Here is a 261,245-nt window from a genome sequence, read left to right as displayed (position 1 = left end):
ATCTAAATGAAAAATCAATCTCACTTATTATTACTTCTTTTACTCTTCGTCCAATATTTTCAATGAATCATCAACAAGAAAGTGATTGATTTAAAATCTAGTAGATTCAGTCAATGCAAAGCATATGATGGTGGAGCTTGACTCACTTCCATTGAAGCACTGGTCCCAATTGAAGAGCTCATATGGTATGAGCCATTTAAGACCACAACTTCTTCTTTATTTATTTTATTTTATTTTTTATTTTGATTGTCCAGACGAGCTCCCTTTTATATAATGGATTTTCTCTCCTACTTACTGGGGTTACCACCTTCATGTTTTGTTGAGAGGTTGATTGTTCAAATAAACATCTGCCCAAGAAATATCTTTGATCAGATGAAATATTTGATTAGATAAAAAAATATAATTTTCTCAATTTATTTAAATAAGTTGATCTGATTTACACCTAACAGATTTTCTCAGCAATAAAACTAACAGGTTTGCTTTCTCTGGTCGTTTGTTCAAAATGGCCTCCTGACTTATTTTGTTGCACATTCATAAAATTTTCATAGGGTCAGGCAGGGGCGGAGCAAGGATTTTTCCCATGTGGGGGCAATGTAAGAGTGGAAATTTTTTGTGAGGGGGCAACTAAGAGTGTAAAAGAATCTTGTGGGGGTAACGTATGAGTGAATTTTTTTTTATGGGGGCAATAGTCACAGATTTCTTTATCGTCGTTGTTATTTGTCACAATATCTCATTAATCTTTAGTAAATTTGAAAAATTTTATGAGGACAAATGCCCAACTCTAATTCCGTCCCTAGGATCAATACCATATAGATCATACTCACAAAAAATTAATCCATTTTGAATTTTTTAATCTATATATTGAAAAATGTTTGAAACAATATTTAACTTTTTTTAAGTCCTCTGGATGCTCCCCCTCCCATACACATAAATAATGCAAAGTTCGACTGATATGTCCACATTCTTAGGGGATTAGAGTGTTTCATCAATTTGGGATCAAATCAACCTTGGTACTGTTGATGAACATCATAATGCCATAGTGGGCCTACCAATTTGATACGGTGGAAGCTAATCAACCATCGGATCTTGTTTGATAACTATCACTCCCTCCATTGCGGGCCTACCACATCTCCTTTTAAGGCACATCTTTCTAGAAAAGGAAAGATTAAAATAAAAAAAATAAAAAACTCAATTTTCACATATGTATAATGTGATTTTCAAAATATTGAACAAAATATCATGGTGGGCCACAATCTCATTCTCGAAACTTCTCAACAAAATTTCCACTTTAACCACTCCATGAGTTATCCAAAACTGGCTCAACATTCTCGACCAAGCTAGCTGTTTGTGGTGTTTTTCCATATGAATAAAAAAATATTTGTATGAATTAAACTTTTCGTGATCCATGTAAAATAAGATTTTGTGATTGTAGCATCTATTAATTGATATTAAAATAATTTTTTTTAATTATTTGTTAATTGATTTTGTTCACTAAATTCCTTTTTAACCTTTTCATTTTATAAATTCCCAAAAATATCTTTTTCTATAGATTTTGAGGGTTCAAGGAGATGGAATCTTGTGGTTGAAGATCGGATTAAAAATTTGAGCAAATTACAAGCATAGTAAAGAAAAAGTTGAAATTTAAAAAAATGATAGACTATTTATTTTAATTCTAAAAAATGATAAATTCTCATTTTTGGAAGTAAAACATTTTACATTAGTAGTGTAAAAAATTTATTATTCTATAAAAGAGAGTGTCTTTAACCATTTACTAAAATTAAAGCGGAAAAATATTTACTATTTTATAAAACAATAATTTTTTTCTCACTCGCATAAATATTTTAATTCTGAAAATTGTAATTTATCATTTTTAGAATTAAAATGAATAATCTATTGTTTTGAGATTTTTTTTGTTTATTTTTTTTTTATTTTGAGGGAATGTTTTGAAAAAGTAGACTAATAAGAATTTTACACCATTGACTAAAGACGATCGGTTCTTAGGGAAAAAAATATCTTTTTTTTCCTAAAGTTTGAACTCGTAGAAGAATACGGAACTCGAAGAAGAATGCGGACAAAGAGGTATGCCATGAGCTTGAAAACACAAGGGGGTGTCTCAAATATTCACCAAAAGTATGTCTCAATTATCCTTATTTTCTTAAATATATGTAATATATTTGCTAGTGATGGCTTGATTCATTTGAGTTAAAAAAATATATATAACCAATGAGTGTTTGGAGCAGTGGCCAAGGCATCCTTCCTAAAAGGTAGAGGTCTCAAGTTCAAACCTCCTCATAGGCCACCCACAAGGATTTATTCTTGCTTATCTAGTATGTGTAGTTTGTGGGGTATTGCATGTACTCGGGGTGAGATATGAGGCTCTAAGCGGCTAGTTGTCTCGTCCTATTAGCCAGGCCTACAGGTCCGAAACCCTTGTCATAAAAAAAAGAATCACATTTTATTTTCAAACTTGTATAAAATTCTCTTTTTATATTGGCATATTAAATGATAAATTGATCTAAAATGTGCCAAAGCAATCATTTTCTTTATCTTTAATTTACTATACATAAGGATGAATAGATTAAGAAAGATGATGCCACTAAACTTAGTGTTATATGATTAAAGTGGAGGTGCGCATTTAGAGGGCTACATGACATATGCAAACCAATCAAATTTAAAAGAAAATTTTCATAAGATCGTAATAAGATTGACTATGTTTTATAGACTTAATGTTATCGTAATAGAGTTAAAGATGTAAGATGGATGTGTGGATGAGAAGACTATGAAATATAAAATTAGAAATATTTGCTTAAATGTTCCTCCTTCGTGCATGTAATCAAAGCTTGTTTGTTTATAAACACCATTCTTCTTCTTTTTTCCATAGTAAGTGGTCATTAAAAATTGATGAGTTGCAAAGATGCAGGAGATTGGCCAATGTGACTTTCTCTTATGTTTTTTTTCAACATTTAGCTTTGATCACACAGTTAGTCATAACTCCAAAAGCACTTATGCTTATATCTTTGATCATAAAAATCCGTGGGTTTCTTAGTCCAATCAATGATCATATCAAACTGGAAGGTGCATATAAATTTTTTACTATGACATGACGGAATGGAACCTATAAAATCTCTGATCTAGGAAATAGAGGTTGAAAAGCCTACACACACACATTTGAAATTATATAGATACAAGTGTAACAAATGATAAATTAAGAGAAAGTTGACTGAGATAGTTTGAATGTATTCAACGTAGACTAATTACAATCTCAATTGAAATAAGTATTGAAGTTGAAAATCCTAAAAGAACAAGATGATTAACCAAAAGAACGTGAATGGAGAGAGTAAAATAAATGACTTCACTTTCAATTACAAAAGATTTGACTTTGAACAAAGTGAAATGAAAACTAATGATTTATTTACCTAAACCCAAATATTTGAGACAAGGTTGTCGTTGTGGTGTTATTACATAATGAGTTGACGTATGATTACAATATTTATTAAAGGGTCGGGTTCCAATGACTTATGAAGAATGATGATTCATGAGAAAACACATGATCCTAACCAATAAACGCTAAATTAATGGTCTAGATTTATATTTATTCTGATAGAGCACATCTCAAAAATACTTATCTCAAGGGTAAATCTAGACTATTGGATTCTTCTATCTGAATGATTGGGATCATGTGTTTTTTCATGAATTATTCTTCATGAGATGTTGGAACCAGACCCTTTAATAAATAAAAACATACCAAACCCAACTCCTTATACTTTTTTGAGTCATTATATTCTGACACGAAAATTTTCACTCGATTGACATAGCAAGCTCAAATAATTATAAATCTTTTTCTTTGGGATACACAACGTAAAAATATTTATGATTTTGTGCACTTGTTGATCAAGAGAAAATTTTCGAGTCCGATTATCAGTAGTCTATTTTTTATCATTTACTCATTTTTTGAGGACCATATGTTACTTGTTAAATAACCTATTACAATCAAACACATGTCCCACTGTGGCCCCCAACAAATTGGAGCTACTTAATCTTTGGAGGGTTCGTCAATTATGATTTTCTCTCAAGATTGCCGACATCCCTCCCATTACATTGGTTCTTGCTACTGCAAAAAGTCACGTTTTAAAGGAACTAAAAATAAATGCATTATTAAGTGAAAGGAAACCGACCCTGTCAGCCTTGGGCGGACCGTCACCCCAAGGTCAAGGTCTAGACCATTATTTTCAAGAGAAACGTGTTTCTTACTAATTTAAAAAGATTTTAATCCAACAAACGGTCATTTGAATGAATTACCACGTCAGAAATTCATTATCACAGCCATCTAAACTTATTTGAAAAATTCAAATTCTAAATTATTATTTTTTTAAATAAATTATTTTGAACTTGATTCAAGATTTGAAAATAGATGATTATCAATTTCACATAACTCTTAAATTTAAAATTAAAATTCAATGATAAAAAATAATTTTTTAAAATTTTATTCTTTACAATCCTTGAGGCATCAGTTCAAGTTTTTAAATGCTATATCCTTAATAACTAGTGGGTCTCGACTTTTAATCCTAATGTCACATTAGCTACGACTGTGAATCACTGTAACCATCCAATGGTCTAAACCTTAGGATGACATTCTAACTTAGGGAGCTGACCGCAAGCATTGCCCATGATGAAAAGTGATTCCCCCATCAAAGAAGATAAATATTAGACCTTCAAAAGGATTCCACCAATGAATATGGTGCCTTTTATTGAGTATTTCTTAAAAAGTATTATACTTTTTTATTTTATTTTTTAATTCATGTATCACTAAAGTAAGTGCCAATAGAATGAGAGAAGGACGTTTAATAATTGTTGAAGCTATCAGTGCCTTCGACATTTCGAACGGAATGCTAGCACCATGCGTGGGCTTCAATAACTTCTTAAACGTGTCTCTTTCTCTGAATTTTATTTTACCTTAATAGTAACAAAACCTAATTAAGTAAAAAAAAAGTGTCCGAAGAAATAAAAATCTTTTATATAAAAACCCAGAGCGATGGATGATTTCTAATCATTGGACTTAAAGGAGTTTTACTATTTAAGCATTGATGTGCCATTACCATGGTTTTAAATCTCGTCTTATACGTCTTGGTATCATCCACCAACAAGATGGATAGACAAGTAAAATGTATCGGATGAGACTTAAAATCATAATTCATTTGTCTCATTGTTGAATTAGAGGACTCAAACTCATTTGAGATGATTCATTCTTATTTACGGAACAGATGAAACGTCAAAATGAAATTTAAAATCATGGTCATCGCATGATTTTCACTTGCAAACAATTGAATTAGACAATTTAATTTCAATGACCAGAGAAAAAAAAATTGATTTGTTCCCCAAAATTTCGACCTATTAATGAGAAAATTTGCACTTAATTTGTGTTGAAAATTCTCAAAATTTCATGAGATAATGATCTAGTCAACACTAGGACATTTAACTTTGCACCCAAAGAAAGTGAGAGAATCAAATCTTTCGTTTATAGACGATTTCATGGGGGTAAGCCTATAAAAGTCTCATAATAAACATTCCAAAAAGCCAAAGCATTGCAATTTTTCTTTTTCTTGACCAAATGGATTGAAAAATTAAATTTATATGAGATTTCTATTAATTGTTTTTCAGTTTTTTCAAAGTGATAGGCAAAAGTGGTCCAATTATGCTGATATTTGATCTATAAGCCATGACTTTGTAGGATTAGTGGGCCCATAGAGTGTGCCACGTGGTGCTTTGGAACGACTTTTATAAAAAAAAATTGATAAAGACAAACTTATAGTAGTTTTTCTCCTGCAGGAGATTGCACGTCAGAGACTAGTATCTTAATCGTGTGGTGGTAAAACGTTTGGTGCTACATATCCCCATCACATATAGAGAAAGAGGTCCTATCTCTGAGACTGACTACATCCCATCACTTCTCCATCAAAAGATTGAATCGGATAATGGAGACCTTTACACCAATCAATCCATCATGCACAATACCTGATCATCAAGTGGACCACTAATTAATTGACAGATGCCATGAAGTACGTAGTCCCTCTATAGTACGCTGGATCTTCGTAAACTTGACTCTTAAGGTTACCTCATTTGTTTGACTTTTTCCAAGCACGAGGCAAACGCCACGCCAAGTCAAGCCAAGCCAAGCCAGAGATGAGCTGATGAGGAGATTTGATAAATTTGTCTCTATCCCATAGTCATATCAGCATCTCTCGACCAAGAACATCCAAATCGCTGATGCTACGAACCTTGCCTCTGTGCTCTCCACGTGGCAATTTTATATTGGCCCACTCTTTTCTCCTCACCCCTACTTTCCCCCCCACTATAACTCTATAAGGCCAGACCGGAACAGATGCTCGGCATATATTCACCGGAACAGCTTTCGATTTCAGAGAGAGAGAGAGAGAGAGAGAGAGTGAGTGAGATGTTTAGGGTTAGGGTTTTTGAAATAAGAACCAGTAAAGATACGCTTAAACAACGAAGGAGATGATCTCGAGCTTGTGTTTTCAGTTCTCTTTTTTCGTAAATTTTCTTCTATCTGTATGTGAGGTCTCACGAAGTTTAGCTTCAACTGTAAGTTTCTTTGATTGCTTCTGTTCTTCGTGTATATGTTACTTTAATAGAACTGTATAAATTACAAAGCTTCAACTTTAAGTAGAATTTCAAATTTCAGGATCCGATTTCAAATTCGATGTTATGCGGTTGTTTTTTGATCCTTTAATCGAAAAGAGAGGTTTTTTTAAAGCCAAGATAAACTTTTTTCCTTGATTTATGTGGCACTTTAATTGAATTTTCAATGAAACAGGAGGAATTTCAATCAAGTAAATAGATTTCTGTAAAAGTAGCCGTAAATTAGAATTCCAGGGCATTTTTTGGTTCTATTATTAATGGTTCATTTGATATTTCAAAAGGTTTTAGATTCAGAAAATCTAGAAATCCGGTTTTGGTCCAATGCGTGGTGGACATATAGGTAAGAGATAGTTCCTCTGTGGCTGAATCAGAGCAGAACAGAACATTGTAAATAAAGCAGCAAATAGGTTTATATTTGATGTAAAATACACAAATATAGTTTTAATGAGGCGCTCCTAGTTTGAGGTTGCAACATGAGTTGTGGAGAGGAGAGCAAAGAAGGGGGAGAAGAGGGGCACTTTAAGCAAGCTGGAACCAACAAGTCTACTGTCTGGCACGAGAAAAACTCATTCACACAGAACGGATCAATCTCGGCCCCGCAGTTCAACCTTGACAAAAAACTATTGATCGACCCGAAATTACTGTATGTTGGGTCGAAGATTGGAGAGGGAGCCCATGGGAAAGTTTATGAAGGAAAGTAAGTGTTTTATTGTTTTAATGCTTACCAGTGTGTTAGTTGCTGAATTCCACTAGACAACTCTTTTACACCAACTGTTGTGGTTGTCGATTGCTCGATATTGCTTTGGACCTCTTAGTTCTACTTATGCTTTTTATTTTACTGCAAAAACACATCTTTTGGTACTACATATGCTCGGAAGGTCTGTTATTGTTGAAAATAATGTTGGAAAAAATAAAAAATAAGAAGTAAAAAAAAAATGGATATAGAGATGATGAAGACGACTAAAAGTGCCTCATCGTGCCACCTCGGTGAGGTGGCAAAGTCTGCATATGGAAATACAACCTACTCTCGACCCTCCTTCCTACCCCACCGACACCTGGTATAAAAACTCTGCCTTCACACTTAAAACCTATCTAAAAGGACTGATCTCTAAGCTGCGTTGAAGGTTTTTTAAAACATTTTTTACCCTGTTTCCAGTGTGAACCGTGATATGCAAATGGGTTGCTAGCAAACACGTTCTTAGGATAAGATGGAGTCTAATCTCTTTTGTTACATCTTTATGTTTTTTTGCACTAACAGGAAGAGAAACAACATGATATACAAATGGGTTGCTATGCTAGCAAACACATTTTTAGGATACAACGGAATCCAATCTCTTCTGTTACCTCTTTATGTTGTTTTGCACTAACATGAAGAGAAACAAACAGTAAGATTGTATGCCTAATCAAGAAAATACTAACAATTTCCAAGAATAAAAATGGAATTGAAATCTGATTTTTCTGTGTCCTGAAAATGGGATCCGAATTCTCTTTATATAGGAATCAACGTCCAAATGATCACTATGACTATTGTCTCAACAATCATGATTTGGATGTTTAGGATTGCTTAGAGACCATCCAATGGTCTATGTGATAAGGTCACACTGTTTTGAGTTGACACAAACCGCCAACGATCAATTTGGGAGGTTGCAATTCTTCCCAAGACTGACGGTTACCTTGTTTGAGACTGTTAAAACCCCTTTGCCTAGTGATCTTGGGGTTAAACAATTTTTACTAGCTGCCATTTGACCGTCAACCCAAATGAACACCTTTGACTACAGTCAAGTACTCAAATCTAACAACTGACTTGATCGATCATCCAATGGTCATGATCGAAGATTGATGACACACTTGACAAATAGAAAAGGGTTCATTGTGCCTGATACTCACATTTAAGTTAAAGCAACAAACAAGTTAGGATGGAGAGAGTTCATTTATAAGATTGAGGAGAGTTATTTTCTTAGCCAATGTGGGACTAATATTTTAGTTAAAAAAATTTAGTCTCCACATATTTCAAAAGACTTCAAAAATTTTCATTTCCCTCCAAAAACATTTGATTGGTTTTGTAAGTCTTTTGAAGCACAATTAAATTAATGATAATATTTTATAAAATAAAACAAACTAAATAATGTTATAAATTTCTAAGTTACCCTTACGAAAATGCAAATTTTTTAGAAAATTTCCAACAAATAAGAGAAACTAAAATTAACCATCCAATCGTTATAACAATTTCCTTCTAAAACTTGTGAAATGAATGTAGGACAGTGACTTCAAGATGTATATGTTGTTTAATAACAAACAAATAGTTTTCTGAAAAATGGATTTATGGATAACCCCGGTTGCTTATAATTCAAGACAAAGCTTATCTACACACAGAGTCTCACTATCTTCAAAGCCTCATCCCAAAAATCTGAGGTGTCTACTAAGAGTATCTTTGTTATATAATATACTTCTATGAACTAATTTCTTTATAATGAAATATCTTCTGATATTATCGAATGAATTGTATGGGATGTGCTGGTATACTGGATTTCTCGCTCCGGCATGACAGACGCGTCATATCCAAGTTAAACAGATGTTGTCTAACCATCTGTTGTGAATGTGTCAACCAATTTTTTAGTTATTATCTTATCTTCCTTTACAGATAAAAAACTATTCTATTTGTCATTTAGTTATGCAGTTTTTATTCTCTTCAGGTATGGTGATCAAATCATTGCAATCAAAGTTCTCAATTGTGGAAATACCCCAGAAGAAAGAGCGGCACTGGAAGGTCGGTTTGCCCGAGAAGTCACTATGATGTCTAGAGTAAGACATGAGAACCTTGTGAAGGTGGGTTTCCTAGTTCAGGGGGTTCATGTATTTTCATGGGACTACAGATAATAATGTGTGTTCCACACTAGTTCAATTGTCGTAGTCCAGCCAAATTTATTTGTATACTAAAAACACCCTTGGATTATATTGTTAAGATTTTTTCTCATCCAACTTTTTGTAGTTCAGTTGTACTTCCTTGTTTGTAACACCTTTACTGCTCCATGCAGTTCCTTGGAGCTTGTAAGGATCCCTTTATGGTGATAGCCACAGAACTTTTACCAGGAATGTCACTCCGGAAGTATTTGATCGATATCCGTCCAAAACAGCTAGATCTCCGTGTGGCCATAGGTTATGCCCTTGACATTGCTCGGGCCATGGAATGTCTACATGCCAATGGGATTATACACAGAGATTTGAAACCTGGTACTGTACGGCAAGCTGAATTGTGTAAAGTTAGTCTGTATTGAGTATATGCTAAAACCATGTTTATTAGATATAAACGATCTTGAAGGTCAACTGCGACTTCTCTTATTTTTTTTTTATTATTATTAATTTTTTTTTGATAAATTATTTAAATATTTTCTGATTCCATATGTTACACAGGCTTTATGAGAAACATTCCGACAGCATATGATGCAATACTTTCATGGATATGGGTTATAGGATAAATCTAGACTAATGCATTTAAACTGCTTAAGTAAATAATTATATTATGATCCCTCATAATCAATATTTAAAATTTTGTTGTCTGTTATTACCTTTCAGAAGTTCTGAACACTTTGATCAATCAACTTAGTCAAGCTGACACTAACAACAGTGAAGTCAGTGGAATAAGAATGGTCTGTATTTGTCTTCACTCCTTGATTTTTTGGAAGTTATTATCAGATCTAAGGCACAGTGTGTTCCTAGATCATAGCCTCATAGTGGGATGAGCCCAAAGCTCAGTTGGTGCTCTGTAGGATGACCACGAGTTTGCAGGAAAAGATTATCAGGTGCAAGATGCGCCTGTTCCGAAAAATATATACTTGTTTTGATTCTTTCCTTTTGACTTTGGGTAAATTTCAATGGGTATTTATCATTTAAACTCACTAGTAAGGCGATGTTCGAATTGTGCGGTTGTAAACCAGAGTAATATGGCAACTTTCTTGGCTTCCCTTAATCACAAGAACAATAGGGTTTTATATTATTCAATGGATATGATGCCCTTCACTAATTAAGAACAGTATTTGAAAATTAATGATGCAGATAATTTGTTGCTTACGGCAAATCACAAGTCTGTGAAGCTTGCTGATTTTGGTCTTGCCAGAGAAGAGTCTGTGACTGAGATGATGACTGCTGAAACTGGAACTTACCGCTGGATGGCGCCAGAGGTTTGTGCAATTTTGACTTTTCGATTTAAACTTCGGCAACTTGAATTTATCCGTAAGAAGGACCACTTAGCTAAGTGGTAAGACCGCGTGGAGGTTGTTCCCAGGTCTTAGGTTCAAATCTCTTGAACCCCTTCTTATGCTAACTACTAACCCATCTATACCTATAAAAAAAAAAGCTTGAATTTATCCGTGTGTTGGTGGTGTATGAAGTAAGGTGGTTACAAACTTGTATATCCGTTAGCATATTTATTTATTTCCGCGAGAGCATGTTGTTTATCGAAGGAGAACGAAGTCTTGAATCAGGTGAAAATCAATATAACATACCAAGTAAGGAAAGAGTTTCCGAGTAAAAGTTCATGATTAAAATTTAGGAAGAGATATATTAAAAAAAAAAAAAAAAAAAGGCAGAAAGTTAGCAACAAGTGTGGTACTAAGAAAGAAGATGATCCTGTTTTCTTTTGATAAATATTGATATTTATGCTCCTTATGAAATGCATAAATTACTCGAGAAAACTTTCAGGTGTATAAGGCTAGTGTACCCACAGAGTTGTGATGCCAACTGATCAAAATCTTTATAAATAATTTTGATTTAATTTATTTTCAGTGTTTTATTTCTCTTCCTTGTTAATTGTCATATACTCTTGTTTCACCAGGAATCAAAATGTGGCCTTGCAGTTATACAGTACTGTGACATTGCGGCAGGGAGAAAAGAAGCATTACAGCAACAAAGTTGATGTCTACAGCTTTGGGATTGTTCTATGGGAGTTATTGACCAATCGAATGCCTTTCGAGGGCATGTCCAACTTGCAGGCTGCTTATGCTGCTGCTTTTAAGGTGTGGGAAACCATCTCAGCAGCTTTTTCTATTCTTGTGACTGACTTTGATTCCTGAAGCTTGATTTATTTTGTTACTAAGATCTGTGATTAAAATATGAGAAAATAAATGTTTCTTTTTTTTAATGAATCCAAGAAATCTCTGAACGACACAATGAACTGATGTGTAAACCTGTTGTCTCATTATAGATGGTAATTGCTGGCCAATTTGAAAGATATCCTTAGTTGTCCACAAGAATGCAATAGATTTGGTGGTTGCTGTCATCCTTAATATTATTTTTTCCAGTCTTGTCACTCCTTCAGGCCAAGTCAATTTGGATGAATCAACTCCATAATTATTGCATCTTTCTCGAAAGTTTTTGTTGTAGGTATTCTTTTTTAGTCTCCAGAATTTTCAAAAATTTCAGACTTTTATTCGACAATTCGATTTGTGGTAAAAATGTAACCACTAGAAAACTCTTACTAAGATATTTCTAATGAGCTTCACTGTTAATTATTTTTGAAACAACAAAATATAATGAAAAATTGCCAGTATAACCCTACCAATTTTATTCCTTTTTCTTTTCTTTTTTTTTTTTTTGGCCGGGGGGTGGGGGGGGTGGTTTGTTAAGCTTGGACTTGAGCCCATGACCTCAAAGTTGTATTGCAAGATGTCAACCAGCTAAGCTTTGTTTACTAGCCCTAATTTTATTCATTATTAATAACAACGAGCAAATGAAGGCAATAACGATATTGGGTTGCTAATGGGCAGGGACTGTTACCCTTATTTTCAAATTAAGGATAGTGAAACCACGTTATTCTCAAAAACATTGTATCGAAATGAATTTCGATTCAAATTTTGATTTTTGAACTTTAGTAGTCATTTCAAAATATGGTCTGTTATTTAAATTTGAAAACTGTTTTTTCATTTCATTTCATTTTTAAAAATTGAAATCCTTAAATAATGAGACATTATGAACAGTATATTGTCCCAATGATGGAATGCTATTTTTTTTCCCCTAAAGGGTTCTGGGAATTACAGTTAGAATGGCCGTTATTTACTGTTATGGAATGATGTTTAAAACCATGGATAAAGGTAATCTTATACATTTCTTGAAGGGCAGGCTGTTAGTTGAGCATCACATGCAACCTACTAATACCAAGAATATGGATTTACCCTTCACTAATACATACCTAACAAGGACAAGACCTTTTTTCTGAAACATGTTTTGTTGTGTAGAGAGATTAAGCAATCTCTATCCAAAGATATGAATTTACCCTTCTCTACTCACATCAATTTACTCTTGCACACTAGTTTTTTTATATTCTTCGGGAGACACCTAAATAGGTTGCCAAACAGGTACATTTGCTGAGGTATTGGTGAGTAAATTAATGAATTCAAGCCCCGTACAAGACCATTTTTCTGATAAATACTAAAAGAAAAGCCTGAAACTTCACTCCTTCACAATGGGTCCAGATCATCATTGTCATCAAATCATTATCACAAAAATTTGTGTTCTGCTAAACAAATCCAATTATTCCATTCAATTCTGTCTAAGCCATATCTTCTCTACATCAATTGTTGTCAGATAAACAACCTAATATGAATCACTCTTTGTTTATTTCTTTTGCTATGTTAAAATTAGGTCACTGCATCATTAGTTACTTTACATGGTAATTAGTTGAGGCCATACTTATTCTGGTCCCATTTTCAGATCTCACACTTTTCACAATTGCATTCTTTTGTACATGTTCAACTGTATACTTGTGTTAACTCTAGTGTTATTGGTGGAGGGCTGTTATTATGCTTGCCTTTGTGTATATGTATGGTGAAGTGGTAGCTTACTTTCTTACTGAATACATGCATATCTAACAAAATCTATTGTATGTGTCTTCTTGGAGAGCAGCAAGTGAGGCCAAGTCTCCCGGATGACATACCTCCTGATCTAGCATTCCTTATACAGTCATGTTGGGTTGAGGAACCTAATTTGCGGCCCAGCTTCAGCCAGGTCATCCGAATGCTCAATGCTTTTCTCTTCACAATATTGCCTCCAACTTCTTCGCCCCAATCTGACACAATTAACGCACCCATGTCAAGTAATGGTATCATCACCGAGTCATCGACACGAGCAAGAGGGAAGTTCTCTTTCCTGCGGCAGCTATTCACCACACGGAAGACAAGGAACACTATGAGCGGGTAAATTTGAATTGTTTATGTTCTTTCCAACAACAAAAGCAAAAAATTCTTACTTAAGTTTTATGTTTTCCAATTAATCTGTGGTTAATTACCTAATTCAAGATTACAAGTAAAGGATGAAAAAGTTTAAGGAAACAATGTTAAAGGAGAAAGAGACATAGAAAAAGAAAAGAGAAAAATGGAGGACCCTTTTCTACCTCTTCTAATCTTTACTATTCTAAAGAGATTACCTGGCTGTTTGATTGATGGGCTGTTTGGATTTGTAAATCATTCATTCCCAAATGGCCTCTTCCTGTCATATTGGGATTCCACAATCATATTTTTAAGCACTAATACTATATGTTGCAAACTTGGTTTGTCAGCACCATTAGTTATAAAGACGCCCACATTAAATTACTTCTGTACTTATTTATCGGCTTTATATATTAATGTGGCAATATTGCAGTATCATTTATACAAAAACCAGCTACCTATAGCTTTTTGAGTGTACAATTTAACCATAACATTTGGGTTGATGTAATTTGATTAGTATCATCCATGGGCATCATTTTCTATAACAACAATTAATGTTTGAGTTAGACATAGCGCGCACGGGTAGAACCACTTGAAAGATCTGTGAATGTGATTGGTTGTTTTGTTCATCCAAAGTATCTCATTATCATATGATTTTGTTGAATTTCAATCAGCTTATTCATTAGGTGGTGCTCATAAGTTGTGGGTCTCAACCCTTCTTGACCTAATTTTGTGCTTATTGATGTCATCACCATCTATAAAACAGTGTAGAGATTTGCTAGAAGCATTTATAAGATTAATATCAAATATCATTCCAACCATCTATTAGTCTCTTGCTGATAGATGATCAGAAAAAGGTTAAAAAATATTTATATTACTCTCTTTATTTTTTATTTTTATAGCGTATATTTTTCCACAAAACATTCCTAAATTGATTCATCATGTATCCGAAGAAAAAAAAATTGTTTGGGATGTTTTTCGTGATCTATGGCCACATACAGCAGGTTAAAAGCCCTATTCAGTAAGCCTTGTTCGGGGAGGAGGGATTATTTAGTGTGTGCAAGATGGCCCAGACACCCTTCTTTGCAAATAAAAAATAAAATAAAATAAAAAATGCCGCCACACTGGTTTTTCACAGAATTAGAATTGGTCTCAAAAATTCAAAATGGTAAGTCCTGTGAAATTTTTAACATGAAGAAATCCAAATTCGTAGACAGGGAGTAGAGCCCAGTGACTTATTAGATGTGTATTATGCACTCTTACATCATCATCCCCATCAGACATCTAAAAAAAATGGTCCCAAGTACATTCTTGTGCATAGCTAATGCTTAGGTAACTACTTACTTGGTGGGTAGGATGGGGTGTGTTAACTCCTTTCCCATCCTTCAACCGAACCTCCTTACTTAATCTCACGATTATGATCAATTTGGAATCACTTTCTTTCAAAAATGAGTATTTTTTTTAAGTGACTATTCAACCCACCAAATTTTATGAATGGTGGCAACTCTAAAATTAAAGTGGTGTGAAGATTTAGTTTTCTAAACCTACATGTCTACAATGATGGTGATGATGACGACAACGATGATCATGAGTAGAACAACAATGACAATATGACAATGGTTGTGAATTTATGATATTGATGAAGTTGATTGTGAATATGATAACATTGGAAGAGATGATCAAAACATAAGTGTATCTAATATATTTACCAAAATGTTGAGGGTCATCATCATCACCATCATCTTTAGGAGGTTGAAGATGATTGGCTTAGGAAGAAATTTCAAGGTTTGTAGGTCATTCATATTATTTTATATAAGAAGACTACGGCCAAGGGATATACACTATTTTTAAAAAATAAGGAGGTATTGCAAATAATTATAAAAGATACAAGAATCCATGGGTGGAGCCAGAATTTTTGGTTGGTGAGGCCAAATCACTACTACTGATGTATCCAATGTTAGAAGACACCAACCGCAATGCAAATGCACATGCTGAGTCTAAGACGTCGCCCTTGACATCCACCATCTCCTGATTTTCATTGTGCTTCAATGCACCTTCCTCATTTTCTTTCACAATCACCACCTCTTGATTTCCACTGTGATTCAAAGCACCTTCCTTGTTTTCTTTCACACATTCATCCAATTGAGACTCTAGATGTTGTCTGGCTGATCATTCAGTTCACACTCCGATTCAATTTCAGGAATTGATTGATGATCTTTGGATATCGGGGGAGCATTTGAGTTTGATGGCACATAGAACCTTGGGAATATGACAAGTAGCTCAACAAATCACCAAGAGAGTAGAACTATTGTTGTCCACACTATGGGAATAAGGAATTGAATGTGTAGGACAAATATTTGAAAGTGGCGAAGATTTTCAATTGACACTAAAGAAATTTTCTATTATTCATCAATTTGTCTACTCCTTCGTCAAGGACAACCTATAACGTATTAAGGTAAAATGCTTTGTTAAGGGGTGTGATTGGAAAGTATTCGCGAGCAAAATTAATATGACAAATAGATTCACAATTTACAAGTACATGAGTATGCACACACACAGTGCATAGATAATGTCACTACAAAGTTAAAGATCTCGAAGAAGTTGATTGCCAGTGCTGTGAGTAACAAAATTTGGGATACACCAGTGTATGCACCTATGAAAATAGTTAAAGATATATATTTTTTTTTGAGGTTATACTGTTAACTTACCATATAAGCAAAGCATGTAAAGGAATTTTTTTTGCAAATAATGAAATTCATGGTGTAGCAAAAGACTCATATATACGATTACCATGGTATTATAATAAGATAATATAGTCCAACCCTAGGTCTATAGCGATTCATACAGTAACAGAGGATTCACGTTTTCACTAATTATTTGTTGCATTCCATGCATCCATCCATAGTTTTCAGTCTGGTTGTCATCCCATTTTATTTATCGATGAGACATTTTTGAAGGCAGAATTCAAGGGGATACTACTTGCAATGACATCTGTCGATGCCGCTAATGGCATATTCCCAATCACAGTTTCTATTGTTAGCTCATAGACATATAAAAGTTGGAAGTGATTTCTATTAAATCTAAAGATGACATTGAATGATGATTGAGATATCATATTTATTTCAAACAAGAATCAAAATATACTTCATGCTGTAGAACATACTTTTGGGTCTAAATTTCATTCGCATTGTTTTCACTATTTGAAACAAAATTTTATGCAACACTTAGTGAATGTCACTTCTGAAAGCAAGTTCGGCAATCCTTGAAGAATCTACTTAATAAAGTGGCTTATTCAAGGTTTGAGACGGATTATTAAAAAACATTGAATTAGATTAAACTTATCTCACTTAAGGTCTATGATTAGGTGATTACACAATCACCAGAACATTGAGCAAACTACGAGTTTTCGGTTAAGTATTATGACTTGCTTATATCCAATCATGTAGAATCATACAACAAATGAATTGTAGAAGCACACGATATGCCAATTTTATGATTTAGGCAGTGTTTGTTTGCGCTATTTTTCAGTGTTTATTGCTGAAAAAAATTAAATTCAGCACTTTTTGTTAAAATAGCGCGTTTGTTACTCTATATTTTCAGCGTTTATTGCTAAAAATAAGGGAAAAAAATTCAGCACTATTTTGATGCTGAAAAAAAGTACTGAAATGGTAAGCACTTCACTTTTTTCGACATGGATAAGTATGCCCTTCGTTTTTTTGAGCATGGACAAGTATGCCCTTATTCTTAAAAGGATATTACCTCTTATATCCTATAGATAAGTATATAAGCATCCCACAAATTAATAAACCCACACCATGACTAAATTATTTTATCTTATATGGGTTAAATTTTTTGGAATGAGTTGATTTTTGGTGAGGATGATCTCCTCATTAGTATATAAGCACCCCACAAATTAATAAACCCACACCATGATTAAATTATTTTGTCTTATATGGGTTAAAAGTTTTGGAATAAGTTGATTTTTGATGAGAATGATCTCTACAATGAGGAGATCATCTTCACCAAAAATTAGCACATCCTGAAACTTCTGACCCTATCAAAACAAGTTCAAGAACCGTAAATCATCTTTTTTTTTTTGAAATTTATTTTTGACAAGTTAAAAATTTCAAAATGGATTGATTTTTGGTGAGGATGATCTCTAGATCATAGAGACCATACTCACTAAAAATTTACTCATTCCAAAAACTTTAACCCATATAAAACAAAAAAAATTGGTTATGATGTGGGTTGCCTTTATTAATTCATAGAGTGCTTTTATAATTACACATCATTTATTTCCATAAAAAATTATTCATCTAAAATTAAGTTCTTCTAATATTGATTTCAAATTTTTGTGATTTGTATGACATTATTATTTTTAATTTGAAATTTGTAGGTTTTTTTAAATAGAAATTATTATTTATAAATTGAAGATTTGAGTATTATTTATTATTTAAAAATGAATTGTATTTTCATTTTATAAGAAATAATATATTTTATTATGTTTAATAAGAAACGAGTATTTGAAATATGCAAATAATGTATAATATGATTGTAAAGGTAACAAAGATAATTTATCAGTTTCAGCAATGTGTAATAAACATGGTTCAGCATCTAAACAAATAACTTTTTTAGCACTTAAATTCAGCATTTAATGTTATTCAGCACTTATTTTTTTTAGTTTAACAAACAGCACCTTAGTCTATAACAAGGGAGCTGTTGGTCCTATTTTAATAAATGTGGTTTGAAGAGTAATTTTACCTTTTAATCTTGGTAAAAATAAAATAGAGCTCTGAATCTCTCTCTCGTCTCTCATCTCTAATGAATGTCTCTTCTCTAGTTCTCTCCCGAGCCCTTCTCTCAATCCAAACATAGTGTAAACATCTCTCGTCTCTCTACAGAAAATCGATCTCTCTCTAAACCCTCTCCCTAAAATCTTTCTCAAATTTATTTTTCGTCCATTGTTTTCTCAAATCTCTTTCTTTTTTTCCATCATCTTCGTCAGAGATCCAAATCTCTTGGGGATTTCTACTCAAACCGTAGCGAATTTCAGTTCCAAAATCCTTGTCTCTTAATAAGGAGGAACGCATCAGGTTAAGGTTTTTGATTTTAAGTTTCTCTCCTTCCATTGTCTTCTTCTTTAGGTTAGGTTGGAGTTTTTTATTTGGTTTTGAAGTTCAGGTTTAGGTTAAAGTTTTTATTGGGTTTGTTATTTTAGTTCTTAAGGATTTTGATTTTTGATTTGCAGAGAACAAATCTCGATTTGGAATCTGAAATCGGTGATCGATTTTACACCTAAGAGATCGAGATTGAGGATCGATTTTACTCAAGATTTAGTAAGTGGTAAGGTAATTGCAAGAATCAGATCCAGAATCAATTTTGTTGATTTTTTTTTTTTGTTGATTTTCGACAGTTTGGATGTATACTAATCTCTTTCATCTAGACTAGTGGTTTCTTGGACACACGTGTTTTTGTTTTTATACCGAGCTATATATGATTCTCAAAAGCATGTCCAGTTGCTTGGATGTTTTGATTGAGGATCTAGAAGTGAGAAATCTCTCAAAAATTTAGCAGAGAAGCTTTGTCTGTGATCAATCACAGAAAATTCTGTCTCTGTTAGTGACTATGTTGCATACTTTCTTCTCTATAGTCTCCTTTCTGTTGTATATGAAACAAAATTTCGATAATTTGTGCTTTGTAGATCTTTTGATGTTTTGCTTTTTTACATTTTTTAATGTGATTTGTTTAGAGTGAAAATCGGTTATTACATTTGGATTTGCTTCTTTGTAATGATGATTCAGGTGTTAAACAATTGATTCAAATCATATTTAGTTAAATCTTTATCTTCCATTTCTAGTTTCTTTGTTTTTCTCTCATCATCTAAGAATTATCTAGAAATTCTCTGATTAATGGTGTTCTCAAGAACTAGATAGGGTTTTATGGAGGTTGAAACCCAAAAACGTGCCCTCTCTCTGTCCAATCTGCATAACTTCAATAAACACGAGGTTTGAATTATGTTAACATAACCAACTTGGGACCACATGCTCACAGTTGAGTATAGTCCCCCAGCAGCATCCTAGGGTAAGAAAATTGTAAACATGCAAACGAAAGATGTTTGGAAAGTGCGTAAGCAGGAAAATAAGATAGAACCTTCTTACGTGACTTAGGATGTATGTTACCACTTTATACTTTGGAATAGAAAGTTTTATGTACATTAGTATCTAATTTACACCTATATAACAGGAGGCTTAGAAAGGTGCAGACAACTTTGGGATATTCTTTTCCAAAGAAATGGTACATGAGATCAATATGCCTCATGAGCTTTTCACTTTTTTAATGAGGAGCAGGGCACTATAAGGAAGCCTCATCCAATATGTGCCTCAAAGTATAAGAAACAGGTACGATCTCCATCTTCTTTTGTTATGTTCAAGTTTTTTGATGATTGTATGATTTAGGGTTTTGTTTTGGGGTTCAACTCATATTGTTGTAAATTCATATGAAATGTCAAACTAGAAGACTTAAGATTTGGGAATGAAACGCTAAACCAATAATAATCGAGATGATGGAACTTTAATTTAGGTCTTGTTTTTCAGTTTGCTAGAAATTGCATCTATCTACATACAAGAAAAGATTAAAAAAAAAAAAAATAAAATAATAATAATCGGATTCCAACATCAAAATCTCAAAATCTGTCACATTTTTTACCTTTGCCACCGTCCATTATCTGGTGGATTGATCGTTGGAGACCGAACAATCGGTATGCAAAACTAGTGGAAGATGAAGAAGTACAATCGTCAAGGACCCTCCCTCTCGTTGCATTTTCATTCTCCAGTAGTCTCAAGATTACATGGGTCTTGTGAAGTATCCATTAATAAACTACCAGAAAAATACAAAACAATCCCAATTAAAATGTAGTAAAAAATAAGTAAATTAGAGCAGTATACAAACACCAAAATCAAATAAAGAATCGCCACGAAAAACCCAATTTACATATATAAGGACAATCCTAGATCATCCAAGGAATTTCAAGCTGTTAAACCTTAGTACTCTAATGAACCATTGAATTCGTAGAGATTTTCCAATTACAAAGTCTCTGAAAGATGGGGGTAAAGAAAAGGAACCCCCTTGATCTTCAAAGAACTATAGGATCGCAAATACCAACGAAACATAAATTAGAAATTAAAACTGATTTTATATTCTAATCAAGAGAAATTAGAAGTATTGAGCGTCATTTTTCGTGTTTAAAATAAATTATCGATCAAAACCAACATTTCCAAGATGTTGAAACTTGAAACCTCGATCGAATCAAAACTTATGTGGAAAAAACAAAAAATTGGAATCCGAGAATCAATCAAGCAAAGGTTCAGTGTTTGATGATCCCTACCTATCCACCGCAAAAGAATAAGTGTTGAGCACCAACTATCAAATATTATTACTAACACTCAAACTTAGAGCTACTCAAGTAGTCTCAAAGGAAAAAATTATGATATCGGTAGGTCAAACCCCAAGTACATAACACGACTAAGTTAACTTGAAGAATCGAATAACCATCGAGTTGAAGTAATTATAGAGTAAAAGCCACTCATCTTGTCAATTACGAAAGCCAAGAGGAGTGGAGTTTTAAGGCCATTATGAGCCTAAAGAGTGGTGCTTTATAGCCATTATGAGTCAAGAGAATGAGTTTTTATTGACATCATGGGTCATCAATGATAGACAACTTGGGAAGAGATTACATGCTCTGAGTTGTGAGCCAATTCTATAGATAGGGAGACTTCTTCGATTCCAAACAGAAGTCACAAAACTTTACAAGTCTCTGCTTCTAAATTTTTTTTCTTTGCTCTACATTTTCTATCAAGCACTAACTTGATCATCGAAGGTCATTTGACTGACACTACACTGGTGTCTTTTCAGGTGAGATCAACGAAAAAGACTATTGAAAAGCAAAGTTCAATCGGAGAAGACAACCGGAGAAAGTGAAAAGCCAACACGAAATCGAGGATCAAAGTATCACCAACAACATAGATCTCGAAGAGTGGGAGATCCAAAAAATCTCCTACATAAATCACCAGACAATTACTGACAGTTGGGGTGGCTTTAAAAAAATTGATGTGGCAACAACCCTCTAAATAAACTGACCTTGATCCCCTCGATATCAAAAGTCAAGGTCCGATGGTCAATGACACGACATGGTGGCACAACAATAATTAGGTCGGGTCTAGATATGCTCAAGAATTGACCCGAACTCGATTTGTTGCTACGTTTTAAGCCTCTAGAGGCTAAACTGAGCTTGGGAACTCACTCGTTATCTTTGCGCATTTTAGGTTAAAAGTTCTATACTTTTGTATTTTGTTAATCTCCCGCAATTTGCAAAATAGTTGACGCTCAACACCTCTTCTTTGCGGTCGATAGGTAGGGATCATCAAACACTGAATCTTTGCCTGATTGATGATCGGATTCTAATTTTTTTTTTCCACATAAACTCTGATTCGATCGAGGTTTCAAGTTTCAACCTCTTGGAAATGTTGGTTTTAATAGATAATTTGTTTTAAAAACAAAAAAATGACGTTCCATGCTTCTAATATCTCTTTAGAATATAAAATCAATTTTAATTTCTAATTTACGTTTCGTTGGTATTTGTGATCTTGTAGTTCTTTGAAGATCAAGGGGGTTCCTTTTCTTTTCTCCCTTTTTTCAGAGACTTTGTAATTGGAAATTTCTGGTTTTTCTGAGAGTTCTAAGGTTTAACAACTTGAAATCGTGGGGTCCTTGGATGATCTTAAGATTTTCCTTATATATGTAAAAAATTGGGTTTTTCGTGGCAGTTCTTTATTTGATTTTGGCGTTTGTATACTGCTCTAATTTACTTATTTTTTACTAAATTTTAATTGGGATTGTTTTGTATTTGTCTGGCAGTTTATTAATGGATACTTCACAAGACCCATGTAATCTTGAGACTACTGGAGATGCAAGGAGAGAGAGGGTTCTTGAAGATTGTACTTCTTCATCTTCGAATAGTTCTGCATACCGATTGTTCGGTCTCCAACGATCAATCCACCAGATAATGGGTGGTGGCAAAGGTAAAAATGTGGCAGATTTTGAGATTTTGATGTTGGAATCCGATTATATATATATCTTTATATATCTTTTCTTGTATGTAGATGGATGCAATTTCTAGCAAACTGAAAAACAAGACCTAAATTAAAGTTCCATCATCTCAATTATTATTGGTTTAGTGTTTCATTCCCAAATCTTAAGTCTTGTAGTTTTGACATTTCATCATGGACTGATTTGTTATGGCCATTCACCAGGAGGCAATTTTTGTATGCACTCTTGCTAGAAGTTGTATCCTTGTTCTTTCCTTCTATGTCTATGAAGAAATTGTAATTTCAACTCATTTTTGTTACTCACCTGATTCTGGACATTTCTGGAAAAAGCTAAAAAAAACCCCATAAAAATGTAAAAGGAACAAAAGCAGACGATAAAACTGAAAATTAAATTGTTTATGCGTCACCATTTTTCTTGTGTTAAGTTTTTTTTTTTTTGATCAGGTGCATTTTTCAAATTCAATTTTTTTAGTGGGTAAGCCTAGATTTGAACCCAAGACCTCAAAGTGGCATTGCAATCTGTCAATCAACTAAGCTATGGGTCCAAAACTGTCTGAAATCAATGAATTGAAGTTTTATGAAGACAAAGGGCAAGCGAATACTGATTGAAAAATAAGAGAACAGGAAAAGAAAGGGAAGCAAATTTGATGTGGTATTTTGGGTACTAATGTGATGCTATAGATGAGAGAGAGAGAGAGAGAGTGGTTTTTGAAGTTGCTTGCTTTGGCATCCATGTTGTATTCTACATTTTAGTTTCTTTTATGATCTACAATGTGCATGTTTTGCTCCCATTTCACATTATTTTGGGTTTATTATTTGTATAAACCTTGCTTTATAGTTCTTTTTTCTTTCTGTGTATTTAAATATGAAGAGTTTCTTCCACATTCACTGTTTGCTTAATGTTAGTTCAAACCATCCCATTACTTCAGTTAACTAGAATATTTCGGCCTTTGTGACTTCATAATTTTAGAAAATCTTCTCAATTTAAATATTTTCTTTTTTAAATAAATTTTTGGTTTTGATTTCATCATTTTTAATTTGACCTAGTCTATCTACTGGTTTTTTAGCTGCTGATGTCATCTTGTGGAAACAACGGCATGTTTCATTTGGGATCATTGTGTTGGCTACAGTTGCATGGCTCATTTTTGAGCAGTCGGGATTGTCCTTTTTATCAATCTCTTCAGACGTATTCCTGATTGTAATCGTAACTCAGTTTCTTCGTGCCAATTATGCTGTTCTTCGAAATCAGTAAAGCTGTCTTCTATGCCTCTTGTTTTTTTCTTTTTTTCTTTAAATAGTTATTTTAGTTTGGAATTGTGATTTGTGTTTTGCTGTCTGAGCTTTCTTTTCATTATTTTTTTGGGCAGACAACTTGAACCATTGCCCGAATTGGAATTGTCAGAGGAAATGGTCAACAGTGTTGCAGCTACATTTCGAGTTAAAATCAATTACATGCTGCTCATGGCGCATGACATCACTCTTGGCAAAGACTTTGTACTATTCTTTAAGGTAAGTGAGAACTACTATAGGTTGGAGGATGTGAGATATTAGTCCATTATTAGAGACCGTCCTTGAGTCTATCAATGGCAGTTAGGTACACATGGTCCATATGCAGGGAGTGGGAACTTTTCAGAGTGGAGAATGTGAGAGATAATTCAGTAGACTGTCCTTGAGTTTATCAATGGAAAGTGGGTACACATAGGCCATTTGCAGGGAAGTGGTACCCACCACTATTTGGGTTTGATCTCCTTTACCAAAAGTTGTCTTGATCAGGTGAATTGCTACTATCCAATCTATCACATTTTTTGGTGGTCAGAATGCATAGGAAACTGGAAAATAGCTATAAAAAGAATTATTAACGGATGTGTCTAAAGCAGTGTTGATTTGGATGGATCAAATGGTTGGTCGCATGTGTTGTGTGTGTGTGCCAACTAAATCACTCTGCCATTGGTAGACCATGCTACCTCAAATTTTCTCTTTAAATATGAAGCCTAGAAATGCTCAGGTACCCCCACTGATATAAATATGGAGATATGCTTAGCAAACTACTATTTATCTGACAGGTGGTGGTTTGTCTATGGTTCTTGTCTGTCATTGGTAGCTGCTTCTCATTCTTCACGCTTGCATATATTGGTATGGCTCTGCCCAACTCGCTTCATTGGTAATATAGGAGGAGCCCGGGGTGTGAATGTTTATTTCCTTACAATCAGAATGACATCAAACTTTCATTTGTTTCGCTAAAACATCTCATGGCCAAACCCTATGGTGAAGAACCAATAAGTTTCTTAAACTAATTATTTTCTAGCTTATTGTTTTTAGCAATGTTTCTATCTGCATGTATATCATATATATTTGTCATTTTTGTCCATTGAAACAGAATTAGTGGAAATATACAGGTTAATTGACATGTGACATTGATACAGATGCGTTAAAATAATAAACTGTAACCGTGAATGGGATTTGAATTACGATATTGCCAGTTCTTCACGATCTGTATTCCTTATCCCTAATATTGTGGTCAGTACACAATTCTAGTTTTCGCATTTAATTTCATCAACCAACATTCTATTGTCTAAAAATTACAAACACCAAGGGATCTGTACCTTTTTTTTTTGGTAAGTACCAAGGAACCTATAGTTGAATGAGTAGTTAGTCCTTACATAGGCATAACTAATGCAAAATGATACTGATGTAGGGCCGATCCCTATGTATGTACGTATGTAATGTCTTTAAGTGCATGTGCTTGTGTACCAATGCCTGTTGGACTTGAGACTTGCGTGCAAGGTCATTTCAAATCCATTGAGAAATTCCTGTTTGCAGGCACACACACATGTAAGCCCTCATATATCTCTGAGCTGAGGCTTGGTATTTTCTTTATTTGTCTCCATCCAGTGGCCACATGCATTTAACATTAAGCATCTGCGTGATGAAAAAGGAGCCGATTGCTACTGTGACGACACAGAGCATTTCCCTTGCATGTTTCTTATATTTGGTACAATATTGCCATGCATGCTAATCTTCGGTATGATTTTTCATTTTGAATGGCTGACAGGAACTATCATGTCAATCACAGTTCCTGCCTTGTACAGTAAATATGAAAAGCACGTGGATAGATATGCTGGGTTGGTGCATCGGAAATTCTCAAAGCACTATAGAATTATGGATGAGAATGTTATTAGCAGACTTCCAAGGAGCTTATCCAAGAACAAAGATGCATAAATCCCATCGGATCACTCGTGAGTTTCCAAGTTAAATGTATAGTTCGGCATTTTCAAGGTTCGCATGCTGTGTTTCAATCTTCATCATTTTAGCTTCTCTGATTCCTTCCATTGGACTAACCAGAGAGAAATATTCTGCTTGTCCAGAGAAATATTCTACTTGTTGTTATTGTGTGATGTGGTATTCATATTCTGTTACATGGTAAATTACCATGTTTATACTCGAAACTTAGTTCCTTTTGCATCATTACATACAAATCAATTAGGTCTCATGCTTATCCACGTAGCAATTATCAACCTCATGACTACAGCTAGAAATAATGTTAAGAATAGAATAAATTCATTCCCCATTGCTAATCTCGGCTTAATATTCTGTAATAGAACACCTACTTGGTGAAAATGATTCATCCTCATCGAAGTCATCTCCAAGGTATCTGGGCCTGTTGAGTGTATCCTCTTCTTTCGACTTGGGGAAACGACTACTAAGTAAAAGTGGTTGAACTACCTTATCAACTAACATAGCTATGCCTGGAGTTTTACAATTTATAACAACACCCACCCTCCCACTCTCTGAAATGTGAGCTTGTCTTTAGAAGTTGCCCAGGGTATACTGGATTTTTCTTGCTGTATCACTCAACTCTTCCCATGGAATTTGCACTCGCAGTAACATGTATCTGGTAGTGGGAATGCATCTCACCTTTTGGATTCCTTGCCTAACACTTGTTTTGTATGAGCCTATAAGGCCATTTTATCTCTGGTGTCAACTCTTCAATGTGAAGCATCCTTTCGATGTAGGTCATTGCGTCAATGCTACATGGGCAACCCCGTCTTGCTTTTTGTTTATTATAAAGAAAGTAGAGTGAAACTTCCTGGTTTCCACTTTCGGTGGGATACAAACTCTATACGGAAAACTTTACTGTTGTTATATATCACATCGATTAAAGCATGTGCAAACCTTGGGTTTAATAGCTTAGATATCTTCATATAAATATACTAGTGTGTGCATGTGCTTTTGCATGTGGCATTCTAATCCTTTCTCTTGCATGTAGAATAAACTGTATGGAAATTTTGATGTATTAGGTTTGAGGAGATTAGTGTGTGACATTTTCCTGGTTATGCTAGACATTGGTACGTATTAGTATCCTTTTTATACATTAGTTTGAATGGTTAACTTCTTTGATTCAATTGGTTTTTTGGTAAATCGCTGTGGTTTGAATGATTTTGAAGATTTGAGAGTAGCTCCCATATAAAATTTTGGGTCATGTTTCTCTAGTATTGGTTCTAGGACCAGTTGACTGATTGAATTGGGTAGTCTGCTTTATGTACTAGCTATGTTCATACTGTTGATTGAATCTCCAGAAAACACAAGGCTGCCATTCGTAGGGTGTTTTATATTATCTTTGAGTTTAGAGGATGTAGTGCTGAGGAAGTCTAATTCTATATTAGTTTATATCTAAGGTATATGGATGCTGAATTGTTCAATCTAATCACATTATGATGCTTTCTGAAAATCAGAATAAAATATGTAATGCTCCTTGTGATGGGGTGATCTGCAAAATTGCTGCGTACTCCTGTTTATTTCTAATAATTATTTACACATAAAAAGATGTATGATTGTATTTTATATGTAACAAATGTAGTGTATCCTCTTGTTTCTATTTTCATATTATTTTTCATCTTCCACAAAATTTATTTAATTTTGGGGACTTTGATAAAATTTTGTCAATTTGAACGTATAAATCAACTGCTTACATTGTGCACTCCCACCACGAGTTTGTGTCCAATCCCATTCCAAATTTCAATAATCCAATAGAAAAGTGCACATCATGCATTATCATTTCAAACGACATCTATTACCCTCTTTTTGTCTTCATCTGAATCTTTCTACTTTTTTTTTTGAATAACAATGGACACCAATTTCTAATAGTGACTTGGGCTCCTGTTGAATTCTCAATTTTTTTTTCTCCTGTTAATTGATTTTCAAAGTTATTTGAAGTGGGTTTCACAGAACCGATTTTGATTCTTACATGTGACCTTATCTTTTGGTTCTTTTGGAGTAAGATTCAATCTTTTAAAGCAAACTCATTCTAAGTAAGGTTGATGTGTGTGATTGCACTTGGGCAAGATCTCAATGATACAGAGACATCCCTGATTTGGATAAGCCTTCCATTCCATAACCAGTTGAGGGTGACTGCTGATCTTGTTAAGAGCATCTGAGCAATTCAATGGGCTGTAAAGACAATCCAAAAAGTAAGTTTCCAATTCTTTCTTTCAACCAAAGAAAGAGTACAAATGCATCGAAATATTCTATGAGAGAGTATAGTTCACCCCAAGTTTGGTCATCGAACTGTCCCTAATACGGATATTGTCTCGTGTGTGGTAGTCAGATAGAAGTCCTTCCACCAAAACCTAACTCCCATTTAGTGCCAGTTGCACGTGCTGCAGTAGAGTAGTTGGACCTACCGATCTCTATGATTTTATATATATATATATATTTGGGTGGTGACAGCCACTCATCTTAAATTGCATCATGTGCATGGGTACATAGAGTGAGAAGTCAAAATGGTACGTTTTTTTTTTTCCTTGGGATTTCCAAAGTTCTGTGATCTATGTATAAAGCTGAGTCTTGAAAAGGGCTTCCCCCCAACCCACACAGATCAACATTGAAGTCGCAATCTCTTTAGTTCCACTTAATAAAGTTAAGTAATTGTAGATTTTTCTCACAGTGTTGATTTGAAAGGGTAGTACAACAAGTATTCTCTTATTTTATTATTATTTTAGATAAGATCTATATGTAAATCGATCGCATCTATTTTCACTGTTGATGAGGCTTCAATGGACGGCCAACCAATACTGGGAGCTAATAAATTAAGAGATATTCTATTGTCACATCAACTTTTACTAAGAGCACCCCACCCACCCCAAGATATGTGCTGATTTAATTATTTGGAATGTCATATGAATTGGTGGCTCTTAGAAAAAATTGGAGTGGCAATAAAATATCTTTAAGATAATTATAGCCATCCAATTTTGCCTTTTTGTTTTTTTTTTTTTACTGTGGACTTTTTTGGTCCAAAGGATTCATCTTTCTGTTTTTGGTGGCCCTAAGATCCTGTCTGATCTGTCCGTCTGTTTTCTATTTTCTATTTTCTTTTCTTGTTTCGTAACAGTTACAGGTCAACTATGCATTTACGTTAATCCTAGTATCGATTATCTCCCGTTCTTTTCACGATATCAAGTGAAGGCTAAAATCATATCGGCGATTCTTTCACATCTTCCTATATCTCACGATATTTTAAGCTTTCCAAGTAGAGTTTAGGATGGACCATCATCCTCATCAATTTAGATGCCGTGATGAACAGGCCCTTTGAACAATTTTTTGGGGTGATTCTTGTCGTGTACACCCAGTCAACAAAAGCTATTTTCATCAAATCATTCTTTAGTTAAAATATTTGAGGACAGGTGTCACAATCTTGTAACATGTATCTGTGATACTGATAAGGTTAGATTTTTTTTATTTTTTTTTCAATATATATAAAAACAACGCCTGCATCAAACACTGATGTGATGCAATGTAATGTATTAGAGCTTACAACTAGTCAATACTGGTCATCCATAAAAGTTATACGGGCTATGGTCGACGAAGAATTTACATCTCTCAATAAAGGTTACAATGGAGAAAACTTTGGCCTACCACTTTGACTAGACCATCCTATCAACGACTTCCAGGGATAAAACAAACTACAACAAAGATCCTTTTGTGAAAATTTCAGATCCGGTTTCAAATATTTTGGAATGGGACTTGGAACTTCAAAAAAAAAAAAAAAAAACATGGGTACCCATTGGTTCGATTCTAAAAAATCAAATAAAAAAAAATTATTTTAAATCATTATAAAAAAATTTCCTTGAAAATTAACATATTAACTACAAAATTAATAACTTAGTTGTGATTTGTTATATTAAAAATAAAAATTAATATTTTTTTCAAAAATAAAAATTTATTTTAGTTAAAAATAATAAAATTTTAGATGATATTAGCTCATTTTAAGTTCCAATCGATCATTTATATGAAAAATTGAAGAATTTTATATAATACGCATTAATTTTAAGAGAACACCTTAAATCATCTATTGTAAGAAAAGCAATGACAAAATAAAAAAATTATAGGTTCGCACGGGTACCCAGCCCGAATCTAATTGGTTCCAATAAAAAGTGAATCGAAATTTGGGTTTTCGATTTTAGTTAAATGGGTGCCCATTGACACCCTTGACGTGCATGAGCGTGTTGAGTTTAGTCCCACATCGAACACTCATTTCCTTGTCTCTCTCCTTATAAGCTCTTGGGTTTCTCCACTCATTACCAGTTGGTTTTGAGTTGGACCCTCAAATTTATAAACTTACCATCAAATCATCAGCCCTATTTATCATATGAATATTGGTGTAGTCCAACTCTTCCCTCCCCCCTTTCTTCGAAAAAAAAAAAAAAAGAAAAAAAAAGAAGAAGAGAGGGATCAATGTCTATTAGGATTTTAAATGATCAACAAGCATTCAATATTTTGCATTGTCTTAGAATGTCTCGATTGTGACAGTTGTGATCTATTCTTTAATCATGGTCTTATGAAAAGATTTTAAGCTTGCTTGATGTAATTATACACCCTTGTTGAACTTTCCCATCAAAATCAACTTGATAGGTGCACTTGGACATTAGTATTCTCTATCATGGGGTTGAACCTCTTTTTCCTCTCATAATCCTCTTTTTGAACCCCACGATAAAATTGATTGAATCCAATATATAGGAATAACCTACTCATACTAAATTTTTTCACAGATTTCATACTAATATATTTAAATAAAAATATTTTAATATTTTAAAACATAAAAAACATTTATAAAACTAATTTGGTAGGTCTTGAAGCAGAAAGAAATTTCCAAATATATATATATATATATATACATAATATTTTAAATTAGATTCTAATGTTGATGATGACAAATTAAATAACTTAAGAGATGGGTTGGTGACTTAGTGTGTCCATGAAAATTTCCAAGGGCTTCTGAGACCACATGAATTAAGAGGTTGACAAATGATACCATAGCCATTTAAATTTCATGGACCAAATAAGTTTTAATTTTTTAAAATAATTTTAATTTATTTTTGTTTGTCCAAGGTTTTAAAAATGAATAGCAGAATCTTGTCATTATTAGAGAAATACTATTGCCACACCAACTTTTACTTACAACAAACCAATCCTTTTGAAATTAAGTAATATGGATTGGTGTATATAATTAAAAGTAGCTCTCTCTATTATTATTATTATTATTATTATTATTATTATTATTATTATTTCCATCCGTGAGTCATTCTGTCATGTTTGTTGGATGGAAATCACATGGAGGGGTGAAGTCACGGAAATTTCCTTTACTTATTCTTGACTTAACAGATACAAAGTCTTCTCAAAATGGCGAGAAGAGAAATAGACGAGTAGCGAGAAATAGACGAGAAAAAAAAAAGAGGTATTGAAAACAAATCCCAATCAACTCCTCATAGGAAATACCACCAAACGAGTCAAAATGCTTCATTTGTTGTAGAATACAATATAATAAATTAATAACACTCCCCCAAACCCCAATTCTGTTCTTTAGACTGTAGTGTAGAGGGAGAAAAAAAAAACAGAGTAGACTCTAGAGAGAGAGAAGATCTGAATCTCTTGCGGGGTTTAAACTTTAAACCCAGTAGAGGGTCTGGGGGAGGAATAGGAGATGAATCTCCTTGTTTATTCGATTTTCCATACCAACAAGACCTTTACTTGATTACTGAATTGGGTTTTTGTTCTGGGTTTGAGATCCAAAATTCCCATATTTTCTGAGGTTCCCATAAGAAACCCAGACGAGAAATTGGATTCTGATGTATACCCACTTTTAAAATTCTCCTTTTTTTCAAAGATCCCCTAATGGGGATTTGGCAATCTGGGCTTTGATTTGGTTTGGTTTCGGAGTTCTTTGGGGTTCTTTGGAGTTGGTGCTGATGATGAGGATGGAGCAGAATGCAACAGCAGCTGGTTTCCACAGTGTTCTTAATTCGATTCAGGCTTTAGGAAGGGGTTTTGATGTCAACTTCGATACTAGGTTGCTTTACTGCAAAGGGGTTGTTGGTTCTCAAATAATTAAGATCGACGAAGAACATACGAAAGAGCTATTGGTGCGCGAAGATATCGTTGTGCCAAATGTTTCTAGGGACATTAAGTGCTCTCAAGAGACTATCGGGCGCGAGACTTCAGGTGTTTGTACTTTCTATGAGGTATATACAATACAATATTTTTGTTTTCCCTAAATTTCTCAATGATTTAATCGTTTCCACAATCTAATTGTATTTATTAGGATTCAATGATTAAGTGGAAAGTTTTTTTAATCATCATGTTGAGTTTAACCCAAGACATTGCTTTAGAGAGAAGGGAGTAACACGATCCAATTCCACCGTCCCCGAATTTTTTCGGATATGATTTTAATGATAATGATTGTGTTGGGTACTTTTCGGATATGATTTTAATGATAATGATTGTGTTGGATACTGTATGCGAGGTTAGACTAATAGATTGAATAGTTGAGATTTCATTACCCACTGCATGGTGTTCTTAAGAGTTGTTTACGTTGGTACTTGGATTTACAGAATGCTGTAGTGCATGTATGGGATGGTCTACTAGTCCGTTTGTATCTCTTTGTCATTCTTATTTGATAAATTTTGTTTATTCATAATTAAATATTAGAGGAATTAAGCGTCAGTTAGTTATTAACTACTTTTGGTATAAATTGAATTTGAGAATCGTTGTTGCTTTTTTTTTTTTTTTTTTTTTCAGATTTTCAAATTCAAATTGTTTAAATTTTCTTGTATCTTACTCGGCATTGGTTAACAACATTCATGTGCTGTATTCTTGGTTTACCATCTCACACTGTAATGGGGCATCTCTATATCTGGCAATACCTGGAATTGGGTATTTGGGTGTTAGACATAGTAATCAGGTTCTCTGCACTAAACCTAACAATATTAGTCACTTAAGTTTTTTTTTTTTTTTTCCGACTTGTTTTTCCTTATTGTCGATAAATGCTCTCCATTTTGTGCTTTGTATTATTTCAGTTATATATCTCATTACCTATGAATGAAAAATTGTTATTCAGAGATATCATATAAAATTTATCCTTCCAAGATGTGCGAAATGGAAAGTTAGATCTTAAAATTACCTAATTTCTAGAGATATCAGTAATTTCAAATTGATTGAAACTGGTGGAAGCATATGTAGCTTTTATTTATGGTGATATAGTCTTCTTCTACTGGATGAAAGAAAAATATGGGTTATGTCGGGGTGCTATCCTGCTAGGCATGCTGACCAGGAGTGTCGGTGTTTCTTGCCGCCTACACTATGAAGACACCATTGTCTCACATAATGTCTGACAAAGACAATAGCACAGAGAAAAGCTTTTTTTTGTTCTAAGCCAAAAATGCAGAATGACTAACCTATAAAGTTGTGTTACTTAGAAATTCCATTTCATAACTGTTTTAAGTTATATGCTTGCAGTCTTAGTAACAAAAAATAGCTCTTTTTTTTTTGGAAAAAAAAACATGTTTTATACCTCTGGCGATTAAAACGATAAAAAATGCATTTTTTTTTTAAGGTCACTTATTTTTAAAGTCTTGTTTTTAACGTTTTAAACACGTTAAAAAAAAAAAAAACTAAGGACCTACTTTGTAGACTTATAGTTGTTTGTGATTTTATTCATCAATTTTGTTGGGAATTGATACATAAGAAAATTTGGTTATTCATAAATGTAAAAAAAATATGAGATTTGATGATAATATCTTGATGTTATAGTTTTTAGTTTTTTCAGTAGTATGTTGATGAGTAAATTTTATAGCATCGTAACATATGTAATTATATTTGAGCACATGTTATATTGAAAACATAGAATAAATTACTATAAATGTCTAATGTATTAATTTACATACACGTCTTTCTCGTTTTTCCCCCGTTTTCCCATTTTTTCCTGAAGTTTTCCCTGGCCGTTTTAAACGTGTACTCCGACTTTGTGACTGTGCTTGCAGTTGGAGGTAGTTTTTCTCTTATTGTTCTCTTTTTGAATGACTACAGATGGTGGAGTATTTTAATAAAAGGGCTGATTTACCGGGAAATGTTCCTCTTGGTAGCTTTAATTCTGCATTTAGTTTTACTGGCTCAAAGCAAACGGATGCAGTCGCTACAAAAAGCCTTTCCATTGATGGAGTCTTTATCCCACTTTGCAAGGTTCTTCTCATAAAATCTCCTCTTGTATTACAAGAAAATGTGAAGCGGGCTATCCCTTCTTCGTGGGATCCATCAGCATTGGCAAGGTAAATATACAAGACCATGTTAAAAGAACTTGATAACAGGAGTTTTGGGCTGTCTCTGATCATCCTTTTTTGGCCAGCTTTATCGAAAACTTTGGAACACATGTTATCACATCTGCAACAATTGGTGGTAAGGATGTAATATATGTAAAGCAGCATCACTCGTCACCTTTGTCAACCTTGGAGATAAAAAACTATGTTCAGGATATTGGAGATCAAAGGTTCTCAGATACAGAGAGTCAGCCAAGCTCAGGTCCAATGAAATTAAAGGATAAGGCTAGTGCTTCATGTTTTTTAACTCATAGTGCCTTGGACTTCTTAAACATCTTTTTAGTATTGTTGATTGTGGCATGCTTTCCTTACTAACACCTTTCCTATTGGATTGGCAGGCTGTGGATCCTTATTTGTTCAACAGTCAAGGGGTGTACCCTCAACCCACTAGTGCAGTTCCTTATCTCACTGGGAAAGAAGTGAGTAACTATGTCTGCAATCGATCTTTTAAGTTTCTTCACATGCTTGGCATATATTTTTCCTATACACTTTTGTTTTTGGATTAATTGATGCCCACATGTTTGAAGTACACCAAATCAACCTGCACTTGCTAACTAACCACAATGGTCTAGTGGGTATGTCAATACTTGCTATTTGTTTTAAACTCCTTTATTGTTCTTTTATTCTAATATACGTCCTACTAATCAAAATTTTTTTTAATAACATGTACTCTCGTTTCTATTTCGTTGTTATCTAAAGAATGATGCCTATATGTTTGAAGTACACCAAATTAACCTATACTTGCTAACTTAACCACAATGGTCTAGTGGATATGTCAATACTTTTTATTTATTTTAAACTCCTTTATTGTTTTTTTTTATTTTATAATACGTCCTCTCATTTTCTATTTCATTCTTATAAAAAAAAATCTGACTGCCACAATTGTTGCTAGAAAACATCCTATGTTATAGTATTCAAGAATGATGATACCCCAATTCTGACCCTTCACGGTTGATTCTTAATGAATACATGCAAAGAATATAGTGTTCCCATTTCATTCTTGTGATTTTGTGTCAACTAAAAGTCACATATAGTCATGGAGGAGACATGGAGAAAATGTTAAGACAAGAATAAACAATATCATTGAACCAATTTGTCTTCATGTCATGGAGGTCAACCATCAAAGCTACCTTTTTAGATGATCCATTGAGAAATTCTAAGAAAAGAAGAATAATTTCCGTAGGTCTTGTTTACATAGTAAAACCATACTATAATATCCTTTAGCGAGTTGATTTATTGGGATTAGGAAGGCTGTTCCCCTGAGCAAGTATATTGATGTTGCTTAGGATGCATTAATTGTTCATATTCAAAGAAATTTCACTTGGTATGTTATTTCGTAGATAAAATGGTGTTGGTCAATAAAACCAGAACTCCTCTCTTTCAACTTCGTTTGGAATGGCTTCCTTGTAATGACTTCAAAATCTGACTATTTATAAAGTTGGTGAGCCTTAAGCTTTGTTGGTACGCAATGAACGATCTGCATTAGCAAAAAATTTGCGTTGTGAATATTTTATCATACAAAATTTATTGCTGCTGGGTGGTCACCAGGAAATCTCTTGCAAAATCATTTCTCGTGCTTGGTTGAATGTTGCACTGCAAAGATTTCCCAGTGATTTCTTGTTAAATAAGTGTAGGAAAATTTTGAACTTATTTAACCTCATCTTCACCTTCTTGCAAGAAATTCTTGTAAAACAACATCGTCCTCAACTTCATCTTGTTCTTGAGGTTTTAAGGTTGAAGGAGATACTCTTGAGTTTGAAGATGAGATTAAAATATTTATCCTAGAGATTGTAGATGATGGATTTTTGGGAGAAAAAATCAAGGTTTTTGGCCAGATGTTGAAGATGGGGACACACCACAGTCCAGAAATATAATGCAAGAACTTATTTAACATTTAATACTAGAAATAGGAGCACGGGGGCACTTAATAAAGAAGAGCAAGAACAAGGTAACAGAGCAATCACAGCACCTTTGGTAGAAAACTCACGCAACTAAAGACCTTGCTTAGTAGAACACTGCAAATTTGCAGATATAATTTTTTTTTTTTCTTTCTGGAAATACACTTTTAACGGATGCTTGGTGACACTTGGTAAAGTTTTTGCATTGCAAAACTTCACATGGACCACCTAGATTCTTACCTAATTCCCATGAATGGTTCCATGGTTTGCAGCACAATGAGTGTCGTGAACCATTTACAAAAGTTCATAGTTTTCTCTTCTGTGATTGATAACTTTGGATTGTCAACTAACCAAAGAGCACTTAAGCTTAATATTGTTGAAAAAATTGTTGATGCAGGATGTTACAGTGATTTTCAGGCGAAGGGGAGGGGATGATCTAGTCCAAAGTCACATCCAGTGGGCAAGAACTGTTTGGGATTCCCCAGATGTCATTGAGATGACCTTCTTCCCCATCACAGATCTCCTCGATGGGATACCTTATAGCGACCATCTCAGTCGTGCAATTGGTCTCTATCTTGAATGTAATGCATCTCAGAGCCCGTACACACATTTCATGGATGTCTTTGAAATGCTCCTCAGACTTTATATTGTTTACTCTCCAAATTATTCCCTCTAACTGAAATCTTTGTGCAGACAAGCCTCCAATTGAAGAGCTGCGATATTTCCTAGAGTTTCAGATTCCTTGTGTATGGGCACCAGTACAAGACAAGTTCCTTGGCCACCAAAGAAAGGAACCTGTTTGCCCTTCTTTGCAGTTCAGTATAATGGGCCAAAAGCTCTATGTCAGCCAAGAGCAGGTATGCTCTTCATTAGGGAAACTTCAATTCTAATAGTCCCCAGAGACACTCCAGCCATATAGGATCTTGCAACTCAAATTAAAGCCATGAAACAATTAACTGCCAAATCCAAATTGAAACTGGCTCAATCTTTTATTACTCTTGCACTGGAACTATATTGCTTAGGAAAGATGTATAACAAGGCTGGAAAAACAGGACGTAATGGTGCTCCTTGCTGTATCGTACACATGGGACGCATGCTAGTTGTGAGTTGTGACCACAAATTGATGGGTCCCGTCTAGATTATATCTTTGGCTAGAAGAATACTTAATCTGTTAATCATAAATATTCAATATGCGCCAGTCTTCTTGGTTCTCCAAAAGAAATGTGGCTAGAATTTTATAAATAGGATGGATATTTACAACCACAGGTGTCATTTATTTTTGAACTTGAAGATCATTATGGGACACATCAGAGTTCTTGTAGACAATGAGTGCCATTGCCATGTGTACAGCAGAAGCAAGATTGGTTTTTTTGTCTTGGCCTTGTGCATGATTTGATACAGAGAGGCCTGTGTAACCTTTACTATGTTAAGTGATTTGATAGTTTTGCGTGGAGAACATGTACAGGTCATTATTATAATATCTTTTGATACTGGAAACTGATAAAAGGCTTTTATCCTTCTTTTGCTTACCGTCCTGACCTCACTAAAATGCAGGTATCAGTGGGACGCAAGCCTGTAACAGGTTTGAAATTATGCCTAGAGGGAGCCAAGCAGAACCGGCTAAGTATTCAGCTTCAGCACTTGGCATCTCTACCAAAGATCCTGCAACCGTACTGGGACACCCATGTGGCAATCGGTGCACCCAAGTGGCAAGGACCCGAGGAGCAAGATAGCCAATGGTTTGAGCCAGTAAAGTGGAAGAACTTCTCCCATGTTAGTACTGCTCCGATTGAGAACAATGAAACATTCATAGGAGATCTCTCTGGCGTGCACATAGTCACTGGTGCTCAGCTTGGTGTGTGGGACTTTGGGTCAAGGACCATCTTGCACCTGAAACTTCTGTATTCTAGGTTACCGGGCTGTACAATAAGAAGATCCTTATGGGACCATACCCCAGGTGGTCAAAATGACAAATTGAGGAAAATGGTCGTTGCGGAGAGTACCTCAAACCCTGGCAACACAAGTTCAAGTTCAAAAGATGTAGTAGAAGGCAACAAGTTAGCTAAGCTTATTGATACGTCTGAGATGATTAAGGGACCACAAGATTTCCCTGGGCATTGGTTGGTCACAGGTGGAAAGCTTGGAGTGGAGAAAGGGAAGATTGTTTTGAGAGTTAAATACTCGTTACTGAATTATTGAGTCATCTAAGTTGTTTTTTATCTGAAGATGTGGAGTAGTAGTCACATTTTCCAGTCTTTGGGTATCGTTTAGTGTTCATCATGCATGTAAATTACAGCAGCTTGATGGACTGAATTGATGAGTTGAAAATATGCTCGTTGGTGGGTTTACTTTTTTTTTTTTTTTTTTGTGGGGTGGGGGGGGGGGGGGGGGAGTTGAGATTGTCTTGGAAATGTGAAGTTTCTGTTCAGTATACATAGCTGCTGAACCGGAGAGGAACTTGCCAGATCAGTTTCTTCAGCGTTATGTAGGGATTAAACTTGCTCATGCGGTCTCAGGGATAGTTTATATGGCTTAGTGGGGGGAAACAAACTTAAACTTATGTCACTCATGTTTATATATGGCTAAGAATAGTAGATCCACTATTGGCCTCACCAAAAGGTGACATGTTGCAGATCCAACGTTTTCTGTGCTGTTGAGGACTGCTCATCTTGTCTGGTGCCTTTGGCACCGTAGAAACCAAGGTCTTGAGACTCAGGTTAATGAGAGAAATATGGGGGGCTGACCCTTTGTGAAGCAGTTGCACCTGGAAACAATAGATTGTACAATTACCATGTGTGCTGTTGACAAAAAAATGTTTCATAGAAGGTGATGAAAATTCTGGTATTTTTCTTTTCGTAGCATGATTGAAGAAATTATTATTAGCTTCTTGATGGACTTGGCATTACTAAACCTTTCTGTAGGTAAGCTTAGACATTCAATGTCTTTTGCTGTGGAGAAACCTATGTAGAGTTTCCTTGTAACTGACATTTACATCAATGACAATTGAAATACATGGTTGGTAGATACCACACTACCATGCTTTTCCAATGCTTCCATCGTTGGGGATTGAATTGATGAGTTGTATAGACTGCTATACTTTTACCCATTTTAGATGGGGATGACAAAAATTCGTTCAAGACTCTATTGATGTGGATGCCACAGAGCATACTACATAAAACCCACATCCTTGATAATATTTCTGAAAAACAACAAAATATCCTAAAACCATATACATCATGTCCAAATTTATTGCTTTTCGCATAACATTGTGATTTAAGCACACTCAAATATCAAACTTAAATCCATATCTAACAGTGCTCAATACAGACTTGCAACCTTTGGGAATGATGGGGGGTGAAGCCATCCACCAAACTTACAGCAATCCATTTGCCTTCTTCAACCAAACGTCATGAATTTCATCTGAAAACAGAACAAAATGCACCTGCAACCAAGAGAATTCTATGCGTCAGCATCAAATAATATTGATTTGGCATTGCTTGAAGTGCAATTGAACATAGAAACAGATAACAACATGAAATTGTCAAGGAACTATGGTCAAGAAGCGAATACTAACAGATAATACCTCTTTGAAGTCACCTGCAAACTCTTTAACTGTAGATATTGCGATTGTGGCAGCTTCTTCATAAGGATAACTGAACAAAACAACACAAAATTTAAATGAAAGAAAAATATCTGTCAAAGGCTTTCTACTAAGAACTAAAAAAGCGACAGAACAAAATTTTCAAACCACTGAATTATATAACACCCTATGTTGTTTCGGACTTGTTCAAATCCCATACAAGTCATTATTGTGTTGCTATAATTAGAATACATGGTATCATACAGAGTTGCACTTTGCAGTCAACAACTAATCATCTAACTCCTATGAGACTCCTTCAAGGTGACCTGATTTGGTAGATATTATCAGCTCCAAATAACCCGGGGTCAAACTTAACATAATTTCATCCTGTTCAAGTTAAATCTATATGATCTCAATAATACTATGGTTCATTCCTGATCACAATAACTTACCCATAGACACCGCAAGATAAGGCAGGGAAAGCAATGTACTGAATGCCGTTTTCTTTAGCAATCCTTAAGCAGCTTCTGCAACCAAATTGGGTCAATGAGGGCTTATTACGGACGACACAATAATCACAACAATTGCAATACAATAGGACACCTGTATTATTTTTTTTTTCTGAACAGAATAACAAAATACCTGTATGCATTTGTTAGAGAAACTTCCGGATGCTCATCAACATCATAGATGGGGCCAACAGTGTAAATTACACGAGATACTGGCAACCTAAAAGCTCTGCATGTTAAAATTTAACAATGGTTAGAATACCGAAATGTTTTTTTCTACAATATTAAGAAGCAACATTGGATACTATGTGAGAAATCTATTAGAAGCACCTACAGGGTAATCCTTGCTTCTCCTGTGGGGCAGCGAACTCCAGGTCGGACCTCTGGGACATCATAGCATGCCGCTCGAAGTTCTGGACCAGCAGCTCTATGTATAGCTAACATAAACATTTCCAACTTTATAATGAGTTTTACGATTTGTTTGGATTGAGAGAAATGAAGAGAAAAGAAACTAATTAAAAGGTAAGAAATGAAAAGAAAAGAAAAGAAAAGAAAGAGAGAAGAAATCCAGTTTCTTTCCACTTTGTTTGGTTTAATAATATAAAAACTTAAGTTTGGAGAGAAAAAAGGGTAGAATTGTAATTTTTAGCGCTCTTTTTAGTCATGACCATTTCTTTTCTCTCCATTTCTCCCCGATTTGGAGAGAAAAAAAGAGGAAAAACTGTCCCTTTTTTTCTCTCCATTATTTTTCTTTTCTCACCTCACTTAACGATCCAAACAAGAGAAATGGAGAGAAACTCAATCTTTCTCTTTTCTTTTCTCTCCATTTCTCTAAATCCAAACACAATGTTAATGTAATAATGTTTTAGGAAAATTGATGTATGCTCTTTGGGCAAACAAAGAAGAATTCAATGCCTGTAAAGAGATGTTTTCACATATGGAAGCTGAGCTGTCATTAATAGCCATAGACCACGAAAATTCCAGACACTAATGTATTATATGGATGGCGAAGATTCATCACATCAGCACCCTATGTGGCGATCAAACCAACTGTCAACGGAGTATGTGGTCTAAGGCGATGTTCTCTTCTATAAAAAATTAGGAGTAATTTTAATATTATTATTAGGTTACCTCCATCTACACCACCACCCCCAAGCATTTGCTCGTTAGCCGCATTCACCTAAGAAGAGAATGTGAGAATCGTCATGAAACAACAGCTCATGTTGTTAAGTTAAGAGACACCCAAACATAACAGCTAAAATCTAAACATAGTAAAAAATAAAAATAGAATTATAATTTATAATACAGGCTCAATTGGAAGTTGAATTATTTAAAAACCTTAAACTTTTTGGTCAGATAAGACTACAATTAAAAAAATCTGAGAGATTCTTAAACTTAAAATTTACTTTAAGTGTCGAACCGATCCAAAGGTTAGTTTTTCTACGAAGAGCCAAAGGAGCTCGGATTGTCGACCCAGGAAACAAACCCTAGAATTATTATCAACAAACACCGAATCTAAATTCTACGCAAATACACTAATAAACAAAATTTCAAAAATCGAAATCCAGGAATGAGAATAGAAAGAAAAACACAGAAATTAGGGGATTAGAACTGATAAACTTACGATCGCATCGGAAGCAGAATCAACGAACCATCGAGTTATGTCCCCCTTCTGGATCTTGAGAACGCTTGAAGAAGGAGACAACGCAAAACAAGCTATTGGATGATTATCGTCTCCGCCTTTGGAGTCCGTAGAAACCTTACTATCACCAGTAGATGATCCTCCTCCACCATTAAAAGCAGAACTCGAAAGACCTGCTGAGATTTGTCGAGCACCACTGCTTTCTTCCATGAATGATGAAGAGATTCTTACAGTTTTCAGAAAGTTACTTTTAGGGTTTCTGAAATCGGGACTTCTTAGAAACCAAGGGTTTTGGTTTGGGAGATTTCTAAGAAATCTAACTCCACCTTTCCAAACTATCGAACAACAAAAGCTGTTCATCATTCGCGTACAGTTGGCTGTCCGCGGTCACGTTCCTGATTATCAATTCGGAATACGGCAAAAATTCAATACGTGAAAAGTTCGATAAATGGAAAATATGTGGTATTTGTTTCATAAATGTATCCTCCCTCTCATTTCAAAAATAAAAAAATTCATTAATATGATAATGATGTTTAATTGTGATGGTGATGGTGATGCTGTAGTGTGATGGGAATAAATCAATAATGAAGGTGATGATAAGGGCATATTGAGGTTACTCTTCCATTGATTTATAAATGGAGGCCAAATAAGTCGAAATACTTATTATCAATTTGAAAACGTAAGGTATAATCTCAAATAAATATAGAGTAGTGTCGTTTCATTTTTTTTTTTTTTTTTCAAAGATAAAAAAGACATATATCATATAAAAAAGTGAATTCCTCCAAAATTTTGAAGGATGAAAATTTTAAAATCGACTTATGTTACACGTCAAAATTTTATTAATTTACACTTTGCAACATATAATAAGTTAAAGTAGCATTTCTTTTTCGACTGAGTTTTATTAAAAATTGTAGAAGTCGTAAAAGTGTGTTTTATCCTTTTTTTTTTACTTAAAATACATGAATCATTTAGAATAGTTTTAATAAAAAGGAGAATAATACTTTCATTGAAAAAAAATGAAAAAAATTTGTGAATTTTTCGAAAATTAAATGGGAGATTCCTAACACAGGTCAAGTTTAGTCTAATTATCATGGCATATGGGATTGGCCTAGTTTATGATATTGGGCTCATTTTCCTTACTCAAGGCCAAGTTAGCATTGATGCAGACCAAAATTAGGGCTGATTATGGTTACCCAGCTGAACTATGGACTTGGACCCTCTTAATAATTTTTATTATTATAATTTGTTTTTGATAAATGAAAATGAATAATTATCGATGAAGTACAAGTTATACTTTAAATTTAATTTTAAAGAAAATGAAGAATAATTTTATATTTTATAAGGAAAATTGAAGATGGCATGCCACATGCATGAAGGTATTGAGCCTCACTTTGCCATACTATGCATTCTATTAAAAGTAGTCCACATAAGCTTCATTCTTTTAGCAACAAAGAACAAAGGTTTACCTGAAAGATTTGGGATCAGATAAATGATCAAGAATTTAAAACCCAAATTATAATATTATATGTAAAATGCCTTTCTAATTGCTCTTGGACGTCAACAAGCACAACTCGAGTCTTTTAACTCCAAAAAAAAAAAAAAAAAGATAAAAATATGGAGAACTAATTTCATAAAAATTATGAAATTATACCCACTTAAAATTATGAATAACAAACATTTGATATTCAATGGCCTTAATTTAAATAAGGCAACCAATGGAATACCAATATGTGAGGTAACAATATCTCACAACCACAACCTTTTGTATATGAAGTCCTAGCGGGTGCTAATTAGCCACCACAGTATACGGCCACTAGCTTCCATATCAACCTAGTACTATATCTCTTTAGTTGGAACTCTAGAATTGGCCCCCTTGAAATGTCTGTCCAAACTGCCAACCAGAAGGTGCCACGTCGTAGCTGGTGACGGTCCTGCCATCGCTAGTGGTGACTTGGAAGGAGAGACTCTGCCCATTGAGGTATGAGTTACTCTGCCAATTTTGGCCCCAGTTCCTTGACATGGCTTGCCATCCTGTTTTAGATCCCTTGATTGACACTTTTACGACATCGCCTGCATTTCCCACATTGGTGATCAAAACCAAGTTGAAGTAAGAGTGGCCATTGATGGTGAACCTTATTCCTCCTTTCTTCACACAAGGGACCCTGCCAACACCAACAACAATTTTTATAAGTAACATGAACACATAAGTTTAATTGGTTGGAAAGAACTTAGCAACATTTTCTTGTTGTTGTTGTTACCTTCTAAAGGACACTGGAACAATCCCGGCTCGGTATTGTGCAATTTGCAAGAAGGCGGGTTCTGCCAAATCGAAGTGCTGAAGGGGAGGATTGCACCAACCACCATTGTCATTAGGCAAAGCAAAATTAGGAGGGCAAAAGTTTGTTGCGGTAACAATGATTGTCCCGGGGAGGCACCATCTGGGGTCATCGTTGCATCTCATTTCGTAACACGATCCACAACTCAATCCATCATTGAATAGGGCAGTGCTGAGTGCTGCAGTGTTAGTCCCATACCCCTGGCTATACAAGTTACCATACCCACATGCTCCTCCTGCAATATCAGTAGCTCATTAGAAAATTTATTATTAAAGATTGAATTTTAAGTAATCGATAAAGATGAAACTTACCCATGGTGCCAGAAGCATCACTACCACCATAGAAGGTGGCATGACCGCCTTGCCAACCCTCATAATCTCCATAAGTGCCATGAAAACATAGGTTGAAGAGAAAGAGAAGAGGAATAACAAATAACCCTTGAATGGCCATTTCAAACTCAAGAGAGGGACACAAACAAGGGAAGAATAAGGCTGAAAGAGAGAGAGAGAGAGAGAGAGAGAGAGAGAGTTCGGGGTGGGTGTGTTTTGGTTTCGTTGGTAAAAGGCAGGGGTGAGGGTTGTGCTTATATAGGAATATGTAAGCCAAGTTGGGTGAGGGATTGAGATGCCGCATTTTCTATGGAATATGTATAAAGGAGCTGAAGTTAGCGGTTCTCACGTATGAGGTGTTCAACGCCACAAAACAAATGGAAGTAATTGCATGAGTCAAGTGCACATGCATATGTTGCAAATTAGATACCAACCGCTATGCATTGGGCCTACTCGCACATGCACGTCCCAATGGTATCCTATACATTTTTTAGATTTGCTCTAAAGTCTAAACTGAATGCAGTAGCACTGTTCTAAAGGAGAAAAATCTATGGTCTTAGAGACACTGCCACATCAGCGCAGTAAATTCAGCTCAATCTTTTTTCCACGTGGTACTCTCTCGACTTACTACACACGAAAAATCACCGTTCTCAGAGATTTCTAGCCATCTGAGTTGAGAAATTTCCTCTACATTAACTATATGAATTGGTCAGTAGTTGGATATAAACTTAGTATGTAAAATTTACTAACTTTTAAGGCCAATAGATATGTTACATGGCAAAAAATCATTTTCTAGCTAAATCTAATATAACGGCATCGACAGTGATAAGCCAACCATGTATACTATGTCATTGAGCATATCTCGAGGACACATGGTAATTTCAGACACACCAATTTTAACAAATTAGAGATAAAAAATGAAAGTTTTTTGTGAGAATTTTATAACGATTTTTTTTTTTTTTTGGATTTTGGGGGGGATATGCATATAGTTTTGTTCATTAGGTAGATAGTCCCATTGATAGAAAAAAAAAAAGAAGTATCGAGATTTGGCTTCGGCCCTACCACGTTAGTGGCACATGCAAACTCCCGGATTTCGTGGTTTATTATAATCATGCATCTTTTTCACATTTTTTCGGAAGCATTCAAATTTGAATTACATGAGACATTCAACAAAATAATAAACATAAAATGTGACAGACTCCATACCGAAATAAATTAAAGTTTAGTACTTGTCTGAATATAATAAAACATCCCCTGCTCCAAAATATATTTTCTTCCTCCTAAACTTCCAATTTGATATTGTCACCTCTTCAAAATAATATTTTTCAATTGGGTTTTTACAAATTTTACTTAAAGGTCCTGCAAGATTGTTAGAATCTTCAGTCTCCATGAAGAGATTGAAGATAATATATCTTTTTCCTGGGATCTTGATTTTAGAGTAAGGTTGCTTGAAATTGTATTATTATTTTCAACATATGATCTAATGTTCTTTGCCAAAAACAAATTTCAGTGTGCCAACATTACGATTTTCAGATATTCTAGCAAAACTATGACATTTTTACTTTTGGAGGGTATGGCTGAATTAGTTGGCAACGCTGCACCACAACCTTGATTTAACATGTTTGAAATCCCATCCTATCCACAGTTTTTTATTTATTTATGGTGTCGAGCATTTTCAAGCCACAAGAAACAGATAGTTTCTGAATTCAATTAAAGAAAGCTCGTGTTTTTGCAATTTTTGCACAACCGTAGGGTAGGATCGGGTCTGTGATGGAACCATTAATCATATCCACAAACGGCATGTGGATTGTGTCATGTAATCGGTTGGTGGTTAAAAACAGTGATAGTGCCCTTCACAAGGGATTGTCTGTTGTTTCCACATTTAAGAGAGTGAGATGTTCCCAATATAGAATGGGCCCCTACCAAGTTGCTGCTTTCATGTAGTACTTAACAACGTGGTCTGCCTAATTAACAATAGTCAATACTCGAGTCTTTTAGGGCTGCAGCATGGGCAGATCCAACCCAAGCCCAACCAACTTAGCTTGACCTTGTTCTGGGCTTGAACTGGAACTTTAAGTGCATGGTTTGGATTTGAACCGGGCTCAACCAAGCTATTAGGCTAATGTAATAGAACAATGCATTTGTTAGTTGTAGTCAAATTAGTGGTCCAAATATATATTCACAATCAAGAAACCAAGAAAACACAAGATTTACATAGTTTGAGGATATATGCCTTCGTCCATCGATAAAAGTTGAGAAAGTTTCACTATGTATGACAATGGTTACAACCCTTACTTATAAAATCATTAGTTCCCCATCCAAAACAAACTCTTCCTTTCTTTAACAACTATTTTTCCTTCCCAAATACCATACTTTCCCATAAAATGGATATAGACGGCGTCTTGCTTTATATATGTTCTATTAGAAAAAACCCCAAAAGTTGGACTAGTGAAAACATTTCCTTTTGCCAACATAACATGAAGCATAAACATGACAACATGCTTTATAATCTGTTATAATTAAGCAATGGGTCAGAGTCTTCTTAGTTTAATAGGAAAATTGAATAAGATGTTCTTTATGATTGAGAAACGTTGTCAAGCCATTCCGATAGATAATCTTATTTTCTATGTAGCTTTGTATGTTGGAGGCAGACAATAATACAGGCAGAATTGAGTCGTAATTAAAAATTATCTTTAATGCATCACTTTTCCTTAAATGGATCACAATTTTTTAATGGTAGGCATCTTACACAAATGATATAGCTATTTTAAAAGTTGTGTATCTAGATACATTTTGAAAATATATAGTAGAATTTACCCATTTTTGTAAATAGGCTTTTGATGAAAATGGATATAGATTGTGAAGAAAAAAAAGGTAAATTTGCTTTTATATACCCATTTGGTTTACTAGAATAGATGACCACTGTTTTAATTTAAAATACCATTTGCCATGGCATTCTTGTGGCTAGTTAACAACACAATGGGAACTTTTTAAGGATTGGATTGGGAATAGAGAAAAATCACATCCGAATTACAATGTCCAAGTTAGGCTCTTGAGCCCAAGACATTGTTGTTGTCCTCAACATCAAGAAAGAAACCATCGTAGGGGGTACAAACTCATCCCAAGAGAGTGATCGAACTTGCCAATAAAAAAGTGTCGGCATCACCCTTGACATGGGGTGATCCACTTACCCAAGCATGTGCCCTGTTCTATTGACAATCAACAACTTCACCTGATTGACTCGTTCATGTCATGTGTCTTATCATGATGACAAGTGCCCACGTAACTCTTGCAGGGGTAGTTGGACTTAGTAAAGCACCGACACATGGTAACACTCCTCAATGTAATGTCTATTGAACATTTTGCTATACAATTGAGAATATTAAGTTTTATAAATAAGAGTTCATTTTAAGATAAAAGTATATAATTTTCTCTAGTCTAGACATGTATTTTCCAAAATTTATGGTTACTTGATCATCGAATTGCAATCATAGGTGCTCACTGGTGAAGTAAGGAGCAATCAACCACATCTAGATTGAAGAATTCTAGAGATTGAGGCAAAGCCAATATTTTATACTCACAATTAGCATAAGAGTATTTTGATAATTTTATCTGAAATGGCATGTTTTTTGAAAGGAAAATCCTGAAGTGACTGTGCACGAAACCATAAATGCTTTACCTCGAGATACAAGTGAAAAACATCTATGGTTTTGCATACACTTTCACGTCAACTAGGTGTTGAACGCAGAGCATGATTCAAAATTTAGTTTATTTTTGTGCAAGATATAAAGGAAATTTAAATTAACATCCATACATAATTAGATTTGTATATTTTTTTTCTTGCAAATAAAAACTTTAACGGAAATGAAAAGTTATCCTTTTATGTAAATATTTTCAAAACATGTCCAAATATTAATTCATGAATTTTTTTACGCCCATTTTCTTTATTCTACCAATTTAGAACTGAAATTGTCAAACTGGATCCTGTTAGGGAGCCAACGCCTTTGTCCTATATGGGTTAGAAGTTTCAGAATGGGCTGATTTTTTGTGAGGATGATATCTATGGTGAGGAGGTAACCCTCATGAAAAATCAATCCAATCTGAAACTTCTACCCCCATCAAAAGTGGTTTAAAATTGTGGACCGCCAATTTTTTATCGTTAAATTGTAAACCACTTTTGATAGGGTTAAAAGTTTTAGATTGGGTTGATTTTTTGTGAGGGTGATCTTCCTATCATAGAGATCACCCTCACAAAAAAACCAGCCCAATATGAAACTTTAAGCCATATAGAATTTTTTTTGGCTCCCCAACATTGGCTGCCGAACGTTACGTTGTAAGATTTTACTCAAAATCTAAAATTCCCTTTCTTGTGACAGTTTCTTTAACTGCCGACAGGACATTAAAAGAAGGAAAATGCTGAAATGACACAAACGAGACACACAGGTGACAAAAATGATGTGGTGGCGTGCACATAACCGTAGATGCTTTTTACTCGTATCTTGCGGAAAAGCATCTACGGTAACGTGCGCGACACCACATCATTTTGTCACCTTTGTGTCTCCGTTTGTGTCACCCTAGCACGACTCTTAAAAGAATGGATAGAGAGATCATGCACACTTCAAGTAAGGATAAAACATGCTCTAAAAAAAACACTCACGTATATAAGATTATAAATTTAAAATAATAATTATTGTTTTTCCTTCACACTTGCTTCTCAATTATATGGGGAATAAAACCAACAAACTTTCTCATATTCAAATATTAAATTTCATTAATTTAAACAGAAGGCAACCAATGAGGTAACCGACTAACTATAACTCTCAACCTTTTTTTATGTAAAAGGCCTAGCGGGTGTGCTAAACTGCTAATTAGCCTCCACAGCATCAGATGGCCACTATACTATATATATTATAGCTTCCCTTTCCCTACCTACCTATAGAGTTTCTCATCTCATCTCTCTTGCATTAGAACTCTAGAATTGCCCCCCTTGGTATGTTTGCCCGAACTGCCAACCAGCAGGCGCGACATTGTAGCTGGTGACGGTCCTGCCATCGCTGGTTGTGACTTGGAAGGAGAGGCTCTGCCCATTGAGGTATGAGTTACTTTGCCAATTTTGGCCCCAATTCCTTGACATGGCTTGCCATTGTGTGTTAGATCCCTTGATTAACACTTTATAGACGTCGCCCGCATTTCCTACATTGGTGATCAAGACTAAGTTGAAGTAAGAGTGGCCATTGATGGTGAACCTTATTCCTCCTGATCTCACACAAGGGACCCTGCCAACGCCAATAACATGCAACTTCTATATATAAGTTTACTTGGTTGGAGAGAATTAGTAAATTTTTTTTTTGGTGGTTGTTTTTACCTTCTAAAGGACACTGGAACAATACCAGCTCGGTATTGTGCGATTTTCAAGAAAGCGGGTTCTGCCAAATCAAAATGCTGAAGGGGAGGATCACAGCAGCCACCAGGAGGACAAAAGTTTGTAGCGGTAACGGTGATTGTCCCAGGGAGGCACCATTGTGGGTCATCGTTGCATCTAAGTTCGTAACATGACCCACAACTCAATCCATTGTTGAATAGGGAAGTGCTGAGGGCTGCAGTGTTAGTCCCATACCCTTGGCTTAGCAAGTTGCCATACCCACATGCCCCTCCTGCATGATGAGCATCTCATAAGATAATTTGTTACTAAAGATTAAATTTTAAGTAATGAAGAAATATGAAACTTACCCATGGTGCCAGAAGCATCACCACCGCCGTAGAAGGTGGCGTGACCGCCTTGCCAACCGTAGTCTCCGTAAGTTCGATGAAGGCCAAAGTTGAAGAGAAAGAAGAAGAGAAGAGGAATAACATATAGGCCTTGAAGTGCCATTGCAAGCTCTTGTAATTAAGGTAACTCTATTAGGCAAGGCAGAGAGGGAGAGGAGAGGATGGTTCTGGTTTGGTTTATAGTACAAAGTAGAGGGGTGAGGGGTGTGAATTTATATAGGAAGTTGTAAGCCAAGTTGAGGGGTGGGGGTGGGGTTGAGATAAGACACGTAGCATTTGTTTGGACATTGGACGTTTTTTTAGTCTAAACCCACGGTTGAGGCTCTTCATCATTGGGATTTGAGGAAAAAAGAAGATTTGTTAGAGATGTGTTCCTAGAGATACACATTTTTCTAGTGATACGGTTCTCCCAACGGTCGGTCATGTCAATGAAGAGCCTCAGCCCATCAACACATGAGTTGAGGTTAGCATTCTCCCTTGAACAAAGAGACAAGCTGACAAGGTGGGTTTGTCACGTTTGAGGCGGCCAACGCCACGAAATGGATGGAAGTAATTGCACGAGTCAAGTGCACATGCAGATGTTGTAAGTTGCATACCAACTGCGAAGCCCTGGGCCTACCCACACATGCACTTCTCAACTGTTTTTCTCTTTTTTATTTCTAAATTCTAATATAGCGGGGTTACAATATCAACACCTTTTTCTTAAATAAATTTAATATAGGCAAATTTACCAAAACATGCACCACATTTTGATTATTTACCAAAACGGTAAACTGTAGCAATTAATTCCGAAAACGGTAATTTTACCGTTTTCGGAATTAATTTTTTTTACCAAATCAGTAAAAACAGTAAAATAAAAAAAGATTATTCCGAAAATACCCTTTTTTATTGTTTGACTGAAATTACGAAAAAGACCTCTCATCTTTCATATTTCTGTTTTGGTGCCGTTTGTGACCGTCAATTTGATGAACTCACACCCAACCTACACGTTAACTGTGATGGCACCATGGATGGGTTGGAGATCCACCCAACCTCCACCAGTTGGCTGCTTTAGAGTAAAACAGATTCACATGGCTGTAGAATGAGACTTTCTCATCCCTCCCATAATGCTTCTTCTTCATCTCCACTGGTTGCTCATGGAACGAACGGACGACCTTGATCGTCTCCTCCATTACTTGCATGGGTATTCCATGGTTGATTAGTAGGAAGAATCCCCACATGTGGCATGCTTCTTTTACTTCATCGATGATTTGTGATCATCGATTTGATGAATTCAACCCTGATAGATCGATGATGGGGGCTGTTAAGTTAGAAAATGCAGCTAATGGTTTGAGATCAAATGTCATTTCGAATGGGTGATGGAAGATTCGAGGAATAAAGGTGATGCCGGAATCAACTAGTCCTTTAAATCTGAGATGAAGACGTCTCAGATTTGGGAAGATGAGAGGAGACGAAGACATCTCAGATTTGAGAAGACGGAGAAGACGAAGTGCAGAAAAGAATACAAAGAACTAGTTGGATTTGATTTATTGTAAGGTTAAAATGGTAAATGCACATGTAAAACAAAAAAGGGTATTTTCGGTATTAAAAAATTACATTTTACTGTTTTTACCGATTTGGTAAAAAAAATTAATTCCGAAAACGGTAAAATTACCGTTTTCGGAATTAATTGCTACAGTTTACCGTTTTGGTAATTAATTTTCAAAACTGTACCGTTTTGGTAAATTATTCTTTAATCTATCTATATATATATATATATATTAATAATCTGAAATCACACCCATATTAATTTAGTCTAAGAAAATCAAAAGGGGCAGATCCTCATATTGTATTTTTGCTCTTTTTCAATTTGAGAGAGTGCCACATGGCTAAGAAGCAACATTATTTCATTTGAGTTTGAAAGCTCACTGACGGAGTCCAATTTGCAAGCCTTTCATTAAGTCAAAAATAATTTTTTTAATGATTTCCTTTTAAGTCTAATCTTGGCTAAGAATCTGAGAGGACTGATGTGATATTTTTTCAGCATGTGTCACTTTGTCAACCATCGAAGAAGTACTGCAGAAAACAAAATGCTACAGACGTTCCGCTCCCAAGTCCCCACCCTTAGGTGCAGGGTTAGGGAGGGTGCCACGAGGTGTATACCAAGATAAACCCTTTCCTTTCACTTAGCTAAGTAATGGGCATGGCATTGTTATAATACTAATGATAATCTGACTCAAATTTTTTTCACTTGGTTGACGAAGTAAGCGCATAGAACCATAGATCTTTTTCTCTAACTCAAATTTTTTCACTCGGTTGACAAAGTAAGTGCACAGAATCATAGATCTTTTTCCCTAAAGAAAAAGATATATGGTTCTATGCACTTGCCATGTCGCAAGTCAGAATATCACGACTCTTATTATAAAATCAAAGGAATAAAGATATAGAAGGTTTTCAACCTCTATTAAATGCTTGAAGATGAAGCACTCTTCGATACCATAATCAATTTAGTAGATGTGTTGAGCAAAACTCCCCAATAGGTTAATTGGATTTGGATTGCCCACCAAAAAAATTTAATCTTGATTAGAGACGTCTAACTAATTTATTAGAAAATTTCCTTACATTAACATCATGGGCTTAAATAAAAGAATAATGCTGAAGTGAAAGTGTATGGGAAACATAGATGACTTTCTTCGAGATATGAGTGAAAAAATATATATGATTCCTATCCACTTTCATGTCAATGTGCAATATGAGATCCAGTTTTGAGGTCATTCTAGTACGACTCATAAAATAAAATAAAAAATTCTACTTATTTTATATAGAATAATGTTGAAGTGACCTCAAGATTATACCTCAAATCTCACATGGTGACGTAAAGTGTGGAGGAATCGTATATGCTTTTTGACTCGTGTCAAGATGTGGGATATGAGGTACAATCTTGCGACTCCAGCACGGCTCTTTTATATATTTACTCAACTACCAAAGTAAAGTGGAACATCTCCAAAATCAGCAATTTATTATTATTTGTTTTTAAAAGATTAACAAACAGTGCTTTACTAGCCAAATCCAAAACCAAATGGAAGCCCATTATAAGTAAAACCAAGGTGAGTTCTGTATTATGATGACAGCTTCACCAAAATCATACATATTTTCCTTTTGCTAACTTCAAATTTAATTACATAATATCATAAGGTAACGTATTGTCAAGATATAGGGACATCATATTAATATGAAGAGAAGGGCATCACATCAATAGGAAGAGAAGGCTGTTGGTTGATATAAATCAAAACATTTTAGAAATTTTTGTCAAGCTAAATTTTAATATGAGCATCACCAACATCTCAAATTTCGGTCGTAATTCCAAAATTTTGAACAACATCTCATAAATACTCTACAATGCAAATATCAAATGTCTTATCAAAAATGAAATGTGCTAAAACCAATATTATATTTAACAATGATTTTGATATATTTCAAAATTTGTTAAAGTATCTTTTACGTTAGAAAAAATGTCTTTTGAATTTTTTTTTCTAAATTTCCATAGAAAAAATAATTTTTTAAAAAAATCAAATTGTCATCTAAAATATATATTTATCTTTTTTTTTTTTGAAACGAAACATTAGAGAAACATGTGCCAAATATGATATTTTTACATTTTATTGTCTCAAAAACTGAAATTAGGAGAGACAAATATAACATTGCCATTGGAGTTGCTTTGACATAAACACCCATAAGCCAACCATGTTTACTATATTGTTGAGCGTATTTCAAGCACAACACATGTTAATTTCAGATACACCAATTTCAACAAATTAAAGATAAAACAAAAAAATTAAAGTTATTTAACTTAATTTAATTAAAAAAAAAAAAAAAAACATTGCTGCACGTATGGATGGTTTATTTAGAAATATTTTATTGTGAGCAAATTTTATAACAAACAAAACTAAAAAACTAAAAATCCTTTATCTTATTTTGAGATATATGGGGTACATGAATATAGATTTTGTTCATTAGGTAGAAAGTCTCATTATTAGAAAACAAGTGTGGGGATTTGGTTTGGGCCCTACCATGTTAGGGTAACATGCTATGGTTTATCATAATCATGCATCTTTTTCACATTTTTTGGAGGCATTCAGCTTTGAAAAGATTAATCATTCAACAAACAATAAAAGAAAATGTGACATTGACTCCATACCAATATGAATTAAAGCTTAGTAGTACTTCTGTTATATATTTTAACATCCCTTCTTCCAAAATAGATTTTTCTTCCACCAAATCTTCCAATTTGTTTTGGGATTTTTCATATTTTACTTAAAGGTCCTACAAGATTGTCAGAATCTTCAATCTCCATGAAACTTAAAATTAAAATATCTTTCAACCTATTGTCTTTGTTATTTGCCGACCACAATTTCGGTGCATATAAACATTTAACATTGCAGTTTTCAGTATCTTGATTGTGAAGTCTAGAGGTTATAACGTCAGAGGTGACAAAATTTTCAACTATGGTGAAACGATGCCAGAGAAATACAGAATATTAGAAATTTTTTTTTAAAAAAATTAGAGAAAATTCAGCATTTGTTTTTTTGGGAGGGTCTATGACTGAATTGGTTGTCAATGCTGCACTACAACCTCGAGTTCACATGCTCGTAATCACAGCTTTACCCACCAAAAGAAATTTATGATATCGAGCTTTTCGATCCACACGAAATGGATATATTTTGAATTCTATTAAAGAAGAAGATTATGTTTTACGGCAATTTTGTGCAAATGGCTAAGGTAGGATCACAGACTGTGATTGAACCATAAATTGTATCCACAAAGGGCATGTGGACTGTGTCCTGCTAATATTGGGGGTTAAAAACAGTGATAGTGCCCTTCACAAGGGATTGTCTGCTGTTTCTACTTTTAAGAGTTTGAGATGTCCCCAACATAAAAGGGAATGGGCCCCTACCGATACCTACAAGTTTTCAAGTGACTTGCATGTTTTCATGGGGTACCTAAGAACGTGATCTCCCTATCTATGGTTTGAAGTTATTGAGGACTGCAACTTGGGCTGGTCCAAATGAACTCTACATTTGAATTTGGACTGGGCAATGAATATGCTCATGTGAAAAAAAAAAAAAATGAATTAACAAAGACAATAGAAATCGCACAAATATATGTGTAGGGTGGAAATCTGGTAAGGCCTTAATAGAATCTACCCTACTGATCTGAAGTTGCTCTCTCATCCCTCCTGTGAGCATTAATGTGGTATCTGTCAATAATTCTCCGACGCTCAAGTTAGAGTTACAGAAGAATAACAATAATAACCGATAGAACTCCGTTCTTCTTCAATCGGCCAAAATATCCTTTAGCCTTTGTCAATTCCTATTCGAATCAGGATTTCTCCCTTTAACGAGATGTGATCCTGGAGAATTCCCTGATTACAAAGATTCTAAACAGAATTGAGATTTTTAGGATTAGGTCCACAATTCCAAGGAGATCTCCTCCAAGATCTCTGGAGTTGACACACGTAAGTCAGGATTATACAACTTCGCAAATTAGGCTTGCCTTGCTAGGTAGGCTAGGTCTGCACTAATGCTTTCTGTCCTACCAGCCATGTTAGACACTTCTATCCTGGTTCGTCCTGTTGCTGGGCAGTGCTGGGAATATTGACTCACACATAATACCACTTAATCGGCGTAAACACGTGTACGATTTGGGTAATCATGCAATTATTACCCTCTACAACAAGGATTTGCGTGGTTCGATAGTATGTTTATGTCCACGGATTAGAACGAGAATAATCACTATTTTCTCTCAAGTTTTATAGTCCTACAGATCTCTATTTATAAAGTCGGGAGTTGCTCAAATGCATTTGTCTCCCTAAAATAGAAACCCTCAAAAAGTAGTAAATCCTTACGAAAATATTACATAATTGCCCTTTTCGTATCCTTAAAAAAATTTGGGCCACGGGCTCCACCCCCACAGCTCTGCATAGTGCAATAAATACAAGACATTTACACAACATATCATAATTTTATCACATGTAAGTAGTGCATTATGAATTCATTAGAAATTTTATGGAATAAATCGTCAAATCTTCCTTTGATTCCATGTTTCTTGGTGTTTCCTTGAATATGTGTCATTGTTGTATGAGATGAGAGGTGACAGTTCTCTACATTTATGGTGCTATGAGGATCCTTTGGGTTTAAAAACATAGAAGCACCCATTCTGCTTCAAATTTGGGTAGAACCCTCTTCTTTGGATTACATGTGATGCCTTCAAGGAGGTATGCCAAATATCAATGAAAAAATAGGGACATGAAATAAACATAAAATGCTACATATCATGTTACGAGGAGGGTTTCTCCAAAATTTTGAAGCATCAAAGTTGGACGCCCTTTTCTGATGTGTTGGGGCATTTGGAAGGAGAGGAACTACAGAGTTTTCGAGAGTTATGACTTGAGAGCATTCCAAGAAGGATCAACATTCTTGGATTTCTATTTTTTCAACGTAAAGTTTTTTCCTATTTTCAAAGTGTTCTTCTATGAAGATTTCCATTTTAGATGGGATTTGTTGGTATGACAAGCACATAATATTGTGGAGGTTTGGTATGTTTTTTTGTTCTTGAGTTATCTTGTATTTCTTGTTGCTCTTTGAGTGATTGTTTTCTTTGACTCTTCCTTGTTTCTTGTTTGCTTGTTTTATTTTTTCTTTGAATCTTGATAATTTGACTCTCTTTTTCGTACGCTCTCTGACATGGAAGTTTACGAAACCATAAATCTTTGTCCTTGTGTATCTCGAAGAAAAGGATCTACTGTTCTGTGAAGGGAGCTTACGAAAAAGAGTCAGATTGGCACGAATCTTTTTCTTTTTCCACTTGTATTTTCTCTATATTATCAATCACTATTTATGAGTAATGGAATACAATTGGCTCAAGCACCAACGAATCTAGCTATGTTTGTCCTTTTCAAATATGATACAAATATATGTGAAGGGGTGTGAATTTTCATAGTGGATAAGGCGTTAGTCTCTGCTCATCTGCTGAGACAATGATTTGCTTTCAAATTTTGGCCCATAACTTGATGGGCTTTCAAACCAAAAATATCAGCCCAATTGATGACTTCAGACCATTGAATATGGGCAAGTTTCATCAAGAGCTAGAAATATTTTTGAACCACATTTCTGGATCACGGTTCAAATTCAACTAAACCAATGAATAAAAATCATCAATCCAACATTTTTTTTGAAGGTCCAGTAACGAGTCGACTGAAAATTCATGCATCCTTGGGCCAAAATAATTTGTATCCATCATTTTAGGTAGACAAATAGACTTAACTTTCCACTTAATCTACAGCTCACACAAGATCATTCCCACTAATGGTGCAACTTGGTTCGTTTTGAGGTCAAATTGGAACTGAACTGAACCAAATTCCATTGGAACCAAACCGAACTAAAGTCGGTTTGGTTTGGTTCAGTTCTATACATTGCCAATATTCTGTAAATTGTAAGTAACATTTTTTAATGAAAAAATAAACATAAAATTTCATAAAATAAATCACTAATCTATTCATAGAAAGTTATTAGTTTATTCATAAAAGATCATTAAACGATGTCTTAACTTCTAAAATAATTCATATTAATTATTATATACATATATATTTATTTATTGCATGAGGGTTCGGTTCTATACAAGCTTGATCTGAGAATCGAACCAAATTTATCGATTCTCCATTTTTGTAACCCGGAACCAAACCAAACCACCCCAAAACTATTGGTCTGGTTTGGTTCTTGGTTTGGGTTTGTAAGTGTGATGCTGACCCAATCAACACACAAAATAATTAGGTGTGAGTGGTGTGTAAAGTTAAGCGCATATCCCATATAGAGAAGGATATTGATAAATCTATAACCATTTTTTTTTTTAAAGTTGTTGTTGTAGGAAATATCAATTGGGTACCACACTCCCATATATTACTTATAGTACTCCCCTCTCATTGATGTCTAGTTATTGAATACAGAAGGTTGCCCGGGAGGAATGATTAATTAGTCGATTTGGTGGTCTCTTTAGAGACTACAATGGTTTGGCTCATCTTGGTTTTGCCACACCCGTTATTCGAACCCCATCATGAATGCCAAGTACCACACTTTTGTATTCCGCGGGGTTTCAACAATATCATGATTGTTTCCCTAGAGTGAGTTTTTCGTTATCACTAACACCTTGAGATCACTAGGTCTAAAATTCGTCATTAGACACTAGTGTGGTATTTGCCCGGATTTTGGATGCTTAAGTTAGACTTCTACTTATAGGTCTACTTCAATTAATCCTTAAGTTGGCAGTTTTCTTTCATTATACCCTTTCTATAATTCATCTCATGAGCTTAGAGACTCTTGATTACCTATTTTCAGGCTTTGCACAGTTGGTACTTAGGCATATGGATCGTCGTCCTGACTAAAGAGATGGGATACATCCCAAGGGACGATCCTGGATACATCTCGTGAATGTTCCTGTCCCATCCTAAGGCATTACTTTTCCTCATTCTCATTCATTTGTTATGGATGGAAGTAATTTCCTACTCTCATTCAACACAGATCTCAAAGTACTTGTTCAAAACACGTCCAATTCCGATTAGTCATGTATTTTTGCCTATACATTTGTAAATTGTAAATTGCTATACAACACACTTTTGAATTTCTATATATCTTTCCACATAAAAGTGACTATATTTAACTGCTGAACACATGCTAGGATGATTGGTACATGCGGCCCACTAAAAAAAAAAAACCTATCCATCGTGTGCATTAGTTCCATCCTACTTTAAAAGGCTAAACTACTAGCTAATTAGTCAATTAAATCCAACATATCTTAATTGCTTATGAGAGAGATAATTTACTTAATTGATCCCAATTTCATTCCCGCTACATATATTTTTCTATCCTATCTGTTACTATCCCTATTTAGTAGTTGAAAAAAATTAGAGATTTAGTGAATAAAATCAGTTTTATTGGATTTTTCGGTGGTTTGATTTGAATAGCATTTGCATTTAACTAAGTCATAAGTAATAATACTATTAGCTTTCCAATCTATCATAAAAAAATTGCCCCATTCAATGGTTAGAAGCCATCAAACAAATAAACTGATTTTAATTTATGAACAAAATTAATTTAAGGACAATTGCTGGAAAAAAAAAGTTTCTGAGAATACTATTTGTAATAAATTAAAGATAAATAACTTTTATTATTATTATTATTATTATCATTGTAATATTACTCAATAGGATCTAAAATATGTTTTTAAAATTTTATTACTCAATACTAGGGTCGCAACTTGGTTCGGTTTGAGGTTAAATTGGAATTGAACCGACATAGGTCAATTCCACGGAATAAGAACCAAAACTGAACCAAATTCCATTGCAACCAAACCAACCCAAACTGAACTAAAGTTGGTTTGGCTCGGTTCGGTTCTATGGATTGCCAAGATTCTATAAATTGTAAGTAATATTTTTAATGAAAAGACAAACATAAAATTCCATATAATAAATCATAAATCTATCTATAAAAAGTCATTAGTTTATCCATAAAAAATCACTAATCTATGTCCTAACTCCTAAAATAATTCTTAATAATTCATAATATTATATATATATATATAGGGGTTCGGTTCTATACAAGCTTGATCCGAGAATCAGACCAAATTGATTGATTCTCCATTTTCTTAACCCGGAACCGAACCGCAACTTGTTCCAAATCGAAACAAATCACCCAAAGCTATCAGTTTTGTTCGGTTCTCGGTTTGAACTGGACCATGTTGCACCCCTACTCAACACCAGTCTCGCAATATCTATGTTTTTTGAAAAATCTATTAGGTGATTGAAAAAAGTCCTTCACCATGGAACATTAGAGTTTAAAAGGGGTTGGATTTGGGTATATACATATTCAAATCCAAATTTCTTTATCTAGACTCTAATCTGAATCAGACTCAGATCCTACTTGATAAATAATATCTAAATTATTTTTCTTTCACTTAATCCAAATTCGACATGACCGAATTGCTTGATTTGGGTCAGATCAGGTTGGATAATTGATAGTTCAACATTTTTTCATCTATACTTGTTTCTTAATAGCTATATTATTTTACTTTACGATTATAATTATTTTATTTTATAAGAATTTATGTTATATTAAAATAGTAGAAAATGAATTTTTGAAAAACCTAAAATTATATTTTCAAAGTAATATATAATTCGGATCTAGGAGGATGTATAGATGGATCCGTATATGACCCAAATCTGACTCAGATCATAGAGCATCCAATCGTCAAACCATATCTAACCCATTTTTATTTATTTAAATCTATTCCAAAGACCACAACCTGCTAAAATTGGATTTCAGATCACTTGGATTTTGGATAAAATTGGACCAATTTTACGCCGGCGCCCTACCTAACACACACCTATGATACCAATTTTGAAAAGTAAATAAAATAAACCTATGATCTGTCTATTACACTTGGGACATGTAAAGTTGGCAACTAACATAAGTTGTTATATTTTCATGTTTCGAATTTCTTGGCCCTGCTTGGTACATTACAAATCATTTGCAAATGGTTTGCGATGAATGATTTACTATTGCTTGGTAATCATTGGGAAATCTCTTTCCAATCATTTTTTTCTAATTGGTAGATCTTTGCAATAAAATATTTCATTATGATTTTGGAAATGGTCTCTCCTTCTTTTTGTGCCGCAAATCATTTGCTAAAATTTCTTAAGAATTTAGGTGATCCATGCAAATTTTTTGCAAACTCGCCACTTTTTAATTATGAGGTAAGAGTTAGAATTTCTACTGAGAATTGATAACTCATCCTAGAGTCTGATGCAAGAAAGTGATGATGATGGATGATTAGTTTTAGAGATGTCTATGGAAAACAGATTTTATTGGTATTTGGCAAAATAATAATAATAATTACCCTGATTGTATTTAGGGCTTCAACTCAGGGCTGGGTTGGTGATCAACCCAAGCCCAATCAAAGTTGGGTTGGCTCATTCCTCATTAAGAGTAGATAATTTAGTAATAATAATGTCTTATATAAAGATAAGTGTTACGACTGCAACACAGGTTAATTAGAGGGTAAATCTGGGCTAAAGCCAACTAATAAAACCTTCAACCTGGGCTCAACTCAACCTGACCATCGGACCTAAGCTCACTAATCCAAGCTCAACCTGAGTTGGATCTTCTAAAATCGGGTTGAGCTCAGGTTAGCCCGAGTTAGGTAATTTCAGACAGTTTGGTCGAGTTGGGCTCTTTGAAAAATCCAAATTACATTTTGATTAGAAAATAAATTTTATATTTAAAAAAAAGAAATACACTATTAAAAACAAATCACTAGTAAATAAAATCACATAGAACTTTCAATTCCATCATTGAGAGAATATTTAGACAAATCACACTAAACCAAACGCACATTAGTAATATTTAATTATCCACAAACCATAATAATAAGATGGAATAAAAATGCTAAATAGAAAATCTATAACTATCATAAAATATTTATATATTAGTATATAGCATCGGGTTCGAGTTGAGTTGGGTTGCCTAAACCATCAACCTAAATTGAGGTCGGGTTGAGATATTCTAACCCGGGCTCAACTCATCTTCTACTTAACTCAACCCAGGCTCGCCCATCTATCAGGTTGAATTCAGGTTAACTCACCCAAGTTGCAGCCCTAGTACCATGTAAAAAAATATATAAATTTCTAATTATTTTTCCTAAAAAGTCTATTTCAATGCTCGTATACAAGAATTATAAGTAAATGTCAAGAAAAAAGAGAGCTACTATTGCCACACCAACTTTTACTAATGCCACACTAATTCCTATATAAATCATCAAAGAATTGCACACGATTGGTGTGGCATTAGTAAAAATGGTGTGACAATAGCAACTCTCAGAAGAAAAAAAGAGAAAAGAAGATGATGATTAACCAAAGTTTAAAATGTGAGTTGTGAATGAGAAATAAACAAAGATATTTAAAAATATTTTTAAACTATAACTATATTAAGTTCGGGGGGTTCAGACAAATTGGGCAAACCGATATTTATGCCCGAACCCAACCTGATTTGGTTCGGTAAAAATTATGTTTGCCCAAAGCCAGGTTCGACCACTAGCAAGTTGTGCCCAAACTTAACCCAAGGTCAATTTGAGTCTATGGGGCTCAGGTTTGGAACCACTTCTACTCCGCCTTCTCTCGTTATAATAGTAAAGATGAAAGATCTGTGACTTGGGCTGGCAATGAGCGGGTTTGGGCTCGACCAGGCTAGTTAGAATCCTAACTTGGCTATAACGAAGCGTACTCTACCTAGACCAGCCGTATACCCATTCAGGCCTTAATTGACTAAGCCCTAGCTTTAGCCTAATGGGCCCGGGCTTGTCTTGGGTTAAGTTTGGGGCAAATATAAATGACCAGAACTCAATATTTTTAATGAAAAATGTACTTTTCAAATAATTTTTGTGTTTGAAAATTTTCTAATTGAATTTGAAATTAACATCTTATAAACCTATAATTATTATAAATGAGAGTTAAATTATAATTAGGCAATGCATTTTACTTTTATTAGAAAAATAATATTCATTTAATTAATATTTCATGAACATTTCTATAATATATAGCAGTGGAACCTGGCCGGGCTGGGCACCATAAAGCCCGCCCTAGCCCAACCTGAATTTGATGTGCTGAAAATTATTGAATACGATCGGTCCACAAAACCTTTGTTGGTCCTAATCTGTTTTTAACTTGGTTGGGCTGGGCTGGGCTGGGCTGGGATGGACACCTCTATTTTATGATTGCTGAATAAGATTTGAGATGTAGGAAGTAGGGTTTCTCAGTCATTCCTGCGTAAAGAAATGACGCCTGATTGAGTGGTCATTAATTCATCCGCTCTACCTACAACTTACGTGTCTACCATCCACCAACCAACCTCATCTTTAATGCCGGACGATAATGTAGTTGGCAATATTTTGTATTCTGCCACGTATCAAATGTATTATTATCTGCAAATCTAATTTCGATATTTTCGTAGCTTTATGTCGTTTGTTACGTGAGTGGGTCTCCACTGGTAAATAAGACTTGTGGGACAATAACATTCATTATGCGTGGCCCACAAAATTGACCTTACTGATTTATCATTCATTTATTTATTTATTAATTATTTCAATCGTACTAACCATTTCCTCTCCAGGTGTTTGATTTTTCTGATTATATATATAATACAGGACATGGAAGACCAGTCTATATATTGGGTCCACTGATGTTATGGCTGGCCCCACACCAATATCTAATTCAGTAAAGCTCATGCAAGTTGAGCTACCTCGAGATATGTGCGAATGCGGATTGGGATTGAAAGATGGAGATTTTTTCTTTTTCTCAAAAAGTAGCTCTGCTACTAGTCGGTGAATCGGGCGAGAGATTTTAAATTAAAAAAAAAAAAAAAAAAAAGAAAAAGGGACGAAACTAGAGTAATGGTTGAGAGAGTCGTACTAAATGAGCTAAGTCAGAAATCTGAGTAAGATGATGTCCCATGCCCCGAAATAATATTTGTTCTTTTGAGAGCCCATGTGGTCCCTTACAATATGTATCAATTTGATAAATCATCATCCTGTGGACACGTATCGTTAATGTCGGTGCCATTAATATTAGAATTTGGCCTGTCGGAGTGTCGGTGCCAAACTTCTCACAAGTGAATGAATTGAGCGTGTAGGGTTTTATGGGTGGGGTGAGGGATAGGCTTATAGCATATGGTATGGACGTGGAGGAAGATGTAGAAATCAAAAGCATACTTAATCCCATTGTGGTCTTATACAATTTTTCTTTAAAAATTTATTGGGTAAATCCAACTGATGCATTTTTATTACAAAAATCTTTCTTAGAGTTCTAGTAACTTTAAAGTTCGTTACTCACCAAATCTCACTTTATCAAGTTTGTTAAAGAGTTGATATTGAAGTGGGATTCACGTTATAAAATTTAAATTTATATATTTAACTTGTTTCTTAACATACCTTGGAGTAAATTCTAACCACATAAGTTTTTGGCATCCAAAAATATTATTTGATGTTATAGAATTATAAAAAAACAAAATTTTAAGAATTAAAATAAAAGAAGAAAAAAGATGAAGTTAATTTTCACCGTTGAATTTTAATTTTAAATTGGGGAGTTCGATAGCCAATCATTTTCAACATTTACAATCAAGTTCAAAAATATTTTTTTATATAAATAATACATGTGGGCCTAAAGATTCCTAGTAAGATTTCAAATCTTACTAAGTTAGTCATGATAGCATGATTCATAAAGTAAGATTTGCTCAAATAACCCACGAGATAAAGTAAGAGAGCTTTTGTAATAAAATTATACCACATAAGTCTACCCAATAAATCTCTCTTTTTCTCCTTTTAAGATCCAAGATCCAATTCTTTGTCCCATTCCTATAAAATAGGATAGGGGACTACATGATTATTTTACTTGAGTATGCATTTTTTGTTAACAAATATTTGTGTTAAGCTGATGAACCAATGGCATGATGCCACATGTATTGCAAAAAAAAAGTACGTGCGATTGGTTCGTGGATGAAAATTTTCTAAACAACCAACAATTTCCATTTTAAGTGTTTTTTCAATACAAGTAGCGTCATGCTATTGATTTATCAGCTAAGCACAAAAATTTGTTAACAGCAAATGTGTGCTCGTTGTATTTGGAGTTTAAAATACATTGGGCACCTAATCAAGACTTTCACGCAGTTCAATGTATTTATTTTCTAATCAAATTATGTCTCAACCTTTCTATAGGAACGGGACACCGTATAGGATCTCGCCTATTCTTTTAATTTGATTGATACATATATCTACCATATGATATTCTAAAAGCACATCGCTACTTTAGCTATTAATATTCTATTCAATGGACAACATCCCCCTCAATCACTTTATTCATATGTATATTTGAAATAAAGAAAATAATCACTCTAGCTTATTTCTTGATCATAACTTGTATAGAATATTCTTTCTTGTGGATGTAATTACTGAATCTGTAGTACATTATTATTAAGGAGGTAATTTTCTTGTCATCCTTCAGTCCTTTCTTTACATTCTCCCAAGCAGTATTTCCTAGAGGATTAGAAAACACTCAATTGATCAAGTTAACAATAGTTTTAGCAAACTATCTTTAAAAAAAAAAAATCTTAACAAGGTAATAGTAAAAAAGTATGGAATATTGTGCACCTTTTTCTTGCGATGTTCACCGTTTCATAGATTTTAATCTCTGAGTCCTTCCAAGCTTGAACTTTCAAAATCCTCGTCTATCCATGCATACTTAGTAGCCTCCATTCAGACTCCAACTTCTAATTACGTGAGATTTTGGAGTTGTCTTTAGATGTAAAATATCTTACTCTCGATTTTTCAATGTGCATACGTGGTTATACTACTACTATTACAAAAAAAAAAACATTGGGCATAAGTTTTTTTTTTTTTTTTTTAAATAAACTTCAATTTTAAAAAAAATTAACATCTAAATTGCATGTTTCGCGGATGAAGGGATCGTGCGAAAAAAGTGCAGAACCTTGGATACCGATTTATGCTTGATCCTTAAACATTGATTTTAAAAAATTTGAAGTCAAAAAATCATCTTTACACACATTTTTCAACTGAAGAATAAACACCGCTCCTATAGACATAAAAAGTGATGCCCAAAGCCCTTTTTCTAGTTGACTAAATAACAGATGGTAATCGGGATTATGTATGTTTACATGTGATAAATTCTAACAAGATTTCAAGCTCAAACCTAGCTGGGATTCAGAGTGACCCCCTTTCGAGATTAATTCATGATGGAGCATTATATATATGGTGTCTTGACAGCTAAATATGAGATTATGTTATCTTACGTGCGCTGTATTAGAAATTTTTATTCACAATTAACGTTGGTTAAGACTTAAGACATGGAGCTGTGGATTCATCTGCAGAATGGTACATCAATCTTCAAGCTTTAGTCACCGAAATATATTCCCGACCCATTCTTAGACCCACAATCTAAAAGAATTATGAGATTGCTTATAATTTCTTATCACAGTAAAAATGTGCTTTATGGCCATATATTATTGCCAATGTTTGAATCGAATGATCAAAACTTGTAATGTAGTTTGTAGACCCTTTAGAAAAAGGAGCGGATCCTCTGTGGTAGATGCTTTTCTTTTTCTTGTAATTCCCTATAGGTCTCTATCCATGCCAGCACACCACCCTGAAAAAAACTTATCACCTCATCAACTGTCTAAGGATGGTGAAGATCCTATTATTATTATTTTTAAATAAAAATAAAAATGAATTTCTTTTAACTTGATATAAGACTTTGAAAATGTACATCATTGAACTCCTAATTTTCAATGATAAGATTTTGATGTTTTGTCCAAGTGGCATTCTCTCAACTATGAAAAATTACTATATAGAATTACATAAATATATTTAAGGGGTGGGGTTGAATGGCAAAACATTTAGTCTTATATGGATTATAAATTTGGGATTGACTAATTTTTTGAAAATCACCTTACAAAAGATCAACTCATTCTAAGTTATAAGACAAAACACGTTGGCAATATGTTTAGTCCTTTGTGATTCTCCTATAAATATATATAAAAAAAAATACTTAAGAGGATCCACACCCAAAACAAAATGGGTTACACGTCTTATAGAGTGGTTCAAAGATTTTGTTTTTTTCGTTCATGCTTCAATCTGATCTAAGAGTCTCTTTTTCATTTTCGGCTCATCTCTTGGCAGGAGCAGATCCTTTGCAACACTTAGTTGAAGAGGTGCTATGTTGGAAGAATTTTTTTTTTTTTTAATAACATCTCAAAATTTTAAACGATTCTTGGTCTAGATCATAATTATTTTCGTAAAAACAAAAAAAAATAAATAAATGAACTGGTTTGAAAATATGGTTAACGAATTTCAAATCTATTGGACAGATTTTATTGTTTTGATGACGTGGTACTCTCTCAATTCTCAAGGCTCAACTTAATAGTAGTATCCGCTATCTTGTGTCCAATTTCGTCTGACACAAAGGCGTATAATGACTAATAAATTAATGCCAAGTGTACCCTAAGTAAGAAAGAGGACGGCCATAGTGGATCCATTAATCTTAACTTTCCATACGTCACTTTCATATTGGTCGCTGTGTAGAAAAGCGTCCAACAACGTTTTGTATCCCTAAAGAAACTCCGCAAAATTTGACCTTAGAAGCCTAGAAGATTAAAAGCCCTCAATAAAGAATCCAACCACCACCTGTTCTCTTCTCCTTGAATCTCTCTCTATATAAACTCAACACAAGATAGGATGAGACACACACACACACCCACTAAAGAGTTATAAGAGTTAACTGAGTTAGTAGTACATTTCATTTTAGATTTTACATACAGAGAAGAAAGAAAGAAATGGCCTCCATAGCGTTGAAGTTTGCATGTGTGGTGCTGGCGTGCATTGTGGTGAGTGCACCAAGTGCCGAAGCAGTCATAACATGCGGTTTTGTACTGTCGAAACTTACGCCCTGTCTCCCCTACTTGCGAGGTGGTGGTGCAGTCCCACCTCCATGTTGCGGTGGGGTGAAGGCTCTCTATAGTGCAGCTAAGACCACACCAGACCGTCAGACCGCTTGCACGTGCTTGAAGCAAGCTGCAGCTTCAAACGCTGGTATCAATCCAGGTTTTGCCAGCGCTCTTCCTGGAAAGTGTGGGGTTTCCATCCCTTACAAGATCAGCCCCGCCACTGACTGCTCCAAGTATACTTCTCCAATATTTCTCATCTTAATTTACTTTTTTAATTAGCTTTAATTATTATTTTTTATTTTTTTAACTTTGGGTTTTGTTTTGTTGTGATGCAGGGTGAAGTGAGGTTTCATGATACGGATGAGATAGTTAACTATGTAGGGTTTAATAAAATAAGTAATAATGTGGAAATAATTAAGGTGGGTTTATGGTACCTGTTAGGTTATGTGCCTAATAGTGTGCCTCGGATGCGCCCCCCTCTTTTGTAATTTCTTCTTTTGTGTAATCGTTTGGTTTGGTGGTGGTCTTATGAAATATCACCATATATCTTAATATTAATTATATGCGTTTGCTGTTCAATATCTGTTATATTCAATTATGTGGATCACTCTTCATTTATGTGGACCCTCTCGAGTCCAGACAAATCAATGGACGTAAAAAAAAAAAAAAGATAAAAAAGAAGGGTGAGATCTATCCAGTACTGTTGATGAGCGAGATGATTTATTGACTTGGAAGTCACACTTCCCCTATTTCATGAGTTTATATGGTCTCCTCAAGTCATGTCACGTCATCTGTCATGATGACATGACATAATGGTCTTCAAGTCCTCATCCCATTTATGTACTCTACCAATAAGAATTAAAAAAGAACAAAACAATCAATATCATCATGTCCACGGCTGAGATGGGATGAAAATGAAAGCATGTTAACTAGGGATCCGTCCTTCTTTCCGTGAGTTAGGTTAATTCTTTTGAAATTGTTTAGATATTGATTGATGTTTTATAAGTAAAACGTGGTGTGTTAATGGAATTTCTCTCAATTAATGAAAGTAGTTATTTGGTTTGATAAATAAATAATTTAAATAAGGAATTGGGATGCAGATCGTAAAATATGGGGTGCCAATACATACAACCTCTAAAAGAAAATTGCTTTTAGATCGAATGATTGGTCCACTTCTTAAAAGAAAATAGGGTTGACACTATTACAACCTTTCGATTTCATAAATCAATAAATGACCAATCGAACAAATACAATTACTGATCAACTGTTTCTAAATCGTGATTGAGCAAATTTTATATGTAGCGTCTTCAGTACCATCCGGTGGGCCTAAAATCTAGTGGGCCTTAAAGTATGTCCACCGCAGCATTTTTAAGGTTTGGAGATTGAAATTTGCTATCCATAATTATATTTGTACTTTCGGGAGATTCTCTCAATTTTGAAGGGTTTGGGGGTTTTCGATCATATTGATACTTGTTTTAAACAATTTATTCACTTAATGATGATAGAGAATTTCGTTTCTTAATCACAAATCAAATTCTTTCACATTCCCCTCTTTCTGAAGGCATACCTAACGTGGGTGTTTTAGTAAATTGGGAATACCATCAATGCATGAGGGGTCCTGTGATTGTTTGTGTGAAACATTGGATTTGAATTTGAAAAATCCTCGGAGGACTTTATTTCTCATTGTGATTCTCACTGTATTGATGTGATAGTCATAGATGTCTTTCATCAAGATACTAGTAAAAAGCATGTTTGATTATGTGACGACCTCCACGTCAGAAATGTAAGAATCATAGTAAATCCCTGTGTCACCCCAGCATTACTCTTTGAGTTTTTTATGAACAAAAAATTTCTCGACTAATTATATCGCCAAGTGATTGAAGCAAATTATGAGTTTTTTTTTTTTTTTCCATGGGCTCAGTCCCTAATTTGATACACTTTGTCTTTATGGACCTACTTCTAAATTACCCATAAGATAGCAACTCAAAAATAGCACTGATCCTCAAATTGAGGGCTTCAATAGGCACAACGGTCAACATTCAATGTTTCAAACCATCTAAGGTAGGGTGGGTGAGATGGCCAATAACACACCTTAAGAACCAGAGGTGTTGAGTTCGAATTCCTCTTAAGGGACCACTGTCAAGGATTTATCTCAAAAATTACTTGGTATGTGTGGGAAGAGGGGGTTGAAAGTGCTAAAAGGATCAGTTTGGTGCTCTAAGAGGCGTGAATATCCTGATTCAAATATATAGGGTCAGGATCCCTTGATTCCTAAAAATGACTCATGAAAAAAACACATGATCTCAACCCTTTGAACATAAATATAATGATTGAGGTTTATCCTTGAGATAAGTATCTCCGAGATTTGTGTTAAAATATATTCTATATTTTTAATTGTTTGAAAATAATTCAGTCATGAAAAAAAAAAAAAAACTGACACTTACTAGAAAAAACAAGGAAATTTTAAAATAAATATTTTAAATTATTAAAAATATAGAATTTATAATTCATTTATTAAACTAAGATATATTATATCATATATTTCACATGATATTTCTTATATTAATTGGCAAAGTATATGATATTTTCAATATATATAAGATTTTTTCAAATTTTGTGAACTAATCTGGATTGAATTTCTACTTGAAGGAGCTGCAGATTAATTCTGATTTATTATTATTTTTTTGTTGAAAAGTTGGGATTTTTATGGTTGTGTACAAGCAACGATTACATCTAGGATTTGCGTAGGAAATTATCTTGAGTTGCCTGTCTTTTTTCGGGTCGTGTACATAGGACATGGGCGTCGATGACAAACCAATTAATCAATAATACAATTGATTTCTCCATTGAAACCAAATCATTTTCAGTCACAGGATTTAGAACGAACGTATAATCCAAATCGACAATTAAATATTTTCTCTGATGCATCATCTATTACTATTACTGACTAATTAGATTAAATGATATATTACGGCCAATTATAACCTCGTCGGGATGGCTCAAGCATGCAATGATGAGCTTATGCTCTTGATATTTCTTCTTTCATGATTTTCAGCTTGATTGTTTGAGAAGGTTGCGTGATACATGGAGAAGGGCTTATGATTATATTTCCTCTTAAAGTCAGATGTGTTTTTTCTTCTTTAGACTTGAGTTTGATCAAGAAAGGAAAGTAAAAAAAAATGAAAAAGATTTGTTTTATAGGCTTTTGTAGAAGGCCTTGTCCTGTCTCGAGGCTTGGATTTAAGTCTTTCTCACAGGAATGAGCAATAATTTTAAGGTTAATTTATCAAAACATGCACCAAAAATTGATTAATTCCTGAAATGATACATTATTGAAATTAATATTGAACATGGTCAATTATGGTTTTCAGAAATAAGGTTTTTTACCAAATCAATAAAAATAAAAATGAATAGTGTTTTGATAATTTTTCATTATTGAATTTTAATTTTCAATTTGGGATTTTGATAACCGTCTATTTTCAAAAACTTGGATAAAGCTCAAAAGAAATTGTTTTTTTTTTTTTTTAAACTTAGTTTTTTAATGAAATTTAGAAGGCTGAGGTATAAGATTACTGTTGTGGAAATCCATTTGAGCAAAACAACCCTCAATAAAGTTTAAAATGTTACTAAGGTAGTAAGGAAAGTGTTTTTAAAAAAAAGGTATTTTGGGTATGAAAAATTATCAAAATACTATTCATTTTAATTTTTACTGATCTGATATAAAAAACTTATTTTTGAAAATATTAATTTACCATTTTCAAAATTAATTTAAATGGTGCACACTTTTTAAAATCAATCAATTTTTATGCTCTGTTTTGGGAATTATTTCTAATTTTTAAGTTCCATTATTTTGAAAATCCATGGAAAATCTTCTCGATATATAATTAAAAAAAAAAAAAAAAACATTTTCCTTACTAACTAGGTAAAGATTTTAAGCCTTACAAAGGGTCGTTTCACTCAAATAGATTACCACATTATCAATTCAATACCACAACTCTTTGAATTTCATTGAAAAAGTGAGATCCATATATATATATATTTTTTTTGAGAGAGAGGGGGGTAAATAAAGTGAATGGCAAACTTCCACCTAACTCCAAAATTTAACATAAAATTCAATGGTGAAAAATAATTTTTTTTTGAATTTTACTTTATTCAAAGTTCATAGAATTTTATCCTCTACAATCCTGAAATATTAGATCATGTTTTTTATGTCACAAGGTGAGCTCAAGGACTCTTAGCAAGGGTGAAGTCATTACTAACTTAGTAAGGCTACTCGGTCTCATTTTAAAGTGTAAAATTGGATTTTGATTTGAACTCAATGGTGGTCATACATATAGGAGCGAGCCCAACTTTAATTAATTAATTAATTAATTAATTTTTTGTTTTAAATAAAGATCATTTTTGTAAGGGATGGGAAAATCACATTCTCATGACAAATCAATTTTCTTGCAAACAAACCCCAAGGGGTTGGCCTAGTGGCAAGCCAAGCCTAGATAACCTCTTCAAGAAGGATAGGTTAAGTGTTTCGAAACTATGAATTCTGGAGCCATTCTTTAGGTCCAGTTGAACCTCGACTCAATCAATTGTATGTAGGATTTTTTGAGAGGGTGGTGTGTGTGACCCTGGGATTAGTCTCACTCAAAGGGTATAGGGATACCCAAAATAAGTGAATTATTTTTTCCTAGCAAACAACAAATCAAACACCAATAAATCACCTTAAAAAGAACACTAGTATATTATTTCTTTTTCCATTGAATTAATTTATTTTCGGCAATGGAACACACCCTTTAGCCTATATGTAAGTTCTCTTATGGGAACTTGTAGATTTACATATGTGACTTCATGACATAGTGAGCTGATGTGATAGAAGAATGATGAGAGCTGGGACAACATTGGCAGATAATGGTCACGGCACTAACATTAGTGTGGGGCTTGGATGCAAAAGACACTAATGAGTGAACCATATTGCATCCTAAGAAGATGATTTATGCTTTTGTGATGGCCATGTTACTTCATCCTTGGGCGGGAAAGCTGGGTCGGGTTATTGATCTCTAGTTTAACATGGTAACTCTTGAGGTTGGAGCTGACTGTTGCAGCGGCCAGGCAAGTGGATCGGGCTAAGGTAGGATCAGACCCAAAATATGATTCATTTTTATTCGATAAGTTTGGATTTGGATCGATGATTTGATTTTAGATATGGATCCAATCTGATAAGGTTCTGATATGATATTTTATAGATTGGATCTGGATTGACCCTGTCCCAATCTAATAAAGACCCGATCCTATACAATGTTTAAATTTATTTAAATTTTGTATATCAAATTAGGTTTGATGTACCAATTCGAACTCAATTCGATTGTTATTGGATCAGGTTTGAATTCTAATATTAAGATCTTATAAAATCCATTCTGACACTTATTGGATGATCCTTATTGGATTGATACTAAATCAATCCGATCTGATCTGGACCCGATCAATTAACAACCCTAAGCTAACCCCAGGGATTGGTTCAGCTAGAGTAGTTATATATATAACATAATAAATGTATCTGAAGTTGTTCCAACAATTTTCATTCTCTACCCTACCTATTTATTAAACCATTTAATGTGAATTTAGTAAGGTAGGTGAAGAGTAGGGATTCAGATGGAACTTGAATGATTTAAATGACCGAGGGTCCACTAATAGTGACATGTGTAATTTAGACAGAAGCGCTCCTTCTAGGACTTTCATGGCCACGAAACCACAAACTTATGGACGTTATCTACGTGTATATCTGTCTTCTTTACATGTTTTCAAATTGGTGGGTCACCCACAAAACTCAAAAAGATCTCAATGCGATAAACATACCTTCTTAGTATTTTATTAAAAAAAAAAAAAAAAATCGAAGTCATTGAATTATTCACTTTAGATATCAAAACTACTATTGGGCCAGATCAAAAGATAAAGCCCAATTAAAAAAGATAGGTAAGAAAGATATTTTACAAGAATGAGGGGGCATACATGTTTCTTTTTTGTAATTATTGTGTTTATCTGCCTACTATGATGGCAAAAGTAACATAAGGTCGAATGAGACAATGGCAGCGAATCAATTACAATTCAATCTAGACCGTTCATATTGATCGTGGTATTCGACACTCCACATAACTGAAATCAAGACAGAATTATGTCAATTATACAAGGGAATTAGGGTGGGGAGAGGGGATTAGGTGCTTAGAATAAGCATTTTTTTAAAACACTAATGATGATTAGGAGGTATCAGGTACCATAATAAAAATTCTCTTGTACACCTCTCCTCTACTTTGGTTTTTAAACTTAAAAGCTAACCCAAATGTCTTATCGATTAATAGTATGTATTGAAATGAAAAGAAACCAACCTTGACACAAATCAATCTTACTTTCACTGTGTCTAAGCGTGCCCCCTTACCATCTCCAAAGATAACAGTAGCCTTAAGTCTTCCAAATCCAAATTCACTCACCCCCTCCAGTATGTCGATGACATGAAGAAGATTTCCGATCATCTAAGATGTCGAATTTCAGCATTGGAAACGTTCGGGTAAAATAGAATTTTGGTTTTTTTTTTTTTTTGTTGTTGTAAAATATCTCAATTAACATCAACATCATCATCACCATCATCATCATCATCTTGTTTTATTTTTCTCATCAATCCTACTTCAAAAGAAATTTCAATTCAGTTAGAGAGGATAATTTTTTTATTAAGAAGGTAAAATCGTGCATCATCGACGGTCCCGATTTCAGATAAGCACCACCACCTATATTACCCTCACACACGTGACAAACACACACACACACGCTCACATATACAATCTTCCTTATCCTAGTGACCAAGAAGATGCCCTCTGTGTATCATTATCTTCTTGGAATCCTGAGAACATAACTCAAAAGAAACATCTCTCTCTCTCTCTCTTTAGTTAAAATATATATCAAGAAGAAGCACACACACAAAAAAAAAAAAAAAAAAAGAGAGGCTCCCCCCAACTTCAACTTCAACTTCAACTTCAACTTCTATGTTTGCTCCTATTTTCCTCTCAAACATCACCAACCATTCAATTTACCAATTTAAACCCTCCATTTCTACTCTTTTGAAAGGAAAAAAGAAGAAGAAGCAGAGAACACAAGAGAAATTAAAATTTGTGGGAAGGTTTCCTTCATAGAGACTATAGATATGCTTTCCACACTGTTGACCTCATTTGTGGTTCGATTTGCTCTTCATACTCCGTGGTGTAACAAAATTCCAAGTGAAATGGTCTAGATTCATCGGTTCGGTTCGTTAAAAGCGAGAAACAGTCTAAATTTTATGACTGGCAGGATCTGATCGATTCACAGTGGCATAAATTCTTCCATGGATTAGTATGTAAGTAATTTTTGTTGCAACAATCTTAATTGATTTTGGGGAAATTTGGTGAGGTTTTGGCCTAATTAGCAATGGTGAGTCATCACCACATGCATCATCGGCTTCTCCTTGATACTGGACAAGATTCGTCTTCGTCTCCGATGATCAATGGAACTAGGTCACGTGGATCTTACAATAATGAAGCCAATTTCGATACCAACATGGTTATCATCTTGGCGGCTTTGCTATGTGCACTGATTTGCGCACTTGGATTGAACTCCATCGTACGTTGTGCTCTACGTTGTGGTCGTCGGATTGCATTTGAAACAACAGATGAAGCTGCGGTACGTTCGGCTGGAACCGGTCTGAAGAAGCGTGCATTACGTCAGATTCCGGTGGCAGTTTATGGGTCGGGAGTCAACATTCCGGCCACGGATTGCCCAATTTGCTTAGGAGAATTCATGGATGGGGAGAAAGTAAGGGTCCTACCAAAATGCAACCATGGCTTTCATGTCAGATGTATAGACACATGGTTAGTGTCACACTCTTCCTGCCCAACTTGCCGTCATTCGTTGCTTGAACGGCCACCGCCACCCGATACAGCTCATGTCGAGGTCGGAATCCGGCCACCGGGAAATGTGTCTAGCGGGCAAGGAGGGGTCGTTGTAATTGTGGATGATTCGAGTTAATGTTTTTAGTTGGAAAATAGCCAAAATTTGTTACAAGTTTTTTTTTAATCTTTATTTGTATTTGTAGTTGTAGAAGGTTGTTAGTTTGTTTATATTTAAGGGAGTATAGAGATGAGGACCTTATTAGTATTTCCTTTTTTTAAGTATGTTTTTATTTCCTCTTTTCATTGCAATATTTGTGAGTTGTGAAAAGGCCAAAGTTAAAAAAAAAACATTCAATAGGAAAGTAAAATTTAGAGGTTTTTTTTTTGTTTGCTTAAGAAAAAGAAGAGAAATCTAATTGGCTAATCTAATTGGCTCGGAATTCATACAAAATTTTGTGGGTGCTTTATTAATAAAAATAAAATAAAAGAGGTTAATAAATTTTTGAGAGATTTACATGACAGATCTATCTCTCTCGTAATTTTATTACAAAAACTCCTTTACTTTATCAAGTTTGTTATTAGACAAACCTTACTAATAACTAACTTGGTAGGATTTCAATCAAGAGTCGTTGGACCCACATAAATAATTAAATTGGCAATCCAACACCAATCTCCTAGATTTCATGCAAAAACTAAGATTTAAAGAAAAAAAATGAAATCGAAATAAAAATCATTTTTGAACTTGATGAAAAGTGTTGAAAATGAATGACTATCAAGATCCCAAATTTAAAACTAAAATTAAATGGTGAATTTTTTTTTTTCTTCAAAGTTTTTAGAATTTTGTCCCTTGTAATACTCCAGTGACATCAAATACTATTTTTGGATGCTACAAATTGATGCGGTCACGATCCACTTTTAAGTATGTTAAATAGCAAAATAATTGCATGAATTTGAATTTTATGATTTGGATCCCCACTCCAAGATTTGTTAGGTGACAAACTTGATAAAGTAAGGTTGATGGGTTACAAATTTCATAAAGTAAGGTTTCCTTGAAGTTGTTAGAATTACAAGAGAATTTTTTATATAAAAATGCAACAATTATGTTTGTCGGGTAAATCTCCTGAATTTTTTTTATTTTTATTTTTTATGTATAAATAATAATAATTATAACTTTACTTGATATAGGATTCTTCACCCACTTACAAGTACACTTATGTATCCTCTACAGTCCATTGCATCCAATTTCAATCATAAAAAGTTGTAAATAGTTGTTAAAAGTTAAAACAATTAAAAGTGTAATGTTAAACTATGACACTTGGTGGTGGATCCTATATGTTCGACTTTTGGAAAAATTTATTCCAAAGTGGATTTGAACAGTATTAATGGATTCCAAACTCAAATTTGTGCAAGGAAAGTATATATGCTTAGTCTTGTTTTAGCCTCACAAGGTTCAGCCACACATATTTAATGGGGGCTTATTTAGAAGAAAAAAAAAAAAAAATCTTGAAATTTTATTCCAAGAAGACTTCAATGTAATTAACGAATTCCAAGTCAAATTTGTCGTGCCAATTCAACAATAATTTTTTTAATATTTACTTTCATACGACCCGTTTCAGTAATTTACGTACAATATTTGGTTGAACAATATTGCATAAATTTCTGGATTACTCCCCAATTTTTTGAAACATGAAAGAATTGACAAAATATCCCAACCAACTCACTGAATTTAATAGAGATATTTGACTTGAAAAGAAATTCCTATAATAACGAATAATTGCAGGTGGTGAGCTTGATCAAGGCATCATCCAGGTTGATGGTGGACCCACATTTGACATCCTCAGAATTTTCGTAATGGGCACTGATGTTGGTTCACGTCATGCTGATGCTGTAATAACACCTTCACTTTTATATATATTTCAAAATTCTTAAATTTTAATTTCTCAAGATTGGAACAAATGTATTTAAGAAAATTTAAGTAAGAACTCCCAAACATGATAAATTAAGAGCTATTCAATTAAGATTTTTTGGCATTTTAACGAAGATAAATTATCGTCTCAATTAGAAGAAAAATTCAAATTAAAAATCCTAAAAGAGTGGGAGAATACCTCAAAAGTTATTGAATGAAATCAGTAAACAATTTGGATAGAGTTGAGTGGAGGAATATGATTCGTTTTACTGAAACTAAATCTTTAGCCCTAACATTTGTGAAAAAGTATGAAATATTTTTGAATTGTGAGTGCAAATTTTCAACTAAATTCAGATCCACCTTATAATATCTACTTGAAATTTGAAGTATTCCATGCTTAAAAAATTTCAATTCGATAGAGGAGAAATCCGAGATCCTAGCCAATTTTTTATCTTGGCCGGTACCATCCCATTGCCATTATGGTTTTAAACTCGGTTTTGTGTCTCGGACGAGTTTTTTGATACGTTTGAAACATCTCAATCTTGGACGAGTTTTGAAACCATGATTGACTTTCCCACCCCATGTTCCACGATTACTTTATCCATCGTTTTTCACGACATCAATAAGACCAGTTTTAATTGTCTTTGAGAAACAGAGAAATAGAAAAGAAAGAAAAAAAAATCTTACTTTATCTCTAGAAAGATTTTATAGTCTTTCTATTAGCAGCCTTTAGTAACTGTTTAGTTAACTAAGACTAATTACCCAAAGAGAAAAAAAAAAACAAAAAAACAAAAACAAATAGAAGAGAAATGTTGGTTGATTTGATTGACATGTGGATCACAAGGAATCATCGATTTTTATGGACATGAGAATCGAATCTCAATTCTCTTTTGCAACAAGGCTTACTTCTCACTCTTCCTTTTGTTTCACTTTGATGGGTTTAGCTGGCCCACGACAGAAAATTCATCCATCCATCCATCCACTATGTACACACTACACACTGTTAAGAGTCAAGTTATCGATCGAGGAGAAATCGTTGTGCCTTAGTGTGTAGCAGACCCTTCTCTAGGCATCATTGGACCACCTGATCATCAAGCATCCATGGACCACCCTTTTGTTCCTGATTCAAGGAGTATCTCCCCTCTCCACAGCTGAAGTGGAACTCTCATCTTTGATCCTTCATTAATGTATCTATGTGCCACTAGTGCAACTTGGGCTAATATCATAGCTGGTACACATACATGTCCCACTTTGACATTGTACCAAGTCACAAGTACGGTCTCCAATGTTAAGGAATCCACTTTAGGGTTAGGTTTAGTTTGTGGTACCTTAGTTATCGAGTTCGTATATCATGCACGGTTAGGCGTCTAACCAATTTTTGGGGTTGATTCGGGTTCAACATTTAATTTACGTTTTAGTAAATTATTATAAATCTAGTCACGAAACTCAACTCATCAAGCTCAATCCTACCATCACCATTGCCACCACTACCTCCACCATGACTACTATTTCTAATATGATCAACACCACCATCACCTTATCATTACTAACATCACCATTGCTGTCATTATGAATTTACAATGTAAAATATTTATAGATTACGTTGGTTTTGGATTGCTAGATTTAAGAAGATTAATCTTGTGGAGATAGTACTTTCAAAAAATTTAGTTGAAATAAGAAGCAGTTACCTTTTCACGAAATTTCATAACATCTTGAAAACTTGTACAAAGAATGGTTCCTTTTACAAACAAAATTTTCACAAAACACAAGGGATCTCTAGAGTAGCATTATCGATTTTCAGACGAAAGACATAATCATAAGGGTAGGCATGGAAAAATGGGTGGAATATGATTTTCCACACTACCCGTTTTCCCATGATCAATTACCCAAGAAAATTGAATTCCAGGGAAAATGAAATTCTACACAATTGAACAAACCCTAAATTCAAAGAATCCATACCTAGAGTTTCACATTTCTTGTGTGTGAAAAAGGACTTTATTAAGAAAATGTCTCATTTTGCACCAACTTTTTATAATACATCAATTTGATTAAGAATTCATGATGAAAAAAAAAAAAAAAAGAATTTCACAATAAAAACAAGAGTCGTGACAATCTGATGCCCACCTCTGACATATGCTCCCATCAAAGAACCGTAGATCATTTGCCTTGGGATACACAAGGAAAATTTATGGTTTTATGTATCCCGATGCAAATGATTTACAGTCGTGTGATGGGGTCATAGAAAATCATTATCTAAAGACAAAACATAATAGTTTTTATTTATTTTGGCATTAAGCAGATCAAAGTCACATATTCCATCCCAATTTTCTCCAAGCACATCACAACCTTATTATAACACCCCAGAGTCTACATTAATACTATAATAACAGGGCTCAATTCAGACTTGGTAAATCAAAAGTGATAGCAAACAAGGAATAAAAAGCCCATACAGAACATTTTTATTTATTTATTTGGATAAGAGGGCTCCAAGGTTGTTGGCCAAGGATGCAATGGTTGTCTGAGAAACTCCTCTGGTCCCACCCAAGTACCATTTCTGTATCATCCCCACCACATTTGCATTCTCCACTTTGATCTTTGATTCCTCTTTTCCTTCTGTTGTAAATGCAATCTGATTACATCTCACCCAAAAAAAAAAAAAAAAAAAAATCACAATTAGAAAGCATCATCACACTTTTGGAACTTAATCCGGTCAGGACATACAATTCAGTGGGTCCTGATAAGGTCAAAGTCAACCTAAGTCAAACATATGAAAATTAAGGTATAGTTTAGGTTGCATTTTCTTGCCTCGGCAGTGCCAGACGTTGCCGGGAAGCTAAAGGAAATGATAGAGTGCCTCTTGAAGTATTTGGACTGGAAGAACTCGACCACTTTCTCGAGCGCTTCCTCCTCTTCTTCTTCATATTTATCGATGGCTGCCAATCGATCTCTCACTGCACTTTCTAATTGCACTCCATACTGAGAACCTTTGATCTCCTTAATCACCACAACTCTTACAAATTTCTCTACTGGGGCTGCAAATCATATAAAAGAAAAAATAATCCAATGGTGCTAATTGTACCTAGTTATAACTAACTGCAGTAACATGGATCATGGAATGCTTATAAGAGCATATGCGACGAGTGACGAAATAACAACTTAGAATGACGAAGATATGCTGACCTGAAATAAGAGCTTCGAAGAAGTCATCGTCCTCAGCGAGCTCAGTCCCCGTTTTGCCTTTCCATTGCTGTAAATGGCCCACGACTTGGGCTTCCAAATAGACCCCAATGGCAGTAAACTTGATCTGAAGAAAATGTATTTCAATGTCCGTGATTCCTGTTCACACACACACACACATACACTAGTCTTTGTGAGTATTGGATTAGACCCAAAGTGTAAATTGGAATATTAGCATATATAAAATCAAATCTAATGGAAATCACCTAAACATTTTAATTAACATACCTTGGGACTTGGTGATCAGAGCATAGAGTGGGGGTACAAATGCTACATTGGGTGCAGCATGTTCATGTTCAAAAATATCTTAAGACAGAGAATGCCTTCATAGCCTTATACATTAATATAATATATTTATTATACACCTATGCTCTTTTATTTAGTTTGGTTCTTTTTTATGTCCTTTTACATTATCCATCACCACTTATACTCTTATACTAAAAACAATAAAATCTTCCTTTTTAATAATCTAAAAATGATAATATCTCCAAGAAAATCAATTAATTCCATTTAACTAAATTATGACTTTAAAAAGAGAATCATGTACTCCATTTTGTTTATTGATCAATTATATTTTCACTCATCCCATGTCCACATGTTATTTTGTTTCCCCTCTATCCTCACCTTCGTTGAGGCTTTAACAAGTGTAGCTATTAGGCTTGGGCTATAGCCAAATAGTTCTTGAGCTATAAAGCCCATTGGTCTGGCTCAGTTAAAAGAGGATGGTAACGCTAAATTATTCACATGTGCTAATGAGCTGGATTGGCCTATTAGATTTTAAAGCCAGGATCATATGGGTCTGGGGTTGGTCTCTATTAATAAACATTTACATGTACTGGGCATAAACATATATATTTTTTTATTTATGATTTCAGGGCATGATATGGACATCATCTCTTTAAAATGATATTCGGCCCAATGTGTTCTTGTTCTGTTCCAGAAAAGCAACCAAATCAGATGGAAATATTTACTCAAGAATTGACACAGATTATTGGTTCATAAAAACACACTAGTGTGCAATTCAAAAGCTTTGTTATTTCTGATTTTTAGAAATGCCTTATCAATCATAGGATTGGTAACATTTGAACTAATCAACCCTTAGAAGGCCTCCCACCAAAAAGGGAGAGGTCTTGAGTTCAAGCCTCCTCTTTGACCACTTATAGAGATTTATCCTGGCTTACCTGGCATGTGTGGTTTGTCGAGTAACATGTATCTGGGGGGTTTGGAAGATACATACGGCGTTGTAAAAGGCCAATTGCCTTGCCCTTGTTTGTTGGGCTTAGTGGTCCAAATGATTAAGCCTTTGGGACCTAAGAAAATAGATTCGTGTGTGAATGTGGCAGCCTTGTCCACAATTCAGACTCTCTTAAAGTAAAGCTTAAAAAAAAAAATGGGATTTATGAAAAAATCGAAATATCAAAGACAATACAATCACACAAAACACAAGGATTTACGTGGTTCGGCAGTGTGCCTACTACATCCACGAAACAGAACAAGAACAATCACTATTTTCTCATCAGTTTTACCGTCCTAAAGATCTCTATTTATAATATCGAGATTTGCCCAAACAAGTAAAACTCCTCAAAACAGAAACCTGGAGAAAATATTACACGATACAAGATATTTACACAACAGGATTCAAATATAGAATAAAAAAGAAAAATTGCAAAACAGAATCTTTAAATTTTATTTCCCATCAAAAGTCAAAATTATCAGATTGAAGGTTAGAGAGAAAAATAATGTGTATATATATAAAGTAATACAAATAAATTATATCTTACCGTGACCCAACAAAGATAATGAGCTACTTGTAATTATGTGATGAGGAGGAAAAGGAATCTCATCTACCATCACCATTTCTGTGTCCACTGCCAATAAAACAAATCCCTCCAAGAGTTAGTGAAAGTTGGCGGATAGCATCTAATAACTCATTACATCTAGGCATACATCATGCAGAACATGGGTGAATAATATATTATAGCATCTATAATACAGGTTTCCAAGCGATATCTTCTCATCTCAGCCGTTGAGATTCCAACTACTCTTTGACACAAATGAGATCATCTCCTAGGCATGGTTTCAAACTCGTCCGAGACCGAGTCATGTCTTGGTATCAGGCATGGATGAGAGGGACGGAAAAGTCTATTTTTCGGACGAGATTTAAATCCCCATGTTCATATTTCTCATTTTTGAACGATACATCTCAAACAAATTGGAAAACTCATCGAGACAATTCGATATCTAGCATGGACGAGACAAGATGCGAAACCAATCCTAGCCCCTCTAGTGACATTTGACACACACATTATTTCAGCTCACTTTTTTGGGCTCACCAACCTAATTGCACATTTGGCCCATAACTTAGGGGATCAATCTAATAAAATCAGAATGATTCAAATCACTTAAGAAAAGTACTTAAAAAACTACTGTGTATGATGCTGATTTTATATGTGTTCATCATGACCCATCAATATGTGAGCCAAATGCTCATATTGGTGGACCCAAAATGCGTGCCATAACATATTTTAACTTTTAAGTTGTGACAAAAGCTTCTGTTTTAACATGTTATCTTTCAAATAAAAAAAAAAAAAAAAAACTAGTATAGGACAACCTTCCATTATTCTAAGAGAGAGAGAGAGAGAGAAACTTACTAGTTATTTCCATTATTCTAAGAGAGAGAGAGAGAGAAAGCGAGAAACTTACTAGTTATTGGTGATACAAATGGTTTTCTTTGAAGGAAAACAAGGGGGAGACGAGGAAGTACGAAATGAAGGAGAGCTTGAAGGAGAGGCTGTTCAGAGAGAGAGAGAGACTTAAAAGCCTTGGGCTAACAACCAACTCCACACCACACCTACCTAAGTCTGCCCTCACAGCTTAACTTTGACAAGTGGGGCTTGTGAATTTCTATCTCCTTGTCTTCTATTTGACTGGTAGATTTTATAATTTCAACTCTACCCTTAATGTTACTTAAAATTTCATATTTACCCTTTTTTGTTTTTGGTATTTCCTAAATTTATTATTTTATGGATGTATCAAGCGTGCTGCGTGCATGAATGTTAAGTAGAGCAAATTGAGGTCTCTTGTATTGAATTATTGCTTAAATTTCAACCATAAAGCAATAGTTGGTCGAAGGGTGGCAGGGTCGTTATTTAGTATGAAAAGTTTGGGTATTTCTGAACTTGTGAGTGATTACTCTTCTTCTTAGGTAGTATGGGTGTGCGGCGTTTCCGGCTTTCACGTGTCATATCGAACCACCTTTCACTTAAGCTACCATCTGTGTTTGTTCAAAAATTTGGGTCGAATATTTGACGGCTGAGATGAAAAGAAGGCAATCCAAAGATATCTCTGTTCAAGTTGACTGTACGAAACTACCAATTTCTTAACAACTGGATGGATACCAAAAACTGATTCAATTAATGAACCACCGGTTTTCATAAGCGACCCACCTTCCTTACTAATTTAGTAAGATTTTAAGCCTTACTATATGTCGTTTTGTTCATTGAAAACTCAGATTAAAAAAATATTCAAAAAACTAATTTCTTCTTAGCTAGATCCAAAGTTTTGAAAATGAACAAATTTCCACGTAACTTCTAATCTTAAAATTAAAAATTGACTTCTTTTTCTTCAAAGTTCATAGGATTTTTTCCTCCATGACCCTGAAGCATCGCATCATCCTTTTGGATGCCACAAGGTGAGCCCAAGGAAACCCCGAGGGGTGGTTCATTGGCAATTTCAAATCCAATAAGCGGTGCGAGTCTGTAGGTTGTGTGTTCAATACCCAGTATGAGCAATATTTCCTCGGGGCCACCCCCAGGGTGTTCCCTCACTTAGCTGCTACATTTGATGTGTGAGCGTTGCACATGCCCAGAGGAGGGTCTTATATGCCTTGGTTTCAGCTTTGGCTCATCCGGTCACCCTAGTCGATGTAAGTCTAGACATCCTTATTATCAAAATAAAAAATAAAAAATAAATCCAAGGACCCTGTTAGAGAATAAGATGCATGAGATACACTGTATCATTGTTAGTGTATCTCATCACAAATAAAAGGTTGTGATGAAAGATATTCTAGAATATATATTGATATTTAGAATATATCAATTAAGATATTCTATAATATTTATATTAGGTAGTTTTCATATATCTTGGTTGATGTAATATTTGTAAATATCCTATTGAGGTTTTTGTAATATTCATCAAAGAAATCTCAATAAAATCATATTTCTACAAACCCATAGTAAAGGTGAAATCCAACAATTGACGGGATTAGTGTACCAAAAACATGTTCCAACTCAATTAATTGACACAATTTGTAAATAAACATGGAGTAGAGATTTGTGGTTAACAAAAGATCGGTGCTAAGCTGGTGAATAATAATAAGTTACTATTTGTATGCCAGAAAGTAACGTGTGTTATTGGTTAAGTAGAGAAACAAACGTTAGAGAATATGAATTATGCACGATTAAGTGTCTTGGATTTTACTCATTTATCAAACATGACACCCTGCAATTTATTCACCAATTTAGCACCATTTTTGTTGTTGTTGCTAATAGCAAATTCGTACTCCTAGATACATACATGCAGGTTGGACACCCACGTTCAGTCACTCGCCTTACAAAATACAAAAGAGGAGAGCTGGCATCAATGTTTTTGTGTACTCGAACATCAGATTCGTCTTTAATTTTCTTTTGGTCTCTTTAAAATGCAAATTCACTCCAATTTTCATTTTTGGGATATTAATGCATATCTTTGATTTAGTTAGTGAAATAAACAAGAAGATATATTTAATTCAGCAGTGGCATATTAGCCCATACGTACCCATCTATTAATGACATTAAGCTCAAAGATAAACAGATCTTGTTAAACTGTCCAATCCTTCACATATCTATCAACCTTTCTTGTAGTTGTCCAGACCTAGAAATGGTCTTAGATTCCAATGTCTCATTTGGACGGATATGTACAGATACATTTGTAATTCCACCATGATAGAAACAGAAAAAAATTTCATTATATATTTGATGATCTCATAGTTTTTTATAAAATCTACTTCTAAATGGAACAGAGGGAATTAAGAGACAGTCTGGACTCATAAAATGAAAAAAAAGAATTGTGATAATCTGACTACTCCACGTGGCAAACTCAATCAACCACCTGACGTGACAAGTTCGGGAAACATAGATCTGCACTCCTTAGGATACACGGCTGCACTTCCCTATTTTAAAAAAGTGTATCTCGAGGGAATTATGTATCCCAAGGACCGCAGATCTACGGTTTTGAACTTGTCATGTCAGTAGTCGATTGAGTTTGCCACGTGAGGTAGTCAAAAACAAATTAATTAAAGTGTGCCAGGTGGCGCACAAAGGAGACTTCTTGTGGGTAGTAGTTTACAAATTCCCTGACAGGATTTTCACCATGCACCTCTCAAATCCCAATATATAAGAAGGTCGTATGTGCATGTGTCATTCATCCCAAGCTGAGCAATTAACAATGGAGCTTCCCATTAGTGTTGTAAAATCTAATTTTGAGTTTGAACCACCTTTTATAGCCGTTATCCTGGTAACCCTAGGAGCCCTTTTTGGCGGGTATCTCATATTCAAATCATCCTCGTTAAGGGGGAAAAGACTTCCACCAGGATCACTTGGGTTTCCACTCATTGGAGAGACCATAGGGTTTTTGAGAGCCCAAAAGCAAAACAAGACAAAGGAATGGATAGATAAGCATGTTGTCAAGTATGGACCTTCGTTCAAGACCTCTCTCATGGGGTCTAAGGTGGTAATATTGACCGGGCAAGCCGGTAACAAGTTCATTTTCAGTGCCAACGACGCCATTTCCAGCAATCAAATAGCAACAGTAGCCAACATCCTTGGAAAACACAGTATATTTGAACTGGAAGGGAAAAGGTACAAACTTGTGAGGGGTGCAATGATGAGCTTTTTAAGGCCTGAAAGCATCCAGAGATTCATAGTGGACATGGATTCAGTTGTTAAGCAACAATTGTTACAGGTATATTGTATTTGTAATAAATTAATCTCTTTGAAACAATGTTCTTGTTGTGCAGAAGTGTAACAAGAGAAAACAAATAAAGATGAAAACGAACATGCAAAGAACACAATATTTACATGATTTGGCAAATTGCCTACGTCCACGGAGGAGGAGAGGGAGAATAAATCCACTATCAGCGATAAAGATTACACACTTTTTGTCCTCTACAACTCTATAATCCCCAAGAAACCTTACACAACAAAAACATGAAAAAACCCTACACAAAAATACATATATATACTCAAATAAACCCTTCAGCCCAAGTTCACTCCATTTCGAAAAAGGTCCCATTGATACTGTTTTGCCTCTTGAATTTCAAGCTCAATAAGAATGCTAGACATCTCACAACAGTTCTAAAACAAAAAAGCGATGATTGGATCATTGGATGGCAAATTTGTTAGACCACGCACGTTGTTTTTCATGGTAGCTAGATTTTGATCATATGGTTTCATATATATTGCAGGAGTTGAAAGGAAAGGATTCGGTGCGAGTTGTGACATTAATGAAAAAGATTACATTTAAGGTCACTTGTAGTCTACTCTTCAGATTACCAGAAGGATTAGAGAAAGATGCATTGTTCGAAGATTTTACAATTGCCCTTAAAGGTGCATGGGCAATTCCTTTGGATTTTCCAGGAACCATCTTTCGAAAAGCATGCCAAGCACGACGAAGGATATGTAAGGTGCTCTCTCATCTAGTCAAGACAAGGAAAAAAGAAATGGAAGAAGGGAAGACGGGGACCCTTTTTCGAGAAGATATCATCACAAGTTTTCTTAATTTGAGAGACGAAGATGGGGAACCACTATTAGAAGATGAAATAATCGATAACCTTATCTCAGTGATCATTGCAAGCCATGATACCAGTGCAATTCTTTTAAGCCTCTTCATCAGACACCTTGCTAGGGACACTCATGACTTCAATAAGATTCTTCAAGGTCAGTTATTAGTACTCAGTACAATAAATATTAGACTAATTTTCACATACCTCAAAATTACCCTAAATATAAGTACATTCCCCGGGCAATCGCGAGTGCTCAACACTCCAAGGATTGTGTAAGACACGATTGAAATAGAAATTCTCGTATTAATTATTACTAAAAAAAATTACATCTTTATATAAATAAAGAGTTCTAGTCCTGACAACTTACTAATTCCACACCGACTAAAACACCTACCAATTACAAATTCCTACTGATAGAATTCTTACTAATAGAATCCCCTTTACTTGTGGATACCAATAAAATAGAAAAGTAATTTAAATAAGTAGAGTCCTGAAAAAAACACATATGGTGCCATAATTTTGGCTTGTTGCTCATCTTGTCTGCGAAAACAAGGTAAAACATGCACCATTATAAAAAGACCTTACTTGGTAGACGAGTGTGGAGCAGAAGGATCTAATCAGCTTTCTAAAAAGGGTTTTCTTTTTGGGCCAATTGATCGTCTAAATGTACCTGATCAACAGATTGTAACCATTTGTTTATGGCATTCAATTCGACGATTGAAGGATTTATGGCACAGATTTATATGGAAGTCTAAAGATCAAATGGTCATGGTCCTTCATAAATTTATCCTCACATAGCTTCCACATCATGTAGAAATTTAGACATCCCTTAGTTGAGTAATTAATTAGTGTGAGTGTTGATTAATTTTGAAAGAGCAAAAGGAAGTTGCTAAGGCAAAGGAAGGAAGTGATGCAAAGCTAAGATGGAGTGACATGCAGTCAATGAAGTATACTTGGAGAGTAGCCCAAGAGCTCTTGAGATTGACTCCTCCAGCTTTTGGCAACTTCAAGAGGGCTACTAAAGATACCAGCTTTGGAGGCTTTGACATCCCTAAAGGATGGCAGGTATGAGTCACCTATTTCGATCAGTGAGTTTCTGAGTAGCACGATGGAGCATTGGCATTTGAGTTATATTAATAAATCTTAATTCAAAATTGATCACAGGTGTTTTGGGTGGCATGTGCTACACATATGGACAAACAAATCTTTGAAGAGCCAGAAAAGTTTGATCCATCACGATTTGAGAATCTTAAATCAATCCCTCCATATACATATATTCCATTCGGAGCAGGACCACGTGCTTGCCCCGGGGGTGACTATGCGCGAATTGAAGTGCTGTTGATCATCCATCATTTGATAACCAACTTTCGATGGACAGAAATGATCCCTGATGAACCTATAACTTGCGATCCTATGCCTTACCCCGCTATGGGTCTTCCCATCAAGCTTCATCGATGGAAAGATCTAGAAAGTAGTAATTGAAGTTCTCCCAATCTGTTAATTGTGGGTGGTATGTGCATTGGCGCTTTGCTCACAAAAATTATGAATGGATATTACAGTTTATGTAAATTTGCAAGTTTAGCAAAACATTTTCTCCATACTACTACAACTCATGAACATGTTACTAGTTGATGCTGGGTGATGAATATTCTTCCAATTAGTTTGTTCATTCTCAAAAGAATACCTTTTTCTATGATCTCTGCATCGCAAGTCAATTGCCAAAATACTTTGCTGAATTACAATATTGATGAGTTGTTGAAAATGTTTATGATCTTTAGCACTTCAAACACCATTAAATTGGATATTCTTGATGTTTCCAAGAATCGGCATCCCTTAAAGTGCATGCTAGGATGTATATTCTATGGTCATCTACTGTTGAAAAAAAAAATGTGTGAGTGATAATAGAATTAGAAATTGGAATTCTATGAGACATATATATTACTATGTTGTCGTCTAGGTGACAAACAACCACACTACTCTTGAAAAGAGGAAGGTGTTGCTGCATTTCCATGGAATCTACATGTGGAAAACAACGATGCTCTTGTTTATTCAAAAATTGTATGCTCTAAAAGCTTGCACTATCTTTAAAGAAAGAGTCCGGATTGTATGCACCCAGGGTGGAGGATTGAAAGCTTCCTCCCACACCCTAATACATGCCACGCAAGCCATAATCCAAGGAATTAGTGCCTAAAATATCTCATTTTAAAATTTTCCTTAGATTACAGCTTACGTGGTGTGTAATGGGGTGTGGGAGGAGGGCTTTAATCCTCCACCCTGGGTGCATATGATCCGCACTCTTAAAGAAAACCTGTTAAAAAAGTTCTATTTACTTGGTACCTGTAAACATTAATTAAAATTGGTATATTAGAATTAAAGTGTCTTACCCATTGGATCGTCCTTTGGGGTTAACACTTGTTAGAGCTACTATTTGAAGGCACGCTCTTGGGGTCAAAACTCATATACTGCCTCTTGATCCCACTAGGCACCCATTCAGGTTCGAGACCATCCATTCACTTTGAGTGGAGTTTATTTTCGCTTGAAGATCAATTTTACAATTCAAGTTTCCTCCAAACCAGTTTTCTAATTCTAGTGGAAAGCAAGCAATGAATATGAGAATTCATTTTCACATCATTAATCCATGTAAATTAATCCAAAAAGATTTGTTCATATTTGTAGATTAACTCAACAAATACTAATTGTTACTGATTTTATCATCCTACTTAGATAGGATACTAACTAAAAAATGGGATGACTTCTTCCAAATCACTTAAAAATATTCTAGGCCCTTGGTTTGTATGATTGCACTTCTTGGTTTTGCTTACCTTCGTCTAGGGGTGTCGATGGGTCGGTTCCACATATACACAAAACCAGAACCTAAATAAATCTCGGTTTTGGTTATTCTTGATTTCGGTTCCAGGTATGAGATCCATGGAACCAGAACTAATCAGACAACTGCACGTTACCCGTTACCCATTGGGTATACGTTGGATACCCACTGAGATAGATTAAGTTTTTCTTTTATGAGAAAAACAATATGAGCATCCAATAAAATAGACAATAATAATTTATGAATGTAATAATTTAACTTGTAATTCGTCAATTCAAGCAAATCAAACTTCTGAAGATAAAATCATAGACAATTATGTTAAGAACTATTTATTTTTCATTGAAATTGTATAAAAATATGAAGAATGAATGGAAGTACATGTTGAGAAAAAGTAACAATTAAAGACTTCACAATTTCTTTATATTTTAATTTTACTTCAACTATATTTATTTTAATATATCTCTTTGTAAACATTTAATTAGACTACTACTTTTATCATAATATTATAAATTTACCATTCAGGTAACCAAAGGAGACCAGATACTTATTGGGTCCTTAAGATAGGTACCTAGAAGTAGACCCAAAAATGATCGGGTCTATATTAGGGTTGTTCAAAAAATCCGGAACCAGTAATCTGAACCAATTTTTTTAACCCAGAAACTAGACCGGAACCGGTTTATTACCTGGACACTGACCAACCCGTTAATTAAATGTTTGATCTTGGGTCAGGGCAGTTTTGAGAAACGTGGCAAACCGAGACTATTTTTTTTTTTTTTAAATTTAAAAAAAGGCAATTTTATAAAATTTTATGAAAATCAAGTCATACCCTGATAGGAATCAGAATGGTTTGAGCTCGTAAAAATTGACTTCGGGTAGGGTTCGATTTGAAGATTAGGTGACCGGTCCGAATTGAACCTGGAACTGGTCATATGGTTCAGGTTTCGGTTCAACCCCATACCGGATCAAAACCTGGATTTCCACTTTCACTCTGGTTTGGATTACCCGATTGAACACCCCTAATCCATATTGGTAGACCCAAAACCAATTAATAGATTTCATGTACATGGGGTGATTGGGTACCCACTGACGCCCTTATCTTCGTCTGTGATGATAATTCACCAATCAAACTAGTTTCTTACGCAGGTCCTTCAAAAGTGAGCCAAAAGTTCATGGGATCATTGATCCCAACAAAAAGTTTACACGTGGCATTTTAGGGTGTGACATCAATATTTTATGCCACCAGGGTCCACAAATTATTTGGAATTTATGGGATGATGTTTGATTTAAGAGGTCTGTGAGGTTAAGCCATTTGAATTGATAAAATGGGTTGGATCAAGGTGGATCCATTCATGTCGCTCTACAAATAAGTCTACAGAAACCCAAACCAAATCATTAGATTTGAAATGAACCCATTACCAAAATTACCCTAAATTTTTCTTTTTGCTTGTTTGAAAATGGGGTGGGTTTATACTTTTGTTTTGGGTTTTAGACTTTATACTGCCATCATCATTCTTGACAAAGTTTTTATTTGATAAGTTTTGGGTCAACTGAACTCTGATCTTATTTTCCATTCTATCAAAAAAAATTATTTTTTTATTTTATTTTATCTTATTTGGCATATTATTAATCATGCATTGGAGTTCTCGATCATTGAATGTTACTGTCAGAGACAAAACAAGTAAATCGGTATTATTTTCTATATGTTTGTTGTGATTTTTGTGATAGGCATCATTTGTGTTTGATCCTCTATTATGTTATTATCCTTTTGTCTTTACGATTTGTTTGTAAATGATTGGTTATCCAACGTATTCTTGTGCTCCGTCTTTGATAATGATCTTATCGTATTATAATGAACAATGACAAAGCTTAATTTTATTGATTAATGATTATAAACTCAAAGAACGTGACTCTATTAGGTTGTCATTTCTATTGAAGATGTCAAATATTCTATTTGTAGTTTATGATATCTTGATTTGGCATTAGATTCCAATGCCGCTCTCCATGGATGGATCAATGTAGGGATTTTTGTTTTTCTTGATATCACTAGCAAAAGGGCCTCGCAATATTGTTTTTGAAATCTCATTAAAATCAATTTAATTACACTAAGTGCAATTTTGTTTTAATCCTAGTTGTTTAGAGATTTTGATTGTGAAATTAGGTAGTTGAACTTATATGTTTGGGATAAGACTTTGATGAGGATGATAATGATAATGCTTGAATAGGTTAATTAAATATGTAGGTGCCAACTAGCTAACTAATTATTGAACTTATTAAAAACAGACTTACCGATAAAAATAAAAATAAAATATCTAGAAATATTCAAATTGAAGGTTCTAAAAAATGAGACGAAGATCCAAACCAATACACTTAACTTTGAATTGAGTGGAATGGAGGAACATGATTCGTTGAGCAGATCCCAAATCTTTGGTATAAATCTTGGTTGTTGTTGTAATTTGAGTCATGTGCTTTTGGTCATCAACATCAACAATCAGATTGATGGGTTTCGTTGCAAGGTATTTCATGGAAACAAGTTGATCGAATATAGAGGTGTTAGCTAACTTACTTGGTAAAGTCTTACGGGTGATGATACCATAAACCTAGGTTCAATTCCCGCCATCACCAAGTTCCGAATCTCATAACTAGACTTATCAATAAATAAATAAATTAAAATTGAATACAAGCATTGGTCTTTATAAAAATTGTAAACTATATATAAGAATTACCAGAATATTACTTTGGACAGAACTGAACATGATTGGTTCGACTAACCCCAAAATCTAAGAAAATACTTTACAATGATGAAACTTAGAGATTCGTTCATTTATAATTAGTGAAGCGTATTTATTATTAGTTAAGTGTTAAACAAAGAAGCCAATTAGCCCAATGAGGTGATCTTACAATGGAACGATTGATTAGTCTTGATGAAGTTGGGAAAAAGCCTCACCTTCTTTCCCACTTTGCGTGATTTAAAATGGATAGAAAAAAAAATCTAGCTGTAAATATATTGATATAGTACGTGTTCTCTGCAATGGAATTTGAAAGTTGAGGGAGAGCCACGTCATATATTCACAGTATCCCCTTTGTTAAAAAAACTGGATTTTATGGACATCCATTTTTAAAGCCTTCATCAAACTTTAAAAAACATATTTTTTGTCCAAAAAAAAATAATAATTAATTAATTAATTAATTAAAACAATCTGATCTAAACAATGATCCATACAAGTCTGAGGTGTTAGATTTTATTTTCAAGCATTCAATTTCTACTACTTACATGTCACTAAAGGGAACATGTACCACAGAGGATCTGCTCCCACAGATGGAAGCCAAGAGTTATCTATCTGTGACCATCAAATGGGCCAAGCCATAGTTACATGGGCAAATACGCTTAGCACAACAATTATTTTCACTGATATTGATTGGATTCTTAGTATTAATCATCATCATCAAAGCCTCATCTCACATATTTGGATTCTTATGATTGAAATGTTAATTAACTTGTCTTTGATGTTTGTCCCTTACTGAAAAACAACATTCATGGCAGTAACTTGCGATCAGATTATTGTTTTATTTCACTTTCGTGCGCTTTTTCTTAGGCCAGCCATGCTTGAATTTATCACAAAATTTTATTTATATGCTCCATACCATTTAAGACTTAATGGTTCACAATTCACAAAATTAAGACAACAGTTCCCATGCATGAAATCTTAAAGCGTAGAGTAGGTTTTTAATCAAACATCGATCATGATAGAAATTTCAGGCTTGTCATCGGAGATGTCATTTATTGTATTGGTTGCAGTTACTCTTGTTTCATCCTTGTTTCTTCTAAATTTTCTTAGGAGGGATCCTAGAAAGAAAAATTTACCTAGAGGATCACTTGGTCTCCCAGTAGTAGGGGAAACGTTTAGCTTCCTTCGAGCCCAGAATGAGGACCTTGGCGCCGAATGGATACATGAAAGGGTGTCCAAATATGGTCCAATGTTCAAAACATCTCTAATGGGCTCACCTACTGTGGTTATCACTGGTCAAGCAGGTAATAAGTTTGTACTTGGTGCAGATGATGATGTTCTTGCTGCAAAGCAACCCAAGACCATCTCAGCAATTGCAGGAAAAAACCAACTCTTTGAACTTACAGGATCGAGGTAACGTTTATTAGTATACAAATTTTAACATCTTATTTTATAACAATCTGATTACTCTGGCCCTATAAACCAGGATCACAATGATGTGCTCGAATATAGCAATCCTTAGTGGCATGGGAGGTTGTCTAGGGTCTTCAAGCTGCTCTGTCTTTAGAGCATTAATCCTTCTTATAGTTTCATGTTGTGATGGTTGTCTTGAATCTAGTGTGTGGTTGATCATTAAGAGTGGACTGTACACCTGTAATTAATTTAAACTTGTACCAAAATTGGGGATTTCCCCGGAATTATTTTGGTATTTTGGGTTTCGGGATATATATATCTATAATATATATATATATATATATAGGGTCGGGTTCCTGCAACACACATTGCGACACACATATAGACAACGTGTTTGTCTATATGGGCAAAAATGTTTGGAATGGGCTGATTTTTTGTGAGGATGATCTTCTGTGATGAGGGGATTATCCTGGCAAAAAATCATCCCATTCCAAAACTTGTAACCCCATCAAAATTGATTTACAAAATTGGACGGTCTAGAAGTTTCATAATGAGCTGATTTTGGCATGATGATCTCCTCACCACAGAGATCATCCTCACAAAAAATCAGCCCATTCCAAACTTTTTCCCATATAAGACAAAACGCGTTGTCTATTGTGTGTTGAAATGGTTGTCGTTTGAACCTGACCCATATATATATATATATATATATATAATATAGATATATATATATATATATATGGGCAGCGTTATTACGACCCCCTTTTCGACTCACCGTTTGTCTTATATGGGCAAAAATTTTGGAATGGGCTGATTTTTTGTGAGGATGATCTCTGTGATGAGGGGATCATCCTGGCAAAAAATCATCCCATTCCAAACTTATAACCCCATCAAAATTGATTTACAAAAATGGGACGGTCTGTAATTTTTTAACAAAAATCGGACGGTCTAGAACTTTTGGAATGGGATGAATTTTTTCAGGATGATCTCCTCACCATAGAGATCATCCTCACAAAAAATCAGCCAATCCAACATTTTTGCCCATATAAGACAAAACGGTGTGTCGCAAAGGGGGTTCGTAATGAGGGTCGCAGGAACGCGACCCTATATATATATATAGGGAAATGTTCAGCAACAAACATTTTGGCAAAACATTTTTCAAAACATGGGTTAGAGGTTTGGAATAGGCTGATTTTTGGTGAGGATGATCTCCAGTAGAGATCATCCTCACCAAAAATCAGCCCATTCCAAAACCTCTAACCCATGTTTTGAAAAATGTTTTGCCCAAATGTTTGTCAAAATGTTTGTTGCTGAACGGGACCCATATATATACATATAAAATCAAACATAGGAAACTCGGGTTTCAGGTTCCAGAGATCAAAGAGGTAGGAAGAGAAATCTGGGGTTGTGATTTATTTATTATAATCAGTGAATCGTTACCATCTCATCCATGGATGTAGGCACTACTGAACGAAATAATATTTGTTCTGTTCTTTTTATTTTGGTTGCCTTTGTGGTTAGTACATGATTTTGTTATGCAGATACAAGCTCATTAAGGGAGCAATGGTGAGCTTCTTGAAACCTGAGAGCCTTCAAGACTACGTCGGACATATGGATGATTTGGTTAAGAAACACTTACAAAGAGAAATGAAAGATAAAGAGATGATTATGGCAGTAAGCTTAATGAAGAAACTCACGTTTGACATTGCATGCACTATACTATTTGGGATACATGATGAACCTACCAAAGAAGCCATGTTGAATGATTTTACCTTGGCCTTCAAAGCTATTTGGTCTCTCCCTGTGAATTTTCCTGGTACAATGTTCAAACGAGGTCTACAAGCACGATCGAGGATTATTGATCGAATACTTCCGATCATGAGGAAGAGAAAAGAAGAGCTCATGAAGGGCACAATCAGCCCAAGAAGCGATGTTATATCATGCTTGTTATCACTGAGAGAAGAGAATCAAGAGCCCATAACAGAAGAAGAGGTTATGGATAATGTGATCATGCTAATTATAGCTAGTCATGATACATCGGCAATTCTCTTGAGTTTGATGATATGGAAGTTAGCCAGAGATCGCAAGCTCTATGAGAAAGTTCGAGAAGGTAACAAGAATTTCACCCGTCCCCAGTACTCATACATAAATTTTTTGAGTTATAACTGACTTGGCCTACATTTTTGTTTTTGTAGAGCAAATGGGCATTATAAGTGAGAGAAAAGGAGAAGGAAAGCTTACATGGCGTGATATACAGAAGATGAAATTCACATGGAGAGTTGCACAAGAGTTGATGAGGATTGTCCCTCCAGTATTTGGTAGCTTTAGAAAAGCAGTTAAAGACGTTAGTTTTGGAGGCTATGATATCCCCAAGGGATGGCAGGTATACTTCTATAACTCAACATTGGCCTAGTTTAGATCTTCCATGCATCATCTTAGTTGGATCGTCTGGGTTGCCAAACTGTAATTAGGCAGGTTAGAACAAGTCCCAATATCAATTAATGGACATGGGGCTTAATAATATTGAATCAAATCCAACAAAATTCTTTATTAAATGGGATGAATCTGGACTAAGGAAATCCAGATGCATCTCATGTCCTGTCTAAGCAGGTCCATTTGATGAATGTTTGCACAAAGTATATATGATACTTGTAAAGAAAAAAAAAACTACATATAAAAAATCAAAGTCGTGTACAACAGAATGCCAAAACATCGTCTGGGCTTATTTCATCATCAACTATTTTGCAGGTGTTTTGGGTGGCCTGTGGAACTCACATTGACAAGGACATATTTGATAATCCGATGGAATTTGACACATCACGTTTTGAGAATCCATCAAAACCAATCCCTCCCTATGCTTACATTCCTTTTGGAGGAGGACCTCGCATGTGCATTGGTAACGAATTCGGCAGAGTTGAGACACTAACAGTGATCCATAACTTGGTGACCAAGTTTGAGTGGTCACAGCTATATCCTGACGAAGTGTTCACTCGTCAACCAATGCCATATCCATCTATGGGTCTTCCAATCAAACTCAAACCCACTTGATTTCCAACATTTTCTTATGCTTGTATAATTATTACTCTTGTATCTATAACTTTTGGGTTTTCTATTATTGGGATTCTTCCCCGTTTACATGCTATGTGAAAAACTGTCCTTCCACTCTCATTATTGTTCATTTGAGATCAGTAGTCTCTATCAAATCCAAACCCAAGCCTAAGCCCAAGCCCACTTCAAAGATTGTAATATTTATAGCTCAAGTTAAACTCGTAGCCAAATGAGCTAGGCTTAGGTTCTCATCAGCATAAGTGTGTAACAGAATACCTCATTATCGGTTATCTAGATATTTGATCCAAAGCCCCTAATGGAGGAGGTTAGGATCCACTATTCGAGTTGGTAAATATCTTGGAGTCTTGGTGGATAACAATTTACAAGGACTTCCTTGGACATATCTTCCCATCTCAGCCATCCATTTGATGGGGAGTGTCAAATGAGGTTTCGAGTTGGATCATACTCTCCCGACAGTTAAATTAGATCTTTTCTCATTATTATGATAGGGTGGGTCTACGTGCACACATCAATATGGCTCATTTCGTTCACTTGCTTGCAATATCCACCTTAATTTTAAAATATCCCTTTGCATACACCTAATAAATTTGTTTTAATCTCCATTACTTATTGCACACTGCACACACCTCAAGGTACCAAACCATTTCTTTTCTCTCTCTCTCTCTCATTTCTTCTTTTTTGTGTCTTGAAAGATTTCAATAAGAGTTTTAAGTTTTGATCTTAATTGTTTTTCTTACTTTAACACTTACAATCGAGTCAAAGTCATTCACATGAGAAAATTTTGTTCAATAAATACCTATCTAAACTGTTTTGTAAGAATAGGCACCTACCAATTACAATAGTCAGATAAAAAGTTATGTTCAATAGTTTAGAAGGGTACTTTTTTTATTTCGCCAACGTGAGAAATCATAGTGTATTGTATAAAATCCTTTCTATTATTTTGAGGTTATTCTATATTTTTTGTGGCATCCACTCTGCTTAAAAATTTCTTTTAAAATCCTTATACAATTTTTAAATTAAACACAAATCCAATCGCCATGATTTCCCCTTAAAATAAAGAGCTACTATTGACACCCCAACTTTTACTTATTACATCCCACTTGCTTAAATTATTTATCACACCCCAATTAAAGATTAAAACACACTTCAAATATATTATTAAGGTTTGCCTCAAATTACAATCTCAACATTATAACGCCCATTTAAGAAATTCCAGTAGTTGTTTGCGATTAAGAAAAGGCTCCCTAGCTCCTCGTAACTATGCGTACGTGCAAAGTGCAAAGTACCCAATGCGTCCTAAATGCCCAATCGTCTTTTCGCATGACACTCGGGTGTGTGCACCAGTGGTGTTTCGCACCTGTAGACATGAGATGTTCATCATAGAACTTCAATGCCAAGTTATTTTGAATCGTCACCATTCTTTTTTGGAAATGAGTGTGAATGGGTACCTAAAATGATTTTGAAATTGGTTTTATTATTGTAGTGACTCTCATATATGAAAAATGCATGGTCTACCAAAGATCTAAGTAGGAAGGTCTAGTTAGAGGATGAGACAGGTATTAGGCACCCCATCCTCTCTACCAAAGATGGTTACCTTGAAACTTGGCCAATCTTTTTTTAAAATAACTTTAAAAAAATAAAAAGTGCATGAAAATACATGCTTAAAGGTGGTGTGTGTAATAAGTGAAAATGTTCCCTTAGAAGAAGATTTTGATGTCCATGTGACATTGGGAACACTCTATAGAAAATGATAGTCTATCTAATCTACATTATTTTCCATAAGTTGGAATGTTGGTTTAGGATTTTTAGAAAGACTCCATGCTAGAATTTCCCGAATGTCATAACCTTAATATATGCAAGGTAAGAAACTTAGTATTTCAATCACAACAAGAAAGTGACACATATCTTCATCATGGTCAAGTATATGTGAGTGAGTGCATGGTGTATAATACGATGCATAAGATATGTTATAAGAGAAAGAAGACTTCAACCCCTATCATTTCAATCGAATTAAAGTCTAATGTATTGGAGGTGGGAGATGGTATGCATTACATCCTAGAAATTTTCTAGAAGATAAAGTAAATGGAGGGTTAAAAGTAAAAAATGCAAGTATTGAAAATAAAACCCAGTCTACACCTACTTTCTTTCTTGATATTCTTAAATGAGTTTGAGTCTTGAGATATGAACTTGAGGGTTGAGTGTTTTAGTTGAGGCTAAATGTTTAAAGAGGATGAGAGTTGTTGGTTGAAGGTTGAGAGATGGGTAGGAGTTCTTGAGTTGAAGGTTGGGTTGAGAGAGGATTAGAGAGATGGAGTAAGGATTTTAGTAGAATTTTATATTAAGAGATGGGAATTTGAGAGCAAGAATAGCTCATAAGAAATAAGGTTATTTATAGAGTTTTTGGAGAATTTTTGGAGATAAAATTGTTCAATCCTAAAAATAAAGAGAATAAACATGAGGTTTTGGTTGTTTCTTTTTAAATTTTTTATTTTTTAAGGATTTTGATTTGTTAGTAAATAGATGTGAGAAAATAAAATTACTTTTGGGAGGGTAAGTAGAGGAGTGACATGTGTAAATGTGAAGTGGTAGGTAAAAAGTAGACATTGGTTCATTTGTAAATAACTCATAAAGTAAAGGTAGATATATATTTTTGAAATTGACTAATGGGAGAGTTCCATGTATATACTTGAAGATTCCCACTTTTTAGAGATAGGATTAGAAGTTCTTCCAACTTTAGGGATTTTTACCAAAAATCAATGTACCTTTTTTATTTAACCACATTTTTTTGAGGGGGAAATTCTTGGATTTTCACAAGGAAGTTGACTGTCCAATTAGGTTGGAGCATTAGGCATTAAGGATTATTAGAGACCACTATGTGTCCTCTTTTGGGATGAGGTGTAAGACTGTGGGCTTATAATGGACTTTATTTTGGACTTAGGATGATTTTGGGTGTTTGGATTTAAGATGACTTTGAGTATTTTGACCAGATTTGAAAATGGGCTTGATATTGGATTAGGGTATGAATAATAAATTGGTTAATGGATAGTAGATATGGATTAGGGCGTGGGTATGAAATTGAGTAGATTTATGGTTAGGGAAGTAGGTATGAAATTGGATTGAATTAGGGGAGTGAGTATGAAATTGTATTGGATTATAAAAATGGATATGAAATTAGATTGGATTAGGGACAAAATTTTGGGCATGCAAAATAATATGACATGAAAAAGGTACATGCGAAGTGCAAAGTGTGCCTCAAAGCACCCAATGCGCCATAAACACCCAGTCGCTCTTTCTCACGACGTGTGTGTATAGGTGGCTTTTTGCACCACCTTGAAGCATCGAATCAAAACCTTAAAAGTGAGATAAAATACAATTAGCTATGTTGACTTCTTCTTATAAGGTACACCACTTTCTCACTTGTAAGTAATGTGAGACTAAACCGTATATACACAAAAATACCTAAAATCTAACTTAAGAAAATAAATAAATCACAAAAACTTGAATTTTATTTTTGAAATTATTCAACAAATCAATAGAATTCAAATTACTAAAAAAGAAAGATCAAGTCCGTACTGTAATGGTCATTGGCTCTATTACTTGAGAATCGAATTGTAATCCTTGAAGTTATATGCTTGCAATTTTCTTGCCAAAGAAGTTCTAAAACATTTTCAGGGGGGAAATTCTTTGAAGCTAAGGGAATGTGGGTGACAGGGACGGCTTTTATAGTTATAATGTGGGTTTCTTTGACATGTGCGAGTGCGACCAACATTAGGGATGTCAATAGGTATCCATTTAACCGAAATCGAACCAAAATCGAAACCGAATACCCTAGTTCCAGATCCCTTTTTTTTGGAAACGAGTAGAGCCCAATCTAAAGTGGAACCGAATCGATAGGAATCGAAATCCTTAGGTCCTATCCAATGGATACCCGGAACCAATTTATTTTGTCGTTTTTTTCCATACTGTAAATGATTTAAGGTATTTTTTATTTCAAAAATAAATGCGTGTTATATAAAATTCTTCAATTTTTCATATAAATTATTGATTGAAACTTAAAATGAGTTACTTTTCTAAAAAAAGTATTACTTTTAACAAAGATAAATTTTTATTTTTGAAAAAAATAATTAATTTGTATCTTAAGTATAATAAATTATAACTAAGTTAATAATTTTGTTGATAATATATTAATTTTTTTGAAAGAATTTTTTTTTTTTATAATGATTTGAAATACTTTTTTTCTCATTTGATTCTTAAGAACCAAAACCGATGGGTACCCATGATTTTTTGCTATTCCGATTCCATTTATTTTGGAATCGAACAACCAACAAGAATCGAAATCAAACGACGGATTTTTTAGCTTCCTTCATTTTCAATACAGGCAGAATTCTCTTTGAGTATGGGGATCTCCCAACTCATCTTAGGGACATTATATGTAAGGACACCTTCAGGCATAGATATGACAGAATGTAACTCGTTTTTTCTTGGTGGGGGGGTTTGCCTAACCCCCCATTAATCTTCAAAAAAAAAAAAAACTTAATAATATAGGTTGTAGTGTGGCCATAGCTAGAATTATCTAAACCCAATAAACCTAGAGACCTGGGCAACTGGTTTTTTTTTCTTTTTTTGGTGATTTAGTCATGACCACCGACATTTTGCCAAATGTTAGAGACATCCACCTATGTTTTGAAATTGATGACATGTATCCTTTGACCTTAGTCTTATAAACAGACTAAGTGGAACAGACTTGAATGCCCTCATCTTCAACCTTTAGTTAAGAACTCAGATTCTTCTTTTTATAGCAAATCAACTTCAAGTTCTCCAACCTCCATGGTATATCCACTCAACTTAATTAATCTTCAATTGATCATTTTCTACCTAGAACTAACCCTGTACATGAAACTCTCGATTTTTCTATTTAAAATTCCATCATTTTCAATTTTTTCAAAAATCTTATTTGTTTTTCCTTCCTAAAACGAATTATATATCTTCAAGTTTTTCAACTTCTAAAGTACTTTAATCTATTCAACCTTATTTTAATCTAACATGTTCTACCTTGCCTTTCTTGTAGAAAACCTTAGATTTTTCAACCCAAAATTTCATTATTTTATACCTCATTAAAAAATTTATCTTGCCTTGAGATTTAAAGTACATAAAATATTAAGATAGTTAATGAAGGTTAAAAAATTTATCTAAAAATAACTGATTTTTACAAGAAAAAGTCTGGATTTTTGACAAGAGGTTGAAGATGAGGGTGTTTCAAGTCTTTTCCTCTTAGTCTATGCAGAAGACTGAAGTCAAGGGATGCATGTCATCATTTTCAAAACATAGGGGGTATTCCTAATATTTAGCAACACATAGGGGTATGTCTAAATCACCCTTTTTTTTCACTCTTTACGAAGTAACGGAATACTCATCAGGTGGCCTGTAATCCCACGCCCAACCAAATGATTAGTGACTGTAGCAAGAAAACTAGTATTAAATTTTGAAATAGCAACAAAATATATTTAATAAATAATAATAATAATAATCGTTAAAAGTAATGGTTGGATTAGAGTAGACTAAACTCTGTAATCACGAATTTGTTACTTAAAACACCAACCCACGGATTTCACGAGGCCAACTCATAGGAGAACATTTTCATTCCATTCCATGCAATAAGGCTGACCCACTAATAACAAATAAATAAATTATAATTTTTTTCAATCTCAAACGATGTTTGATGCTGTTCCTCAAACATATTATTATATTAGAAGAAAAAGACAAATTCAGTTTTTCATAGAGATCTTGAGTATCTTTCCAACTACACCGTCAAACAAATAAACAGCGTCAAACCACTTTTGAATTTTGCTGCACGGTACAGAAACACAATACACGTGAGAATGAGATGTTATGAAAAAGTTTAGTTTCCTAGGGATCACAATTGTTTTTAGGAATCCGTATAAAATTTGAGCATCTTTTAGTCTCTAATCAATCACATTTCACGTGAAGTCCGTGGAAACACTCTCACATATAAATCTCCATCCCAACCCTCATAAGCCCACGCATCTCTCTCAACACTATAAAGACTCAAGTCTCACGTCAATAGAATTCAAACCACATGTGCATGTAACCCCCCTCCCTCCCTCCCTCCCTCCATATTACAAATCCTAAACGTAATCCATCAACAATTAACCAACCAATCATGAAGAACAACACCACTACACCCCTCTATTCCTCCTTCTTGGCCCTCCGGATGGGTTCCCCCGACGTAGCTACCACGGGCCTCGTTGGAATTCTCATGAACTCCACATATCCCACCACTACACTCCTAGTGCTGGCATCAATTTTGTTATTTTTCATCCAATTTCGATCCAAAAGCATTCAGAAGCGAGAGATCACACCATTGCCTCCTGGCCCCTTACCTTGGCCCATTGTCGGTAACCTTCCCGAATTGCTTAGTAAAAAGCCGGCATTCCGATGGATTGAAAGGCTCATGAAGGAGATGAATACGAATATCGCATGTATCCGTCTAGGCGGTGTGCATGTAATTCCAGTGAATTGTCCCAAGATTGCCAGGGAATTTTTGAAGAAACAAGATGCGATATTTATGTCAAGGCCTATCACAATGGGGACAGAGTACTCGAGTCGTGGGTTCTTATCAATTGCTGTTGCTCCATGTGGTGATCAATGGAAGAAGATGAGAAGGATAGTTGCCTCAGAGGTTCTCAGTCCAGCTAGACTTCGGTGGCTACTTGGTAAAAGAACGGAAGAAGCCGACAACCTCGTTCGATACATTTATAGCCAATGCAAAAGCTTCGAGCTCAATAACACTGTTGGTGGTGGTGCAGTTGTGGATGTGAGGACTGCTTGTCGGCAATATAGTGGGAATGTAATAAGAAAGCTCATGTTCAACAAGAGGTACTTTGGGGAGGGAAGTTCAGATGGAGGACCGGGCGTAGAAGAAGAAGAACATGTCGACGCACTCTTCACCGTACTCTCTTTCCTTTATGCCTTTTGTGTATCAGACTACATGCCTAACTTGAGATTGTTAGATTTGGATGGCCATGAGAGGATCATGAAGGCGGCAACTAGGATCGTTAACAAGTATCACGATGCGATAATTGAGGAAAGAATAAAGCAATGGAGAGGTGGTGAAGATGTGTGCTGTCTCAAGAAAGAGCCAGAGGACCTTCTTGATATACTTATTTCAGTTAAGGATACCCATGGGGAGCCATTGCTATCAATCGAAGAGATCAAAGCACAAACAGCGGTAAGACTCGCATCTTTTTTATTATAATTTTTCAATTTTAATTTTGATTTTGCAGATCATATAAATCAGGCGAAATGGATCCCCTTATGGGAGCACAGGAACATAAAATAACAAGAAGGCTAGCTATTAACCTCAGGTGAAATTAAATTACATTAAATAAAGAAAATAGTTAATTGTGGGTGATAATATAAGTAACACAACTACCTAATCTAATATTGATCTAAGATAATAATTTGATGTATCCTAATTCGCATTGTTATAATACCTCATATCTAACCCTCTAATACTGAGGAGAACACCAAAAGGTATTATGTTATCAGCTTAGACCAACATGATCTACACCATCTGGGGTAAGGTGGGGCCGAAGGTCCATAACAAAGTAGATATATAAGAAGAGTGAGAAGTACTTCTCTAGCCTCAAAATTCCAAGGGATTAATGTACATTCAATATAGATTTGTTTTTATTAGGAGTTTGTAAACTATCTTTATCTCTCAATCTTAGTCACGGGTGGGGTGGGGTGGGGTGGGGTGGGGGCATAGCCAGGATTTTCTTATAGTGGGGGCAAATTATTATTAGTTGTATAGTTGAAGAAGGGAGGTGAGGGTGTGGGGGCAAATGGGGAGGGAGGTGAGGGACTGGGGACAAATGGGATATGTAATTAGTTGAAAATATAGGGGTGTTTCAAAGTTCTGTGGGGGCAATTGCCCCACCAACTCCTTACTAGCTCCGCCCCGGAGGGGGGGTGTTATTAATGGTCTACCTAGTATTGTCCTGCAAGCCTCCTTGGATAGGTTTAAGAAAGTAACTTGTTTGTATTTAATTTCAAGAAACTACTTGTAAAATGTAAAAATTCTTGACTTTTAAAAATGTCAAAGGAAACTACTTTGTATCCAAATCAGATCTACGACAAATTGAAAGTGATAGTTTTCACCTATATTGTAAATACTTTAACCCAATTACTCTTAAGGATTGGCTCAACGGTAAAACTAGTAACAAAGGTTGCCTGTCTAATTTACATATTTTTTAGTTAGTGTTTAAAAGGGTCATGTCAAATTCATCCTTTTTTCCCGTAGTGTACAATTGTTATCAAATCCTAATCCAATGGTTAGAATAAGTAGTAATTTATGTTGTGTAGGTCCATCGTGGGGTGGTCAACCAATCCTAACGTCAATGACAGATGTATTTATATGGAAAAAAGAATTAGGATTTAGAACAGTGTCTTGTGCCTATTAGATTAGTGTTTAAAATATATAGGGCTCCTAAACAAGCCTTTTTCGCCATAAAACGCAGCCCAATATGTTTAGTCTCCAACCACAAAGTGCCATGTAGACACCTAATATTCTTATAAGAACATGACACGTTTTGGTTCACTGCTCTTGGGAAAAAAAAAACCTCATGATTAGACTCCAATTTTGAAAACTTGCAATTCAATTGGAACAAGTCAAATAAAATATATTAATTCTATAAATAATAAAAATAAATAAATTTCAATATTTTAGATAAATAAAAATATTTACTTTTGCTCCAGAAAATATTTTATATAATCATATTAGTAGATCAAGTCTCTGACTCAACTAAGTGTGTATTTTGAACCTAACTCAGTTGAATTGACTCGATTATTTTTCAAGTTGCTCAGGGAGTTAGAGATCAAGTAAATTCAGAAGAATCGTGATCTTAGTATGCGGTTGGATATGTGAATGATGTGGCAAGGGCACATAACCATAGATCATTTTCATCAGGATACACAAGAAAAAAGATGTGCGATTATGTGCCCTTGCCACATCATTCCGTACCCAACTGTGTACTAAGACCACACGCGATCATCATTATTCAATTCAAAATCCAGTCAAGTAAACTTAGCCGAATTTTCACTGACTCAATGATTTTTAAAATTATAATATAATCAACTAAATATAGCATGTCAAAAGTCTGGTACATGTGATTGGTTGAAAGCATTATTAAAATGAAACACGAGAAAGAAATAAATCAAAACAAAAACAAAAACATAAAGAACACAAGGATTTACATGATTTGGCAAATTGTTTACGCCCATGGAGGAGAGAGAGATCAATAATGATTACAAGTTCTCAAACCTCTAGAATTCTTTTAGCTGCTAGAAAACTCACAGAGCAATCAAAAGATCCCTTTTACTTTTGAATTAGCATCTTGAAGTCTAAACCCAACGTAGGAATATTAGATATTTCACACAACAGTCATAAATGTATTTCTCCTTGTTTGTCAGACATAATGTATTTTCATATTTATTCTCAATATGTATAGAAAAATGAAACCACCATTTTCTTCAATTTTACATTAATTTTTGTACTCTATATAAGACTATTTAACACATTATACAACACATACACATTAACTCTGAGGGCTGTTCCACTACATGAAAAAAAGGGGTAAGTTCAACGTCAAAGTGTCCTTTACCATGATGCATGCCTACAAGTGGGATTTAACAATGCTCCAATCTCATTTTTCCCCCCTACAATTGATATAACATGAAATTCAAGATACTAATTGGCTTTAATAACAATGCTAATTAACTAAATTATATTATACATTATGTATGCAACCATTGAAAGGTAAGAGTATACTAGTGTGATATTTTTAATGTTGCAGGACTTGATCTATGCATCTGTAGATAATCCTTCAAATGCAGTCGAATGGGCAATGGCAGAAATGATCAACCAACCCAAAATTCTACAAAGAGCAGTAGATGAAATAGACAAAGCGGTTGGAAAGGACAGACTTGTTCAAGAATCCGATTTTTCACAGCTTGATTATGTCAAGGCGTGTGCCAGGGAAGCATTTCGGCTCCACCCCATTGCACCCTTTAACCTTCCACATGTTTCTAACTCTGACACCACTGTTGCTGGCTACTTCATCCCAAAGGGTAGCCACGTGTTACTAAGTCGTATTGGACTCGGTCGAAACCCCAAAGTTTGGGATGAGCCACTCAAATTCAAGCCTGAGCGCCACTTAAACAATGGCTCCGCTGAAGACGTAGTCGTCGAGCTGAATGAGCCAGAGCTCCGTTTCATCTCATTTAGTACAGGACGTCGTGGGTGCATGGGGGTTCCACTTGGGTCTGCCATGACTGTAATGCTATTGGCTAGGCTTCTTCAAGCGTTTAGTTGGAGTGTGCCACCTGGCGAGTTGAGCATCGACCTCTCTGAGTCAACTCATGATCTCTTCTTAGCTAAATCGCTGCATGCGCATGCTAAGCCACGTTTGCAGGCACACGTGTACCCAATGCATTAAAACATCCCTTTTTATGGAAATAAAAGTTGAGTCGTGCTGGGGTGACACAGGATTTACTGTGATTCTCACAATTCTGACGTGGACATGCATGCATAATCGTAATCCTACATGGTTTTTACTCGTATCGCGAGGAAACACATTTGTGATTATGTGCACATCCCATGTCAGACTTATGAGAATCGCAGTAAATTCTTTTTCTCATTTCAACATTTTCCATAAAAGTTTCATTTTATCTCAATGAAGAGAATTATATTTTATGAGTAATGCTGGGGTGACAAAGGGATTTACTGTGATTCTCACATTTCTGACGTGGAGGTGGCCACATAACCGTAGATGTTTTTTACTCATATCTCGATGAAAGACATTTATCACTATCACATAAATGCAGTGAAAAACAAAATCCCCCAAAGGATTTTCCATATTTTGTCTTTCTTATTCTTATGGTAATAATGTGAGCATTGGCTTTGTAATAATGCTTTAAAGGATAATTTTATGTAATTTATTGCACTCTCTTGTATTACATTGTTCTTTTAATTGTAATTGGCTCCCATTCAAAAGTTGCTTATTATTATTAGAGTGCTGATAATCTGATTAAAGCATTTGTATCCTGAGGAGAGGAGAGCATATCTACGGTTTCCGATCCTGCCACGTGCCTAAGTCAGATTACCATGACTCTTATTATTATTAGTCTTTCACTCATTATTGTTTGATGTTTATGTATCCTCCTTTCTCCTTTCTACGTGGGAAAATTGATCATTTTTTTTTTAAAAGGCAAATTGATTATTTTACTTATAGAACATTGTGCATTAAAGGAGAATCAGAAAGTACACTCGTTGATAAGTGAATCGTGATAATCTAACTACCCCATGTGGCATACTCAATCGACTACCTGGCGTGACAAATTCGAGAATTGTAAATCTGTGCTCCTTGGGATACCCGGTTTCCTTGAGATACACTTTTTTTAAGTGGAAGTACAGCTGTGTATCTTGACATGTGTAGATGTACAGTTCCCAAACTTGTCACATCAGGATAGTCAATTGAGTTTTCCACATGAGGTAGTCAGATTATCACGATTCTTGATAAATTCATTGCACTACTTTTCAAAACTCTTAATTAAGTGCACAACTTACATATAAATTTAACAAATTAAAAAATAAAACACCTGATTCTTTGCTCTAGAGTTGAGGGTTTTTTTTTTTTGTTTTTTTTTCCCTTCACGAGGAACACCCTTTCTAGAATGATTGGTGTTTTTTCTCCAGATTTAATTTGAAAATTATTTTTCTAACAAATGAATGATGAAAATAAGGTTTATAATTTACCAATCAAGCTATTTTATTGAAATGGAGCGGAGGATCCATACCCTAGAACTTTGAATATTTCAAAAATTGAATTAAGTGGTTGGATTGGTAGGTGGAGACATTTCTGTGTCCGCGTTAACTAATAGAGATTGGAAGGAAGAAAAAAACTCAAATTCCAAAAACCAATTTTCTCTGACTGGGCTTAAAGCTCAGTAATGTGGAAAATTAAGATACTATTAAGTCAAAAAGGAGGATCTGTTTTTAATCATCTAACAGAGTCTTACCCCGAAAATTTTTCTTCCTCCATTCAATTCATCTATTTATAGTCAAATGTCTTTTATTTATTTTTTCTTTTTTGCACATCTCTTTTACATTTTTCATTTTAATGCTTTTATTTTATCTATTATTTTTTCTTTTCATCCTACATACATGTTCATTCTTCCCCAACTTTGAAGGTATGTTTTTAGTTGGTGTTTGTTTTTGAGACATTTTAGGAAGAATGCGGTCAGAAAGCACTGTAGTTCACTATTTCTTGGTTTTTTTTTTTTTTTTAACAAGGTCTGAATTTCAAAAATATAAAAATAAAAAGCTTGTTGTTGGGAATTGATCAGATTGTTTTCATGCAATAAGGTTGGCATTATAAATAGAGGATTTCTCATATGAGATATCAAATATAAAAAAATTCAATGTACTTGTGATAGCCATTAAACTGATTCAGTGATCATTTGAGTTGTCCATGTGAGTTTTTTTTTTTTTTTTTTTTTTTTTTTTTTTTTCACTCATAAAAGAGTAAAAACAGGCACACCTACAAACACAAACATAAAACCACCCACTTATACCCACAAAAAAAAAAAAAAAAAAAAAAAAAAAAAAGCTAATTTACATACAATTGCACCTCCCATATCACTACTCAGATGAAAAGATCACCCATTAGAACAACATAATGACTCTTTGAAAAAAAAAAAAAAAACAAACAAACAATATCTCAAACTGGATCGTTTCGGGCTTGATCTGACCCACAATACCCTTCATCACCACCACCACTCTCACGCTCACAAACCACAGAAGCAAAGTAGCCCTCGTCAGGCGGCCGTCCCTCGCTTTCCCCAGTTGCCTGTGGCAATAAATGGGAGCTAGAACTGGCTTGCTGCTCAGATACCAAGCTTGTAAGCCCATTCTGCTTCAGATATGTTTCTAATGGAAGATTCGCCACCTGAAGAAGGCTCATCATGCTCATACGTGCCGAACCTGCTTGCAGTTCATCTTCACGTTCAGGATGACAATTCAAGTCTATGTGACCCTTGTTGCTGATGTCAGAGGCCTTCTCAGTTATGATTTTGCTATGGCTGCCAGACTCCAATATATTTCCTCGCCTGCCTTCATTGTCTTCAGTATCTAAAGGCAATAAGGTGCACCTTGAGGCACTATCTACTTCAACTTCATCCTTGGAACCACCCCAGGTATGGTGCTTCCTCTGGGCGATCTCTGCCTCCTTCTCTGACTGGCGTTTCTTCTTGCGCATCATGAGTGTTTTGAAGCGGCGCTTCACAGTCATGCACACATTGCATGTGCATGTGGGTTTGTGCTTGGGGCCTTTCCCGCTGGGGGGCTGGATGCATACAATGCATGTGCAGCCAGGGCGATGCCGGGGGTGCTTAGTGGTGGTTGCAACAGAGGTGCCTGACTCACTCCTGTTGTCTCCGAGAACTGCAGCATTAGCCAGCGCATCTAGGCCAGTAGGTTCATGTTGGATTGCCTTATTGCTTGCTGCAATTCTCCTTTTTCTGAAATCTGTAAAACAAATTTTGAATTAATTATTGCAAAATTTTACCTGAAAAAATAATACATGATATAAAGATAGCTGAAAGCATGAAAATGCACTGAGGACTTATCCATCTACCAGAAATGGAAGCTTGGGAGGTGCTGATTTTATCCTCAGCTTTTACTGCGGTGACTCAAAACTATTGAAGATCCTAGGCTGATATAGAATACTGGGTGCCCTGCTCTCTCTTTTTTTATTCTCTATTATTTTTTCCCTTTTCCTTTAAATTAGAGCACCAATAACCTAAATTTCCATCCCATAAAATCTTTTAACCATTTGTTAGTTCTCTCCATTAAAAACCCCATTTGAACTCCCTTTTACCTTTTGTGTCTGAGAAGGGGTGATAGAAAACTTTCGGTCTACAATAAACTTTATACCCCTGCATACATCATGCTGTAACGGCTTTGATCCTAAGCATGAATCTCTTTGTTATTGTCACTACCAACTTAGCCCAAGAAAGAATATGAATAACTAGAATAAAATAGAAAGAAGAAGTAGGATCTCCATCCATTGTTTGGTCCGCTCCTGTTCCTTCAAAGGTGTCTTTTTTTCTATGGCTTGCCTCTTTGGAAAGAATCCTCACCTTGGATAATTTGATCTATCGATGGTGGATTACTCCAAATTTTTGCTTTCTATGTTCTAGGGATGGGGAGTCTATTAACCACATACTTATTCATTGTCCTTTTTCCCGAGGTATTTGGATGTTTTTCTTATCCCGTTTCCAGGTGGATTGGGTACTTCCTTTATCTGTTTTGGCGCTTCCGGAGGGTTGGAGTTTAAATATCTTCGATTCTAGAAAAAGGCTTCTCTGGACTATCATACCGTTCGCAATTGCTTGGGGTCTATGGAGAGAACGAAACAACAGGGTATTTCATAGCAAGGAGAGCTTGTCTCACACTGTGATCTTGGAAATCTTGGGTTTGCTCTTTCTTTGGTCAAAGTTGAATAAAAACTTTGAGGGAGTGTGTTTCCAAGACTTTGTTTTTAATTGGGATAACATTAGTGACTCGTGGCCCCACGCAGGACATGTATTTTTTGCTTTCTTTCTCTTTTTCTTGTTGTTTTGCTCATATTGTTGTTTGGGGGCTACCTCAGCCTCCCTTTCGCCTCTTCATTTATATAATTTATATTTATCAAAAAAAAAAAATTAAATCTATTTTTAGATGTTCAAAGTGCAGTCCAAAATTAATGCCATAGCTCTGAGGGGGTGCCATATGTACATAAAGAAGTGTATCACAAATGATTTGGCAGAAAATATTCCTAAAAATCACATCCACATGAATGTTGCTATTCCTGAGTTCTAAGGCATCTTCATTTAGATGCTCCACTCATACATCCAAGAACATTACAGCAGGCACACTTGCATCATCAAGAATCTATAATGAGTCTTAACTCCATCTACATAAATTTTCATTTCATGCATGTTTTACTTGGAACATGCGTACATGCATTTTATCATGACAACTTCAATAAATCCATGCACAGATGCCATATATATACAAGCTCAAATGCACCAAAATCAACACCAATATGCATACATGTATAAATGTATGGTAGAATAAATGCATGCATGGTCATATTAGTAGGTATTGCATGTATGCATAAGGTCATCCAATACCATGCCTAGTTTCTGTTAGGAATGCGTAAGGGTTGTCACATAATTAATGTGGTTGTCAACTAATAATTACTAGTCTCTGGGATCATATTTATCCCTTCCATCTCATGCAGAAATAGAGCGAATAACATGTTTAAACATTGGACAACCCAACAACTAAAATGATGAAAAACCATGCACATCCATGGGGGATTGATGGACACACTTACAGGTTCAACCAAGGGTAGTAGCAACAAGACAGCTCATAATTTATCTTCAAGAACCAACCCAACTAAGAAACTAAAATTACTAATTTTCTAAACAATAAGTTTCTGCAGTGGTGCTTTGTGTTCAATGGAAACATAAAATTCCACAGTACCTATATTTAGCCTGAGAAGATTTTCCTGTTCCATTGGGCTCAACTCATCCGCTACAGAACATGCACACCTGCAAGCAAGTCATAAATGATAAAAATAAAGATACATACATCAGGTACTTCTCCCCATAGAAAGCCGTCACATGGAAAAACCTGTCACTGACCTTTTTGGGTCCCAAGTATTGTCCATGCATGTCCATTTTGGAGGCAGAAGAACATCTACAGGCAACCTTCGCCATTTGGAGCAACTATCACACTGAGCCCATTGATCTTGTCCCCTGGAAGAGCAAGTCAGTAAATTCAGTATTAAATGGCTATCCTACTGCATCTCTGGGAAATAAAATGTGCATTTAGTAGGAATTTCCAAGCAAGCGGATAAGAAAATGAAATTGCATCATTCGATGGATGTCGCCAACGAGATCTTCAAATCCATAAGCAACCTTCTGACCATTGATGGAATTATATTTGATGGTCACACGACAATAATTTACAGCAAAAAGGATCCCAATAGATTTGCCTATCTTTCTGATATACTAACTATAAATTATGGAAAACCTTACCCAGATGGTTTGGTTGTGAAGATCGTCCTTTTCCCGAAAACTGGGGGTTCCTGTATGATAGAAATAACATGCATCTGTTAGAGAGGTCAGTCACCTAGTTTAGCTGAAACCAACAAGGGTTGCATGAGAAGCTCCTAGACCAGTCCATGAAAGTTTCAGTAAATAGCAATAATGGGTACTTTTCAGTAACTTGCAAGTTAGAGTTTCAAGAGAAAAAAAAGTTCCAACTCCCAACTTCAATCTTGATGTTTATTATGCAAGTGAGCAAATATGCACTGGAACTTATCCAGAAAATAACTCTATTTTCTGTCGCTAAACAGAAAATTAGTAAATTGTGAACAAGAAAAGTTCCACTTAAATGTTTACTATAGAGATTTCAGAATGTTATTAATTAAGATTAAAAGTTATCTAAACTCCTAGGAAACCCCAGCAAAAGGAAATCAAATTAACAAAACAACTGGATCAGGCTCCTTGCACCACAAGGAATCAGAAATCTTCCACTGCTAATCTTCCAGGATCATATATGATTGTTCTGACAAACACGTTATTTCCCAGTAACATTCAATGTAGTCGCAGATTGACACCATTTTTCTCTACACCTTATAATAACCAGCTTAATGAGATTGAAGACTCATTTAGTGCAACAAATTCAGGGAGGATATGCTGTTCTGCTTCTCAATCTTCAACTGGAAGAAATTGGAAGCTTGTGAAAAAAATACTCTATAAATAAATAAGCTCTATATATCTATATCTTACAGATAAATTTTGGTCATATGGCCCTCATTTTAGTTTCATACTTTGATCTCAGTTGTTAATCAAGGTTACTTTTAATAGTTATCTAATGCAAGTACAGTGTATTAGTGCCGGATACTAGAACAGATACAAGGATATATTCCCCAAAAGAAGGAATGGAAATATAAAGCATATAAGGTGCTTTCCCGATAAAAATTAAAAGTGAAACAAATAAAATATACTGTTTGATAATACTTGGGATATTACTTACTTCATATTCTTCAAATGCATGATCATCTATCATGACTATGCTAGGTTTAATACTTGGAGGTGGGCGCAGTAACTCCTGCGCCTCTTCCCATGTAAGCTTCAACTCCAGAGCATCTTCGCTATCTATGAGTAACCTCTTGCTTTTGGAACCAATGTTACGGCTCCTTTTCTTTTCTGGAACCAGCAATGGCTGCATCAAGCTCTCATTTGGCCTTCCTCCATGCTTCTCAGTTTTACGCCAGCCTACATCCCCATCAACTGAATGCAAATGTTCTGACAGAGCATTTAGGTGAGGATCTGTACTTCCCTTGAGAGACTGAAGAAGGCCAGAGTAAGGTAGGTTCTCAATAACACCCGAAAAGAATGTTTCGTTTGCAAGTGAACCATTAGCAATGGCAGATATGTGGGTCTCCTGTTTAATTAATAATCAGATAATTGTCAGTGTGCTAACAAAACTCTAATATGGTTCCTGTGTGTGGACACCTATGTTGAAAGTAGTGAAAGTACCTGCAGAGTCGCAGAGTTTGATGCCTTTCGAAATCCCATAACAAGTTTTCCTTCAGGATCTAATCGGCTGAACGTCACTGCAACAACAATGATTCAAAACAAAGACCTAAGGATTAATTAATGCACACAGCATGCCACCACTTACACGTAAAATTGTGTGATACAGTGAAAATCAGTAAGTTGGCAAATTATCTGGAATGAATGAAGAACTTGAACATATGCATCAATGTAACTAAAGATTAATTCAGAGTCTAAGATCTACAGACCATAAACCACAACAATCCATGCTATATTTACTACGTTGGAGCTAGTAAAAGAGGGATATAAAACACCTGTATCACCAGCTTGCAATTGCATGGACTGTATGCAAGGTGTTACACCCTCTAACACATACATCCTGCTGTTGTTATTAGGCCAAAATCTGAACTGAAATACCCAGTCTTTCCCTTTCACATCTCGAATCCTTAAAGGAAGGCCTTCTGGTTGAGAGATAGGAGGAAAATATGCCTGCACATGGTTTTGTGTTCAACAGATACATAACAAGCAAAACCAACAATGGAAAACTCTCAACAAGGAAAGAACTCCAAGTATGGAGTACATGTGCAGAACAGTAATACAGTACTTTTCCAACTAACCTCTGCACAGGCCTTTGGAAGAACTAAACGACCAATTCGACCAGCATCACTGGCACTCAGAACCTTCTCGAAAAGTGGCACAATTGTGGAATTCGAACTTAAATATAGTCATGGGGATCACATTGTTTGGATAAACAGATAAGCATAAACATATACAACTGTGAAACAATATATGTATAATTCTGCAGCAGATTATTTCAAAATAAAGAAATTGATACAATTGTGGATACTCTCCAGAAATTTGCTGCAGTTCTTGGTCTGTGATCCTTGGCCAATAGCGTGGAAGCAACTGGTTCCGCCCCCGTCCCTCAACAGGTGGTCTTGCAACACGTATCTGTGGCAGCATTTCTTTTGATGCCTCTGGACCGGTGCCAAGACCCATCCTTGGTGGCTTGGGCAAAAGATGGCGGGACCTTTGTCCTTGTATAAAGGAAAGTGGTATTTTGCTCTGTTCCCTTCCTTCCATAACTGCAGCTGCACCAGTAATGGGCAGTGCAAGATTTGCTGTTCCCGAGGGGGCGCCCAAGCTGATACTCAAGCATGTCTGGGCTAGTGATTCGTACATATCTTTAGCCCCTACGGTTTCTTTGTTATTATGATGTCTGGCAAGTTGAGATGGTCCAATGGATACTCGATTGAAGTTTGAAAAGCTTGTGCTTCCGCCTTCTTTCGTTGGAAGTATGACTTGCTCTCTTTTGATTTGCCCAAGAGAGCCATTTATGTCATCTTTCTGAGATTGAAGCAAGCTTTTCCGCTCATTACCCTCAATATTGCCCAATTGCATAAACTTTCCCATATCAACACCATCTCCTACCATTTTATTGTCCACAGAAATAGATTGCATTTCTCCAACATTATCTGTTTCTGTTGCAGCAAATTCATCTGGCTTTTCATCACTTGGGATCTGCATAAATTCCAAGAAGTTCAGAAATATCAGAGGGTTGAGAGATGGAGTTCTTTTCATCAGCACTTCAAGAGCATTGCCCATTAAATATCCAATATATGCAGAAAAGGAAACCAAATAAATGGTTAACAGTACCCTAACAAGTACTAAAATCTGGTAGCAAAAAACTTAACAAATATTAAGATAAAATTTCATTAGAAAAAATTCAACCACTCTATTGCTTCTTGATCATATAAACTCCATGTCCACTAATGTATCTGTCGTGTCCTGCACCCCCACCCCAATGATCCTTTTCTCCACTCCTTATTATCCATTAATTTGTAAGATCCCATGCATTATTGTGAAACACAATTACATGTACCTGAACACTAGCTACCACAAACAAGGATATATGGTATCTTAAGTTCTTAATGATGACTCAACCAAAATAACCAGAAATACAAAGATTGGACATAAATTCAGGAAAATGGCAGAGACATTTAGAGAATTGATATTGATAAGTAACATGACTAATTGAAAAAGTGGAATTACGCAGCTTAAGACAAGAGGGCAAAGGTCGATACATCCACTAAAAGTGGCATTGCATCTTCTCTTCGTCAATACAGAACCAACAAAGAATGTTTCAAGGCACATAACCCAAAGCTTTATGAAGGTTAACGAAAAGGCATGATTTCGCAACGGTTTATGTAAGCATCTTACCGTGGAAAGTTCAGAACTCTTCACACAGCTAATACACTCTACACCCCCATTATCAAGTAACTCAAGCAAAGACTTTGAAGCAATACAGCCACAATGGAGATGCTGCCATTAAAAAACTCGATTAGATATATAGCACATAACAACTTAAAAGACAAAAGAAGGAAGAAAGAAAAACTAAAACTATTACACTACCAGTTTACCTTGCCACAAGAACTGCACTCCCTCCAACCAGATTCTTTTAAGTGGAACGTGTCACAGAAAACTAATTGCTCATAAGTAGACCTGTAATCAATGCCATATCAAGAGGCGTACCAAAATGAAGAAAAAAATTATTGAAATCGTAATACATTGAGGTAATAGATCTTTTTTCAAAACTTTTAAGTAATTTGTAGATGATTATATTTATAAAAAAATTGTCCTTTCCTCCTTTGATCACATAAATAAACAGAATTCCTTGCAGCTAGAAAATGTAGTTGTATGATGCTATCAAGTGACAACAGGCTTTGTGGCTTTGGGAGCACGAGTGGCTATTGAAAAATTTGAACAGTAGGAGCAGCTAAAAATTTTATACATATAATTTCACACAGTATTAAAAGTTCAATCTTAATGAATTATGACAACTAGTAACTAAAACTTTTAATGATAACTAGATTTCAATCACAACATAAGAGATGTTAATGGTGGATTATTATTTTTGTATAGGTAAAGATAAATTCATTTCATAATAACAGAGGTTGATGGGACCGACCGAAAGAAAGGAGTACAAACCTATCAAAAGGCGGTCAAGCTGCCAAAGAAAAGAAACAAGATTACCCCATATCTACATTACACACCCTCTCCCATCTAACAAGGAAATCTTCGAAGAATATACCCCTAAATTCCTTAAACCTTTTACACCATCTACTAGGACTGCTAATGGTGGATTATACAGTCCTAGTAGTAGCAATAGCTGGTGGTATGAGATTCTCAAAGCAGGACTGAGAATAGAAGATTCCTGCATGTCAGTCCAGTTAGCATGCTTAAGAGTTATAGACAACACCAACAATCTATTAATGTAAAACTATATAATCTCTCTGTTATGGAGCTTAAATTAGATCAGAGGGTATCATCGAGAAATCGAAATTTGACAATAAACCTATGATCATGTGTTACGGCTAAAAGGATTTTCTAAGATTCGGATGTGAGAAATTAACAATTTGATTAACTATGTTACACAGCTCTCATGTAAAAGAGCAAGAGGAAAAGCCAAAAGAACATTCATGGACATGATGAAATAAGATATGAAGTCAACTTAGTCGTTTAGTTGATCCCAAATCTTTGAGATAAGGCTTGTTGTGGTGGTGGTGGTAGCTCCCACAACTTAAAACAAGATAGTTAGGATACATGCCCACCTTAGTATTTCCACAAGACCTTTAGAGTTCAAATAATTCTAATTCTATCCATGCTACATAGTTTGAACTTTTTTCAATTTCTCAAGTTAAATAAACTCTTAGTTGCTCCACCAAAAGAACAATGCTTTTTTCTCTTCTTTATTTCTACATATGCCTTCTAGATCATAGACAATAGGGATGCTTCTCAAAGATAACGGGATATTTTAGGCTTTGCAACAGCTAGCTTTCTCCAGCTATATCTTATTCTCTAGAAGCTAATACTGAGAGACTTGACTTTGCAATTAGGGTGCTACTTTGGTGAGGTGCTAAAGTCTCTGTATGGTAATACCACTGACCTGTGATCAAAATCTCGCCTCACATTTACACCTCTCCAAAAGCAAAATGATTAGCAATCAAGGCACCTTAGGATCATGATTGCAACCGACCTTTCCATCAACTGATCTCTTGTCTATAATAAACTATTGTCTCCCCCACAAACAATATAACTCCTTTTCACCCATCCAACTACCACACCTACTACTCTTTCATGGTTTACTACAGTTGATAGGATTGATGTGATTAGAGCTCAACCATAAGGCAAGTTAGGATGTTGCCTAAGACCCCCAAAAAAAAAAAAAAAAAATTTCCTTTTAAGAATCCAATACAATGAACGTTAAAAGGGGAAATAAAATTCTTCATAACCACCCCCCCCCCCCCGATAGTTTACCAAAAAAATACAATTAGAACTCAATTTGAAAATTCCCATAAAATAGGAACTCCTAATAAGTTTTCATGCATTGGAAGTTTTTAAAGAAAAACAAAAGGTATTTAGACAAACCTCCAAGTTTTGGTGAGTATTAGAGACACCACCCTATATTTTAAAGTTAATGGAATGCCTACCTTGACCTCAGTCTTCTTAATATGCTAATGAAAAAAAGATCTAAATACCCTAGTCTTCAGTCTTTGGCCAAAATCCCCAAATTTTCTTCCCAAAATCAGTCATCTTCAAGCTCTTAAATCTTTACTATATATATTTTTTAATCAAATCAACCTTATCTTTAATTCATCATTTTCAAGCAAGTAATAACCGCTTATAAAAACACCTGGATTTTTTTTTTACTGAAGACCCTTAGATTATTTAATCCAAAATTTAATTATTTATTACTTTTCCAAAAATCCTAAATTATTTTATACCCAAAACCTATCATTTTCAATCTATTCAACCTTTTTTTGGCCCAATGTTTTCTACGTTGTCTTAACCCATTGTACAAAACCCTAGATTTTTCTATCCAAAATTTTATCCTTTTATACTTTAACAAAAAATACTATCATGACTAGAGGTTTGAAGGTTGAGGTAGATGATTGGTTTTGAGAAGAAAAATCAAGGGAGTTTGGCTAGAGGTTGAAGACAAAGGTATTAAGTGGATTAGTCATATTATCTATTGAAAATGCAATATTAGCAAAACTTAAATACAAAAACGTAATTCATACATTTGCATCTCAAAAATGAGAAGAATAGATTTCAAGTAAATTTTCTTTACTATATAAAGAATTAATTAATATTATTAATGTTAATATATTACATAACATATCAAAAAGGCCTTATTTAAATTTCCCCTCTTGGGCCTCTACTTGTATTAAGGCAGCCATGTGATCGTGGCCCGCCAAAACTGAATTATATCACAAAACCAATGTACCACATGGTTAAAATTGAATAGTTCTCCCACATAATAGGCAAATAACTCCTTGACATGCTTGCCTATCAAAAAAACAGAATTGCCCAAAGAAGACGTCATCAATTTGCTTAAGGACAAAAAGTAAATAAAACTGGCCTACAAAACCTACTCAGGAAATTCTTTGTTTATTTATATAGACATTTATATAGACAATGTCTTGAGGTTATGTTCCTACCATGACCATTAAAATACCAAGTACCCTTCTAAAACTCAGAACTTTGCAAACTCATATACATATGATGCTTGTTGCCCAAGTTCCAACCATGTCATCTATTAATAATTTGTGCATAAATTGGTCTTAAGATCATTTAATTTTATTTATTTTTTTTACCTATAGATGCAATGGATTGTAAATTCCTTTCCATGAGGTCTCAAATTTAAAAAAACAAAACCAGTAAATTTAAAAATAGCCACAATCAAATCACTCAAATACACATTATGTTCGAAAAAAGTTGAAACTATTAAGAATTATTATCGACATTATATCTTGTGTCATCTATTATTAGTATAATACTATCCTTGCGTGCTAATACATTGCATGCAGCATGTGATTCAGTGCAAGACACATCATATTGGCACACGATTACAGGGCATAGATGGCATGATTTTTTTCACTTATAATTTGAAGGTGCCGGCATACTAAGTTGATGAGTGTCAATACCTCAACTGGGGGTCAACACCCAGCTTCACCAACTGATTACTAACATCTAACCCACTTGATTATCAAAAAAAAAAAAAAGGAAGAAAAAGAATGGGCATGTAAGGATAGCACTCCTTTTTTTCTACGAATATAGCCTTGATGCTATTACAATTATTATTATTTGATAAGTTACATTAATATTATTCAAAATAAAGTAAATATAACGAAATGAAATGAAATGAAACCCGCTACATAACAAGTACCAACTCCACCTCTAACAAACACAACCTTGAGATCCGAATAAAACGTCAAAACGCATAACAAAGAATAGTTGAAACAAAACAGTCTCATAAATAGAAATAAGAAATATAAGTCCAAAAACCAACTTTTAGTTGGAGCATAAATAAGCCATATAGAATTATAGATTCGAAAAATAAACAGCAAAATCTCATAAATCCATCCAAATAAGGAAAATAAAAACGACATAGTTAACACCCCCCCCCCCCCCTTCCTTCAACCCACCCACACACACAAAAAAAGCCCAAATATGTCCGTACAACATGATCAAACGTGATATTTGATAAAAAAAAATTGAATTTCAAAGAACGAGATTTACCCGCACTTATCACATAGATTCGCGAATCCACCAGATCGCAAGTCCCACCCTTTCTTCCATTCGATTGACGATGTCGCCCCGCATGAAACATTCATGCAAATCTTCGACGCCATCCACCGAATCAATCTCACTAAAATCAGAAAAAAAAAAAATCCCCACCACCCCCAAAAAAATTAAGACTCGGTAATCCTCTCTTCTTCTTTTTTCTTCAAACAAAGACCAATAAAAGAATCAAACAACCAAATCTATAAATCTATTTGATAGATTGAAATAAGAAATATAACTCACCTCTTATCAATCTCTAAAACCCTAGCTGCGTTTCTCTCTTCGATCGAAAACCCTACAAAGACAAAACATGGTCACTTTCCCTTTCTTCTTCTCGTACTTCGTGTTCTTCAAATTTTCTATCTTAGACCAAGACTTTGACCGGATAATTCGTCAGATCCAATATGTTGTCAGTTTCCGGGATCGAAAAACGTTAACGGCGATTGAGTTGAAAGAAGAAAGCGTGTGCATGCAGAGACCAAATAGTTTCATAAACATGCATGCACGACACTTGAAGACACAGCAATCTCTCTCTCTCTCTCTCTCTCTCTCTCTCTCTCTATACCTCCATCACCTATTTTTCTCCCTGTTTTTTCTCTCCATTAAAATTTTATTACGGCGTGGGGACAGCACGGTAAGCTGCGCCACTAGGCGTTTCTTAGTTCACACCTACAACTTACAGAATCTATCTACCGAAATTTACCAAAATATCCCTGTCGCTTTCACACTTGTGGTGGTCCGATAGAAACAGAAGACCAATAACCAACCTTATTGGTCTGTTATGTTTACTTAGTTCTCTACAGACAAGACGAGATGAGATGAGATGGTCTTTTAAGTCTTTTCGAATTCCACTCATAGGTGTCAATTATCTCATGTTTCAACAACGAAGGCTTCTTTGGTAGGTCGATTGGGCAGAGTGCTTCAATCACCGTTCATTCCAAGTATGACTCACTACCTACCTAATGATGACATCATTGTTACGTAGTTTGTTTCCGTCGGCTACGGTCGACTTTTATTCTACTAGTCGCAAACTACCTAATCCTTGTATTTTACGAAAATATCCTCCTTCTTTAAACAAAATGGCAGAAAAGTACTGTACACTGTAAAGTGTAAAGTATAAAGTATAAATACCCACCCTCCATGAATTACTAAACGTGTTCGTCTTAGACTACATGTAGTCAACGTGACATAAAGTACACCAACTATGTACGTTTGCTCTAACGGTATCTCAATCTTGTAAGGTTCAGGGATGAGAGTAGATTAATGAAAATGCTTAATCAAAAGCTTCAAGTGCCACATAAACATGTCGTCCATTTAGATGGATTCATGTATGTTGGATTTCCCACTTGTATGATAATATTGCTAGATTTTGTTAGATCTCAAGGCAAGTGTTCCTTGTATATTGTAAAAGTATCATGACATGCGTTGATTATTTATTTACATTGTTCAATCTTCATCGTTATCATCCAACAATCCACTTAATAGGGTGGTTCATCGTCTAGAAATCCCCTAACAGTTAAGTCAATTTTTAGAATATAAAAAAAATTCTTTTAGGACAAATGCAAGTAGAACATCACATATATTTATTCCATCGTGCTAGTCTTTTTAATCCATGACCCCCCATCAAGGGAGTAGTGAGCCTTCAAGTAAAAAGCTGATGAGTTACTATTTAATTTAAGCTACATCATCGTGTGCTTCGTGTAACTATCCGTTATCTTACATATAACATTTATTATTTTTTTTCCTTAAATTATTGTACCATATATTCTCTCCGATTGCTTGCCACGTGTGTGGTCTTGATATAACAGGGAATTTTTTTATCCTTGTACATGTTTAACATCATTTGGTAAGGATGTATTTTTCATCATTTTAATCATGCACTTCTTGACACTCATAGTATATACTTAATAATCTTCACCTTTGTCTTTTCATATTGAGTATATCTACCTATAAATAAAGTTCAAGGTCTAATGATGGGATCTTCGCATGAATCACGTCCCAACTATAGTGGTTTCACTCCATTTATCTAACACGCTCTCATCCCCTACGTCTTTTCTATTTTTTCTCTCAATGCAATGAGATCAGACACCAATCAACTTGGTTATGACATAAGCCAAAGCCACCTCACCCACCTTAAACCTATTGTCCACGTCACTAGATCCTTCTCTCTCCACAAGTTTCTTGGTCATTTGAGGGGATTTTTGCCCCCACATACAAATTAAAGGGATGTCGTGTTGTCATTGTTTACATAGTGAGAAATACGACATTTCAAAAGCTAAAGTCACAAATGGTTCATCACTCATCACCATTCAGTGGCCATTCCGAGTTTGGAAATATGTCAACAGTTAGTTTGGCACATCAAAGTACACACTAATGATTTTCATTATTGTTTCCTGTATTCAATATAGACGAGTCCTTAAATTGGTAATTTCGATCAAACTACGGTTTAATTTATGAAATAACAAACCAGTCTCCAAACATTCAGGATCAACATTAATGTGTATTTTGCCATTTCAAAATTTAATCATTATTTATTTATATTCTAGATTTTGCAATTTCTAAAGCATATAAGGTTATGTACGTCTACACAGTATTCTAGGAAGTCAGTTTAGCATTTTTCTTTTAAAAGAAATCTGGACATATCACCTTTAAGCTCACGATTGAATGGGGTTCCAAAATATGGTTTTGTGGTTTCAAAAAGGGTAAATTACACTTTTGATCCCCTTTAGTTTGACATAATTTCATGTTAACTCCTAACATTTTGATAATTGCACTTACCTCCCTTATAGTAATTGTGGAGGATATTTTTTGAAAAAGTAACACGTGACAATCTCGAGGCAACTTAACCGAATGTTTGAATTACAAGATAACTTAGCCAAATGACTAAAACAAGAGAAAAGGAAGAAAGATCGGTCTCAGCCTTCAATGAACTCCAAGAATATGTAATTGAAGTTCGGGAGTTACAAATCCCTTAAAATAAGGAGTATAATTGTATTCGCGGAAATCAAAGCAAGTCCCTAAAAGAATGTAACCGTTCAAATGAAAATCAAAAAGAAATCTGGAAGATGTAAGGGAGGATATCTCTATAAATACATAGGTGCAAGGCACTGAAAGGTATGCAATTTTCTCGGAAAATACCCTATACTATTTTCTATAATAAAAATCTTGACTTGAGTCTCAGAGTAGTGTTTTTGTAAGCACATTTAGGAGCACAAGAAAGTTAGAATTATTTTATCGCCCAGAATGACAGAAATTTACATTTACGATATGCTAGTAAAAAGCAAATGGGCAAAAGATCACTTAAGGGACCTCAAGGGAACGTCTGTACGATTGAGGGAATATCGAATGAAATTAAACCCAAAAAAGTACACTTTCAGATTATCATCTGGGAAATTCCTCAAGTATATGGTTACGAAAAGAGGAATCGAGGCCGATCTCGATCAAATACGCTATTTGATCGAGATACCGAGTCCAAAGGACCTCAAACAGGTGCAAACCCTAACTGGGAGGATAACAACCCTGAACAGATTCATCTCAAGAGTTTTAAATAGATACCGGCCACTATTCAATTTACTGAATAAAAGAAGAGGGTTCGAATGGAATGAGGAATGCGAGACAACCTTCCAAAACCTGAAGAAATACTTGGGGCAACCGCCAATACTCAATACTCCAAAGGAATGAAAGGAATTAAAGATTTACTTGGGAGTCACAACGCTATCTCTAAATTCGATTTTTTATTTCATCAGCAAAATACTCGGCCCAAAAGCTCAGACCATATTTCTAGTCTCACCAAATTCGAGTAATAATCGATCACCCTCTAAGGGACATGCTACATTATCAGATAAATCCAAGAAAATGGTGAAATGGGCAGTAACACTCAAAGAGCATAATTTACAATTCGAATGACGAACAACATTGAAAGGACAAATGTTAGCAGACTTTCTTGTTGACTTTCCAATTGACGACCCCGACTGGGAGGAAGAAGAAGACGTGGAAATAATGGAATTCAACGCATGGGGCACCCAAACGGGATGGAGAATATTTGTAGATGAATCGTCAAACTGTAGTGGGCCAAGAGTCAGAATAGTATTAGTAACCCCAAGCAATGATAGGCTAGAGAAAGCATTGAAGCTTGGGTACGATGCTTCAAATAATAAGACAGAATATGAAGCATTCACAAATGAGCTCAAAATGGCAAAGGAGTTGAAGATTGATAAGCTTCTGGTGTTTACCAACTCACAACTAGTTGTGGATCAGTATAGTGGGGAATACCAGACTAAAGATGAACGGATGGCGAGATACTTGGCAATATTAAAAAATGAGCTCGACAAATTTTGGGAGATAAAAATAAGTAGAATCCCGATGGACGAAAATAGACACGCCAACTCACTGACATTCGTCGCTTCAATGCTCGGAGATTCAGACTTACGAATGATACTTGTGGAATATTAGCAGAAGGCAAGCATCAACCATCAATTAGAGGAGTACATACAGATCAACTGAACACTATATTGGATGGGTGACTACGTCAAATATCTTTAGTAAAAAACTCTCACCGAAAATAAAAAGAAGGCTTAGAATCTCCTCTACAAAGTCAAAAGATATATACTAGTCAATGGAGAGCTATATAGAATGTTGTTCAGGGGACCACCTCTAAAATGTCTACAGTCAGAAAAGTTTAAGTTGGAAATGGCAAAGATACACAAAAGAATATGCGAGAATCATTCGGAAGGTCGATCGATGGAAAACAAAGCAGTGACTTAAGGATATTATTAGTCGATGATGCAAGAGGACTACAAGAGGTATGTAAGATCATGTGACAAATGCCAAAAGTATGCTTAGTTGAATCTCCGACCTTCAAGAGAGCTCCATCCAATGACAACTCCCTCATCGTTCATGATCTTGGGGATGGATATTGTTAGTCATCTACCTCAAGGGACAAAGGGTAAGGTATTTATATTGGGGGTAACGAATTATTTCACGAAGTGAATAAAAGTTATATTACTGACTCTCGTAAATGGGGAAGAAGTTATCAAGTTTATGTAAGAGTACATCATAACGCATTTTGGGATCCCATATGCAGTAATATCAGATAACGACACCCCAATTCAAAAGAAATCGAGTTCTCTCATACTGTAAAATATACGAAATACACTTACTCCAACGTCGCTGAGGTAGCTACAAGGGAACGGCCAAGCAGAAGCCTCCAACAAAACAATAATATATAACTTGAATAAAAAACAGACTGGCCATAAGGAAGGATGGGGAAAAGAATTGCACAACGTGTTGTGAGCATATCGAACGACGCCTAAAAGGACCACGAGATTAATGCCATTTGCATTAGCATACAAAACAGAGGTAGTAATCCCTACTGAGGTGCAAATCCCCACAACAAAAGCATAGATTGTCGAGACAAGCATGAACGAAGAGTTGATAACACGAAACCTCGATTGATTAGATCAAACTTGAGAACAAGTGAAGGAAAGGCTTGGTCAGTACCAACAGCAGTTAAAGAGATCATATAACCAGAAAGTACAAAAGAAGGCGTTTAAGATCGGAGATATGGTGTTACAAAAGGTGTTCTCCAATACACGAGAGTTAAACAATGGAAAACTCGAAACAAACTTGGAAGGACTATATATCGTACATTGAGTAAGAGAAGTCGAAGTCTATTACTTAAAAATTAGAATGGGAGTTGTAATCATAGCATTGTGGAATGCTTTAATCTTAAGAAGTACTATCAATAAATATTTTTTTCTTAATTCTCATTAAATATACCGATATTACTATGAGCTGATTTAGCGAAAGCCTTGGCCCATTATGGGAGTCAAGCCTTGTGCTCAAATAAGGGTCCTGGTAATTGGTACTTTGTTGAGGAATACTAGCTACCACCGAGCTAAGGAGAGCGTGAAGACAAAAACGAAATTAAAAACAAAGAGTTAGAGAAGAAGAAAAAAGAGTAAAAAGTAAAAAAAAAGAAATAATGAGAGGAAAGAGGGTATTTATAGACCTCAAAAGCCTCAAGATACATAACAAATAAAAGGCTATGATACACTCAAAAAATGAGGTAATAATGAGCGAGGAGACGTATTAATGGGCACGGAAAATGATGAAAATAGTATGAACATGTATGCACCATTGACCATTGGTGAGGAGACAATGTGTGTACAACGCATAAATGCACCGCAATACAAAGCAGTCGGCAGCGCGTCTTACGAAAAAGTTATTCAGAGCCCCTTAGAAGTTTGTACAGTCGGACTTTAAATTTAATGCCATAAGTGGGAAGCTACCAACAAATTGTCCAACAGAAAATTGGCTACGTGTTTAACATGAATTAGGTTATCTCGAGGTCTCAGATCAAGATCCAAAACCTCAAGAGAGGGTATTGTGGAGGATATTTTCGAAAAAGTAACACATGGCAATCTCGAGGCAACTTAGTCGAACGTTTGAATTACAAGACAACTTAGCCAAGCAACCGAAACAGCAGAAAAGGAAGAAAGATTGGTCTCGACCTTCAATTGAGCTCCGAGGGTATGTAATTGAAGTTCTGGAGTTACAAATCCCTTAAAATAAGGGGTATAACTGTATTCGCAAAAATTAAGGAAATCCCTAAAAGAATGTAACCATTCAAATGAAAATCAATGAGAAAATCTGGAAAGATTTAAGGAAGGAAACATCTATAAATACATAGGTACAAGGTACTGAAAGGTATGCAATTTTCTCTAAAAATAACCTACAATATTTTCTATACTAAAAATCCTGACTTGAGCATTAGAGTAGTGTTGTTGCAGGCATACCTACGAGCACAGGAAAATTAGAATTCCTTTATCAATGAGAATCACGAGGTAGTGTAAGTTTTGACATCTACAATTATCTAAGGGGTTCATTTACCCCCTTCCATCTACTTGCCGTCAACCAAGCATTTAAAAAATGATTTTTATTTTTATAAAGACCATTTTATCTTTTTTAAAATAAATAAAAATATTCTTGCAAAAATAGGTTCGTACATAAGAATGTGAATGTTTAGACAGGGACATTTTTAATTATCGTTTAAAAGATATTTTTATAAAAAAATAAAAGGGTAAAATAGTAAAAATAACATCTAAATTTTAACATCGTGAGTGAAATGGGAGGTAAGTGCAATTATCAAAACATTAGAGGTCAACATGAAATTATGCTAAACTACATGGGTCAAAGTGTAATTTACCCTTTCCAAAACTTAAGACTAGAGACGAATCACACCTTAAAATGCACTCCATTAGGCTTTGCGGCTTTCACAAGCTTCAACTGTAGGGAGAATGCCCGAATGCTCGTGTCACCGACTTTAAATATTTTAAGGAAAAAGGAATGGAGGTGATAGTGAAAACTGTTACAAGTGGAACATTTTAATCATTTTCTTTGTAGTTAATAAAAATTAAGACCACAGCTGCCTACATCAAACGTGCGGAGAGTTTGGATTTTATAATTGATTCAACTGAAAACGGCTTTTGATTCTATCATTATCTCCAACTACTAGCCCTAGACGTGGTTAGGTCTAATGTCTTAATTACGAATTAATAATTTGTTATTACCCATTAGGAAGAATATAAGTTAGTCTAAGGCTGTGGGTTGCTGCAGTAGTCCTCCCCAAGATTAGTTGTGATGCGTGCAAGCTGACCCGAATACTCGGTTAGCAAAAAAAAAAAAAAGAATATAAGTTGGTATTGAAGAAATATAGTTTATTTTGTGATCTCCCAAGTTCAGCAATTTGACTTTAAAATTTAGATCATGGTATTTGGACCAATAAATTAATCTGATCCATCCATTGATAGAAATCATGTATTTCCAAGATGATTAATTCAATGGGTCATCGTTCATGAATAATGGTTTCAGGTCTTGTCCAAAATCAAGATGACCTGTTAGAGTCATCTTGTATTGTTCAAGACCGAGTGAGATATCTTGTTTGTGAATTGTCTTGCACAATATCTCATTTGATAACTGAGATACTCGAATGATATTTTGAAAATCTTATTCCAGACAATTAAACTTAATTGATTATTAATTTATTTTTTATGTTTATTAATTAAAATAATTATTTTTATAATTTATATTCTTATTATTTAAATAAAAATACGATATTGTAATAAGTAGTCTTTTAATGGGACGATACTGTGTAAATGGATCTTGTGAGACTCCATGGAGGCCCAAATTGCTCGCTAAGAAAATCAAACTTCTCATGACTGGATTTCAAATGGTGGAGCTTGTCTTTTGCTATAAAAACTAATAAGGCTGTTGATTTCTTGGCCTTTTTGTTACCTTCTCATGGGTGTATTATAATGGAGTCGATTGTTTTTCAATAGAACTTGTGAATCTTATTACTAAGGATGTTGTTGGACATTCCTATAACGATTTATAACTTTTCTGGTGGAGGTCCGCCTAACTCCAATTTAATATTAAAAAAAAATCTTTAAATCAATCTTATTTTGTAAAAAGAATTATAATTATTTTATATAAATATATATTAACTAATAATTATAAATCTAATTAAGGGTTTAGTTTCATCTAAGATTAGATGATTCAGAAGAATCTACTCTTGATAGTCCATCAGGAGGAAGGGGTCCTCTATAGACAAACCAATAGTCTTAATGACGTTTTAGTTTGGAGATAAGACCATTGAACAAAATTTGTCCAAAGTTATGAACTTGATGGGTGCATGATACAAGAGTGGATCCTTGAAAATTCTCAAATTTTGATTGGGGAAAGCAACATTCTAGGCGATAATTCCTTTGTTGACACCATGATCTTACCTTCATCGATGAAAGTGGTGGACACGAGACAAGATGAATAAATAAAGGAAAATGATGACGTGAGATAGGGTATTTACTGTGATTCTCACAATTCTTGGGATGTTCATATAACCATCGATGTTTTTTCTTGCTATACGAGTAAAAAACATCTACGGTTATGTACACATCTCCACGTCAGACTTGTGAAAATCACAGTAAATCCTGTCACCTCAGCACGACTCATAAATAAAAGGTCTTGTTAACGTGTGCCCATACGTGCATTAAAAACACCTTGAAAACAAGCATTTGTAGGTATTTTTTATAGTAAAAAATTTTAAGGGTATTTTGATAGGAAAATCAAGTTTCCAGGTGTATTTAATGCACCTTAATGTGTGCCCTCAAGACACATGTTAACAAATCCCATAAAAAAAATCATGTTGGTAAATAAGGTGTATTACCAAAACGGACTAGTATTTTGCTGAAACAAGTGGTTTAGACAAATTTTAAAATAATTATCAAAAAGGGTACACCTATTTTCATATTTACATATTTTTACTAAAAGGGTAGGGTACACGTCAAGCGTGCAAGAATCCATTGCTAATGAAGCCGCACGCGTGGTCTTTTCCTCTTCTAAGAGGCCCTTATCAGCTTGAACAGTTACCCAAATTTGGGGACAATTTTGGTTGAGCTCCCACTAACAGTAACCAACCATGGCGGGAATCGCAAACTTCAACATCTCTTCGACTTCATGCCTTCGTTCTTCTTCATCTCTCTCCTTCTCTTCTTCCAAGCCATCTGTTCTGCCCATGCGGGTTTTCCCCAAAATTCCTATGCGTTCAAGATTCCCAAGTAATTTTTAATTTTTTAATAGACTTCTGACGATTTTATACCATAATGTACTCTCTTTTTTCACAAATAACTGTTTGGTGCAGAAATTTTGGCATTCTCTAGCAACGATATTAAAGTGGGTTCAAACATTGAAGTAGATGGTTTTCCATGGAGAGTTATGGGTAAGAGAAATTATCCGAATGGATTTAAAATTTCCAATTTTTTTTTTTTTTAATTTTAAAAATGTTGTTGTTCTGTTTCAAATGATTTTAGGAAGGAAGGATTACTTATTTTCCTAGTTTTTAAAACAAGAAAAGAAATTTTCCACCCTTTGATTGCTATTCTTGTATTATTGGAGTCACAAAATGAGGATCGATAATTGATTGATTATGGTTATGTGCGGATGCTTATCTACAAGTGTCATGTGTAGAGTTTCTTCATGTTAAACCTGGAAAAGGGGCAGCATTTGTGAGGACCAAAATGCGGAATTATGTAACAGGCAACACAGTGGATAAAACTTTTAGAGCCGGAAGTACGGTAATATCTCCTTGTTTAAGCTTCAAGTGTTACCTTCCTGGTGTTTTTACTAAATTTTGTATAAGAGTTACTTATAAATAAATAAAAATTGTATTTTTTATAAGTAAAATCTATTCATTTAGAGCAGTCGAAGTTGTAGTTTTTACTTTATTTTGCATCAATTAGTTTAGGAAATGTGTAAACAGTACTTTCAGCATTCATTATTTAATTATGGAGATAATGAGTTTGTGTTTTCTTAGTTCACCCCATAAGGTCTTTGTCAGACATTTGGTTTGATTTCCTTCAGTAGGTGAATTTGGTTTCCAAAAAAAAAGTTTTGGGTTGGGAGGCACATGTAGTGAACCCTAAAAAAAGCACCATGTCACACATTCTTTTGGACCAATTAACCCCATGAGCTTCGCTTGAAAAATCAGTCCAATTGATGATTTCTTACCATTAGATTTGAACATTTTTCTTCATGAATCAGGGCATGGTTAAAGATAAAAGGTTTTGAGTTTGTGAAATAAAAGGCTCAAACCCAATGCCTAGAGACCATCAACATGGCTTATTTTTGGTGTGTACATTTGGGTGGCAATTTTGTGACACAGAGGTCATGTGAGAATCGGTCTCGTATAAAAGTCTAATAGTAGGTAACCAATGGGAGTTTTTTCCCAGAGAAAACAAGCATCTAGACTTGTGTTTAGGAAGATGTGACCAGGTTATGAAGCTAGTTGCGTGACTCATAGGAATTTAAACAGTCATCTTACTTGATTAGCCTGGGGACCGTATTGCTTAGGTTTTTGTTTAAGCCTATGGACCCGACAAAACCCTTCAAACAAATGAGTACCTGTCCGTAAAATAAATTGTTTAGTATCAACATAATTACATCTATAGCTGATTTTCTAATCTTCCTTTCAATGTCATGTTATTTTATTCAGATAGCTCAAGCAAATATTATGAAGGAGACTAAACAATTCACATACAAGGATGGTCCCCAGTTTGTGTTCATGGACCTGGTACAATTCAGTTTGCTTTTCATTTCATTTTATTGGCTTATTTTTAGAATAATCTTGTTCATATATGTATGTATGTTGGTTTTCAAAAAATATATGTATGTTTGTTACCTTCCCCACGAGGGGGTGGAGGGAATTAAAGGCATTGTATACTGATTTAGAGTATCCATGTTACTCTGCAGTTCAAAAATATAAATATCCTGGTTTGTACTATACATACACTGCATCAATATTATTTCTGAATTAGTTCCCCATCTAGAAGATACCACCTCGGTGGGGTGGGGAACTCTCTAGCTATACCACACACTTGGGATTGAGACCCCACCATCACAACAAGCCTACAAAAAAAAAATTCCACATCATGCTGCCTCCAACTGGGTAAAATTTTGTTTATATAGTAACTTAGTTGGAAAACAACTGATGAACAGTTGAAGAAATTCGTGATTCCAATCGGAAGTCACCAAATCATTTTTTGTAACTTTATTAGATATCATCATCAAAATCTTATCCACTTACTTTCAATAATAGAAGATTTGGCTCTGGATAGAGTGGAATAGAGAAACAAGATTCGTTTGATTGACCACAAATCTTAGGATAAGGCTTTGTTATTGTTATTGTTACGTCACAACCTTATCCCAATTATCTGGGTTGATACTTTATTGAACAGTTGGTCTTAATTTCTGAATTTTCTCACATTGAATAAACCTGGTTAATTTCTCCTATTTTCATTAAATTTGGAGTATTTGTTTGTTTCACAGTCTACATATGAAGAAATTCGTCTAAACGATTCAGATGTTGGTGATAAGAAAAAGTGGTTGAAAGAGGGCATGGATTGCAATCTGCTGTTTTGGAATGGAAAGGTATTTTCCCTTTTTTATCTGGATTGCACCATTTCTTCAAGTTGTGTTATGTAAGTTACCCCAACCAACATGTGCTTGAAGAGCATTATTGTGCTCAGTAGGGCCTCTTTAATGATTGGGCATTGGTCACTTGGAATGCCATCTGATCAACATTGTGAGATGCTTTGGGTGGTTTGAGTATTGTATTTCAGTACTTGATCACTATATCATTATATCACTCATACACATGTCATTATGTGCTCTTAAACTCATTTATAAATGTGTGTGAGAAAGACTTGGCAAAGATTCCAGGAAATGCTTTTGGTCATAAGATAATTGAGTTTTTGTATTACAATAGATTTTCACCAAGAACTGAGCTTGAATGTATATCTTTTTCCACTAGTTATGGATGATTTAGTTACTCATATTCAATGGGATATACCTTGGCATATGTTATTTGTGAATGATGTAGTGTTGTTTGATGAGATAATAGAATGAGAATATTGAACTCGAATAAGGGACTAATTAAAGAGGATATTTCCCTTAAAATTATGAAAATTGTAGCTTTGGGTGCCCATGTTGCCAGTTTTCCCTCCATATGGCACTCTCAGAAGACTTAGTAAGGCTGGGAACCTGATTATGTTAGTCAGGCTAGCCCTACTCTAAAATTATAGCAGGTTGGTTAAATTGTTGATGTACTTCTAAAATCAAATTAAATAGAAAGGCTCTGAAATGGTGAGAGGAAGGTTGAAAATTTATGCATAAAAATTGAAGTGCTCATTAATTTATAATTTATATGAATTCACTGTTCTAGAAATAATAATGGTCTTTTGATATTGCTGCAGGTCATAGATTTTGACCTTCCCATCACTGTTAAGCTGGCCGTAGTTGATGTGGACCCTGGCCTTAGAGGTGATACTGCATCAGGTAATGTTTTTTGGTCCTCTCGGAAATTGATGGAATCCTCATCAGTGGTCTTAAAACAATTTTTTGATGTGTAAACTCAACCTCTAAACACAATTTAAACCGTCCCAAGTTCAATAGTGCAAATGCCCATCAATGAAGATTTTTTAATTGAGGGCCACATCAATCAAAAATAAATTAATAGATGTGGATGAAATAAATGTGATGAGGGGACATTTTTTTAATGGATAATAGTCTAAACTTTAGGATGTTTCTGTGATACCCTGGGTCTGAATATTCAATAGCTCCGCATCCATATGTGCACTCTTTCAGCCTCACCAACCACATGATGGACCTTCACACCATAACTTATTCCTTTCGGTGTCTCTTGCTTCACAACTCTATAGATAGTTTGAAACAGTATCTATAAATTTGCTAATGAAATAAGTACCTTTGACAGGTGGATCGAAGCCAGCAACTGTTGACACAGGTGCTGTCGTAAATGTCCCGTTGTTTGTGAACACTGGCGACGAAATATTGGTAGACACAAGAACTGGGCAATACATGAGTCGGGCATAAATACTTTTTCACATTTTTGTATTTTTTTTTTTTTAAATTTTGTTAATTCCCATCTGTTTGTTGCAAAAAAATTCCCATTTTTGTAAGGTAAGGGTTAGCCATGCTGTTGTGATACACTACCAACAGAATAAGAAATAGCAGAGCTGATATTATCCATACACTTCAAAATGGCTGCCATTGAAACCCAGTATAACCTTTTGAATTGATTTTATTTTTTCATTCTTAAATTTATTTTCAATTCTAAATTCAGTCAGAAAATTTACGTATCAAAACTTATTTTCGTGTCATAAAACTTTCCTTTTGTATTACAAATTTAGATAAGAGCAAGCTCCTCAAGAAGAAACACAGATTCCATCAAATCGTATAATTCTTTGAGGGGTGTTTGGTTGAGTATTTCAAATTTTGCAGTGCTCAATTGAAAAATGAAATGTTATGGTCATTTTGTGTACCAAATTAGGTTGTTTCAAAAGTTTGTATGTCCACTTCCCATGGGTACATGGGTGCTGTTGTGGGATGAAGTCCAGTTCTAGTTAAATTCCTACGAAAAATTACTCACAATTGTGCCAAGAATATGTTTTTTAGTTTTATTTTTATAAGCAAAGATTATTAATGGAAGCGAGATTGGCCGAGATGACCAAACAAGCGAGAGCCAATACAAAAGAGACTACTCAATAGCAATACAACACACCCTTTCCCAATTACCCACAAAACCCTCAAAGAAAACCCCCCTAAACTCTTCGAAAACCTTGGACCAAAAAAACAAAAAAAAATAAAATTACAAGACTCAAGATGGCCATGATTGCTATGTCAAGGGTCTCTTGCTGCACAACTTCATGATCTTTAGTTTGGTCAACAGGTTTTCCTTGTAAAGTGCAGCTTGGAGGTTCTGGTTTGCTTGCAGGGGCTATCTACAATGTTAGTGGGGTTTTATAAATATTAGCCGAATAATGTAAATGCTGACACCTCAGTTAACATGTGAAGAGAAACCCTGCCATTCCTGAGAAAAATTCTGGATTGTAGCTTCAGCCAAACCTGTCCCATACCTATACACTATATAATGTTCTTCCAAAATTTGTTTTTTGCAAATTTCTTAAACCACCTAAACTTCTTTTCAACAATTCTCCAAATGTTTTCCACATGTCCTCAAACAACATGCTTTGATTTCTTCAGCAGTTTCTCAAATAGCACACGCTTGACTTCAATTTTTTTTTTTTTCTCAGTATTTCCCTTCTCAAAGATGATATCTCACTCTCAAGTCTCAACCATAGCCAAAATTACTTCAATTCCTGCAATTCACGTCTCAAATCTGGATAACCCATGGGGATAACAGCACTATGCCCTAGTTCCAAGAAATATTAGAAGACTACTCAAGATAATCATTGTGAAAATTAAACTTGTATTCTATAAATTTTAGAAATCAGCTTACTCGAACAGGAATGGCAGCAAACCAATTACAATCAGTTATAGAATAAGGACTCAATCTGAATCTAGTTATCCTTTGGACTCTGGATGCAAAAAAAAAAAAATCAGACTCGAGCCAAACCCAAAGGATTCAAATATGTCAGTTTGTAATCTGATACTTGTTGACACCCTCCTGGTTATGTTCACATGCATTCAGATGGTAGATATAATCAGATCACATATTAATGTGTCAAACACATAAGTTCTCTGTTAAAGGTATGCATTTACAGTCTTTGCACGAGGAAAAGTAGTGGCAAAACTCAGTCTAGCACACGCATGTTTAATGAGTTACGACATCAAAAACCATATGTGGTCATCTAATTGTGGGTTTCTAAGCTATAAAGAAACCATCAAGCATTCAAGTACTAAATGGAGATCAGTAAACACCAAGGTGCCTCAACTCAACCTTAGTTTGCTATCAAGTCAAGTTGAATCAATGATCTTCCGAGTGCTCAATAATGTTAACCTTGGGGTGGAGCAATAACTGTTCCAAATGCATTAAAGGCTAAAATTTTCAGCTATAGTACAACTTTCCCATCCACCATCAGGTAAGGTACATACATCAAATAATGTTTACTATGATAAACTCTAAGGTGTCCCAATTACATAGATACAATATGCTTAGAGAGAAAAAAAAAAAAAAAAAAACAAAAAAACAAAAAAAGCGAGCACATCAGATACCTTATGGTCAAGAACTTGAAACATTTAAATTCCATGCTTTCTTCAGCAAATTGATGTAGAAAAGAAAAAAAAAATCCGTGGCGTTCGAAACCCCCTGCTCTTCTTATTCTTATCGAACTTCCCAAGGTTGGAAACCTCGAGATATCAAGTTTCTCCCAGAGTAGTGGAGAACCCAACATTATACAAACACCTAAAACTATAAGGTATGAAAACCCATACATGTTCATGTTACAAAAACCAGAGATCTCATAATAATGGATCTCAGTCAGAATTAGTAATGGCTTGCTCATTCATCCAACATTCTTCTTGGATGCCGATGGGGAGTGACACCTCGCTTCAATGCTGCCCCATATACCGTACAAGCATGCAACAACCTTCCCTGGTCATTAAATTCATCAATCAATAGGTTATAAGCAATTCTATTAGGGATTGTACTTTCATTGATTAAAAGGATCAAAACAAGTAAGGCCTCGTCAACCCTTCCCTTACTGCAAAGTGCTCTGATAATAGCGTTAACCGTAATCATCCTTGGAAGATACCCAATCTTTACCATCTCGTGTAAATTGGCCATGGCCTTCTCTGTCTCCCCTTGCATGGACAAAGCTTGGATGACCAAGCAATATGCATAGTGGTAAGGACCAGATCCTACTTTCTTGATTCTCTCAAACACTTCTTCAACATCTGCCAACAACTCTGCATTGGTCCACGATCTCCTACAAATCCCTCGAAGGAGGATGATCATCATCCTCTCGTTAACTTCAAAACCAATACACAACATTTCCTTATAAACCTGAAGGGCTGCCGGAATTTCATCCCATTTCAACAACCCATGTAACAAAGTGCTGTAACTAATGTAGTCAGGCTGGCAATCTCTCTCTTTCATTTGCTTCAAGAGATTAATCCCCTCCAAGGGCCTACCTTCCTTGCAATACCCATTAAACAATGTGTTGAAAGTGACCACAGTTGGCTTTAATCCCACCGCTAGAGCCTCTTCAAGCAACTCCATTCCCTCATCTGATCGACCCACTTTACAAAAACCATCCATAATCGAAGTGTAAGTATAGATGTCTGGTTTATTGTAAGATTTCTTGACCTTCACCAACAGTTCAAATGCTTCCTCAACCCTACCCACATAACACAACCCATTGATCAAGCAATTGTATGTCTGGACATTGGGTTCGCATCCAATACGACCCATGACATCAAAAACCTCGAAAGCTTTCTGTGGTCTCCCCCTTTTACAGAATGAATTGATCAGAATTGTAAAAGTCACAACATTTGGAGTAAACCCATTTTCAACCATCAGTTCTAAAACCCGCATGGCTTTATCCGGTTCATTTTTCTTGCAATAACAACTGATCATGTTTGAATATGTTCGAGAATCCGGTACTAAGTCGTAAGATGGTAATTCATGGAACCACTTCACAGCTGACTCTAATTCATCTTCTTTCACCAAAGCCATGAGTACATTGTTGAAATTTCTTAGTGTCAGAAATTTGTCATCTTTATCCAAAAATTTGAGAATTTCAATTCGTCCAGGGACTAGTCTTCTAATTCTTTCAACAAAATCATTAATTTGCAAATTACCACTTCTATTAACAACAGAACCTGAAATTTCTACATTTTCTTCAATGGGCCCATCGTTTTTCTCGAAAAAATCAATATTTTGCTCTTCATTTTTTGTCGGCATTATCTTATTTTTCTCAATGTAGTGGGAATTCTCTAGTTCTAGTCTCATGGGTGGGCTTCTATTTTCATTTATAGAAACTTGATTCTCTTCTTCTTCTTTATCTTTATCTTTGGTTGGTAATCTAACATTTTCAAAGACAAAATCAGAAAGTGGTGGTGTGGGCAATCTATCATTTTTATGAACAAGTTTGAGAGTCTCTATTGTGAAATTTCTACTAGAGAAGGACAACGTTGCAAAGAGAATCAGCTTACCTTGGTGGGTTTTGGTGTAGTTGTTGCTGTTGAAAGGAAATTGCAGAAAAGAGGATCGCTGAGGGGATTGGGAAGAAGAGCAATATACAGGAATTGTGGGGAGAAGAGAAGTCATTATGACCCTTTGAGCGAGCAGGACTGCCGTTGAGTGGATTAGGGTCATTTTATCTTAGAAAAGTTCTAGCCTCCAAAGGTGGTCGTTGGAGGCACTGTGTCCAACAACGTCTGTGGACCCTTGAAAAAAAGGCATTACTAATCCCTAGTAATTGTGTATTTCTCCTCCCATCTCAGCCGTTCTTTGGCTAGTGTATTATTATTGCTAAAGTTCCTAAAGACCTAAACACACCAGAACCCAGGCCCAAATTTTCAATCCAAATCAGAATGTGAATATTTCTTAATTTGCTCGAAAATCAGATCTGTTGGGATGAATCGGCCAAAACCCAATGTTAGATATGCCTCGGGATCTCAGTTGGTGAATTGGTAGGATCATCATAGGATTGGACTTGAGCCAGAGTACTACAGTACAGTCAGGCCCACAGTCATACATGGTTGAATATGAATTTCATGACTGGGCCAGATTAAGCCCAATTAAAATTTCTAAAAATCAAGCCAGGCCGTGGCCCATTGACGAAAATAAAGCCTTATTAGAAAGATTTGGAGTCTGTGGTAAAAGAATCATGTTCTTGCATTCCTCTTTGTCCAAAGTTAAGTCCTTTGTTATCGATGGTGAGTTCATATTTACTTTCTTTATCTCTTAGAAAGAACGCGTATTGAATTTTCCTAATTCGATGACATCTATTTAGGTTTAATTTTTGACAAACAATCACCTTAGGAAGGACCAATGAAATATAGGTTCCTTCCTTGAAGGATACCTCATGCTCCATAATGCATGTTATGGACAAAAAAATACTACCTTCATGTGTTTCTTAATGAGTCGTGATAATATGACCCCCCCCCCTTACATCCCCATCACAGAATCATAGATCATTTGCCTCGGGATACACAAGAAAAAGATTTATGAGTATTCGTACCCCGATGCAAATGATTTATGATTTTCTGATGAGGGCGTACATTAAAGGAGGGCGTCAGGAAATTATTACACTTTTTAATTCGCAACCTTTTTCCCAACAACACAATCAACTAGGCGTGCCAATGGTTAAAATTTTAGATATGGGTATTGTATGTAGAGGTGATTCTGGGTTTGCAACTCCGTTGAATACTCCTTACTCCTCTCGTCGTCTGGTGGCATCAGTGTGGTACCTGCCAATTAGACCTAACATATAACCAGAAGAACTGACACATAACGATATCATTCCAATTTAAATTGATTTGAAACTGATAACCCTTCATCAGGATTTTTTTTTCACCTACTTAACAAATCTACCACCAATCCTTAAAATTAATCCTAAAAAGCTGCCCCTCACTTACTTTACTCCTTCCATTCCCATAATTTAAATCAAAGTGGGTTATTGTGGGATGTGATGCATCGTTCCCCATATGGACCCCTACATCATATGTTCCCCCACAACTCTGTGCTGAACTAAAGTTGTGAAGTATCTATCATTTTGTCCCTCAGACAAATTTTTCTTTTTTCTACAGCACTTACTCCACATTTCAAGAATGCTCATGTTCTCTTCACATTCACATTGTTTTCAATTGGATTCATACGATTGCTTTTTAAAACTTTCAATTCTTCATTAAAGACCATCTTATATTCTATTGTGAATCTAATCAATCCATCACGAAATCAGCTTGATTGGTGATTTCAAACAGTTGAAAAAAAGTTTAAAAAAATTAAGGCTTATTTTTGTTGTGTAGCCAAGTGGGCCCAACAAAATGCCCGACATGACTTTAAAAAATTATGTTAAATTTTTTTGATAATGTGGAGCTTATAATCTGAAATTGAGATCAATATATGATAACTAAGCTGCTTTTTGTCACATCCAATAATAAAATTCAAGACCACTTATATTTCTTCTTTTAAAAAGTAAGCTGTTGAGGACCCATGTGCTTGCTTGTGGATGCCGAGGCCTACTCATTAGATTCCATCAACCCCCAACAAAATAAAATTTAATCATCTGAGACTCACTCACTCCTGTAAAAGAATTATTTTTATTCATTTTTGAGAGATGCAAAATTTTTTATAAATTTGTTTTTAGCAAACTATATACCCTTTCAGCTAAGAGAGAGAAGAGATGACTGTTATTAGTATTGCACATTAGTACTAAATTAATATTAATGAAGATTCTTCTACTTCATCATGGGAAATAGAGAAACTTAAACAATTAAAAAAAATATGCCAAAATACGCACCAAAAGACATGGGAAGCGAGTAAAGAAAAGAAGGCTTCTTTGCTTTTCTCTTTACCCACAGCAACATATCATATGGTGTATTATTCTCTATTTTATCCCCCCAACACCCATCCATCAATATCTTATATTATATTATATTCATTAACAACCCTTCCTTTTAATTATTTAATTATTGGATAATTTGTATCCTTATAACTTTTAAGACTAAGGCGCTTCAAATGGGTGTTTGGGAATCTTTGGAGCTCATTTGAAAGTTCAAACTCTTCTCTTTTGACTAATAAATCTTCAAATTTTTTATACGTTAATCGACAAAAGCATGTCACGTCTACAAATTCAATGTTTGGTCATGGTGCCTATCCCAGTTTCCCTTATTTCAAGGTATGAGTGAGGATGTTTGAATTTACAAAATTGTCCCTCCAAAAGGTGGAAATCACAACAGCTTTTTTTAAGTTGGTGGAGACAAAAGCTACTCACAAATCATAATCATGTTTTGTACATAAAGGAGTAATTGACAAGTGTGATACTCAATTTGAGTACCAAATGGCACTTACTAGACAGGTTAGCTGCATGCTTGGCCCCACATGGAGGATATTTTGGTCCAAAACAAAATAAATGATGGCTAGTTATGAAGAAACCCACCATTACTGTTCTAACTGTAAGTAATGCAAGTAGTTGGTCCCTTACAATCCTCTTGTCACATAGTTGATCCCGACTATATGATCATATTTGCCTCTACAGAATTATCACAACTGCTCATACTTTAAATTGGAAAAAAAAAAAAACACTACAAAGAAAAGGAGCAAAACAGAAGATCAGTAATAATTTGAGTTTGAATTAGAAAATGGATTCCAAATTGGAACTCGGTGAAGATGAATCCGGTGATATAACAGTAACAAAATGAGAAGGAAATGAAGAAAAGAACTACAAACAGAAACTCAAAGAACACCAAAACACACACAAAAAAAAAACAAGCCTGAAAGGAAAACATACAAATTTCAACGATCAAATCATACTGTTCTTCTTTGTTAATTAAATAAGCAAACCGGATTCCTCTTCGCCGAACACTCATTATCCATCCCTTCTCATCTCTCTTTTCCTATAAATAAAAACTCAAGTTCATCCCAACTCCTCTTGACCTTCTGAAGGGCATCTGATCAGCTCCAATATATTAACCACTTCTCCCATGTCTGGCCGATTTGATGGAACCTGAGATGTACATATCAAACCCAACTTCATAGCAGGAATCGCCTCCTCTGGAGGGAAGTTACCACGTAGTCTCATATCCACACATTCTTCCACCCTCCCTTCCTCTAATGCCCCTCTCACCATGTCACAAAGCACAACAACATCGTCTTCCATATACTCCACTGGCCGCTTCCCCGTCACCACCTCCAAAACCAAGACACCAAACCCGTACACATCACACTTCTCAGTTATTTTCACTGTTCGACATGCAAACTCAGGTGCCATGTACCCAAGTGCACTTTGTATCTTGCTGCTGAGAACGTAACGGTCTAGCATTGGTAGCAGTCTTGCCAGGCCAAAATCTCCAACCTTTGGCTCACCAGAGCTGTCAATCAGAACATTGCTTGATTTCATATTGTAATGTATCACGTTCTGTTGGTGCAAGTGGGCCAAGCCTTTTGCTGTCCCAAGAATTATATTGAACCTCTCATGCCATGGGAGAATGTTTTCACTTGGTCCCTCGTGGAGATGCTTATATAAACTCCCACTAGAGACATATTCATAAATGAGGAGCTGCAATGACTGCGTCCAGTAATATCCTTCAAGCGCCACAAGATTTTGGTGTTGGATCTTTCCAAGCATCTTAACTTCCCTCTCAAAATCTTCTTGAGACTTGACCAGGCTTGAAACAGTTAGCTTCTTGATGGCAACTGGGTGCCCATCTTGGAGAGCAGTCTTATAGACAGCTCCAAAGCCACCACGTCCAAGCTCACAGTCCTTGTTGAGAAGTGCATGGGCCCCAGCACTGAAATCAGGGTCACCGGAGAACATGACAAGTTTACCTGAGTTGGCATCAGAGGTGGGAGAACGGCTGTAGTCATCACCACCTGATAATGCCAGAGCTACAGCAGAACGAGAAGTGGCGGACCGTACATGAAGGTTGAGGACGGTGACAGCAACCACACCGATGGCAATGACAACAGCTGCACCAATGGCAATTAGTGCAGAGATGCTAAATATATTCTTGTGGCGGAGGTTTGGTGAGATAGTACCAGCACCAGAAGAATCCGAAGAAGAGTTGGGATTGAGGACAATGGGTTTGGGAAGGACACCAGGGCAAGAACGGTTGACGGCAGATCCACAGAGAGATGGATTACCAGAAACAGAGGAGGGGGAAATGGTGTTGAAGAATCCACCAGCAGGTAGTTCACCTTGGAAGTGGTTGTGGGAGATATTGAAGGAGAGGAGGTTAGGGAGATTGCTCAGCTGCTTTGGTAAAACTCCAGTGAGGTTATTTAAGGATAAGTCTACAGTTTGGAGGTTGGTGAGGTTTGCCATTGTTACAGGGATTGGGCCTGTGAGTTTGTTCTGTGCCAGAACCCTGTATAAATCCAAATAAATAACCAAAATGAAGATCGGTTAGTATGATGACAAATATCTGTTTCTAAGCAACTAGGAAAAAAAAACAATGTTTCTAAGATTGAAATTTGCTTTCAAAATTATTTAATGGTTGCACGTAGAGGAACTGAGCCTTGGCTAGAGCAGAGGCACCAGACTATTCATTTAAATAGAAATTATGGTGATTTTGTTCGCTTCTTGCAATATGCAAGTTTTCTCATTATTTTCTTAAAAGCTTTATTCACATGGCTTTAAATAGAACCGAATGATAAAAAAATTATTCATGTCGCCCATCCCAATATTGGGGATGAGGTGTAAAATTGGTGATGACTAAAAATGCATTGGGGAACGAAAAATCCCTAGCAACAACTCTCACTGAATTGATGGCACTAGATTCATATGCACGAGCAATTTGGCCACTCCAAAATGTGTTCTAGGTTTTGGAAAATTTCCCTAAAGGTTAAGGATGAATCCAACCCTCAACCCAATAAGTGATGAGAGCAAACTTGACTAAAATATGTGTTCTAGGTTTTGGAAATTTTCCCTAAAGGTTAAGGATGAATCCAACCCTCAACCCAATAAGAGATGAGAGCAAACTTGACTTAGATTGGCCCCATGACTCTAAAACTAGTTAAAAAGTTTGACTTTAAATTTTAAGATAAGAACGTATCCACACAATTGTGATTTACTTGAGGAAAATTTTCAATATCTGAATGTAAAAAACCTACAAAAACTGAGACTAGGTAAAAGCGGGGGCATGAGACTTTCATTTATCTAATTAGAATCTATATTATCTAATTTTGTGATTTTGCCAATTCTTCCAAGTATGTGACTTTCCATTAGCCTTTTGAAAGCATTATTGCTTTAGATAGAGTAGAAAGATGAAAAAGGACACATAGCGTCTACCCAAATGTTTGGGATAAGGTGCAAAAATTATGACAATGTCTCACTGCACTGAATACACCATTATTCATATGACAAGCAATTTGGCCGATCTAAAATTTGCAATTATCTTCCCCAAATGTTAAGGATAGATCTAGCACTACCCCCCATAGATGATGAGAACCAACTTGACTTAGATTTTGGCCTTTAACTCCATAGTTCAGGTAGTAATTGAGTTCACAATCTCTAAAACTAGTTAAACAAAATGTTGAAGTTAAGTAGTTTAAGAAACCTAACCAATAACTTGAAAAATGCTGTAGAGAGTACGAGATAAAAGCGGAAAACAGTTTCTACCACAGAAAAGGAAAGTGTAACAGTTTTTAAAACAGAGTTTGAAGAAAACAAGCAGGAGAAGCTAAGACCAAACTTCAAACAGAAATGATGACAGAGAGGAGGAAAGAGAGCTTACAGAGATGTCAGAGATGAGCACTTCTCAATCTGGGAGGGAATTTTTCCAGCTAGGAAATTCTTCTCTAACCTCAGTTCCTTCAAAGAAACTGCTCCTCCAATTTCTGAAGGGATGCCCCCACTTAGTTGGTTCTTACTCAAATCAATAACATCTACAGCCTTCAATTCACCAACACTCGTGGGAATAGCACCAATGAAAGAGTTTCTTGACATATTCAATAACTGCAAGCTACTAAATGCCCCAAGGCTTGATGGAATTTCACCAGAAAATTCATTTCCTGAGAAATCCAAGGCTTGAAGTTTCTTATATGAAGCTTCCATTGATGGGGAAGATAGATTCTCAATCACTCCATCTAATCTGTTCTCTGAAATAAAAACCCTCTGTAAGCCAAGCCCAAAAATCCATGCTGGGAGATTGCCCGTCAATGAATTCTGGCTAAAATCTATAGCTATAACGCTTTTCCAATTTCTCAATGACTCAGGAAAACCACCAATAAACTTGTTTTCAGATAAATTCAATACCATCAAGGACTGAAGAATCCCAATAGAATCTGGAATCTGGCCAGTAAATCCATTCTTGGAAAGATCCAAAGTCTGAAGGCTTCCCATTTCTCCAATCCATGCTGGAACTTCTCCAACAAATGAATTTCCGTGTAAACTCAGGAAACTACACATTGTAAGTTTTTGCATTGAATCAGGAAGGCTACCAGATAGAAAGTTCTCACTGAAATCAATTTTTTTCAAAAGCGAACAGCCTCCAATGTCTTCTGGCAATTGCCCAGAGAACCGGTTCTTCTGTAAATTAATCTCTCTCAAATTATACAAACTTGCAATACCTTTTGGAATCTCACCTTCCAGCAAATTATCTGATAAATCAAGTGATCGAAGGCTGTTCAAAGACCAAATTCCAGAGGGCAAAGAACCTGATAGCTGATTCGAGGAGAAGTTAAGAGATGCAAGAGTGGAGCACGAACCTAAACTCTGGGGGATCTTCCCTGAGAGGTTGTTCTTGGCAAAGGAAACTGATCTTAAATACCCACATTGTCGGAAAAACTCATCTGGAATTGATCCAGAGAGATGATTCTCACTTAGGTCGATAGTTTGCAAGCTTTTGAGGCTAGCAAGAATGGGGTTTATTCCACCAGTGAAATTGTTCTTTGAGAGAGATAATTTACGGAGAAATTGGAGACGGAGTAAGCCTCGACCAATTCTTCCAGAAAGAGAGAACCCATCAAGGACGAGCTCTGAAACCCGATTGGTTCTAGGGTTGCATTTTACTCCAACCCAGTTGCAAGGACTGTCATCATCTTCATTCCAAGATATCAACTTCAAGTGGGGATCTTGGAGATCGGCCTTGAACACAATCAACCCAAGAACTTCGTCATTGAGAGTTGGATCAAGCGATCTTACAAAAGCCGGTATTAAAAGGAGAACGGCAAAGAGACTAGCTAAACTTCTCATTTTAATTATTTGGCTGAAAAACTGTTATAAAGTCATTAAAGGATTCAAAGAAGCTCTTTCGGACCAGAAATATGGACGACAACAAGAGGAGAAGCTCTGCCTTACTAAAAGGAGGGTTTTTTACAACACAACGACCATGATTTCTTGATTCCGAGAGATGCTTTAAAAGAACAATTTTTCCCATCGTATAGAACAAAAGGGATCTAATAAACGTCGCATTGTTCGATTTTCCAAGTTTAGAGCTTAAAGACGAAAGGATTACCGGCAAAAAAGAAGAAGAAGGAAATTGTTGCAAGAAATGGTGAGACTGTGAGATTTCTTTCAAAAGAGGTTCAAACTTCAACAAGATTGCAAGAAACAACAAAAAAGCAATCTCCTTAGCACTGAAAAACCTATAAAACGAAAGTAATCAGAGATTTACAGAAAAGAAACCCTAGAAATCTCATCACACACAAAAACCTAAAGCCAAACCACCAAATTGTAAGTTTCGAGCAGCAGAACAGCTCAGGAAACTTTAAACTGTTCTCATAGAGTTAAGATCTCGGAACCGAGTTCTTGGAGTGAGTTTTCGACCAGTTCCAGCCGATTCTCCTCCCGTTTCATCTGGTGTTGCCTGAATCTCACAAAGAACAAGAGAAATGCCGGATTTCGAACAAAATAGGACGAAAATCTAGGGTTACAACGAAGGTTTGTCCGGAAAACTGACTCACTTGGGGGGGATTACAGATCTCCAACTCTCGTCGCCATTAAAGAGCCTTTTTTCTTTATCTGGTTGAGACTTGAAAGTAGTGATAGAGCGTTTTATTAACAGCGAAAATCAGGTTGATGTACTCTCTTTCCTTTTTACGGAAGGCTTACGTGGCAGAATCTTTTCGGTCAAAAGGAATCCAATGTGGAAGACAAGTGTCTGCGTTCCTACGTGGCGAAATTGATTATAAAAACACCCAAGATTCCGAAATGGTCCGTAGAATTCCTGAAAATTACGAATATGACACACTTCAGCCTTTAGTCTTTAGCTTTGCTTTCTTAGGATCTTGTACTCCCGATTATGGTTTATTAACCGACTCCCCTTATTTCATCACACGCCACGTTTTAGACAATGATTGTGTTATACGATGAGTATTTGATTGGCCCACCATTCATGAACTTGTGCACAAAACCAATCAGTGTGCCGGGTGACGTGCGAAGAAAATCGGGTACAGGCTAACAACCCACTTTTTTTTTTTTCTCCTTTAAATTGACGATATTACCCCTTACGAAAAGCTAATTTGTTAAGGGAGGTGATTAAAACAAATGTTTCTTCTCTAACAAACCATTATTCAAGTTAGAAGTAATTATGGTTTGAGACTTTGAAATAATGACTAAAACAATATTATTTAAGCTTGAACATGAAGCCTTATTGATTGATGAAATGCACTCACACCATGAGCACCTACCCACTCTGAATAAACAAAATAATAAAATTCAATATATTCTGATACTAATTTTGTCGAATTTCAACGACATCTAGATGAAGGATAATAATTGCCATTATGACGTAGTTGACAATCATATAATAAGAAAATGTGATATCACATTTGGATTCAAAACTTACTTTATTAAGAACGTAGAGTGTTTCTGAAGTAACAATCAATTATCATCGTCAAACTTCATTTTACAAAAGTTAGAGTCGGATGAACAAATCGTGTTCTTCAATTTTACTTGAAATTGAACGAAAAAAATTCATAATTCATAATTCAAATTAAAATATGCCTAATTTTTTTAATAAAATTGCCTACCTGATATAATTCTTCTCCTTTATTATTTTTTGGGATGAATAATGTAATGTGCTATTACGTTAATATTATGTGGACAAAGTTGATTAAAACAATTTCAAGAAACATCGGACGAGTAATTCACTCGATCACGTGATATAATCATTAAATGAAAATGAGTCCAAATTTGTTATGTAATACTATATGTACTAAGGTATTGAATTAATAGCAAGCACCCATGTGGACATTGAGACTCGCTTCATCAATTATTTTTAATTGTGAGAATATAGAAAAATTTGACTCAATCTCAAGAGCTAAGTTAGCCAATTAATTCACGGGAAAATCACAATCACTAACTGCGGAGTTCGAGAAATGAACCCTTGGCTCTAGACTCCAATTAAACATGTGGTATAACAAATAGATAGACCTTGACATTAATCTAGTACATGTAGAATAGATTCTACACGAAGATTCAAAACTAACATGTTTTTATGTTTTCGAAAGCCATACAAGAATATTAACTTGCAATTCAACAAGGATTTCAAATAGCTATATAAAGGCGATAAATGAAGTTGAAGATGATGTTTAAACCAATAAAAACATTGATACTGTGTTAAAATTTCTATCAATTACTTGATTTTCAATGTTCATCAGTAGGATCAACAAAGTTAAATATTAATAATTGGATTTCTTCACCCGATGAAAATCTAGTGGATTGAAGTTAGTCAAGTTTTGAAACCAACAATAACCACACATAAACCCATAAATATTAAATATTCTAACTCTTTTTACATGAATAATGATTTTCTGACACCCCCAATTCTGACATACTCTCCCGATGTGGCATGGGTTAGAACCATAAATCTTTTTTCCTAGGGATACACAATTACACATATTTATAGGGATGTGTTGTTGTGTATCTCAAGGAAGAAGATCTGTGATTAGAACCCATGCTAAGTTAGGGAGTGTCAGAAAATCATGACTCTTTTCAGATCTACCATTTATAAGTTATTAATTAAATCTTTGATTTTCATGTTGGTCGTTATCTAATCTATTCCCCCCATCTCTTATGTAGTGAAATTTTTTGAAGGAACCTTCTTCATTAGATTACACGTGGCATTTTTAATGAGGTGTTTCAAATTTTTGCAAAAATTTAAGGGGTGTGAAATAAATTCAAAACTCTACGTGTCTTATAATGAGAAGGATTCCTTCAAACTTTAATGCGGGCAGCCCGCTTCAATGTGGGGGCAATGTGGGAAATTAACTGTGTAATGGCATTTTAAGTAAATGAAAGGGAAGTATATGGTGGAATGGGGAACAGAGTGGAAGGATAAAGAGGGTACAAAAAGTAATAAAGGAAAAGAGAACTTTAATAAAGAAAGGTTGGGAGGATAAATAGGGTGCAAAAGTAATAAATGTGTGGTGGGGGTAATAAAGAAGGTGGGAGACAGTGCACTGTGGTGTGAAGCATACGGGCAGTTGCTTTTCTTAATTTCATTAAATGAAGGGCCTTTACTCCTCTCCTCTTCATATTGGGGCGCCTTAAATGCACTCAATCACTGCAAACAACAGATCTGCACCTTTTATTTTAACCTCTTCTCTCGATGAATGGTCAATTACTATAAATTCTAAAAGTAATAAAAATTGAATGTTTCACCAACTTTTCCTTAAAGCAACCCCGATTCAAATCTATCATTTTTTGAAAATTCTTAAGAAAATCGACCTGATTCACGATTAGTTAATGAGTCGTAATAACCTAACTATCCCATGTGGCATACTCTATCAACTATCTGATGTGACAAGTTTGAAAATCGTAGATCTACACTCCTTGAAGTACATGATTCTCTCGAGATACATTTTTTATGGGAAAGTATTGTCGTGTGTCCCGAAAAACACATATCTATGGTTCCCGAACTTATCACGTCAAGATACTTGATTGAGTTTATCATGTAAGGTAGTCAAATTATCACGATTTTTAATTAATTTCTAACTTAAGATTTGAACAATTTTTTTTTTTTTTAAATAGGATATTTCTAAGTGTAGTGGGTTAACCATAATTCATTAGACTTTACTCAACTCATGAAATAATCTTATCCATCAAAATTAATCCCTGAATATCACATCCCATCCAACATCTTGTTACATGACATTATTTAAGTAATCACATTGCCGTGAAGGGACATATAAAAGCTCGAAGTCAAGACCTAAGGAGCATACCCAATTCCAACATTACCATCTTAACCAACCCTCGATGGGTTCTTGAATAATATTTTCCATCAAAGGCTTGTAGCAAACCTTTAATATTTTTTGTGCGTCATTACGTGTTATTTTTCATTAATGAGATGTTTAGGTGTATATGTATCAAATTATTTTGTTCATGATTCGATTGAAAAAGGGCCTTGGGCTCTGAATTTTTTTGTCTTTCTCAATGGCACCATGTGAAAAAGTTGTATCGAAACTTTTCTCTTGTAGAGAATAATAATTTTCATCTGACTCCTGACCCACGGCTAGCTATAGTGACTTAATTTAGATGTCCATTTTAGTAATGAGATGGCGCCGTTGGGGTATATTTGAAGGTTCTTCGAGTGGATCCTGCAAATAGCTTTAGACAAGCATCCAAAGAGGAAGAGACAGACATTGATGGTTGCTGTGATCTGTCTCCTAACTTCTCAAAAACAAATAAATAAACAATGGTAGTCTCTGTATCCTATCCTCCTCTATGACTTTCCCATGGTCTTCTCTTTTTTCTTTTTCTTTTTTTTTTCTTCCTCTCTTCTTTTTCTTCTCTAGGTCTTTTAAAAATCCTAGTGCGCACATGGGCAGAAGTCCAAATTATTCTTGAATATGCAATTGTTACCAAACAATCAAAACAATACCATTATAAAAATATTTGGAGGAAGTTGAGGTGTATGTTTAGTCACTATCTTTAAGATATTTTGTATCTGTAAATAAAGTAAATGGAAGTAGAGTTTTGGTATGTCGACCCATGGTACAGATAACCTAATAATTTGCGTTAACATTTATTTGCCCAAAAAAACCTATGATTGAAAAGAAAACAAAATTACTCGAGAGAATAGAGAAAAATCTATGTTTTTGTTTAATTATGTGGTGTTAACTAACCAACTGCTCCAAAAGATCGATTTGTTGGAGAGGAGGAGAACTATAAATATAAGAGGATCATGCGACTTAACTGAACTATGATACACCCAAGAGTGGAGGAAGATATACAATCAACACTCACCCTTATCCATAAAGGTAAAAAAATATAAAACCTGTAACCGATACGAATCTAGTGCTTTAATACCATGCTAACCAACCAACTGCTCCAAAAGACTAATCAATTGGAGAGGGAGAGAATTATGAATATAAGAGGGTAAAAGTATAAAACCCGTGAACTGGCAAGTAAACACCACTTACTTAAATGCTTAAAGAGCAATGTTTTAGAGACTATTTTGATCTTAAAAGGTTCATTTCCCTAGTTGTCTCATTACAACTTGAGTCGTGATGATCTTACTACTCATGTGGCACACTCAATCGACTCTCCTAACATGACAAGTTTGAGAACCGAAGATATGTATGGCTTAAGATACACAGTTCTCTTGGGATACAACAAATTTACGATCTCCAAACTTATTATGTCAGGAGAGTCGATTGAGTGTGCCACGTGGGATAGTCAGATTATCATGATTCTTACAACTTAACACTCTAGTTCAGGATTGCAATAAATCTTTTTGTTCGAAATTTGCATAATGATGTCACTTCGGTGCATAGTAAAGCTTTTATGCTTGTGCCCTTATGTTGGCTCCTCTTTCTTTTTCCTTTTTTTTTTCTCACTCGTACTCCTTGGGCAACAACTTAGAGGAAGAGTAGCAAAATGAGTAATTTTTTCACCTAATGTTCATGTTTACTTCTTTGAGTATTATTTTGCTCAAGGAGTGAGTACCTCTCTCTCTCTGAAGTTGGGGGAGTGTTACAATGAAAATTTGAAAGTAAATATTCTTATATCATTCCCTTACTATTTTGAAATGTATTTAAATTTAATAGTAGAGGTTTAATAATCCAGGGTACATGTGACAGTATAAAATCTCTATTTGATATGGCAAACAATAGAAAAAGGCATGGGCCACACTGCAATGTACTTCACTTTTAACAAGCATCAGCCAGAGACTGTCTTGAACAAGTAAATATGTAATTTATTTAAAAATAAAAATAAAAATAATACTCGAAATTCACAAAGTCAATGTCGTTATGCTGTACATAGGAACATAGGAATGTGCGTCCAGATAACGGAGTTATATATATTATTAAAAGTTGAAATAGAACGGAAAACGGAAAGCGCTCACATATCCGTGACGTTAGGGTTTAGACTTGCCACTTACAAAATTGGAAGAGAAATCCTTTTTTTACTAAGATAGTGAGGAAAAAGGCGTTAGTAAGACTCATCCACCGTAAAAAAAAAAACTTGAGATGTGTTACGAATCTTGAGGTCTTGGTTAAGGGCTTCTTATCCCTCACTATGTTAGTAAGGTTAGTCGGACTCAATAAGGAATTCTATTTCTTCATATTTCTACCTCCTCACTAGTGGATCGATTTAATAATAGAAATGTCATGTCATGTGCAGTCCAGTAGTTCAGTAAACCTTAAAAAAAAAAAAAAAAATTTAAAAAGACAGTAAAACGACAAGACTCACGCGCTGCGTTTGGTTGTTTACTTGATAACCCCTCCCTCATCTTCGAGAAAGTCAATGTGGGTGTTCGTACTGTCACGGGAGATTTTCTCGACGGATGCATCCACAGGCAGGCAACATGACTTGATGGACATTTTACTTATGAACCGTCTCTCTCTCTCTCTCTGCTTCTTCTTCCTCACAAGTCACAAGTGGGGACCGTGTCGTAATTTATATTGAGTTGAGTCGTGATAAACAGACTACAAAAGCACTCGTTTGACGTGGCATGTGCACATACCACGTCAGCAGCTATAAGTAACGTGGCGATATTTTGACATTTGATTGAAGATGTTAAAATTTAATATCATGGTTGATTATGATAACATGAACATTCATAGGATTTGTATAGAATAGTTCTATCGGGAAAAAATAAAAAAAAATTTTAATCAGTGGGCATTTAAATAATTGAGCCACTTTTTTGCCTGGAAAATATTGAGATAATTTGACTGTACAATCAAAGGACTTTCCAAAACCAAATTCTATGTTATAAAAACTCAACGCCCCATGCCAAAAAGATGTGATCAATAGAAGTTCCCATGTGCCAAGGCAATGTCGATCAGTACACATTTCTATTAATAATAAATAAATAAATAAATAAAATATCTTCATTTACACCTGTTGTCGTGGGTCTCCTAAAAGTCAACGATGTGGTACACTATTTTGGCCCTCTAGCTCATTAATGAACGAATATACTACCAATTTGGAATCAGCTCTCTTGCATCAAGGCCCATGTTCCAGCAATTTTCATATGTATAAATCTAGTTTGTAGCGATAGCCAAGCAAATCTATCTTTATTGTACACGGGTTTACATTGTACAATTTTAGGCCACCAACGAGGACACGACTATTTTTTTTTTTGGGTGGTGGAGATTGTTTTTGTTGTTTATAATCAACCTCACAGTGTATCAACGACTCTTGAAGTTGGAGGAATGGTAGGGTTGGGTGCAAGGACTCCCTCGGAAATTGATTTTTCCAGACATTTCATACCCCGAGCACTGAACTTCCAACAAAAAGTTCGGAGATAAAAGCTTATCTGGAAAAACAATAACCAATTCCTAGTCTACATCCCATCAAAACTGGGGCCAACTAATGATGTTAATGTTTTCATTATATCTGTGTAATACAATTCTTCTTTGCTTTATTTTCTGAGTTCCTTTCCTTGGTTCAACCACAGTTCCAGTAAAACATATATAAACACAAGGCCTGATTCATCTCTCACCTCAACCCTCCCTCCCTTGTAGCATTAATTACTTCCAAATTCACTCAAAGCCATCAAAGTCCGGTTGGTACACCTTGCTTCAACCTGATACATATAAACAGAATGGAGATTCTGTAATAATAATAATAAACATAAAAAATGTTTAAAAGCATAATTTTAAAACTCAAAAAAGCTTCTTTGTGCAGAAAAAAACAGAATAAGAGGAGATACTAACCTTGCAGTGCACTAATTTTCTGGTCTAGGTTTAGTGTTTGTGCCTTTCTTGAGATTGCCATCCAACGTCATCCTATATAGATAGAACACGACCATCGCACCACTGCACAGATTTAGCCGTTTGGGTCAGATTTTTTTCTTTAAAGCAAAGTCGGATGATAGAGATCACTCAAGAAGAGAGGCTAAAGGACACTAAAGTTCTATACAAACTAAAATCTGCATACATGGAATAGAACCAGATACTGCCAAAAATAACTTTCAACAGGCAAAAGCATCTATGAATCATATACAAGAAATAATTTATAGCAACTTGAAATATGTACTCATATTTAATAAAATATAAATTAAGTAATATTAATAACTCACTAATTGAATATACTAAGGCTTCAATGGAATCATAATAACGATAGATTATAGGAAGAAACAAGGATCCCAGCAGGACCTGCATCTTTATCGACAACTTTCAAGAACTGACTTGATAAAGAAAATGGAAACTTGTAAGGTGATTTGAGGGAATAAATCACGCAAGAATCACTCCAACAGGATACGTGAGGTGAGCCAAGCATAAACTTAATCGCCTCATTATAAAAGACGAGTCTCCTTCCATAATAGGTGCTCAAGAAATTTCCTCCAAGATAGAACTTTCCTCGGGTCATTTTCTAGGTGCATCAGCTTTGCATATGACCCATACAATTCATTCAAGCAACCAATAAACTTCAAATGGCACATCTTCCATGCTTGGCATAAAGAACTGAAAGTACTGCAGAAAGATTTTCACGGACCAACTGAAAACTAACGATTCACTGTAGAAATTCAGCCCAAGTTGTTTTTGAGTTAGGCATACATTCAACTACAAAAAAAAAACGATGGGGAGAGAGCAATATATTGATGATAAAGAATGTGGAACATGGTGATGGCGGCACCGGTGCAAATGCAACACGGCTCAAGACAGTGATCTCGGTGCCGAAATCCTTGATGACAAGATAGACAGCAGGGCCGCCGGGGGGGGGGGGGGGGTGATTTTTTTGGTGGGCAAGCTGGACTTGGTGGTTGTGAAGGAGAATCAATGGAGATAAAAAAGAAAATAAAGGGTGGTTTGGGTGTTGCGAAGAGGGTCAACAATAGAGGTGATGACAGAAAGCTGTAATGGTTGTAGTTATGGGTCGAGTGGACCAAAGGAGTTGGGGGACAGAGAAGAGAACGGCAACAGAAAAGTACAACCAAAACCTCCCAACCAAGTGTCATCCAGCACAAATTAAAGGATATTTTGAGTAAACGATGAACACTGTAGAGTCACAATAAAGGCATCAATGTTTTGCCCATATAGATGATTTAATTTTTCTTCTCTAAGAAGAACCAAAAGCTTCTCCATTGCATTGAGAGTTGAGAGATTCATTATATAGAAATAATAGAAAACAGCATTTTTTTTTTTTGGGGGGGGGGGGGGGGGGGGGGGGGGGGGTAAATAAGCACAAATAAAAACTAAGATATCCAGAATCATGGATACCTGATCAAGGTCATAAAAGAACTTGGAAATGATGGCCTCTGCAAGAACAAGAAAAAGTATCAGAAACTGTAACATTAATCGTGAAGGTTGACAGAAGCTATAGCATGTAAAAAATCTGAATTTTATTGAGAATTCTTGGATGAATATTACATGAGCCCTAATGGGGTATTTATAGAGATTACATCAACCAAGATAATATATAAATATTCAACTTTATTAATATTCCTAATGTAGAATATCCTAATTGATATTGCTACATTAATTATTTTCCATCACTACCTTCCTTGTGATGAGATACATTGATAATGATACAATGTATCTCATGCATCATAATATGATGCATCACATTCTCTTACATAGCATTCCAACAAACATCGAACATTATGAATTTACTAAACTTATACTTGCATGATGAAGAATCTTTTACCTGATAAAATAAACGTAGCACCCTCACAAAAAGAATAACAGCAATTGCTGCAGTATCAAAACTCCAGTGAGAAAATGACTGAGTCACCAAGTTGAAATATAAGGAATAGATGATTCAATGACAAAATAAGATATTTTAACCATACTTTCAAGTTCCAACTACTGTTCCCAATCAAGAATCAAAACTGAAGCTTAGATATGTAAATCAATGACAGGACCATTGAGATTATATAAGTGATTCTTTGAAAGTGTAAGGACCTGTTTTTGGCAGTAAGGATGAGACCAGAATGACCTATAAAATAATTGTCATGAAGGTATCCTCCCTTTATATATCAATGTAAATTTAGTTATTTATAGCAATTGCAAAAGGAGGTACATACTAACCAAACCATCAGGTGTCAATATATAGTGTGATGTCTCCTAAAATTAGTACTATTGTCCCAGTTTTAAAGTCATAGTTATTCATATACTGTGCACATGAATAACTCTTCATAATACCCGATTTTCACAGCTATGATGATAGATTGTTCTCCTCTATCCTCCAATTGCTATATGGTAAATCATAAGCTAAGTTATACAATTATCCCAATGCATACAAAATCGACGGGAACTTATACAAATGTTCTCAGCAGAAAAACAGCAACAAAATGAGATCAACATAATGAATGAAAAAATTAAGCACATAAACAAAAAGTAAAATAAAAAAAATCAATAGCAGTGCCTATGTATGGATGTCAATTAAGGAGGCTTTGCTTAACCTTAAAAACATGGTCAAACTTTTAGAGATAAGCAGACAGTTCCTCACTACACATCTCCACAATGCCCTTCAGGCACGAATGAACAGTTACTTAATTTTTGATGAATTTGAAGGCAAACTAAAGAACAATTTTCTGCTTGATGATAAACACTAAAGAATAGTCTCATAGAAACTTCATCTCTTTCCAGCTACCAAGATATGGAAATCCTGTCCCTCTAAGGTCTCCTTTTTCTCATCTGGACAGCAATGTGAGAAAAGATCCTCACTATTAACAATCTTTAGAGTAGAGGTTTTCGAAGCCAAATAGATGTGTGATATGCAAGGCTCTGGAAGAGAGAATGAAAATTTTGCTTAGTCATTGCCCCATGCTTGAATCATCTGGATGGAGTTTTTGCCCATATTAGGGATGTCTTCGACAATGTCTCATTGGTTTTTGCCTGCTTTTAAGATTTGGCATGCTGAGGAATTTTCCAAGAAAGAAAAATTTTCTTAGGAAGCTCCTTTCTTTTGGAGAGTGTCAGGCCATTTGGAAGGAAAAGAACAAACAAGCGTTTCAAAATAAGGAGAGCTTCGAGTCCATCGCAAATGAAGATTTAATATCTTTCATATTTATGGCCTATGATCCTTCTGAAGTTTAAGGAATATCAGTTTGAGGACTTCATCTCTAGATTGGATTATAGGCTCTAGAGCTAGCATCATTTTTTTTTGTCGGGTTCCCCTAAGACCCTCTTCCACTAGTAGGCCTTTTTTCTTTTATTGTATCCGTTAGTTCTTCCTTTTATTGGGATATCTGTTCTACTGATCAGGGATTTTTTTTTTTTTTTTTATAAAAAAAAACCTAACTAATTGCATTGTCTTAGATTAACTTGATAAAGATTGGTACCAAGAGGTCAATCTACATGGTTCTCAAGAAGCTTCTTTTTTGTAACATAAGTATGAATCGAAATATGCATCGACACTAATAAATCACATATGTAGAATAAGATGAACTTCAATCATTTGCTACAATACCAGTTAATCATAGGCCTGATATTGGGCATACTGACCTGCTTGCCCTTTCAAAGCCAGATCAGATGATTCTCCTTTTTTCCATGATCTAAGACTTGATATACTCAAGGCCAAAAGAGTACCACCTAAGATAACACCAAACCTAATGGCAGGAATGCTTCCAGTTGCCATGAAGGAAAGAAAGCCCCCAAGAGAAAGAAATGCACCTGCAGAGAATATAACGTTCTAAGACAAAGATTGAAGTCAAAACAAAAGAATTTAGCACTAACACATGTCACCTCACTGAGTCACAGCAAAAGGTTATTAAATAAAAAGAAAAGAAAAAACTAGAGAATTACATCAAATATAAATCCGCATTTGATATAAATGGTACATACCATATGGGACCCCAAGGTAAAAGTCTCGAACTTCAGATACTTTTTTCAAATCATCCGTTGAGGTGGCAAAAGTTTCCACAATATCCTTCACCTCCTCAGGGGAATTAACTGCTGCTGTGGAGAGATACACCTTACCCTCTTCACTGATTTCTTTTGCTATTATACTCAAATCATGTCTTGCTTTATCTGCTTGAATTTTCAACTGCTCTGAAATTTCCTTCAGAATAACCATTGATTTTTCAGAGTACAACTCATATGCTTCTTGTGACATGCCCTGCATCTTTATGGCTTGTTCCTTGAATGATTCCAGAATTTCCTTCCATGCTTCTTGTGATTCCTCGCTTCCTGCTTCAATCTCACTCTTTCTCTTTTCCACTTCAATCTCTGGATGCTGTTTAATAAACAAAGATAAAAAATGGAGAGATATAAAGACTCCAAACAAGGATCAAGTAAATTACTAGAGCTTGGAATTAAGACCCCCCCTCCACACACACACACATAAAAAAAAAAAAGGATTGAACACAACTTATGTCTAAGCGAAAGATAAACATCCTCTTTCACCAAATAAAGCAGTTCCAACATTAAGGGAAGTGGAACCCTAACTGGCCCTCAAGTTGAAACAATAAGATGTCAATGTAATAGAACCTTACATTCCAAATGAAAAGAAACTACTACTACTAAACCAAAGTGTGTCAAGTACACCCAAGGTCCACAACAGGGGTCGTAGACCTTAAGTCAAATCTGCTGGATTATATATCCTTGGAATACATGTCAAATACGAAAAATGAATCTTGAAGAAATACAATCCAAAGTTTAAATTAAGAATTCACACAACCTGCTGTAAATCTCATGTATCTTGTAAGATTTTCCTGTAACCAAATCTCAGATCCTTAATTAACCTCCTAATGCCTAGCAAATGAAACCCCACTCTCTTTGTGGCTGAAATTAGATACAAAATTTACATTTGCCCTCAATAGTGTCTAAAACCAACCTCCCACTCAATACCCTAAGCATCCTAGTTCTAAAGGGAATGTCTCCAGCAAACACATATTAACTATTAGAACAAACCAACACCAACACCATCATCAAATGGAGAAAAAAGAATAATTTTCTGCACATCAAACCCTTCTATATTTTATAAAAAAGTTTGCCATCAATTAAATGTGAGAAATCTCATTTAATTTCAGGAATAAATGCTGTCGGGCTCTCCAAATGGCGGAGGCACCACCATTACTACAAAGTACCATGTAATTCCATCTAAAACTACATTATTCTCCTTTCCCCTAATTTTCATTTTCTAACTTAAATGCAACCTTCCTTAAAAACCCTAATACTCACCATCAATTCTTTACCCTCACAAATCAACCAATACCCACATTCAGCCAAAACATCTTCGTGAACTATCGCAGAAGTTTCTCAATACACCTTAATACAGCAAGTCATTAGTCATCCTCTTCTGCTTCGAAAGAGCTTCTGAATTCTAAAAATTGGAGCCTATATTAGCTTACAAGATCGCTAATTTTCTGTATTTGACATTATAATGATATTCAATACAACCAATAATCGAGATTTGGCTCAAATTTGTTGAAACAGTAAGGATGCAAGAAAAAAAATCATAGAAAATGAGAAATTAAGAAAAAAATCTAGAATCGGGCTCACTGAATCTTCGTGTGAAGCCGCGCATGAAACAACGAATCGGTGCTTGGAACTTCTACGATCGAGCGAAAGTAAACGAGTTTCAAGCCCTTTCGGAGAAACGCGTTGAGCGACAATGGACATTCTCTGACTGTGAGGGTGAAGGAGAGCTTGAAATCGAAGAGGGGAAGGCGAAGGAAAGCGAGATAGGGCCATGGAACCTCTCCACATAGAGAAATTAGGGTTAGGTTTTACGTACGTAACGAAGCTGTGGAGTGTGGCAGTATAGGCACTGTGACAGAGAGATCAAAACCCGTGAGAGAGAAATGGCGGAAATACAGAGGGACAGTGGATCTGATTATGTGTCGAACTATACTGCCCCCATGTTCTTATAGGCTTCTCTACTAAAATAAGACTAAATCCTCTACTCCGGTAAGCGAGTTTAGAACTCAACTTTTCGATACATTTAAAGACACGTGTCACTGAAATAACCCCAACACTTGGGCTAGTCTTCATCCACTACGTGGCTCATTAATTAATAAATCTGATTTTATTGATTTAGGGAGATCCTCTATGATACTTTTCCTCTCCAATTCTCTATAGTGAATTTCAACGGTTGAAGAAGCACCACGACGTAAAGATGCAAACATTCACTCCTTAAAGATTAGAGTTGAGAGATTGTCCATTTTCAAAATCTTAGATTAGATTTAAAAAAAATTAGACTTTTAAAAAAAATATTTGATCTTCATCATAATCCTCACATGTATAAGTGTTTGATTTTCTTTTTAACTTTTCATTTTATAATAATCAACATTCACCAAAGAGAAATACAAGAAATAGTACTACAGAGGATCCCCTCCCGCCACAATCCTTGGGCATCAACTGCATATTAAGTCCGTTAAGAATTTGATTTTAAATACAATTATTTTGTTTGCTTTAAAAAAAAAAAAAAATATAAGTCGATTAAGAATTTTATTTGTTAAAGAATTAGGAGTGAGGAGTGTAATCTATTATGATAAGCCTGTTGTATGATATGCACCCCCTGCTTTCACGAATATGAACAAATAATCCCAACTACCTCCAATTTAACCAGTACAAAGGATATTTTAATCAATAACAAATATTTTTAATTGTATTCTAATTTAAAGTAGGACAAGCAAAGAACAGATGCAAAAGCAAATCCAAGATTGAGAGCAACATTACATGCCTCGATAGCCAAGTAAAGCACTTTTCCTACCAAGGCACAAGCGTATTGCACCTTAAGATATAGATCAATCAGTACAGGTAATGTACGAGGTGGGGCCAGGTGAATTGTGGATCGCGCAAAATTTGAACTGGATTTGATTCTAATAGTGGGATCAGTCTCACACTAAGATCCATTGAATTGCTTAAAGATTGGAATACAAAATCGCGCAAAGGCCTGAGCAAAATGAGTGGGGATGATGGTATGAGAGAGCTCACAAGCAGCTAAGCTAACCCGTCAACTCAGCAATATAAGGAAAAAATTTGTATAGCTTCAAAATTTTCATAGAACCCCTTTTTTTTGAAGTACACGTATCATTTTCAAGGAGATATCTCAAATATTAACACAAAAATAAGGATATGAAATAAATACAAAAAACCACGTATCTTATAAAGAGAAGATTCCTCCAAAATTTTGAAGCGACCTGACCACTTCAAAGTTGGACTTCTAGAAATGAGGTTGTAGTAAGAATCACATCGTCTTTAGGTGTAGATGTTGTATATTTTCAAAATAATATTCAGATTTTTGTGGTTTAATTTTTTATTTTTCTTAAGTTAGATTTTAGGGATTTTTATGTATATACGATTTAGTCTCACATTACTTACAAGTGAGAAAGTGATATACCTTATAAGAAGAAGTCAACGTACTTAATTACATTTGTGTCACATATTTCAGACTTTGATCTGATACTTCGAGGTAGTGCGAAGCACCATCCATGCATGTGTGAAAGGGCGGTTGAGCATTTAGGTTGTATTGGGCTCCTTACACACCGTAACAAAATGAAGTTACTGAAAGAAATAATATAACTTTAGTTGAAATGATAAATGCTATGATTATTATTTTATGTTTATCTTTTCATTAGTAGGTGAAACAATTTTATCTGCTTGTTACATTTTAAATAGAATTCCAACAAAGAAATTGAATGTTACTCCTTATAAACTCTGGTTCAAAAGGAAGCCTAATCTCTACCGTCTCAAAGTGTGGGGGTGTCTTGTCTCTATGTAAGAAAACTCAATCCTAAAAGACCAAAATTCCTATGGATTACCTCCAAGGTAACACCCACTCTGAACTTAGAATAAGGCTCTTAGTACGACGCCTCTTCTTTTCAACCTCTGCAACAATATTATTCTCATCTGGTTTCATATACGTAGTTGTGTCCAGGTAAACTTTGAATGTTGAAGTTGCTACAAAGTAAAAACCTACAAGTGTGTGTTTATTGGTTATTCTCAGAATATCCTAACTTATCTTTTCTTGACTTAGACCGATGATATCATTGAATCTGTAAATGTAGAATTTTTTGAGGATTTAATTAAATCAAGTCCTAATGAACCTATTTTGAAAATTTTACTCTTGAATAAATTTATCAACCTGTTCAAGATAATACTAGTGGTGACCTAGGTTTTAATCACCAATAAGATATTAAATGCACTTTTAGACCTAATTTTCTAATTTATCTTGTCGAGTGAGATAAAAATGAAATAAAAAATGTTAATAAGTCTATATTAAATGTAGAGGGAGATGAACCCTCCATATTTTATGCGATTATGAACTCTAGAGATTCATTATTTTGAAAAAAAGTCATTAATGATAAGATGAACTTAATTATCTCACATTAGACTTGAATTCTCTCAGACTTACCCCATGATGCAAAACCTATATGGTGTAAGTAGATTTCCTCAGGTGCAAAACCTATAGGGTGTAAGTGAATTTTTAAGAAGAAATTAAACACAGATGGAATAAGTTTAAAATTAGATTAGTTACTAAAGACTTTAAACAGAAATACGGGATAGACTATTTTGACATATATGCTCTAGTAACTCGAATATCATCTATTCGACTACTTATTTATTTTATTTTCATTCATAAAATGGTTGTCCATCAAATGGATGTAAAAAAATACCATTTTTAAATGGTGATTTAAATTAATAAATTTACATGAAGCAATCGAAAGATTTATTCAAACTTGATCAAGAGAATAAATTTTGCAAATTAAGTAAGCCTCTTGATCAAGAGGATCGTAGTGGTTGGCAGTTCCTTAGGTTGTAGCTGGTTTGGGTTTGGCCTTAACCCACTTAATCTTCCAAAAAAAAAAAAAGTTAATAATGTTGAAAACGAATTTATTGCAGAATTGATAATAATGTTGGTGTCATTATTTATTTCTATGTTGATGACAAATTAATCTTTTTATAACTAATCTTGATTGTATGAAAAAAATCAAAAGATTTCCATCAATTAATTTTGATATGAAATATTTAAGGGAGGTTAACGTAATGATAGGAATTAAAATCCTAAGGAATGATAATGCAATAATTTTGCCTCAATCTCATTATGTTGAGACAATACTAAAGAAATATGGTCATTTTGATCATAAACCAACCCTTACTCCTATGGATCCTAGTATTAAATTAATAAAGAACATTGGTTGTGCTAAAGCTCAATTAAAATACGTCAGTGTTATTGAGAGTTTTATGTATGTTATGCATAGCAAAAGACCTGACATTGCACGTGTAGTATGTTGTATCATTTTACTAGTAATCTAAATACTATGTATTTAAATGTTGTATCTAGAGTTTTAAGGTACTTGAAGAAGACTTTAGATTATTGACTATATTATCAAGAATATCCAAATACATTCGAAAGGTATAGTGATACGAGTTGGTATAATGTAGAGTCAAATTCAAGGTCAACAATTTGCTAAATCTTTACATTTGGAGGAACTGTTATTTCTTTGGCATCTAACAAGCATACTTGCATTTTGGACTCTACCATGATATCAGAGATGATAACATTGGCAAATTCATGTAAAGAGACAAAGTGACTTAGGAATCTATTAATGGATATACCATTATAGAGAAAACTCACTTAAGTTATAATGATCAACTGTGATAGCCAGACAATATTGTATAAAAGTTAAAAACAAAACGTGTAATGGAAAATCAAAGCACATTAGCCTTAGACTTAATTTTGTAAGACAATTATTTAAAAGTAGAATAATTAGAATCGACTATGTGAAATCCAATAAAAATTGAAAGAATCTTTTAACTAAAGGACTTCCAAGATATATGATATCTAAAACTTTTAAAGGAATAAGGATAAGGTCTATAAAAAAATCAATCACTTTTGATAGGAACCCAACCTTTATCTTGAAAAAGATAGACAAGGTTCAATGAGTACAAACAAGGCAGATGAATAGTTTATCCAGACACTAGAATTAAATTTCTCCCATTTCATATATCTAGTGTTGGTTTTTGCAAGAAATGGGATGGATGCAAATTCTTAATAAGTTCCAAAATCTCTAGCAGTGACTCGCAAAATCACTCAAAACGAACTTACCTATATAAGTGGGGAAATCATGTCGTTTCTTATGAAAACTATACTGTTTCTAAAAATGTTCATGAAAATAGGATATAACACATGACCATTAATGTTTGTAGTAGATAGAACTCTCAACCTCATGAAGAAAAGTATGTATGAAGAATTCAGCTCATCTCTAAAGATCATTGGTTCAAGACAAATTCACCACAATACCTTGACAAAACTCTGGTTATTTATACTAAATGAAGGTTCAAATCCAAAAGATACCTCTTATATATGTACTAGTATTTACGATAATGTCATTTTTTTATAAACCAATGTAATTATCTAATTGTTCTTTAGTTGTAAAAACTACAGAGGCTTGATCCTTATTTGTGTACGTAGGCAACCACTTAAGTGGTGAAGTTGTTTTAATAATATATATAATACTATTTATATTTTGAAATAACGAGAATTTTGTTGAATATTTTCAAAATAATATTCAGGTTTTTGTAGTTTAATTTTTTATTTTTCTTAAGTTAGATTTTGGGGATTTTTGTATGGGTCCCGTTCAGCACCCTAAGTTTTACCACACACTTTAACAAATGTGTTTTGTCTTACATGGGTTAGAAGTTTTGGAGTGGGCTGATTTTTGGTGAGGATGATCTCTATGGTGAGGAGATCATCCTCACCAAAAATCAGCTCATTCCAAAACTTCTAACCCCATCAAAAATGGTTTACAAAAAATGGACGGTCCACGATTTTTCAAAGTGTAAACATGGGGCTAAACATTTCGGAATGGGTTGATTTTTGGGGAGGATGATCTTCTAATCATAGAGATCATCCTCACCAAAAATCAGCCCATTCCAAAACTTATAACCCATGTAGGACAAAAAACGTTTGTTAAAGTGTGTGGTAAAACTTAGGGTGCTGAACATTTCCCTTTTTGTATATATACAGTTTAGTCCTACATTGCTCACAAATGAGAAAGTAGTGTACCTTATAAGAAGTTAACATAGTTAGTTGTATTTGAGTCACACGTTTAAGATCTTGATCTGATGTTTGAAGTAGTGCGAAGCACCACCTGCACATGTGTGTCATGCAAAAGGGCAATTGGGTGTTTAGGATGGATTGGGCATTTTGAAATGTACTTCACACTTCGCATTGTCGTGAGGAGCCTTAAAGTTTTCAGGATACAAAAACATCCAACGATTGTGGTTGATCCATCATCTGTGATGGATTGGGTGCAATCTGCATCGCACGATCATGTTAGTATCCGATTGAAAATCGATTGGATACGATAAATTAAAATAGTACCTGATCGAGAACGATTAGATACGTTGGATCAAGTTAGTACCCGATCAAAATTGATCGGGTGTGTTGATTCATTATTGGTATCCGATCAGGGATGATTGGATCTGTTAGATCGAGTGACAATCGATCGAATACGATCAGAACTATTAGATCACACAAATTCAACTAATAAGTGTTGATTAAAGGACATGAGACACATACCTTTAATAAGGGGTGCGCTCTAGATCGTTATCTAAGATCAGACACAATTCGTTATTGAATCAAGAGACGTTAAATCACGGTTCTTGGTCAACAGGCATAAAAATAACTATAAAAGCCAACCAAAAATCAAAATTTTTTATTAAATTTTTTTTGTTTTTTTTTTCCTTTTTCTAAATTTAAGTACTTGGCATCGGTAGTTTCTAATTTTTTCGAGTGTTATAGATTAAATCAAATTGGACATATTCCGATTTAATAATTTCAGTATAGACTTCTCTATATCCTGAAAGTATTTGTTCGTTGATCTTTTATATATTGTGATTCTAATCAGCAAGGGGAATATTTATTTAAAAGAGATTGAATTTGATTCAAACTTGAAATCCTAAAAATCTCTTTCATCGAATTCTTTTAGTTCACCAAGATAATTTTCAACAGTAGAGTAGTACCAAATAATGAACAAAATGAGATGGAAAACCAATGTTCAAAATCATGTTAAATATTTTGTCCATCGTAGGCTCCAAGACACCCACCATTTTTCTTTCTTAAAGTAGTAGAGATGGTCTCCACATTTAATAAAATGAGTTGTGATAATATGATTACCTCACATGGCATACTCAATCGACTACCCTTGACATGACATGTGTGATAATGGTAGATCTGCACTCCTCGAGATACATAACTGCACATCCCTATAAAAGTGTAGTTTGTTTGTTTTTTATTTTATTTTTTATATATATATATATATATATAGGGTCCCGTTCGCCACCCTTAGTTTTACCACACACTTTAACAAACGCGTTTTGTCTTACATGGGTTAGAAGTTTCGGAATGAGCTGATTTTTGGTGAGGATGATCTCTATGGTGAGGAGATCATCCTCACCAAAAATCAGCTCATTCCAAAAATTCTAACCCCATCAAAATTGATTTACAAAAAATGGACGGTCCACGATTTTTCAACGTGTAAACATGGGGCTAACATTTCGGAATGGGCTGATTTTTGGGGAGGATGATCTTCTAATCATAGAGATCATCCTCACCAAAAATCAACTCATTCCAAAACTTCTAACCCATGTAGGACAAAAAACGTTTGTTAAAGTGTGTGGTAAAACTTAGGGTGCTGAACATTTCCCATATATATATATATATATATATATGGGTCCCGTTCGCCACCCTTAGTTTTACCACACACTTTAACAAACGCGTTTTGTCTTACATAGGTTAGAAGTTTCGGAATGAGCTGATTTTTGGTGAGGATGATCTCTATGGTGAGGAGATCATCCTCACCAAAAATCAGCTCATTCCAAAACTTCTAACCCCATCAAAATTGATTTACAAAAAATGGACGGTCCACAATTTTTCAACGTGTAAACATGGGGCTAAACATTTCGGAATGAGCTGATTTTTGGGGAGGATGATCTTCTAATCATAGAGATCATCCTCACCAAAAATCAGCTCATTCCAAAACTTCTAACCCATGTAGGACAAAAAACGTTTGTTAAAGTGTGTGGTAAAACTTAGGGTGCTGAACATTTCCCTATATATATATATATAGAAAAAGTCAATCCGATTCGTTTTGAGCCAGTATTTTACAAAGAACCATCGATTTTTTCAAAACCGATGGTTCAACCGTTCGAATGGTTCTCATGAACAGGTTCCTTGACATTTAAAAAAGTAGTCTTTTGGTTATTCTTAGCCATTCGATTGATTGATTTTTTTTTGTCTTGTAAAAAACACAATACCTTTTAGTTAATCACAGGTCCACCAAGGCGTACGATTGAGATCAAACGGTCATAAATAACCAAGAATGCTGACATGTTACGTTTGTACAATTATTCCAACCTTGCTTGTTAGATGAAAGGAGACCTTTTCTTTTCTCTAAGAAATCTTGGAAGATCGCATCTACGTCTATTCCTCTTGGAAGCTTGTCTCAGTCTTACTGTAGGACCCACTCATAGGCACCACATCTCCTGCTTATATTTGACATCCAACGGTCAAAAGTCTACATGGACAGATAGAGAGTGGCTCTCCTCAGTCCTCACTAGTGAAATTCCATAAGAAGTCATTCACATGTCGTCGTTAAGAGAAAAACGAAAATTTCGATGCCACGTACTTTGGGTAAATTATGGGAGGGTACCATGTGTTTGTCACAAACACGTGACACTGTAACGCATTTGTCACTCCCAGAAATTGCCACGTGTCATATCCCTGCTCTATGCCAACTAAATCCATGGACCCTTGAGATTCGACTAGGGCTTAAATTGGGTCTGACCCCAACTAACTATATCCATATTGAAATCAGTTTTTTTTACTATCTGGAGCTGAATTTGAATTTGTATCCGAATCCATTGGACAAAACTATATCCAGATCAATTTGTTTTCATTTCATTCGGAGTCGAACCTGACCCAATCAAATTGCTTGAATGGGGTTGGGTAATTGTATTATTTAACATTTTATGTTTTAAACTTCTTTGCTAATTGTTATACTATTCTATTTTATCATTATAACCATTTTATTTTTATAAGAATTCATGTTGTATTAATGTAGTAGAAAAGAAACTTAGGAATAACAAAAAAAAAAAAAAAAGGGTAATAGAAAAGAATATTTTGAAAATTTTGAAAAAATAAAGTTCAAAGTAATATATCATTTAGATCTAAATGGATATAAGGATAGATCCGTATTTGACTTTGATCAAGGGATGTTAAATCATATTCGACCCATTTTTTATTCTAATTTACTCCAAGGATCCAAACCCACTAACTTTGGATTTCTGTAAAAATCCAACCCATTTTATGTCATAGTTTTGACTCGCCTCTATCTAGAATTTCACACACAAAGATCCACTAGATTTTAACAATTTTCGATCGGAATATAGAATATTAGATTTTGAACTAATTCTTCATGATAAGACCTTTCAAACCCTTAAGGGTTTGTGAGATAATTAAGACCACGTCTCAAGAAGTAGAGGCCTTGAGAGTTCAGATCCCCCCTTAAGACTCCCCCCTCCCCCCGAGGATTGTTGGTTGCTTTAAGAGATCCAAATACCCCCACTCCAAAGAAGACAAAAAACCTTTTCTTTATAAAACAATTTTTTTTCTTCTCACAAGCTTGTTTCTCACAGTTCTTAATTTACAATTTTATTTCTCACAAGCTTGTTTCTTACAGGACGTATGATCAATCATTCACATTAATCTGCATGTATTGAAAGCATTCCTAATTTACAAAACTATCCTTATTAGGCTTCTCGTGCCACATAGTGGAGAGATTGTGACACAAAAAATTCCTTGTAAGACATGCGATACTACTTCAATTTTCAAATTCAACATGAATGTAGAGGAAGTAGTTAGAATTGTAATTAAAAGGATTTGAATTAGATGTGAACCATTGATGCCCACTTTTTTTTGGCTACATCCACTTACAATTTTTACCCAATGTACTTGTGGGTGTGCACTAAAAAAAATGTCTACTAATTTCACCCACTAATTTATTTTAAAACAAATATTAACCTATCGAACTTTTCAATAAATTCATATCGAACGATTTCATAAAAGGTTTAATGATAATATACCAAACATCTCGTGCAAGAAATTGTTCAATATGTAACTATCGATCTAAGAACAATAAATTCGATAAAAACATACTAATAAAAAAATACGAAATCATACATTAGGTACATACGTAAGCAATGCCTTAGACAACTTAGTAAAGGCTGGGTAGGCCCTTAATTCAATGGAATTTAAGATGGGTAAAAGCCCCTGTATGCCACAACAAACTCTGCACTACCCTCCTACTTTCTTTATTACCCCCACCACCCACTCCCTTTATTACTACTTTTCCACCATATTTATCATTCCTATGTGTTCCCCAACTCACCCCTTCCTTTCCCTTTATTTATTAAATATGCCATTCCTCGGTGACCTTTTTGAGAGATTCTATTGCCAGACCAATTTTTGCTAAGAGCACTCCAAATAGCAAGCCATTGGTAAAAATTAGTGTGGCAATAGAAGCTCTCTTTTTAAAACTGTTTCTATCTTGATTATCCTTTCCTTCCGCAGCACCCTTATCTTATTCCTCAATTTAATATATATATGTCATTTCACCTATAATTTACAACAATGCCCTTGTATAGAGTAACAAAGGTGATAAATATGGACTAGCTAACAATGGGATGAAAATCTAAAGTATGATATATTTATATGATAAATTCTCATTCTACTATTTAGGATAATGGGGTAAGTAAGCATGTTTTTCACACAACGTAGAAGACCACATGTTTTACATTTCTTAAGCTCCATTCCACTAACAAGACACATTAAATCAATTTATACATTTAACTTTATTATAAAAAAAATTCTCATAAAGGCCCCTCGATAACTTGGAATTTTGTCAGGACATTAAGGCGTGACTCAACGTTAGAGTCAACTATAATCCTAGCTTTTAATCACGACTTTCTCACCCCATCCTTGGTCACATTCTTCCTTCCTCCTATTTGAATTAGATTTTTCTTTTAATCAATAAAATTATAGTCTCTACTCCACACTTTCAATGGGACTCGTTGACAAACCCACCCTCAAAAAAATAAAAAATAAAAAAAAATTCACACAACATGCCCCACTTAAAGAATACTACATGGGTTTGTTTAGCGACCTCTTACCAAATCTTTGCAGGAATTTTTCCACCTGAGATTTTCCCTTTTTAATGCATGATTTTTTTTGATTAATTCTTAAACAAGTAAACTTGGGAATCTCCTTCCAAAATTAATATTAGAGATATTATCTCGAAGGTAAATCTCAACCATTGGATTTCATGTTTACATTACCAAGATCACGTGTCATTTTCTTTTCATCACAAAAACTCGAGCTTTTGTGAATATATGTCAATATTGATTCGCAAACCTCTTTAATCAATTGAACTTGTAATGTGTGCGTGTGTTTTTTCTCTTAGCATTTCCATTTCACTAGACTGATCTTCTTTAAAAACTCATTATCACCCTAGAAAAGTCTGGGAGAAGATTTTCAATTTCTTGTTAGTTGCATTTTTTAGGATAAAAGAAAACATGGAGAGAAGGTAAATCGGACTAGATGTTTAATAGATTAAAGTACTCTCTTTCTAATAACATTAAGAATAATGTTGAAGAGACCTCAAGATTGTATCTCATAGTACACATTTCGACGTGAAAATGTGTAGGAACTATAAATGCTTTTCATTGAGATACGAGTCAAAAAGCGTATATGATTCCTACACACTTTCACGTTAGGATGTGTAATGTGAGGTACAATCTTGAGGTCTCTCTAGCACGACTCTAAGAGTAAGAATCGTGATTTTTTGACTCTTCCCTCTAACATAGTCTCCTGATGTAATATGTGTTAGAACTATATAATTTTTCCTGGGATACATGATTGCACATCCTTAAGGAAAAAATCTATAGTTTTAACAAATGCCACGTCAAGAGAGGGGGGGGGGGGGGGAAGGGATATGAATGTCAGAGAGAGGAGTCAGATATGAATGTCAGAGAGAGGAGTCAGAAAAATCATTATTCAAACATTAATACACACTCTAAATTAAGTATGAACTAGGGTGGAAAGAGAACTATTGCAATTGAACTAATAAGAATAATGATAATTTGACTCCCACTTTGACAATCTCTCCTCACATGACTGTGAGATGTGCAATTGTGTATCCCAAGGATAAATCTATGGTTTTATGTATAGCCACGTGGTGAGAGTTTGATAAACTTGGGGAAGAAATTTAGGGTTCGACCATTAAGGTGTCATTTACGTAAATTTAAACAAACTTGAGGGACCATTTTAGATTCTGTTTTCTTTTGTAGTCCCCGACAAAGCGAGACGAACGTTGGATATGCCAATTCTTCTGCCACGTAGGAAAACAGCTCTGACCAAATGACACGTGTCTTCCACGTTGGATTCCTTTTGACCGATAAAATTTTGCCACGTATACATCCCGTACTAAAGAAGGCGCATCAAAAAGCTATTTCAATACTTTCAGACCAGCACAGAGAGACAGAAAGCTCTTTAATGGCGACGAAGGTCGTAGATTTGTAAATCTCCCGAAGAGTTAGCGTTTTCAGGCTAAACCTTCGCCGATTTCCTGGTTAAAATTCTTCCGTAACGCTTGATTTCCTTCTTGTTTCTCTGAAATCCTACATTTTCTATTGGTGGTTGTCAGATTCTGGCCGTACCCGGAGAAGCGGAGTAGAATCGGCTGGAGCTTCTCGAATAATCTCTCCAAGTTATTGGTTCCAAGATCTGAACTCTGTGTGAACCTTTTCGTAGTCTTCTGTGCTTTGTTACCGCTCGAAGCTTGAAATCGGAGGATTTTGCTTCCAGCTTTGGTGTACGTTTAGATTTCTTGAGTTTCTTTGCTGAAGCTTTCTGTAAATCTCTGATTACTTCGTTTTCTAGGATTATAATGGCATTGCTTTTGTGATTTTTGAATCTAGTTGAAGGTCGACCGTTTTCGAAAGAAATCTTTCCATTTCTGGCTATCTTCAAATCTCTCTTTTTTTAAACGAGCTTGAACAGTATAAGAAGGATTCTTTTGCTTCATCTGACTGGTAATGAAGTAACTTTACCTCTTAGTTTGCAGAATGGCTTACAAACTGTCTCTTTTTGTTAAATCTCTGGAGTTTGTTGAGAATCAGTCTTTCTAGCTTTGTTGAAGATCTTCATCTGTACTTTGAGCTGTAATTTTTCGGTATTGTATCTTTAAATATCGAAATGGAACAATGCGAGGGTCATTTAACCGATTTCTTCAATGCGAGATGAGAAATTCTTCTTTTTAATTAAGCGTCTTTGGAAATCGAGGAATTGCGGCTGTTCTGCTCTGTGGTATAGGAAAATGAAAAAACCCTAGTGAGTGAGTTGATTTAAGGTTCCACTCATGTAAAGAACCTTCCTTTTAGTGAGCCAAGCCATTAAAATGGGAAAGCTAGTTAGTATCTTTGCGATTCTCCTTTTAATCCCGATTTTAGCCAGATCGCTGGATCAGACTCTCAATGACGATGTTCTTGGGTTGATAGTCTTCAAGGCCGACCTCAAAGATCCTCACTTGAAGTTGATTTCATGGAATGCAGATGATGACAGCCCCTGCAACTGGGTTGGGGTGAAATGCAATCCTAGAACCGATAGAGTCTCAGAGCTTGTCCTTGATGGGTTCTCTCTTTCTGGACGGATTGGCCGGGGTCTTCTCCAACTACAATTCCTCCATAGATTATCTCTGTCGAATAACAATTTCACAGGTAGCATAAACCCCAATCTCGCCAGTCTCGAGAGCTTGCGAGTTATCGACTTTAGTGAGAACAATCTCTCTGGATCAATTCCAGATGACTTTTTCCAGCAATGTAGGTGTTTAAGAGCAGTTTCATTTGCCAGTAATAACCTTTCAGGGCAGATCCCACAGAGTTTGGGCTCGTGCTCCACACTTGCAGGTCTTAACTTCTCGTCGAATAAGCTATCGGGTCCCTTGCCCTCTGGAATTTGGTCTTTGAATGGTCTTCGGTCACTTGATCTGTCGGATAATTTGCTGGAGGGGGAGATTCCGAAAGGCATCAAAGGCTTATATAATTTGAGAGCAATTAATCTCCGGAAAAACCAGTTTTCTGGGAGATTGCCGGATGACATTGGAGGTTGTTCGCTTTTGAAAGTGCTTGATTTGAGTGAGAATTCTCTATCTGAGGGCCTTCCAGATTCAATGCAGAAACTTACTATGTGTACTTTTCTGAATTTACATGGAAATTCATTCACGGGTGAAGTCCCCTCATGGATTGGACAAATGAATAGCCTTCAGTTATTGGATCTTTCCAGGAATGGATTTTCCGGCTGGATTCCAGATTCAATGGCAAATCTTCAGTCACTGAAGTTATTGAATTTATCCGAGAACAAGTTTATTGGGGGGTTTCCAGAGTCATTGAGCAATTGCAAAAGCCTTTTGGCCATCGATTTTAGCAGGAATTCATTGACGGGTAATCTCCCAGCTTGGATTTTTGGGCTGGGTTTACAGAGGGTTTTGCTTTCGGAGAACAGACTATCTGGAATTATTGAAACTCCATCTTCCCCAACAATGGAAGCCTCATATCAGATGCTTCGAGTCTTGGACTTCTCTACCAATGCATTTTCGGGTGAAATTCCATCAAACCTTGGGGTTTTCAGCAGTTTGCAGTTATTGAATATGTCAAGAAACTCTCTTGTTGGTGCTATTCCTGCCAGTATAGGTGAATTGAGGACTGTAGATGTTGTTGATTTGAGTCAGAATCGACTAAATGGGAACATCCCTTCAGAAATTGGAGGAGCAGTTTCTCTGAAGGAACTGAGGTTAGAGAACAATTTCCTAGGTGGAAGAATTCCCACTCAGATTGACAAGTGTTCAGCTCTAACATCTCTGTAAGTTCACTTGCCTGATTTCTCTTACGCTCTAATCTGTTTAGAGTTATCATTTGAGTTTCTTATACTAGACTTCAAACATGTTTAACTAATTTTGGAGAATGTTGGCTGGATTATAAACCTAACATTTGACAAAGTCAAGGGCTATCTAAGTCAAATTTTCTCTCATCACCTATGGGGTGGAGGGCTAGATTCATCTTTAACATTTAGGGTGGATTACCAAAACCTAGAACTGGTCCCAAATTTTAGACTGGTCCAATTTTTCAGGTGTGATGAGTATGGTGCCTTCAATGCAGTGATACTTTTTGCAAGGGCGTTTTTTGTTGTTCGGTCCATGTTTGTTCATCTTTTTCACACCTTATACCAACTATTTTGGTCACCAACATGGATATATATATATATTTGGTTTCCAATCAATTCTATTTAAAGCCTTATGGATAATACTTTTTAGGAAATTAATGGAAAAGCTCACATATTGCAAGGAGTGCATCACCATATCTTCTAATTAGATAAATGAAAATGTCCCATACCTCTGCTCTTACTGAACCTCAGTTCCTCTATGATGTTATATTCAAGCACCGAACAATTTTCTCAAGTAAGCTACAATTACATTGATAGTTTCTCTTCTCAGAATTTCAAACTTAGAAACAGTTTATTTGTAATAACTTAACTTAGGAATTGAGATTTGTTGTCATACTGACAGGTTTCTTTTTGGTTCATTGTTTGGATTGTATAGGGTCCTGGCCAAGAATAATCTCACAGGCTCAATCCCCACAGCCATGGCAAACCTCACCAACCTCCAAACTGTAGATTTATCATTCAACAACCTAAATGGAAGCTTACCGAAGCAACTGGCCGATCTCCCTCACCTCCTCTCCTTCAACGTCTCACACAACCAACTCCAAGGAGAACTACCCGTTGGTGGATTCTTCAACACCATTTCCCCATCCTCTGTTTCTGGTAATCCATCCCTCTGTGGATCTGCTGTCAACCGCTCTTGCCCCGGAGTCCTTCCCAAACCTATTGTCCTCAATCCTAACTCTTCTTCTGACTCCTCTGTTGATGGTTCAATCTCACCAAACCTCCACCACAAGAAGATTATTTTCAGCATCTCTGCACTAATAGCCATTGGTGCAGCAGCTGTGATCGCCATTGGTGTGATTGCTGTCACTGTTCTCAATCTCCATGTAAGGTCAGCCTCTTCCCATTCTGCTGCAGCCCTCGCATTATCAGGTGGCGATTACTTCAGCCGTTCTCCCACCAATGATGCCAACTCGGGCAAACTTGTCATGTTCTCCGGTGACCCTGACTTCAGTGCTGGGGCCCATGCGCTTCTCAACAAGGACTGTGAGCTTGGACGTGGTGGCTTTGGAGCTGTCTACAAGACTGTCCTCAAAGATGGGCATCCAGTTGCCATCAAGAAGCTAACCGTTTCAAGTTTGGTCAAATCCCAAGAAGATTTTGAGAGGGAAGTCAAGAAGCTTGGAAAGATCCGGCACCCAAATCTTGTGGCACTTGAAGGGTATTACTGGACGCTGTCATTACAGCTCCTCATTTATGAATTTGTCTCTGGTGGGAATTTATATAAGCATCTCCACGAGGAACCAAGAAGAGATATCCTCTCATGGCATGAGAGGTTCAACATAATTCTTGGGACAGCAAAAAGCTTGGCCCACTTGCACCAACAGAACATAATACACTACAATCTGAAATCAAGCAATATCCTAATTGACAGCTCTGGTGAGCCGAAGATTGGAGATTTTGGCCTGGCAAGATTGCTGCCGATGTTAGACCGTTATGTTCTCAGTAGCAAGATACAAAGTGCACTTGGTTACATGGCACCTGAGTTTGCATGCCGGACAGTGAAAATAACTGATAAATGTGATGTGTATGGGTTTGGTGTCTTGGTTTTGGAAGTAGTGACGGGGAAGCGGCCAGTGGAGTATATGGAAGACGATGTCGTGGTGCTTTGTGACATGGTGAGAGGAGCACTAGAGGAAGGGAGGGTGGTAGAATGTGTGGATACGCGACTCCATGCTAACTTCCCACCAGAGGAAGTGATTCCAGTGATGAAGTTGGGTTTGATATGTACGTCTCAGGTACCATCAAACCGTCCAGACATGGGAGAAGTGGTTAATATATTGGAGCTAATCAGATGCCCTTCAGAAGGTCAAGAGGAATTGGGATGAACTTAAGTTATATTTATAGGGAAGTTCGAATGAGAAGGGATAGATAATGAGTTATCCGGCGAAGAAGAATCCGGTTCTGTGTGCTTAATTAACAAACAAGAAGAACAGTATGATTTAATTGTTGCATTTTATTTTTCCATATTTGTTTTGGTTTTTGGTGTTCTTTGATTTTAGGTTTTGTTTTTTTTTTTTTTTTTTCTTTTCTTCCCCTTCTCATGTTGTTACTGTTATATTACCGGATTCGTCTTCACCGGGTTCCATTTGGGATTCATATTAGTGTGGAATGATCTTTCCCATCCCATTTAAACTTGATTATTGATCTTTCTGTTGTACTCCTTTTTCATATAGTCTTTGTTTTGTGAGTGTGTGAGTGTTGTGTAGTGGCAAATATATATGAATGATAGGATGTGATTTACCTTTCTTGTATGAAAGTAAATTTTGGGGTCCCATCTCTCAATACATGTCTTCACTCCTAACATTAGTGTTGCATGGTGGGTGGGTCTCATTATTTATTATTATTATTTTTTTTTGCCAAAGTACCCTCCTCCAAGTATACAGCTATCCTGTCTACTCAAATGGCGGGTACCAAAAATCTCTTATTTATCATCTTTCAAATGGCACTCAACACTTGTCACATAATGACAAATTTAATAGAAATGAAAATGTCAGTTCTCTCCTCCCCACTAAAACCCTCACCTACTGGCACATCAACCAGCACCAAGTCCTTCATTTACAACAAAAGTGACTGTTTTAAGTAGAGGACTCTTTTGTCTCCAACCTCATCAAATAACTACCCTTCCTGTCATATCCATCCTTGTGATGGACAATTTTGTCAATTAGTAGTATTTGTATGGGTGATATCTTGGTTGAGAGTCAGGTATATTAAAATATGAAGTTTTACAAGTCAAAAGGGAAGGACTTCAAGTGGGGACCAGAGCGATCGAGAGATTCTCTAAGGTCATTTAAACAAGTGTAAGAATATAATAATTCAAAGTAGAGGGAGTGAATAAAGAAAATTAAAATAATCTTATGGTATCATAGATAGAATCATATAATATTTGACGCTGTCGAGGAAAAAATCCTCTTTACTTGGCTTCCCATGTTTTACAATTCGAAATTTAACGTTTTTAATTGTTTTTTTAAGTCTTCCTTCCAAAATAACTTGAACAGAAATCTTAATTATGTTTCATTTAACGCTTGTGAACAATATTAATTAGCATTCACATGTGTTGCCTTTCTGTTCTCTCTTCTCTGTCTCCCACACACACTAAACAAGTTTAAGCAATTTTTTCATAAATCACTAATCTATTAATGATAATTAGTTGACAGATATTCTTGGACCCAAGGTAGTTGCAGGGGTGAAAAACCGCCTTTGTACCATAATATGCATTGTAACCATAGTTTTAAATCAGACCGAGATGACTCATCCAATACATCTCGGTATCATCCACCATAAAATGTATTGGACGAGATCTAAAACCATGGTTCATTTTTCTCATGGTTCAATGAGACGATTCAAAAAATATTAGAAAACTCATCCTAAATGAATCAGTCTCATTCGTGGACCATACGTCAAGTCAAAACGAGTTTTAAAACCATGATTGTAACACCTCAAGGGGTCATTGAGCACAAATAAATGGCTACATGGAATTTTTGGGTTGTGGGTCATAACAAAATTGTCCTCCCATAAAAGATGAGGATTAAGGATTAATAGAAGACATACTACACTCGCAAGTCGTGTGGAATATTTGATCTTAATTTATTTGTTAATTGGTTAATATAGAAGCCATTTACATATTTAATATTTCAAGAAGGAAGGTAGCTTGGTCAAGTAGTCTATAATAAATATTCTGCTTTTTGTCACCTCCAATGATCAAATTCAAGACCACTTATAAATTCTTATTTCACTTTAGAGAAAGGCCTAAGTTCTTGAATACCCATGTGCTTGTCAATGTCGAGACCCACTGATTAGGTTCCCTTTGGGCCCAACGCCGTTTAATTATCTATAAATCACGTTTGTGAAGTAATTATCATTTATACTTTTCTCATAGATGGGTAACCGTTTATAATGTTTTGGCCATATATCGTCTCACTTGGCAAAATATATGTACCTTGCATGCGCGTGTGTGTTCATGTGTGCACATGTGAGTATGTGGACACAAATAGCAACACATCGTCACTCGAAATTTTTTATTGCAGTAAAAATTACAACTTGGGAATTCAATTAGAACCAAAAACAAAGTCAAAATTCCACTAGATCAAAGAAATCACCCCTATAGGTTTGTGTATAGATCTTCAAAAGCTCCTATAGGTTGTTACATCCAATTGAGTGTGCAACAAGGCATATTAAGGGCTTCGCATAAGATTGACGCGAGTAACTCGAATCAAATTTGGAATCCTTCCATAATATATAAAAGCTTTGTTAATGAAGGATTATAAATTTTAAAAGCAATTTCATTCACCTTGAAGAAGGAACTAGAGAGAATATGAAGGGTGAAGAAAAGCATTCTTGCTATGTGGAGAATAGCTTGCAGAAAAAGAAGAATAATGTACTTGTTTCACTTTCATTGTTTGCGAGACAAAATGATACCTCGCAACTTTCACTAAACATGGAGTTTGTTGGGAGTAAATGATGTAGAGGAGTCATATGGGGAACAATGCTTCCTCTACTTTATCTTAAAAAATTTCAAGAATCTATGGGCATAAAGTGAGTGGTGTGTGCAGCTTTATAAGAATTCGAGGATGAGTTGATTTGAAAAAGTAGGTGAAACTAACCAAGGTATTCGGGCATCTTAAGAGGCCTCTCAAGACCTTCTCACCAACCCTTGGATGGTTGATTAGCTATTTACCTCTTTGGGCTCTCCAATTTTACCGGGATAGCTAGATAGATCCATAATTTGGGGATGACGCAAGCTTGTCAGAACTACAACTCTCCATGCATACAAACACCCCAAAATTTTTCCTTGAACACAAAGGTTATGCAACAGTTGCAAGTAAAAAAGGTTTGAAATACCTATGGAGAATGCACAAATACCACATGATTCTTACAATGGTAATCCCAAAAATCTCTTTATGTTATGCACCTAATTCATAACTTGAGATTCAGATTGCAAAACAAGAAATAAAAATTGAAAATGTTTCATCAAGGCAGATCAGACCTCAAAGGATTTGATTAATATTTCTTATTCATGATCTCCTAATGAAAATACAAGTAATATTTATAAGGAAATTCTATAACCAACTAATCCTAATTTAAATCATAACTCAATTCAGTCTGAATCTAACCCCTAAAATTAAGCAATTAATATTAATACCATGTAGTCTAACCAAAATTAATATTAGTCAGGATCATACTGTTATTTATATCATGAAATACATTCTCATATTAATCCTGGGAACAAGAATTATTATAAAGAAGAAACATTACATCCGTACAATTCAAACAAAAACTCCCCATTTTACGGACATTCTTTCCTGGAAACCCCCAAAATTGTTCACTAACCAGAATTAACCCGTTCTTTTCAGTAAGAAAGAGCACAAGAAGATAAAATGCATTTTTTTTTACTCATCAAATTCTATAACTAATTTTAATTTTTTTTTTGGGTAAATTTCTTTCTTCATCTTTTTTGTTTTCCAACTTTTTCTTTGTAAAATTCTAATCATCCCAATCTTTTTCCCACCCATCTCTATTAGAAGACCTTGCAGTGAGCCCATTTGCAGATACATTTCCTACATGCTGATGACCCCCTGGAGATTTAACTGCCCTCTCTTCATCCCAGTCGTCATCCCAACCCTGATCCCAACCGTCTGTCGTCTCCAAATTTCCAGCTGAACTGGATCCTGGCATCCCCATTTCAAGTTCCTGATATGGGACTCCACCATCACCTCTGCGCCCTTTCTTCCCGAACTTGCAGCAGGCCCATGTCCCTCCAATAATCAGAGCAATGAGAAACAAAAAGTAGGCGCCATAGATCGGGGTCAAACGGGTGGCATAAGAAGGGATTCGCTGGAAAAAGTTCCCTTCAGATATAATGTAAAGTGTGCAAACCCCGTTTCCACCATTTAATACTATCTTACTACTTTCTTCAACATTTACTGAGACAGTGATCTGAAACAAACGAAGCGTTATTACCGAGGCTTAGTCACTAAAGATAATAAAAAGAAGTAGGGTGAACCATGATGATCCCATTCTTGAAGTCCTGAACAAAATGATCAGACAATCATGAAAAGAGTGGCTCATTTGTGTGCCACCAGAAAGGCTGGCACTTGGCTTTGGATTGTTTTAAAAACACAAGAGCTGATTTTCTTTTTTTTTTCTTTTTATTATTTTTTCAAATTTGAGATTTCTTAATGTTTATATCAATCCATCGACGTTAGGGAGCTGGGAGTTGGGTATATATGAACTCAAATGTCAGATTTGCACAACCACCAAATCCTATAGTATAGGACCAGTCATTTATGATATTTTATGGTCATAATCATCCTCGTCAAAACCTAGTCTCAAAAATTTGGGTCAGCTGAACGAATCATGTTCCTCCATACAATTCTATCTAAAGCCAATATAATATTTTTCTGCTATCATATTAGGTATTCGTTTCCTTAGATTTTCTAGAAGCGGTGAGCCATATCCAACCTACATTTTCATGAAGATCAGATCAAAACTTTAAAGAGATTCCAAAAAGACTATGGACCATACCGTTTTGGCATCCTGTTTGGGTATTTCTAGCTCTTTAGAATCAATTTTAACAGAAGCTGGAACACTAATAGTCACATTCAAAGTGCTCTCTCCTTCATTCTGGATGCGAAGGAATAATTCCTGTGACCCTGTTACAAGGAAAAGAGGGAATGAAAATTTTCTGTGATTAAACTAAAAAACACGATTCAACTGACATCAAATTGCTTATCAAACTCGCCAAAATAAAGGTTTAAAAACATGCTTTTATTAATTACTTTTAACCAACACAAATTTATTGAATGAGAAAGGAGAGAAACACAAGGAATCAAGCACAACATAGGCTCTACTAAACAAACATGGACAAAACAAAAGACTGCAGACAAGCAACACAAACTGCAGCAAAATTTGATCACAAAAATACAAATGCAGAACACTAATAAAGTCAAAAGCCTATTAAAGACTCCACATTGGAGAGTGCATGTGGACTGCATTTGGATCCATTAGAATGACCTATACATGGCCATAGCTTTATAATACTTAGGTTTTAGTTATTTTTCTATTTTGGACTTTTATAGTGGACAATTTTATGTTTTCTAGTTATTAGGATGCAGGCCCAAGGAGACTTTTATTTTAATTAATAAGTGGACCAGCCAATTAAGTGATTAGGAATTTTACTATTTTTTTGGAAAGTTTTTATTTCCAAAAATTTTCTATCTTTGGAAAGTTACTTTTCCGGGAAAATTCCTTGAAGTGTAAGCTAGTTTACAAATTAAAAGTCTTTTCTATTAGTGTTTCTTTCATTGGCATTTAAACGATGTTTTCATAGTTTTTATTAGTCTTTTTGATGAATAAAACAAATTTACAGAACTTTCCTGTCAACTCTTTTTTATTAGAGTAGGGGAGAATCCAACTTGGTGTGGATGTGGATGCATACATGCAAATCATTAGTGTGATTCCAAGGTAAATCTATCATCTTTTTTTCTTTTTATTCTTCTTCTGTTTCTTTTACTTTTTGGTTTGAGCCTATAAAAAAAGCATCAAGAATCTTTTAACCACATCAAGAAATCCATCCAATCCTCTTCCCTAAACCATAAACATCCTATATCATTTATCTCTTCTCTAAATCTATCATATATCTCTTTCCTAAATCTGTATATACCGAATTACCTAATCTTATTTCATACCCCTAAACCTAAATACAACACCTTGTTGCAAAATTTTGGATTTATCCTTTACCAATTAACCTTTTAGGCATAAATCTTTCACCTTATAACAGACCTAAAATCAATGAAAGCTAAGTTGTCCTGCATCAAGTATCATCTTGAACTTATCCACGTTAGGATCTATTCACTCCCACCAAATATTATGCCATAATGAGAATCAAAGGATATAACCTAAGATAATAGAAACTTTGCTTTCAAGCAAAGAATTGTACAGGTCCCCTTCATCAGATTAGAGATCTGTCAAAAGGATTTTAATAATTTCCGAAGCTTGGGGATAGAAAAGAAAGAGAGCAAAGTTTAATTACTGCCAATTGAAGACCTGAACATCTAACTTGATGCACTACCTCAATTGCGTTTTTGTGGAAGCAAAATTAATTATGAATTTGTATCACTTCAGGAAATTATAGTGTACCACAATAAATAAAAAGTGAAGGCCCAAAATCTCTAGGATTGTGTTTAGTTTTCAGAAGAAGAACAATGTTGGAAAAGTTCCTCTAGTTCAAGATTTTTTGGGGTTTGTTTATTCTCTAGCGGTCACATAGATGTCTTACAAAAAACAAAAAAAACAAAAAAACAAAAAAAAAAAGGTCCCAAGAGAGATGAGTTTCCTCACCTGAAAAAAATCAATTGATCAAGTTTGAGTCGATCATTGGTTTTCCCACTTCTTTTTTTCTCCAAGTCTCTAATTTTCAAGATTTCACTTTTTCCTAAGGGACAGATTTTTTTCGGGGGAAAAAGAACTTCCTAGTTTGGTCACGTAGATGTCTGACAAAAAAAAAGGTCACGAAAGGGATGAGTTTCCTCACCTGAAAAAATCAATTGACCAAGTTTGAGTCGATCATTGGTTTTCCCTCTTCTTCTTTTTTTCTCCAAGTCTCTAATTTTCAAGATTTCACTTTTTCCTAAGGTACAAAGATTTTTTTGGGGGAAAAAATAACTTCCTAGGTTGCTTTATTACAAAAACTAGATGTAACCTAGGGAAAAAAAACCTGTATATTTCCTTGCAATCATAAAAAATGGTCCACTAAATTTTTCACAAATTATGCTTTTTCGATTGTAAGAAATGTTCGAAAATCCAAATTATAAAAATGTATGAAATTTATAAACCATAATAGGTCCTATTCATCCTTGAAGATTAAGATTAGGTAGACCACGTCAAGCTTAGCCATAATAGGTAGGTGATACAACAATCATTTGACAAGTCAAGGGAAAGGAATTTCAGCCTTCGTAGGACATGTCCCTGAGTCAGCAAGTGGGACCGTTATAGAAAGTGTCAACACCCTATTTCGGTAAGTTAACGTAAGGCAATTTCCGCAAAGTCAGTCAGTGCCCAATCCCAATGTGTCAAACCCTCACCCCTACAATCCTGACGTCAAAGACATAATCTGTTACCATTCTCTTTCCTCAACGCCCCTAACAACTTGTCCAGTTCCTCGTTAAGTGCAAGGATAGGTCCTATTCATCAGGCAGGAGGCACCCTCCCTTGGTAGGGCCTCCTTAGGCCCAACAAACCTTTAACTCAACCTTGTTCCCTTGATTTGGTGAGGTTCTCAGGCTTCCAGGTTGGCATTGACATCAACAAGTTCCAATTGAAATCACATAAGGCAACATCTACACTAATGTTATAGAGAGGTAGTTGGTAGTCTGTTAGTGGTTTTGCTTCTTTGTTTCCTCCCTTGTACTTTGCTTCATGGTCTTCTCGACCATGCTATTAATAAAGATCTTTGATTTATCAAAAAAAAATAAAAAATTAAGGCAATATCGACACTAATGTTATAGATGAAAACTATGACTTGTACCAAAGAGTGAATAAAACCAATTTGCTAATACCAATAAAAAAAACACTAATTTGCTATCAAGCGCAAATCATAAACTATGGAGAAAGAAAAATCATTTAGACATTCTTATTTCTAATCATAGATAAACACCATTATTAAAATAATAAGCCATTTACATTTAAAATGGGTAAACATGAATTCAATATCATAGTTTCTCTATTTTGATAGCCAAATAGTCTTGTCATACACAAGTAGGAGTAAATTTAGACAGTGATAGATTGGTAAGCTGGTAAAGTCAATGACTAATGACTAGTACTACCACAGACCTAGGTTCAAGACCCACTTTCATTTGCTTTACCTATAAGTGGGAATACTAGAGTGGTATTGGACGTTAGCATTACCCATATATATATATATATATGGATTGGGATCAGGTGACAATCCAGTTGACAATCATTTGTCTTACATGGGTTAGAAGTTCCGGAATAAGTTGATTTTTTGAGAGAATGATCTCTATGGTAAGGAGATCATCCTCACTAAAAAATCATCCCTTTTTGAAACTTCTAACCCCATCAAAATTGGTTTATAAGTTAACGGTTAAAATTAACAGTCCATGATTTTTCAACTTGTAAACCAATTTTGATGGGTTAAAAAATTCCAGGATGCGCTAACCTTTTTTTTTTTTTTTTGATAAGTATAATATATATTGATGAAAGGACTACAAAAAAACAGAAAGAGAAGGCCGAGATAGCCCCTCAAAAAAGAAAGCAAAACGAACCATAAGAAAGCCATAACACTAGTAATTACAAAAGGAATTCCATCTAAAAACAAAATCTCTAAGCTTTTGTGAAAATGCCTCACCATAGAGATCATCCACACAAAAGTCGAGTTCTATTCAAGAGATTTTCTTGGCGATTCTAGGCTTCTTGTTCTTTTGGTGTAAGATCTTCAAAGGGATCTTTTTTTAAAGACTTTTTAGTTCGTTGGGAAGTTGTTTGTAACCTCTCAAACTCTTAGTTTTCTTTTTGTGCTTTTTGTTCTCTTTTCTTGGTTGGTCATCTTGACCTTCCCTTTGTATTGCTTGTTTTTCTTTCCCATTATCTATAAATAAATAAATAAATCAGGACACTTCGGAACTTCTAACCCATATAGGACAAATGGTTGTCAAATAAGGATTGCCACTTGATCCAGACCCTATATATAAACCTTAAGATCAACTCAAATGCAATGTGATTCCCAAAAATGCTGCAATAATTTTTTTTTCCTTTACAAATGAATTCTTTTTCATATATTTAAGTCTGAGTGGAAGCGAAGATACAGGAACCTAAAATCCATAAAAATTTTGGCAACATCTCTAAAAACTAAAATCATGTAAATTTTTACCTGTGGAAAATACCAAAAATTTTCTTGATTCATCATTAACACAATATAGCTAGTTCTAACAATAACTACTAAAGATAACTTTTTCGACAATCTTAAAAGTAGAATAATTTACAACTCAACTCTATAACTCACTAATAGATACATACAACCTTCATCTGCTTTAACTAATAAACATTGAAGTAAGTTTGAATATGTTTCTCACTTCATGCTCCTATCACTGCGTAAAGCTTCATTACTCTCCACTCATTTTCAATTCTTACTATATTGTAGCTAACTTAAAGATGTGGCTCTGGAAAAATTGAATGGAGGAACAGAGTTCGATTAGTCAACCCTGAATCTTTGAGAGAAGTGTGACTGAGACGTGAAGGAAAATCTACCATATATCCACCCAGTGACGAACTACGAAACATAAACAAACAGATAACCCTATGTAACTCGATTAGGATAAATCTTAAACCTGAAATAAGAAAGCTGACAGACACATAAGTATCAACAAAATAAGAGAACCAATAAGGAAAAAAATAGCATGTTTATTAGAAACCGAGGACAACTACATATACAAAATCAATCAACGTAAAATGGTAACCACGCTGCATTATGAGAAGCACCATAAAACAATCACATGGCATTATATATTAAACTTAAAAAGGAATTAAGATAACACATATTACCATTCTCAGGATTTTGAAGACAGGCAACCATCTGCTTATACTTGCACTTGTTTGAAGAGGCCTCACAGTTTCCATCTATTCCTTCTTGATTTTTACCCTTGTGTACATGGCCTTCATTTTGGGTTCCCTCCGAAGTATTATTCGAGCCCTTTGAAACCACCTTGGGTTCTTTGGATTTATCAGTATTCACATTACGAGGATCAGATCTCTCATCGTAAATGGGACCGGGTGACGGAGAAATCTAATAAGAAACAGTTCTCTCAGTATTCCAATTGAAATACAAACAATTCAAACTAAAATCAATAAAACCAGATGAAACAGCAGATTAGAATACCTCTGTTAGGATTCGTTCCTCCTCTGGCGCTATTCCCACCATTTTTCGGATATTACCAATTACCGAGCCATCAGATCCTTCTACAACGATTAAAACCAAGAGAATCACTGCAAGAACACCGCTCCTATCCATTCTCTCAGATATCTAACTTCTTCCAATCCAAAAAAGCCTAGCTTTTCTATAGAAAGTCATTGCATAACACTACAATTCTGGAATTCTACAAGAAGAGAACTGAAATCTTCATCTTTTAGAGAGATCGGACGTCGTAAATTGCAGTTTTAATGGAGATTAGGGGCTACGAAGAAGGAAAAAGTATCTCATAGTTTGAAACGAAATACATAAACGGATTGACGAACAGAGGAGTTGCAGAGAAGACAAATGGATTAAATCACTTTTTCTACGAATTAAATTGATTAAATTTCTGGATTTCGATTGCAAGAATTTGGAAGGTCAAAATCTAGGGTTTTGTATTTCAATTTCGCGAACTTGCAAGAGACTCAAAGGGACAACGACTCACGAGTCACGAGTCACGAGGGAGAGCTCTGCGTCAAAGTAACGGTAAAAAGTTAGTAACGCCACATGGGCTCTTTTAGCCCAATGGACCACAAGAACCTGGCCCATTATCCACCCCATGGTGTAAGCGTAACTAGCTATAAATGGTAAAATTAGTTTGATCGGATTGATTCGCTTTTTCTGGACCGACTAGTTGCACATCATCTGGTACTGATTGCACTCCAACGTAAAAAAAAAAAAAAAATGCTTATTTTTAAATTTTTGTCTAAAGTAACGAATTTTACACTAATATTGAAGATAAAGAACTCATCATTAGTAGGAGTTCCAGCAAATTTTATACCAAACCAATCATTAACTGGAACTCCCAACGTATTTTTTTCCCTACTTGTAGATCATGAAGTTTTGAAAACTGAATCTAGAGTTTATGAAGTTTTGGTGTCCTACTTGTAGATCATGAAGTTTTGAAAATTGAATCTAGAGTTTATGAAGCTTTGGTGTCGTGGTTCCTCTCTGATTTTGAAGATCCATTTTTTCTTTTTTTAATACTAGTGAATGCATGCGGTTTTGGTACACGGCTGACGTGATCGTTTTCCCATCCTACCCATTGAGCTTTTTATATTCAAAAATAAAATAAAATAAAATATTTATTTTTTATTCTCCATAATTGCATTTACTAGTTGACCATGCCAAGTTAACGAGATGATTTGTCCTTCAAGTTTTGGACTGAATCAACGGTCCAAGATCTAATTAAATGTATTTTCCAAGATTCAATTAAATGGTCCTCTAAGGAGTTCATGACGACGACGACGACGACGACGACTACTACTACCCATGAAAAACCCAAAGGACCAATGCTTAATAATGTAAGTCTTCTATCGGGTAGGTGAAGAGTACCACATTCAACTTAAACCATCTTCTCAACATTGACTGACTTTGTAAAGTCTCATAAGTGGTTTTTTTTTTTTTTTTTTTTTTAAGCCAATTATTTTTGTGGAAACCATCTATATATCTTCTCAACATTGACTGACTTTGTAAAGTCTCATAAGTGTTTTTTTTTTATTTTAAAGCCAATTATTTTTGTGGAAACCATCTATATCCCAATACATCCATCCAATGATAAAAAAGGGGCAAATAGTGGGATCTCACAAATTCGGGATTGTCTTATCGAAAGCATGACGAGCAATTGACAAACAAAGCTTCCATGCTGACACGTGTTAATTTATTTGTAATTAATGCAACCATACAACACATGCACCACCGACCAAAGACTTCAATGTTGTAGCCCATGAAGGCAAAAATATGTAAGCCTCGTCTTTATCCTCAGCGATAAGTTGTTTTTAATCCATTCAAATTTATTAGAAAACCCTTAATTTTTCAACCCAAAATTCCATGTCTTCTACTTCACCAAAAGACCCATATTAATATTATTCTTGAGGTTCGAAGTAGATAGAATCTTAACGTCAAATATGAAGGAAATATTATTTGTACCCAAAAAATATGTTAAAAAAGGGTTTAGGGGAAAAAAAATGGACTTCGTCTGAAGATGAGGGCATTTAAGTCACTTTACATCAACACTATTTTAAAATTCAACAAAACGTAGAATGTCATAAAACAAAATAAAAAATAAAAAAAATTCTAAAGCCCATCTCAGATATATGATCAAAGACTGAATATGTTGAACTAGGTAAAGAATTCAACCCCATAATCTTTTAATATGTATCCTGAAAATTTTCTGATAATAAAGCACACCAAAAAAAAAAAATTAAACTGTAGGGATCAGGGGATGGTCTATTATTTTTCACAGCACACATCCTCAAAGCTTTTCTCCAATTATCAAAATATTTGATTATTTTGGAGTGAGAAGACCAATAAATATATGAGAGAAGAAAGTATCATCAGCACATCTTGAGTGTAAATAGGGAAAGCTCCTACCCTCTACGTGGGTAAGTTCCGTACTGTACTAGGTTCAGATATACATAAAATCGACACAAGCCTATTACGCATTTAAGAGCCAAACTAACAGAGTAGCAGCAATAACACTAACCTCAGGGGAGACGAACACAGACCCACAATTAAATTAATGGGGGGGAGAGACATAGGGGAATGCCCCATTTTTTTCTTCTTCTCATCTCTTCAGTTTTTTTTTTTGTTTTTCAATTGAGTCCCCCACTTTCAGATCTCCCCACGGGGAATGTGATTTGGGGCCTCTCCCTGATTATCTAATGGCATGTATTGTGCCATGATGGCCCGGATCTCCGAATCCATATACCTCTGCACAAGAGTACAGAGAAAACATTAGAGGAAAAACACTAGAACATAGACAGAAGAATGTTTCATGGGTAGATCATTGAAACTGAAAAGGGCAGAAAATCTCCAAAGATAAATATATTTAAAATAAAATAAAAAACATACCCGGATTCTATACTTGTACAAGGTATACCCTACAACTCCAGCCACAGCCAAGCCAAGGAAAATAACCCACACGAAGTTCCCACTGAAAGCAGTTTTGGACGCTTTACCTGCATCTTCCCACATGACAACACGAAATATCAGGAAACATATGCCATAGTCTCCCACCAGAGATATCCCTTTTGGAATCATCAGAAACCACATTTCCAAAATTAATGTTACAGTGCCAGTACTCAAGTTCAAAACAGAATGCTAAAGCAATGTTTTTAAGAAACAAAAAAAATGGTCCAACCACTATTGGACCATGGTTCAATTTGGTTGGATCAATATATACTAATTATAAAGTTCAAAAATATAATGTGATTTTATTTTCTAAAATTAACTATTTTATTTTCATATAAAAGGATAACATTAAACATGTATTATTTAATTATTAAACAATCTTTCCATAATGGAAATTATAGTCTTTCCCACAAATCTTATCTTGAAAAAGGAGAACATTTAAAAAATTAGTACTTTAAAATGGTTCACAAGCAGCCCAAATTTGACAGTTGAACCACCAGTTCTGTAAAAATAGATGATTCTTGCAAATGACCAATTTTATCCGTTTTATGAGAAATTGGGTCAGGGTGATCCACGCACAGACCAGCCAAACCAAGTAGCTAAGGCTGAGTCACACGTTCAATTTTGAAGGTAATCTTCTAAACAGTAAAATTTGTTAAGACACTTACTTATGCATGTGTCATGCTCATGCATGTACAACATATTACCACCGCAGCTGCATTCGTAACTTCCCCAGGTGTTCTTGCATTTGCAGTCAGGACATTGACATGCAAGCCTTTCCTTGCATTCATCCACATCTGAAATATAACAGAAAGTACAACATGTGTACTTCGAGTCAGAATCACATAATCACACGTATCATTGTTGACCATCAACCAATTAAGGGTAAGGAGTAAAGAGAGAGGGGGGAAAAATGCATATACTTGTATTGTTCAAGACTTAGCGGACAAACAACTTAATCAAGAGTTCCCCATAACTGTTGGGTACCACTTGGATGAGATAATGAGCCAATAATCATAATTCCTCCCTCGATGCTCCTGCTTTTAGCACTAGAACAGAATGTGATTTTTAGGACATGGCCCACAAATTGTAGGTGGACCATTGAAAGATGTGCATTTGTGTAAAGACATAGAACATACTTGCAAATAATGGAAGACGTGGCTTTAGAAGGAACATGCAAGTTCAAGTTGAGAGCTAATATGAACACAGTTCCAAAAACAGAAGATATGTCTTTTGAAAGAATCAAATGGAGGAACGGGATTTGTTCAGCCAACCCCAATTTTTTGGGATAAGGCTTCGATGATGAAGAAAATGAACTGTGCAGCTGATGTGGAAAAATGTAATGAGATCAACAGAGAAGTCCATGAAATGATGAGTAATGATAAAGTTCGACTGAGATGGAACTAATCCTGATAATCACATGGGTCATCAACTTTCCACTAAATGTATTCATCTATTTGTAAGGTTGAGAAAAATGAATCAAGATCAATAGAAAACAATTTAAATGGTAAGGAACTTCAAAATTAGCCTCATCAGTAATAATCCCAAGGAATGATATCAGCTAAATAACCCGAACCACAGTAAATGCAGAAGTACCTTCACATGATTTGATTCCATCACCCTTGAATCCTGGTGGGCACTTGCAACCTTTGGAATGATCTTCCTGAGAAATCATTGGAAAATTGACTTAAATTCAACCACGAAAAACAGGTCATGATTAAAACATAATAAAAGGGAAAAAAAAAGAATTGGTTAACCCTAAAAGAAGTTGAACCACGTACTATGCAGGCAGAGTAAGTTTTGCCATCTTGGGTTTTGTTCCAACAGCCTCCATTGTTAATTTCACAGCGCAGAGCTCCTGAAGCTGTTGAATCATTATCAATCAGTCAATTAGTTAACAGGATAGTAAATATAACTATACATACATAAAGAGCAACTACATGTAAACGAAGTTAACCGACAAATTTTAAGGTAAAAACCCTTTTTGACCAAAAACTGCACCAAGCTTTTAAGAAAAGTCTATAACTCTGTTCTTGGCGTTTTATACTTTAGCATTCAATATTAGATGATAAAAAAAAAAGGATTTCAATGAAGGAAAAAAAGGGCATAACACAGTTATAACAGTAACACCCTAACCACGCTGTTTCAATGTTCTTATGAATCACTCCGTTAAATTCCCATTTTACTCTAGTTTCAACCTACATGAAGATATGCCACATTGGAGAGAGAAACTGCCTCATGAAGATAAATTAGTACTGGAAAATTCTCGACACAGCTAATAACATTCATTAAGCATCCATTGGTGCACATTTATACCCGTGCATGCGTGAGCGTAGGTGTACATTAGTGTAAGTACTGGATTTGAGGTCATCCAATCTAATAGTAGAAACTGAAAATTTGAAAATCTCTCACATATTGAGTTCAATGGGTCAAAGGATTTGTCTCTCCAAAAGGATGAGAAGTATCAAGTAAAGACCACAATTAGCAATGATTCATCATCAATGAAAAATACCAGTCTTTCACATAGACAAAAATAGTCAGGTGCTGATGAGCATGAAACATAAAATTTCAGTTAAATTGAACTCCAGATCAAACACATACCTTCACAATGGGTAAAACCATCACCTACAAACTTCACACCATGCGCAACAGGGCACTCACAAACTCTCCCACGAAAAGTATCCTACATCATAAAATTATACAGTATAAAATCATATAAATTGTTTAAGATCACTCAGAGTAAACTGGAAACTCTGCAAAACATGAGTAGAAATGAGTATTTCCTATTTGACCTAGCTTAACAAACAACAGAAAAATGAGAGGCTCGGTCCATGCTCTACATGGTCCTTCAGTCATGCAATATATGTAATCACACATATAGATGGATCTAGATCTCTCTTCTCTTCCCTTCTTTAAAAAAATTTAAATCATTACTGGCAAAAAAAAAAAAAAAATTGGTCAACTGTCTTGAGTAAAGACTTCAAAATTTAAAACTTTGATTGAAAAGGGAGTGCTAAAAAGTATGATGATGCCACCTTGGTGGGGTGGTTAATTCAGTGAGTGGTAATACAATAGACCTGGGATAAAAAAAACTCAACTCACATGCTTATCTATCAAAAAATTATGAGGTAAAAAATGCTTAGATGATAAAAGTACCTTGCATGCAGTAATGTTAGCAGCCTTATCCTGCCAGCATCCGCCATTATTCTCCAAGCACTCATTTGTTTCAATCCCTTTAAAGAACAATTCAAAAAGAAAAAAAACAAATAAATAAGGACTAAATCCCTGTGAAAGAAGTAGGCAAGAGAACATGAGAGGTTAGACTGATATCCATTGTTGTCGATTAATTAACCTAAATCAAAATCAAAATGACCTGGCTGACACTTCCACTTGGATCAAGATGTTACCTCTCAGCTATGTTACCAGGACATTTCTATGGATCTGTTCCTGTCAGACACTTTGTTTTTTAACTATAACTGCCATGTACATGGTGCATTCTGGATGTGAAATTGCCATATTCAGACAAGATAGTCTCTTGTAAAGGGTTTATATTTTGGATGGTTCTAAAAGATAAGTTTATAGGTCAGTGGAAAGGGATTCAAATTTCAGCAGTTATAAAATAAGTGCAGTAATAGAAAAAAACAGTGTAGACTGCTGCCTTGAATATGATAGATATACCAATGAAGAGATGTTGAAACATATTGGGGCTTACCATCGCTTAAACAAACAGCAGGCTCAGTAGTCTCTTGGAAACCTGCACATATGGCTTTGAGAACTGCACCTTTGTCCAACTTACCTGCAACCATGCAAAAATAAAGGTTAGAGATGCAGATCCACCACATTAGTAAGCTCCACTCAAATAATTAAACCAAGTCTGTTCAAACCTCTATATTGTCTGTTGTTGATTACAAGAGTAGGCAATATAGTCACATCTCCTCGAGCACCTTTGCCAATCTAAAATCAGGCAGTGCAAGAACAAACATAAGCTCAGCATATACATAGAACAACACTACCAATCGATAATGAAATAGTTATAAGGTCAACCTGTGAATTTTGTTCTTGTTTAAGCACTGGATTGTCCACATCGGCTTCAGGATCTCCTATACATTGATCTATTTTCTTGAGGTCGAGACCTGATAAGATATGTCCAGAGGAACAAATAGCCAAAATGGATATTGTAAGATCCAACTATAGACACTAACACATACATTCACCCCTTCATCTACTCATTACCAAGATTATATTAGCATGTATCAAAGTTCAAAAGGAAGAACTAAATCAAGTAAACGAATTTTCCTAATTACAATTTTGAGTTATGGTACAGACATAACATTATCAGAGCCTTATTCCATAACTTTGGAATTTTGTAAAAAAATGAGTAGTTCAACAAATCACAATTAATTCAGACGATTCTTTGAGAACCCATTAGCAAGTTTCTAATATTGACATAAATCATAGACACACTACACTTTTGGAGACACGACAAACAAAAGATTTGCATCCTTCACCTTATGATTTAAAAAAATCCAACCAATGATCAAGACCACTCAATCCTGGGGCCACCATGTGGATGGACCACATCCCAATATTCATATTTATCAGAAGGTGAACTAAATAAGTGGTTTTTTTAATATTAAAAAACATAAATAAGTGGTTTGAGGTCTGAAAAAGAAACAATATATTGTACGGATAAAAATCTTGGGATGATCCAATTTGTATGACTCTTCAGATATAGTATAAGATGGCCAGACAAGATTGAGTCATAGATCATAGGCATAAATAATATTAACCTGAAAACAAGTCCTATATACATGCAGAAATGACCATAAAATCTCTACAAAACTAAAATCTTTAACATACCCAAAGACTGGATGACTTGATCGGCACACTCTTTTGTATATTTTTTCTCTTTCATCGGGCACCGGATTGCAAAATCAGTTACATAGTCCCACCAAAGCCACGACTTGCCACTTTCATTAGCCACTTTAAACAAGCATGCCTGGCGTAAATTTTGAACCACAACATCCTTCCCATCGTATCCCTTACTGAAGTCCTGTTCAGGATCTGGTGCACAGTACCTCCCATGGTTGATGCACTGAGACTTGCATTGCTTGCTCAAGATAAAAGCTTCTGGGCAGTACCAAGTGATGTAATGTGGGGCAAACTGAGTGTAACCATTCTTCTCTAGTATCTGAGCTGCTCCTTTGAAGTTCTTGACAAACTCAATCTGACTGTCGCACTTGGTGCCGCATTCATCATTGCTGTTCGTCCAAAACTCATACTCAACCCGATCATCAGGGTGGGGGAGAGATTCCCTCCAATCCAAATTAATATTGACCATGTCCCCATTTGATAGAGCTTTCTTGATGTTGTCCCCCAAAATTTTGCTAATAAGTGCCGACGGAATAGTAATGTTCTGTAGGTACTCAGCCCCAGACTTAGCTTCTTCAGGGGTGTCCATTGTGATCAAAGGTTCGATCTTGTCGTCCATGACAAGGATAGCAGCTGCTCCGGCCTTCTGAGCATTCCATGCCTTCAATGTGAAGTAACAATCTGCCATCATAGAAACTTTACCCATCAACATGCATAGAGAAAAAGTTCCACAATTCCATGTAAAATTTAAGTTTTTCGAAACAATTACCAAAAATTACCAGATACCCAATTCATGCAACAAAAATTTTAAAATTGAAGTATGTTTCATAATACCCAATTCAATATCAAGATGGAAAATCACTAAAACAGTAACGACATATACTACACAGAAATCAAATGGATCATAGAAAACCTAATTATAAATTATAATATAAAGCATCGAATTTCACAAAGCTGACCTCCTCTGTCGGCAAGAATAAAGGTGGGAAGACCGCCTGGCTTCGATTTAAAAGATATATCGACCTCATCGAAGCCCTTGCATGCCTTCTGATTTGATTTCGGATAAACAACAGTTCCAACCAGGGTTCCTCCATACTGAGGAACCCCAAAATTCCCAATCGCACATTCGTAGACATCTTTCAACGAGTCGGGAGAAGTCACTCGTAAGCTGTTCCTCTCTACAACAAATCTACCCAGACAAGAACCCATCAAGAGAAACAAAACCCAGGTGAAAAGCTCTAGCTTTTCCCTCATCTCGCCCCAGCCAAACAAACCCCAATTCAAGATCAGTGTCCTGTAGATCAAATATGTGAAACCCAAGTCGAAAAACCTGATCTTTCCCTCGAAAAACTCAAAAACAAAGGAAACCCAGATGGAATAATTCGATGGTTAAGAGAACAAAGTGGTCGACAAACTCAAAAACAAAAAACTCCCAGACTAAAAAACAAAACAAAAACAAACTATTTTTTTCAGTCAAAATATGGATATAAAAATTAAACCCAGATGAATAAAGCAAGTTTTTACAGATCAATCATCAACCACAAAGAAAGTATTTTGTTCCTCAAATCTTATGAGTCTTGAGCTTAACGGAATTGACCAGAGGTTCCTTAGAAGAGGAGGAAATGAGGAAGACGTGTTTATGTCCAACTCCGACAGATTCTACTACATACCCTTTTTCGTAAATTCCTCTAAAATTAGGAGGTGTTTCTAAACTACCAAAAATACCGTTTTAAAAAATGGATCCATCTACTGAGCGAAACCGGATCAAAACCTGACTACTCCACGTGGCCCAGTCGACCGCTCTCCTGACGTGACAAGTTGTGTATCCCGAGGCGTCTAGATCTATGATTCTCAAAATTGTCACATCAGGAGAATCGATTGAGTGTGCCACGTGGGTAGTCAGATCAAAGAGCACTGCAGTTAAAAATTATTTACAATTTATCACGATATTGGGTGAACGATATTTCGGGAGTGGAGCCCATAAAGATGAGTTATTATAATGAGAGTTACTATTACCACACCAACTTTTACTAACGCCACATCAGTCTCATTGGGAAGAGTTGGTGTTGCCATAGCAGCTCTCGTAATAATTAAGTGGATGGTTATGATTATCGACGATGGCATGAAACCCACATTTGGCAGGAGTGAACATGACAGATTTCTTCACTTGGAATTTACTTAGCTGTGGCATCATCGCCAAGAAAATTCTTCAAATTTTTCAAAAAATTGATATATTTCTCTGAATAGAACTAAGGATTAAATTGGCCAGTAAAACATGATAATAATTTTATCTCTTACTCTCAAAATTTTTTATTTTTTTGACACTTCAAATCTCAAGAAACAGATAGGATTTTTAGAAAGTTTTCGAGATGTTGATGTGATTTTGATAAGAAACCTAAAAACATCATTTGTCTATGTCTTGAAAAAATTCAGATTTTTTTATATGAACCCCTATTGAGTTATTATCGAGTCTGAACTTTGTTGCTGTGATTGTGGGCCTTGTTATCCTTCATACATGATCCACTGTCTTACATTCTTATATGGTACTACTTAATCTCACTGTTTTGAAAATTGGAGCCAATCGATGGTCCAACCAACTCCAACAATATTTCAAAATAAAATTGATTTGATTAGATTATGTTCGGTTTGGTGATGTAAAATCATCACATTCTTTTATTTCTTAAGATTTATAAAAAAAAATTCAAGATTATTTTGAGTAATGTCATTTAATTAACTAATGAAAAACAAAAGAGGGTGCCTAGATTGTAGTTTTGGTCCATAAAATGAGATTTTTCTCTTTGTAAAGAGTGTGAAAAAGCATTGAATCTTTATATATATTTTTCTTTTCTTGTAAAATCTAAAAAGCTCAAGTTCATTAGGAGTAATCATCTCATTGTTGTAGTGGATTTGTGACAACGAGACTGAGATCGGGATTTCTTGTTTGGATTATTATTAAAGTTGGGTGTAGAGATTTGATGAGTTTCATCAGAGTGTTGAAAGTAAATGTAAAAAAATAAAGATAATACAATCGCACAAAACACAAGGATTTATATGATTCGATAATGTGTTTACGTCCACGGAATAAAATAATAACAACCACTATTTTCTCATAAGTTTTATAGTCCTAAAAATCTCTATTTATAATACCGAGAGTTATAGTTCCTTACACCCTCGCAGCTTTGCGCAACACAACAGAATACAAGAAATTTATACAATAGTAAGTATAGACTTCCATTATTGTAATTTATTTTCTATTAATAGATTTTACTTGTCAATTTACTCGGGTAAATTGTGTAAATCTTTTGTTGTGATTGTGCTATTTTATCTATTTTATTATTTTTTTTGCATTTACTTTATAACATAGTCTTGGAGTTTGGTTGTTGAAATTAATTTATTTATTGTTAAAAGGAATTAATTTTAATAATCAATTTTTTGTGCGTGACTTGGGATCTAACCGCAACATGTTCGATTGGATTTTATAATAAAATCTATTTAATTAAAAAATTATTTACGAATTAAATATAAATAAAGGTAATTTAGGATGAATTTATGCATATTTTTATAAACATACATTGATCAGAAAAAATTGAATCAGATATGATCATCAGTTTGGGTTTTAAAACATAAAAGAATTTAAATAAATTTTTAATCATGTAAATCAACCCAATGAAATTGAATCAACATAAAATCATGATATAACTCATGCCACAAATTTTCGATCCCATCATCGAATTTTAAAGCATCACTTAACACCCACATGCATGATCATATTAAAAGATGGCTTTTGGTTGGGCCGTTATGATAAGCTGATGAGACTAGATTTTAAACGGATCTCTAAGTTAGAAAAAGTACTTGTCAAATGTCCAAATACGCTGAAATGTGAAACCTGAGCTAATGATTCCATTCTTTCCTCTCTTTTTTTTCTCAAATGGGAAATTGGTTTGTCCATCTCTTCCGAGATATCACTATAAAAGTTCATCCGTAAAATAATTGATAAATTTTTAAATAATTATAAAAGTTTTTGATAATTTTAAAATATTATTAATATTGATAAAGTCATTACGACAATTTGATAATATTTTATTAACATTAAATAATAATTATGTCAATATTAACAATATTTTAAAAGTACCAAAAACTTCGATAATTATTTAAAAAATTATCCATATATATGTATTTCAAAAGTAAATTTTCATTGACACATCAACTTTTACTTAGATAACCCCAATTCATAGGACAATAAGAAAGAATTGATGTCGTTTGAAATTCTCCATAAAAAATAAGGAAAATTACTTAAAAGACTATGGTGGAGGGATTTATTTTTAATATTCCCTTACTTTTGGGTGATAGCTTGATAAGACATTTAGTAAACTTTTTTTATTTTTTAATGGTCCCTCATTATCGAGGGATTGACAACTTTTTTATCTTTTGTTAAATTCATCACTTTTTATTTATCATAGAGTTCACTACTGTTTATTTGTTGGAGAGTTCACTACTTTTTATTTATTGTTGGATTTGACAATAATTAAAAAGTGATGAATTAAAATCTACCTATTTTTAATTTTTAAGTTTTTCCGACTAAAATATATGGAAAGATCAATTAAAAACTTGAGATAACGACTTATTTAAATAATTTTAAATCAAAAGAATCATCTTTTATCGATTTTCACCCAAAAATAACAAACAAAAAAAAAAACCTCTAATTTTTTTTACATATATTTTCAAAATATTTGAAAAAACTCATAAAAATGACATCTTTTTTTATTTTAAAATTTTTTCCAACAGAATAGAGTCTCCAAAATTAAATTAAGATGTCAAGAATCCAATTTTTTTGAATAAAAAAGATGAGTTTGAACAGTGAAGACATTCAATTGTGAAAAATGTGAAAGATGAAGTCTAGGGACTATTAAAAAATGAGAAGTTTACTAAATCAACTAGTAAGAGACTCTCCAAAACATAGGGATTATTAATAAAAAAAGAAAAAAATTCCCTCCACCAGCGTCCTTTTAAGTAATTTTCCTTGAAATGTAGATAAGAATCTTTATCCTTGATGGCAAACCATTTAGAAAGGACTGTCCATGCAACAGAGCCTGTTTGGCGTGGATCACGTGCACATCAGCCTAATATAACGTGTTATAAATTTGTGAAGACTACGTGCCCACGTGCGATGTATTCATATAGCGTGGCACCTCCACACAATAAAATTAAAATGTTTAGGTCCACCACAACACAGTCACAGTTGGAGACAAACGCTGTCAGATTCTTTTCCGTTTAGTGCCTTTATCCAATGCGATTTTAAGGCCGTTTTTAACTCTTTATCAACTTGTGGAATTCATCCAACAACCTTTGTCACATCCTTGTCATAGTAATAAGTCGTGAATTTTTTACAAACTAGGTTCGCGGGTGCCATTGACGTACATTCTTGAACTTCATTTTAAGATTCAAAGTGTAAAGAAGGAAAATATGATAAAATTAAAGGAGATATTAAAAAAATAAAAAATTAAAATTTTTAAAAATTTTTCTTGAAAATGTGAAAAAAAGAAGATACAATAAAATAAGATTGTTTGAACCACACTCCTTTATTTCAATCTTTATACTTACAAATATAAAATTTTTAATCAAATATAAAATTTTTTTGTTATGTAAATAAAAGAATTAAATTATTTGACAAACATATGTAAAAGTATCCAAATGTTCTCCGTTTTAGAGTTGTGTATCCAAAATTTATTAAAATAATAATAAGGGTTCAACTTCGAAAAATCATCAAATTTAAAAATTATAATCCACCAATCAAATTAGATGTTAACGTCAAACATTTTGAGTTAAGGAACACGAAAAATTTGACATGCACACTTATGCGTAATTCTTACATGTGGTCCTGACATTAAACTTGAATAGGGATTTAGAAGTCATTACAATTAAATATTCTGGACTATAAAAATTATATTTCTAATCACGAGTCTTGTTTAGTTTTTTAGATTTTTTTTTTTTCAAAAATAAAAATAATAAATTATATATTAAAATCAAAGATAGCAAATGAGAATTAAAATTTAGATTTAAGAGAGAATTAATAAAACCATATCATCTACCATCAATAGTTGCACTATTTTTCAAAAATAAAAAAAAATCCTCTTACCGAGCTTCTCTTTTGTTTTCCAATTAACAAAGACCGTACTAGAAACAATGATGATTTGGTACACAAAATTTCCAAGTATTAGCTCAAGTGCCTGCGATTGTGAGGTTGTCCTTTTCTTTCACGTGTAACTCCTGCAAGTGTTTTATGGATAAAAATCGTAATGGAAAATACGCGATGATGTTGAAATTGAGTGTGGGGACAGTTTCACCAACTCCATGGACGAATGTATAAAGGAAAATGCTGAAGTAACATTTAAATTTATATTGATTCACGCATTGCTGATGTGGATGTGTACAGAATCATAGATGCTTTACATTGAGATAAGAGTGAAAAGCATGGATGGTGCTGTGAGCTCCTCCAAGTCAACAATGTGTGAAACGATGTAAATGTCAATGTCACTCCGGCACGACTCATGTATCAATCATACAAAACTAAAATTAACTAAGCTTTGGTCACAATATTTAACTTATTGCAGTTGGATCATCCAAAATGCTATCTATGTGAAACTCAATAGTAGTTATAAAAAAAAAAAAAGGAAGGGAACACTCTATAGTTGTAGATAGAATTAGGCAAGAATACCACCAACCTTAATAAGGTTTTGCTAGTCACATATGAATTGTCCCATTGACCAAATAATACCACAGCCCTCAAGATTTCATGGCCTAGATTAGATTAAAAAATAAAATTGACCTGATCAAAGACTTTAAAAATGGACAGTCACCCAACTCCCAAATCTAAAATCAAATCAACAGGTGAAAACTTGTCTTTTTATGATGATTTTTAAAATTTTATGATCTACATCCTTGGGGGCATCCAAGCATGTTTTGGATGCCACGAATGAAGGAGCGGTCATGAAACTTTTCTAACCTAGTCAGGAAAGTGTTTCTAATATATCAAACCAAAAAAATAAAAAAATAAAAACATCCTCAGACATCTTTAGCTATCACCTTTTTGCACTTTTCCGCGCACCCTTATGAAAATTAGTCAAGTACTCATGTGCCTCCTTACTATAATTTTTGACACTTTGGGTCCTTCCGATCATCTATTTATATGAAGCAAATATCAATTTTAAACTTGAATAAAAATATTTTGTAATGAAGATCATTCATTAGGATTAAAACCTATGAGGTCCTAAAAATTCTCAAGAACACAAAACTCCACAGAAGACTAGAGAAAAATAAGCATGCAAAATATGAATATCTAGAGAGCTACTCAAAAGAGAATTTAACATAAGAAAATGTCCGAGTCTGCATAGACACTCAACATATGATGTTTATCATTGATATATTTGCTTCAGTTCGAGTATGTGTTTCCCAGAGATGGAAGTTATTAGTGAAATGTCATATATGGATGATAGAAAATTGTCTCGAGGGAAGACTTTAAAGGGCGGAGGGTGTCAAGTTTAATTGGGATTTTTAATGGGATTCTTGATACTTGCTATACTATGTCTCTTGAAATATAAAACTTTTGGAACCATAGCTAATCGAAGAGATAGGAATGGCATTTCAGCACATTAAGTGTTTTCGTTCTCTGAAATTTGTAGGAATCCTTCTATTTGTCACGAGGGAGAAAGGGATGAAACAAACATCATACCTTCTTTTCAGATTCCTGTTCAGATGCTTCCTTCAGTACCTTCTGCACACACAGAAGCTGAAGAACATAGCTTTCAAGCATCACCTGGTAAGATGGGTCGTCCCTACTATTGTTCCCCTTCGTGCCACAATTTATTTTCTCACGTTCGAACTGTTGTTTTCCTGCATTCAGTTATCAAGGAAATGTGATGTATACTTCAGAAAGATCAATCTAAAAGTGTTATATAACATTCAGAGAAGTGTAAGAAACACATCAGAGTAAAACTAGAAGAAAAGGGAAGGACCTTCACTCCCACTTTGAGGAACCTCCTTTATGGCCGATGAAGTCTCTTCTGCATGTTCGGAAAATTCACTTGTTTTCATACTCTCAATTAACTCTGTAGTTTCATCTTTAGTTTCCATGCATTCATTGTAGTTATCCTTAGAACCTGGAGCATCCATAACCTTATCATTTTCTGATGACAAATCATTGGTTCCAACTGAAACTTCATTCTCTGGTTCCTTTGGAAAATTTTCACATTCAGTTGGCCGAAATTCTGATTTGTCTTCATCATCTTTGTTACCATTTTCCCATCCAGATAAAGTAGGAAATTCTACATATCCCCGAGAATCAGTAGCGTGAGATGAATTCTGAGGGTTGACTTCTGCTCTAGAAGCCCGAAATATTTCTGGCTTTCTTGGTCTGGGTCCAATGTTTGAGAGAAAGGAAGGATCATATGAATGCATTGGACTGAATGGTTGCTGGAATACTTCTTCAGATAAGAAACTACCAAAAGGGGCACACTTGACAGGAGTATCAAGTTTGGACCTCTTACAAGATGAGTGTTTGGAAACTGGAAATTCTCCAAGATCTTTGGACCAAAACTTCCAATCCAAGGATGCTGAATCTGATTCCATGGAAGTTCTGCAGAAAGAACCAAGACCCAAGTCTATATCGATTGAAGTATATCCTTCCTCGAACAACAAAGTATCCCGTGATTCTAAATCTTTCTGGACCCTAAAAAGCTCTTTTGAGTGATGGCGTGGGTTGGTCCCTGATGAAAGCAACTCTGCATACCTTCCTAGCCCTTTCTGATTCTTTCCTTGGTAAAGTTCATCACTGTCCTTATACCATGTCTCTTCGGCACATACATTCATCGCATTGTAGTTTATTCCTCGACTCCTGCAAAGCTTACTCCCATGTTTTCTCATGCTCTCTCCCAGTTTCATGAAGTTCGATGCCGAATATTTAGCTTTTCCATCCCTCGCTAAGAAGAACAGAAGAAGATAAATACATTTTTCAAAATGAAATTGGTTAAATAAAATATTCATCAATTAATCTCTTTATAATCAATAATAACCTGTACTGGATGAGCACGACTCTTCACTGTCGTAAGTTCCAAAAACAGAAAGAAAAAATTAATATATGTATATCTATAAGCATCAATTCAACAAGAGAGAACTTGGTGGATGAGGCTGCTTTCAAACAAAAGAATCTCAGGATATTTACCTCAACAAGCTCATGTTATCTTTTTCATCTTCTTTTCCAAAGTAACACAAAGTTGGACTAAAATCCCAACTTCCATCTACAATATGGTACCTGCCACTGTAGAGTAGTTTCCATCAGTAAATGCCCTTGCTTGATTAAATACTCCACCAACACCTGAATTATACCTTGCTGCATCTAAAGTTATGAAGTCATAGTCTTCTTCTGATGCTAGGTGCTTGAAATATGGTGGCAACTCTAATTCCATAATCAATAAAGCAAAGTGATTAAATGCTCCAAGGACTTATAAACTAAAAAATTGGTTGAATCTGATGAGTCCAATAGAAACAGGAAGGTTGTATAATGTAGAGTGCTAAAGGCAGCCATTAATATGAAACTTTTCCTAATTCATATCATTCATCTATGAGTGGGATGGGGGATAAAAGAAGATAAATAACAATAAAATATCTGTCCATGTAAAAGATTTTGCTCATGCTTTTATACTAGATAGTAAAAAAGGAGCCATAGAACTTTGATGATAAGATGATTTCTGAAGTTTGAAACTTTATAAAACTCTTCTTTGTATTCAAAGCTAGATCAAATACATGTACAGATTTGTAATGCTACAATTGTGTGACGCATAATATACTGTTCCTTCAGATGGATACGACCGTTCTGAATCACAGCTCTCTGAGCATACAGTAACTATATACGAATACTCATGGGCAACAATCAGGAATGAAGTGTTGGAACATTTTAAATACCAAAATCTTGTAAAATGCATCAAACCATAAAATTCAATTGAAAGGGGAAAAAAAAAGGGAAAAAAGAAAAAGAAATGAATAGCAAGAAAGAAACTACCATTCCAAGGCTTTTCACTCTCCTCGATACTGTTGAAGAGATGTTCTTCCTCGCCAAAAAAGTTGTCCATTCGAAAACAGGAATCCACTGGCTTACAACCTCTTCCAGTGAATTTTGAGCTCTTTGAATTGTCAGAATGATTCCTTATGCCCCTTGAGTTGAAAGGTAACTCCAAAGAACTACCGCCAAGTGGCATGTCGATATCATGTATCATAGCATTCTGCACTTAGTACATCACTTTAATTTGTTTCAATTAATAGAAAGTGGAAATGTATGCAATGGCAAGAACCTAATTACACATTTGATAAAATTCCTTTACATTCATTCACTACTATAAGCAACAGCAGGAAGTAAAATATCAAACAATATTATTTCAGCTCAGTAGTGAGCATTGGCATAAGATAAAGATAACTAAAACTGAAAAACATATAGCAGTATATATTTCTCTATCAGATTCTAATACTCATAATAGTTGCATACTAAAAACAGTACATGAATGAAATTAGATGAATCTACAATCTGTATCCAACTTAACCGTTCATTGTTCCTTTCAAGAGCATGAAATAGCACTCCTCTTCCACAATCTGCTGGGAAGGAAATATGTTATAGCCCAAAAGTACTTAATATCTCACTGTTTGATACTTGAAGCAAAACTCCGGAGAACATATATAAAAAATACTCTACTTTGGACTCCAGTGCATAAAGTAGTGCAGTTTGAAGATTTGTCAAAGATAAGGTATTCAAGCGTCCATAAATTTTGGACAGTAACCAATTAAATCACAAATATGTATGCTGGTCCTCCAACACATGCAGGTAGCAGCTTAGTATATTCTAGGTGCATCCGAAATTGCAGTGATGTAAATCGAGCTGCCACTAATTTGTGATACAATGGCAAAGGGAAGTTAACACCATGGTAGGATGGAAAGATCCAACCTCGACCCAAATGTTTGGAGGAACGTACAAGCCCTGCTTCACACAACAATCCTAAAATACTAAAAACCAAAAAAAAAAAAAAAAAAAAAAAAACACCCAGTATCTTCTACCAATGGCTATACATAAAAACACTATAAAAAAGCACAGTTAAAAGCTAGACTAATAGACAATGAAGAGTAGGGGAAACTTTTGGCTCAGTGATACAATAAATGACAATATCCCTAGCTTATGGTTCAACACTTCCCAGCATAATTTTGTATGACATGTAAACTTGTTCACAAATTTCCAAAATGCAGAGTTCAACACAGACAAATTAGGCAATTAGTACAAATTCTTACCAAATCAAGCTCAAGGTCGTCCATGACGTATTTAAAGTTCTTGGATGAGTGATGTTGCCTCGCAGCCTTTGGTGAGGAGCAACTGTTGAAGAAGGATCTAATAACAAATATACAAAAATTAATTCAGTTTTAGATGAGGTTTCTTTTTGGGGAGAGGGGTAATTAGAATCTTCTGGATATTTACAAGAACGGTAACACAGCTAATACACTTAAATTAGATACAGTAAAAAAATGAAGTTGTAAATAACCAGATAAGCACATGCAGAAATTTATAAAAGCCAGCTACCACAAGAGTTCAAGTTGACCCTTCGAAAACAAACTAGACCTAGTTATAGCAAACCACATTCCCACCAAAGCACCAAGTAAGAATCTCAAGGGAGGGCAGAAAAGTTAGAAGTGAGTGGAAAGACAATGCATACACACATAGTACGATTATGTAACATTATTGACTTGGAATTATTAAAAAACAAAGACTTGCTATTTACTCTATTACAGATGACACATTTTATCAACTAGATACAGTGGACATCATTAGAAATTGGACAAGACAGGTGGTGGTTAACTTACATGGTACAGTAACTGTGTGGGTCAGCCATGGTGGAAGAAAGAGAAATTACAGATATAACAGCAATAAATGAAATTAACTCCTCAAAGAAAACTATAAGGTTACTATGATCCAACTCAGTTTAAGTGTGAACAAAACACTAGCCTGTTGTGAACCAGATAACCAGTAGAGATGGTGCAAATCGCATAGGTCTACATGTACAACACAGGGACTTAATGTGAGTGAAATGGCAAGTGTAATCAGCAAGGGGATGCTAAAGAAATCGTTTTAGGTTTGGCAGCCAAGGAGAACCAGAATGGTCACAATCAAGAATGGAAATCCATTTATGATCCAGTCACAGGTCCACCACAGATGGATAATACATCCATTATGAAGTATCCACATGGAAAAATCACAGGTCCCCTAAAGATGGTACAAGTCCAGTCACCTTGCCTCTCCAACACTAATACAATATCCATGCTAAAGGTCTGAATGCTCATCGCATGACATAAAATCATTTAAGTTTATTTATATATGCCAATATATCAAGGAAAATTTGAAACACGTTAGAATTACCTGCCAGGTTGCTGTGGTGAATGAACAGGTGTTTCCATCCCCATTTTACCTAAACCTGACAAGCAAGAGCAAACTACAATAAACTAACAGAAGGAAGCGACATAAACTGAACCAAGAAGAGTAGGAAAAGTAAACAAATTCATAGATGGCTAAATACTCAACAATGCATATACCACATTACCATTTGCTTAGCAGTTTTTATCCAAACATTACAAATTCACATGCATCCCTGTTTGTGGGTTTAAAATTACAAACATATTTCATCAACCCTTTTCCTGAAACTATCCAAGCAACAAATCAGAAAAAGTTCTTTCAACCATTTATTCATAAAATGATCACATCCGGGCAACACTCCATGCTGCTATTGGATGACGAGATGTAGTCACTTAGCAATTTGTTGCTATAACCAAGCATTTGATAACTTTTGCTTTTCACTGCTTCCCATATTCTTCTGAATTATATGTACCCGCGGGATTCATTTGGAAAACCGGTAGGGATATGCAAGAACAAACCATATTTATCGGAAACATCCCTCTAATGAATTCCCTGGGAACCTCTATAGTAAATGGAATATACAGAATTGTGATCAATCAAATATTGCAAAGCCCTGGTATTTATTACCGTTCAGAATTGGACCATAACGGAATTTCGGTCTATACCGGTACCATAATATCAGATTGGGGAGGAAGATCGGAATTAGAAATTTAAACCTAACTAAAATAACAAAGGTTCGGAGAATTTGACCCCCTTTCGCCGAAGTAAGTCGACCTTAGGTAAGGGGTTTGACCAGGATTGTTCTCCCATTGATGTATCATAAATGGATCGGCGGGGATATTTGCATTCCGTGGCCACTCTTTTCAGGATTTTCCGTACCACAGCAATTTCAATTAGGAATAGAGAATCTAGATCAATCTTTTTTGGATTCTGGACCACAAGAACTATTTGTTTCAATCTGTATCTTTCTACCTGTACCAAGTATTGGTATTTATCCGGATTTCGTTCTCTCATTATCAGTTGACAAGGTTGCACAACTTTCAAGTTTCAATAACTTAATCATTACTTCGTTTTGAATTCAACTTCTTTCGTACTCCATGATTTTGTTATTATCTTTTCATTTTTCAAAATACTTCACTTCGTGAAAGGTGTTAGGAAAGATCTATGAAATGTGTGTGATCCATAAATAATTGAACCTGGAAACCTGGAACACCCTATGGCCATTCAAAAGATTGAATGCAAGATCAACCCAATAGATTTTAATAGCGTGAAGTACGAACTACAAAGAAAAGCCTCATGAAGGACATCCATAGATGGCACAATACGGTAAACTATTCTAGAAAATGTAAAAGTACATAAAAATGAAATATATCCCTCTAAGAGAATATAAGTATACATGAGAAACCACATCATCTTGGTATATTTCACTCTAGTCTGTCCCTCAGTTGCAGAAACTGCCAAAAAACATGGATGGGAAACATTGAATTTATTTTTTGTAAAAAATGGAGAAACAAAAGAAACGAGGGAAAGAAGGGGAAAATGAGACCAAACATTCCTACAAAAAAAGTTCAACAAGCAGTTCCATTTCCTCATTTTCTCTTTGAGAGTTATTCCTATGTTTTTTAAGCATTTCCTGTGAGTTTCTATGTTGTTTCTAGCTTGTAATTTTCCATCTCCAAGAGAAGCATTCCTTCCTTCTCTTGTGCTCATCTGTTCACATAAACCCTTTTCTTTGCAAATTGGTTTCTATTTTTATTTTTTGGGTTGGCAAAAGGTTATTTGTTAACAGTTGGTGGATAAAGGCAGCTTTGAACCCACGTCATGGTATAAGTACTCACAAGCTTTGCTTGCTTGGTTTTAACTTCTAAACACAGAATAACATGAAAAACTCCATTCTCATCATCAAACTCCATTCAATTTTTTGGCTAAAACCATATTTTCTGTTAGTTCAAGCGTGTTCATATACATTTTCACTGCCTCAATCCCATCCTATTTGGTCTTCCCGTCACTTTTTAGAAAATTCAACTTGCATTTTCCATCTAACTCTGGAGCCCATGGATCTCAAGAATAATTAAAAAATATATACTTGTACTCTTAGAGTTTGGAAATAAAACTCTCTCCATAAATTGGTGTTTATGACAATGAGATATTACTGAACTTTCCATAAGCTTCAGTTGAAAAGATTACCTTCTACAGAAAATGCAACATGAGCTTCATGTACTGGACTTCCTTCTAAATTTCCATTTGGCCCATCATCAGCTAGTAAATCAAGAACAGATAACTCTGCAAAAGCATAACAGAGAAAAGGAAAAGGAGAGAAGACAAAACAAAATGATATGAGAATTTAAATACCGGATACACCTTCCATGTCAAAACTTCATCGCAATAACAAAATTAAAGAAAACAGCTGAAATGGTTAAAATTTCCTTGGAAAGGAAAGAAGACTATTATTCATTTTAACCAAGAAAATCAGTGTCAAACAAAAGTTGATATTTACGATATTCAGTTTCTGTCTTCCAGTGATACAATTTATCACTCTTTTTGCTACCAGAGTAGTTAGGAGGAGATGGTACATTATCACTCTTTTTGCTAGCAGAGTAGTTAGGAGGAGATGGTACATTATCAGCACAGCTGGAGAAAACCCTGTTAGGCGAACACAATATCAATTTTCACAGAGAGAACCCAAGCACATGCAAAGAAAGACACGTGCAATAGCACAAATATTTGACACTTACTTCTTTGGGGATACATTCTTCACTTCATATCCTGATGGTTTAGATTCTGTTTCAGATAGCAGGCTAATTATTCAGCATACGAATCATCATGCATACAACATTTTTCATATTGCACTAGCATAAACTAAGGATACACCACCAACTTTACAGCTGAAACCTAGCACGGCCGGAGCCATGAATCATAGTGTAGACAAACTTAAAAAGAGAAAGAAAAAAAAACTTACGAGCTTGCTTCAAATCATCCAAATCTCTATGAATAATTTTATTTTTTGGGCCTGCAGGTGGGCACTTCAAAACCTGATGGTTCACTGAAGAAGCATTGGCCTCTGGATCTTCCCTTGCTTTCCTCATGGAAACAGTTGAAAAATTAAAAAGCCAAAAAAAAAAAAAAGGATTGACGAAAATAGAAGAATGCCGTAAAGTAACTGGCCAATTAGCAAAAAGACAAAAAAGAAGTCCCAAACATAAAAAATATTGCAAATAGTTTTACCATTGGTGCAAGCAACCGTTGCCAAGTTCAACAAACTTATGATGTCCAATGAATTAGGTTTCTCATGGTATTGGCCACTTGTGTTTATTCCATCAGTGTTGTTATCTAAGCCAGCTCTCTGTTGTTGCTGTTTCTTTTGCTCAAAGTACTGTTTCTGCCTTGAAATTTTATAAAGTTTGTGAAGTGTGCGGTACCAAATGTCTAAACATATTAGTGGTATGCAAATTATATACTGCAAGGGAAAAGAAAAGTAAAAGATGTTTATGTTACCTTTTATGTGTTGATCTTCTTGACTGAAGTTATCCCCATACAATCATAAACAAGAAACACCATGAACACCAAAACATTGTAATGTGTCAGACCAGAAATCAAAATGGCACTTCAAATAAGTCCGGACACAACAAATAAGAGTAAAAGGACACGAGCGTGTAAAATTAAATTTAAGAATGTTGTATGGTGAGACATCTCACGTGACTAAATGCAACAGCTAAGAGAAAAAGAATTGCATAGTCACATAGAAATTAAATTGTTGTTGAGAAAGTAAAGCTGGTGAATTGGTTTCATTAGGGGGGGAAAAGGACTACAGCACCAAATATATATAACACTAAGGATTCCAAGATGAAAAGGGGTGAAAATAAAAAAGAGGGAGAGATTAAAAAAAAAGGTCTCAGTTCAGCAAATACCTCAGGTGTCGAGTTGATTTGATCCAGGAAAAATTAGTGTTTTAATCAAGTAATCAAGGAATATGATGGAAATCATCGGAAAAAGTGAAATTCTGTACCACTCGTTTTTTATGTGAAAATCCAGGAAATTATATGTGCAAAGTTCTAAATGTGGTTGAACTGTAATCCTAGCCTTATCTAAAATGAAGCGGAAATTGGTGCCAAGTTGGAAAACAAGTTAGAAGTACTTTTCTTCCAAATCAAATTGGATTCACAATTGCATACGATCTACTCTGTCAAAGATTTTTTTTAAATTAATACACATAATCTTCATGTAACCTTCAGTCTGGGTTCCTTTTCCTTCTGCTGGTTTCAGTCTATTTAAGAGGCTATGATTTATGATTCACTGGACAAGCTCTAAAATCAACCAAAGGTTAATTTATACAGTAAATAGATGCTAATTTTGCTCTGCCAATAATAAATCAAACTAAAATTTGAATCTCCATTACACTTACAGCTGCCACCTTCCGCCTAGATCCTCCCATCCACTGTAACATTGTATCAGAGACAAGCTGTAGACCAAACGAAACACGGCAGGAACTAGCAACCTAGCATGATTTAGGAAAGAAAAGAAGAAAAAACACACACACACACAAATATCAAGCATTGGCTGTGATGTTCACAGTGGAAAAAAAAATATCATCGCTACTGAAACTTTATCGGATAAAATGATAGACTTAGGAATGCTAGAAAGCTGTGAATTTCATGATCAAGTGACTTCCGCTATAAATTAATTTACGATTCAAAATAAATGCTTTGATTGCTATAATTAATCTACCAACACAAAGAAAACAAGGAAAAGTATATCATTATTAAGGTCGAGTTAAATTCAAACAATATCCTAAAATCTCTATCTGAACCCCTCAAATTCTGCAAATATGGAGCAATTTAAACTTTTCAATTTCATGAACAAAATGAAAAGTATTTTTTATGAATAAAAGCAAAGATCAACCCTAATTATTATCGGGAAAACACGCTTATCCGAATCGAATCAGAAGATCATTTTAACGATTCTGTATCTATTCGGAACCTAACCAGACAATGAAAAGAACAGATAGTCTCAAATCTGCAATCTCTCACACACAAAATAACTACTCTTAAACCCTAACATGTGTTGCAATTAGATCGATTCAATTGAAATGGACAAGATGGTTATACGATAACTTCTAAGTCATGTTACAAGAAAAACAGTAGATCTCGAACTCCTAACAAAGAGAAGAGTATCGGGGCCGTACTATAATGGCGATTCGTTCTGCAACTAGTGAATCGAATTGCAATCCTTGAAGTTATCCGTTCGCAGATTTCTTCCGAAGGAGTTTTTGAAGTATTTCGTAGCGGGAAGTTCTTCAAAGAATAGGAAAAAAGCGGGAGACGGAAATGACTTTTATAACGGTCGTGTGGCTGTTTTAGAAAAAAAAAAAAAAGGTATTTTAATACCGGTATAAGATTTTCTTTTGAGAATATTATTTAAAGGACCCTTGTGGATGGATTTTTCCTAAATAATAGTCCCTAAGCTTTGGATGGTCTCCTTATACTTCATTTAGTAAAGAGTTAGGATCCAGACGGGTCTCGTTCCTATGATAAAAGTAAAGTATCTACGTGGCATGTTTTTGTTAGCTCTTAACCCAAGAGTGCATGTAGTCTAATGTGTTTGAATTCTAATAAAAATTTGTTACATAGACACCTAACATTGTTATAGGAATGGGACACTGTTTTAGATCACAACTCTTTAGTAATTTTTTTTATCTTAATAGTCTCTAATGTCATCTCACATGTTTAATGTCATTGAAATACTCAAATTACTCTTTTTCTCATTTTCATCATTTAGTTAGATTTTTCAATGGCAATTACGATCATTTCCAACTATCTTTGATCATGAATGAGGAGTGGAGAAGTGATATTATCTTCATTTTGAACATTTAGACGTATTTTTTTAATTTATTTCGATGATTTATAATATAAAAAAATTGTAGAATAAAGTTGAGATTCTAATCTTTTGATGATTATGTTATAATTTTTTAGATTTATGCAATTTGTGTATCTTGATTACATTTACAATGCCAAGTTCAGCACTTTTTATTGTCTATTTAAACATTTTTATTGTCGAACTCACCTCTTAGTGTCAAGTTCACCACTTTTTATTTTCTAGTTCAACATTTATTTGCTGTCAAGTTTATCGAATTTTTTTTTAATGAAAATATTGTCAAACTCAACAATAATTAAATGTAGAGCTATACAATAAAAAGTGGTGAACCTAACATTAAGTGGTGAATTCAAAATTCTCAAGAAGAAAGCTTGAGAGTTTTTGTCTTTTAATAGGAAGCGATCACAAGATCTTTCCAAATTATGAAAGGCATAAAATATATAGACTTAGAGTAAATTAAATTTTCAACTATAATCATGACTTAATAGGCTTTGACTAGTTGATTTAAATGCTAACTTTGTCCAATTCTAATTTTGAGGACTTCATGGATTTTTTTGGGTCAAGTTCATTTATTTAGGGTTATGACCTAAAATTTAATATGGATCCCTTGGACTTATCAGGATAATGGGATTAATCTGAAAAAATAAAAACCTATGATTTCTAGGGACTTTATTTCTATTTATAAAATTTGTATAGGTCTCCTCAAGATTTTAGTGCCTTACACTTACCTCTTACTTATTCTCTTTGCGCTACAATTTCTCTTCTTTATTCTCTTTGCTCTACAATTTTCTTAAGTTGATAGTTTGGTCATTGAATGCTTGTTGGCCGGCACCACGATATTTTTATTGCGACTCAAATACCGAGGAGTCTACAACCTAATTTTTTTTTCCATAACCTTGACCTAATTTTAATGTTCTATTTATATAGAAAAACTTGTGAGTAGTTTATATTAATTGATTTAATTTTAAGGGTAGCGTTCAATGGCCAACAGTTTGGCAAACACATTTTTCAAAACATGGGTTAGAGGTCTTGGAATGGGCTGATTTTTGGTGAGGATGATCTCTACGGTGAGGAGATCATCATCACCAAAAATCAGCCCATTCCAAAACTTCTAACCCCATCAAAAATGGTTTACAAAAAATGGACGGTTCACGATTTTTCAACTTGTAAACTGGGGCTAGAAGTTTTGGAATGAGTTGATTTTTGGTGAGGATGATCTCCTCACCATAGAGATTATCCTCACCAAAAATCAGCCCATTCCAAGACCTCTAACCCATGTTTTGAAAAAGTGTTTGCCAAAATATTTGCCAAACTGTTGGCCATTGAACGGGACCCTAATTTTAATTTTTAGTAATGGATATAAAAAATGATTGAAAGAAAGGTACTTCCATATAAGCACTTCAACTGGAATCAAAGCTGCATCAAATAAGTCCAATAAGACATTGATGTTAAATCAAAGCTGCACTTGGTTTGGAATCAGCCATTTATGTTAAATCCCCCCCCCCCCCCCCCCCAAGATCACGGTCAACCACAATATGTCAGTATGTCATCAGTTTGAAAATGTTCATCAAACCCCCTAAAGGAGTATTTTGAAATTACCCTGAAGGAATTGCCACAAGAAGTTGTTCGTTTGTAAATCCACTACATTTTACAACAGCAGTACCCACACATCTCTTTTTGTTTCATACCATGTACACAATAAAAATGTTCTTACTCTCAGAAGAAATTTCAAAGCAGATTAAGTCATCAAAGTGTTTATCAGGCAGTGCAGTTTATGACTTGTTTGTCCTCAACTTTGCTTCAATCTCTATTGTATAATATCCTTCTTTGTAAGGTCCCCCATGTACATATAAAACAAGTGGTACAACAGAACATATACCGGCATCTTTGCTGGAAAAGTGACTTAAAGAGTGAACCTGAGATTTTCCAGAATATAAGAGAAAATAAGTTTTGCCTTCATTCTCGTTTATCCTCCTCGAGATCCTCTCCAAGCCCAAACACATGATCTGCAGCAGCAACTGACACTTTCCTTTCCTTCCTCTCCAGCTTGTTTCCCATTTCTCCAGCCACCTGTATCCCACTGCTGATCAATGAGATACCTTCTTCGTCGGGGTCATCCCCAGTCTCCTCTGAGTATGCGTATCTGCGGGGACTCGTGCCAAATTAATTATAAAAAACATAATTAAAACAAACACTTTTGATGGACTTGAGAACTGATAAGTGTCTGCTTAATGCGACCAAATTTTATACTCTAAAAGCATAATATCGATATTCTTCTTGTCAATATTGGACCCTAACAATCCACCAATTCTAGTGTGTTGTTTTACCCCAAAAGGGATAAGAAAGAAAGGGAAGAGGATGCAATGAATACCTAGTTGGGTTATGTGAAGGAGCCCAGAGGATGCAGATAACCACCAGTAGTATATATGCAAGCACAGTCCAAAAAGCAGGAATGATCCATGCTCTTTGCCAAAGCTCACTTAATGGATCAGCTGCATTAAAGTATAGCTATGCCAACACAAATCCAGGAACATGAACAATTAGTAACATTGATTATTATTATTATTATTTTATAGAAACATAGATTATTAAATTTATAAAAAGATAGTCCTTATAAGGAAATGAACAGATGTACATGAATGCCCCCATGAGGATATGAACAGAGGTATAATTTTATTCCTGAAATAAAAGAAGAAAACACGAATATGATGAAGAGAAGGGTGGAAATGCCAATAAGAGGTACGTAATAAGCTACTTCTGGGCCCAAATGATATGAACAACAAGAGGTGCTATCAAAAATAAAGGAAGCTATGGAATGTGCAGTGTCCCTTACGGAATGCTTGAGGACGCATGTCAGATTGGCCATTAGATATTGAATACTTTGAAATAAGGCCATTTGGCCTTTAAGTAGTCAGTAGACTTCAATCTGCTAGAAGAATCATGGTGCGTTGTTGATGAACAAGGAAATTTTCTGGTGAGAAGAGCAAGCAAAACAGCTTACCTCATAACCAATCCAAGCAACAGAAAGCAACACAGATATTGCCAGGGAATTGGTGAATTTTCGGTAAAGCTCCAGTTTGGCCATGCTTTTCCGCATCTGTAACAAAAATTGAGAAAAGTTTCACATCAAATGTTATACTAACCACGTCAAGGAGATGATCTATGGTGATGCGAGGTTGCAAAGTGATAGACATTCCTATTTTTATCAAGGAAAGAACATGTGGAATTTTGCAAGCGACAATTAACATTCCTAGACAGAAAAAACCTGCTCTTATGGGGCTTAGACCCATAGCTTAGTTGGTTTGAAACATTGCAAAGCAACTTTCAGGTTGTGGATTCAAGTACAACCATGAAAAAAAAGAAGACAAAACCGCTTTTATCCACTAATGCATCTTCTAAACTACGCAATCTATTACATTAGTAACATGGTTGATTAGATTAAACGTTTTTAGCTGTGACGATATTTACCAACATGAATGCTATTTCCATATAATAGCTTTTCCTAATTTCTCGGGCATTACTCTTTCAATAGATTTATGTTTCTTTTAATTAGTACAACAACTTTAATATGTTTACAAGAACCTGTCAGCATATTAAGCATCTTGAAGTTGTGGATCCTACATCCCTTCTGTGCCAGTGTCAGATGCTGATAAAAGGTGCCTGATGCACAATGTATTATTTGAGTGATGAAGTGAGAATTTATTAAAAAGTTGAGGTTTTTAAAAATCCTGACTACCATAAAAATAAAGTATGAGAACATATAAAGGCAATAAAAACAACGTAACACTTTTTTTTAGCAATTTCCCGTTTAATTACAACAACAGATGAATAACTGTAGATCATTGCACGAAACTTTGTAGCTAAAATACTGGAAAATATACATTTGAGTTTTAAATCATACGAACTGTATTGAAAATCACTCTATCTTGAACGACATCTAAAGTTCAGATATGTCATGCTGTCAGTATTATTAAAGAGTGTGCATAGTACATTAAGTGCTACAATAAAATTGTGAAATATCTCTGCCTGGCATCTAAGTTGGCATATATAAGGACAACTCAACACCTGGAAGGGGCAGGAAACAGGGAAAGTTAAAATGGAACAGAAAGATTACCTGAAGTTTCTCTAAAGTTTTAGACAATGACGCAAAGATCCAGATAATGAAGCAGGCATCCAAGAGAGCAACAGGTAGCACCAAGAACACCTTCGCTTTTCCAGAGAAATCATTGATATTTCCTAAATGTTCAACCAGCTCAAGAGCCTCAGAAGCCACAAAATAGATCATGCCGAGAAGAAGAACTTTGGAGGTTATCCCTCCAAGGGTTGGCTTCACAACACCGTAGCCCATAGAAACTACTAAAAGTAGAAGGCGAGAAACAGTCTTCTTGACAGCAGTAAACGTGACTGCCCACATGGTAATGCCCATCGGCCTACTCCCTGTAGAATTAAAATTTGCATATTCGAAATACCAGAGAGCCATTTCACACATTCCAAGAGCAATTACCGCTGTGATGTGGTAGTGCAGCTGTAATATATCTTTCCAAAAGCGAACAAACTGGAGAAACCAGATGAGACCAAGTACAAGATAAGCTAAAGACATGAAACCATGAAATGTCATCAACGGCCTCATCTTTCCAGGTAAATAACCTTCCGGGTTTCTCCACACAGTTCTTCCTCTGATTAGTGTACCCTCAAGTTGTGGGTCACAAAACATGAAATACAAATAATACATTCCAGTATCATTTAGTTCAACAGTGGAAGTTAACATGTTTACTTCTTCATTTTTTCCTTCAAAGAAGGTCTGAATTCGTTTTGGCCAGTCAGGGTTCTCTGGATTTTGGTGAATAATTACTTCTCCCACATTGCATAATCCACCATTGGCAAGTTCTGGAGTGCAGCATATTGCATCAGAATTAAGATAAGAACCACCAATTCTCTCCCTGTCTCTGACCTCCACTATTATAGCTTCCACCAATCCAGTCACTTTCTGCATTGCATTCTGCTTAGCAGTGGCCTCCTTTGTCCTCCGAAAGGTAACAGATTCAAACCTGAAATTGCACTTGTGAGAGTACTATCTCATTTGAACAGAGATATTGAATAAATGTCTAACTTTTTCAAGCTACATGATTAGATGATTTATCAAAATATATGGTATAGAAGCAAGGAATAAAGATCCACAATTTACTTGAAGCAATCCCAATCTCCTAAGAGGCAAGTAAACTTAATCCAATAAGGATATCCATATCTGACCAACCATGTTGTTTTGGTTGGTCAAAAGAAGGAAAAAATATTGGCAGAACGTTAAGAGAAAAGTTCTGGATAGGAAGGTCCTCTCATCCAAACTGTAAAGTAGTATATCTCCTACCCATTAGTTGGTTAACCTTTGCCCCATACATAAGCTCTACATATTCCTACATTAAATATATAGAACAACAAATGTTACTTGGCATCCGTTACTCTTGGAATGTTGTTACATGACTTTTAAGTCCATCTATACAGAAAAGTATGGCTCGTGATTCTTATTATAACAATGGGCGAAACACATCACTGTGAAAGCATGTTTGACGATCTCAGTTGTGCTTTTTTTAATGTTCATAGGCAATACATTGGGGTTCTTATCATTAGCCATAGACTGTCATGGTCCAAGAGCTTCAGGTGATTTCTCTCAACAGAAAAAACAATTAAGAAGTTGAGGGGAAATTAAATGAGTCATCTCAGCTCAGAAAGCTCACTTTTTACTGAGAAGTCCAAATTGCCATGTTCTAGCCACTATTACCTCAGCAATAGGTACATAACACGTGCTAAAGAAAAAACAAATCTCAATGAGATGCTTTAGACACTTAAGCTTCAATGGAAGCTCACTAGTACTTGGCAATTTCTTAGTAAGCTGTACTTGTCAATTTCTTAGTAAGCTGCTTATATTTCCTGAATCCCAGAACAACAGAGCTATCTTATACATTCAATTTACCCGTTCTGAGTCCCAGTGTCTACAGATATCAAGTTGATGATTCCTCGATTGATCCTCACTAGATTGATATTGTCAAAACTCTAAACCATGTCATCAAACCTCTTAGGATTCCTGCAGCAGCATTTTACTTATGTTTCAGTCACAAACCAGAGGAAATGTTGAAAAAACCATGAAGACCAAACTGCCATCACTCCCACTAGAACTGAATCTTTTAAGGCCATGGGTCTCTCAAGCAAGATAGTGTGCATCCTAACCACTCTTTCCAGAGGCCCTTTACACAAAATAAGAAATGTACTAGGATTTGAAACGAAACAATTCGAGCAAATGCAACTAGCAACAATCAAAATCCAGTAGGTGTATTGATTTTCCAGTAGTCTACTCGATACCATCTATACAGCCTACACACCATCCTCCCACACAGAATAGAGCAACGTTTCCGGTGTATTTAGAATGTAAAATTACCACCAAGGACACCTAAGAATTGGCAACGATTCTTCTCCACTTACAAAAAGAAAAGTATAAATCTACCCTCAAGGACAAGCATACATCTTAACATTTTGGGAAAATCTACCCCTATTCCACTAACTTTTATCATAAGTGTCGAAATAAGATATGCTATGGTCAAAGAAGAGAGTGAAAACAATCATTCATGCAGGTGTACTCAGGTCTTCCATTTCTCTTCAAATCTTTTATGACATTCAACATGTATAAGATGACAAAACAGAATTCATTCCCTGCAAAGATAGGATTTTCACCCAGTAAGCTCAGATACTGAAACCAAAGTGTATCCACCAATTAGACCACCTCCACGAATCAAATTTCAACCCAATGATCCTGCACCGCACTACAAAAAGAAGCGGGTTTCTCCAATTCTTTTTCCATTTAAAAAAAGAAAAAGGTAAGGGTGCAATTCATAAGGCAAAGTGCATTATATGATATAAGCATGAAATGAATAAGGGCACTATCTACCTTCAACTTTGCTAACATTGGTTTTTTTACTTCTGGAACTCTAATTTTATAGAGGCATGTGTGCTCTCGGATCTCTCATGTGTCTTCTCCTAGTCCTAAGTCTCTTGTGTAGTCATCATTAAAAAAAAATTGGAATAAACTTGCCATCTTTTCCTACTTTTTCCGTTTTTTACCAAGACTCAACTTATCCTCATATGCACCTAACATAATCTAAGTTTCCTTTTCTCCAATTCGTTCAAGCTTGTAGACACTCTCCTCTAAACATTGTCTTTGGTAATTTCTAACAAAACTTTTCTTTCATTAAAAATAAAAATCATATCAAGGCCTCCAACGTTTGATATTCATAAAAAATTCAATCTTTTATTACTGATTCACTTTAACAAAGCCAACATTTCAAAAGAAAATTAACTGCTGATTGTAGAAGTTAGATCGCTGGTTTGATAAAGATACTCTGTATTAAGGGAAACAAAAACAAAACAAAAAACCCAACAGATTTTCTCAATCGAACAAAGAATGTATATATAGTTAATCTTCCACAAAACTAGACTGATAAAATCAAAAGCCCTTAATCAGATTGAACAAAGAAACAATGATTCGATCAAATGCATTAAAAGCGTATAATCGAAGCAATCAGACATAGTACCCTATGAAATCTGGGAGATCAAAAGCTTACCGAATAAAAGACTTGCCATTGTAAGGTTTTTCTTCGGAAATGGGTTTGTCGATAACCTTGGAAGCATAGAGACCCTCACTACCGCCATGGAAGAAGAAGGAATTCAACCGAGAAGCAAATGCTTCGTTTTTATACTCATGGATCGAAGCACCAACGTGGATAATTGAGTAGGACAGAAGCAGAAACCCTAGCCATAATAGATCACAGACACAGCTCTTTCTGTAATTCATCTCTCTCTCTCTCTCTCTCTCTCAACTACGGAGTTGAAAAAAATCTAAAATATATATCCAAGATCCAAGCCGTACTATTTTGATCCGAAAACCACTGTGATCAATATAAAGAGAGGCTCTAATCTCACAATCGATGCAGGGTATCAAACGTACGGCTGAGATGGAATTTGTTTTTTTTTTTTTTTTTAGAGATTCTCTCCCTTAACAAAACCAGCTTGATTAACTATTAAGAAAATTTTAAGATTTAAATATTTTTCGTTTAGAAAAACAGTAGCGAGATTTACTGGGTAGAAACTGTCACAATTTTATATAAAAAAAACTCCCTTCGAGTTCTAAAAACTACAAGGGAAACTTCTAGTTATCAAGTTTATTACTCAACAAATCCTACTTTACCAAGTTTGTTATCCAACAAATCTTGGAGTGAGGATCCCCATCGTAAAATTCAAAATGAAGAAATAAATTTTGTTTGAATTTTTCTTCTTCCTTTGAATTTAAGTTTTTTCATGAAATCTAAAATGTTATGATGTTGGATTGCTAATTTGATAATGGGCTCAACAATCCTTAGTAATATTTGAAATCTTTATAAGTCATCCTAGCTTGATTCATAAAGTAAGGTTTGTTCAATAAAGAACTTAATAAGGTAAGAAATGTTTTATAATAAAAGTACAACATATAAGCATACCCAATAAATATCTAAAAAAAATGCATGTAAACCCAAATGCTAGAAATCAAGTTCAAATGGTTAGAAATCACAGGTTTAAGCTATTGTCTATTCGATCCAACCGAACGACACCACTTTGTATGAGATAAATCTATGATGTCATGGATTCCTCATTATTTATATCGTCCTTAATTATAATTGAGTTTTATGTAAATAGTCAATCGTGTTGTAAGATATCTAGTATTTTTATTGGGTTTGGACTTCAAGAGGCAAGGTAGGATAAAAAAAGGCATTTCCTGATGCGGAGTGGACTCAACCCGAAAAGAGAGAGAAATGTCCCAAATCAAGTTACTCGATTGGGCCCACACGGGAGTTCGTGGGCAATGCCATCGAGATGATTTTTTTGTGGTATATATTGTATTTTCAAGTAGGATTTTTTTTTATAACTGTTATGTTTGCTTTGGGAGGTTCCTTGCGGAAGTGGACAGACAGTCAGTAATATTTATCGTTGATAGTGGATTTTTTCTCCATTTCCTTCATGGACGTAGACAATTTGTCGAACCACGTAAATCTTGTGTGTTCGTTTTATTTTTTCATATTTACTCTTGTTATGCTTCCACATCACATAAATTAGAAGAAGAAGAATATACAAACTTATACTTGAGTTTATTGATAGTGAAGAGGTATTTCTCTATGCACTCCTAATTAGGAATGGATTTTGTGGGGGTATTTTTCTTGAGAACCTTTTGCCTTACCATATATAACTCTTTGTGGGTATTTTTATTTTTATTTTTATTTTTTTTATTTTTATTTTTTTGAAAGGTTAGCAGGGTTAAGGCAGACCCAGACCAGTATAAGAAGGGGTTCAAGGGGTTTGAACCTAAGACCTTGGGAACAACCTCCACAAAGTCTTACCACTGAGCTAAGTGGTCCTTCTTTTTGGGTATTTCATTGTGCTCCAGGGGGGTATACTTTGACAACAAAATTAGTGAACAATCATGCAGAGTAAAAATTAGAGTAAAGAAAATTACATACCTTTTAATATCCTTAGAGATTTTTTTTTATAATCCAGACCTCTACGTAATTAATAGTTTCATTGTTGAACACACTTTCCTAATTTGTTGAAATTTGATCTTATCTCTTTTGTAGACACCCGAATTTGAGCGGGCCCTCGACGTAAGATGCCCCCAAAAATCGAAAATTGGGATGGGCCCCAAAGCCCAAACCTACGAAAAATACAATGCATTTTCAATTAATAAGTGTCCGGGTCACCCACGTGGCCCATGGACCCGCACACCTCACCACTCTCATACATCTTTAAAATCAACCCAATCCAATCCAACTTAAGTCCAATCCAACATAAAACCCAACTCAAACACTATTCTACAACCCAACCCAAATCCATCACCTAAGCCCAAAACCCTACCCAATCTACCACTAAAGCCCAAAGCCTACTTCACTACCCAAATCCAATCCAACCCCTCATCATCACATCAAACCAATCACCAAGAGATGACACATGTCATCATCCCCTTCCACCTCCACTCCCTCATCTAATCAACTCAACCCATAAACCGACCCTACCTAACCTAACCTATTCCCCATCCTCTCATCATCAACAACCCACAACTCAACCCATAACCCTACCCTAACCTAACCTATTCCCCATCCTCTCATCATCAACAACCCACAACTCAACCCATACCCTATACACCCTAACCTAATCCCTCATTCTTTAACCACCCACATCACAACTCATATCTATCCATCACTTTCCCTTAAAACACTCCAATAAAATCACCTCAACCCATACTTCAACCCCATACTTCCCATACTCTTCTCTCTAATCATCTAACCACCATCACCAATCAACCAATCTCTCCATCTCTCCATTTGCCACATGTCATCATCCCTTCAATCCTCTCAAAATCAAACCAATCACCACTCATCTCTCCAAATCAAACACCATACTTCTTCAACCATCTCAACACTCCTTCTCCAAACAACTCCCTTACACCCCACTCCTCCCATCAACCATCACTCATCTCATCCCACAAAACACTCTACCCAAATGGATTTGGGTAAGATCCAAACCATTTGGGTTAAAATACAACCCATTTCCATCATTACAAAAATACCCTCATTTTTATCTCAAATTTCATACCCTTTTCCTCTCAAACCCATGCCATTAACCACTACTCTCATCCTTCACCCCATTATACCCTTAAAAAAAAAAACCTCTCAACCTCTATAAAAACCCCTCCATTCTCCCCATACAACAACTAATGAAAATTTGATAAAAAATCCTCCACAATCAAAACTCTCTACTCTACTCTCAACACCTCACCCTCAACTCAACTCACCCTCCTACAACTTCAAGCAAGTCCGAGCCAACTCAAAGGAAGGTCAAAGGAAGTCAAGGAAGGGTCAAGGTGGGTTCAACAAAAGGAACACCCCCTCTACATCCCCTCTCTACTTCCCCCCTTTTCCCACACTTTGCACACACCACAATGATTTGAGTCCTTCAAGGGCCCCTTTTTCAATAAGGGTGCCCTCAATGGACTAAATCTATATCAAAGCCCCTCACACTTGAGGGCACACCTCAAACCATTTTCGATTTTATTTTCTTTATTTTAAAAATGACCGGATCCGTGGTTACCACCTATGGTGGGTGGAGTAGGGTGCCTAACACCTTCCCTACTCCATAAATGGACCCCCTTACCTTGAATCAAAGGTTGGACTACGTGCATTATCCTACGAGAGTCATCACATAAAAAAAATGATTTAATTTTTAAAAAATGAGACATCGGGTGACCATTCACACCCAATTCCATATTTGAATGGTGGCGACTCCAAAACACCCCAAAGTGGAGGGATGTTTGAAAAACATTCGAAATCCCGTGTCCACAGCTTGGCGACTCCACTGGGGAACTACATACTAGTGGGTCCGATCCTCTTCCTTGATTCGGTCATTTCAAAAAAAAAAAAATGTTTGTTTTCTTTTTGTGTTGTTTCTTTTTTTATTTTCACAAGTTTCACATGGGAATGGTTGTAATGTTTATTTACATATGCTTCTTTTTTTTTTTATTTTTGGACAAGGGATGTAAGGATGGATACGATTCAAAAAATGCACGCACATGCACATGCGATTCACACCCCTATGCATAAGCCACCCCTCCTCCTCTTTAAATTTCTAACCCTGGATGCCGGTACTCTCAAGCCCCCGAGATCGCTATTTAAGGTGGCTGGGAGGAGAACATCCACCCCATTCACCAACCTAAGATGTGTGCACTTTTGTGTCCATCAAGGTTTGAAGAATGGGTAGCCGAAAAACCACCACAAACCGCATGCATCGAAGCGTAATTAATAGACAAAGGACACTAAGGCTTACAAAACTAATTCCGTATCCATCCCATGTTCATATGTGATGTATTTTTTTTTTTAAGCCCACGAAGGCAAGTTGTATAGATTTTAGGATTTTTTACTTTGTTCTCGTTCATATGTCCCCCTAGGTAAAAAGGGGGAAATCTGTTTTTTTATGCTATCATGTGCATCATCAAAAAAAAAAAAAAAAAAAGTGACATTTTTGTGGCCCAAGCCAAAAAAACAGCGGCTATGTGCCTCAAAACCCAGGAATTTGGGGCCAAAACGGGATGAGGATCAAAAACAGAGCAAGGTTGGAAGGCCAGAAAAGGTTCTGGTCCGTGCTTGAAGCACGGACTCAAGAAATATTGTCAAGTCCGTGCTTAGAAAACGGACTGGGCAAATTTTCTTAGGTCCGTGCTTGAAGCACGGACCCGTAAAAAAAAAAATAAAAAAAAAAATAAAAAAAATAATGTTCTGGTCCGTACTTGAAGCACGGACCAGCCAAAAAATGTTAGGTCCGTGCATGAAAAACGGACCCCAAAAAAAAAAAAAAAAAAAAAAAAAAATTTGATGTTCTGGTCCGTACTTGAAGCACGGACCAGCCAAAAAATGCTAGGTCCGTACTTGAAAAACGGACCCTAAAAAAAAAAATTTTTTTTTTTTCATTTTGTTCCTTATGTCAGTCTTGACAACTTTTCTTCTCGAAGTTTTTTTTATTTTGGGTTTTAAAGCTTGAAAACGATCAAATGATTCACTTTATTATAAAACTCAGGGCCTACCACTTGTAATCAATCTCGCTCCAAACGAATTTTGCCCAACGCGGCTCACTATCAATCTCGATCATAACCAAACTTGTCCTTCATCGAGTGTTCATTTCAAATTGGGTCCACAACCCATATCCAACCAAACTGGGTCCACGACCCAGGTCCAATCAACTGGGTCCACGACCCAGATCCGTTCTAACTGGGTCCCCGACCCAGATCCATTTCAAACTGGGTCCACGACCCAGATCCATGTCAAATTGGGTCCACGACCCATATCCAACCAAACTGGGTCTCCGACCCAGATCCATGTCAAACTGGGTCCACGACCCATATCCAACCAAACTGGGTCCACGACCCAGATCCAATCAACTGGGTCCACGACCCAGATCCGTTTCTAACTGGGTCCCCGACCCAGATCCATTTCAAACTGGGTCCACGACCCATATCCAACCAAACTGGGTCCCCGACCCAGATCCATGTCAACTGGGTCCACGACCCAGATCCATGTCAAACTGGGTCCACGACCCAAATCCAACCAAACGGGGTCCACGACCCAGATCCAATCAACCCGGGTTCCCGACCCAGATCCACTTCAACTAGGTCCAATCCAGATCCACAACCAATCGAGTCCACGACCCATAGCGAATCAAGTTCATGATCCATCTATGATCTAATAAAGATAACAACCAATCAATCGACTCAAACACATTCAACTTTTTCAAAAAAAAAAAAAAAAAAAAAAAAAAGATGTTAACAAAGCACCAATTGCAGTCCTTGATCAAAGTCGGTGCCTAGAAGATCTTACCCTGTTGATACGAGGGGGATAGACTACGTCTATTCAGGGAACAAGGTGATTTAAGAGTGCCATTGTGCGCCGCCTCTTCCTTGGAGATCCGCCTGGCCGACGATGATTTCAGAGAACTGAATTGGGGGCTGCCAAAAATATAGGTTATTCTAACTCAATTTATCTCAGAAGTTTCTTTTCAAAATGTTTTCCCGACTCCGTGTCGATGCCAGCCCCATGCTGATGAAATTACCTTAAAAAAAAAAAATGTCTTCCCGACTCCGTGTCGATGCCAGCTCTGTGCTGATGAAATTACCTTTTTCAAACCGTTTTACCGACTCCGTGTCGATGCCAGCCCCGTGCTGATGAAATTACCTTCTTAAAAAATGTCTTTCCGACTCCGCGTCGATGCCAGCTCCGTGCTGATGTAATTTCTTTTCAAAATGTTTTCCCGACTCCGTGTCGATGCCAGTCCCGTGCTGATGATGAAATTACCTTTTTCCAAAATGTTTCCCGACTCCGTGTCGATGCCAGTCCCGTGCTGATGAAATACCTTTTTCAAAAACGTTTACCGACTCCGTGTCGATGCCAGCTCCATGCTGATGTAACTTCTTTTCAAAATATCTTACCGACTCCGTGTCGATGCCAGCTCCGTGCTGATGTAATTTCTTTTCAAAATGTTTACCGACTCCGTGTCGATGCCAGCTCCGTGCTGATGTAATTTCTTTTAAAAAAATGTTTTACCGACTCCGTGTCGATGCCAGCTCTGTGCTGATGTAATTTCTTTTCAAAATGTTTACCGACTCCGTGTCGATGCCAGCTCCGTGCTGATGTAATTTCTTTTCAAAATGTTTCCCGACTCCGTGTCGATGCCAGTCCCGTGCTGATGAAATTACCTTTTTCAAAAACGTTTACCGACTCCGTGTCGATGCCAGCTCCATGCTGATGTAACTTCTTTTCAAAATATTTTACCGACTCCGTGTCGATGCCAGCTCCGTGCCGATGTAATTTCTTTAAAAAAAAAACGTTTTACCGACTCCGTGTCGATGCCAGCTCCGTGCTGATGTAATTTCTTTTCAAAATGTTTTACCGATTCCGTGTCGATGCCAGCTCCGTGCTGATGTAATCTCTTTTTCCAAACTGTTTTCCCGACTCCGTGTCGATGCCAGCTCCGTGCTGATGTAATTTCTTTTCAACTGTTTTACCGACTCCGTGTCGATGCCAGCTCTGGCTGATGTAATTCTTTTTTCTTCCAAACGATCCAGGTCTGCGCTGACGAACCACCAATCAAATCACCCAACAAATCACTCTCACATCTCATCCGTCCCCTCAGAGAAGGGGAAATTCTGAACAATTGGGAAGAGTTCCCTCTAACCCTTGAGGCTACTATAGCCTCAAAAAAAAAAAAACGCCGTTAGGCAACATCAGTTTGCCCGAGGATCATAACGAGCCCTCGTCCTCGGGTAAAGACTGTTTTGAGGGCTCCCTATCTTTACTAATGCATGATTGTTCTTCTTATTTCAGATGTCCGAAAAATTTTACTCAAAAATCAAAAAAATCAAAAATTCTTCAAAAATCAAAAAAATCAAAATGTCTACAAAAAATAAAAAAATCAAAAAAACTTTCAAAATCTCAAAAAAATAGATATATTCCAAAAATCAAAAAAAAAGTTTTCACAGAATTTAAGGGATTTGTCTCAATCGAATGGACCCTTGGACAGAACAGAATATGAAAAGGATGAGTATGACTTCGATCTCGAACTCGACTTCGATCTCATGGGAATTGAGGAAGAGTTTGAGGACGAAGTAGAATACCCTCCTAAAGAAATCAAGTACCTGTTAGAACGACATGAAAAAGGTGTTCAGCCAAACATTGAGGATACAGACTCAGTTAATCTCGGCATTGAAGATGACCCACGTGTGGTAAAAATCGGAGCCTTGTTAACCCATCAGCAAAAAGAAGAAATGATTGAACTATTGCGTAACTATCAAGACATCTTCGCCTGGTCCTACAAAGATATGCCCGGTTTAGACACGGATCTTGTTGTTCATAAGTTGCCGATCGCACCTGGGAGCAAGCCGATCAAGCAAAAGTTAAGAAGACTTAAGCCAGAATGGACACTCAAAGTCAAAGACGAAGTAATGAAACAGTTTCAAGCAGGATTTCTCGCAGTCTCCACGTACCCCGAATGGCTAGCCAATGTCGTTCCGGTACCAAAGAAGGACGGGAAAGTACGAATGTGTGTCGACTATCGGGATTTGAACAAAGCCAGTCCTAAGGACGATTTTCCATTACCTCACATCGACACTCTAGTCGATAGCACAGCGGGGCATGGTATGTTCTCATTCATGGATGGTTTCTCCGGATATAATAGAAGAAGACCAAGAGAAAACGGCATTCATTACACCCTAGGGCACTTTTCATTACAAAGTCATGCCATTCGGACTTAAAAATGCAGGGGCAACCTATCAACGTGCAATGACGGCTCTATTCCACGACATGATCCACAAGGAAATGGAAGTCTACGTAGACGATATGATCGCTAAATCGGGTATAGAAGAAGATCATTTGGTAAATCTCAAGAAATTGTTTGACAGGCTAAGGAAATACAGCTTAAGGCTGAACCCAGCAAAGTGTGTATTCGGGACAACATCAGGCAAGTTATTAGGCTTCATCGTCAGTAGAAGAGGCATCGAGATAGATCCAGCAAAGACCAAGTACATCCTCGAAATGAAAGCACCGGTATCAGAAAAGAGCCGTCCGAGCATTTCTGGGTAGAATAACAGATATTATCAGCAGATTCATTGCACAACTCACGCCTATCTGCGAACCAGTATTTAAGCTACTCAGAAAAGATATGCCGAAAGCATGGAACCAGGATTGTCAAGAAGCCTTCAACAAGATAAAGAAATATCTGCTCAATCCACCAGTTTTGGTTCCTCCTACGCCAGGGCGACCCTTACTAATGTATATCTCGGTGCAAGAAACGTCTATGGGCTGTGTACTGGGGCAACACGATGAGTCAGGCAGAAAAGAGCAAGCAAGTCATTTACTATCTCAGCAAAAAGTTCACTGATTATGAGGCAAAGTATTCGGCACTCGAGAAGACTTGCTGCGCACTGGTATGGGCATCTCAACGACTACGCCACTATCTCCTCAGCTACTCGACTATGCTCATTCGCTCGAATGGACCCTCTCAAGTATCTCTTCGGAAAGCCAGCACTAACGGGTCGTACTGCAAAATGGCAATTACTTATATCTGAGTTTGACATCACCTATGTCACTCAAAAGGCCATCAAGGGGCAGGCCATTGCCGACCATTTAGCCGAGCATCCATTGCCTGATTACGAACCATTAAAGACAAACTTTCCTGACGAAGCCATATTGCTCACTGAGATTGAGGACGATGATGAAGAATCAGGCTGGAAAATGTACTTTGACGGAGCAGCAAATCAAAAGGGGAACGGAATAGGAGCAGTACTGATTAAACCAGATGGGTCCCACGTGCCAATTGCAATCAGACTGAAGTTCCAATGTTCTAATAACGAGGCTGAATATGAAGCGTGCATAGCAGGGTTAAAGGCTGCACTGGATCTCGAGGTAGATGAAATCGATGTTTTCGGTGATTCGAGCTTAGTAGTCTATCAGACGACTGGAGAATGGAAGACCCGAGAGCAAAGATTGATCCCTTACCATGAGTATCTAGAGGAACTAAGCTCACGCTTCGATATAATCTCATTCACTTATATGCCGAGAGCCAAGAATCAATTTGCTGATGCACTAGCAACGCTCGCTTCCATGATCAGTATCTCAGAGGACTTAGTCATTGACCCTATTGAGATTGGACTTCAAGACGAGCCAGCTTATTGCTTACCCGTCGAAGTTGAAGAATCTGAAGAAAAGCCTTGGTACTCAGACATCAAAGCCTATCTCGAAGATCGAACTCTCCCATCGGACGCAACATCAAATGATCGAAGGACTATTCAGAAGCTAGCAGGTCAATTCTTCCTAAGCAATGGCATTCTGTACAAGAAATCACATCATGAAGTCTTACTCCGATGTGTGGCAGAAATAGAAGCAAAACGACTGATCGAAACCGTACATGGTGGAGTCTGCGGACCTCACATGAATGGTCACATGCTTGCTAAGAAGATCATGAGAATGGGATATTACTGGACTACCATGGAAAGTGATTGTTATCAACACGTCCGTAAATGCCATCTCTGCCAGATCTATGCCAATAAGATCAACGTGCCACCATCAGAATTGCACAACATGACTACTCCCTGGCCCTTCTCACTCTGGGGCATGGACGTTATTGGACAGATTTCGCCAAAAGCTTCAAATGGGCACCGTTTTATCCTAGTCGCTATCGATTACTTTACAAAATGGGTAGAGGCCGCTTCTTATGCCAATGTCACAAGGAGCAGTGTTCTGAAGTTTGTTAAGAACAATATTATCTGTAGATATGGGCTTCCCAGCGGATTAGTGACAGACAACGCCAAGAACTTCAAAAACAAGGACATGATCAAGATGTGCGAAGACTTTCAAATCACTCATCACAATTCTGTACCGTATAGACCCAAAATGAACGGAGCAGTTGAGGCCGCCAACAAGAATATCAAAAGAATCATCGAAAAGATGGCAGTCACTTACAAAGATTGGCATGACATGTTGCCTTTCGCTCTTCATGCTTATCGGACTTCGTTTCGAACTTCAACTGGGGCAACTCTGTACTCATTGGTATATGGGATGGAAGCAGTCTTACCTGTCGAGGTCGAGATTCCCTCCCTCCGGATCTTAAAAGAAGCAGAGTTGGATGAAACAGAATGGGTTCAAGCTCGATTTGATCAACTAAATCTGATTGAAGAGAAGCGTCTCGCAGCTATGTCATGGTCAAATTTACCAACGACGAATTGCACGGGCTTACAATAAGAAAGTCAAACCTCGGAATTCTCACCAGGAGACCTTGTCTTGAAAAAGATCTTACCGATACAAGAAGATGCTAGAGGAAAATTCAGACCAAACTACGAGGGACCATTCATTGTGCAGAAGGTAATGACGGGAGGAGCTTTGATCCTTACAGAGATGGACGGACAAGTCTTCCCTCAACCGATCAATGCTGACACCGTAACGTTAAAATACTACGCCTGAGATCTGACCCTGAGATGACGAAAGGCCATCTTTGCTATCCTGAAAAAACTATCTAACCCTAGTCAACCCTTTTGAGCCATCACGTTCATTTCTTAACCTAAGATTGGGGCAAGTCAATGCAAAAAAAAAAAAAAAAAAAACGAAAAAAAAAAAAGGGGAAAAAAAAAGAAAAGAAAATCAGCAAAGTCAAAGCATCAGGTACTCCTGGCCCGCATGAGGATAAACTGTGAACGGCTAAAATACAAAAAAATCAAAAACTCGGACACTTGATCTGAGCTCGACCCAAATCTCCAGCCTAAACAAGTTCGAGAGACGCTGGGAGGAGACATAGATCACCTTTTCGAAACAAAAATATACGAACCCCAAGTCTAACCCACTCTAGACGAACCTACCTTAACCTTTTTTTTACCTTTCCACTACACTCAGCCTTAGCCAACACTTCGTCCCATCAAAAGTCCTTTCGGATCAGGGAATGTTCTAGGCATCATAATGACGGTGGCAGCACCAATGATCTGGCAGCTTGATCCGGACCTCAAATCTTATTAGTCGTTGGAAGACGCGAGAGGGGAGTCCAGGTCGGATATTCGAAAAAAAAGAGTACTCGAAGTGTAGAGTAATTGATCTCGCGGCTCAACTTGAGTTGCCGAGCCACGAATAGTCGTCAGCAAACTCGAGAGGGGAATCTAGGTCTGTTACTCAAGAAAGAGTACCACTACAAGAGTAGAGTCGCCGATCTCGCAGCTCAACTTGAGTCACCAAGCCACAAAGACACAGAGGCTCCAAACAAGATTTGCAATGTAAAAAATCTAAAAAAAATACAAGCATAGTCTGAAAGGGCATAGTGAAAACCCGAAAGGGCGCTATGAGTAAAAGAATCAGACTATGGCAAGATCAAAACCACCGGCACGATGAAAACCCAAAAAGGCATCGACGCGCAAAAATGTGGAAACCGGGTCTGGTGAAAACCGTAACTGGCACCAGGGGCAATAAGGGAATCATAAAAAAAAAAAAAAAAAAATTAAAAAAAAAAAAAATTAAAAAAAAAAAAAAGGCAACTCCTGGCCCGCATGAGTATAAACTGTGAACGGCAAAAAATTTCCCAGAATCCTAAGTCCCATCGCTCGATCGATAATCACCCAGTACTGGGGCACTGGGGATGACTCTAAGAAGAACCTGAGAACTGCTGACATCTATATCCTCAGTAGTTGGCAAAAACACCAATATCATCGAGATAACAAGGATTTTTCGAAAATCTTCATATTTTGGATCTACAAGATCTATTCGACAAAGATAAATTACCAAAAATTCAAATGTTTTCAAAACTACTATTTTGGCCGATGACGAAAAATCTAGGACTTATTCAAACATCATGTTTTCAAAGCAATAGATACACCTGAGGTCAAGTAAGTAAAAAACCTATTTTCCTTCCATTTCAAAAAGTTTCACATTACAAAAAAAAAAAAAAAAAAAAAAAAAAAAACAGGAAAAAATGGTGCCAATCACACATCTCGCCGAGAAATGAAGGAGGAATCGAGTCTCTCTTCTAAGGCGCGAATACGGGCAGCTTGCCCCATCATTACCACCTCAGCGTCCGAAGCGTCACGACTCACCAGGTAGGATGCAAAGGCATCAAAACAGGGACCCTGGGCAAGCCTTTCCCGGAGATCCTCAATCTCTGCCCTCAGAATAGAAGACTCTTCATTCTTCAAAGACTCGAGTCGAGCTATCTGGTTCTTCAGATCATTTTCAGAACGTAGCCAAATCTTCTCAATCCGCGTATGAGACATCTTCATCTCCGCTAGTCGATCACGATGGTCAAAAGAACGAGAACCAGAAGACGTCCCTTGAACCGAAGGCATGACACAAGTTCTTTCAGCAATCTGTTGTTGCATCCAGAGTTGGTAGTCGTGAAAAGAATAACCTGGAAATACAGGACGGTCAAGAGTCACCACATTCTTCCAAGCTTTCTCTAACCGATTACGCAATTGCCATGAGGGGGGAGAAGAAGAAAAAACCCGATCAATTCTCCAAAATCTCCATGAGTCACTATACCCTGTTCCTCACCAAATTGCCGCAACACGCGAAGAGGGATGTAGTGAGTAGCCCCAGTCAATCCAATCAATATGGCAAAGCAACTCTGGGAAAATGAGAGAACCGGTGAAGCTGAAGGCTGGAAGGTGCCTAACCAACGTATCTCTTCATCTGGCATGCCCTGCAAGCCCTCAAACCAACCCAACTTGCCACCAGGATGGACAGGAAGTTTCCTTTTGCTCATCAAAATCACTAAATCAGCGTGGACACTGAAAGGATGACTAATGGGTATAGTCAAAGCCAGATGATCAAAGAACCAAAGCTGTATAAAAAGGGAAGTCGACTCTAATCACAACGCTTCAAAACTTAAAGGCCTCAATTGATATTTACAAAAACAAAAAAAAAAAAAAAAAAACAAAAAACAAAAAATCAAAAAAACAAAAAATCAAAAAAAAATATAAAAAAAAAACAAAAAACAAAAACAAAAAACAAAAATCAAAAAATCAAAAAATCAAAATGGTATTCTTGCAAAAGCCAAAATCAATTGCTTAAAGACTCATTTGAAAATACTTAAGTCAAAGTTTTTTCAAATCATCACAAATCCAAGACCTCACACGAGCTCCGCGCCACGAGGTCGAGGAAATCAACCGGCACCCTGTCAGACCCCGTGCTTGGGTAGCCATCTCTTATCCATCAAATCAAATCGGTGTTTTCAAAAACTTGTCTGAGCAAAATCCTCGGACCCGCACAAATCAGGGTTTCGTCTATTCTTTGCAGTTCTTTGCACGCAACTCCTGCAAAGAGGGGCAGCTGTAGACACCCGAATTTGAGCGGGCCCTCGACGTAAGATGCCCCCAAAAATCGAAAATTGGGATGGGCCCCAAAGCCCAAACCTACGAAAAATACAATGCATTTTCAATTAATAAGTGTCCGGGTCACCCACGTGGCCCATGGACCCGCACACCTCACCACTCTCATACATCTTTAAAATCAACCCAATCCAATCCAACTTAAGTCCAATCCAACATAAAACCCAACTCAACACTATTCTACAACCCAACCCAAATCCATCACCTAAGCCCAAAACCCTACCCAATCTACACTAAAGCCCAAAGCCTACTTCACTACCCAAATCCAATCCAACCCATCATCATCACATCAACCAATCACCAAGAGATGACACATGTCATCATCCCCTTCCACCTCCCTCATCTAATCAACTCAACCCATAACCCTACCCTAACCTAACCTATTCCCCATCCTCTCATCATCAACAACCCACAACTCAACCCATAACCCTACCCTAACCTAACCTATTCCCCATCCTCTCATCATCAACAACCCACAACTCAACCCATACCCTATACACCCTAACCTATCCCTCATTCTTTAACCACCCACATCACAACCCATATCTATCCATCACTTTCCCTTAAAACACTCCCATAAAATCACCTCAACCCATACTTCCCATACTCTTCTCTCTAATCATCTAACCACCATCACCAATCAACCAATCTCTCCATCTCTCCATTTGCCACATGTCATCATCCCTTCAATCCTCTCAAAATCAAACCAATCACCACTCATCTCTCCAAATCAAACACCATACTTCTTCAACCATCTCAACACTCCTTCTCCAAACAACTCCCTTACACCACCACTCCTCCCATCAACCATCACTCATCTCATCCCACCAAACACTCTACCCAAATGGATTTGGGTAAGATCCAAACCATTTGGGTTAAAACACAACCCATTTCCATCATTACAAAAATACCCTCATTTTTATCTCAAATTTCATACCCTTTTCCTCTCAAACCCATGCCATTAACCACTACTCTCATCCTTCACCCCATTATACCCTTAAAAAAAAAAACCTCTCAACCTCTATAAAAACCCCTCCATTCTCCCCATACAACACACTAATGAAATTTGATAAAAAATCCTCCACAATCAAAACTCTCTACTCTACTCTCAACACCTCACCCTCAACTCAACTCACCCTCCTACAACTTCAAGCAAGTCCGAGCCAACTCAAAGGAAGGTCAAAGGAAGTCAAGGAAGGGTCAAGGTGGGTTCAACAAAAGGAACACCCCCTCTACATCCCCTCTTCTACTTCCCCTTTTCCCACACTTTGCACACACCACAATGATTTGAGTCCTTCAAGGGCCCCTTTTTCAATAAGGTGCCCTCAATGGACTAAATCTATATCAAAGCCCCTCACACTTGAGGGCACACCTCAAACCATTTTCGATTTTATTTTCTTTATTTTAAAAATGACCGGATCCGAGGTTACCACCTATGGTGGGTGGAGTAGGGTGCCTAACACCTTCCCTACTCCATAAATGGACCCCCTTACCTTGAATCAAAGGTTGGACTACGTGCATTATCCTACGAGAGTCATCACATAAAAAAAATGATTAATTTTTAAAAAATGAGACATCGGGTGACCATTCACACCCAATTCCATATTTGAATGGTGGCGACTCCAAAACACCCCAAAGTGGAGGGATGTTTGAAAAACATTCGAAATCCCGTGTCCACATTTTAAACGTGTACTGTAATTGTTTTAGCATGTTTTTGTTTGTTAGAGTTTCTCTACGATCTTTATATATCATCCCATGACTTTCTAAAGGGGTAAGTGTGCGCTCGGATTTATCAACATTCTTTATATGATTCTTCCCTTGCTTCCGTATGAGTTTTTTCATTGAACCACTAAGTCAGGATTTGTATTGCTCGGATTTATTAATACTCTCTAATCCATTTTCTCTTTCTCTTTCTCTCTTTCATACACACACACACGCACACGCACGCACACACGCACACATGCGCACGCATAGGATCAGACTCTTTAAGAGTAGGAAAATATATGATCTATAAAATAAGAGAGGTGATGTTGCCACACCATTGTTGGAACCAATGTTACCTAATTCATTGTTACTAGTTTGTGGCCCAATTTGTTGTTACTAGTTTGAGCCACAAACTGGTACAAAGCAAACTAGTTCGTGGCATGATTTGTATTGGATTTGTAAAATCAAGTGAATCACAAACCCACCAAATTTGATCAAGATCAATAAACCGAAATATTTTGTTCAATGAACCAAATAAATTTTTTTGTATTATTATTTTTCATTGTTTATGTTTCAAATTTAAATTATTTTATTAAATTATTTTTATTTAACTTAGAATTTTTTAACATTATAATTTATACTTATATGTATAAAAAGCATCTATGATTCATATTCACCACTTTCACGTCAAAAAGTGTGATATGAGGCACAAGCCTGAGGTCACTTCAGCAATATTCATTGTATATACGCACAAGGGACCAAGCCAGCCAATCGATCTTAAGGAAATAAAAGTGAACCAAAAAGAAGAAACAAATTATCTCTACCTACCCCTGCCCACGGGGAGCATTGACGCTCTTGAAATCAGCGTTACATAGAAGCAATTCATGGGCAATTTCGTCATTTGTAATTACATTTCGGAGAAGGAAAACCCTAATAGGTCTCTCCTCTTTGCCAATAAATACCAAGCCAGATATAAAGAGTGGATGGCTCTCAACTAGTTTAGATCTACTTTTTAGGGTTTCTCTCCCTCCTCTCCCCCCTCCCCTTCCCTTTATTTCTTCTTCTTGCTATTGGTTTTTGTTTGTTTCCTAATAATCAAAGTGGCCTTCTCTCTGAGGTGGTGGTGGTGTGAGTATTTTTGTTGTATGTAGTACGTAAGTGTAGGAACTGTGTACAATAAGCCGATGCTCTGGATATTAATAATGAAGGAAGCATGGTAATGTGCACAGAGATCGAATTTGGGTCCTCATGTCTGCTCGCTTTGATGCCTTCTGGCTTTGATTTTGCGGGCCTGGAATCAGACCTACACATCTCTCCTTTCATTACTTTGTGTAACACTGAAAAACTTTTTCCCAAAACAACATTTCCTTTAGGCCATATTTGCAGTCTAGAAACTCAATTTTTTATTTTTTTAAACACAAGTTTTTATGATCCTTAAAAACTCCAGAAAGTCAGAATTATTATTATTATTATTTTTAGGAAATATTTTTAAGCTACTTTGCGTTGATATCAAAAGTAAAATAACTTCGCCAACAGAACCACCTCAAAGAAAATAATGATTAAGGGTACAACATATAAGAAAGAAGGATTTTAGGGGATCTGCGTGTTGGTTATTCCAATCACCAATCAACATGATTTTGGTCGTTTAGATCCACCAAACTAAAATGTTGATGGGATTATTGGGCACAAGAATTTGTTAAGTGTAGGGCTGTCAACGGATAGATATCCGATCGGATAGTGTTATGTCCGAATTCGAATCCGATTGGATATCACTAACAAATATTCGAATTTATATCCGAATAAATTATTGGATATCCGATATTATCCGATTCGAATACGAAATCTACAATTCGAAAATTATTCAAAAATATTCGAAATTTATTTGAAAAAAGAAAAAAAAAAAAAATCAAAGAAAATCAAATTGGTTTTGAGAGAGAAAGAGAGATTTCGACCTGTCAATGGACGTCGATGTTGAATGTGAGCCGTTGAGAGAGATTTCGACAGTGATCTTGATGGGTTGAGATCATGGAAAATGATGAGGGATCGCGAGGAGTTGAGATCGTGGAAAACGATGAGGGATGAGGGTTGAAGACGATGAGGTTTTACCTGTGTGTGAGTAAAATTCCACCTATTCGAATCTGTAAAAAAAAATTGATTTTCTTATTTTTTTCAACTCCATTCGAATCTGAATAAAAAAAAATGGGATTTTATTCTGTGTGTGAGAGAGAGAGAGAGAGTATCGTTGATGCTCTTCGACCATAGAAGACAATGGTTATGAAGTTTGCACCGTTGAAAAAATGGGTTTTACCAAGAGAGAGAGAGAGAGAGAATACGTACCTGCATGCTCGTCGGTCGGAGAAGGAGCTCACAACCCCGCACGGTCAAAACCCCACCCTCGTTCCATTTACTTCGACGTGTGGTTGAGGGTCGAAATCCCACCCTCGCGTGTGCTTGAGGGTGAGAAGATAAAAAGAAATTAAGTTTTTGTTGTAAAATAGGAATACACAATATATGTATACATATATAAATGTTTTGTTGTAAAACATGAATACAGAATACATATGTTACATCGGAGCGGATATCGCAATATCCGAATTCGTATCAGAAATTCATTCGAATGTTAAAGTAACATCCGAATCCGATATTCGAAATTTTCAAATAATATTCAAATTTTCAAAATTCGAAATTTTCAAATAATATTCAAATTTTCAAATTCAAATTCAAATTCAGATTCAAATTTCGGCTATCCATTGACACCCGTAGTTACGTGGACGTCCATGATGGTAAGAACGTCAAAATGGTGTTGGTGGGGACGAGAAAATAATATGATACTAGACAATGCCAGAAAAATGGCACATGAAGTAAGAATAAAACAATAAAAATCAAATATTATTCTCCTTTAATGTTCTTCTAGGATTTTTTTTCAAGTAAAAATTATTGTAGACCTTTACTTGTTCGAGACTCAAGAGAAAGTGATAGTTAAAAATCACAAATCACAATTCTGATCCAAATCTAATTTGTTATCTTAATCCCAATCATTATGTTTACCAACTAACACACCTAAATTTTGGACTTGGATTAATTTTCAATCGAATGGTCTACTCCCTCTTCTTCTAGGATTTCTTCTTTTTACAAAGATTAAAAAAATACTCCATGTTCGCTTAGAATCTCTTTTCAGACCGATACTTCAAGATTAATAATCTTTAAAAATTTTAATTCTTTTTCTTCTTCTCTCTCCCGGAAAAAAAACATGGATGATTGAAAAAAAGAAATGATCCTATATCCTTAGATTTAGTATGAGAAATGATATATGATTGGTGTGACAATAAAAATTCTCTAAATTTACCTTGCCCCAGAGAAATGAGAAAATCACAGTAAACACTCTTATAACCTTAGAACTTGTAAATCAACTCAAAACCCTGACAAGAAAGTCGGTGTAACAACTTGGAAATATAACACAAATTCTCAAAAAGGTTCTCAGTTCAGAAGTTGAGAACAGTAAATACTAAATTGAAAATTGATCACAAATCAAATGTTAGAAAAGAATATTACAAATGGTGGCCAACTGGGAATTCCAACCTACTCAAGCACTGGGCACCACAGAAAAAATTTGGCAAAGCATTTTTCTTCAATTTTTTTTCGAGAATTATAGTCCAGTAGAGGATGTCCGGTTTATCCTTTGTGCACCCAATTTGGGAGCAGCAGGTTTAGCTCTACCTCTGCCCATGGACAACGGTTTGGCCTTGGTGGTTGGTGGAGGAGCGGCAATAGCTGCCCATGGGTCATCATCATCAGGTGTTGCCGCTAGCTTGGCCTTGGTCGTTGGTGGTGGTGCAGCAATGGCTGCCCATGGGTCTTCATCATCATGTGTTGCTGCTAGCTTCGTGTTCAGGGATTTTGACGTCCTAGGAGCACGTGCAGCATCATCATCCTTGGCAACCTTTGCAGTAGTTTTGGGTCGCATACTTGTGACTGAGTAATAGAAAATCCGAGATTAGATTGATTCTTTTTTGCTATATGTAAGGAATAGACCTAAATACAAAGCCTCAAAAGCTTAACATGCTGAGACATTTTTGAAAGTTCCAATCTTCACAAAGAAAGCATTGAAACTGAAGGCAAAATAAAAATATAAATAAAACTTAAAAAAACTAAAGAGACGACCTAATGACTCCAAAAATTGACTGAATGCAGACTTTTGGAAGTAAGCCAAGATCACTTCAAAAAGGCAGTAAAATATATCGTACCACATAAAGCACTGAAGTTCCTCTATCATTGTGTGTTACAGTTGAAAACATGCCAGCATGGAGCATGGATGGAGCATTGTTGCAACAAAACAATACAGACACCAAATGTTATGATACACATGAACTTGTTTCAATTTCGAATAGCAACTTACAGCTGAGCCAGTTTATAGCTTTCATTTTTATTTTATTTAAAAAAAGGGTCTATTTGATGACCATTGCTGGGTGTCTTGTGTTTTTTTAGACTATTATCTTGTGTGAGAATCATATGCCAAACTCATAGGGGGCAGCAAGTAATACATAAATTTACCTTTTACCCTTGATAAATTAAACCGATGAAAACAGAAAATTGACATTCCCTCCTATTTACTTCAAAGTAGTGGCAGTTCAAACCCAAGATTACTATATACTAGCACCAAGAATTGGAGTTAAAGGATACCTTGTGGTTTTGGCTGAGAAACTGGACGTTTTTGAGCAGCCTGAATGTTGGCAAGGGCTGGAGGTGGCTTCTGCTCCTCAAATGGCTCAACGTCATCCCACCCATCTTTGTCACTGTCATGCTCTTCATGGATTCCGTTTTCAATTTCTCCCCAACCATCTGTTGATGTTGGTGATGACGGGACAGGTTGATCAGCCGAATAGTTGAAGGAACTTGTGTTGATTGGTGTTGTGTCTGTAGTATCCATCACTATCATCATCATAACAAATCAAAATCAGTGGTAAAGTTACAGAAATATGGCCACATACACATATATTGAAGCAAGGACCCAGTGGACATATCAAGCCACACTATTTCAATAACTAAATCAAACTATTTCCTCTTTCTCATGTTTGCAAAAGAAAAAGGTAAATGTCTTATACCCTTGTAGCTAGAGCTGTCAATGGGCTGGTCTTTGCCCTGGCTCAAAATTTCTAGCATAATAAGCTCCTTTATATAATAATACCGTGTAGTTCCCATACCTAATTGCTGAGTTTTTTCTTCTACATATTTTCTCTCTTCTTGTCATGCCATGTACACTCTCCTTCTCACCAATTTATCTCAGGTGAAATTAGCTAATAAATAAAACACCCACCAATTTTCTCTTTGTAATGTTTAAGGTTTAATATTAGTCATTGTTTTCAATTCAAAATCTGCCCTATGTTTTTAACCAAACCGTAAGACTTTAACAAAATCATAATATTTGAAACATGAATCGCACTTGAATAGTAAGATTCACAAAGAAGATTGAAGGATTTTTTTTCCAAAATAAGATTCAAATATTGAGTTGCATCTTAGAACTCAAATTTAAATTGCAGTATTTCAATAAAACTGCAGGATAAAAAGAGTAATCAACGTGCATACCAGAGCTTGCATTCGAGGTTGCAGAAGTAAGTGGAGTGCTAGCATTTACTGAAGCAAGTGGAGCTTGTTCAGAAGCTTTACCCTTGAGCGTCAAGGAACTCATAGCCCATCTGCATTTCAATTATGATATTCACTCAGCCTATATTTATATGGTTTACAAAGATATTGGATCCTACTTCACAACCATTTATCAAATTTATTGACCAACTACTACTAGTACAATATATAGAAACAGAAAGAAGTCCAAGCCTTATATTTCTAATTAGGGACAAAAGATAAGAGAATAAAATGAGATTCTGAAGCTGCAAATAAATAACAAGAATACTGTCTTGGAGCCTACTATTACTTTCAGTGAAAAACCTTTTCAACAGAGTGAGTATGCTTAGGTCCTTTTCTCTCTTCTATTAGATGTCCATCCAATATAGATGAACATTCATAAATAACCAATTACCTTCAATGTTAACCAGTGACAGAAAAAAAATGAAGAAATTCTAGCATAATACCCACCGTTAAATATAATGACCAAGCCTAAAGTGTACATCAAAATTTCATTAAAGAATGAAGAACGAATGAAATAGAACACATTAAATGTCGAATACCATATTACACAAAGTACATGGGAAACTGCATAGCATGTTTATAGAGATCTCTTATGATGACATGTTCAAATTGACTTACCCAAGCAAACTTGCATTTCCAGGGATTGAAGACAATCCAATGCCTGAAGTTCCACCGGTATCTCCTGCATTAACCTACAATGGGCAACAAAAGAAAATGAGACCTTAACTGAGGGAATGCAAAACAACAACACTACTAACAGGGATATTTCCATTGGGATAAAAAAAAGATGCTTTGCAGCAGCGTCTACCAGAATAACTAAACTTTCAAATACATAACAGTATAGACCTCCAAAAATATAATTTCCCTTTTAAACAAATTTCTTAGTTGTTTTTTTTTTTTTTTTTTGGCTAGTCTAACAAAATTTTCACCCATAAAAAAATGGCAATGAACAAGAAAAGTCAATTTCTTCACTCACAATGTTGATTCCAATACAAATGTTGGAATATTTAATTCTAATGGAGAATCCATTTCAGAGCGAAGAGAAAACTAAGCAATAAAGGGAAAGCTTAGAGATCACAATTCCCAATAAACAAAATCGAGACCAAGAGAATCCACTAACCTATTAAAACTACTTAGGTCATTGTTAAGAAGATGTCAAAATCATTCTCAAATCTTCTTGGTGTGATCAAAGATAGGCGGTGATTTCCAAGGACCTAGGAGTGGATGCCAAAACCATTTTCAATCTTCTTGGCATGAACAAAGATGGCAGTGATCACCAAGAACCACCTACTATTGTGGATGTCAATTGCATCACATTAACTAGCCTTCTCTACAAGGAAGCTGACATAGTTTTTCATGCTTCTCAAGTTTCAGCCCTTCTCTTAAGTGTGAAAGCCCCTACTGCATGAGAGCCTCTAATCCCTGTTAGTCCACTAAAGACTCCAACTTCCATTTTTGGGGGGAAATAATTCCTTTTTTGGAGGCTTTCACCTCATGCTATAGGAATGGTTCAGAATGAAATGGTAATACCCCTGCTTCCCCATACACTAGTTTTACATCACCACCTAACGGGAGCAAGGGTCGTTTAATATATGCATATGAATTCAAATGTCGGTAAAAAAAAATCCAATGTACTCTATAGAGGGGTCGCGGAATAACACTGTATGAGCACAAGAAATTATATGAGATAAGGATCACTTGCGATGACCATTACCATTGTCAAGTAGAATTTTTTCATATGTTAACGTGGTATATGGAAGAGTAGTAGGCTTTCAAAATCGAAAGCAGCAAGAAACAATCACACACCTTCTCATTGTATTGCTTCACTATCTGCAAAAACTGATCAACAGCTTGAAATGCTTTTGACCGGACATCACTGCAATACAAAAATGATAACATCATCTTCTCTAACGTTTAACATAAAACATACTTGCAGGTTTGTCTGTATGAATAACCAGTAAGTAAATAATTATAATTATAATTAAGAGAGCATAAAGAAAGCAAAATAAAATAAGAACTTACTAAAAAAAGATGATTCTAGGGAAGTTTGACCCCAAAGATCAAGGTAACTCCTACTTACACCAACTCCTTTATCAAGGCTCACAGGATTCACAAATAATTGCAATATCAAAAATCTAATGCTTAGTCACAGTATAAGAGTGTTTACTAAGATGACTTCCATCCAAACACACTTGACAATAGAATTTTGAAGGGGGGCCTAAAGCAATAGTGCCAGTATGGTCACTCTACTCTGCTCAAAAGGCCAACTTCAATATAGAGTTGAGGTAGCAGATAATAAAAGAAAGATTGTAGATAGTTCATCCAGCCAATAAAATATTAAATACGGTAGGGCATCTGAGCTGTGGCATAACTAGTGGCTACCAAAGCATGAATTTTCTTTAGACTTTTGAAGTATTATTGATTCAAAAATATATATACAGGAATTAGAAAAGGATATTTTACAGGAGAAGAAAAAAAAAATACAATTCTTGTTATGCAAAATAAAAAGGATATCCATACAGATGAATTGATAGAAAAGAGATCGTCGGAGACATTTACCTGTCAGGATCAATGGTAAGTACAACAACATTTGGCAGAATACGAGTTGCGATCTCAGTTGTGTCATAATAAGAACTGGTGGCACATAAAGCCATAACACCTGCCAAGACATAAATTTTCATGTGTTAATACCTTTATGACAAAAATATTAATAGGAGTAATTGAACCTGAAAAAAATTGCAAATGACAATGATAAATAATGCAGTTAACCAGATAATGTCCAGAACTAACTGAAAAAGAAGAGAAGAAATTCCTCTTCCAGAATGTTAACAAAGAATATAACAATCAAAATGGAAAGAGAAGCAAAGAATAACATAATGTCCACAACATAGTTCAATACCTGCTCCACGCGCTGGAGAGAAAGTATCACGCAATGCACGAACAGTAAATGCATTAATCAAAACTCTCTTCCTTGTCTGCATTGTGTGTTCAAACCCGTCAGTTAACTTTTTGTCATAGGACAGAGCATCTTTTAACTTAGATGTCAATCAAAGGTTGTCAAGCTAATCATCCCTGTATACTAAATGCTTTAAACGGGATAACTGCCAGCCAATTTTGTAGACCCATAAAAAAAGAATGGTGGCCACATGAAACTAACCCCATCATTTAGATAGCCAGCAATATTCCCAAGTAGGATGGTGGTGTTGGTTCTAATTGCGGGTTCTTCGTCCACCTGCATAAACAATAAATTACAAAAACTACAAGAATGCAAAAAAAATAAAGTATTTAAACAACTATAACAAGTTTATCAAATGAGATATCATTTATAGGTAAAACAATCATTTAAAAAAACCCAAAATATAATATTAGATACAGAATCCTTTAGTTAAATTTCATTTGTACAAACAATTAAATCCAGAGATACCTGTAACTTCGAAAGATATTTCAGCAAAGATCCTGAAATAGTACGCTGAGACAACTGCAATTCCAGGCCAAACACAGCGACTTTTTCAGAGCAGGATAGATGAATTCAAAGGAGAATATTTCCTATAGTATGATGACAAGAATGAATGTATCACCAAAATTATATCTAAAGTCAGGGAACAGTCACAAGATATAAGTTATTATAAAGAAGCACTGACCAAATTTCAAATATTTCCAGCCCAAGATGAAAGCTATGGGACAGTGCATTTTAACAAATTGGGAGTACACATGAAGTCACATTTCATCGTTATTATGATGTTGATGTTACAACAAGAAGTACTTGTAACAAAATAAATAATAGCACTTAAAACTTTCAACATGAACATGGCCATAGAGACCTTAGCTGCACTGCTGCACAAAACTGGAATTATATGCTATAGACGACTTGGGTATGAGAGCAATGAAGGCTGACATAAATCAGTTTTCCCTGAATTTTTGAAGGAAGTGAACATGATAGATTACAGGGTGGAAATAGGAGCGATAACTAGGGTAGGAGATTCCTTCAACTAAGAGAGAGGTGCCCTTCTTTTTGGTAAGAGAGAACCTTCTTAAAATAAATTATTATAATCTGTTGCTGGATCTTCAATAATCCATACAATAGTGTTTAAAACATTGCAATGATCTGGTATCGAGGTTACTGTGGATCCTTCTGCACACACCCAAGACAGAACCAAAGCAAACCCAACAAACCCCAGAAAAATCTCTTAAAAAATTTGTCCACCTCCCTTAGGACTCCAAAAATCCCTTAAAACATCACTTTTTCCAGCAATGTGAATAGTATCCAACAACTTGAGGTAACAAAAATCCTAGAGAAAAATACTAGTGTCATACACATTGGCCCTAGAACTCTAGACCCTGAAAACTCTTGGAAGAAACAAGATATCTGAGTTATATTACAAGGAGAGGATATCTCAGCCTTTTACCACCAAGTACTCTCCAGATCTACGGAAACAAGCAGCCCTCACCATCAACCTTTGCCTTTCCCAATTCTTGGGAGGTTCTAGGTACATACCATTTTTATTTTTTCACTTGCTTTGATATATTGTTCTAGTATGATCATGAGTATTTTTAACAAATTTGGGGCCATTCCAAGGTTTTTTTTGTTGGGTGTGTGTAATAATTGGATAAAATCAAACCTGGACAAATGGACCTTGGTAGAGACCCACTTCAGTTGTGTGTGGCCACTGCCCAACACCTTCTGGCCCCATAAACTAACCACTAAACCATAGATCTAGGTTCAGACCTACCTTAATCGAACTCGAAGTCAAATCCGGACCATAAAACTAGGTAGTGACTCCAGTCTTATCCCATACTCTAAGCTGACCAACCAAAAAACAAAATGAAACCGATTAGATTCGACAGGGCTCAAACTGCAAGGAGATACCGATCCAGACCAAGGCTCACTATGGGGAAATAAACACCATGCCTAACCCATTTGGGATTGGGAAATTTCAATCCATTGATGAAACCTATGGGTCAGGGACTGAACCCATTACCTCCCACTTGTGTACACACCAACATCTGAGTTATCGGTTGGGTGTAACAAACACATTCTCTCAACATTCCATCATGACCTCTTGGGCCAGTAGGGTTTTTCCAAAAGAAAAATCCTTATGCAACTTGCTCTGCAGGCCCAATAAGTTATATAAGTCATGTATTGTGGATGAGGATGCGAGTGGTCTCACCTATGTAAGAATGTAACCTTCTTATTGTTAGTTGGGGGCCAGATTAAAGCCCCGATTACCTTTCAAAAAAATTAGTTAGATAAGTTATGAGCACAACACTTGGGATATACCAACAAGATCATACTCACCCATAACCATAAAACAGGACAACTTGTTAATATGTTGAGCAAAATACTGCAGAATTTTATTGCATTCTGACTAATAGTCTAATACAAGTAATCGGTTTTTAAGAAGAAAAAAAAGATGACTGCAACAAGAATACGCCCATTAACCTAGCTCTAACAGGCTTCAAACAATGACATTTAAATTATTAATGTCGTAACAATAAATTGCACTCTGTCAATCAGGAAATACAACCAATATGAGAACTGTGGCCTGTGTTGGATATTAATAACAGTGGTGAAAACTAACCAGGAATCCCACTCACTGTTTTTTCTATACCAAAAAAAGTTTGGGAGAAAAGGAAAATAATAAAAAATTAAAAATTAAAAAAAATAATATATATATATACATATATACGCACAGTTACCAAAAAATAATGTTGAGCTTCATCCTAATATTCCATTGTTTTTAAGTGTAAGAAATGCATACCTTGGGAGCCAGAACGAGCATGGATTTTAGTGTCAGTTCTCGGAGAAAAGCAGATGTATCAGCAAATCCAGTGGCAACATGAGGATAAACCTAATCGCAAGCATCACTGAGATAATTTAGGATTTCCAATCTGATGGTAAACAAGGTAAAATATCTATCAGGAGGATCTAGATCAGAATGATTTTCTTAAATGCTACATGAGAAAATGTCACCATTGACCACATACTTGCTCATCAACAACTTGAGCTGATAATGATTCTCCATACTGATCTACATGCTGCAGAAGACCAACTCGAATGGCTCTGTCATTCGAGGCAAAGAGTTTCACAATGGTTGGCAGGACCTACAAATAGAGGTAAGAAGGTATCAGCTCCGCCAAAGAAAAACAAAATGACAGAACAAAACTCACCTGGATAGATATCAAATTAGTAAATAATAAGTTTCCTTTTTGTGAAATAAAAAAGTAACAGGGACCAGAAGCACTGGAAGAAAATGACCTTGACATTGAATTCTTCAGTTGAAAACCAAGAGCTCATTTTCAATAAAGAAGTCAAAGCCGGTGCAGCAGCAGAACCAAATTCTAGGGCAGAAGCCAGTAAAGGAAGCAGCTGTAAAAACCAAATGAACAAAGCATTAGTCCGTATTGCTCATTAAATAAAAGAAGAAAGAGAGAAAAGGATGACAGAACTTTCACAAAATGAAAACATATATCACAGTTGTAATGTGAGTATCAAGTGCCAGACCTTTTTCAGCACAATTTGACGAGGGAGCTGCTCAGCCAAGTTTGGAAGCTTACGAAAAAAGGTATCCTTCTCAACACTGTCCTTCAAATTCAGAATTTCCATGAATTGTATGGTCTCAACCAACTTATTCTGAAAATATTCTGCAACATAAGCATCTTCCTGTATTAGTACAGATCTCAACCAACTTATTCTGAAAATATTCTGCAACATAAGCATCTTCCTATATTAGTACAGATCAGAAATAAACAGAACCATGCAATTTCACAATATAGTGATTGAGGTAAGAACCACCTTGAAACAATCAACAATATCGCAGAAACAAAAACAAAAACAAAAAAAAACTGAGAACCATCCCAACTTCTGTTACAATAAAAGCATTTAATGACCAAAAGACATTAACTGATCCTATTCAATATTCACCAAGTCCCCACCCTGGGGTCCAAATTAATCAAAAGCGAAAACCTGAATAAAAGAAGTATCCAAACTTTGGTATTCTGAATGTGTGAAAGATCCTTAATTGAAAATTAAGAGTAAATGGGCATAACGTCATATTAGTTGCAACGATGTGGTTGTCATCATCTCACTTGGGAGATATGGAAGATCACAAACTTCACAGCTAACAAAAAAAATAGAAAAATGACAATTAAGGAAAAACAATTATCAATATGTTCATTAGAAGGGACTGAATGTGTGCTTAAATATTAGATAAGCCAAAAATTTGGCTTGTGATCTTCCTGAGTTAGACTACCGAGTCCCAAGAACATGGTAAACCTGAGAGCTAGCTAAATTTATCAAAATAAAGAAACAAACAGGGGTTTACAAAAGGCACTTTGTACATCCAGTGAATGCCTATTAACACCATCTCTCATGACCAGAACAGCACCATCATCTGGACACTAAATACTTATGCTAAGGGGGTTCCTAGGGAAATAATAAAGTCCATAAAATCTCTACTTTCAAGTAAGGATTATGGAATGAGTTAGAAGAGTTCCCAAGATTATCAAGTTAGGCATAAAATTTTGTGTCATTCTCCAGTTACGCATTTCCACATCTTATTTCTGCTTAGCTTAAGTGAGCTGAGTAAGACACTGAAGTCATAAACACAATCTTTACCCTTCAATCAAAATGATAGATGTAGGAAAAGCATCCATTATCCCCCCCACCAAAAAAAAAAAATCGCTAAAGAAGTGAGTGAGTTGTAGCTTGAAGTTGAACCTCTTGCCTCTGCTCAAGACGTGCCTACATCTGAGGTTGCACATGGTTTGACTATCATATCATCTGTCAAAAGAATTTCTATTACAGTTCTCAAGGGGCTAAAAGAACTGCTCATGGTTTCCAGCTGCTCACAGATAATAACCCCAGACAGAACATACCCCAAGTGTATCATGGTCCAACCTCAGCATAGATGCAATTTTGTGGGAAGAACCTACCAGATTTTGTGCAGAAATGGAATAAAGTTCTTGGATTTCATGCTTTAATTGTCAGGATTTTGTCTTATTCACGAGTCAATAGATCTTGACGACCCTCTAAAAAATAAGGAAATTTTGTTTCTGGGTTATTTTTCTGTTCATATAAACAGTAACTGTCATATATTTATTGCGTTATATAAGTATTTCAGTATTGAAATTTTTTTGAGTTTTTAAATTTAAACAAGATAATAAATTACAGTTATTTTTTCCTTTTAAATTTAAGATTCAAACTTTATTAAAAATATTTTTAAAATACTACTAAGAAATTAACAACCTCAAACGAGCTTTGAGGCAGACCATCAAACGTCTTATTAAGATGGGAAGATATTTCAAGCATTTAACAAACCTTACCCTCAATGAAGAGAGAGAGAGAGAGAATAGTCGAGTAAAGTTAAAAAAGGTAGTAATATAACAGAAAAAAGTCCCGATAGAGAAATTCTTTTAAGGAATTAAATGAGACAGAATTGGAAACAGAAAACTAACCACTGTTATCTATAAGCTTTGATGTATTTAGTCTGCGTGAGGGCATGGAACTCAAGAGCCTCTGGTAATCTGGAAGTAGAGACTGTGAGACAAGAAAAATGGATAAATGCAAATGGAATCAAATGTTAACCAGAAAATTAGAGAACTTATACAAAATACATAAAGCTTTGGGTATATATTTTCTCATTTTGTTAAAAAAAAAATAACACAAATTTTCACAAGCGTCACCCCAACTATATGGATGCAGCATTATGAATCATGTACCTCCTTTCTATTAAAGAACTAAATGGATCTTCTTGAGAAAAGATATTCTAATGCAAATGGATGTTGTCATTTTCTAAGTGCTGACATCAAGAACAAAATCCAGATGAATGAAAATTTTCCTTTATAAGATCTTTATAAAAGAAAAGATGTGAAGCTTTTCACGGAAATTTGAACCTTTTATAGAACAAAGTCCCAGGGAGATGGCCCTGCAATGGCAATAACTAAGTTATGAGGTTATAAGTGCCCACCTTTGGAATGAAAGCAGTATTGCGCAGCTCTTCTGTTTTGGCCAACTTCACATTAGAGAAAAGTTCATAAATAAGACAGCCTGGCAGAAAAAAAGTATCACAACAGGAATTTGCATCAGTTGGCAGAGAATGAATATCATCTGAATGAATGTTCAGAAACCAGAAAGCTCTTACGATGATATAAAGAATCTTATAGAAATACCCAGATTAATGAACAAATAAACAAACATTGATTGCCTTTATGTATTCATACTTTATAATGCTATAGAATCCAACCAGTAAGAGATCAGTATGTGCAAATTGTAAGGGCGTCACATTGAGCAACCTTAAGAGAATACCTTTGTCACTTTTACCTTTTTCAGGTCAATTATAATTCTTTTTCAAATTCATAAATGTTAATTTTCTTTTCCCACGGACCAATTTATGTGCAAGAACGGTGGAAGTACACATGACTGTCTGTGAATTTCAGGACACAGACCAGAGATAGCAGCCAACCCAAAATCTTTGGGATAAGGCTTCGATGATGATGTTCAAGTAGAGAAATAGTGATTCTCACTTAAACCCCCCAAAAAAGATAGTGATTCTCTCATCACAGCACATGAAGGTAAGCACTGCAGCAAATCATATATGACAATTGACAAACATGACTCATAAGGCATGAAGCAAGGAAAAAGTGCTCCAGTTCCTATAGGAGTCTCCCAATTGTGAAAGAACCCAAGATATCAAGGGTTCACTGAAATAGAATATAAAGTACAAATTGCTACCAAGCTTCACGCATACCCAATATGGAGAAATCATCAATATGCAAAGGAACAGTGAAACACAATAATAAATGTATTGTAATGTACCTGCAAAGATCAGTTGAACTTACCCAAGCCCCAAGAGTCAATGGCCCATGGTGGTGATTTTCTGATTGCTGTCCAGTCAGATTTCAACATCTCCACTGGTTTGTACTGTGATCCAACTAACCACTCATATTGCTGCATGAAATAATCTTCTGTGAGAATAAATTGAACACAAAAATGTAATCTCACTAGAGTTGGTAGAGTGACAAAAGCTGACCCTGGTCAACACGAGTACTACAACCTTTTCAATGAGTCTAAACAACATAGTTATATAGAGAACCTGAGTAATATTTCCAGTTTCACACAATGTCATAAAACTTTTTCATGTTTTCAATAATCTAGTTTTTTTTTTTTAATTTCTACTGTTTTTTTCTATTGCCAACCCGTTAACCATACATAAATCAATCAGGTAATAGAGAACCGAGTCCAAAGTCAAAGATTAATAAGTCTACATACTCTATACCATTCCAAAATGCAATTCTGCAAGCTGGTACAGTTAAAGAAGCCAGAAGATAGGAACCATATCTGACAAAAAATAGTACAATTAACTTAAGATTTACCAGCATTGGTCCAGTAGAAGCTTCATTATTCCCATCAAACTCAGATAACACATCAAAAGCATGCAGCTTCCAGTCCAAGGTCTGTGTTACAACAACACTGGCCAAGCATACGTTACCATGAACCTGAAATAGCCCAAGAAAATAAGAAAATAATGTCCAAAACATGCTAAACTCTATGATAAGAATAGTTAATAATTAGAGGTATATGCTCATAAAAAATTTCTCTAAGTGGACAGGAAGTCAGATTCCAAGGTTAAATATAAGAAGTGAGGTGAACTATTAGAGTTCTGAAATTTACACACCATGCGACAAAAGAAACAGTCAGCTGAGAAGTTCGTCACCACAGGAGTATGAATCCTCTAAAATTAAGAAATGTGTCTTTTCTTCATAAGTGATTCAAGGTTCTTCTTGGTAAAAAGTAGATATGTTCAGTTTGTCAAAAATGTCTAAGGTTTTGCGTGAAACAAAATGTTGTGTGTATCTTTACACTATACTTCTATGGGAGTTCAATTAAAAGGTTGAATTTGTAATTTACCATCTCACTAATGGTGTGTTTTAAAAATGAGCGTCTACCTGACAACTTCGCACCTAGCTGTTAGTATTACAGTCAGAGGAGAACTTCAAAAAGGAGGTACGGTCAATTTAAAACCATTTAAGCTTAAGAAAAGTGAAATTGTAGCCAGTAAGGAGCCTTAGTCCTACATCGCAAGGGTAAGCATTTACTCATGCAAAAAATGGGAAGAGGTCTGAAATTCATATAAAAAAAATGCTAAAAGCCATAGCAACGGAAAAGAAACCAGGAGTAGAAGAACACAAGACATAGTGCATAAATCCTTCTATACGAAATGGAAAAGGAAAATATTGAGCACTTTCAGAAGAATTAAAAAAATAACTATCAAATTTAGTAACGTTTAAATCACAGAAGTGATAAGTGACCCGCTGATAACATTTAGTTAGGATAAGACTCATGACGATGATGGCCATTACAAAATGATTACAAGTGTAGTAAAAGGGTCCTCATGAGAGCTCTTACAAGTTTGCAATCATTGTTCAAAAAGCTCACAGCTTTAGCTATCTGGCGCAATCCCCATGCATAATATTCATCCCTGCCATAAAAAATACAGTCAACCACAAGCTAGGAAAACCAAAACTCTGTTGGCAAGTTCACAAATATGACCTGCAAAAGTATCGCTTTAAATAAAGCAAAAATAACCAACTACATATCTATGCGAGTAGTAATTACTCTAAGAAACTTACATCACATAGAATGCACAAATCAGAAGTGAGCTCGTTGGAGGAAATCTAGAAATTCCCCCCAATAGGGGAATGTATAAGATAGTAGATTGGGATGATTTAGGCATGTGCAATAAAGAACAAAGATGGCACTAGGGAGACGGAGTGTCCTGGTGCAGGTTAAAGGCTAAAAGGATGAAAGGGAAACCGAAAAAGATTTTGGATGGATAGTAAGAAAACATCTAAAGTATATATTCTAACAGAAGATCTGGTCCAAGATAAGAGAGGAACAACAGAACGTAGTTCTTGCAGCTGAGTCCAAATAGCAGGGATAAGGCCATGTTGATTAGTCGATTAATTATTACAAGATATATTGCAATCACAACCCATTAGGCATTCAAATATTCATCAGTTCAAAAACAATAGAACCTTAGAAGAGAATTAAGTTGACATGCCCAAAATCTCTACACTCAAATTGTATTGAATCTACAAAAAGTATGCACATACACTAATATTTTCCAAAAAATATTGACTTATAAACTTTCAATAGCAGAAGATGTGGCTTAAAGCCTTGTCCAAAAAAATTGGGGTCAGCTACAAAGAATTATACAGCTCGATTGCCAAAATGCATACAAGTTCATCACAAAATAAATTAGAAGCAGAATAAATTAAATCTCAGCAAAATAGATTTTTTTATATACCTCTGTGTACCTTCAAGGCCTAATTCCTTTATCTTTTCTGACAGCGGCATAACAGGCTCAGTTACAATGTAAATGGTATGTTTTGCAGAAGAACCATCAAAAGTGTCAGCCTCAGTGCTGTGAAGGAATGACAATATATTTGGGTGCCTGACCTGCGAAGGAGCAAAAACAGTTTTCTTACACTAGGACGAAATGAATCCAGGAAAATTTGAAAAAAGGCATCAAGACTGGGAAATGCTACCAAAAGATAGCGGAAAAGTTCTAATAATGCTTCAGAAACTACACCAGTACAGAAATTTCAATAAAAACTTATCCAGCAAAAGCTATCGAAGATCATGCAAGTCATCTTGCAAAGACAAAAAAGATGGGACATTCGATTCTGAGGGGGCAAATGCATAAAGTTGTGTCACAAAGTCCATCTTATATGCCATTTTCTACAAGGGTGACTCCAAGCAATTGCAGATATAGAAGTAAAAGACACACATGACTGATGTCATGCTTCCAACAATCTCTAGAACACAGCATATCAGCTCATTGCAAAACATAGGATCTAGATTGTAATTGAAGGGACTATCAAATGCAAGTTTAAGTAGAATTCAATTATTAGTATCCAAATCTTCTAATAAAATAAGCATTATTAGCTCACCGTACGAAGGCGCTTTACACCATTGCGACCAGCAGCTAAATGTCCATCTTGGGCATTACTTCCTGAAAGAGAAAATATGGACACGGAAGATCCATCATCCTGGTAAAACAGACCAAAGATCAGAAATAAATCAAGTGGGAGCAAAAAAAGGGGGAATACATTATATAGTAGTGTATGTTAACGTACATGAATTAATGATAACAAAATTTTAAAAAAAATGCGAATGAACATTATAGTTGTGAAAATGAAATTTCAGAGATTAAATACAAGAGCGTATGGGGTCTTAACACAAGGTCCTGACAAGGCAAACCTCCTCTTTGTTGGAATAAATAGTTGCAGCGTTAATTAATAAAACCACCTTCAGATATACACCTTTTAAAAATATAACCATACATGAGAGAAAATGCAGATTCAAAATTCCAATCTGGTGCAAAATTGGAGTCACAGTTGCCAAATCAACAAGAAGAATTTAAAAGGCTATGGTGAGAGCTATATGAATTTTATTGGAAAGAGACAAACATAACAGAATTAGTGTGGTATCAGAACAGACCTCTGAATTATTGGACTACCAAATTCCTTTACTTCTAATAATTTGAAACATAAACTAGCATTATTTTTGTCATCTTGGACTATTGTCCTATGCATTTTATATATTTAGGACTCCTTCAACTCCCTCCCACACTCTCCCCTCTATTTCTCACACATAAACCCTTGAAACCCGTTGCTTCTCACGCAATCCTTTCATGGTAAATTGACATAGTTTGACTGGCCTCCCCCCTTTCCTTTGAGGCTGTTGTCTAGAGCCCCAGTGCCATCCAACAAGGCCTTATTTGCATGTAGCATTATTTTAGACGATCCTCACAGTTGATCACTTGATTAGTATAAGTTTCCATATCCCCAATAGATGCACTATATGCAAAGGAGCAGTACAAGAAATGAACAATCATCTCTGTATCAACTGTCCCTTCACTCAAGGTATTTTAGTACTTTCTTCCTTCACCTTCACATCTTGGGCAGTTCCCAAAGGAGTTTATGGAAAAGTGTCCTTTTAAAGATTTTAGTCTAAATGGTAATGTGTTGAGGAGATTCCTCCATTTTGTCATCATGGTCTTATTCCGGAGGAGTGCAACAAGCTGGTATTCGAAAAAGAAGGAAGACAATGTCATCATCAAAACCAAAGCCCTCCTTTTACAAGTGGTCATCCTTTTTAGGCAAGTTCAAAGGATCATGCTTTGATGAATTTGTTTTGAGACAGAACAACCTAATTTGTAACACTTTGTTGTAATTTTGCCTTCCCAAGATCACATAGCAAAAGTTTTAGCTAAAATTGGGAAATGAAAGTTAATATAAATACTCCGCCAAATTCACATTAAACCTATATATCGTACACAAATTATTTCATAATTCATTACTGATAATCTCCTTAAAAACAGAATCCCCCAACACACTAATTCCTGAAAATGACACAATTTTGTTGGTTTGGGGGTAATATCTATCTTCACTTTGTCAAATTTTTTAGTAAGATACAACTCACTAGTGTTCTAGTATTTATCTTTCCTATCTCTTAGATGATTGTGTTTCTTTTAACCAAACAATAGTAGTAATTGATAGCCACCTGTTGAACGTACACTAATATCTTGATCGTGTTCCTTTTCCACACTTTCAGAATCACCTAAATTTAATTCAACGCGAATGGAAATCACAAAATTCTAAAAATTTGTGAATTAATTGTAACTCTTAGATCCATAATTCAGAAAGTTGATGGGATCGAATTTTTTGAACTACTTTTCGAAAACAAGGACAGTGAACCATTATCGATCAGAACTGAACAACCAATCTAGATTTCTAAAATTACCAAAAACAAACCAAAATTGGAATTAGCCACACTAGTTCGTGATTGGCGATCTCAATTCTCAAGTATGTCTTCGAAGAAGAAGAATCAAATCAATCAATTAAACCGAAAACAAAAACAAGAGATCTGAGAGGATATCGAGAAAGTAAGGAACGAATCAGGAAGCTTCGACAGCTTACCTTTGAAGTCCCGCGACAGTGAGTCCATGAACCCCAAGCAGAAGCGTAGGGCTCTCCGATGTTGTACGGCAGATCTTTCAGTCCCGTACCAGATCCGGCTACCACTCCTTTCAAGAATTTCAACATCTCTATTAAAACGAAAGATCACTCGCAGAGAGATGCGAATTGCGAAAACTTCAACAACAAAAATTAAAAATTAAAAATTAAAAATTAAAATTGCTCGATCTATTCTGTATAACCCTGGGAGGAGTTTTGAGACACTAGAAATGAAAATGTATGGTCTGACTGTGTGTTTCGCGGCCTACCAAATTAAACTACATTCAAGTTTCATTTTTGCAATCAGGAAAGGAAATTTTTTTTTTTTTTTTTTTGCTCACAATCTTTTTTTCTCACTGCCTCAGAGGCTCTCCACTGTGTGACTTGCAGCAACCTAATGAGGGTAATTTTATAAATTAAGAGATGATCTCACTATACAACACGAGGGCTCGTGTGATTGGTCGATCTCAAATCTTATGATCAAGAAAAAATGTTTGACTAAAAAAAACCAACTAAACACCCCTAAGACCAACATGTTAATGTTATGAATAATGATTTTCTAACGCCTCCCTCCCTCCCTCTAACATACACTCCCATAACATAATCATAAATCATTTACCTTGAGATACATAGAATCATAAATATTTTGTGTATCCTACCACAAATGATTTATGATTCTATAATGGGGGTGTAGGAGGGCGTAAGATAAAATGACTCAAAAAACCATTCACAGTCTGTATGTATGCAGTTGACATGACAAATATGCAGAACCATATATCTTTTCTTCGGGATAATGACTCTAACTTTAGTAGCCAGAGTGTGGTGGAATTGGTACTAGGAGTTCAAAAATATTTTAGGATGTATAGCATCTCTAAAACATTATATACAATATACTCAAATATCAATTTATTCTCGTAGATTTCATTTGCTTTTTATGTATTTCTTCACTACTTATTCTCTCTTGCAAAAATAAAAAATAAAAAATACATCTTTTATAATTCAAAATTGATGATTTTAAGGAAAATAAGTAGACTTTATTTATTAAATTTTGCATTTAAAAACACAATCATAACTCCCGTATAATTCATGGTTGTTATACTACTTGCATAGCTTGACTAAATCACCACCTTCAATTAGTTACAACCAAGAAAAATTCTTGATTGATATTACTATTTATATGGTGTTTGTGACTTTGATCTTCTATGAAGTTCATACGTCAAATGTTAATGGAGAGGCTTTCATTTAACTAAAGACGGACTTGGGGCTGTTTGATCTTGTTTCCAAGATTGTTCTATGGATGTTTCGTGGATTCACTGATCACCTTATGGGCCCAATCACAATCATTATATTTAGTTTAAGGGTCAACTTAACTTTAATGGGTTTACGGGCCTGGTTCAGTGCATGCATGGTGCGTATCACTAGAACAAGTTCGGTTAATGAATTTTACCGGGAGAAAAGTTCTTTCTCAATCAAACTTGACATTGGTCCCAATTTGTATGAGAGGTTTCTGATTAATTTAAAGAACTTCTATTGACACTCCAACTTTTATTTATTACATCCCAATTTATTAAATAATTTATGTCAGGAGAGTAAAGGGGGAATCGGTTTATCATTATTCTATATTCATGTGGGGAATGTCAAAACTAGAAAGAAAAAAAAAAAATTTAAATACAAGTCATACCAAAGTGACATTGAAATTAACATAGTTTCACACATTGATGTGCCCAGAACCGTACAGGCTTCCCAATGAAAAGCATCATCTATGATTTTGAACACATCCACGTCAACAACGTGTGAAATAATATCGATTTCAATGTCACTTCAACATTAAACATGGCATAACTCAACCACACAAAGGTTACCTGATTGCGTGCTTGTTGGCTGCTAGCGAAACTTATTAAGATTCATGAATTTGAATCATTCATTCAATTGGCAATTCGACATGGCCTTAAACTGGTATCAGTGACAGAAATGTTCTTCCTCGTCTGACCTAACTAGGATCCCTTTCTAATGATTGGGACTTTTGATTAATAATTCTCCAGAAAGCGTGACTCCTTCCACATTCTTGAACAGGTTTTCAGCGAGGACACTCCTTGCCCCCACAATGCCTTGACGACCAAGCCATTCAAATTTTGGATTTAATACATCATAATTTGACATCCTCTGAATCTAGTGATTGGTTGCTGATATGCCCAATTCATATGTGGGTCCAGTGAATCTCATCTTATTTATAATCTTAGTTAGGGACCCACCAAATGAATGGTCCCGATTAATAATTTAACGATTCAATGCCGGAATTAAGTGATGCTGAGCCTAAATAAACTTAATTTTGCATATGTACTATAATAGGCAAGAAGCAAAAAATGGAAAAATAAATAAAACTAAAAAAGAGGTTTTTGAGGCATCTGCTTTAATTTTAGGAATATTTAATGAATTGTGATAATCTGACTTACCCACGTGGCATGTTTAATCGGCACCCTTGATGTGATAGATTTGGGAACGGTAGATCTGCTATTCTCGGGATACAGAACTGCACTTACCTATTAAAAAAGGTAAGTAGGATTGTCACAACTTATATTTAATATAGTTGTAAATGGCTTACATGTAATCCATAACATTGAGCACAAGAATCATCTGATAGCAAAGTTTGATGATGTTCATCCGAAAAAGGCCACGTGGTAAGTGGTACTCTTGTCCCATTAATCAAATTAATGTTTAAGATGCAAATATTAGTTAAATTGATGATTTATATTCGTTTGATCTAAATCTAAATTGTAAAAAAGTAAATAAAAAAAACGTCTTAATTTTCTAGAAATGCATACGTAGGTCGTCAAACATTGAAGGGGTCAATGGGCCCAAAGATTAATCTCCCTTATTCTTACACTAATCCAAGTCCATTGAGCCAGTGAGTTTTTGGTTCACATCCACCATCTACTGGTCAACTGAACGGCCGAGATGGGATGATATACCTAGGGATCCCTAGCAAACCTTTCTTCTCTTCCCATCTTTGCCGTTTGTTGGACTTTGTGTGTCCAACGTGGTTTGATCTTATAAAAGTCAATGGTAAATCTGCCCAGGTGAGACGAAACATCCATAAAATGAAAGTCCGGGATTTTATGCAATAAATGTGGAGGGACTTTTTTCTAATTAATCCCTAAGTTTTGGATGGTCTTTTAATAATCCATTAAGTAAATTCTTCTTTTTTTAACAATCCCTCTCCCTCATCTCCCATATTTCTCAGGATTGAATGCTTTAACCTTTTAAAC

At 35.5% G+C, this 261,245-nt stretch overlaps 24 protein-coding genes, 1 long non-coding RNA gene and 1 other non-coding gene across 50 annotated transcripts; 12 read left to right on the top strand and 14 right to left on the bottom strand.

Annotated features, from left to right (window-relative positions):
• The first annotated feature begins 6,355 nt into the window (after positions 1–6,355).
• On the top strand, positions 6,356–14,040 carry LOC147399375 (Protein kinase superfamily protein). Of its 5 annotated transcripts, none has more exons than XM_086444706.1 (7): positions 6,356–6,600; positions 7,117–7,354; positions 9,327–9,483; positions 9,693–9,888; positions 10,711–10,835; positions 11,511–11,669; positions 13,555–14,040. In XM_086444706.1, exons 2-7 carry the CDS (start codon positions 7,131–7,133, stop codon positions 13,846–13,848), a joined length of 1,155 nt encoding a protein of 384 aa, XP_086300832.1. In that variant the 5' UTR covers positions 6,356–6,600; positions 7,117–7,130; the 3' UTR covers positions 13,849–14,040. The 5 variants fall into 5 exon arrangements, with proteins under 5 accessions (XP_086300832.1, XP_086300831.1, XP_086300829.1 ...); XM_086444705.1 differs by having other exon boundaries at positions 6,939–7,354; XM_086444703.1 differs by having other exon boundaries at positions 6,356–7,354.
• Positions 14,041–18,650: 4,610 nt separating this feature from the next.
• On the top strand, positions 18,651–26,460 carry LOC147399374 (Reticulon family protein). Of its 16 annotated transcripts, XM_086444697.1 has the most exons (10): positions 18,659–18,949; positions 19,105–19,204; positions 20,100–20,254; positions 21,768–22,064; positions 22,178–22,265; positions 22,770–22,933; positions 24,028–24,208; positions 24,328–24,469; positions 25,024–25,093; positions 26,013–26,460. In XM_086444697.1, the coding sequence occupies exons 6-10, from the start codon at positions 22,777–22,779 to the stop codon at positions 26,177–26,179; spliced, it is 717 nt and encodes a 238-aa protein (XP_086300823.1). In that variant the 5' UTR covers positions 18,659–18,949; positions 19,105–19,204; positions 20,100–20,254; positions 21,768–22,064; positions 22,178–22,265; positions 22,770–22,776; the 3' UTR covers positions 26,180–26,460. The 16 variants fall into 16 exon arrangements, with proteins under 16 accessions (XP_086300828.1, XP_086300823.1, XP_086300813.1 ...); XM_086444687.1 differs by lacking the exon at positions 22,178–22,265 and having other exon boundaries at positions 19,105–19,199; XM_086444686.1 differs by lacking the exon at positions 22,178–22,265.
• A 5,300-nt stretch (positions 26,461–31,760) lies between these two features.
• Positions 31,761–38,856, top strand: LOC147399373 (MACPF domain-containing protein CAD1-like). Its single transcript, XM_086444681.1, has 7 exons — positions 31,761–32,475; positions 34,319–34,557; positions 34,635–34,830; positions 34,944–35,024; positions 36,901–37,084; positions 37,197–37,360; positions 38,058–38,856. The coding sequence occupies exons 1-7, from the start codon at positions 32,203–32,205 to the stop codon at positions 38,700–38,702; spliced, it is 1,782 nt and encodes a 593-aa protein (XP_086300807.1). The 5' UTR covers positions 31,761–32,202; the 3' UTR covers positions 38,703–38,856.
• An 813-nt stretch (positions 38,857–39,669) lies between these two features.
• Positions 39,670–42,678, bottom strand: LOC147399372 (appr-1-p processing enzyme family protein). Of its 2 annotated transcripts, XM_086444685.1 has the most exons (8): positions 42,384–42,678; positions 42,217–42,332; positions 41,724–41,772; positions 40,927–41,029; positions 40,726–40,821; positions 40,536–40,610; positions 40,087–40,156; positions 39,670–39,945 (listed from the first exon to the last, which is right to left on the bottom strand). In XM_086444685.1, exons 1-8 carry the CDS (start codon positions 42,595–42,597, stop codon positions 39,877–39,879), a joined length of 792 nt encoding a protein of 263 aa, XP_086300811.1. In that variant the 5' UTR covers positions 42,598–42,678; the 3' UTR covers positions 39,670–39,876. The 2 variants fall into 2 exon arrangements, with proteins under 2 accessions (XP_086300811.1, XP_086300810.1); XM_086444684.1 differs by having other exon boundaries at positions 42,217–42,675.
• Positions 42,679–43,724: 1,046 nt separating this feature from the next.
• On the bottom strand, positions 43,725–45,117 carry LOC147399371 (expansin-A8-like). The gene is made up of 3 exons (XM_086444682.1): positions 44,882–45,117; positions 44,493–44,805; positions 43,725–44,396 (listed from the first exon to the last, which is right to left on the bottom strand). The coding sequence occupies exons 1-3, from the start codon at positions 45,018–45,020 to the stop codon at positions 44,093–44,095; spliced, it is 756 nt and encodes a 251-aa protein (XP_086300808.1). The 5' UTR covers positions 45,021–45,117; the 3' UTR covers positions 43,725–44,092.
• Positions 45,118–49,629: 4,512 nt separating this feature from the next.
• LOC147399370 (expansin-A8-like) lies at positions 49,630–50,862 on the bottom strand. Its single transcript, XM_086444680.1, has 3 exons — positions 50,630–50,862; positions 50,265–50,553; positions 49,630–50,175 (listed from the first exon to the last, which is right to left on the bottom strand). The coding sequence occupies exons 1-3, from the start codon at positions 50,769–50,771 to the stop codon at positions 49,872–49,874; spliced, it is 735 nt and encodes a 244-aa protein (XP_086300806.1). The 5' UTR covers positions 50,772–50,862; the 3' UTR covers positions 49,630–49,871.
• Positions 50,863–67,983: 17,121 nt separating this feature from the next.
• Positions 67,984–68,781, top strand: LOC147399369 (non-specific lipid-transfer protein 1-like). The gene is made up of 2 exons (XM_086444679.1): positions 67,984–68,435; positions 68,538–68,781. Exons 1-2 carry the CDS (start codon positions 68,092–68,094, stop codon positions 68,545–68,547), a joined length of 354 nt encoding a protein of 117 aa, XP_086300805.1. The 5' UTR covers positions 67,984–68,091; the 3' UTR covers positions 68,548–68,781.
• A 5,752-nt stretch (positions 68,782–74,533) lies between these two features.
• On the top strand, positions 74,534–76,371 carry LOC147399368 (RING-H2 finger protein ATL74-like). Its single transcript, XM_086444678.1, has one exon. The coding sequence runs from the start codon at positions 75,646–75,648 to the stop codon at positions 76,240–76,242; it is 597 nt and encodes a 198-aa protein (XP_086300804.1). The 5' UTR covers positions 74,534–75,645; the 3' UTR covers positions 76,243–76,371.
• A 3,890-nt stretch (positions 76,372–80,261) lies between these two features.
• On the bottom strand, positions 80,262–84,144 carry CHIL (Chalcone-flavanone isomerase family protein). The gene is made up of 5 exons (XM_086444677.1): positions 83,953–84,144; positions 83,031–83,117; positions 81,193–81,348; positions 80,818–81,044; positions 80,262–80,641 (listed from the first exon to the last, which is right to left on the bottom strand). Coding segments are annotated over exons 1-5 (633 nt in total). The 5' UTR covers positions 83,954–84,144; the 3' UTR covers positions 80,262–80,479.
• Positions 84,145–86,733: 2,589 nt separating this feature from the next.
• On the top strand, positions 86,734–89,551 carry LOC147399366 (cytochrome P450 716B1-like). Its single transcript, XM_086446527.1, has 4 exons — positions 86,734–87,249; positions 87,752–88,223; positions 88,944–89,134; positions 89,234–89,551. The coding sequence occupies exons 1-4, from the start codon at positions 86,734–86,736 to the stop codon at positions 89,549–89,551; spliced, it is 1,497 nt and encodes a 498-aa protein (XP_086302653.1).
• Positions 89,552–94,667: 5,116 nt separating this feature from the next.
• LOC147399365 (taxane 13-alpha-hydroxylase-like) lies at positions 94,668–98,083 on the top strand. The gene is made up of 4 exons (XM_086446526.1): positions 94,668–95,035; positions 96,577–97,145; positions 97,231–97,418; positions 97,784–98,083. The coding sequence occupies exons 1-4, from the start codon at positions 94,668–94,670 to the stop codon at positions 98,081–98,083; spliced, it is 1,425 nt and encodes a 474-aa protein (XP_086302652.1).
• Positions 98,084–104,219: 6,136 nt separating this feature from the next.
• On the top strand, positions 104,220–109,197 carry CYP79A2 (phenylalanine N-monooxygenase-like protein). The gene is made up of 2 exons (XM_086444676.1): positions 104,220–105,353; positions 107,980–109,197. The coding sequence occupies exons 1-2, from the start codon at positions 104,286–104,288 to the stop codon at positions 108,619–108,621; spliced, it is 1,710 nt and encodes a 569-aa protein (XP_086300802.1). The 5' UTR covers positions 104,220–104,285; the 3' UTR covers positions 108,622–109,197.
• A 1,683-nt stretch (positions 109,198–110,880) lies between these two features.
• On the bottom strand, positions 110,881–123,215 carry LOC147399363 (B3 domain-containing protein Os07g0679700-like). 2 transcript variants are annotated; one of them, XM_086444675.1, is made up of 13 exons: positions 122,669–123,215; positions 122,381–122,510; positions 118,219–118,300; positions 118,019–118,120; positions 116,646–117,319; positions 116,416–116,512; positions 116,113–116,287; positions 115,781–115,857; positions 115,275–115,685; positions 114,272–114,321; positions 113,876–113,989; positions 113,715–113,782; positions 110,881–111,710 (listed from the first exon to the last, which is right to left on the bottom strand). In XM_086444675.1, the coding sequence occupies exons 2-13, from the start codon at positions 122,491–122,493 to the stop codon at positions 110,905–110,907; spliced, it is 2,769 nt and encodes a 922-aa protein (XP_086300801.1). In that variant the 5' UTR covers positions 122,494–122,510; positions 122,669–123,215; the 3' UTR covers positions 110,881–110,904. The 2 variants fall into 2 exon arrangements, with proteins under 2 accessions (XP_086300801.1, XP_086300800.1); XM_086444674.1 differs by having other exon boundaries at positions 122,381–122,518; positions 122,670–123,215.
• A 3,137-nt stretch (positions 123,216–126,352) lies between these two features.
• LOC147399362 (uncharacterized) lies at positions 126,353–126,877 on the top strand. The gene has a single exon (XM_086446525.1). The coding sequence runs from the start codon at positions 126,353–126,355 to the stop codon at positions 126,875–126,877; it is 525 nt and encodes a 174-aa protein (XP_086302651.1).
• A 4,935-nt stretch (positions 126,878–131,812) lies between these two features.
• LOC147399361 (elongation factor P (EF-P) family protein) lies at positions 131,813–136,074 on the top strand. Its single transcript, XM_086444673.1, has 7 exons — positions 131,813–132,039; positions 132,123–132,200; positions 132,449–132,555; positions 133,473–133,550; positions 134,306–134,407; positions 135,232–135,313; positions 135,750–136,074. Exons 1-7 carry the CDS (start codon positions 131,901–131,903, stop codon positions 135,866–135,868), a joined length of 705 nt encoding a protein of 234 aa, XP_086300799.1. The 5' UTR covers positions 131,813–131,900; the 3' UTR covers positions 135,869–136,074.
• A 909-nt stretch (positions 136,075–136,983) lies between these two features.
• On the bottom strand, positions 136,984–140,080 carry LOC147399360 (uncharacterized). Its single transcript, XM_086444671.1, has one exon. It carries the CDS (start codon positions 140,064–140,066, stop codon positions 138,297–138,299), a length of 1,770 nt encoding a protein of 589 aa, XP_086300797.1. The 5' UTR covers positions 140,067–140,080; the 3' UTR covers positions 136,984–138,296.
• Positions 140,081–143,064: 2,984 nt separating this feature from the next.
• Positions 143,065–148,449, bottom strand: LOC147399359 (putative LRR receptor-like serine/threonine-protein kinase IRK). The gene is made up of 2 exons (XM_086444670.1): positions 146,198–148,449; positions 143,065–144,829 (listed from the first exon to the last, which is right to left on the bottom strand). The coding sequence occupies exons 1-2, from the start codon at positions 147,655–147,657 to the stop codon at positions 143,380–143,382; spliced, it is 2,910 nt and encodes a 969-aa protein (XP_086300796.1). The 5' UTR covers positions 147,658–148,449; the 3' UTR covers positions 143,065–143,379.
• A 6,689-nt stretch (positions 148,450–155,138) lies between these two features.
• On the bottom strand, positions 155,139–161,673 carry LOC147399358 (protein FATTY ACID EXPORT 3, chloroplastic-like). Of its 2 annotated transcripts, XM_086444669.1 has the most exons (7): positions 161,304–161,671; positions 159,645–160,035; positions 159,306–159,473; positions 157,504–157,550; positions 157,077–157,114; positions 155,571–155,672; positions 155,139–155,440 (listed from the first exon to the last, which is right to left on the bottom strand). In XM_086444669.1, exons 1-6 carry the CDS (start codon positions 161,508–161,510, stop codon positions 155,582–155,584), a joined length of 942 nt encoding a protein of 313 aa, XP_086300795.1. In that variant the 5' UTR covers positions 161,511–161,671; the 3' UTR covers positions 155,139–155,440; positions 155,571–155,581. The 2 variants fall into 2 exon arrangements, 1 of the variants encoding a protein (XP_086300795.1); XR_015179036.1 differs by lacking the exon at positions 157,504–157,550 and having other exon boundaries at positions 161,304–161,673.
• An 11,657-nt stretch (positions 161,674–173,330) lies between these two features.
• Positions 173,331–178,257, top strand: LOC147399357 (putative LRR receptor-like serine/threonine-protein kinase IRK). Of its 2 annotated transcripts, XM_086444668.1 has the most exons (3): positions 173,331–173,680; positions 173,787–175,725; positions 176,462–178,257. In XM_086444668.1, exons 2-3 carry the CDS (start codon positions 174,266–174,268, stop codon positions 177,912–177,914), a joined length of 2,913 nt encoding a protein of 970 aa, XP_086300794.1. In that variant the 5' UTR covers positions 173,331–173,680; positions 173,787–174,265; the 3' UTR covers positions 177,915–178,257. The 2 variants fall into 2 exon arrangements, with proteins under 2 accessions (XP_086300794.1, XP_086300793.1); XM_086444667.1 differs by having other exon boundaries at positions 173,331–175,725.
• Positions 178,258–181,246: 2,989 nt separating this feature from the next.
• Positions 181,247–188,510, bottom strand: LOC147399356 (uncharacterized). Its single transcript, XM_086444666.1, has 4 exons — positions 187,979–188,510; positions 187,645–187,885; positions 182,611–182,738; positions 181,247–182,022 (listed from the first exon to the last, which is right to left on the bottom strand). Exons 1-4 carry the CDS (start codon positions 188,108–188,110, stop codon positions 181,570–181,572), a joined length of 954 nt encoding a protein of 317 aa, XP_086300792.1. The 5' UTR covers positions 188,111–188,510; the 3' UTR covers positions 181,247–181,569.
• A 1,791-nt stretch (positions 188,511–190,301) lies between these two features.
• Positions 190,302–197,488, bottom strand: LOC147399355 (vacuolar-sorting receptor 1-like). Of its 2 annotated transcripts, none has more exons than XM_086444665.1 (12): positions 196,795–197,488; positions 195,824–196,516; positions 195,008–195,096; positions 194,848–194,917; positions 194,676–194,759; positions 194,120–194,196; positions 193,565–193,646; positions 192,745–192,827; positions 192,560–192,626; positions 191,632–191,760; positions 190,904–191,010; positions 190,302–190,762 (listed from the first exon to the last, which is right to left on the bottom strand). In XM_086444665.1, exons 1-12 carry the CDS (start codon positions 197,087–197,089, stop codon positions 190,664–190,666), a joined length of 1,875 nt encoding a protein of 624 aa, XP_086300791.1. In that variant the 5' UTR covers positions 197,090–197,488; the 3' UTR covers positions 190,302–190,663. The 2 variants fall into 2 exon arrangements, with proteins under 2 accessions (XP_086300791.1, XP_086300789.1); XM_086444663.1 differs by having other exon boundaries at positions 190,904–191,016; positions 196,795–197,487.
• Positions 197,489–201,947: 4,459 nt separating this feature from the next.
• On the bottom strand, positions 201,948–216,030 carry LOC147399354 (uncharacterized). Its single transcript, XM_086446524.1, has 17 exons — positions 216,025–216,030; positions 215,745–215,818; positions 212,677–212,769; positions 211,500–211,792; positions 211,234–211,350; positions 211,010–211,055; positions 210,772–210,917; positions 210,462–210,557; positions 208,281–208,335; positions 207,161–207,257; positions 205,890–206,109; positions 205,217–205,286; positions 205,053–205,148; positions 204,904–204,929; positions 203,848–204,810; positions 203,565–203,725; positions 201,948–202,102 (listed from the first exon to the last, which is right to left on the bottom strand). The coding sequence occupies exons 1-17, from the start codon at positions 216,028–216,030 to the stop codon at positions 202,055–202,057; spliced, it is 2,607 nt and encodes an 868-aa protein (XP_086302650.1). The 3' UTR covers positions 201,948–202,054.
• On the bottom strand, positions 215,731–222,055 carry LOC147399353 (Lung seven transmembrane receptor family protein). The gene is made up of 5 exons (XM_086444662.1): positions 221,756–222,055; positions 218,260–219,193; positions 217,147–217,242; positions 216,517–216,653; positions 215,731–216,288 (listed from the first exon to the last, which is right to left on the bottom strand). Exons 1-5 carry the CDS (start codon positions 221,983–221,985, stop codon positions 216,102–216,104), a joined length of 1,584 nt encoding a protein of 527 aa, XP_086300788.1. The 5' UTR covers positions 221,986–222,055; the 3' UTR covers positions 215,731–216,101.
• Positions 222,056–238,367: 16,312 nt separating this feature from the next.
• Positions 238,368–240,085, bottom strand: LOC147399351 (uncharacterized). Its single transcript, XR_015179035.1, has 2 exons — positions 239,656–240,085; positions 238,368–239,456 (listed from the first exon to the last, which is right to left on the bottom strand). It is a non-coding gene; the product is annotated as an uncharacterized LOC147399351 (long non-coding RNA).
• Positions 238,519–238,629, top strand: LOC147399352 (small nucleolar RNA snoR100). Its single transcript, XR_015179565.1, has one exon. It is a non-coding gene; the product is annotated as a small nucleolar RNA snoR100 (small nucleolar RNA).
• A 594-nt stretch (positions 240,086–240,679) lies between the features above and the next one.
• On the bottom strand, positions 240,680–258,197 carry CTEXP (kinase family with ARM repeat domain-containing protein). The gene is made up of 21 exons (XM_086444661.1): positions 257,944–258,197; positions 255,913–256,011; positions 255,267–255,418; positions 254,366–254,438; positions 253,333–253,455; positions 252,799–252,907; positions 251,928–252,007; positions 251,416–251,497; positions 249,464–249,603; positions 249,218–249,328; positions 248,947–249,063; positions 248,721–248,810; positions 246,386–246,439; positions 246,119–246,193; positions 245,861–245,936; positions 245,521–245,620; positions 244,768–244,837; positions 243,580–243,653; positions 242,902–243,011; positions 241,999–242,247; positions 240,680–241,290 (listed from the first exon to the last, which is right to left on the bottom strand). Exons 1-21 carry the CDS (start codon positions 258,067–258,069, stop codon positions 240,965–240,967), a joined length of 2,436 nt encoding a protein of 811 aa, XP_086300787.1. The 5' UTR covers positions 258,070–258,197; the 3' UTR covers positions 240,680–240,964.
• Positions 258,198–261,245: the final 3,048 nt, after the last annotated feature.

This window comes from Akebia trifoliata, chromosome 6 (assembly GCF_017979445.1).
Source record: "Akebia trifoliata isolate Shusen 1 chromosome 6, ASM1797944v1, whole genome shotgun sequence".
NCBI lineage: Eukaryota > Viridiplantae > Streptophyta > Magnoliopsida > Ranunculales > Lardizabalaceae > Akebia > Akebia trifoliata.
The sequence above is the reverse complement of the archived record's forward strand: the minus strand, read 5'-3'. Positions and strand labels throughout refer to the sequence as shown.

Bases quoted from the DNA above. Each gene is read 5' to 3' on its own strand.
- LOC147399373 (XM_086444681.1), top strand. From the start codon at position 32,203: ATGATGAGGATGGAGCAGAATGCAACAGCAGCTGGTTTCCACAGTGTT. The intron at 34,558-34,634 runs GTAAATATACAA...TTTTTTGGCCAG, and splicing joins GATCCATCAGCATTGGCAAG to CTTTATCGAAAACTTTGGAA. The intron at 34,831-34,943 runs GCTAGTGCTTCA...TTGGATTGGCAG, and splicing joins CAATGAAATTAAAGGATAAG to GCTGTGGATCCTTATTTGTT.
- LOC147399359 (XM_086444670.1), bottom strand. From the start codon at position 147,657: ATGAGAAGTTTAGCTAGTCTCTTTGCCGTTCTCCTTTTAATACCGGCT. The intron at 144,830-146,197 runs GTAAGCTCTCTT...GGATTTATACAG, and splicing joins TGCTCATCTCTGACATCTCT to GGTTCTGGCACAGAACAAAC.
- CYP79A2 (XM_086444676.1), top strand. From the start codon at position 104,286: ATGAAGAACAACACCACTACACCCCTCTATTCCTCCTTCTTGGCCCTC. The intron at 105,354-107,979 runs GTAAGACTCGCA...TTAATGTTGCAG, and splicing joins AGATCAAAGCACAAACAGCG to GACTTGATCTATGCATCTGT.
- LOC147399368 (XM_086444678.1), top strand. From the start codon at position 75,646: ATGGTGAGTCATCACCACATGCATCATCGGCTTCTCCTTGATACTGGA.
- LOC147399355 (XM_086444663.1), bottom strand. From the start codon at position 197,089: ATGAGGGAAAAGCTAGAGCTTTTCACCTGGGTTTTGTTTCTCTTGATG. The intron at 191,017-191,631 runs GTAAGTGTCTTA...TCATGTGGGAAG, and splicing joins TGAGCATGACACATGCATAA to ATGCAGGTAAAGCGTCCAAA. The intron at 190,763-190,903 runs GTATGTTTTTTA...ACTCTTGTGCAG, and splicing joins TGTACAAGTATAGAATCCGG to AGGTATATGGATTCGGAGAT.
- CTEXP (XM_086444661.1), bottom strand. From the start codon at position 258,069: ATGTTGAAATTCTTGAAAGGAGTGGTAGCCGGATCTGGTACGGGACTG. The intron at 253,456-254,365 runs GTAAGAGCTCTC...GGGCTATTTCAG, and splicing joins TGAACAATGATTGCAAACTT to GTTCATGGTAACGTATGCTT. The intron at 243,012-243,579 runs GTAAGTCAATTT...ATTGAAATGCAG, and splicing joins GGAAATGCAAGTTTGCTTGG to ATGGGCTATGAGTTCCTTGA.
- LOC147399366 (XM_086446527.1), top strand. From the start codon at position 86,734: ATGGAGCTTCCCATTAGTGTTGTAAAATCTAATTTTGAGTTTGAACCA. The intron at 87,250-87,751 runs GTATATTGTATT...TATATATTGCAG, and splicing joins TTAAGCAACAATTGTTACAG to GAGTTGAAAGGAAAGGATTC. The intron at 88,224-88,943 runs GTCAGTTATTAG...TAATTTTGAAAG, and splicing joins CTTCAATAAGATTCTTCAAG to AGCAAAAGGAAGTTGCTAAG.
- LOC147399363 (XM_086444675.1), bottom strand. From the start codon at position 122,493: ATGGCGTCGAAGATTTGCATGAATGTTTCATGCGGGGCGACATCGTCA. The intron at 117,320-118,018 runs GTAAGATGCTTA...GAATTTATGCAG, and splicing joins AGAGTTCTGAACTTTCCACG to ATCCCAAGTGATGAAAAGCC. The intron at 113,783-113,875 runs GTCAGTGACAGG...ACTTGCTTGCAG, and splicing joins AATACTTGGGACCCAAAAAG to GTGTGCATGTTCTGTAGCGG.
- LOC147399371 (XM_086444682.1), bottom strand. From the start codon at position 45,020: ATGGCCATTCAAGGGTTATTTGTTATTCCTCTTCTCTTTCTCTTCAAC. The intron at 44,806-44,881 runs GTAAGTTTCATC...CTGATATTGCAG, and splicing joins TGATGCTTCTGGCACCATGG to GAGGAGCATGTGGGTATGGT. The intron at 44,397-44,492 runs GTAACAACAACA...TGGTGTTGGCAG, and splicing joins GTTCCAGTGTCCTTTAGAAG to GGTCCCTTGTGTGAAGAAAG.
- LOC147399356 (XM_086444666.1), bottom strand. From the start codon at position 188,110: ATGGATAGGAGCGGTGTTCTTGCAGTGATTCTCTTGGTTTTAATCGTT. The intron at 182,739-187,644 runs GTAATATGTGTT...TCCTTGTAACAG, and splicing joins TCTTCAAAATCCTGAGAATG to GGTCACAGGAATTATTCCTT. The intron at 182,023-182,610 runs GTATGGTCCATA...CGTTTGTTTCAG, and splicing joins CCAAACAGGATGCCAAAACG to ATCACTGTCTCAGTAAATGT.
- LOC147399365 (XM_086446526.1), top strand. From the start codon at position 94,668: ATGTCATTTATTGTATTGGTTGCAGTTACTCTTGTTTCATCCTTGTTT. The intron at 97,146-97,230 runs GTAACAAGAATT...TTGTTTTTGTAG, and splicing joins CTATGAGAAAGTTCGAGAAG to AGCAAATGGGCATTATAAGT. The intron at 97,419-97,783 runs GTATACTTCTAT...ACTATTTTGCAG, and splicing joins ATATCCCCAAGGGATGGCAG to GTGTTTTGGGTGGCCTGTGG.
- LOC147399370 (XM_086444680.1), bottom strand. From the start codon at position 50,771: ATGGCACTTCAAGGCCTATATGTTATTCCTCTTCTCTTCTTCTTTCTC. The intron at 50,554-50,629 runs GTAAGTTTCATA...CTCATCATGCAG, and splicing joins TGATGCTTCTGGCACCATGG to GAGGGGCATGTGGGTATGGC. The intron at 50,176-50,264 runs GTAAAAACAACC...TGGCGTTGGCAG, and splicing joins GTTCCAGTGTCCTTTAGAAG to GGTCCCTTGTGTGAGATCAG.
- LOC147399358 (XM_086444669.1), bottom strand. From the start codon at position 161,510: ATGTGGAGAGGTTCCATGGCCCTATCTCGCTTTCCTTCGCCTTCCCCT. The intron at 160,036-161,303 runs GTGAGCCCGATT...TTTATTAAACAG, and splicing joins CGGCTTCACACGAAGATTCA to CATCCAGAGATTGAAGTGGA. The intron at 159,474-159,644 runs GTATGTACCATT...TATTCTCTGCAG, and splicing joins TTACCTTGGGGTCCCATATG to GTGCATTTCTTTCTCTTGGG.
- LOC147399361 (XM_086444673.1), top strand. From the start codon at position 131,901: ATGGCGGGAATCGCAAACTTCAACATCTCTTCGACTTCATGCCTTCGT. The intron at 132,040-132,122 runs GTAATTTTTAAT...TGTTTGGTGCAG, and splicing joins TATGCGTTCAAGATTCCCAA to AAATTTTGGCATTCTCTAGC. The intron at 132,201-132,448 runs GTAAGAGAAATT...TGTCATGTGTAG, and splicing joins TTTTCCATGGAGAGTTATGG to AGTTTCTTCATGTTAAACCT.
- LOC147399374 (XM_086444691.1), top strand. From the start codon at position 22,033: ATGACACGACATGGTGGCACAACAATAATTAG. The intron at 22,065-22,769 runs GTCGGGTCTAGA...TTTGTCTGGCAG, and splicing joins GGTGGCACAACAATAATTAG to TTTATTAATGGATACTTCAC. The intron at 25,094-26,012 runs GTATGGCTCTGC...AATGGCTGACAG, and splicing joins CTTCACGCTTGCATATATTG to GAACTATCATGTCAATCACA.
- LOC147399360 (XM_086444671.1), bottom strand. From the start codon at position 140,066: ATGACTTCTCTTCTCCCCACAATTCCTGTATATTGCTCTTCTTCCCAA.
- LOC147399357 (XM_086444668.1), top strand. From the start codon at position 174,266: ATGGGAAAGCTAGTTAGTATCTTTGCGATTCTCCTTTTAATCCCGATT. The intron at 175,726-176,461 runs GTAAGTTCACTT...TGGATTGTATAG, and splicing joins TGTTCAGCTCTAACATCTCT to GGTCCTGGCCAAGAATAATC.
- LOC147399362 (XM_086446525.1), top strand. From the start codon at position 126,353: ATGTTAGCAGACTTTCTTGTTGACTTTCCAATTGACGACCCCGACTGG.
- CHIL (XM_086444677.1), bottom strand. The intron at 81,045-81,192 runs GTCAGCATATCT...TATGATTTGCAG, and splicing joins CTTCGAAGCTCTTATTTCAG to CCCCAGTAGAGAAATTTGTA. The intron at 80,642-80,817 runs GCAAGAAAATGC...AGATGTAATCAG, and splicing joins CAACGTCTGGCACTGCCGAG to ATTGCATTTACAACAGAAGG.
- LOC147399372 (XM_086444684.1), bottom strand. From the start codon at position 42,597: ATGATGAACAGCTTTTGTTGTTCGATAGTTTGGAAAGGTGGAGTTAGA. The intron at 40,611-40,725 runs GTATTTTGTTAT...ATTTGGTTGCAG, and splicing joins TCTCTAACAAATGCATACAG to AAGCTGCTTAAGGATTGCTA. The intron at 39,946-40,086 runs GTATTATCTGTT...TCTTGGTTGCAG, and splicing joins TTGCAGGTGACTTCAAAGAG to GTGCATTTTGTTCTGTTTTC.
- LOC147399375 (XM_086444706.1), top strand. From the start codon at position 7,131: ATGAGTTGTGGAGAGGAGAGCAAAGAAGGGGGAGAAGAGGGGCACTTT. The intron at 7,355-9,326 runs GTAAGTGTTTTA...TTTGTCATTTAG, and splicing joins GGGAAAGTTTATGAAGGAAA to TTATGCAGTTTTTATTCTCT. The intron at 10,836-11,510 runs GTTTGTGCAATT...GTGGCCTTGCAG, and splicing joins ACCGCTGGATGGCGCCAGAG to TTATACAGTACTGTGACATT.
- LOC147399353 (XM_086444662.1), bottom strand. From the start codon at position 221,985: ATGAATTACAGAAAGAGCTGTGTCTGTGATCTATTATGGCTAGGGTTT. The intron at 219,194-221,755 runs GTAAGCTTTTGA...GTGCAATTTCAG, and splicing joins AATGGCAAGTCTTTTATTCG to GTTTGAATCTGTTACCTTTC. The intron at 216,654-217,146 runs GTAAGCTGTTTT...GTGTTGGCATAG, and splicing joins TTGCTTGGATTGGTTATGAG to CTATACTTTAATGCAGCTGA.
- LOC147399354 (XM_086446524.1), bottom strand. The intron at 207,258-208,280 runs GTAATTCTAACG...ATTTGTTATTAG, and splicing joins TCACCACAGCAACCTGGCAG to ATCCTTCTTCAACAGTTGCT. The intron at 202,103-203,564 runs GTATGATGTTTG...AAACACTTGCAG, and splicing joins AACAGGAATCTGAAAAGAAG to GAGTTACACGTGAAAGAAAA.
- LOC147399369 (XM_086444679.1), top strand. From the start codon at position 68,092: ATGGCCTCCATAGCGTTGAAGTTTGCATGTGTGGTGCTGGCGTGCATT.